Source organism: Lycorma delicatula, chromosome 5 (genome assembly GCF_047948215.1).
Source record: "Lycorma delicatula isolate Av1 chromosome 5, ASM4794821v1, whole genome shotgun sequence".
NCBI lineage: Eukaryota > Metazoa > Arthropoda > Insecta > Hemiptera > Fulgoridae > Lycorma > Lycorma delicatula.
The window spans coordinates 140936504-141164312 of NC_134459.1; the positions used below are offsets into that span (position 1 = coordinate 140936504).

The 227809-nt window shown below is 31.1% G+C and overlaps 5 protein-coding genes across 11 annotated transcripts; 1 reads left to right on the forward strand and 4 right to left on the reverse strand.

The window, feature by feature from the left end:
* Positions 1-21827: 21827 nt before the first annotated feature.
* Slbp (Stem-loop binding protein) lies at positions 21828-34176 on the reverse strand. 3 transcript variants are annotated; one of them, XM_075367205.1, is made up of 5 exons: positions 34056-34176; positions 25644-26627; positions 24897-25013; positions 23642-23785; positions 21828-22319 (listed from the first exon to the last, which is right to left on the reverse strand). In XM_075367205.1, the coding sequence occupies exons 2-5, from the start codon at positions 26609-26611 to the stop codon at positions 22106-22108; spliced, it is 1443 nt and encodes a 480-aa protein (XP_075223320.1). In that variant the 5' UTR covers positions 26612-26627; positions 34056-34176; the 3' UTR covers positions 21828-22105. The 3 variants fall into 3 exon arrangements, with proteins under 3 accessions (XP_075223320.1, XP_075223318.1, XP_075223319.1); XM_075367203.1 differs by lacking the exon at positions 34056-34176 and adding an exon at positions 33240-33395; XM_075367204.1 differs by lacking the exon at positions 34056-34176 and adding an exon at positions 33106-33235.
* Positions 34177-45633: 11457 nt separating this feature from the next.
* Positions 45634-123873, reverse strand: Clbn (Nuclear export mediator factor NEMF homolog Clbn). Its single transcript, XM_075367206.1, has 15 exons — positions 123742-123873; positions 121241-121412; positions 108449-108651; positions 100164-100297; positions 90564-90724; positions 89164-89367; positions 86700-86986; positions 83084-83197; positions 82589-82785; positions 80730-80910; positions 75340-75534; positions 69420-69526; positions 64756-64903; positions 51161-51775; positions 45634-45924 (listed from the first exon to the last, which is right to left on the reverse strand). The coding sequence occupies exons 1-15, from the start codon at positions 123795-123797 to the stop codon at positions 45720-45722; spliced, it is 2979 nt and encodes a 992-aa protein (XP_075223321.1). The 5' UTR covers positions 123798-123873; the 3' UTR covers positions 45634-45719.
* Positions 123874-126961: 3088 nt separating this feature from the next.
* LOC142325438 (phosphatidylethanolamine-binding protein 1-like) lies at positions 126962-170833 on the reverse strand. 2 transcript variants are annotated; one of them, XM_075367207.1, is made up of 6 exons: positions 170588-170833; positions 160807-164108; positions 147904-148036; positions 143117-143254; positions 131194-131269; positions 126968-127263 (listed from the first exon to the last, which is right to left on the reverse strand). In XM_075367207.1, exons 2-6 carry the CDS (start codon positions 161125-161127, stop codon positions 127125-127127), a joined length of 807 nt encoding a protein of 268 aa, XP_075223322.1. In that variant the 5' UTR covers positions 161128-164108; positions 170588-170833; the 3' UTR covers positions 126968-127124. The 2 variants fall into 2 exon arrangements, with proteins under 2 accessions (XP_075223323.1, XP_075223322.1); XM_075367208.1 differs by lacking the exon at positions 143117-143254 and having other exon boundaries at positions 126962-127263; positions 170588-170832.
* Positions 170834-183451: 12618 nt separating this feature from the next.
* LOC142325439 (defensin-like) lies at positions 183452-186831 on the forward strand. The gene is made up of 2 exons (XM_075367209.1): positions 183452-183653; positions 186430-186831. The coding sequence occupies exons 1-2, from the start codon at positions 183551-183553 to the stop codon at positions 186585-186587; spliced, it is 261 nt and encodes an 86-aa protein (XP_075223324.1). The 5' UTR covers positions 183452-183550; the 3' UTR covers positions 186588-186831.
* Positions 186832-198504: 11673 nt separating this feature from the next.
* On the reverse strand, positions 198505-218808 carry LOC142325440 (protein D2-like). 4 transcript variants are annotated; one of them, XM_075367213.1, is made up of 6 exons: positions 218577-218808; positions 211578-211672; positions 209153-209279; positions 207423-207560; positions 207062-207137; positions 198505-198937 (listed from the first exon to the last, which is right to left on the reverse strand). In XM_075367213.1, exons 1-6 carry the CDS (start codon positions 218608-218610, stop codon positions 198823-198825), a joined length of 585 nt encoding a protein of 194 aa, XP_075223328.1. In that variant the 5' UTR covers positions 218611-218808; the 3' UTR covers positions 198505-198822. The 4 variants fall into 4 exon arrangements, with proteins under 4 accessions (XP_075223328.1, XP_075223325.1, XP_075223329.1 ...); XM_075367210.1 differs by lacking the exon at positions 218577-218808 and adding an exon at positions 213391-213469; XM_075367214.1 differs by lacking the exon at positions 218577-218808 and adding an exon at positions 212896-213056.
* Between the last annotated feature and the right edge of the window lie 9001 nt (positions 218809-227809).

Genomic DNA, 227809 nt, shown 5'->3' on the forward strand with positions numbered 1-227809 from the left:
TTTACTCCTGCTCATATCATTTCTATTGGATTTAAATCCGGATGATATGGAGGCAGACGTAATACATTATGGCCTTCTTTTTCTACATGTCACCCAGAAGGTAGCGCGCGAATCGATGTCTGTTTGATTTTTATTATTTCATATAATTGCCGTTTAAGGAAGCTCTTACAAAATCCTATTCCTTTTTGTTTAAACCAAGATATGATTTCATTTTTGGTGCTGTTAGATGTCGGTGCCTTTTCAGTTAAAACGTTGTGGTAAGAGGCATTATCAATTACGAGAACACTTTTTGATTATTTAGGAAGATTAGGTAATAGTTTTTCACCGATTCATTTCATATAATTACTCATATTTATTTGGCTGTGGTAATCTCCTGAACTGACATAATATTCTTTATGTTCTCACTATGTGACAGGTAGCCCGCCATATAGTGAGAACATTAGGAACAAATCCTTTTTCTTCTCTGGCATGGATAATGATCCAACGCTCTCCCTTAGAGATCGATTGTCGAAGGACTTTTCCTGAGCAGTTTCCCCAGGACTTGTCAGAAACATCATTACTAAGGACGTAAGTTTCGTCCATGAAAACAATGTTACGGCTAGATTCTCTGTAATATTTTATGGCCTGCAAATAATGGTTAACAACTATTTCCCCATCACATCTATTAATAAAAACAAAATTGTAATATAAAAACTAAGCTGAAATTAAAGAGAAAATAGTAAAAGTGAGAAGATAATAATAAAAGTAATCCTTTTTTCCCGTATATCACTTCTTTCCACTTTCCAATACAGAAAGATTATCTTCACTTAAAACCGAGAACTTTTAATATAATTCAAGTACTTTTTTCACTACCGTTAAAGTCAATCCTGTCTTTTAGTGCTGGGTTTAGTGTTTTTAGGGGTTACGAACGGCTGAAAAAAATAACGATTTCCTTACTCTGACTGTGAATCAAGTTTTGATTCGAAATGAACGTCCTCCATGACTATTGGATGATAACAAATACCGTAATTTAATTTTAAAGAATATATAGGTTCAAACTAAACACTCACGACAGACAGCAAATTTAACACATTCACTATGCCTATACATTCCATAGTATAAACAAAACAGGAGCATGAAATATTATTGCGCAAGTGTGCTGAATACTCTCTGGTTATGACTGAACTGTATAAAGTGTAATGCTATTATACTTCAAATTCATGACATCATCGTGCCTTGAATATTAAGCATTTCGCAAATAAAATTTGTCATGACTAACAGCCCTATAAATAAAATTAATAACTGATTCACACTGTTATCAAATAATACGTAAAATGTGTCATGCGTAAGATGATCTCATTTTATTGTTTTGAAATGTATAAAGTAATTAGTATGTGTTTAGACTACGTACAGTAATCGTTCGTAAAAATAAAGTATTTATTAATATTTATAAATAAATATATATAAGTTGTAACAAACAACTCTGACAATGTACTGCATACTATGTAAGTATACGGAGCTATACGAGATGTTTTGGTAAAGAAAAGACTATCTAACTTTTCCACACATCCTATCAGTCTACCTCTCTCGCACACAATGTGCACAGCTATACGCTACCCGCTATACCCGTGAGTGACTGGTATGTTCTACCGCATCGTCAGAGGACCACTTCCTCTCGATGAATTTTTCTACCAGAAGAGTTCCATGGCAACACGGTATCTTTGATGTGCCGGAGTTTATTGTCAACTGAAGCAGTCAAGTCATCTTGCCATAAGAGCGAGTTTGACACAATTAATAAAATCATATGTTGTAATACGAGTGGTGAAGAACGGATGACTTCATGTGCCTTCAGCAGCGGAATCTGCTTATTCATTTCCTGGAATTCCCACATGGCTAGGGATCCAGCAGAAACTCACTTTTTGCGATTGTTTAATTCGGCGATTGCGTTATAGATATCTAGGATGATAGGGTGTCTAGAATGCAAATCTTCTAAAGCTTGAAGTTCACGACACGAGTCGCTTCAAATAAGGATATGACGGTCCTTTGGGTTGATAAAATTCAAAGCCTTATTGGTAGCATACAGTTCAACAGAAAAGACTCTTGTAATATTAGGTAGTCCAAACATATAGGTTCATTCATTTACAACAAACGCGCATCCAACGGTATCATTCTGTTTCGATCCATCTGTCTACTACTGTATTTGGGTTTATCTTGGAGAGAATATGATGGGTGAAACATTTACTGAAAGGCGATAGGTGGTGTTGATTGTTTATTGTATACGGTAAGGTCAAAAATAGAATTTATAAGGTTGATTCCCCACGGAGGATATGAATACGTCGAAAAACACAGAAGGTGTGTCAACATTTATAAGGTGTAGTAAACACTGGGTACGAATAATCATAGGTGCTGTATAACAAGGATGGTCCTCAGACCTACGTAAATAAGGATTAGCAAGGACTGCATTAAAATTTTGGAGATTTGGATGTGCTTTAAAACAGGATATGTAAGATGCTAAAATCTGTTCCGTCTATCCCTAAGTGATGGTTCACCGCAGTCAAAAAGTACGCTTACGACAGGGTTTGATCTAAACGCATCTGTATTTTAAGCACCGTATGACGCGCTGAAAAGTAGGCGACACAACCATAATCAAAACGGGAACGAACTAAGGAATAATAAAAACACAACAAACATGACCGATCGGCTCTCCAATTGGTGTTGCGGAATAAAAGGGTCCTGCAGGCGAGAAAAGGCTACACAGTTTGTTTTCTCAGATGAAAAGGTGAAGCCTATGACCTTGGACTAAGCTTCAAGGCGAGATAGAGTGGTTTGTAGTAGTCTCTCTGCTGTTGCTATTGAACGGAACGTAATATACATAGCAAAATCATCAACAAATAAAGAGCATGAAACAAGCGGGTGTACAAATTTAGTAATACTGTTGATGGCATTTAATACACTTCCTTGAGGCACTCCATTCTCCTAGATGACGCTACCCGATAAAGAATCTCCAACACGAACACGGAAAGTTCGGCCCTTTTTTTATTAGGGGTTAATAAACCCCTAATACAGTTAAATACATTGCCTTTAACTCCCCTTTCTTTGAGGGCATTTAGAATACCACGTCGTGTCGTACGCCTTCCTGATATCGAAGATAGCGACGAGGCGCTGGCGGAGTAGGAATGCGTTTTGAACAGCTGCTTCCAATGACTCTCTGAAAGTACCATATACGCCTGCGGTTCACCATTCTGTCCATTACTTTGCAAAAAATGGTTGTCATGGAGATAGTGTGGTAGCTTGAAGGACATGATTTGTCTTTACCATGTTTAAGTACTGGTTCGACAGTGGCTTCTGACCAGACGGATGGGAAATTTGTGCGGAGAATAAACTGTTATAAATACTTCAATAGGTGTTGTAGCGCCGAATTAGGAAGGTGTGACAGCATACTAAGACGAATATTGTCAGGTCCAAAGGAGGTGTCACTTGAGTTTTTAAGTGCGTCTAACAACTCGTTGAATGTTAAATGGAGCATATAATCCATCGACCGAATCACCCATCGTTTAACGATAATACTTCCATCTGCATCTTGTATCTCTCAAATTAGTTAGTGTATGATGAATTGGAGACACTGAACAGAAAGAATCTACTAAGGTATTTGCCACTATAAAAGGTGATGAAAGTAGTTCTTCATGAATGAGTCCAGGAACGGACCTTTTCGATGATCCGCAAATTGCACTATTTCACACAGTAGACGTACTGTGTACGTACATGTACTACGCCCAGTAGTACATGAGATGGTGTCCACATATTTTGTCCATGACTTCTTATTAGCGTCCAAGAATACCCGACGGCACACCGCTCTAGCCTACAAATTTAAATGTTCATTTGTAGGTCTGCGGTTCCTAATAGCGTTTTGGCAGTCAACATTCCAAAGAACGGAAGGAACCTAGGATTTCCAGATGTTTGTTTAATATATTTATTAGCATTTTCAAGTACCAGGGATGTAAAAGAGGTAAGTTGATCAAGAGCGCCTGCACCATTGCCATACTGTGATGGGAAGGCTTTATGGTAGCTGTTCCAATCTGCTTTTTCAACAACCATCTCCGTGCTCTTTTGTTCAATTTGTGGTCTATTCCAAAAATATAACAATTGGCCTGTGTGTCACTACCATAAAAGTCTTAACAAACAGAACAATTACGACGAGGGCGTAAAATTGGTCTGCATAAGGAGAGGTCGATATTGAATCATGAACCAGATGATAACGACATGAATATGCATGATCCATCATTCAGTAGACAGAAGTCTAAAGCTTGTCTCACTCTACTTATAATATTTCCTCGAGAAGGGCATAAAGATGAGCCCCATGAAATATGGTGGACATTAAATTTTTTCTACTATTAATGATGGTGATGGAATTTGTGTGAGGAGATTTGATATGTCTACAGCATTGAACTAAGAGTTTGGTGAGAGATAAAAATTGCCAGGCTTACCATATTTTTTTGGGTCCAACCAAGGACATATTTTTGAAATTACTTAAAAGTCTTAACAGTTTACTGAAACATTAAACTTTATTTATTCAGCTGTATTTTTCACTAGATATGACTTTTTTCAGAAAACAAACAATTTTTTTCTTTAATTACATCATAAAATGTTCAATAAGAAAGTTTTGTATTAATTTTAACATTTAGCAAATGTTTAACAGTAGTAGTAGAAAGTCTACCCCTTTCTGCAGACCAAGTGTTCCTCGTAATTGGAAAAACTTCCTCAACTGGAGCAGATGTCCCAGGCAAAGACATTGCAAACTCAACCATTTTAGAAATATTGCAACATGAAATATCAGTCTTTTGAAACACCTTAAAAACTGCTTTCCACTTCCCTACAATTATCTGGTACTTTATCAGAAATTGAACCACAATCTACCCTTTGGTTTTGAATTACCTGGTTCAACAATATTTATGGAATCTTTTATAATTTCATTAATAACTTATGCACTCTTCTAAATCAGACCAGGTAATTTCAGTTCATAAATTTATCCATTGAAACTTACTAACTTTATCAAAACTGGTTCTCCACAACTCCAAGCATGGATGCAAGAATTACAAAAATTGTCTACACTTGAGAATTTTTGTTCCTGAACATCATTATATTCTTTTAGAATTGCATAGCAATTCTTTGGCAGATGATAGTATAAATTTGTGGATTTTTTTTCCTGAAGTCGACAATTTAATTCAGAATATGTCTGAAATGCTTCTTTTGTGGTGATAGAATTAGCTATCAATTTCAGAACTACATTATCAAATAACTGTAGAGTACCATACAAAAATTTCATAAAAGTTCACTTTCTAGATTTTCAAGTCAAATAATAATTTTGGGAATTTTTCACAAGATAAGAAGTATGATCTTAGGCCATCAAAAATGGAAAGAATTCTTTCTATTGCAGGTAACAAACTAAGAAACTTTGTGCTGCTATAAGATAATACTTTTAGTAATCTGTTTCCACAAATCTCTTAAGTTTTGTTACTCTTACTGTATGCTCATATATGTGAAAATATTTATAAATTTTTATAACAATAACTTCTGTGTCCAGGGGTAGGGAATCACGTGCTATTTATACTGGGACCTTTGTACAATGTGGGCTGAACAACCATTTATTAAAATAGGTTTATCTAAATCCCTTTGAACTTTTCTGAACACATTTTCATTGTCCTTTTGCTTCACACCACCAAAATTATTGTAATGTTATCATCAGTGTAACAAACCAACTTTTCAAGTTTGTATTTTTTCACACACTGCTAAAGATACTGAGTCAAAATTTGAGCAGTTTCACCAGACATTTCATCGAAATTTAGAAGTTTAACTTGAATTCCCTCTTACAGACTGAAATATCTTACAACAATCGGAACAAGTTTTACTTCACTTTGAGCTTCAATTTGAGCTACCCATCGTTACTGTAACATAATTAATATTTTCTAAAGAACGCAACACATTATCAAATATAAATGGCAGAATAACGTTTAATAATAATTGCTTCAGTTTTGGTTTTTGCACATGAAAATTTTGGGTCATATAACTAGTTTAGATGTGCAGCCTGATGTTTTGAAACTGAGTTCGTGTCTAGCAGTAAGGTATGAAAATGCAGCTTCTTTAGCAGTTATTCACTGTTATTTTTATTCCCATCTTTGGCTTTAAAAAATCTGTTATGTTTGTTGAAGCAGTAGCATTAATATGTTTAGCTGTTTTCACGTGGTCTTCAATATCACCCTTTCCTTTATGTGCAACAGAAAATTCTCCAGTATATAGTGTGCAACAATAAAGACGTTCATTGTTACTGTCATTACACAATTTCAAAAATTTGTAGGTTAATATTAAACACACATTTTCTTTTGCCCATTGCTAAATGATGAGACAAAATGATCAAAAATGTGATGAGTTACTTCACACATGAAAACAACATAAACACATTGCCCCTGTTGTGTTGCTAAATGACAATCATAAGTTGTGGTTAGTCCGATCTGTAGCCATGATTCTATCCAAATCAATGTCAGCGCTTGCTCCAGGGTTGGCTGAGAGATGCACAACCGTAAGAGAATGTTTAAAAATGTGATGTTGAACTTATAGGTCTAAAATTAAAAAAAATCCTTGCCAGTCATAACTCTTAATCCCCGGACTGTCCAGGCTAATCCCGGATATATAGTAAGCCTACAAATTGCAGATATGCAATTTAAAGGGGACAGAGATTTTAACAGTAAGAATGAGAGAAGCTAGTGGTATCCTTGTAGCAGACTCCTCATTCTGCATGAAAATAGCAACTCCACCACTCTCTCTACTGTCCACAAGACAGTCATATCTCTCACAGAAATAGCCTCTGAGTGTTACAGCATCTTGTTGTAGATGTGTTTCTTGGAAGCACATTATTAATGGTTCATGTGCGCGCATCAACACTCAAACATCTTCAATGCAGGACTGAAAACCTCTAAGGTTCCACTGAATAATGCTCATAAATAAAAGTAGTTATAGATACAGAAATATATATAAAAAAATTAGTTATAGGTAATGCAGTTTTCTATTTTGAATTTTTAAAAACTCTGATACCCTGGGGTCGAGGGGTTCCTCAATCACATGCTAGAGTATAACAGGTGATGGAGGGGAAGATTTTGAGAAAGAAGTATCTCCCACAGGAACTGGTTGTGTGGCCTCCCTTAACAGGTAACATATTAGATGGCTTATCACGAGATGTGTTTATTCCTGCTCGAACGGTAAAACTTTGGGGACAGGAACCTTGAGAGGTATCCTACCAGCATCATCTTCACTATTGACTTCTTAATCATCTTCGTTAGCTCAGAAATAATTGCAGTAAGAGAAGCAACCTGATCAGATAACATCAGAACAAGTTTTTTAAGCATACTGCTGGGCACCTGTATTTACAGGGGGTTTACTTGATGTCGCGGCAGCAAAAGAGACATCCAGTTTACAAGAGTCAAGCATCTTTTTATAATCTCTTCGAGTGGCTGGAAAGGAAAACTTTTGCTCAGTAGATTTTTAGGATTTCCTTCCCTTCTTTAAAAGTTGGACAACTTTGGGATCAAGCTGAATGTGTTTCTTCACAGTTAGCACATCTTTCTTCCTCCTGGGAGTTAGTGTCATTGTGACCTTCTTTGGAACATTGGGTGTAAATTAAAGTTTTTGTTAAAGATATTGTAGTATGGCATTGGAATCATCATGGGTTAGGAATGAAAGGTTGACAGGTAACCCTGTCTGTTAAATGTTAATATAAGGGAAGGTTCTTTCACTCCATCTGCCATTTTCATTTCACATCCACAACTTCCTGGGGACAAACTCACCAGCTATTTCTGTTACATCCATCTCAAGAATGGCAAAAAAATACTCCCAGCTGGTATTCAGGGTCTTGTGGCATACCGCACTTATGTTTTTGTCGCCCATATTGTTGTGATGTAACTGAGATCAACTCTGATCATTAAAAGTTTCTATCAGAATTATTCCATCACATAATTTTCTGATGTTCTTTGGAGAACCACCTGAACCTGTTACAACTTTGTTAATCAGGAAAGATGAAACCCTATGAAGGGTTTCACTTTCCTGATTATTCTGAAGAATGACAAAACAAATATTTTTATATTTTAGATCTGATGCATAGAATTTAATCTACTCTCTACTGTAGGACTATTATCCTCATCGTAAAATGCTGATCGAGACCTTCTCACTAGACAAAACTTGGTGGTTTTTTCAGAAGGACCACCAACCATCATAGGATTTGTTTATGGACTTGAAATTTTGGTCCCATGAGTACCAGCCATATAACAGACTACTCCATCAAAGCACATATATACAGTGGTTAGAGCTAAATACAACTGGGTTAGCCCAGGTGCCCAGTGTTCAAGACTCACTATGTAGAGCCATCCACCCATCGGCATATTAGTTTCCCCCTTGGTTTACGATTGCGTTTCATAAGATGTTGCAACATCACAGAGTGTAAATGGAAGAAGAAATAGTATAGAACGTTGTTGTGTAATGGTATAAGTTGTAATTTGTGTAGTGTTCTACAGCTATGTGTAATGGGAAGAAAAGCAGATGCTAGGGCCGTGGGGACACCAATCCCCAAAATGTTAAAGAGTAAGACTCTCCGTCAGGGAATAAAATCCAAATGATCAAATTATAATAGTTGGTAACATGTAAATCCAAATGTAATTAAGATAAATGGATAAAAGCAATTAAGATAATGTTCCACAAGAATGTACAAAAGCTGATCGGAAAAGACAATTATTCATTCTACTTAAGATTAAGAAATCGCTATCTATAACCCAGAGAGAGAAGCGATATCATCCATTCCCCATCAATCCCTACGATATCATATCTAATGTATTGGCTCTAAATACAGACATTTTTCTTCCTTGTAACATATTTTTCCTGCAATTTTAAACCATATGAGCCAATTATAAACCCACAAGCCAAGAATGAATTCATTGGGATTTCAATTAGTAACTGTAACAATAAAAATAAAACAATAAGATACTTTCAAACTTATGTCTAATATATATATATTTTTTTTAAATTTATATTTCCAAATTATAAACATGCAACATTAGCTAAAACTATACTTCTATTTTTTAATCAAACTTTGAATCACATCTTAACATTGAACAATCTCCTGTTACATGCATTCACAGAATATTTTGCATGTTCAGAAAATTGAGGATTAATTTTCTTCACAAATCTTTCATTGCCGATTGAATTTTCCTGTCCATTAACACTAGTGTCAATGAATGGTTCATGATTACTTAACTTTTTTTAGATAATCTAGCTCAAAGGTGGATATATCGGGGTCAGTAACACAATGAGGTGGTTAGAATGTTCTGCAATTTAACACTGACTGTGACAAGCCAAAACCAAATAAAAAGCATTTCAATAAACAAGTACATTATGATTTAATGATCTACATTATGATTCTATTTATCTTACCTATTTTTTTCTTTTTTTTATAAACTGCATACAATAACCAGCCTAAGCTGTAAGTAAAAGTTTTGTAACCAATATTTTCCACAATTTTCAAAAGCAGTTTAAATTATTTTAATTATTTATTACAATGTGGGTAATTCTACACTGCTGTGAGGATAATTTCTACAAAATTTAAAAATTCCCTTTTTTTTAAATGCATTGAAAACCGACATAAAATACAGGATAAAACACTAAATTATACGGAGTATATCACAAAGTTCTCCTGGGACTTTTATAACCTGTTCTTCTCATCAAAGTAATTGATAAAGTTCATGTAAACATATGTTTTAAAATGCTTCATTCACGAGTTATAAATAGTGAAAGCTTTTGCTAGGGTTACAGCTACACCAGTGAAATGAGGTTGACATAATTAGTGAATTCTTAGGTTTTAGTCATGAAAATCAAATAAAATAGGTCCCAGACCCTATCTGGGTTTTTATTAAATCTGGAGTGGCAACCAACAGATTGGGGTAAAAAACCTTGTTTTTTTTTTATATTTGACATATAATAACATTATTAAATGGGTAATAAACACATAAAACTTTTAAACAAAACTTGTAGAAAATTAGAAAAATTTTAATTTTATTTAGAAACAGTACACTAAACCAAAGTGCATCATTATATGTACCAGTTTATAATAAATGCTGAAAGATGAGCCCGCTATTTTCAACACATTTCTGTTTTTTTTTTTAATTCTTCAGGGCTGTCACATCGATAATGCAATTAATTCCTCACGAGAATAAATTTTTGTTTTCTATACAATATTTTTCAAGCATCAACATACGCAAAAACTAAAGGGTTAGATCAGCGATCTTGGTGCCAGGAATCCATTTGGGCAACCGATCCATTTCTCAGGGATATGATGCTTTCAGCAAGCAGAAGTGGCCGAGAGAAGTTGAGAGGCACAGCATCTTGTTGGAAGTATACTTTGTTTCAGCGCTAGAGGAACATCTTCAAGCAGCTGCGATTTTTTTCAAAGAAAGTGCAAGTAGACCTCAACATTAAGCAGCCAAGTAATACAAACGATCCAAACAGCTGAAAGGCCACATCATACATCAACACTAAATTGGTGTAGAAAATTACCTTCCAAAGTTTCATGAGGATTTAGTTCTCCCCATATATGATCATTACACAAGTTATTGATGCCATCTCGAGTGAAATTTGCCTCATCAGTAAATGAAACATACTTGTAGATAGTCGATTTGTGTTTCAACAGTTACAGAACTCCAAGCGAAGCAGGCCATCTCCTGGGTACAGATGCTGAAGTGGCTGTTTATGATAAGGATAAAACTTGCTTTGTTTGAGTCCTCCAACCATCGAATGCAAAACTCTGATCTGTTTAAAAAAGATGCTGAATAGCTGAAATCCAAGCGAAATCTTTCACTAGCATAACGAAGCATTTTTGGACATAAGTTTATGTGAACTTTTTTGTTATTTTCATGAGTAGAATAGGGTATGAAAGTTTCCTAGAACTTAGTGAAAAATTTCTTATTCAATTTATCAAAAATGATTTGTACAATTTTGACATACCATGTACATCACAAGTTGGTATCCCTAAAATATGAAAACTGGAGACCTGCTTAAAGACTGTCATTACTTATATCACTGTAGTTTTTCAACAGCCACTAACTCATAAGTTTTTTCATATTTCTGAGTAGCCTTTCCACACACTTCCACAAGCTAATTATTAACGGTTGAAGGAGAAAAAAATTTATAGAATTTAAGAATGAATAAAACTTTTAGATACAAAATTTTATACAAACATATTTATTTAAAAAAAATTAAAACAATAATCTAATTAAACAATAATCTATTTTAGTTAAAATTGTTAAAAAATGTTTAAGATATACAATATTATATCAATCATGGTACTAAATTTTACAAAAAAAAAAAAAAAAATGGGCTAATTTATATAATAATAAATAAAACTATATTACTAATCAATCAATCAACTAATTGAATAGCTGTTTAACTGAAATTGATATTTATGGTAATCAATACCTAGTCAACAGGAGATTGGACAATAAGAAAGTGAATAATGCACTCAATTATTCTATTGCACATAATTAAAATATATATATCTTTATATAAATGACTATTTTTCCATATATCTTTTTTCAAAATTAAAAATATGATAATTTTAATATGGAAAATTAATTTTTAAACGAAAAGAATTAAAATTATTCAGTGTAAAAATAGTTTAATGTATTGTAACACTTAAAACTGTAACAAGAAATTAATTGCGAGTGAACTAACTAATAAAGAATAAATTATATGCTATCATTTAACTATATTTACATTATCCTTTGTCACATTAAGAATCTTTGAACAATTATTTCATATAAAATAAATTTATGATCATAATGAAAAAAAAAAAATGGAATAAAACCATTGTATAGAAAAAGGTTTTTTACTCCTATGAATAATAAATGAGAAATAAATTAATTTTAAATGCGATTAATTTTTCTTTTTTAATTAAAATATTTTACTAAACTGCAAATCAAATTAATGGGAGTTCAACAAACAATAACAGAATCATGACTGATAAGCATTGTCATTTACCAGAATATAAGCATTTATGATTTTATAATTTTAAAGTAAGAAGAAATAGAACATTTTTCTATAAAAACATGTTTTATAGGTAAAGAGCCTCTCTTTCCAATGATACAGGTGAAACAGAAATGGGTAATTTAATTTTTTGTAGTGATAATTCTGGAAATTGTAGACCAGTGATTGAAAGTTGTGGCTATCCAATTCTGGCTACTTAGATATCATGAAACAATTATGTATGTAATATGAAGCAATTCATATTCCTGAATTGTGTGATTTTATGATCAATGGATTTTACTAAAATATTTGTATGAAGAAACCAAGTACAGAATTTGCAATTGCTTACATTTATTGCATTAATTAAATTGTTACAGAGCAAACGATTTTTAGTTATAAATTCTAGATGAGAAAAAATACTTGATTTTAACCTCATATAAAAGATCATAGTTGGATGAAAAATGTTTTAAAACTGGATAATTTCAGTGATATTATTTGACCTCCAATATGATAGTGTATTTTTATTAGGTCAATTCCTTAAAAAGTCAAGTGTTCTTCAATTGACATGTTACGTCCAAGGAACTGAAAACCAAGATTTAAGAAGAGATTTCATAAATTTTGGTTGAACTAGGTAGTCAAGAAATGTTGCTAAATGTCTGTACAAAATCACCTGCAAGATGCCAACAAGATAAAAATCTAGGGGAAAAATGCACAATTCTTAAATTATATTTATTTGCATGTGATTGATGTTTAATGCTAGTCTTAATATAATAAAAGAAGTTTAATAAAAGTTAAGAACAGTTTAGTAAATAGTTTTTTTTAATACAAAAATCTGATTTCTAAAAAATTTATGATAAAACAGTGCCAATCTGCTAATATTTCTATGGTTTTTATAAATTTCACAAAAATTGGACAAATTTATTCATTAAATAAAAATATAATACCTACCCTTAAATTTATTTTTTCTATAATTTTTACTTATAAACTCTATATAAATCGGCAATAATTATAGTTTCCAGTTAAACAATAAACATGTAACAAAATATTTAACTGTAGGACCAACTACTTTAATAACTGGAATATAATAAAGGACATACATCATGAAAGACAGCATTTTTTTTTAAACAGTTGTTTCTTCTTATTAACCACTTTATAGATAAAATAGTCTTTATCATATTAAATCGTGTTATTTTCTGTATTACTATACACAGTTTTAGTTAAATCTGAAAAAAACCTAGTGTGAATTATGGTAAATTGCGTGTAAAAAAGGAGCCCATTTTTTATATTCTTCCAATGGAGCAATTTCAACATTTATGTAACTTCAATAAGGTTATTTATATAAAGGGAGAAAAATAGTATATTAGTTTTATATATCATTTTATTATAAGTTTGTCTTTAGTTCTTTGCTGACCTTGGGGCAGACAGCTGGTTTCAGTAGCATAAAGCATTAAAAAGTCTATTGTTTCATTAATGTATTTTACAGAATAAACATAGTTTAAAAATTTTGATTAATCCATTTCAAAAGGAATTTCAGTCATCTGTTAAAGAGAATAATACAAGTTAGATCTATAAAACACCACACCGAAACAGAAGTACAATAACCAAGATCCTATTACGTTCTATACTTACATGAACTGTTTAAAAAATTATGTGTATCACAATAATGTTAAAATATATACAGCTCAATGTAAAAACAATTTATCTTTTACTGAGAACTAAAACAGCAATTTTTTCCCTAATTGCCACCATATTTCACATACCATTTTTCCAGTGGTTATATGAGCATTAGAAAATAAAAATCTTCTCTTTAACACTTTGAACCCAAGCCCAAGCATATGCAGACAGCCTAAATCGTTCGTATCACCACACCTCAAGTATAACTCAGGTTTCTGTATTAAAATCTATTACAAAGCTATACAAGGATATTTTCGGTTTTAGAAATAAAGACTCGTTCATTGGTCAATTCACTAAAGATTCATTCATCCAACAACTCTATCTGCTGGATTTTTTTATGAAATATAAGAAAAAGATATTATCTTTGTGTGAACGTGTCAATGAGTATGGCATGTGTTTATGCTTCATGGGATGTCATAGTTTGTTGTGTTTTGGTAGTTTTTCGATATTGCTTTGCATCTTTTATATTTAAAATGAGTGATTTTTCATTACATAAATAATACTGATACTTTATTAGATCTGATGGATAAGAGTAATTCAGATCACGATATTCATACAGATGGTGACAGTTGTTTTCAACAAGACAGTAATAGTTCTAATATTGTTCAATGTGAATCTTTGCACGAACAAATTTGTGATTCTGGTTCTGAAGGGAAGGTAGATGATGAAGATAATGATCCCGATTATACCTTGCCTTGTAATGAAGATAGTAGAAGTTCATCTGATGAAGAGGTTATATGTACATCAATATTTCCCAGCCAGGACCATCCACGACACCTCGGCCTAGAATTATTTCTACAGATTCTATAGAAGATGTAATAGTACCCCCAAAAAAAGAAAGGTAAATGAAAAAAATCGGATACCAATCTGGGATGGTCTTTTGATTACAATCAACCAAATTTTCTTGATTTCACTGAAATGTGTGGCAGCGAAATGTAACGGCAGCGACTGATGAAACATCAACACCTTTAGATATATTATCCATATTCTTCCCAGAAACCATCATAAAACACATAAAATAAAAAACCAACAGAACAGGTATGCTAAATTAATTATAAACAAATTTAAAAAAAGCAGTTTATGGAACAAATGTGTAGCAGTAAAATTGAATGAAATTTATATATTTTATCTCTTATAATATATGTGTCTAATAAAAAAAACCTGAAACTGCTGATTACTGGTCAACAGATTATAACATCAACACACCATCTCCAATTTTAGTTATACAAAGAGAATATGTTTTAGCCATTCTTTCTAATTTCCACTTGAATGATAACACATCTTATGTCTCAAGACAACAACCTGTCCGTGACCCTTGCATAAACTTACGACTATACTATGACCATTTGATAACTATATATTTAGTCATTTTCTCCATACAAAAATTTGACAGTAGAGGAAGACATAAATGGGTTTACAGGAAGAATTCTGTTCTGAGTACATAAAAAATAAGCCTGAAAGATATGGTATTAAAATTTTCATCTTGTGCGATTCAGCTACAGGTTATGTGGTTCGGCTTGAGGTTTATACTGGAAAGGGGATTCAAGGCAATTCAGTTACTTCTATTTTTACAAAATTACAACCTTACTTCAATAAAGGCCATACCATTTATATGGGCAGGTTTTATAGTTCACCTGCCGTATTGATCTTTTATGGGAAAATGGAACCACAGCTGTTGATACATGTATACCTACAAGTAAAGAACTACCTAAATGTGTAATATCTAAAAAACATTTTTAAAAATGAATCTGTTTTTATAAGAAAGAACTACTTATTATGTCTAAATTGGAAAGAAACAAGGGATGTGGTAATGTTATCCACTATTTTTGATACGTTGGTAAGCAATGTCTCTGTATACTCTAAATCTGGATTGATTACTAAAAGCAAATCTGATGCAATCTAAGATTACAATGTAAATAAAATCAATGTTGATAGGAATGACCAGAGAATAGAATAGCATATTATACATTTAGAAAAAAGCAGTTGAAGTGGTAGAAAAAATTATTTTTCCACTTCTTTGTCATTAAAAAATCATGTTTTGTATCTTAGGACAAGACCCCCTGCTACAAGGAAGAACTATAAATTACAGAAATTTATGAAAGAAGTTAGCAAGTCATTAAGGTTCTAAAAACTTCACACGCCAGCAAAAATAGCTACAAGTAGATTGACCAGATGGCACTTTCCAGATAAAGTTCCGTGTACTGAAAAAAAAGCAAGATAATACTATTGTGTAAAGTTTACAGTGATAAAATCAAGGGTTAAACAGGCAAAGCTGGTAGAAAGGAAACAAGTTAGTAATGCCCAAACTGTAGTGTTCTGCTATGTTTATCTGACTGTTTCAAGCTGTCACACCAGAGGAAATGAAAAAAAATTCTATAGTTAGAAGTTTTTGTCACATAGTTTTACATTTTAATTTTTACTCTCATTTAGTTGTTTTTTTACATCACTTATTAGGCTAAGTGTGATTTATTTGTGACAGTTCAAGTGACTAGAAATTTCTTCTGTGTGAAAAAATACCCAAATTTTAAAGGGCTGTAACTTTTGAACTATGAAAGAAAAATGCTTTTTTTTTCTTTTATTCACAAAATTATAATTTTTTCTACTAAATACTGTAACATAGAATACTAAAACCAAACGTTAACTACAGAATAATATTATGTAACATCATGAAGCGTAATACGTTTTTCTTAAATTTAATGTTTTTCAAGACATTTGTCATTTTTGGTAAGTACAATAACTAACTACATGAGATTTAGTTCATATTAAAGAGCAGGTTTTTACCTTTCGTCTGATAATCCATAATTGCTCTTTATGCAGATGAGTGATATGTACTGATTTTTTTTTAAAATAGGTAAAATATGCCCAGGATTCCTATTCATGTATGGTATAAAAGGCCTAGGGTTCAAAGTGTTAACTGTTTTTAAATTTAATTACAGAATAATCTTTTTTAAGTATATTCAATGAAGTTGTACAAGTTTGTACTGCACTACAGCGAAAACATGCGAACAATTTGGTACTTTTCCAGTAATGCAAAAAAGAGATGAGGTTTAATGTGATATAAAACTGAGTTTAATAAAAAGGCTTTTAGACATAATTTTTCTAAAACAACCATTTCTTTCTTTCTTTCATTGATGCATACCACAGAAAAAAATTATTTAAGATGAGCTTGATCATGGCTAAAGCATTAAATATAAATTGAATTAGATACAAAGTATGGGTTGTAGGATTCTGAAATGCAAAAAAAGCAATGTTGGAATATTGACCTGTAATCAAAATAATGTAGAGTTCAATTATTTACTTCAAGTAAAGTTTTGTTAAAACAACACAATTCTGATTAAAAAATGACAAAATTTTATTTTATTTTTCATTCAGTAAAGAAATATGATATAGAAATTTCTATGAGAATATACTTTTCAAAGTATGATAAATAAATAAATATGTTAAATATAAAACCTAAAAATAACATTTGGTTAATGATTTTTTTTTTTTTTTAATAAAAGTATAAAATTAAACATTTTAAAAGTTTGTAATATTTATGGCTCAAAACCTTATGCAAACATGACAAATAATTCTGTGAAAGAACAAAGTTGATAGCTGCAATAGGTACTGAGAAAATATACTGCTCAGGTGAAACACATAACCCCTTTACTTACTTTGCTACGGTCAGGGAGTTCAAAATCTTTTTTCAGTACATACTGATATCTTTCTTCATAATTTCAATAATCCCTCATTTAATTATGAATTAAAAATATTGAGATTACTTTTAACTAATCTAAGACTGTATTTAATTTTATTTATACTTCTAGGAAAAGACAAGTGAAGACCAGATTAAAAGGGGGCAAAATTAATAAGCAACTGTTCAAGTGTTCAGATAAAATAAGTTAATTACTTGTACTCTAGTACCACTACGTTCATGGCTCCTGAGTTCATATTTATACTACAAATGCATAACTACATCACAACAGTGGTAATAATTCTACAATTTGTTTTTTATTTCATAATGTTAAATTTCAGGATTTCTACAAAATTATAATGGGAAACTATACCAATTATTTTTAAATATAATTTCTTTGCAATCCTAAAATTAATTTACCAACTAATATTTTCAACAGGATATACACGAGTATATTTTATAGGAAACATTTACAAAATTGTGTTGCTTAGCATGTATTTACCAGTAAACTTGGGGATTTTCCTAATTTTACATCTAAATAACTACAACATAATATATTTTGGGAAAAAGTAGATTATTAGTTAATCTTTTTAATAACATATTTTAGGAAAAGTAAATTAATTAATTTTTTTTAATGATTTCTATATATTTTTTAGCAGATTGGTATTCTTTAAAAAAAAGACTAACACTTTTGCTGTAAACAATAAATAATTATTAAGTATTGCTTTTTACTGAAAAAAAGGCAATTTAATTTTTTTATACGATAATAAAATGAACCTTCTTAAAAAAATACTCAGTTTTTACAAAATTAATATATATACTATCTCAAAAGTTGTATTTATCAATCAATAAACTGTAAAAGTAAAAACCTATCAGTAAATAGTAAAGTCAAAACTATACTAACACATGTCACAAAAGGTTTCTATTTTTTAATTATCAGAAGAAAAAAGTCAAAGGATACAAGTGTATTCTAAAGAGAATTTAATATATTATTGAAATCTGTAAATATGTATTAACATTAAAAGTTTGTGCACAATTTATTGCAGGACGCTGGTTGTGTTTGGCGATTTTTTTTTTTAAACAAGACTATAAATTATTAAATCAATTATAATATTTTTTATAGTGATACTATCTAATATTGTATAAAAATAATGAATAGAAAATAATGTAAAAAATTAAACCTTTTCACATATATTGTTTTTTTAATTATTTGTTTAAGAAGCTACGTTATTTATATTAATTAACTTAATAATCTAATACTTATTTGGATGTGTTAGTTTTATGGTCTATAACCATTGTTTTTAAACTATAATTATTTAGTTTAATCTATTAATTTTGTTACTTATTAAGTTACATCTGAAAGAAACACATCCTTTTCTTTCAGTGATTTTGAAAAAAATGTTCTTTTCTCTAAAAAATGAAAAATACAAAAAAAAGTTTTAACTAAAAAGATAGAGAGAGAAAGAGAGGCTTTGTTCATAAACACAAATTGAAATCTTAATAAATGATCTTATCAAATTCAGTGAGTAAAAATTAAGAAAATATTTACTTTTTTACACATGCAACATATTTTAAATAATACTGGATGTAAATAAATACCTAAAAGTAAATGTGTAAATATAATTTTTTATGTGGATTGTACAATATTAATACTGAAAATTCACGTTAAAACTAAAGGTAAGCTAGATAGATAAAAGTGAACTGAAAACTATTAAAAAATGATATTTTAGGTACAAATTTATTACATGTAAGTTAATATTAATTTTTTCTCTAAAAAAAAAAAAAAAAAAAAATAGGTTAAACTGTTATATGCCCAGCAGTACATAGTACTACATCTGCTACAAACATTTCTGTTTTGTAAGTCTCCATTAGATGGCATTAGTCATCTAGTAATAAATCACTGTTTGTTAATTGACAGTATATCATTATCATGTTTTATTACTATAATTCAAGCCTAAGATAAGATTTTAGGTTAAGGTTAAGATTAAGTAACTAATGATTCTGTGTACTGAACTTCACAAGATATAACGTAACCTAACCCTCACTTACCTTGTCTAATTAACATTAAATATTAACTGCCAGAAAACTAACAAATGTTTTAATTTGAATGTTCTAATTTTACACATAATATTAGAAAAAAATAAACTCCATTATATGTCCAGCAGACATTGTACTATGGCTACAGCCAATTTAAAAAAAACTAATGCAATAGGGAAATCCTGAGAAACTTGGATTTTAATGAAAGAAACTATTTTGGAAGGACTTGCATAAATATTGCTACAGAATAGGTAGAGATATAATATTGTAAATAACGTAATTTTTTCTTTAAAAAAAAATTTCTTTTTTTTAAAATTCCAATGTTATTTGATTTAATATTAAATAACATTTTTTAAATGCTAAATCATATGTAGCTCCCGTTAAAGTATTTGAAATAATACTCCAAAATTTTACATTTAAAATTTTAGTATGAAAAAAGTTTAGAACTAAAGTTTTTATAAATATATATGCAACAATACAAATCTGCTAAAAAAAACAAGGGTTCCTAATTAGTAAACACAAAACCATAAAATTATCAACCTAATTAAAAAGTACATAATTTTTTCTCTTTCAAATAAAGCAACTTTTCTGATGCACATTTAAAAAAAAATTTAAGTTACTACTTAAAAAAAGAAATATACACAATCAAAATCTAATAAGCTAATTTATTAAAGTTTTATATTGTGATTTTAATTTACTTTTGTCTTCATTTATGCTTTTTATAACTTAACTTTTTGTTAACAATTTAATGCTTTGAGTGCCAACGCACACAAGACGTACTGTTCTAAAAATATTAACATCCTCTTACGCAAATGTTCAAAAAGTGCCAATATCATTATAACTAGATGTCAAGAAAAAATGTTATTATTCCCATTGTTTATTGAGTCAAAGAATTAAGAAAGAATTATGGTTAGAAATGAGTATTTATTATTATTTTTTTAATTATTGCATAAATAGGTCTTATTGATTGCTTTTAAGAGTTGATTCTACACATCAACTCTCATTGGGTATATTGATTTCAGCTTAACAGGCATCAGTTGTCTTCGTTATTATGTATCATAGTTTTGATAGTACGTATATTGTGTATTACTAAAAGCTTAAATTGATAAACTTTAATTGAGAAAATGAAGTGCTGACACTTAATTAAATAATATCAATTAAAGTGTCAATATGTATCAAAGTGTCAATTATAGTATCAATTAAATTGTCAAAGGCATTGACACCAATAGTTGAATATATTCTTCAAGCTTTGTTAGATTACGACTACATGAGTGATATGTTAGAAGTGGAGAATTTAGTTGTTATATAATAATTATCCAAGTTATGAACCTGGACAAATGCTGACCCCTCCTTCAAATATAGATAGGAAAGATTTAGACCAAAATAATTCTGATAAACTTGACTATAATGATGAAGACTTATCAAAAGACTAGTTAAAACTTATAAATGAACCTGACATTGCTGCAGTTGTGAATCAATAACTGCACGATACAGACAGTGATGATCCTAATACCAAAATATATTTTGAAAGGATCCACTAAGTGAAAAATTGCTTACTGAAATACAATTAGCATAAAATTCAGATGCAAAAGAAAAAAACTGATAATTGAAAAAGTATGAAAATAACAGCCTGAACAAATTTTAATCACAAAAAAAAATTAAGCAGCAAGTACTTATGATAATATAATTTAACAAGTTTTACTTAAAATCTTATTTTGACTTTAAAGAGGCTAAGTTATTAGATTAGTTAAGTGTGGGAACATTAATAAATGCCAAAATTATAAAAACTGATTTTTTTTCTAATTTATTATTCTAGATTCTGTAATTTATATGTTGATACACAAAAATGATAAATCACTTGGATTGTTTCAACTGAATTACAAAAGTTTTTATAGAATTAGATATTTTTATCGATAGATTGTTTTTAAAAAGTGAACATTAAAAAAATGAAGGTAGCGAAAATAAAAAACTTCCATTAAAACACGTTTTATTAAAAAAACTGAATAAAACAAGATGAGTTTTTGTTAAAAATTAAAAAAGAATTTTTTGTGCTGCTAATCTAGAAAAAAAAGAATATTTTTCAGTAAAACTTGTGAAATTTTAGCTGGCATTCAAAGTAATGAAGTAATTAATCAGCAGTAAAATTTAGTGATAAATTTTAATAAGAAACTACACTGCAATTTTACTTCCATTAATGAAACTGGATAGCTTGAAAGTAAATTTTATAAAAAAACTTTTAACATGGGTTGCAGTATGGAATAAAATTTTTTGTTCAATATATTTGAAACAGATTTTTTAACTAAAATTTTTATATTACGCATTTTAAATTAATTTTTGTAGGTTGTCATGAATTCTGTTAGAATTATTGACAAGATATCCCTTGATTTAAAATTCAAATAACTTTCATAACTCATTTTCTTATATTATTACAGAGTTATACTGTAGTTTATTCCAATAACTATTTTTATAAATACAGCAACAAATGTCATTTAATTAAAACTTAAAATACATAACAATGCTCTTTTCTTCTACAACACGCAAATACATAAAACTTACTTATACCACCATTAACCAGCTGCCTTTATTCAAACACAAACTCCAAAATTGAAAATAAGAAATTATCAGCTGATTTAAATAAATAAGTAAACAAAGAATCTAGAATAAAAATATTTTTAATTCTTCAATCATTCAATAATCTTCACTGGCTAATGGTCTACAATCAATTTCTTCTTCATCTAAATTATAATAATTATCATTAAAATCATCACTTGATGATTCACTATCATTATTAGCCTTTCTCCGTTTCCAATCTTGCTGCGGTGTTGAAGGTAATGAAGCTGAATAGTGCGATGGGCTGTCAAAACTTGATACCTCAGATGTCATTGAATCATCACCATCAAGCCTAAAAAATATAAAAAACAAATAATGCATCAATTAATTTAATAATGTACTAGCTGTTAATACCTTTCTATCCAAAACAAATTTCAATTGCATTAAAAAAATTATTCTCAATGATAATCCTAAAAAATTAGGAGATAAATCTGTATTGTGCTAGATTGAATCAATCAAAAAGCAGAGGTAACAATTCTCACATGACTACAATACTTTTTTCTTTAAGGCAGTGGCTGCTGTGTACCAAATATGAATACAATGAATTTTCCCCATGACCAATGTGTATAATTTTTGAACACATAACATAGCAAGTTTAGAACAATAGTAATTTTGGTCATACAAAGTGCATTGTAAGCAAGTGATTTTGGGTTTGTTAACAGTCAACTAAAAATGCATTTGATTGTACACTTCTCAAGGATGTTTACACATTAAACATGACTCCACTGAGTTTCTTCATGCACCAGAGACAAAATAGTGGGTGGGAAAGAGTGAAAGTACACGAAAGAAAGAGAAAATGGTTCCATCTCCAGGAAAGGTTTTTTTTTGTTCTTTTAGTATGGTAATACTCATAGAATACCTGGAAAGAGTCAGAACTAATTGATAATATCCACATTTGACTAAAAACAAAGTACTCTTTCAGCACTACAATGCATTGGCAAGGCAAATGTCTCATGCTGCTACACCAAACTCCATGACCTACATTTTGAAGTACCTTCATATGGACCCACTGGGAATTTGACTCCCAGCGATTACCTCTTTCCGAACTAAAGAAATGGCTCACTGAACAAAGATTCACTTTGATTTACATTTTGAGGTCAAAGCTAAGACAACCACTTATTTTCCAGTTGGAAAATCACATTATACTGAGTGTATTAAAAAGTTGTAAAGTCACTGGTCTAGATGTATCACATTGCAAGTTAGGTAACTGCAGTGAAAAATTAAAAAAAAATTCTGAAAATCTTGTTTTTTTTGTCAGGCCAAGTAATTTCTGATTAGTCCTCATATACTAACTTTATTTATATATATAATCTTCCACTATTAAAATCAAAGGAATTAAATCTTTAAAACCTATAATCATAAAATTTGAAATTCGGCACAAATACATAGATATAATAAATATATGTATATCCCAGCTTTGGTTTAAATTTCGACCCCACTAAACAAGGGGACTATGACTTTTTTCTTCATTCTTATTATGTCCCATTTAATGACATAATCCAAAAGATGTATGATTAATACCAAAACCCAAATAACTTCTTGAAAATTAAAGCAAATGCTTTAGTTTATTAATTAAAGTACTAATAAATGAAAAAATAAATAAAAAGTACTTACAAACTAGGGTTGCCACCACCTTCAGATGGTGGATCCCAATAATGCAATCTTCTACGCCAAACTTTGATCAAACCATCCCAAGCTCTACGACTGTATTTTATTTGTCTTGGTGGAGTTTTCGGATGATTCTTTTCTCGCATATTTCTAATAAAAAAAGAATAATTTCCATAATAAAAAAAATTTGTCATATAGTGTGTGCATGTATAGGGTTGGGGTAAACACTTCATCATTCTTTAATGCACAAAAACAAGGTTTTTTAAGATTCCAACTGAATGCCTCTTTTGCCTAAGTAAAATCAAGTAATAATCCTATCGATCTAGAACATCTACGTTTTCTGAATGAAAAACGTGATAAATCATTTTCACAGGCCTCTTTTGAAACCAACTGTTTACACAGTTAAGCAAGTTTTATAGACAGAAACAAATAGTAGTATGGTGGAGCAAAGTCAGGAATATAAGGTGGATGATCAAAATTTCCAACCAAGCTCTCTAAATTTTTAACGGGTATAGTGAGAACAGTGTCTTGATGGAAGAGATTTCTATTGATCAGTTCTGGTTGCTTTAGCTCCAAGCTAACCGTTTGTCTTCTTCAAACGGTTTAAATTGTTTTGTGTTTGATATTAAGTTCAATACTGATATCACTACTGCTAATATCAGTCTTGCTCAATTTTTTTCAGACACTGGACAACCAGAGTAAGGTGCACATCAAAATCAAAATTTCCAGACTGAGAAATGCTTGAACCGACTTTGTGCCACTGGTACTGATACCACATCACATCAAGTTCATAAACAACACAAATTTTTTTGCAACACAAATCACTCTCCTTCCCTTTTTTTCATAAAATTTCAAATTTTGTTGAATTTCTTATTTATTTTCACTAATTTTCAAGACAATGCCAGATATGATTAATATTACCAGTTATATGATTCTAAAGCCATCTACTGCAAGAATATAAAGAAACCTTTTTATCACCTCTAACAAAAACATCTATCTGCAGTCAATTATCAACATCTGTAGTTCTCTTCTGATTCCAAGTAAACATATCTTTTTTTAGTATTAGAATTTTCAAAATACTGTCGTTATTTAAAAACTCATCTACAAACAATATAAACACGTACATTCTAATTTATATAAAAGATCATACAGCATACTGCAGACAATTTAAGTAAGAGTTGTAAGTTACATTATCTTAAATATAAATTTAGAAAATGAAAAAAAAACAAATATAAATTATAAAATTGCATTTAAGTTGTACCTTGGAACTTCTGCAATGTAACGCTCATATCCAACAGTATTTTTCCCATAATTAATTTGTTTTTGTCTTCTAGCTAAAACTGTAGGATCAGTTTCTAGTTCAACCTCACCATGGTGCCTGGGAACAAAAAAAAAAAAAAAAGAGTAGCTAATAAATTATGTAAAGCGAGCTTAACATTTTATTCAAATCTAAATTTAACAGTTATCACTGAAAACAAAAGTACATACTACATTAAAAAAAAAAAAAAACAATAATATTAAAATCAAATCACAATCATTAAATGGAAATTGTTTTTTGCCTCAGAATCCATATCCCATCTATTATTAAGTTATAAAATTTCGGTTAACTAAGATTACAGAACTCTATATATATAACAAAATAGTCATGTTAAAATATGTTTTAGTGGAAAAGAATTCCTACCTTTATAAAAAAAAAAGACTATTGGAAAAACTTGAAAAAATTCTTTGATAATTATACTGTTTTTAAATGTACCTAATACTATTTCCTTTTTTTAATTATTAGCAGTCATAAATGAACAATCACAAAATTAAGCAAAAAACAAAACTGCTTTGCATGTGAATTTTGGATAAACTGAAAATTCAAGAATAACGGTAAATAACAGGGTTTAACATTACAAAAAAAAACTATTTTTTTTTATCAAATGTAAAAAAGTTAACTCTTCAGAAGGCATTTTATCTCTTTCTGACTATTAAAATAAAAAAGGGTATTTAGGAAAATATTACTTACCTATCAGATGGAGAAGAGTGATGTCTTGAACTGTTTGAAGGTGAATCTCTGGATCTATTATTGCATGGAGATGAAGTATTATCCCTCTGTTTACTAGAGGATGATGGTGTATTATCTCTTTGTTTACTACTAGGTGATGAAAAGCTTTCTTTCTCAGTCTCTCTCTGTCTTTTACGATATTCAATTAATATAGCTGAAATTGACAGTAAATTTTCAGAATTATTTCCAGAACCACGTATAATTTTACTAGGGCTAGGCATTAATACATCATCAGGTAATTTATCTTTCTTTTGTACAGACTGTCTGGAATCAACTTGTGTTAAAGGCATCCGCCGCCTTTTACCTCCACGAACTTCTGTATCGATATTATCTGGTGGATTGGAATTATTTTCAACCAGCGGCGTACAATTTTTTGACATTGAATTATTTCTATTCCACTCGTCAATTTTTGGAAAATCTTGTGCATTATTATCATTAACACCGTCATAAGTTTTAGTTTTACACGGGCTCTGCATATGAAATACATCGAGATGACTCGTTAAACTAAGATCATCTTGAAGAAAATCTTTCTGAATTTCTCTTTTAGCACTTTTTTTATTATCATTAGAAGAAATATTCTTTAAATTTGATGTAGTACACATATCCTTTTCAGATTTAGTTGGTGATGATTTTAATACATTAGCATATGATGTAAAATTCTTTGGTGAATTTTTATTTTTAACAGGACTTTCAATTCCCATTTCAGTATCTTCATCCGCCCAAATGTGTAAGGTATGTTCATCACCCTCTTCAGTATTATTTTGATTGGCTATTTTTCTTGACCGATCTTTATTATCTTCATTTATTCTACATAAATTAACTGAAGTTTGTACATCATTCTTAGGGGGTGACTGATGTTCTTCTTCCCATAACTCAACCCAACTCTTGTTATTAAAACTGTATTCATGAGAAGATGCCATGTTACTCATTTTATTTTAGTTGACACTAAAAACAGAAGAAATATTTCATTATAATATTATTAAACAAACAAAAATTTTAAGTTTAGCATGATTATTTATCATATTGAACAATAAATATATTTGGAATACAAAAAAACTGGGACAAGATGGTTACATAATTATTACAGACTGAAATGGAGTAGTTGAAAATAGTGCAGAGTAGTTTATAAATGTGGTATTACATGGAAAAACAAACCAGCTTGATATTAAATCAAAATTGTTATACAGTAGACACATAGTCGTTTAAAGTTGCAACTACACTTACCAAGTATATGCTAGAAAGCAGCTTCCTGTTATGTATATTTTTGTACATAGAAGGACTGACTACCTACAAAAAATATTCATGAAAAAATGTTTCCTATTTATTAAGAAGTGTTTCTTGGATACAAAAGAGCACAATCAACTTGATAAATTGGATGGTTTTTTTATAAAGATCATCCTAGTTGCTCTAACAGACTGTAACTGAACTAATGTTTAGTAGGTGGAGGAGATAATTCAGGCGGACAGGAATAATAAATGGAAATCTAATAGAAAAATAGATTTCTATTAGATAATCTAATAGAATAAGAGATGGAAATTTAGTAACATTAAACAACACATTACATTACATTACAGAAAAGTAACACCTTTTAACATATGTTCTCAGTTTACCCTACAGTGTAGTGAATGACCACTCAAATTTCTGAGAAGTATACTCATGGAGGTTGCCGAGATAAATCACTGAAAAATAAAAACGTTTATCTCATGGATCTATGCTTACAAAAATTGAAAACACTGATGAAGGAGAAAATAAACTTAAAAAGGAATATTACTAATAAGTCATAGATTCATCATTAACAATCTCAATTAAAAAAAATGAATAAATGAAACTGATACATCCCTCTACATCTCATACAAGAAATTAAATTCACAATTTTTGCTGGTAAGGTTACACTTGCAGTTTTTTGTATTCAAAAGGAGTAATGCTTGACCATTTCCAGAAGCAAAGCAATAATGGCATGCTGCAACTATGCTGAAGTTCTGTCAATGCTGTGGGTTGCAATTAAAAAAAAATGTCCAAGCCTAGTGTAGTTGCCATAAGATTTTTGGGCTACAGATAAGAAATAATTTTCTTAACATCTGGCACCATTGGTAACATACAATTTATATAAAGTATCCATTACCAACAATTGTGAGTATTGACTATTCATGCTTTCGGATTATTCTTCCATCATCAGGAATTACTGATTAATTAAGAATTTTATAGTTGTGCGTATAAATTTTTATAAATGGGAATTAAAATGAAAATAAAACAGATAATAGTTGTAAACATCTTACTGACAAGATGTTTTTTTTTTAAGTTGACTTATTTTAACTATTGACAATCAACTGTTATAACATAATAATTTTAATTCCCATTTTAAAAATTTATATGCAGAACTATAAAATTCGTAATTAATCAGTAATCCCTGATGATGGAAGAATAATCCAAAAGCGCTTGCATAGTCAATACTCACAATTGTTACTAAGTGGATAATTTATTTTTATATAAAAAGGTATAGGAATATCAATATAACAGTGATATAAGTGTAACATTGTTGGTGAAGATTATGTTTGCAAATAAAAATTGTTTTCAAATATATATCTTACTGATAGTTTACATTTTATTTTATATAAATACCTTACAAAAAATGTGTGAAATGTAGCTGCTTAATCATTTTTCATATGCAGATCATTTTTCTATTTAGGCTAACATGCTTTATTTTTATTAGATTATGCCTTTTGGACATAGCACTGATTTCTTGCTACCTATGACATCCTGTCAAGATATATTATCCTCTCCATTGTACTATTAGCAGTAACTAAAATACTTCTGATGGCTTTGATAGAACTATTACGCATCTTTTATGTTTGTGTTTTCTAATTTTTAAGTAATAACAAATATTAATAAGCATTTTATTTACATTTAAACTTCAGAAAAAATTGCAATTCAGAAGCTTTCACATTATAATAACTTTTTTGTCTTCAGTCATTTGACTGGTTTGATGCAGCTCTCCAAGATTCCCTATCTAATGCTAGTCGTTTCATTTCGGTATACCCCTACATTCTACATCCCTAACAATTTGTTTTACATATTTCAAACATTGCCTGCCTGCACAATTTTTCCCTTCAACCTGTCCCTCCAATATTAAAGCGACTATTCCAAGATGCCTTAATATGTGGCCTATAAGTCTGTCTCTTCTTTAACCTATATTTTTCCGAATGCTTCTTTCTTCATCGATTTGCAGCAACACCTCTTTATTTGTCACTTTATCCACCCATCTGATTTTTAACATTCTCCTATAGCACCACGTTCCAAAAGCTTCTAATCTTTTCTTCTCATGTACTCTGATTGTCCAAGTTTCACTTCCATATAAAACTATGCATCAAACATATATTTTCAGAAATCTTTTTCTGACGTTTAAATTAATTTTTCATGTAAACAAATTATATTTCTGACTGAAGGCTCATTTCGCCTACGCTATTCGGCATTTTATACCACTCCTGCTTCGTCCTTCTTTAGTAATTTACTTCCCAAATAACACAATTCTTCTACCTCCATAATCTTTTCTCTTCCTAATACAATCAATAATAATAATAGAAAATAAAATTAAAACAACTTAAAAAATACATTAAAATATAAAAATATTATTTTATTGCTAATTTTTAAGTTTCTGAAATCAGCATCAAACAAAAAACTAAGTACCAATTTACTAATAAATTCTTCAACAAGTTAAAATTAAAAAAATATTTTAAAAGTATAATTGTTTTAATTTTAATGAACTTTGTTTTATTTTTTATTTTTATAAAAAATATGTTAAGATCTGAAAAATAAACTGCTGTCCATATTGAACAACTACTTCTAAAAAAAAAAAAAGCTAGTGGGCATTACCACTTACTACTAAACATTAACTTAGGGTATCTAATGGAGGCATGTGTAATTTTTTTCTTTTACCAGTTTTCTAACAATTTTCTTAATGTTTCACATGAAAGAACTTTGAATATCAAAATGACTTCAGACTTTATAAACTTATTCTATAACACTAAGCAATTATGGCAAAAAAAAAATAAACTACCAACAATTATCATTATTATATTATATTACTATTACAATGTAAGTTTTTTGTTTAAAAATGTTTCACTCTGCCTAACATAGAGCAATAATATAATGGCAGACCTGCCTATTTATAACATTTTTAAGTTTCATTTAATTCACTCTTGGTTATTTAGTAAAAAAATAAGTATCATATATTCTGAAGCTAATTTATTGGGATTCATTTTTTAATGAAGCTATAATTAAAAAGACTGAACTTTCATCACCTCACCCTCTATTCCTGTAGAAAAGGGATTTAAATAATTTTTTTCACTATTTTAAATAATAACTTTCATCCATTACAAAGCCAATCAAATGGTTTTTTATATCATTAGATTTATTTCCCACTGATATCTGGAAAACACAAGCATCAGATGCTGCCAACTTGTAGTTTCATTCCCCTATTATTAACAGTCCAAAAATTTGACCCACGCCCTCCCAATTTCTGTCAGTCACCATTTATTGTTATGGAGTCCAGTATGTCTGCTATCTCAATGAGTCTAAAACAACATAGAGTGACTGAATTTTTAACAGTAGAAAAGTGAACGCTACTTACATTCAATGTTATATTTAAAACTGCATGTAAAATATATATGTATATTCCTTGTTAGGCAAATGAAACAAAAAATGGATGGGCTATAAGTATAATTAACCGCTGCAGTAACTGTATATGTTAATGGGATAACAACCCTTGCTCTAAAATTTACGCTTATTTGATTCTTAATGAGATATTTCCTGCCAAGTCCGTTAATAAATTCTCACAGTTGTCTGCCAAATTGCATGAAATATGTTCAAAATAATATCAAACTAATAATAACAATCATTATCTTCACCAACACATTCATTAATGTCCAGAATATGTGAATTGTTTCTTTCACTATCATCTCTTCTTTTTGGTAGATTATACATTTTTACGTCTTTGGTGCCTCAATAACTAAACACTAAAATAAACTAAAGCTCTAAGTTCAATTCCTGATAAAGGTCTACATTTTTATAGCAAGACTGATCTATCTGAAGTCACGATATGCTCAGTCAACAAGAAACATAAAATGTAGGTTAATTTGTAAAATAGCCGTTAAAATAAGATTTGCATTTTAACACCACTGGTAATCAATGATAGTTAGGAAATCTTAGAGTAATCAATGCCAATTATTTAACAAAATTTAGGCCTGTGGCGGCCTTGGGTTTGCCTGGGCCCCGGAGGTCCAGGTCAGTCTAGCTATATTTGATTCATTTTAAGAGGTTTCTTGATAACAAACCATGAGGCATTGCAATACTGTCTCAAGGAAGCTATGTACAAATTATATCTATGTCTTATTATATATATATTATGTCTTATTATTATATATGTCTTAATGTTTTCATATGGCACTAACTGAATAGTAATTCAGTTATTTATGAATTAATTACATGGCAGTTATATTTCCTTATCACTGTTGACAGAAACATGATAGAAAATAAAGTATTATATAAGTTTCGGCAAGAACTAAAACTGAATCACCAAGTAGATTACTGCACACAAACTGCAGTAAAATCTCACTACTACAAACAACAACTAGGATAGCTCTTCTGCTAAACACAGCATTGACAGTGACAGCATTGTCCAAAGTGAAATCTCCCGTAAATTAAAAAAACAAATTCTGCACCAGCTAAATTTATTACAGTTTGGTAATATTATTTCTGAAAAAGAAAATCTTTTAATTGTATTTTAATAAATTGGTAGCAAATTTTTTTAAAGACAGACAATTTATTAAAAAAGGAATGGAAGCATAAGGTTTCTTTTTCATATGCCAAAATATTAAGTAATTAAACAAAGGGAAAAGTATTAATATATATATATAATACTAAAATTACAGGAAAAATTTTACCTGCAGATGACAATGAATTAAAAAACAGTTGCATAATTTCTGATATTAAGAAAAAAGCAGATTGTAATGCAAAATAAAAAAGATATCTGTGAGTTCATATTACAGGAGGATATTAAAGATTTGGAGGGTTGATAAAATACATGAAAAATCTTATGAAGAAAAGGAGAAAGAAAATGCAGATCTAAAGGGGTGAGCCACATTGTTGGGTTATACACTAAGGTATCCTGGTTAATTTGATGACAACAGCAATGCATACAAAGATAAAAACTGAAGAGGAACAGACTGAAATTTATAAAACAGGAAAACTAAGCATGTAGGCTAAAATAGCTAAGATTAAGGTACATGAAATGGGAATGAAGATTAAATAAGTCAGGTTCTAACTAAAAAAAAGACATTATTAAAAATCAAAAGCCTTAATGATACAATAAAATGTAATGTTTAAACACTAAAAATATAAGAACAGTTTCTGTCAGTATAATGAAAACTGACAAGTGAATGATTTATAACAAAATAAACTGTTTAATAAAAATATAAATTGTAATGTACAAATAAATATTGGATATAAATAAACAATTTGGAGAAAACATTTAGTATTAGTATGAATCAATTCATACAATTTTCCAAGCAATACAATTAAAGGTAATAAATGAATTAGTAATTATACAAGCAGTGCAGAAACCACTACTTCACCATCACTTTGATAAACAGAATGAAAAGAATCTCATAATTCCAAACTCATTGTGTCCACGTGTTAATATTGTCAGGTAGAATCATTCATTTAACAAAGAATTAAACATTTTATTATTTGGGGTAAAATGGAATTTCATCTAATATTTACTAACCTATTTTTAGTATTTCATTGATTTTGGTGTAGTACTATTGTGAGCATTTTGGCAATTTTATACATTTTTTTAATAATTTGGTATAAAAATGATTGTAATATTACCTATCTTGCATATTACTAGTAATGTGGGCAAATTATGTAAAAGCCATTCGATTTAATTATCTAGCAATTTTACAACAGTTAAAATTTTAGAAGTATTGACTTAATTACAACAAATGCTCTTTATGAACTATATTCACATATATTTAAATTGATTATCTATGATTTTTAGAAAAATAAAAATTTAACCGTTAATCTTTAAATAATTATTTAGTAACTCAAAGAATGAAAAAGAAACTAGGTTTCCAACAGAGTGCTGGTAGAAATATTTACAAATGGAGCCTAATACTTGGAAATCTCATAAAAGTAAAATGAGCCGCAATGATAGTAATTTCTATTTAACATCTATTTTTATTTTTACCGTTAATTCGCTTTTACACGTCTTAAGAGAAAATAAGTACAATAAACAAGGTGCTATACTACAAAAGTACTAGCGACTAAGCTGCTTAATTACATAACCTAAAATTAAAAATTAAAATACGCGCAATTAAAAATAATAAGTAAATAAATTTATTGATATTACTTGCACAGAATCATTTACCTACAACAAAGTTTACTAAACGATAAAAAAACAAATATCAGAATATATTGCATACACTAGACCCGTGTACGATTATCAAATTACGCTATACACAAATCATTATAAAACCAAAGATTTGCTGTAAATATACTTACATCAAATAAAACACATTGAATTAAATAATATGAGCATCAACATCTAATATGAAACGTCACTATCTTGAATAAAACTTCAATATACAAATGTAAACACGAACACAATGACAAACCGACGCTCCTACAAGGCAAGGTGTTTGTACGATAACCACTATATTTTTCCCTCCTACAGTGCGTTATAGGCGCGGATTTATTAACCTATCCTGCCTTCAGTTATATACAAAATAAAAATATTATCATTTATTTTTCTTAATTACTGTAATAAAAATACTAAACTAAAGGAATAATTATATAAACAACATTAAAATTAATTATTGTAATAATTTTGTGTTCATATGAAGTTGAAATTTAATATCAAGTGAATAAAATAGTCGTTTGAATTCCAGACTTTATTTTATATATTTTTTTTCATAAACTCAAAATATTCTATTTTTTTCAAAAATCTATTAAGGGCAATAACAACTTTTTTAAAAATTTATATTTGAATAGTTTCTTGGAAAAAATTGAAGTATCAAGACATCATGGCTTCAAGTTCTATAGCAGGCGGTATATATTATGAAACTTTTTAATATTTTCCACTCTTTTAAACTGACAAAGGTGCAATACTGTAACATTAATTCTTACATAACATTCTATGAAGGAAAACACAAAAAATACTAATACAGTTTCTTCTTTGCAATACTGACCATAGGTTGTTGTTAGTAATTTATTTTTTATTATATATATATTTATTTCCCACAACCTTACTACTATTGTTAAGTAATGTAAATTAAAGAATAAATAAGTGTTATATTACTTTTTTACCTGTATACGTACCTCACTAATAATTATTATTAGTCCAGTTACATTCATTGTGCCTCTTCTCTTCTTGAATCCATAGTTTTTCTTTAACCATTTGTTTCAATTTTTACTCGCTCTTCTGTTTTAAATACACAATTCTGCATATAGTAGAATGCCCTTAGATTTATACCTTGGAACCTGATTATTCTAAAAAATCTAAGTAAAAACTGTTGGATGGTGTTTTTTAATATATATAATACTAAAGTTTACCTAATAATTTTTTTTGTGTTTCGTTTTTTAATTATTTAAACAAATAATGTCCAATTACTTAGGATATCCTACTTATTTATGATTATAAAATGTATTTTTCTGCTTTAAAAGTTAAATTTCATTAAAGACAACCTTTTTATAACATATTACTAACATCTCAGGTATAAAGCAAAGACTTTTAAGGGGGATCGAAGAGGGAATAGGGCAGATGAATGAAATCCAGAGTTGGCAGCTGTTGCCACATCACAAAATAGTTCAATTTCACTTTAGATTAGAAAAGTGAATGAAACACGTGGCTGTTCTGCTTATAAAAAACAATAAATTGCATAAGAATTTAAAATAATTAAATACACATATACAAAGAAAAATATATATATTGATTTTTCTAAAGTCAATACTTATAAGACCCATACTTCTCTGTACCAATATACTGTATTTTTATAATCAAAAACCAACTTGAACAACCCAAGTACAGAATTACAAAGTAAATGAAATGACAACTTATCTTTTTATTCTAAAAACACTTTCGCGGGATCCTGCATCATCAGCTGTATATAATATTTATATAAAATTATAGATCAAACATAAATCAAAAAATTTAATTTAAATAATAATAGTAAATGTTTGGACAATTTGAAGAGATTATATACAAAAGAATTTCCAACTTGATCAACTTTCAGACAGAATATGAAGATGACACCACTCTTATAAAAGCAGCAACAGACGACAGCACGTTTTTAGATAAAAATAGATATAATCATAATGTATATAATAAATAATTTAATTCAAATCCAAATGATATGTTATTTTATATAAATATATCTTATATACAACTGATGATGTGGGATTCCACAAAAGTGTTTTTGGAATAAAAAATAAGGTAAGTGTCATTTAATTTACTTTGAAATTCTGTACTTGGGTTGTTCAAGTTGGTTTTTGATTATAAAAATAAAAAATATATATATTGTCGATTACGATAAGCAATAGTATTTTTACTATGTCAAAATAGTGTATATATTTAACGTTTTTAAACACAAAAGGTTTGTACATACATAAATAATGAAACTTCTTAACAGTTAGTTTTATACTGTATAGTCTATACATACTTATAGTTATGTATTATGTGTATGTAACCACTTTTTGAAATATTAAGTAATTGTTAACAATTATATTACTGTGCAAAAATTAAAACGATGTATTTTTATTTAAAATTATTTTTTCTCTCATTTTCATTTATTTCTATCGATTTTCATTAAGGATGGACGAAGCTAATGCCAATGGTCATTGTGAAGCTGACAATTGCTTCATATGAGAAAAATTGGGAACTGGTTCTGGACAAAATACAGATTTAGGAGAAATAATAAAAATTACAAATGAAAAATTACCAAATTACAAATAAAAATTACCTACGTTAAAACTGGAATCTGCAGAATGAGGAGATGATTGTTTTAATTTTTTAAATAATGCAGAATTTGTTTTTACACATGGAGTATGTTGTCAAAGATATATTAACAAAAAACATATTGAATTGTTTAAAAGGAAGGATCAAAAGCAGTTAATTTACTCTGCATGGAAGAAAGAACTGCGTAAGTCATCAGTAGGTTTTAATTGAAAAAATGATTGTTTTATCTGAGGAAATGAAGCTCATGAAATAAGAGAAAAAAGCAGACAAAGGTGAAGTAAGAAATAATTATAATTGTAAACCATCTAGATTTTAAATAATAGATATTGGGTTTGCTTTTTCAACACATTTGTGTGTTAAAAAAAAAATCTACAGATGAACTTCAAAATTTCATGTCTTTTGAACTAGCACCTTAGCTCTGTTTGAAGATGGTGAAATTCAACAAACTCGGAAATCTACATTTTATGAATTATTTTTATATTATATGAAAAATAACTATGGTCAAAATGTTTATGTAGTATTTGATGGCTACAAAAAACAGTGTACAAAATCAGCTGAAGGAAATCAGCACTTTATGAAAATGCATCAGCTGATATTATTTTTAATGAAGACATGCACTTAAAAATTATTAAAGATAAGTTCCTCGCCAATAACAATAAAAGATGATTAATTTATCTGCCTCCTCTATGAATCATGAGACCTTGCCGTTGGTGAGGGGGCTTGAGTGCTCAGGGATACAGAGTAGCTGGACCTAAGGTGCAACCATATCAGAGAGGTATCTGTTGAGAGCCAGACTAAGGAATGATTCCTGAAAGAGGGCAGCAGCTCTTTTAGTAGTTGCTAGGGGCGTGAGTCAGAATGACTTAAACGGTCATATCAACATCACTCAGTCCTCTGAGTACTGCGCGCAGCTGAAAGCAATGGAAAACTACAGCTGCTTCTTTTCCAAGAAAATGTAGCTCTCTGCATTTTCAAATAGCAATGATGGAGGCGCCTTCCTTGGTAAAATATTCCGGAGGTAAACTAGTCCCCCGTTCGGATCTCCGGGTGGGGACTAGTAAGGAAGGGGTCACTAGAAAATTAAAAAATAACATTCTACAAGTCGGAGCGTGGAATGTTAGAAGTTTAAAAAAGGTTGGTAGGCTAGAAAATTTAAAAAGGGAAATGGATAGGATAAATGTGGATGTAGTAGGAATTAGTGAGGTTCGGTGGGAAGAGGAAGGCGACTTTTGGTCAGATGATTATAGAATAATTAACTCAGCTTCAAATAATGGGCAGGCAGGAGTAGGTTTCATAATGAGCAAGAAGATAGGGAAGAGAGTAGAGTATTTCAAAACGCATAGCGATAGAATCATTGTAATAAGGATAAAATCAAAACCTAATCCGACAACGATTGTTAACGTCTATATGCCTACAAGCGCCCGTGATGATGATGAGGTAGAGTGTGTATACGAAGAGATTGATGAAGCAATTAAACCCGTAAAAGGAGATGAAAATTTAATAATAGTTTGAGATTGGAATGCAAGCATTGGAAAAGGCAAGGAAGGAAATATAGTAGGTGAATACGGGCTGGGCAAAAGGAATGAAAGAGGGGACCGACTTATAGAGTTTTGCACGAAGTATAATTTAGTAATTGCCAACACCCAATTTAAAAATCATAATAGAAGAATATACACTTGGAAAAAGCCAGGCGATACTGCAAGGTATCAGATAGATTATATCATGGTTAAGCAAAGATTTAGAAATCAACTCCTTGACTGCAAAACTTACCCTGGAGCAGACATTGATAGCGACCATAATTTGGTGTTAATGAAATGTAGATTGGGGTTTAAAAACCTGAAGAAAAAGGTGTCAGATGAATCGGTGGAATTTAGAGAAGCTTGAGGAAGAGGAGGTAAAGAAGATTTTTGAGGAGCACATCGCAAGAGGTCTGAGTAAAAAAGATAAGGTAGAAAATGTAGAAAAAGAATGGGAGAATGTTAAAAAGGAAATTCTTAAATCAGCAGAAGCAAACTTAGGCGGAATAAAGAGAACTGGTAGAAAACCTTGGGTTTCAGACGATATATTGCAGCTGATGGATGAACGTAGAAAATATAAGAATGCTAGTGATGAAGAAAGTAAAACGAACTATCGGCAATTAAGAAATGATATAAACAGGAAGTGCAAACTGGCGAAAGAAGAGTGGATTAAAAGAAAAGTGTTCAGAAGTGGAAAGAGAAATGAACATTGGTAAAATACAGGAGCATACAGGAAAGTAAAGGAAAATTTTTGGGTACATAAATTAAAATCTAATAATGTGTTAAACAAAGATGGTACACCAATATATAATACGAAAGGTAAAGTCGATAGATGGGTGGAATATATTGAAGAGTTATACGGAGGAAATGAATTAGAAAATGGTGTTATAGAGGAAGTTGCGGAGGATGAAATGGGAGAAACAATACTGAGATCTGAATTTAAGAGAGCATTAAAAGATTTAAATGGGAGAAAGGCTCCTGGAATAGACAGAATACCTGTAGAATTACTGCGCAGTGCAGGTGAGGAGGCGATTAATAGATTATACAAACTGGTGTGTAATATTTATGAAAAAGGGGAATTTCCGTCAGACTTCAAAAAAAGTGTTATAGTAATGATACCAAAGAAAGCAGGGGCAGATAAATGTGAAGAATACAGAACAATTAGTTTAACTAGTCATGCATCAAAAATCTTAACTAGAATTTTATACAGAGGAATGGAGAGGAGAGTGGAGGAAGTGTTAGGAGAAGACCAATTTAGTTTCAGGAAAGGTATAGGGACAAGGGAAGCAATTTTAGGCCTCAGATTAATAGTAGAAGGAAGATTAAAGAAAAACAAACTAACATACTTGGCGTTTATAGAGCTAGAAAAGGCATTCGATAACGTAGACTGGAATAAAATGTTCAGCATTTTAAAAAAATTAGGGTTCAAATACAGAGATAGAAGAACAATTGCTAACATGTACAGGAACCAAACAGCAACAGTAATAATTGAAGAACATAAGAAAGAAGCCGTAATAAGAAAGGGAGTCTGACAAGGATGTTCCCTATCTCCAATACTTTTTAATCTTTACATGGAACTAGCAGTTAATGATGTTAAAGAACAAATTGTTAAAGAACAATAATTGAAATTGTTAAAGAACAATTTAAATTCGGAGTAACAGTACAAGGTGAAAAGATAAAGATGCTACGATTTGCTGATGATATAGTAATTCTAGCCGAGAGTAAAAAGGATTTAGAAGAAACAATGAATGGCATAGATGAAGTCCTACGCAAGAACTATCGCATGAAAATAAACAAGAACAAAACAAAAGTAATGAAATGTAGTAGAAATAACAAAGATGGACCGCTGAATATGAAAATAGGAGGAGAAAAGATTATGGAGGTAGAAGAATTTTGTTATTTGGGAAGTAGAATTACTAAAGATGGACGAAGCAGGAGCGATATAAAATGCCAAATAGCACAAGCAAAACGAGCCTTCAGTAAGAAATATAATTTGTTTACATCAAAAATTAATTTAAATGTCATTAAAAGATTTTTTAAAGTATATGTTTAGAGTGTCGCTTTATATGGAAATGAAACTTGGACAATCGGAATATCTGAGAAGAAAAGATTAGAAGCTTTTGAAATGTGGTGCTATAGGAGAATGTTAAGAATCAGATGGGTGGATAAAGTGACAAATGAAGAGGTATTGTGGCAAATAGATGAAGAAAGAAGCATTTGGAAAAATATAGTTAAAAGAAGAGACAGACTTATAGGCCACATACTAAGGCATCCTGGAATAGTCCCTTTAATATTGGAAGAACAGGTAGAAGGAAAAAATTGTATAGGCAGGCCACGTTTGGAATATGTAAAACAAATTGTTAGGGATGTAGGATGTAGAGGGTATACTGAAATGAAACGACTAGCACTAGAAAGGGAATCTTGGAGAGCTGCATCAAACCAGTCAAATGACAAGACAAAAAAAAAAATTTATCTGATATGAAAGAAATTCTCTGAAAATAACATTTTTTCATGCCAAGCAGAAGCTGACACTGATTTATTAACAGTAGAAACGGCAATTTATCTAGAATCACAAAATGTTATGAATGAAATTAAAAAAAGGAGACCACAAAATTTATTTTCAAAAACTACCAAAGAGAAAAATCAGTGAGAAAGAGAATTGATAATAATTTTTAGAAAAATCATTGCCTACATCTAGAGAAACCATTCTTTTTTATACAACTGACAGGTTGTGATACAACTTCTTGTTTTTTCAATAGAGGTAAAAATAAATTTGCCAAATCATTTGAAAATAGAAAGGATTTATTTACATGATGCCACTAAAATTTTCAAAAATGCCAATGCATGTTTTAGTTCTATGCAGCAAGCTGGAATTGCATGTACACTTGCATTATACAATGCACCAAAGAAAATTAAAAATTTAGATGTGTTACAATACAGAATGTTTACCAAAGCAATTCCTACAAAAAATAGTTTCAGTTATCATCTTTACCACCTACATCAAATGGAGCTTTTGAGCATTTAAAAAGAGTATACATTCAAGTTCAATTATGGTTAGGAAATGACATTTTACCAGAGACGTGCTTATTACTATGACTCAGGCACCAGCTCCAGAAAATTTACTAAAAATTTGTTTTTGGATGTGGAGCAGCTTGTGGATGTAGAAAATGCAATTTATATTGCACAGCTGCATGTTTAGAATGCAACAGAACAGCTGTTTAAATCCCTCACCTATATTTCCCTTAAGAGAGACTGATGATAATGAAATAAATTAAAATTATTACATTTATGTATTTAATGTTGTAAAAATAATAAGTATGCTAAATTATAATAAAATTTCTCTGTGTACAATTTTACAAAAATATTTTCCCTGATTTTCATATTATTTTAACAAACTTTTAAGGTTCCTTAGCTGCAAGACAACAAATATAGTGCTAAAAATTAGTCGAATAATTTTTTTTGTAATTTATTTTTTTGTTTTTAAGATAATAGACTTACTCTACATTATTTTCCATACTTACTAAAAAAATCTAAAGCATAAAGTAAATTAAATACTGAAATATTCATTTTTGCAACATATTTTATTATAAACTAAAAAACACAAATTTTTAATAAGTTACCTTTTTTCTAATGGGTCTTAGGAACATATTCCATATAATTTTGTTGCATATCTGGGTATTCTGAATGTAGAATAGAATGTAGGATGTAGATAGGTGCTAAGTATTACAGCATTCCACTGACAAGGATCAGTCAAATGTAAAATTAAATTAATTGTAGTAGTTTGACCTTCAAATTTTACTGCACCATAATGTTTGGAATTGGAATCATACTTGTTTAAAGAAAGCCTCTGGAACCATATTCCATTGTAATAGATTATATGACATTATTTCGCCATCTTCCTGTGATCCTTCTGCATTAAAACATGCAATCATTTCTGTTGGAAACTCATCTATCTCTATAGGTTTCATCTTCTTGTCCTTTATAACCCAATTTTAGGACTACTGTTTTTACTTTGTTTTCATTTCATCCTGATCTCCTATTTGCGGTTTTGTGTTAAGAGTGGTACATTTTCATCATAATTTTTCCACCATCCCCAATACTTAGCCTTATCTACTGAAAATCTATTTAGTAAGTCTCTTTAATACTAACAGTACCTATCTTAACTTATCCTTTGTTACTGTTTTAATTTTTGAAACATTAATCCATACTGTCTTCTTTCTATATCTGAGCATTCATCTGGAAGCCGATTCTCTTTTTTCTTTGTATGTGACTCTACACACTTCTTTCTATACACTCTCTTAACTTCATCTTTCTTGTTTTTCTTTTTCTTTTACCTTTCATTTGTTTAATCAGCTCTCTGGTAATCTGTGGCTTCTTTCCTTAATGTAGCCATTGTTTGTTCTATTACAGGATATACAAGATCTGATAAAAAAATACACGGAATTTTAGTTTTTCCAGAAAACCTTTATTAATTTATCACTATTGATATTGTTGCTGATTTATTTTGATTTTGTTAAGTATTCCTTTATAGATAAAATACATTTGTGCCAGCGCTTTTTCCAAACTTTAAAACACTTCTGGAACACAATTTCTGGTATGGTGTTTAGCTTCTTCAGTGATTCTGTCTTTATCTCTTCAATGATGGCAAAAAGTCATTTTTCATTGAAAATAAATTTCAGCTTGGAAAATAGGAATTAGTCACAGGGAGCCATGTCTGGCAAATATCAAGGTTGAGGCAACATAATCGTGTTGTTTTTGGTCAAAAATTTACAAACAATCAATGAAGTGTGATCACAATTCATGGCAATTGCACCAATTACCATGAGTTGTTTCGTCACAAATCCAGGCATTTTCTTCAGATTTTTTCATATAAACAGTATAGAATTTCCAGGTAGTAATCCTTGTTGACTCTCTAATAGTAATTCAGGGATTGTCCATAACCATTTTCTTCACTTTTTTAATACTGTCATCGGTTGTCAATGTGCTGGGATGTTCAGGACTCTCATCAATTCTTGGAAACGTTTGTACCACTTGTTTTATTCATAGAAGAATTGTCAAAAGCAACATTCAAAGTTTTCAATGTGTGCTGCACTTTATTCATTCTCAAAGCAAAATTTAATGCAAATTCTTTGTTCCATTTTCCCCTTAAAAATCGCCAACCATACCAAAACACTTAAGGCTAAGTATAGTTTATTGTTGGCTGGGATTAAAGCCTGCAATAAACTGAGCTTCAATATGACTACCAATGTAAACATACATTAGGGATAAGTGTACCAACACAACAATAAAAAAAACCGTGACAATTGGACTTATACAGTCTGCGAAATTAAAAATTTCATGTATTTTTTGATCATATCTCATGTGGCATCTTATATTCACCGAAAATACATTTTTACTGTTGCTTTCTATAACCTTCAAAATTTGAGCTAATTCTTCTCTTACTACTAGTTTCCAGTTGTTATTTTTTCAAGATTCCACTTATTTTTGTTTTCTTGGCTATTTTAACTTGCTTAAATTATCATAGAACATTCTATACAACATAGTCTGAAAAACATTTACTAATTGTTACAGTCAAGTTTAATAACTTGAGTGGGGCATCAAGATTTTCTAGTATTATTTACTAACCATAATTTCCTAATTATATTGCCATGCACTGAGTAGCCAATTACCATTACATCAATGTAAATTATATAAAAAAGTCCTCTGTTATGTAAAAAAAAATGTAATTCGCATCCTAGAAATTCTACAGAAAAATTATTTAATTACACAAAAACTAACATGTTTAGTTTCTAAATCTGAAAATACCACTTTTTTAATCTCTACTTTAGTGGAAAGATTTTTTTTATACTCATTGTAGAATATAAGAGAAAAGAAAGCAAAGGAAGGTAAATGATTGGAACAGTTTTAACACAGATTGGAACAGTTATATTTACATCTATGTATAATAAATACGTTGCTCAACTTCCAAAATGAGTAACACTAAATGCAGGATGCCATATACTTTCTTAAAAATTTTTCAAGTAAGTCGTCAAAGTTTTTTGCCTTGCTACGCAAGAAGTACAGAAGTTTTACAGAGCAAAATCACATTGTTATCTTCATAAGAAATAAATATTTTATTCTGAAATACTTGGATAAAAAAAGGCTGTTCCCAACATTTGCTTGGATAGACCAAGGGAAACCATGGTAAAACCTTGACCAGATATAGTTAATTATACAATAAAAAACAGATGCAACTAAAATACAAATTAATTATTTATAATATTAACACATGAAATACTGTTAATGTAAATACATAAGATATTAAATGTAACTAAATAATTACACAATAATTCACAATAACCAAGGTGTTAATGAAATTTATTTAAGCATACATTTAGTATAAGTTGAATGGGATGCAGAAAATTTAGGTTTTAAAAAACTTTTTAATTAGGGTTATTTAATAATTCACTGGCAGTAATACTTATAAATAAATTAATAAAAGTATTTTTTTTAAATGGTTCTAGCAAAGACTGCATATTATTAAGGAAGTATAAAGCCAACAAAATTCTATTGAATCAACAGGTTTTTGCATAAATATGTTAAAAAAGTTGAAAAGCAGCAAATAAGTTATATATTGTGATAGACAAGATTTGAAAATTATATAGCCACAGAATGCAGTCAAATTCACAGATCTTATATATAGTGTTAAATATGTTGTGGCAGACATTTTTTTATTCTATAGCTTCTTTATACAGGATTATCATAAAAGAATGGTGCAGTTTCAGTAATTCATAGGAAGATTGTAGGGAAATTTCTAGATGTTAATTGGTATCCCTGAAAGCCTCCAACCCAAAAGTTTGTTTATCAGCAGTTGTAACCACAATGTCAGTTCATGCATTGTTGTTGCGGTGAGTTTAGTGAGTTACTATGTTCTCGGATAAAGACAAAGCAAAGTGTGTTTTATTGATGGCTGAATTAAAATCCGTAATTTTAGTTCAACGTGTGTTTCGACATGAATTCAGAAGAGATCCGCCACACAAAAATAACATAACACGTTGGTTCAAACAATTAGAAGAAACTGGATCGGTTAAGAAACAGAAATCAACTGGCAGACCAAGTGTACCAGATGAAACGGTTGAACTAATTACACAATCGGCAATTAGAAGTCCTGGGAAGTCCATCCCCCATCGAAGCGTCGAATTAGGTATTCCAAAATCAACAGTTCACAAAGTTTTACATAAAAAACTGAAATTACACGCTTATAAAATCCAGATATTGCAGGAATTGAAACCCGATGATGGTGTAAAACGTTACAATTTCGCTGTTGAAATGTTGGGCAGAATAAGTAAAAACGAATCATTTTTAGACGATATAATTTTTACAGACGAAGCTACATTCCATGTGAATGGATGTGTTAACAGACACAATTCACGAATATGGGGCTCTGAAAAACTACACGCAATTATTGAGAAACAATGCGATTCGCCAAAAGTTAATATTTGGTGTGGTGTGATGAAAATCGTGTAATAGGGCCTTTCTTCTTTGCTGAAAAAACAATTAATGGAGTTGTGTATCTTGACATATTAACCGATTATTGCTTTCCCCAGCTGGATGAACTCGAAAACATTCATCGACTTCATTTCCAACAAGATGGTGCTCCCCCGCACTTCAATGCATCGGTCACAGACGCTTTGAACGAAAAATTTGGAGATCGATGGATAGCCCGGCAAGGACCCATACTTTGGCCTCCAAGGAGTCCAGACCTGACACCTTGCAATTTTTTCTTGTGGGGGTACATCAAAAGCGTTGTTTATACACAAAAAATTTGGGACCTAAACCACTTAAAAAACAGGATTAATGAAGCAATGACAACCATTAATGAAGACATGTTAAGTAATCTTTGGAGAGAAGTTGAGTATAGTATGGACATTTGTCGAGCGACTAAGGGTGCACATATTGAAATTTATTAATTATGTAAAAAAACGTATGAGACGACAAATTTGAAAAATAAAAAACATAAACTGTAAGTAATTCTGTTTTAATTTAAACCATGTTCATAACTGCACCATTCTTTTATGATAACCCTGTATTTTATATTCAATCCAAGTGAAACTCTAGAATCCCTTCTCTTATATGCTGTATGGTTTATTACTGGTGAACAGTTGTGGAGCTTTTTGAAATCCAGTATATTGTTGTCATATAACAATGATATACATTATATGTCTTGGTTTACATTTTATAAATCTCCTAAAAATTTGTTTAATTGTAGGTTAAAACTGTGTTTCTTTTTTTATATTATGTATCAGTGAAAGAAAATTTTCCTTTCCAATACTGTGTAACTTACATGCCACGTGCTGCCCCAGATCCATTTTTTTCAATAATGAAAGAATTAATATCAAATTACAATACTAAAAAAAAATTAAACAGTATTCCTACAAAAAAAAAATTGAGCACAAAAAATGTCTTTATTAAATAGATATAATACATAATTGTAACACATTCCCCCCCCCCAAAAAAAAAACCAAAAATTAATTATTTACGATGTTTTTGTTGATGTAGATTAGGTGCTAATAGTTTAACTTTACCAGGAAGATTTTGGAAAAGTTCTTGTTCTTTTACACTCTTCAATAAATCTTTTTCATGTGAAGAAGCTGTACGATCATTAAGGAACACATTAACTGCTGCTCTGGCCGCTTTCCCTCTCTTACTATTACCTGGTGTCATTTTTATTTTATATCTGAAAGAAAAATTCAATTTAAAATATTATTTTAATGAATTTTAATTATATAAATATCTTGTGCTTTTGATTAAAATTTATTTTACAACAAAAATCCTTTTATACTTTGTGTAGAATATTTCAAAAGGACTCAACTTTAATTTTGTAGTTTCTTTTGTTCTTTTCACAACATAAAGACTCAACAACAAAGATTTTCAGATCACACATTAATGGCAATATTCTAACCTGGATGCAGGCTCACCTTTTTCATAACAAATGCAGCCATCTTTTTAATTCTGAAATTCACTTTCAGCACTAGCTTTCACTACCTTACAACCTGAAAACTTAACAATTATTGTATTCTTTGATGATAGTTCTGAAAAATTACTTTTAAATGGCTTTAAGGAATAAAATTTGTTATATAAGAAATCTTTATGGTATATTTATTTTGAGATCAAATATGACCACAGTAGCAATCAAGAAGTGATGAAGAAAGTTTTATAAAAAAAAGATAATAAACGGCATATTACACGGAAGCAGAAGATTGTACACCAAACTAATTTCATATGCATATATTGATTACACATGAAACTTTGATGGATTTTCACTGCTTTACAGTTGGTTATTTTGTTTGATCACAAAGCCGTATATATGAAAATAATTTCAATACTACATTTTTTAAATAACAGTCCAGTATCTTGATACCATTTTCATCAATAATAGACTGACCCCGACATCAGCAGTGTAAATGTTTTCCAAGATCTGATTTTTAATTCGTGAACAACAGAAACTTGCTATTTTTACTTTTTTTAAAACCATGAAAGCTATAGCTGCTATTATTCAATTCTGTAAAGGTAATTCTTGAGTTTTTTTGGATGAGTGACTTAAATGATATTTCACATTCAAGAACTTGCAGGGTTAACACTGATGATGGAGTTGGACCTTTTGATCACCTACACTCCGGATCTCATAAAATTTATACATCAAATGCAGTATTATTGTTGGGAACTGAAGTCTGGGAAAATTTCAACTGAAACTTGTCTTTGTGTGTATGTTTGTGAAAGAATTAAAATGAAATAAGTTTCTATAACAAATACATGCTGATATGTAAAAAATTATATAAGAGATACAACACACAAAAAAAAATGAAATAAATTAATTCATAACAAGGTTATTTCTATTATAGGCATCTACCCTTGTCTCATATATTGTTGCTATATAACAATAAGTAAAGAGTGGGCCAAAGAAATGGGAAATTCTCTTTTGTAATATTGGCAAAACTGCGGTTTGTGCAAGAATGTCTGCAACGTACCATTGCATAGCTGTATCATTGCCATTAGTTAACAAAGAACAGTGTAGTAATTTGGGAATGGTGAGGCATTTGTGGTAAAATTATATTAAAAAATGGTGTCTGTGATCAAGCCATTCATAGGTAGTTTCACAGACATTTTAATCTTTGTCATCATGATCCTACCCCATCTGCCTGTGTGATAAATACCTGGGTTAGGAATTTTGAAGAAAGATCCTCAGCACGAAAAACCTACTGGTATACAAAAATAATTGCCATACCTGTAGTTTAAGCAATTATAATTGCTGTTTTGCAAATCACGATCAGTGATTTGCAAAACAAAAGACACAATCAGTCTCTGAAGACATTCAAGACTGCTTAACATTTCAAGTACAAGTTTATAAAGAATATTACCAAAGATTTGAATTTTCACCCATTTAAATTATAATTTGTTAAGAGCCTCAGAACTTGAGAAATGAAGAATATATTAGCGAGTTAGAAGATTGAAAATGATCAAAACTTTATTCCTAATTTATGGATGTCAACTGAAGCAAATTTATACTTTAATAGTTTTATAAATATAAGAATTTCTGATATTGTGCATTAGAAAATCCAAAGCAGCTTTTTTGGTACATTTGGTACATTGGACCAGGAATTATACTTTTTTTTATACATGGGAATAGTCATGCCAACCTATTACTGCAGCGCAATGTCAATATGATCAAATAATGTTTTACTAACTAGATGACTAGATGGATCACCTCAGTTTCAATAAGTTGGTTCAAGAACAAACATACTTCTTGCACCCCTGTTGCTGCAGTACACAGGTATTTGTAATGATGTCTTCTTGAGAAATGGAGATATTCCTTTGGCCAGGACTTAAATGTGTACAATTACTTTTCATGAGTTTTTTACAACAAAAAAAAGTTCACATATTAAATGCATATTAAAAGTATTGATGTACTTAAAAACAACACTAGTGAAGAAATTGCAAAAATTACAGTTGAAATGTTACCAACAATTGTAAAAACTTCAAGAGGGTTCAAAAATATGTTTTTACAAAGAATGGAGATTTGAAGAATGTAAATTTTAAAAGCGTAATGATCATAAGATATAAATAGTAAATGACTTATTTCCTTCTTAAATTTGATGTAAATAAAATTACTTAAATAAGGATTTTAGGGTTTTTATTGTTTCCTTTAAAATTTTTTCACTTTGTTAGCCCACCTGTATTTAAAATTTACTTGAATATTAGAAACATCTCTTATAATTAATATAAAGGGAACTATGAATGCTGTCTTTTTTAAAAATAATTAATTATAACTCTGTAAGTTGAAAATATTTATGTATTTAAAAATAAATACATATTTTAATTGTAAATTATTTGAATTATATGTAAATTTGTTTTTCCTCTGGGGTGAAAAACATTTCAGTATTATCATTGCCCAGACATGACACATTTGTTGCAATAAACAAACAGATATAACATTTTACATCTTAAATAGAATAAAACTTGCAACTGCTATACAGAAATTAGCATGAAGAGCCAGTACACACTACAGGAAATTAAATGTCTGAGTATAAATGGATGGCCTTAAGAATAACGACACCTGGTCTAAAATTTCCTTATCATTGCTGCTAACATTTCCTGTCGTTTTAAAATTTCTTATCGTTATTTCTGGTCTAAAATTTCCTATCGTTAACTACTATGTGTGAATGAATTTGAATGTTTTTTAATTGTATATATATATATATACAATTAAAAAAATAACAGATATTAAATAATAATATTTTTTTAAATAAATTTATAGATATTAAAACAATTCTAAAATTCTGATAAATAAGAAAGTATAAATAATCAAAAAAATTGGCTATGATATTTTGAAAAATTCTAATTAATAAATGGTGTAACAAGTTGTAACATGCATTTTAAGTTTTAATGAACAGTTTGTATTTTACTGATAGATCAGAAAACAACATAAATAAAAATAACATTCATGAAATACAGTATGTATTATGTATATACAAAATTTTATTATTTGAGATAAATTGCTGGAAAATATCCCCAGTAAATATTGATGAATTCTTGTTGTGAAGGAATGGAATTGTCCATTCAAGCAAATGTCTGAAGTTTAACTGTCCTGCTCTCAGGAAGGGGGCTAGAGACCATATCATGCTTGAGCTTCAAGATAGGTGGAGAATTACTTTCATAGTAAGGATTAGTGTGAGCAGTTGAAATGAATGACAGTTCCTTGATATGTTTGCGATATTCAACTGTTGCCAGTAATGATAGATAACTCCATTTGAAAGTTAAACCCATCATAATTTAAATTATATTTTTTAACCATAAAAATGGAGTACACGTTTGTACATAAGATGAAGATAGATGATAGATCAGGTAGGTGCAACTGCCTAACGAAGTTAATTCATCTCCAAGTTATTTTAAATATGACAATTTAATTTTAATTATATAGAGCCTTAATAATGTAATTTGTATTGGTACTTAAGTTTGATAGGTGAATGCTCAACTAGCATCTAGTAGACCATATTCACTTTCAAACAATTTGTCCTATAATTAGTTTAGTCTTTAGTAGTTATTTATTCATCAATAATTAAATGCTAAATAATTTCAATTTAGTATAACTCTGTTTAATTGGATTTTGTTAATCCAGAAACTGAATTATCCACAATTATTTGTCAACAGGATATTTTAAATACATATATTATTTATTTGTTACAAAACTTTAAAAAGAAATTTTTTTTGTAAGTTTGGTCCAATATAATTTCAAGTTGGTGAAGTATTATACACATCAAAAATTACATTCCATTTATTTACCAAATGAAAAATTAAGATTCTTTCAATTTTACCCATCATTAAATTAAAGACTATAGATTACTGTACTGATCTTAGATGCATGTGTTAAAATACATGCACCAAGTAGTGTCACTTACATCTATCATGGACAATTACAAATGTGTTTTTACATGAGACGATTTACTTTACCATTGTGGTGATGTCAGGAGAAGGTAGATGCCTAGCCCAGGCCTGGTAAAATATTGGCAATTCCAACATTCTTTTGAACTCACTAACCCACCAGCCAATGTGGTATACACTCAGGTATCATCAGTCAGCCAGTGGTGGTCTGTTGTACAGGTGATAAGTTGGCAGTGTTGATGTGTGTAAGTTTATAATTTTAAAGTCACAACTTTATTAAAAAATAATAGAAATTGTAAGGCAGTACATTTTACTATATACCCAACAATACCTTTAATGAATATTTGCAAACTTGTAAATATTCAATCAATTTGTTTCTCTGTCAATAAAATCTTAAAAAAGTAACATATTCTTTTCCAGTCTTGTGTTTTTTTAATACATGACACATACACCACTTCTTTTTTCCCTTTAATTTTCTTCTTCTTCCCCATCCAAAACAAATCCAATTACAGCTAAATCTTCCATAAAGAAATTCATTGTGAATGTAATGACTCAAAAACTGTACTGGAATTTTTCTCTTGGAAGATACATACTTATTCTTGGTGTAGTACATACTGTGTCACAGAAAGCCCTGAGATGGAATGGAACCTGCCTATATAAGTATAATTAAACCTTAAGACTGTACTATAAGTCTACTTCTTATTTTGTAGCATATTTTCTTCAAAATTGATATTGTATGTTAAATGAAAATTTATTATTTATACTTATATTAAAAATGGTTTAAAAATAGTTCAATATTTTATACTTAACATTTATAGTGAACTCAAAACACTTTAAACCATTTCATGTTTGGATTAATGTACCATTCAATTTGTATAAAGACTTATAGTGTACAGAAAGAATTTCTAGGAACAGACTATGTCTACGCCATTAGTCAACCTACAGAAACAGTGTGGGTGAAGTGCTAGTAAACAGTACACAATGATTGAAATAACACTGAATAAATAAAATAAAAATAATTTATAAAAACATACTTATAATTTTGAAGTGTATTGTATGGTGCTATAATGGGAACAGCAAACAACAGTTCATCTTCAGCAACAGGACATCCTGTTAATGAATCTAACATATCAATATTTGCAACAAAAGCAGGTTCAGATTCATCATAATCAGCAGCAGTACCACCAGGTATGATGATTTGATCGTGTGTAGTCTGACGAGGTTTCTGAGGTTGCATGCTTCCCTTTTGTTTTAATTTCTTATCACTACTGATATCTTTACTTCCACCTTTTTTATTCTTTTTACTTTCTTTCCCAGATCCGGCCGACTGTAAAATTTCCATTATTAATTTTCTTTCTTCCTCGTCTTGATCCTTATATTTCTCTTTCATTTTTTTCAATTTACCTTTTTGTCCTCTTTTTAATTTCTGATTTTTACTATGTTTTTCATTTTCATTATCATCATTAATTTCACTTTTAATCTGTTTCTTATTTTTTTGATTATTTTTTTTATTTACATCTGGCCTGATATGAATTTTATTATTATTATTATTATTATTAGTGTTATTGGAAGTTATACTACTTGTCTGTTCAGATTCAGAATTATTTCTTGATAAGCTCAGTGCACCCATAGTTGATGTTATATAAGCTCTGGAAGATGAAACATATACATTAAAAAAATACATAAATATATATCAATGTAAACAATATTATTGAAATCATGATGCAGAAATTATATGAACTTAAGTTTGAAAGTTTATTAAAAAAAAAAAGAACTATTTTATTATAAGTTAATGTATTACCACAAATTAGAAGATAGTGACTTGACAACTGTGAACCCATGACAAGCAGCCGAGGAAGAGAACTTATCTAATTTTTAAAACTTATCTAGAATTTTTTTCATTTTAAGTACCTCAACTGAAAGAATTATTTCTTTATATGTAAAAATCTCTAAAAATAAAATGTCAGCAATAACTTATATAAAATGTGAATTCATCAGTTTAAAATAATACAAATCACAAGCTTTGAGCTGTTTTTGACAGCTCATCAAGGCTAAAGTTTGAAATTTAAGAAATGATAGGTAAGTTAATAGAATGTGCTGCTACCTTGTATAAAAACTATTAATACAATTTTTGAAGTAGCTCTTCAACAGCAAATGACCTAAGTCAAGCGTAGGGTCAAGCTTACCCACCAAGTTGGTCTAGTGGTGAACTCATCATCAAAAATCAGCTGATTTTGAAGTCGAGAGTTCTAAGGTTAAAATCCTAGTAAAGGCAGTTTACTTTTATACAGATCTGAATACTAGATCATGGATACCAGTGTTCTTTGATGGTTCGGTTTCAATTAACCACACATCTTAGGAAAGGTTGACCTGAGACTGTACAAGACATTTCATTTAGTTTCGTACATATCATCCTCATTCATCCTCTGAAGTAATGCCTTTATGGTGGTTCAGAGGCTAAAGAGAAAAAGAAAAAAAATCAAGCTACACAACAGAAGTCTAGAAAAATGGTATCTTTTTCTGTTCTCACAGGAAAAATCTATTTTCAAACTTGATTACATATATTTTCTGCACCAACAGTAAGCAGCAAAATTAGGAGAAAATCTTTTTATTTTTCCTTGAATAAAACATTTTCAGATATATTTTCAGATATAATAAAAACCCACAAAAAATTTTGTGAAAGAACTAAGTCTTAGTTGTTTTTTATTTCTGACATAAATATAGTGATTTGAATATTATTTAACAAAAAACAAAAACAATATGTATAAATGATTTGATTTATTTTCTAAAAATGTTAAATCAACATATTAATACTTAATCTAAAAAAGAAAACTGCTAACTGTTTTCTGCTAACTGCTAACAATTTTGAATGCATCTAAATGCATTCAAAATTTAAGAAAACTTGCCATAAGGATCATTTTAAAGAAAATTTTAAATCAGCCGCTAACAATTTTATATATCAATTATCAATTAAAAACAACTTTTTTCAGTTTAACCCACCTTAAATTAAAATTAATATATTTTCTGTCATAACACGTAAGGAGTAGCAATAAAATCTAAATAAATTTTACAAGATAAGTCGTTAACTAATGAAGTCAAAATTTCCCAGAAAGCACTGTAATGGTATTATTACTTTAAAAGACTTAAAATAAGAAGGAGGTTTTAATTCAACTTACACATATGTTTATATACACTCAAGCCTTACTTTCCTCCAAATAAAAAATTTTAGTGATTCCGGTTTTTATTTTATAGATGAAGTCCATCTGGCAGTTATATTAGTTTCTCCATATATCTTAAGTAGAAAATAATTTGAATTTATTTTCCATTACTTAACAGACTTGAAAAAATGAGGAGGTCCCAATATAAACATATGTAGATAAATAAATCTTTTATTCTGCTTGGTACATTAATGATACAGTTAACAGGAATGGATACACTTCAGGAATGGATAAATATGCTACTCTACAGATACAAAGAAGGAACTGCTACATAATTTGTCTGGATGGATCACGGGAAACAGTGGTAAAACTTTTTGATTGAAACAACATTAAAAAGTACACTATTAATTACAAATTGAAAAAGTGAAGTGATTAATTATTTAAAATATAAACACATGAAATATGTTAAGATAAATACATGAAATATACAAATAATTGATAATTTAGAAGACATTAAAGAAAATTGCCTGAGGACATATTTATATACACACTGAATATGATGCAGAAAATTCAGGGCTGTTTAAAAGTGTCTAATTAGTATTACTTAAAAATTCAATGACCAATGTTTTTTTGTAAAAGAAAATCTTTTAATTGTATTTTAGATATATATGTGGGATGATTTTTTTAAATAGTTCGGTAATTTAAAACAATCAGAATTTCAGACAGCAGAAGCAAAATAAGCTCTTTCTGTGAGCTAAAATTGTATTTGTTTTTGCTGAATTCACTGCTTGATATCAGATTATAATAATACTAGCTCCCCATTGCAGCTTCACCTGCACTATATGGTTACCTGGATTTCCTGCAGCAGTCAATTCTTTTATTTTATGTTTTTTAGTCAAGTAACTGGAGACAGGTGCAGACAGTCATACATACAGTTATGATGGCAGTGGCTGTGTTGGTTAAGCCGCAGCACCGTATACCTCACACCCCTTAAAAAAATTGGAATTACAAAAACCGTAAAATAGTTTTTAAATATTTATCTGAAGAGTATTTGCAAGCCCAAATCTACTGAATACCTAGTTTACTATAGTCTGCATTGGGAAAATTTACAATCGTTCAAAATTTTTTTACCTTTCTTCATCTCTTTTCAAGATCAAATTACAAAAATCTAGAAATTGGTTTATTAACATTTTCAAAAATCAGGTTGATTTCTTCATTAGTTACCGAGAAGTTAAAAAAATAACAGGGTTTAAAAAAAAATCAAAAATCCATTTTAACACTTTCAATCTATGAATTTCAAAAAATGTAGAAATCAGTTATGAAGATATTCATATTAAGATTACACACACCAATAGTTGATATCTACTCCTGTTAATAAGAAATAAAAATAAAAAATTATTGTTACTCCGTTTTAACTAATTAAACTCGGAATTTCAAAGTGGATTTTCTTTATATGCGCTTACACCGTAAGGAGAGAAAGTATATACAAATTTTCATCAATTTATGTTCAGTAGTTTTTGGTGGGCATTACAACATCTTATTTTTTATGTGTATATATATAGCATCCCCATCTCAGCTTCATCCAAGATTATAATGTAGCCAACCCATTTTCTAAAAGTATTAAATTGATATAACTTCTGAGTATCTGATATTTTTGTGGCGTTTTGATTTTTTGGTAGCAGAATGTATTGACTTTCCGAATTACCAGTTCTGGAAAGTCCAACATATAAATGTCCATGAGAAAAACAGTCTGATCTTAAATCAATACCAATGTGTTTGAATGTGCTTTATTGATTGTTATAGCAAACAAATGTTTTATAGGGAATAGCAGCCTCTTGAATTGAAATGGTAAGTCTCTTAGGATCAATGGGATGTGGGTATACGGACCAGCTCTCCTGGAGCAAAAACACTCTCGATGATGTGATTTCACATAGTTTTGATTTGCAACCTCGTGCCAGTGCATAACCTTGAAGGGTTGAGGTTTCATAGCAAAATAATCAGATCTCCCATTTTAAGATTGAGACTATGAGCTAGAAAACCTGCAGGATTAAGAGAATTCAAAAATTTTAGAGGATAGTGAACTACATTAACAGTATAGATTACAAAATCTACAGATCAATATTCCTTGCTTTGCCCTCAACGTTTTCTAAAATCACATTATTAATTTCAAATGTAGAAATATTTCGAGGAGTTATGATAGATCTTTCACAAAGCCACTCGTATAGTCTTTGTAAAAGCTTACTAATTTCTGGATAAATATTGGAAATAAGATCACCCATTGTATGCACAATGATACCAATGTTTTCATATACAGAAATGTAACAATCACTGTGAGGAAGAGTCCCATTTCCAGTGTTTAATAGTTGTAAGGGAAAATTGGCATCACCACCCCCAAGATGAACTTTCATATTAGTTAAGTTAATAGTGAGGGCAAATTTCCATAAGGATAATGATTTAAGGCATGCCTGTACAACATCAGCCTTAGTTCCTCTCACGATGACAGGCAATGTTTGCTGAAAGACTCTAGCAAACATGAAAGTTATACCAACCATTAATTTACCGCATGATCTAGTATGTTGAACGGTTTGATCAATGGCTTCAATATAAGCTCGATGATTTATTGTGCCTTCATCCCATACTGTAAGTTTAGCATCTTGCAAAATTTGTTCAAGTGGACCATTTTTACGAATAGAACAGATGAATTCTTGCCCACATGCACCAATTAACGGTAACTTAAAGGTGGAATTTGCAGTTCTCCCACCATTTATAGATGTAGCAGCTATTCCTGATGATGTTACCCCGATTGCATTGTTTTTACTTGAGCGAACTTGAACAAGAAGCAGATTGATTAAGAAAGTTTACCCAGTGCCTCCAGGAGCATCTAAGAAAATATCTTTGGGTTGTTGCTAGCAATATGGTCATTTATATCATCAATCACCTGACGTTGAACTGGTACTAATTTTTTTTTTTTTTTTTACCTTATCCCCGGGCCGTATCCTGCAGTTAAGCAAAGTATTACAAAGCCCAGGGGAGTATCCGTTACTCTAACGGGACTCCATGTCTCGGCTCGCCAGTTGGATCTTACTTTGTACTCACCTCAAACAGAGCTCCCCACTCCAGGAGCCAGGACTTGGTCTTTATGCCAATGCCTCTAACAGGGACACCCCGTGTGGGGCATCCCCCATCGGGACTCGGTCTTCTTTGCTAGGGGGTGCAAGAGTTCCTGTGCCTCATTGCTACCACCCACTCGTGCAAGTACATGTGAATGGCAGCTCTGCAGAGGACTATCCCTCAACCCTGATCTTTCTCCTAAAGAACCCTCATCATGAACCCTGTGATGGTATCAAAACTCTTGCGGCTCTGCAACATGGTGGCGGTGATGTTCATGCTGAGCGGTTTTATAATCACCGAGCAAGCTAGGCGGTATACATCCCATTGCGAGCACCAGAACATCACATGATCTGGGGTATCCGGGTCACCACAGAAAGGAGTGTAGGTGTCATCCATCCTCCTGCTACCACACAGGTAAATCTGCTACAAATTTAGGAAGATTAATTCTTACAAATTCTTTCTGTTCATCGACATTGAAAGAAAGTTTTAACAGTGTATCATAAACATTAATTTTAGCATTTAAGCATTTAATTTTATTAATTATCATGTGTTGGTATTGGTAAACCAAAATCGCATAAGTATTTCTCACTTAACATAACAACATCTTCAATCGCAATGAGACCTCTATTTAATATTTCTGAAATTGTAATCTCAACATTATTGGCTAGACGTCAAGATTTGATATAAAATATCTTTACAAAAATCTTTTTGGAACATTTCTCACAATATGTTCGGTTGGGTAGGATGACAAAAATTAATATAACTACAATAAGACTGAGAGATAGAAACATCAGCAAGTGTGTCTTTCTAGTGATTATTATTTTTCAATTAGCCAAGTGCAGCGCAAGCAACTTTATATGTTTGGTGTAGCACACCATCAACAGTTTTCAAGTAATCATAATATGTAGGTCCTTTAACATTATGCAATAACAAACGCAGATGAAAACATTCACTTTGGTTTGGATAAATTGTATATATTTACCCAGAGCAACATCTGGCGAGAACCTTACCTTACCTACTTGTGGTAGTCTGAAGTTTGAGGATTTTCTGTGATCACTGACATTATTTAAAGTCAGAATTTGCATTCTACCCTTAAGATAGTTTTCAAACAGTTCTTTTACTGGTCCTTGCACCACAGTTATTTAGTTTATGTATTAAAATTTTGTAAGAAATTGTGTCAAATGCCCTAGCTAAATGGAGGAATATTGCTATAGTCATAATATTTTTATTAATTATTCTAGTTAAATGTAAAACCACATCATTTGTTGATTTTCAAAACTGAAAACCATACTGATTTTTATGAATAAAATTATTTTCATCAAGAAACTTTATTATTCAGTTTTTCAATATTTTTTCAATTATTTTGGAAAAGTTATTTAACAGACTTATAGGTCTGTAATTTGCCAGGTTGTTTTTATCTCCCATTTTATGCATGGCGATTATTTTGGCTATTTTAATTTTAGTAGGAAAATATCCTTCAATAAAAGATCTATTTATTATGTGTTCAGGTGGTTTTACTATGTAGTTACTAATTTAATTTAAGCAAGAAGCATTAAAAAGCTATCGATTTCAGGTGACAAGTTATTTTTTTAATTTTTTATTACATTTAATATTTAAGTAATATTTGTTGGGTTAAGAAACAGGCTATTGGCCAAAGAAACAGCCTAACAGAGGGTGGGGGGTTAATGAAAGAGGCAGGTTTAAGTTATTAGTAATTTTTAGTACTGCATTTGGATAATTTTCTACTATATTTGTAAAGTATTTATTTAATTTATTAGGTTCAATTTTTGATTGTGTAATTTCTTTTTTCATATCTAATATTTCAGTAATACATTCCCATGTTTTCTTAATATTGTTTTTATTTAGTTGGAACTTATTATTAAAATTATCAATTTTTGCTTTCTTTATTATATTGTTTAATTTGTTCCTACATTTCTTATAATGATCTTTTATTTTTGAATTAAAAGGTTGTTTTAATAATTTACCATGCATTTTATCTCTTTCTTTCATAGCAGCTACTGTGCTCGGAGTGATCCATTGTTTTAGCAGTTTATTTTTATGTGATATTTTAATAATCTGTTTACATGTATTTAAATAGTCAGTAAGTTTATTAATAAAATTTGTTACTAATGTATATATGGTGTCAGTGTTATTATTGCATACATCGTTCCAGTTTTCTTTATCTAAACTAGATTAAGTTCGTCATAATTTATTTTATTGATAATATTATCAGTTGTTGTCTTATCTTTTACAAAGTTTATAAGTTTCATATGAAAAGAAGTATAGTAATGGTCAGTGATAGCAGTCTTCAGGATCATCCCATCATATCACTCTGCCCAACGGAACCAGTCTTAAAGAAAATATGGTTTATACAGCTGGTTGACTGCATTTCTCCATAGAGACTGTTTTGTAATCGAGTAGGTTTGTTTATATATGATTTAAATCCATATACTTGCATAATACTAAGAAATTCATTTATCAGGTTAATATTATCAAGAATACTCAAATTTGCATCTCCTGTTAAAATTACGTTATCATCCGTCTTTATATTCTGTTGATAAGCATCTAAGCTAATCAGGCAAGAATGCATGTTCTGGGAAGGTGATCAATAAATGGCAATCAGTTTATGATTCCTATTATCAATTCTACAATTAATACAAACTGAATTTACATTTTCTAACTATACTTTCATTATCTAGTGTTTAATATTTTTATCTATAAATAAACATGTACGATCACTCTTTCTGAATTTATTATTTTGAATGACTATGTTTATAACCTTCTAAACTGAAACATAATTCAATGTCATCACTGACCTAAGTTTCCATCAATATAATAATTTGGAACTTAACTTTACTATTTTTTTTAATTTTTTCTTATACTTTTCATATTTATATGAAATAAATTTAGGTCATATTTATGGTTAAAATATTATTGAGGATTAAAATTTAAAAAATCAGTTACTTCTATTCTATCATAGCAGTCATATGCTATCAAATCATCTAATTCAATATTGAAAAGCATAACAGGATAAGTAGTTAAACAAACAAGCTAAAATTAATAGAAAGTCTGATAAGAAATGAAAAAAAAAACAATAGTAATAATAATAACGCAATAAAAATAATAAGAAATCTCTAAAATTACCCAATTCCTGTAGGGCTAAAATTAATGCCTGTAATCTGAATAACCAGCAGATGAAAAATATTAAATTTTCTGTTATCCATTAAAAAATTAACACTTACACAATTATAGTGAAACACATACAAACATAATGAAATATATCAGAATCAATGGTATGTTGATTTTGATTTGTACATAGTGCCCATTGTAATTCTACACGTTGAATATTGTTACATTCCGATTTGTAAACAAGTTACTTATTTTCTAATCAAGCGATGTCATCCTTCTTAGACAGTCTGATGGCTCTTGAGTCAGGGTTTTCTTTTATAAACAGTTTTCCTTCTTTCATCTAAACATATGTAACATTGTTTTGTTTTTTAAGTTCCCTGCTCTACTTAAGATGATTTTGTTCAGTTGCATGACATGTTCATTGATATAAATAGTTCCTTGTGGAAGCTGTGCATCCAAATCAAAAGTTTTAAGTTTGCTTTTCTTTTGATGCAGCCAACCATTTTATCTTTGATCTGTGGACAAATTTGCACATAATAGACTTAATTTTACCTTTGCTTATAGGTATCCTATGGGCTATCGATACTTCATTGCTGCTGAACGATATATTTATTGCCTTGGCCACGTTCTCTAAAACTTTATAGACACCTTCGTTTTGTGTTTCTGCAACTCCATTAATTTCTAGGTTGTCAATTCGTGAGTATTGTTGTAATTCATTTAAATTACTCCAATATTTCACATTTTCAATTTTTAGAGATGAGAATTCCTTTTTTAATGTTTCATTTTCAGTTTTAAGTTGATCCAGGGAAGTTTTAATATTTTCAACTGTTCTACTCAGATATGTTATTTTTTCATTAAATCTGGTACAGGTAAGTTTCATTATACTTTCTTTTACTGAGTTTACAATATTTTCTAAATTTTTTCTTTGTCTACAACTTTTGACCTGGAACCTTTCATGCATATATTTGTCTTACTAGATCTCAGCTTATGAAAGTTTTTGAGAGATCTGAGTCTTGTGCATGTCAGATGGAAGTACGATTGGCAAACGCAGCATTCTATGATTTCTTTAATGTTCGTAAATATCTTGTTACACACATTACACGAGTTTACCACAGTAATTAAAGTAAGATTATATAATCTAATGTAATTAATAAACTTTCCTCGTAATATGCACATAATTTATTAACAGGTTAAATAGCCATGACACAGTTACATAGAAAGCATTATCATCCATCTGCTTCAACGTCTTGATAAGAACTGATTAACATTATTTATATTCTATATTTATATTTTTATTCACTTATTATTATTATTATTTATTTATTTTATAAATTTGAATAATCAAGTAATTATCACCTATCACAGAACCAATATATCATATTACCTGAGAAATCGAATACAACTACATTAATCTAACTACTAAAATGAATTAAGATTGTTTGATATTCAATAATTAACAATTATGGGCAGCTTACACTATTGTGATTAAATAGACTGAATTTAGCACATGTCCGTTACTTAGCTAAGATCCAATATACTACATAAAAAGTTGCTGCTTAAGCGCAACATATCCGCTGCGTAGTGAACATATTACATATGGAGGCAGTAAAGCATTATATTTTTAACATGTTTTTTTTATTATTGTTTTTAATGTTTTTTTTTTCAACATGAGATATATCTATAACCCTTCTCAGTTATGCCACAAAACTTAGGTAAAAATTTGGTTACAACTGGTCGGATAGTTTTTTGTTTATCCTGAACAAAAAAACTCCTTCTTCTTTATATAGTAGTACAGATAATGATACTATTACACTTGAAATTCTTACATTTGAAGTTACTTCATATTAGAATTTTAAAAAAATAAAAGGAAAATTTGGAAAGAAAATATAATACAATAATCACACATTTTGGATAGTTTGGTTGCAGCTTCTATGAATTTTTTTATCAAATCATAGGTTTTCTTCTTTTGTATTTATTGTACATGGCTCTTTTTCAAATGGGCTGCATTTTGGGAAAACTGGGAAAATATATACAATTCATCCAAACCAAAGTGAATGCTTTCATCTGCATTTGTTATTGCATAATGTTAAAGGACCTACATATATTAATTACTTGAAAACTGTTGATGGTGTGCTACACCAAACATATAAAGCTGCTTGCGCTGCACTTGGCTTATTAGAAAATAATAATCACTGGAAAGACACACTTGCTGATGTTTCTATCTCTCAGTCTTTGCCTACAATTATTATAATTATTGCAGTTATATTAGTTTTTTATCATCCTGCCCAACCGAACATATTGTGAGAAATGTTCCAAAAAGAATTTTGTAAAGATTTTTTATTTATATCAAATCTGCCGTCTAACCAATAATGTTGAGATTAAAATTTCAGAAATATGGAATAGAGGTCTCATTGCGATTGAAGATGTTGTTACATTAAGTGAGAAATACTTATGCGATTTTGGTTTACCAATACCAACACATGATAATTAATAAAATTAAATGCTTAAATGCTAAAACTAATGTTTATGATACACTGTTAAAACTTTCTTTCAATGTCGATAAGCAGAAAGAATTTGTAAGTATTAATCTTCCTAAATTTGTAGCAGATCTATCTGTGTGGTAGCAGGAGGGCGGAAGACACCTACACTCCTTTCTGTGGCGACCTGGATACCCCAGAACATGTGATGTTCTAGTGCCCGCATTGGGATGTATACCGCCTACCTTGCTTGGCGATTATCAAACCGCTCAGCATGAACATCACCACCATGTTGCAGAGCCCCAAGAGGTTTGATTCAATCACAGGGTTCATGATGAGGGTTCTTCAAGAGAAAGATCACGGTTGAGGGATAGCCCTCTGCAGAGCTGCCGTTTGCACGTACTTGCACAAGTGGGCGGTAGCGATTTTTTGTAGGCCAATCTAAAAATTAAAAATATAATAAAAAAGAATTGAAGTAAAACTATCTTAAAAATATATTTATTTTCCATGTTTTACAGACTTTTCAAAGAAAAGTATGATATTACTTTTCACTGCATGATGTAATGGGGGAGGGAATGGATTTACTTTATGTTTTGAGATATGAGGAGTACGAAAAGACCATTCATTTAAATTGTGGTTTCGTTATATATTTGCTTTGTATATGTATATATTTATAAGAGTATGAATAAAATGTCATGCCTCAAAAATCTCCAAAACTATTAGATCAATTTCATTGATATTTAGCTATGGTGTAGTAGTATGTCTGAAGTTGTGCATATGAAAACTGAAGATTGGTTTACTCATTCTTGAGTTATGGTCAATTTAAGGTTGAAGAGATTTGAGCAGGTGGTGGGCTCATTTCTGAAAATTTATTATAAACTGGTACTGTATAATGCATTTTGTTCTAGGGTACTGGTTCTAAATAAAATTCCAATTTCTCTAGGTTTTATTTAACTTATTTTACAACATTTTGTTCGGAATTAGATTTTTTTACAAGTTTTGTTTAAAAGTTTTATGTGTTTATTACCCTTTTAACAAATGTATTGAACGCTAAACATAAAAAACATGTTTTTCCCCCAATTTATTCATTTCACCCCAGATTTCTCAAAAACTACTGCAGATATGGTTCTGCAACCTATTTTAGTTGATTTCTTCGGTCAAAACCCATATGAAACAACTAAATTCACCTCCAACTTTAGCTTCGCAGAATTTTAGTAGGACTTCATTTCAGTGGAGGACCAGAAATCAGGGTGAAATTTTTCACTAGCTGTAACTTGCTAACGAAGCATTTTCAGACCCATGTTTATATGAACTTTTTCTTTATTTTAATGAGAGAAATATGCCTATTAGTTTTAGCAGAATCCTCCTAGGACACTCTATATATACGAGGGTTATTTTTTTTTCAAGGTCTGATCGGTCACGAAATTAAAACCACAGTGAATATAAAAAATTTTTTATTTGTAACAAGTACTTAGATAGTTACACTATTTCTCTACATAGTCGCCACTTCGATTTAGACATTTGTCGTAGCATGGTACCAACTTTTCAATACCTTCGTCATGGAAAGGAGATACTTGTGCTTTCAGCCACGTTTCTACACTGGTCTGCAGCTCGATGTCTGTGCCATAATGTTGTCCTCCTAGCCAGCATTTCATGTGAGCAAAGAGATGAAAATCGGATGGAGACAAGTCTGGGCTGTATGGTGGGTGATCAAACACTTCCCAACAAAAATGCTGCAGGAGCTTCTTTGTTACAGCTGCAGTGTGCAGCCGAGCATTGTCATGCAGAAAGACAATGCCTGATGACAACATTCCTCTCCACTTATTCTGAATTGCCCTTCGTAGACGTTGAAGAGTCTCGCAGTATAAGGCTGCAGTGATGGTCGTGCCATCTTCCATGAATTCCACCAAGACAATTCCATTTCGGTCCCAGAACACAGTAGCCATACACTTTCTGTGGGAGAAGGTTCACTTGAACTTCTTTGGTTTACTGGGAGAATGAGAATGCATCCACTGTTTGGATTGTTCTTTTGTTTCATCAGTTTCAAAATGGACCCATGTCTCATCCCCTGTGACAATTTTGTTCAAAAAATCTTTTCTTTCATTGTGGTAGCGCTGGAGAAACGTTAGGAAGGCGTCCATTCTCATTGTTTTGTGATGGTCGGACAGCATCTTGGGAACCCATCTTGCACACAGTTTGCGGTACTGAAGTCTCTCACTCAGAATGGTGTAGAGAGCTGACCTTGAAATTTCAGGAAACAAATCACTCAATACAGAAATTGTGAACCGACGATTTTCTCGAATTGCCTCATCCACTTGCTCAACGAGATCATCGGTTGACACTCGCTTCCTTTCCTAAACGCCTGCATCATGAACATCTGTACATCCTGCTTTAAAGTTCCTGCACTATTGTCGCACACTTTGCTGTCACTCATTGAAGTTTCACCGTACACATTACTTATTCATCGATGAATTTCAACTGCATTACACCCCTCAGCCTGAAGAAATCGAATTACCGCACGCACTTCACACTTGGCGGGAGATGCTATTGTAGTAGACTTGTTTACGTGCTAGCTGTGTGTTCAGAACTAAACGAAGTGACGCGGCGTGATTGAAGGCCATACTAGAGATACTGAGCAACACATATGCGCAAAGGTTCATCCAATTTTTGCGCGGGGTTTTATTTCGCGACCGATCGGACCTTGAAAAAAAAAAATAACCCTCGTACAAATACACATTTCTTCACTGCACTTACTTATTTTCAGGTGTGTGTTCAATTCTAATTTCTGTATCTGGAAAATGAGGTTCATCTTCTTCTTTTTGCTGTTCTTCATCTTCTTCAACTTCCTTAGACTGTTCTTCAATACATTCAAGTTTAGGTTGTTCATTTTCTTCTTTTTTATCTAATTAATAAAGCAGACATATATATATATATATATATGAGAGAGAGAGAGGGAGAGAGTGAGAGAGAAAACAAATGGGTTAAAACTTAATAAATTTAACAAACGTAACAAAATCTGAACTTCTGAATCTTAACTTATTCATTATTGCATTTTTCTATCATAATTTAACATTTTTTTGAAACATCATTTAATAAAATGATGTTAGGGTGAAAACAGAAAAAATGCCTGTGCTTTGGCAATCTTGACGCACAACATTGTTCTGATTGTTTATTATTAAAAACCTGTACATCCAAATTTGTTGAAATTTCCATACAATATAGCCTAATTTATTTAGTTTACAATCATAAAAGTTTAAATTATTATTTTTAGAATTATCAATCATTTTCTGAAAGCACTTTTTCTCCATTTCTAAGCAATTTATGATTCATTTTGTTGTCAAGAGAAGAGAAAAAAAAATGTTATTTTTTAATTCTCACAGTATGCAGTAAATTAAAAAAAATCTTTATTGAGGAGCAGATGGTCAGTTGAAACTTGAATTTCACTTTATATGACAGTGCGATTAGCCATACTGGCATCCTGTTGTCATATAATGTGTAAATAAGAACCTTGTCCTTATATAATCTTTGCCTCAAAAAACTTGCAGTTACTTATTATAATGTTTTCAAAATTAATCCTTTCTAATAAATAAAAAAAAAACCTTGCAAATATTAATACATTAAAAATTTTCAGTATGAAGGATAACATTTGCCCTTTCTCCTCTGTACAACTAGAATTAGCAACAATGAAATAGAATTTTCCCCAAACTACTTTTTATTAAATTTTCTCTTACCCTTAGAAAGCCAGTATATTAACGCTTCATAACTTTATTAAGAGAGTCATGTAAAAAATTATTTAGATATATTTAAGATATGTCTAAAAATTTAAATGTTTAAGATATCTGTCATTAAAAATCTTTTTTTAATTTATTTACTGAATCCAAAAAAACATGTTTACAACAGGTTAGAAAAGAAAAAAATTCATATGAACACAAAACAAGAGAAACTAATAAACTATAGATTTTCCAATATTAGTCACAGACTTTTTGAAATTGACAATATTTAGTGATTAAAGCTTTCAAGGAGCTCATTGTATCATTGTACAGCTATTGAAGTAATTCTTTTCCTGCTAATATGTTATTTGCACTAGGCAAAATATAAAAGTTCTGGTATGTCCTTATATAGAAATTATCGCACAGTTTTGTCTCAAAACAGTATCAATTAGAATATTCACAATTTTGAGAATTAAGTTTACACTGTCCAATTTAACAATATTACACATTGGTAGTAACTTAAGCTCTCTGAAGTTCACAAGTTTCATAAAGTTTGCATTTAAAAAATAACATCTCTAGCAGTCTGTTCTGTGTCACTTGCACATAATTAATATAGTTCTAAGAAGTTTTTCCCCAAAAGTCTACAAGATAATTTCAATATGGAGTGAATATAAGCATAATAAATCTTGAATTTGGTTTCTTTATTCAGTAAGTGTGAAGTACAATACAAAGATGAATAAATTTTTTTTAATTAAATTTTTTTTCTGATGGTTATACACATATAGTACTATACAGTTCATATTTTGTACTTATCTGTCCAAGTATTACGCTATGAATTAATTCTTTACTAAAGTAAAGTTAAAATTCCTACATCTTCAATCTCAATCTCAGTCAAGAATGGAAATTCTTCTTTTTTTAACTTTTTTCTACTTTGCTATTTAATGACATTTTAAGACTGTAATATTATTATTAAAACAAATTACTGCTTAAGAAATTTATTTTCTTTACATAAAATAACAGGGATTTAAAAAAAATAGAATGGCTGCCAAATAAAAAACAAAATCAGAAAAATATTTTTAGATAGGCTTGTTGAAAGATACATGAAATTATTCCTAAATATTTATTTTTTTAAATTATAATGAACAATACTTTTTTTATACATTTTGACAATACCTATGGGTGTACAACAAGTAGAATAATATAAATAAATAATAAACTTTATGACAACTGAAATTAAATACTGAGAAACAGTTGAAAGCATGAAGTACTTTTCAGAAATATAAAAAAAAATATTTTCCATCAAGTATTTCATTACGATCATCAAACAAAATTTTTGACTGATAACAGTGAGTGCGTATGTTAACAGTAACATATGGAAATGTTATATTACTTTATTTATGTCATCATATTAATATCTCACAGCTATGCTACTGTCAACCAGTGCAGCATCATTTCCAACTAAGTCTGTTATTGTCTGTGTGTGTGTGTGTGTTTGGTAGTATTGTGTAAGAATGTTATCACTTTAATTAGAAGAACAAAAAATATATTTCATCAAAACTGGAAAAAATGTGAATAGAAATTTACGGGGAAGAAAATATCAGTTTACAAACAGGTAAAATGCTTTCTAAAGGAAGAGAAAATTTTTCTGATGCAAAGAGGTAAGGGACGATTACTAATGAGCAGAACTGATGTAATCATAGTAAAAGTTCATCAAATTGCGCATGAAATTCATTAACTGACTGTCAATAGCATACTCCATGAGACATGTCAACATTAATTGAAAAACAGTTGAGAAAAATCTCAATATAAGTAAGGTGTGGTAAAAATATATAAACAATTTATTGATGAGTAAAAGTAAAGACAAGCTGAAATTTGGAAAGATGAGTTGGCCTTTTGGAGAGATGACATTCTGAATTGTGTCATCAAAAGCGATGAGTCATCGGTCTATCAATACAATACTAAAATGAAGTGACAGCACACAATGAAAGGTTATTCTCCACAACCGAAATAATTTTGTCAATCCAAATCTAGAGTCAAAAAAATGTTTATTACTCTTGTTTATCTTCAATGAATTTATGCAAACCGAGTATACAGTGAATCAGGTCTACTACGTGGAAGTGCTGGAAAGATGATGTGAAAAAATTAGACAAGAAAAACACTAACTTTTTACCAGCAACTCATGGATCTGCCATGATCATAATATAACCTGCTCTCAAAACAAGCTGTGAGAGAATGTTTGGTGGGGAAACAAATCATCGATTCAAAACACCCATTTTATTCAATAACTCTTTTTCTACATGATTTCTTCCTTTCTCACATACAGGACCAGTTTGATGATACAGAGGACTCAAAAAACAATATGATAGTAACTCTGAGGGTTTTGGCAAAACCAATTCCAAAGCTGCTTTGAAGTATGGATTAGGGCACCAGCATCAGTATTTTGGTTTCAAAGTAAACTTTGAAAGGGGCATAGTGTCACTGAAGTATGAAGAAATTTTATAGCAATGAATTCACGAACTGTACGGTCAAATCTCATATGTAATCCTTTAGTTACAAACATTTTCTTTTACATAGCTCAATAAATAAGGAAATTGATTCTTGCTCAGAAATAATAGCAACTTTCAACATCTTATTAAAGTATTTATGTAAGTTATTATGTAATAGCTACCTATCTAATTTTAATAATAAGTCATCAAAAAAGGTTGCAGCAATTTAAAAAAAAATCATATCTCAGAAACTACTAGAGTTAATCAAATTAGTACTTTTTAAAAAATTCACTAACTCAAAACATTTTTTACATTCCTTAGAATGTTTAAATATGATCTCTGTTGGTTGCTCTACAAATATCCAGCCGATAATCGACTTCTGCGCAGGTCCATTAGATCATCACAGGTGAACTGTGACAATAGCAGCAGTGATCCGTTGTTTTAAATGTTGTACATCCCTGACTTTTTCACTGTAGGTAATGTTTTTAATGTATCTCCATAGAAAAATGTCTAGGGGTGTCAAATCTGGGCTTGTCATAGGCCAAAGCACAGGAACAATCCAAAATATCAATCCAAAAATATCAATCCACACATCCAAATATCAATCCAAAAATTAGGAAATTTTTCATTGAGAACACGTCGAATGCCTAGGCTAAAGTGTGAGGCGCACCATCTTGCTAAAACATTACTACAAAATTACTTTTTTGTTCAATTTGGTCAACTTGTGAGAAAATACACAGTAATAGCATGTCTAAATAAACATATTCTGTGATAACAGGCTCATGAAAAATGAATGAGCCAATTATACAATTGAACATCAAACTGTGCTACACATTTATTTTTGGGGAATTTCTGACATAAACAATAATTTCATTGGGTTGCTGAGATCCCCATATCCTACAATTATGCCAAAACATTTACGGCAATGGATCACTACTGCTACTGCCACAGTCAGCAATGATCCAGAAGACCTGAGCAGAAGTCCACTATCAGATGGATATTTGCAGAGCAACCAACAGAGCTCATATTGAAACATTTTAAGGTATGTAAAAAAAATGTTTGAATTGGTGAATTTAAAAAAAAAGAAATACTCATTTGATTATCTCTAGTGTTTATGAGATAAGATTTTTTAAATGGCTGCAATCTTTTTTGATGATCGGTATTAAATCTGTAAATAAATTCTTTAAAAAGTCAAAATTTCTTCCCAAGAATAAAAACATACCTTCATTTTCATCATCACTAAGCTCCACTTCTTCTTCTACATCTTTTTCAGTTTCAGCTTCTTTAAGATCATCATCAACCTCTCTTACCCGTCGCTCATCTTTATGTCTGTAAAAAAGATTAAAATGTAAAAATCCACTTACATCGGCAACTAAATGGATGCAGCTACCTCTTGTCTTACTCTAGTAAATCTGACATATATCAATGCGTTTCACTCACAACTGTTTATTAAATTTGCTCTGTTATGAACAAAATGCATTACATTATTTAAAATTTTTTTTAAATTCATAAATTTTTTAAATGAATAATAATGTATTGTAATTAATTTGTTTAATAATTATTACTTAGATAAAGTGTGGATTACGTTCTCTTTCATAATTAATGGTATGAGTAGAAATATATTTTTATTATGAATTTCAATCAAAAAACCCAAAATTTTGACAATAGAAAATTTCACAGCTATAAGTAAATTTTCTGTATTATGAATTTATAAACTGATCAAAACAATAAAAATTCAATAATTTTTTTTCATGATTATGTACTGGAAACTATTTAGCAATCAATAATACTAAGCTACTTTACAATCCTCTGTATACGCATATAAAGAGGATTGTAAAGTGTCTATTAACTCTTCAATACAAACATTTTTTTCCATGCAATGTACCTCCCCTACTGATATAATATATATATATATATATATATAATATTAATCTGATCAACCCAAGTACAGAAGTAATAAAATTAAATAAAATAGGATGACACCTACCTTATTCCACAATCCAAGCAAGGGCGCTTTCGCAAGTACCTCGCATCATCAGTTGCTCTATAATTTTTCAAATCTTTCATTGTAAATTACACATTAAAATTAAAATTGAGATTTAAAATTGTTAAAAGATCCTTTTCAAATTAAATCAAAATAGAAATAGAACTAACATTTTCTTTTTTTAATATTAAAAATTTTTTTTTAAATTGTAAATTAAAATTAAAAATTAAAAATTGCATATATACAAATGAATATTAACTCATTAATAAAAAAAATAAATTAAAATTAATAATAAAAATAAAATAGAAATCCATGTAGACTAGCTAACCAAAGTTATGACTATATAAAAAAAAATTAGTTCTATTTCTGTTTTGATTTAATTGGAAAAGGATCTTTTAACAATTTTAAATCTCAATTTTAATTTTAATGTACAATTTGCAACATAAAATTTTAATTTTAATGTGTAATTTGCAATGAAAGATTTGAAAAATTATAGAGCAACTGATGATGCGAGGTACTTGTGAAAGCGCTCTTGCTTGGATTATGGAATAAGATAGGTGTCATCCTTATTTTATTTCATTTTATTAATTCTGTACTTGGGTTGATCAGATTAATATAATAAATAAATAAATATATATATATATATATATATATACATATATGAGGCAATATATATTGTTGCATGTTCACAGCTTGATCAGGATATTACGAGATTAATAATTGAAAATGTTTATAAATTACAATTTATTAATTTAATAACATAAGTAGAATAAAACAAATCAATAATAAGAATAATTATGACAATAACAACCATGACAATAATAATAATGAGAACAATAATAACTGTCAATAATAATAATAAACAATGACTGCATACAAAATAGTTTTTAAAGTAAGGTCAGGGGATTTATTTACAGATAGTTAATCATAAAAACCAGAATGCAGTTCAATTGATAAAAGACATTATAATGATTGCTAATATTTACAACTTTAACAACTGGTATTGTATTATTATGAAGATAAGATTACACAAAAGTTCTTTTACTGCAAATACCTTTCCTGTTCACAAATAAAACTACTCTATAGTTCATGAATGAAATGAATATCACTTTCAGTACTTTGCTATGGGTAACTCACTGAACAACTTCCTGAATTCATGTACTGTCCACACTGGAATGCTTGTGATGTTATGTTGAGCACTACATTTATATGCACTAAAATACTTGCTTCTTCACTGACTTGATTAATACTCTCTTAAAGTTTCCTCGCAGAATACTCTCACTTAAAACTGATTTTACTTCATCTTTCCTGGAGTATTTATTCTTCTATCCTCTTGACCTGCAGAACCCAAGTTCAAGTGTGAGAATGATCATCAGAGTCCTTTTGTTTTCCATGAATTCCTACTCTGGTTCGGTAATTCTTCCCATTGAATGCAACATCTGTTGACAATATTATAAAGAACGATTGTTAAACGGACCTGTTAGCCTTAGGATAAGGATTCCTTTTAGTCCCCTTTTGGATTCCTTCCATTATTATATTTTCTTCTACTTTCTTCTTAATTGGCAGGGATTCATTACTCATGTCCGTTATACCGGCCTTGTTACAATATATACAAATCAATAAATGGTCTACTGGTTTATGACATTATTAATTAATTTAAATAAACTGTCATGATTTAAATAAACATATCACTAATATTCAACCAGGTTACAACAACTAATACTACAAATTAAGTAAACAATTTCAACCAAATAAAACAATGTTAACTAGTGAAGTCAAAGATTTTCAATAATTCACAATATTTATAACAGAACACAATAATAAATAATTTATATTCAATTGTAATGGTAAGTTTATTTATTTTTAAAAAAAATTGAAAATAATATGGTAAAAAATATTGTAAAGCGAATCGTGGAAAGTAATTATAGGACAACCACAAGTGAAAGTTTCTCTTGTTTAAACTGATCTATATCAAAGTCAAAAAAATAACTACACTATATTAAAAAAAGATGTAAAAAAAATTCAACAGAATAATTGAATATATTGATAGATTTAAGAGCTTTCAATCATATAAAAACAGAGAATAGTTTACTCAGTCAGAAACAGCAGAAGTTGAACAGTTATTAAGCCAATGATGAGGTATATTGAATCACTACATCTGTCACTAAGATTAATAGCAGAAGGAAGATTAAAGAAAAACAAATCAATGTAAATCACATTTCTAGACTTAGAAAAGGCATTTAATAATGTAGACTGGAATATAATGTTAAGCATTTTAAAAAGTTTAGGTTTGAAGTATAGAGATAGAAGAACAATTGCTAACATTTACAGGAACCAAACTGCAACAGTAATAATCGAAGAGCATAAGAAAGAAGTGTAATATAAAAGGGAATCAGACAAGTATGTTCCCTACCACTGTTACTTTTTAATCTTTACACAGAACTAGCAGTTAATGATGTTAAAGACAGTTTAGATCTAGCGTAATAGTGCAAGGTGAAAAGATAAAGATGCTATGATTTGCTAACGATATAGTAATTCTAGCCGACAGTAAAAAATTTTTAGAAAAACAATAAATAGCATGGATGAAGTCCTATGCAAGAACTACCACATGGAAATAAACAAGAACAAAAAAAGTAATAGAATGTAATAGAAGTAAAAGTAAATGGACCACTGAATATAAAAGTAGGATGAAAGACTATGAAGGTAGAAGAATTTTGTTATTTGGTAAGTAGAATTACTAAAGATGGTTGAAGCAGAAGCAATAAAAAAATGCTAAATAGCAAAGACAAATCGAGGTTTCAATCAGAAATATAACTTGCTTACATCAAAAATTAATTTAAACATCAGGAAAACATTTTTGAAAGTATACATTTGGAGAGTAGCTTTATATGGAAGTGAAACTTGAATGATCGGAATACCTGAGAAGAAAAGATTAGATGATTTTGAAATGTGGTGCTGTACGAGAATGTTAAAATTCAGATAGATGGATAAAGTGACAAATGAAAATGAGTTATGACAAACTGATGAAGAAAGAAGTATTTGGAAATATATAGTTAAAAGAAAAGGCAAACTTATAGGCCACATCTTAAGACATCCTGGAATAGTCGCTTTGATATTGGAGGGACAGGTAGAAGGGAAAAATTGTCCATGCAAGCAACATTTGGAATATGTAAAACAAATTATTGGAGATGTAAGATTTTAGGGGGTATACCGAAATGAAACAACTGCACTAGATAAGGAATCTGAGAGCTACATCAAAACAGTCAAATGACTGAAGACAAAAAATTTGTCCCTGTCATTGGTTACCGGGTATGTTAAACTTTGCTGGACAGGTACAGCAAGGTACCTCCCATGGAAAACTATTAAAATGTAACAGTTTTACCAACCTCATCACTGGAAAACACCCATCTCTAAGAATGAAAGAAGGCCGCAAAAGTAAATACAAATTTAAAACTTTGTTCATTGTTTTTTTGACGCCAAGGGCACAATTTTAGAAGAAGTTCTAGAAGCCTCAACAATAAACCAGCATTATTATAAATAAGTTTAGACTAAATTGAGAGAAAGAGATAGAAAAACATGATCCACACTATGGAAAAAAAATAGCTATTTTTATTTAATTCCTTTAATGAACATTTCAATTTTATTGATTTAATTTATTTAATGGATATTTTAATTTTATTGAAAAGATTATAAATTTTTGGAAAACTGGTTTAATTCTTCATCAGGACAATGCGCCAGCTCACACAGCACTTTCTGGGAAGCAGTTTTGGCCAACCAATCCATTACTACCCAAACTGAAACATCCAAAATTTCACCAAATTTGCCATCTTGTAAGTGCTTTCTTTTCCCTAAAGTAAAATCTATGCTAAAGAAAAATTTTTAAATTAGTTGATGCAGTAAAGATGAAAACAGCAGATGCATTAAACAGCCAGAGACTGATCTGCCCCATACCTTTAACAAGAGAAAAACAAACTGCATTGGTGTATAAGTATGATTGGCAACTACATTGAAGGGGAAAACATTAGAATTTTAATACATATAAATATAGTTGAGTCATTACATCAGTCTCATTATCTAATACAGATATTGTATACACACATTAACACACAATTTATAAACAAAATTCCATTAAAACATTTTTGATTTGATTTAAAATTCAAGTATTTACATAAAGAAGTAATATGATTTCTGATTCTTGTATTAGTAACATTGTGTTAATTAACAGCTTAAGTAACAAAGTTTGTTATTATTAACAGAAATCTGTGTATGAAATAGTAAAGTAATTTTAAATTTTACATACCAGAACTTACAACTAAATGCTGAAAATAGTGATGAGAAGTTTACAAGTGAGGTTACAGGAATGGAGATTCATTATATACTTAAGTGATCCAAATTTCATAGTTGCAAAGGGATCAGAAAGTTGTAAAATACAAAAAGATTAATCCAACATACATGTTTAGCTTTTTATTTACAAAACTAATCTCATGTGATGTAAAAAAGAGAAACAACAATTATAAATATCATTCTATTAAAAAAAAAATTATAACTTTGTGTTTATTATTAAATTTATTCATTTTGTAACATCAATTTTCTTTAAAAACAAAGAAAAAAATTGTAATTTTTTTATTATAAAAGTGAACCAATTTATTGACTGAATAATAAATAAAAAATCATTTATAAACACCATTTTCTGTTATCAGCCATAAAGTAAAATGGCTTAAGTTGATATTAACGTGGATGTAAATTAAAAAATTTATTCCGCTGTATTGTACTTGAACATTATGCATAACATGTAGACCTACATGGCTGTTAGCTAATTCATTTATTTAAAAAAAAATTACTGTAACAATAAAGGTGAAATACATCAACGTTTTCACTAACTAGAAATAAATGTAATAAAATGTTTATCTCAGGCTTGCTATAAGCTATGGATGTTCTTCCTGGGCCTGATCATGACATTTGGAGATTTAACTGATTTTAAAATGAAATATTAAGTTCTCCACAATGTTGAAAAAAGAATTTGTAATGTACACAGTTAGAAATTATACTTCAAAATTATTAGAATATTTTAATTCATATAAAACAATTTTTTGGTTTACATAATTACATTGTTAGATAGAAGCACAATGAGAAAATTAAATTATAGAAACTAACTAACCTCAAAATAGAACTTTCTTCAAGTTTGAACAGAAAACCAAAACCCATAATTAAATGACATGGCGGTAAGTAGTTCTTTTTCCCTCTTATCATAAATGCACCAGTGGTTAAGTATTCTCCAGTAGGGGCAGTCTTGGAAACTTGATCGGCATGTACCCACCAAGCACTTGTAACAACTTTTGCTTCCCATGCGGCACTAAAAATGAAATTCTTCAAATAAAAAATTTAATATAAGAATATAATACATGTACATAATATTTAAAAAAGCTATTTAAAAAGTAAAAGAAAAGAATTAATTTAGAGAAAAAAATATTTTATAATTACACTATTAAACTAGTAATACATAAATTTAGTTAATCAATGTTAGCGTGCTGCAAGTCAGCATTGAATACATCATTAACAATAGCAAACACACAATGCCTTCCCTAGTTAAGATAGTAAGAGAGTATTTAGGATCCTTAAAATTGCACAAATGCTGAGAATAATACACAGACTGAAGGATTTGTAGTAAAGATAATATAAAAAAAGGCTGAAGCCACATACATTAGACTGGTTCCTACATACGCGCATGCATGCACACACTCACATACATCAGTGAAAGCTGAATGAAGTTTGACTGTATGCTTCTTGGCATTTTTTAATAAATACCATAGCAATCAGTTCATGAAATGTGAGTATATTTTCATAATTTATTAAATTACATTCTAGAAGTAAAATATAATTAATTATCTATCAATTTTAATAGGCACTTGCTGCTTAATTATTTTTATCAAAAATAATTTCATGATGATAATCAGATGATAATTAAAGTACATAACATTAAATAATATTAAAAACAATTCAACATTAAACAATTTTACTAATCAATTCATCCTCTCTGGAAACTGATAGTTTCAGATGAAGTTTTAAGGTATCTCACTTGGTAATTTAAAACAAATGTTTAATAACATCGTTGAAATTATCTATTTTTAATTCATTCTGTAGAAGAAAATAAAAAAATAATTTTTAAAAAATGTAACAGTCCTTATGAGCATTATTGTACAAGTAATAAAAACTGGAAAAAATAATAACTGAAAACCTTTTTATTAAGAATCTTTTTGATTTATCAAGAAATAATACTTTACTGAACTACAAAAGCATATGTTAGACTATTTTAAATAAAATAAAATAATATAACCTAAGTAATAACATTTTCTAATTTTTTTCTTTTATGTTAAGTCAAATATCTTTTTTTTACAAACCAGCAGTAATCATCATTGTCAAACATTGATGAGTCCCAGCAGTCTTGGTAGTAGGTTTCTATGGTCCTAATGTCTACTGGAATCCATTTTCATGTACATCTCTAACTGCATCAAAACTTTTATGTAAACATACATTATTTTTAATGACATCCAATAGCATGGTAGAATTTCAGAACCTCTTGTATTAAGGTTTTTAGTTTTCTCCTTTGCTACCTAAAAAATCCTTTAATCATCTACATAAACAATTTCCATGCTGTTATTTCCTTTTGACTGAGTTTTCTTTCAAAACATGGTTACAAATCACTTCTCCAATATCAGATCCAGTAAATATATCCTCTTTACATCTTTTTTCTTTTTTTTTTGTTTGTTTAACCTCTGGGTCTGCAGTCAAGCAATTCTTTCCACAGAGGATGAGATGAGTATTTTGTAGCATGTGTGAAAACTGCCATGCCTGAGCGGGATTCAAACCCAGGACCTCCGGGTGAAAGGCCAAGACGCTATCACTCGCACCACAGAGGCTGGCGTCCTCTTTACATCTGGCTTTATTTAATTATAAACAATTCTAAAATGAAGCCTTCCCCGTCTCTAACTGTGACCTTTTCAAATTTTTTTATAGATCCTAACTTGATGTGAAGCGGAGGTGGAAGAATCCTTTCAAGCTCAACAAAAAGGGCACACAAAATATTTGTATAACTTGGTTTAAAAGAGGTTTTGTTTGACCAGTCTTTTTTTCTTTATGAAATGCTGCCTTTTGATCTGCTGTCCCTTTCTAGTTTCCAATTTTGACTTCATCTTTCTTCCACACCTACTTCTACTGACCCATGCAATGTTTCCAGATGACAAATTCCACGTCCGCTAACCACACGTCCTAACCGTTTCCTTTTCTTTTGTGTACTTCAAGTGCTCTCTTTTCTTTAATTCTATTCATTACTTCCTCATTTCTCAATTTATTCATCCATCTTACTTTCTCCATCCTCCATATCTACATCTCAACCAGTCCTCTCACTCTTCCTCATCAAATATGCTTCACTTCCATACAAGACACTCCATACATAGCATTCAGCTAACTTCTTCCTTAATTCTAAGTCCAGACTTTTACTACACATAATTTTCTCTTCTTACTGAAGGCTTCTTTTAGCATCGCTATCCTTCCTTTTATTTTTATTGCACCCTTCCAGTCCTCTGTCACCTAGTCCCCAAATATCTGAAATCTTTAATTTCTTTTTAATTCTTCCTTCACATGTCTTTATGTTGAATCCTCTTTGTTGATTACTAAATTTCCATTACTTTAATTTTTATTATATTTATTTTCATTCCATACTCTTTCATTCCTTTCTCCAGGACTGTTCACAATCTTTGAAGCATGTGTAGGCCATTAGCTACAATTACCAATCAGCAAACCATACGCATTCTATTTATTGTCCTTCTACATTTATTCCTACTTCTCTTCTTCTAATATATTCCTTATCATACCACCAATGTAAATGATTGGATTATTGTTATCCATGATGTTTTGACTCCATTTCCCTCATAGTAGCCTACTTCTCCCTCAGCTGTTTTTATTGTGGCAATTTTTATTCTCATCCAAGTCTGCTCACTGTTTTCATGTTCATTTTTACTTTCTTTAATCTCATTAGCTACTTTTTCAACCATTGTTTCCTCATCCATTTGTTTTCTAAGAAATAAAACTTTTTCTAAGTTCCATTTCTGAAATACCTTCGCTTTCTCTACCCTCTGATCACAGTCTGCCATCAGGTACTGATGGGAGACTGGAAAATAAAATTGACAGATGGGAGACTAGAATAAAATTGGAAAAGGACAACCTTTTTCCAATTTTATTATAACTTCATACTCTCATACTCTTCATCTTTTGTTGTTGGAATATATACTAGTACTATAACTAAATCTTTTGGTAACATTCCAATCCTTAACAATATTAATCAATCATTTATACAACATACTTTCTGCACCTATTTTGCTACTTCATTCCTCATAATTATTGCCACGTTGTTTTTCCTTTCTTTCTTCCAAAACAAAATCTGGTAACTTCTCATTCTTCATTTCACACTGTCCTTCCCACCTTACTTCACTCAGTCTTAATATATCCATCTTATTTATATTCATTTCCCTCTTAAGATTCTGTAACTTTCCACTCTGTAACAAGTTTTGACATTCCAATTTCCTATGCAAAGTTAGTCCTTTAACTTTTTTGTTGCATCTCCAGGATATCCAAATGAAAAGCTAATTTAACTTTGGAATATTTCACAGAAGAAGCCAGAGATAAGAAATCAGACAGAATAATAGCATAATGCAAGGAATTATCAGTAAGATTTTTAATACAGTGGTTTTCTGTTGCCTTCTGTAATCTAATACTGTTGAATTTCTGAATAAGTTTCACTGGTTTTGGAAGCAGTTTCTCACCAGCAGAGCAATAAAATATCAGACCATCGCTCATCCATCCTCTGAAGGCTGTTAGCACCTATAATGGAAAAACTCCTAATACCGGGAATAAAATTGTGTAGGCAGGCCACGTTTGGAGTATGTAAAACAAATTGTTGGGGATGTAGGATGTAGAGGGTATACTGAAATGAAACGACTAGCTCTAGATAGGGAATCTTGGAGAGCTGCATCAAACCAGTCAAATGACTGAAGACAAAAAAAAAAAAAAAAAAAACCGGGAATAACTTGGTCCCTTCATTCATTGACTGCTTGTATATTCTGTATATTCTAAAAATTGTTAGACATATACATCAATAGTTGACCCTTCCCTACCACAGAGAGGTGATATCAGGATTTTCTCTTTATTGGATCTTGGAACTTAAAAGCATTTGCTACAATCTTCAGTACTTCTAGAGAAGATGTACAACTAATATATAAACATTTTATTATTATTTTGCTGAAAATAATCTTTATGAGATTCATATTACTGCTCTGTACTGTTAAATTATATTTTTAATTCTATTAAAATTAAAATAAAAACCACCTAATACAGAATATTGAGTAAAGTATTTTTATTTTTATTATACAGTAATGAAATTATTTCAATCATGAATGAAGATCCATTCCTTAAAATTTACTAAACATTATTACTTTACTAAAATCAATATTTTTAAGATTCATACTATTCCTCTGCACTGTTAAAATTATATTTAAGTTTTATTAAATAAACCACCTAGTACAGAATACTAAGATAAAACATATCTTACTTCATTAAAGTACTTTCGTGGGATCCCGCATCTTCACTTAAGGTTGATTTAATAATAATACATACTATTATCTATATTAAGCATTATGTACATTGTGTACTGTATATCGCATTACGCAATGAAGGAATTATTTTAATTTTGACTGAGGATGCAGGATCCACAAAAGTACTTTCATGAAAAATTAAGTAAGATATGTCTTATCATGAAATTATAGTGGGATTACACAGTATTTCATGAATATATAACATATATATATGTATTTGTTGACGACATTTTTCATAAAATTTTATTTTGAGATAAGTCTTATCTCAATATTCTGTACTAGGTGGTTTATTTAATAAAATTTAAATATAATTTAACAAAACAGAATAATAAAACATACTCTGGATTGTTGTTGTTATGATAATAATTATTATTATCTTTTCTGCTAAGATCACTAAAGTTTCTATATTTAGTACTGCTTACCTTTCTTAGCTTCATTCTTTTATCTCTTGCTGACGCGTTTTGGAACCACTCCATTGTCAAAATTTATTGTACTGAGTATATGAATACAATAAGTTTTGACAATGGAGTGGTTCCGAAACACATCAACAAGAGATAAAAGAATGAAGCTAAGAAAGGTAAGCAGTACTAAACATAGAAAGTACTCTGGATCCTGGATAACTGTAAATTGTAACTTCTTAAATCTAAACATTCTGCAAAATCTTAATGTCTCAGGGAGTATCATTCTGGAAATTGAATAGTGTGAACAGTATATGCTAATGGCATAATTAAGTTCAATAAATCACTCACTTCTCATACATGAATTAAGTAAAAGAATAACAGGTAAACTTCAATGCATGCAGTTGATATATTTTAGCGGCTTTTGACTGTAGCAGACAATGCGACTTAAAAATAATAATGATCAATATCAAAAATAATAAAAAAATTAAAACACAATTCACCTATAGCAAACAGCCATTACGCCGGCTTCATTAAGTGTTTTTGGTGGGACTGGTTGGCCAGAAGGATTCAATATAACAATACTACTTGCACCATGAACATCAGCGTGAACATAAATGTCAGTACCACGCAAATACCTTTTCACTATCAGTTCATTCTGTTGCTGATCACGACCACCGATCACTAAAATAAAAAATCAGAAAAAGTTCAGATAAATCATAATAAACAACATACAGTATGTTTTTGTGCTGCTGGAATTAAGCATCACAACTATTATTGTTAAATGAAAAAGAACAATAGAGAATAAAACAGGAACATAATATGGTAAGTAGTGCTCCACTAACTATAATTAGCAATTGATTAAATGCAATACTAAGCTTGACGGATTTTTAAAAAGATAACTCAAATAGATTTCTTAAAAAGATATTTCAGGTTTTGAATATGTTTATCATTTTGTTTCAGTATTGGGTGAACTCGGTGAAAATTTCTTTTTTAAAGAATGTACCTCAGACTTCCTTCAGTAATTTCAGAACTATCAAAGCTAATAAAAATATAATAATAGAGTTGAAGAGAGGAAGATACAAACAGCCTCTGAAATGGCGTTCAAGATCAGATGATGGAATAGTGAGCAGCACACAAATCTGCCATTGTGTAGTTAACTAGCACTTGGGGTAAAATTAGTATAACTCCAGACCATGAAGTGATAGCATGTGAGATGTCATTCATTTCTTTTACACAATATCTGCTGATTCTGTTATAATTATTTGAAAATGTAAGTGAAGCATGGATGTTATGACAGAAGAAGAGGAATGAGGAAGTCATAAACAAGATTAAACAACAAAGAGCATGAACATATGAAGTTCACAAAAGAAAAGGAGAACAGTTGGGAGATGTGGTTATGGGAAGTGGGATTTTGACTACTGCACTGTCATCTGCATTAGTCAGTAGAAGAAGAAAGGAAATGAGAAAAAGAAGAATAAAGTTAACAGACAAACAGAAGATTGGAAATTATAAGGGGATGAAGGAGAAGGCTTAGAACTGAAATGGATGGAGACAGTGATGGTACAGTGCGTTCAGAAAGTCGCTGTGCAGTATGCTTTAAAATTACACGGTGCATTCTGTTCTTTTGGCGTTAGGTTGGTTTCCATGTGGGTGTGTTGAGTATTGCTCAATAATAAACCAAGATATCAGTTGTTGAGTTGTGATTGAATGCACTTCATTTTGTTTCATGCTGTTTTGTTTATCGGAATCAATTGTGAGAAATGTAATGGTTCTTTCAGTAGAGAAACACATTTTTGTCATTGAACACATCTTTTGTGAAGAGATGTGTTTGAAACTTTTTTGAAAAGTTTCCAGATACTCCTGTTCTTCACTGCAATGCAGTTCAAAATCTAATCAAAATATTTCAGGCAACAGGCTTTGTTGAGGATGCTGATCAAAGTGGAAGATCACCTAAAGTAAATGAACAGGAGCTACTTGATGTTTCAGATGCTATGTCTGAAAGTCCATCCAAATCAATGTGAAAGTTGGAACAGCAGCCAGATATCGGACTTGCACTGCACATAAAGATTGGAAGATCAATGATCATCTTAATTCAGACCTTATAAAAGTTGTTTTTATTTTGAAATTTCCATATTCATATGTTTCTGATGAAGCACAGATCTCTACAAAAGAGCTTGATGTACAGAAAAAATAACCAATAAGTGAAAATTTACTTTTATAAATAACTGAATTCTGCTGCTTTGATACAATTTGCTTGATATTTACTAACACTGAACTACATTGTATAGATTGATCATTTAAGAATTACAACAAAAAATATGTTAAAAAAAAATAAATATGATACAAATTAAAAAATTACCAAGAAAATTTTCAGAACTAATGAACCAGAAGAATTTTTCAAACCAAAATATTTTCCTAGCTTTACTGATATTAGTTATAGTCTGAACTTCCTTTAACGTTTGTTTTGTTTTCTTTTCAGCTGACTTAAGAGCTTTACCTTGAGACTCAATAGTTTTCTGCTGTTTTTTAGCGGCTAATCTCTTTAAGTCATAATACCTGTAAAACAAACAAATATTTTATCTAAAAGAAAATAAATATGATAAGGAAATACACTACTAAGTAATACTATTTAGAATTTCAAACATTTGAATTTTCTTCCTAAAGATTGCAGATAGAACATGTACAGCATTATTCAATAGATCAATATTTTCCTATAATCCTGCTTATAAAATAAAAGTAAGTTTTACCAGCTCAAGTTTACAGATGTATTTTTCATACAATAAAATAAAACAAATTTAATGGAAATCTTTTAGTCAAAAAAATAAATATATAAATACATACATATAAATAATACCTTTTGGCATTGGCAAACGCACCAAGATCTAAATCAATATCAACTAAGATTGGTTTTAAACAATTTTCTGAATCTTCTTCGCTTTCAGATGGATTACTTTCAGCATACGGATCACTGAAAAGAAATCAATCAATAACTAAAGTTTAATCATAATAAAAAAAAAAACAAAAACAATGTTATTTTATTGAAATACAATTCCTTGATATATTTATCAATTTAACTTTCAACAGTTTTTCAATTTTCTTGGCTCTTTTATAACTTCAGAATTATTAAAAATTATAAAAAACTCTCTTTTAAATTACATGGCATTTGTTCTTTCAGAGGATTTTTCAGTGGAAATTTACTGAGCTGAAGTCATCTGCTCTCTGTTTACAGAGGTCCTCTCAAACTGAGAGTGACCCCGAGCAGTGAGCAGATTTGGCTTCGAGGTATAAGGGAGATCAATGTTGTTATTATTACAAGGTAACACAGGCAAAACGTGATTCTTGGCATACTTTTGTTCAAGAACAAGGTAACAAAGACCTATGGAGATGTGACAAAGACCCATGGAGACCCATGAAGAAGGACATTCTTCTGTCCACTCTCTTAATCAAGCAAGGAGTGATCCTGGATAAAACTGAGATCCTATGTATTTTGTCAGGTAATTTTTTGCTGGAAGATGATTTATCTGTAGAAACTGCTAATCATTGTCGTGTTCAAAACCATGTTGCTTCTCATCATGTGGATGTTTTATCTTCAGAAGTTACCGAGACGGTAGTATGTGAGTTAATCTGTAGTTTTGGCACAAGTAAAAGCTCTTGGGTTTAATAGAATACCAGTGGAGCTCCTTGTTTGTTCAGTAAATGTTAGTGTAGAAATATTCACTAAAGCATTTAAGAAAATGTTAGTTGCAAGCTAATTTCCAATTTTGTTGGAAAAAGGGAATAGTTAAATTGTTGTTTAAGGGTGGTAGCAAGGATCCCACATTAGTTCTTCATATTGACCTCTTACATTATTGCCAGTTATTGGTAAGGTCTTTGAGAAGTCACTATCTTTGCGTATTAATGAGAGGTTGACATTGCAACGGTTACTGATGGAGGATCAGTATGGCTTTAATCCTAGGAAGGGGACGGGCATTTAACAATATGTGGTGGCCTTTTGCTTTATTTAAATTACAGAGAAGTGGGTGTACCAAAAATGAAATGCTACTTTGGGCATAGAGACGTTCCACTTTGTGATAGTGGCAATGAAGTGGAGAAGACATTGTCTAAGGGTTGTCCTCCAAAACTGTCATCCATCTCATCCTCTGAAGCAATACCTGAACGGTGGTTCTGGAAGTTAAAAAATAAGAAAAAAAAAGGTGTGCCCTCAAGGTAGGGTGGTGGGTCCCTTATTATGGGTTGTGGAGTTTGATTCTTCGATGCGGCTGAGATTAACCGATGGCTATCGCATTGTCACTTATGCCAATGACAGGCTGCTGCTGGTCAAAGGATGTTTGCAGAATGAGTTGAACTCCATGCTTCTCGGATACTTGAGCTGTGGGACCGTCAACATAAGATGGCATTCAGCCCAGATAAAACAAGATGATGCTGCTGAAGGCTGTTTGGCTGCGATGCTATGGGTCTGTGTTTCAATGTTAGGCCACCAAATTCAATATGTTCAGGTTCAGAAGTACCTCAGGATGCTCCTTGACAAAAATTTTCATTTTAAGGATCATTTACAGTGCACAGCAAAGAAGGCCAGTAGTGCCTTCTTCTATAAGAGTGTTTGTGGGGCAATTATGTTGTATGCAGCACCTGTTTGGGTAGATGGGCTAAAATGTAAAACTCATAGGGACATTTTGTTGAGGGTCCAGCACATTTTTTTGTTAACAGTGACAGGTGGTTACTGTTCAATTTCTTGTGAGGCTGTCCTGGTGATTGCTGGAATAAAGCCTGTTCATGTTCTTGCATTTGAGCATCAACAATGCTATTTCACAAACAGGTTTGGTCAAATAACTTCTGCTAGAATTAAGAGAGATTAAGAATGATGGATTACAATTGTGGCAGACTAGGTGGGATAAGATGACAGATGGGGATTACAGACACGGTCTTTTCCCTGTTATGAGGAGTCTGCGGGGCCCTCTTGGGTGTCTCCTAACAAGTATATAACTCAGTTACTTTCGAGCCATGGTGCTTTTAGGGGTGGGTTGGCTCATTTCAGCCTGGCCTTTTTGGGTCTGTGTCCATGGTGTGCCATATTAGATGATGCCTTTCATGTTTTATGTCTGTCATCGGTGTGATGGAAAATGATTGGAGGTAGTGAGGCAGCTTGGAGATATTGGGTCTACTTTACATTTAAATGTTAACTGGAAAATCCAGGTCAAATGATCAATTGTGAAGAACTTCATGAAATAGTCGGTTCTTCAGCAAGTTGCAGAGGACATGTAGGATGAGGAGTTTAAGTTACCTGGATGGTTAGGGGCCGCTTGGGCAATCTCTTGTCGTTAAGATAGGCTCCTTAGTTTTGTTTTTGTTCAGTTATTTCATGATTGTTTTATTTCGTTGGTAGGGTTATAGCTCAAAATTGAAATATATTTATTATATATTCATTCTGTTCGTTTGAGTAGTTTGTGGTTTTGTTTTGTGTTTATTGATAGTACATTCTTACATCAATGGAAATGTCATTCGTGGCATTTAGATTGGTGGCATCCTGACGGAAGACAAGCTGTTAACTGAGAGATGTTATTCAGTCTATAAGTTCAGAAGATGACCTACAGTAAGACACATCAGGGCTAGGTACAGAGGGGGTGGTGTGGTGACCGAAATCGCTATAATCGTGTAATGGGGAATGAAGGGAATCTTCCCCTTCACAGCCAGGATGCTAATTATGCAGTTTCTCTTCAATGGAGTTACCAGTGGCATACCTGTTATGGTGAGTGTCAAAATAATAAAAAAAAACTCTTTTATCTGTTGTCAACTTAATATATTTGAGTTCTATGTTCATTCATTTAACATTTTGTTTTTATGAAATTTGTTTGTTAAACGTTCAAGGTATATTAATTTAATGGGTAAATTTGTATTTTGTGGTTAATGTCTTTGTGTGACCTATTTGTGAGGTAATGGGTTAATAACTGATTCTGTAATGTGTAAATATGTGTATATGTTTTTTATCCAAGAATAAATGTAAGCCCATTCTTCCCAATAGAGTATTTGGTGCAAGCAATTACTGCAGGTTAATCTATGCAATCTATGGTTTTTTTCTTTTCTTTTAAAAGAGATTGCACAAATTGTGTATATTAACCTTTTAAGAGGCATAGGGGAAAAATAAGAAAAGATAGAATTGCAAGTACAAGGAATCAACTAAATATTGGGCAGAGATATGAAAGTACTTTGAACATCAGAAGAACAATAATGCTAAGTTAGGTAAGCATTTTTCAAAACAGAAGAGTAAGTTTGAAATTATCTTACAAATGTATAAAAGCCAAAAGGCTGTGTTCTTGGAAAGTAGAAGAAGAGAGTTTTACTAGAAGAAAATATCATGTAATGAGGAGTTAGTTTTAGAAGAAAGGTAAATGGAAGTATATAAGAATTGGGCCAATCCAGCTGGGAAAATCAGAATAAATGAAAAAGAAGAAAAAGAAAATACTTATACTCACCTAAGTAATAAGGTAATATGGTTAATATCAAGTTTAAGTTGTTTTATAACAGATGCAACTGGATCACCATGAGCAGCTGCTGTTTTCACTAGATCATTAATATCAGGCCAAGAAACCTGATTGGCCAGTGCTGATCGAATTATAAGAATGGCTTGATCTACAATAGCTTGATTCCTAGTAATTAATTCAGCTCGGTGTTTATCCAATTCCTGAGTTTTTTCAAGCTGAACTAATCTTTCTGAATGATCTTTTTTAACATTTTCCAATTTCTTTAATGCATCTTTTTCCTGAAAGAAAAATTATGTAAGTTAAATGTCAGTAAACTAAAATTTCACACTTACTTCTTATTAGCTCTTAATATAATAGTAATTAATTTTACTTGCAAAAATTATCTGAACCTTCCTACACAGGAAGTTTGAGATCTGTGTCCAGACAGTTACACTTAACAGTAAAAGTGACTCAATACTCTCTTACAGCAACCATGATTATTTTTGAGTTTTAATTAACACATGGCCTGTCGATCCTGAGATGTCCAAGCTACAGGTACACTTTGTACTTAAACAAGGAATACAAGTGTCAACGGGCTTTAAATACACTAGATATCAGGAAACTATTACAATATTATGCAAATCAAATAATATGCATGTGTAACTTTTAGATAATTTAATTGTTGCTACACAGTCAGTAAATGTGGTTATGTGAATTTAGAAGGTATCAGTGTTTACCCAATATGCATTAAAATCACTACTTGAGGAACCAAACAGTTGTGTCACTAATCCCTTTTCTTATTATCATTTATATGATCTGTTTCAAAGTCTCAAAACTTTCATTGGAGATAATTAATAAGTAGTAAAAAAAAATTCTACATTAGTTCAAAATGGTAATAACAATAAATAGTAATTCACTATATAGAGTAAACTATTTGGTTTTAAATACAATCATCAAATTAGAGACAACTTCTCAGTTAGATATAATATTGTTAATTGGTTAAATGGCATTGATGTTAATGATAACAGTAGTATTAATGTTGCTCAATTGTGAAACTTCTAGGCATCTTGGTAGATGATAAATTCTTACACAGGATGATCAAATTGTTTTCATCTACAACAAAATCAAACCATACTGTTCTGTTTTGAAACATTAAAATAAAATGCAAATCTTACCATTATACCTATTATGCAATTATGCTCATTCATTATGCCATCGCAAATTCTTGACTGAAATATATATCTCTGGGAGCTCCTTCAAAAAGTAAGAACAATTTTTCAAGATGTAAAAATGGGATATCAGATTACTGTATGACACCTATATATACATATGAACCATGAGACCCAATATTTAATAAATTGGAAATCCAGTTTCATATTCCTTAAAAAAATAATAAATTCCACCTTTATCAAATCTTACAATAGAAATATTTCTATGTAACACAGCACAATGTTTTGGAAGAACTTCCTATTAGTCTACGAGGGCCATTCAGAAAGTAACCTCCGTTTGGTTATAAATAAAACACAGTTGTAAGTACATTTTATTATATACATCTTAAAACTACATCTTTCCTCTACTTTTCAAAATAATTACCATTTAAATTTAGGCACTTGTCACTAACTTAGAAATTCCGGCTGTAAAAAATCTCCCACCTGTTCCTTACTTACAGAACTTATGGTAGCCTAACTTTTCCATCATAACCTCGAACAAAACAGTCCTGAAAATTTGGAGGAATTCATTGGAAAGCTCTGAGATAGTTTTCACGCACTTTGGCATCAATCTTTTGAACCAGTGATGGACGGCCACTTCTTTCTTCGTCATGCACGTTTCTTCATCCACTTTTGAATGAACGAACTCAATCGCGTACAACTGCTTCACTCATAATCTTTAGTCTATACACAGTGCAAATTTCCCAATGAATATCTGCTGCTGAATATTGTTTTGTCATGAGAAATCTTATAACAGCACACACTTCACAGGGTTTTCTATTTTAAAAAATAGAAAGGAAGTAAAAACTCAGTCCTATTATTTAATAGGTACGTACATAAAATATTACAAAATTTCACTAAGATTCATTAAAAGTCATTGCAGCTATTGGGAGTTATTTATCGCCAAAGTTTTTCTACATTATCTTCTGCCATTATTTTCATACTACTGTTTCGTGTTTACTGCTTTTTACTCCTTATTTACTAGAAACGTAAAGGAATACGCAGAGTTCAGCTAGTTAAATGAACACTATAATGACTGTATTTATTATAAAAAAATTATACATCAAATATTTTATTCACAGAAACTGCAGCAACTTCATTCATAAGCTAGTAAATATCTAACATTTTTTATGAACAATTCTATAAATAAATGGAGGCTTAAAACTTAATTAGTATTGCAACCAGCAGTAGTACGCTTGGTAAGCCAAGAAAAAAGTGGAGAGGTTCACACTGGAGAGCTGTTAAGTTATTAAAAATAACATACAAACCTGTTGTATTGCTTTTAAATCAATCTTTTGACTTTCTAATGTTGAAAAAAATTCATCAACAGCTGCATTAAAAGTTTCAAATTCCTTAATAGGTTGGGATTTAAACTGTTGAAATACAAGTGGATGAAATTCATTATTTGTATAAAAATCTTCAGATTCTCCATTAGGTTTTGGACGTATTTCTTTTTTCTGTATAATGTAACCCTAGAAATATAACAAAATTTACTAATCTTATATCAATAAACAGGGTAACTAAAATTATTAATAACCATTAGACAATTTTCCTTTAACTTCATAAAATCCATGAATAAAATCCATGAAAATATGGACTAGTAATGCAGACATAATTTGAACTTGGCACAATTTTAACATGACAGTGATTGCAACATTCCTTTTCATTTAATAATTTCTCTGACTAGGGCAGAGAAATTTCCTCTCTCTCAATTATATTGTAATGGATACCATGATTCGACTTTCGGAAAATTTCAACATATCTTCACGTTTCATCCCCCAAACTCCAAAACCACTGTCAGTTCAAAAGTTTATATGAATTTAAACCAGCATACAAGACAAACAATCATATAATAAAGTATTTAAAAAGTAACAATCACACTAACTTATATAATTCATGCAGAATTTATAAAATAACATGCAATGATTGTGACCGTATATATATATATATATATATATATATATATAGATAGATAGGTAAAACTAATAGGTCTTTTAAAACTAGATTTTTAGAACACGTTAGAAATGATAAAAATGGTAAATTGGGTTTATCTAATGTTGCTGACCAGTTATTAATAACAAACATTCTGTATCTGATATTCGGAAAAATTTGGAAATGTGGAACTCAAGAAATTTAATTTAAATAATAATAGTAAAAGTTCAGACATTTTGGAGAGACTTTATATGCATAAGTGCAAAAGAATTTCCAACTTTCAGAGTATGAAGATGACACTATTATAAAAGCAGCAACAGATGGCAGCACATTTTTAGATAAAAATAGATATAGTCAGAATGTATATATATAATTTCAAATTTACTCAGTAATGTAACATTGGCTGGCCAGGTTACATGGTATTATTTTTTACACGGATTTGAATGACTCAATCTTTTTAAAGATCAATTAATAATAATAAAAAAAAGGGTCAGAAACAGTTTTTCTAAACATGTCTATAAAGAAAATTGTTTCTTTAATTTTTATAAACAATCACTTCTCAGAATTTGAGTAAACATCCCATAAAAATAATATTTAATTCAGTTTAGGTAGAATTATGTGTACATTCTTTAATTTTGGTTTTCTAACTCATGCTTTGGTGTACATCTAATAATAATTATAAAATACATTTCATTTTTTGACATATATTTTTAAAAGTAAAATTATAAGAAGATACCTTTGAAGGTTGAGAAATTGCTTCATCTATAATATTTTCTGCTAAATGAAGAGCTTCTAGAAGTTTTGGAATGTCAGCATCTTGAAAATTCTGACCTAATTTACAATTATATGGAAATTCTGCCTTCAACAATACATGTTCTATTAATGCAGCACCATACACTGTATAAAAAATACAAATTATTATATTCTATGGGGGACATGTTTTTTTTTTTTAATAACAGCTATTTTGACATAAAAACAAACGTGAGTGACATGGAAAAGATTTATTACATTAAAATAAACTTACATTTTCACATCGTTCAATTTACTGCAATACATCATACAATATATCATTCTACTAGCTATACTACTCAGTCTTGGATAAATTTTCCTACCAGTAATATACACCAATTAATTATTTTGTCTTTCAGTATTTCATTACTCTCAAACTTATGTGATGCAAAAGCACTATTTTAAATGGAGAAAAAAATAACAAATGCTATATGTGAGGTTGGGAATGTACAATGATGTTCAAAGAATTTTTCCCAGTGATGTCACTTTAATAGTAGTTACAGCAACATTATTGTTGCATTGTATAGTCAAGCATTGTTCATCAGAAACGAAATTCCATTGTTAATTTTCCACATATTTTATTCCAAGTATAATGTCACTTCTAAGAATTTCATAACATGCATTTGTAATACTTTCATGATCAAGCAACTCGATATGTAGTCGATGGATTGGTGCCATTCAGCACCAATCCATCAACTGCTGCTTTGTTTAACATTAATGTTATATTAAAGTTGCATTCCAGTCACAATGCAGTTTAACAGGTGATATTATAGCAAATATGTTTGAGCTGGAAAAATATATTTTTCTTTATGAGCTTCTGTCAAAATTTTTGGCATCCATGTAGTGCACATCTTTCTATAATTCAAAGTTTTCTGTTAAAATTTTGTAAACCATTGAATGCAGAACATTTGGAAATTAATTGACAATTGTAAAACTATAAATTGTCTGTTTTTGCAAATTTTTTTGTTCATTCTTTCCAACAAATCATTTGTGATCACAGATGGGTGATCGCTACATACTTCACTGTGAACATTCACCCTGTCGTCTTGAAACAAACAACATAATTTTTGAGCTTTACTTTCACACATAACATTTGACTATAAACATCATAAATATTTTTGTGCATTTTATCAGTATGTTTGTTTTTTGCCAAAAATAAACTAATTACTGCTTGAACCTCTCAATTTGTGGGACTATTTATTTAAGCATATATTTCAATTACGTTATGCACATCAACTAAAACAAACATTAATGGATTAATTTTGCCAACAGATGACTACTTATATAAAAATGCTATGTAAGTGCTAACTGCTCCAAAACATAAATTGACAACAAAGTTGAAAGAGCTCTTACTTAGAAATATATACCTCACACTGCAAAAAAACAAAGATCTCAATAACAATATAAGCAGTTTCAAATCAAATAACAAATTACTTTTCACTTTTAATTGAAATATTTCTAAGAATAGCAACTTTAGAATAGAGTTAATCCTTTTATTCATATTATATGCTCATTAGTCACAAGGTGGTTTTTAGAATGCTATTTTCCCCAGGATGAATCAGTTTAGTATTATAAGCTGTATTATAATTACTTTCCTCCACATATTTCAAAACCAGATAATGAAAAACGTTTAGATAATTCTAATTTTAAAAGAGGGAAGAGATTTTTGTTAAACATAAACTTATTTTCCTAAAAGTTTTTAGGTAATTTGTTCCTAAGTGAACAAATTACAAGTTTTACAAAAGAAAAAATTCCCTACTTTATTCATTTCTAGCCCATTATTAAATTTTTAATTACTTACAAAAACATAGAAATATTGTACACTGTAACTTACCAAATCAAAACATGAATAATTCAAATTGTTATAAAATGTGAATTTACCCTATAAATTTAACCTTTATTGATAATGTTTACTGCATTTTTACTTAATAAATTAAATTTGATGTGATAAAAAAATTAATTACCAATAAATCATTTATGCTCGTGTTATTTACACATTTCTTATAGCATGGATCATGAAAGAAAAACTTATGAACCATTTGATGAAAAAATGAGTTTTGTACAGTTAAATCTTGCTCTTTTCTGCGTTATTCTTTAGAGTTTTAACTTATTTGAATAAAACCTGTAGGAATTAAGGATATTACACACAAAAAGTCCTCTGTTTTAATCACTTTCACAGTAATGTGATTTAATTGATCTTAACAAATTACACAGAATTAGTCAAAATCACATGCCAATATTTTGGGAGCCAATTTTGAGTCATTAATATAAGCAAAGTATTTTTGAGAAATATATGTCTGGAAATGCTTTGTTTTCAAGTTATAGCTAATGAAACATTTTCCTATATTTCTGCTTCAGAGATAAAATAAAATCCATCAGAAATTCTTATAATCCAAATTAAGGGGCAACATTTTAATAGTTTTTAATATTTTTTGACCTGAATAATGAATAAAGTAAGCCCCAGAACTCATCTTGAATAGTCTCCAAGCAAGCTGTTACAAACCCCAACATTCTGAGTAGAGCAATATGCTTTTTTAGGTTTGGATAAATTAATTTACAAACTACTAATAAACAGATAAAAATTTTTAATAAAATTTACATAGAATTTAATTCTGATAAAACTGATATAAATAAAATCAACAGAAACACAAACCTTGGTAAACCTATTAAATAAAAAATGGCAATGTTTAAAATTTTCTTATGTAAAATACGAGGCTCAGCTGATAAATTTTGCACATATATGAGTAGCATGGTACTGAAAAGAGATATTGGAATGAAATAAAAAATGAATAAACATACAATACCTTAGCTACAAAATGCAGTATTTTTTCCAGTATAATCCCCGTTTACACTGATACACTTTTCCTAATTTGTGACAAGTTTTTGCATTCCGTCACTGAAAAATTCTGACAGTCTTTCTCGGATCCAAGTGGCCAAAGCTTCCTTCACCTCATTGTCAGTGGTGTACCTTTGAGAACCCTCTTGAGATGAGGGAAGAAGTGGAAGTCGCATGGAGCCAAATCCGGCAAGTATGGTGGATGCGGAATAGGCTTGAACCTCAGTCTGCGGTGAGCCATCAGAGTTTGTGCGGTAACCATCGTGCACAGATTTTACTGTAACCCAATTGCTCGATAATATGGCCTACTCATTCTTTAGATATGCCTAACTGAATAGCGATATGTTGCTGGGTGATTCGCTGGTCACTTTGAAGCAAACCAACCACCTCCTTCCGATGTTTCTCATCAGTTACGAAAACTAGTAGTCCACTAAGAGGTGCATCCACAATTGTCACTTTACCAGCTTCAAATTTACAAAATTTCAATGCCCACCTATTCACAGTACTCCTGTCAACAGTTTCACTAGCATAAATCACTTTCAACCAATGAAAAATATTTGTAGGATTCACATTTTCTGCTGTTAAAAATTTAATCACTGCACACTGTTTTAATCGAGTTGACATATAGCTGTATTCGACTCCATTTTAACTGCTACTGGAAATAAAGTGGTAAACGGATTTCAATATCACAGGTTTCTAGAGGGGGAGTTTACCAATCATGTGCTGCCACACCCAACTCAATAGTACCTTTTGTCTCCATGTAGCACACTAGTGTGCAAAATTTATCAGCCAAGTCTCGTACATTGCACCTAAGAATTCAGTGAATATATTATAAATGATTTATTATCAGTAAATATCAATTAGACTTCTTAGATTGTCATCTACTTTAATGGTACTATGAAGTGATGTAACACTTGGGCAGCAATATGTAAATTTTGCATACATTCAAAGAAGTAAACAAATAAAATTTTATTTTCTGAGAAATTACATTGTCTGAACTAGCAGATTTATTATATGATGAAAAATTCTAATAGAGACTTTAGATAAGGCAAAATGTTTATCTATGTTAATTGATTCAACGCAATTTAGTGTTTATAATTAAAATACAATCAGCAAAGGTTTAGTTGGTAAAAATATAAACGGGCATAAGATTAGCATCAGTGGAAGGAAATAATGGCAGATTATTTTTACCTAGCTAATTGTATTAACAAATATCATAACTGGATTTTACATAAAAATACAAACAAAAAATTCTATTTGAGAGCTATATTAGTATATTTTTAACTCCTGTCCAAAATAACAAGAAAAAATTTGGCAAACTGCATTCTAAACTATTCTATAACAAAACAGCACTCTATTGACTTAATCTGAAACAATTAAATACAATATTTTGTAATTCTTGTAACAGAAGTGTAACATGGAAATATGCAACAAAAAATGTTTTTTGTGAGTTCACACCAAGTATATAAAATGTGTAGGACTCTGCATTATATATTTCACATACCATTCCACACAGAATAACACAATAATGCAGAAAATGTGTTTTATAATTGAAAGAAGCTTCATTTTAGAAAACATTTTTTTCACATTTTATGTAACATTTTATAAAACCGTTCAATGATATTCATTTATTTTAAAGGTTGTTTTTAATAGTCACAATAGTGAATATCCACCATATAGGTAGAAAGAGATATATGGGTAACATGTTTTTTCAAATATATAACATGAGTACATATCTGCACATAAGTTTTATTAATATTATTATTTATACAAATAATTCAATCACAGACAATAGTTTATGTCATCTGTCAGATTAGCAATTAATTAATTTTTCCTTAACTGCACTTAGAACTAAGATATTTATATAAACTTATAAAAAAATAAAAAAAACAATGATAAAAAATACAATAATAAAATCATATAATAAAAAATAAACATCAAACAAAAAATAAACATCAAACAGGGTCTTTGTTTTAATAATTACAAAGAAATTTAAACAAAACAAAACAACATGTTTTGCTTGATGATGATTAATATACAGGGCATTTCATAATGTTCTTAGGAGTTACAAAAATTCAGTACAAAAAAAGTATTTCATTTACCTAAATGAAAGTTGTACGAGGTGATGCAGGAACTCAAACAGTTTTTGTTAAAATCTATAAATGTTCAATATGTGCTCCTCTGGCGACACGACACACATCAACACAATAGTCTAGCTCTTGCCAAACTCGTTCTAACATGTCATAGAGTTGACTAAATTGATTATGTAATCCTTTAGCTCAGCGATATCTTGCGGCATTGGTGGGATAAACACCTTATCTTTCACGTATCCCCAGAGAAATAAATCACATGGCCTGAGGTCTGGTGATCTTAGTGGCCACAGCATAATGTGTTGGTCTTCTTCAGACTCACATCCTATCCAGCGCCGAGGTAAAGTTGTATTAACGTATTGCCGAATCTCTTTATGAAAATGGGCAGGACAACCATCTTGCTAGTAAATGAAGTCGTTGAGTAGCTGAGGCATAAGCCATAATTGTAACATATCCAGGTATATCACGCCAGTTACTGTCGTTTCCATAAAAAAGAATGGCCCATACACTGCCTCATGAGAGATCGCACAAAAAAGTTTACTTTCGGAGAATCCCAAATGTGTTCCACATAAGCGTGTGGGTTTTTAGTTCCCCAAACTCGCACGTTATGACTGTTTACTTTGCCGCTAATATGGAAAGTAGCTTCATCGCTGAAAATTATCTTGTTTAGAAAACCTTCATCTAACAACACATTTTCCTGTAACTGTAAACAAAAATCGAGCCTACGTGTTTTATCTCCATCAGAAAGACGCTGGATTAATTGAAGATGGTACGGTTTGCATAATAAACGTTTATGGAGAACTCTCCACACTGTTGTTTTCGGAATTCCTAATTCTCTGCCTGCAGCCGCAGTCGATTTTGATGGGCTGTGAATGAAACTTGCATGCACACGTTCGACATTGACTTCTGAGGTTGATGGACGACCAGTTGATTTTCGCTGGCACAAGCAGCCAGTTTCACTGAATTGTTTATACCATGCACGAATTGAATTGTCACCTGGTGGCTCCTTATAAAATTTCAACCGAAACGCACATTGCACAGAAATTACTGACTTTGACAAGTGAAATTCTAACACACAAAACGACTTCTCACTTCCCATGGCAGCCATTTTCTCTACTGTCGACGCCTAGTGAGCAAATGGTTTACTAACTGCCTAGTATATGTGGAAAAAACTATTTGAAGTACTCTTTCATACAGTACTTGTTTTATTCTTATGAGTGAAATAGTTTTTTGTTAATGAATTTTCAAAACATCGAAGAACATTATGAAACGCCCTGTATATTTAAAATAAATAAACAAAATTACAAATAAAAATAATACAGCCCCTTCTGCTCAACTACATATAATAATTAAATGAAAATAAAATAATTATCAAACACCACTTTTGGCTAACAGTTTATCAACAGAAAAAATAAAATTTTGCTCATTACATGCATCTAAAAAAATTTGAAAATAAAATAATTCTGTATTATAATTAATTAGAAAAATGAAAATGAATTATAAACAATATAGCTCCTTTAGCTTGTTAACCACACTTAATAACTGAAATGAAAACAAAATAAGAAAAAACAATGGTTTTGAATCAGTGATTAACTGAAAAAAGAGAACTGATTAAAATAATTGAACTACTTTGGCAGGTAATTTTACTTAATACAGTTAAATGAAAATTATAATAAAATATAATAAAAATTAAAAATATAATAAATAAAAGAGAGTATTTGATTCAATCATCATATTTAATAATAAAATGAAAAAAGAAATAAAAGTAAGGGCAAAAACAACACGTTTCTTCCAATAATTTTCCACTTATCAATCAAATGAAAGAAGATACAAACAAAACAACAGTACTTAGGGTTTATGATACACTTAATAATTTAATAAAAAGTAAAAAGTCAGTACTGGTGAAAAAAAAAAAGAAGTATAATCACGTTTAATAATTAAACTCATCTGTTAATAGCTTTGTGTTTTTTTAATGTTTATTTGATATATTTAAGTACACCTTCCAATTGCTTCCATTTAGCAATTTCCCTGCATTATCATGTCCAACTGCATCTTTGTGAAATGTCTCATTCTAAATTCTTGCATTACAAAGACCACTTGCAACAAAGTGATACGTATCTTCTGATAGGTTCAGATTACACAGTCTGACCCACTGGCTTGATCTAGTGGTGAACGTGTCTTCTCAAATCAGCTGATTTGGAAGTCAAGAGTTCCAGCGTTCAAGTCCTAATAAAGTCAGTTATTTTTACACAAATTTGAATACTAGACCATGGATACCAGTGTCCTCTGGTTGTTGGGCTTCAATAACCACACAATAGTCAAACTGAGACTGTACAAGACTACACTTTATTTACACTCATACATACTATCCTCATTCATCCTCTGAAGTATTATCTGAAAGGTAAGTACCAGAGGTTAAATAGGAAAAAAAGAAAGGTTACACAGTCTGAACAGAAACACTCTACTATGTCTCTATCACTGACAGTTCAGATTTAGCCAATTTACTCTGTATCTTCTTAAATATCACACTCATCAAGTAGAGATAAAGTTCTTCATTCGCTAACTGGCATTCCAATTCAGTTCCTTATACAAAATATGAAAATCTGATGTCTCCATTCTATAATGTGTTTCATGAACTGGTCACATTCAATTATTTCTGACATTTCTTCAGGTAATTGTACCACTGACAACTTCAACATCTGTGTACTTAATTCCTCTCATGTTTTTTGCACAATCATTTTAGATCTTAGTACTAGTACATCCATTCTCAATTATGATATTTGATAGAAAGTTTGTTGGCCTATTTGTGCTAGAAATCAACACTTTCTATATGCACTTCAGATGTAAATACAAATGGGCTGTAGTTTTGCAAGTACAAAAAATAATCTGTGTATTATTTGGAAACCAAAACAACTAGTTAACAAAAATTTCATTATTTTCTCTGCATTATCATATGCAATTCCACCAATGTTGCCATTGTGACATTAAACATCTTCCACTTTCGCCTCAAATAATATCCAATTATGACTGGATACCTGGTAACTGTAATAACTGGATACGATTTTGACCAAATCATCTTCATTCTGCACTATACATTGCCTTAATTTTTAAATGCATTTTAAATTACCCAGAAAATATCGGAGCGACACCAAAGTATTATTAATACGAGGTGTGTTCAAAAAGTAACAAAAATATTTTTTCGTTGTTGTATTGGTAAACATGTCTGAAAAGTATCTGTATATTTTTGGCTATATTGGATGTTTAGTCTGCGGTCAGCTGTCAAAAGGATAACACGTATTTTGGCACAATCGGCGATTTTTATGATAAATAAATGGATAAATAATGGATCAGAGAATTTATTTTAAATTTTGCTCTAAGAATGGAATAAAGTGTAGCAATGTTTTAAAAATGTTAAATGTTGCTTTTGGTGAGTCTGCTATGAGTAAAGCAAGGTTTATGAGTGGTAAAAGTGTTTCCAAGATGTTGAAGATGACAAGCACCCCGGACGCCCCCAGCACATCAACAACTGATGAAAACATGGAAAAAGTGAAAGAAATGATTATCAATGATCACCGAATCACAACCAGAGAAGTCGCTGATGATGTTGAGATAACAACTGGCTGTTTGCGTGAAGCAATCTGAAAAAACACCTGGATTTGTGGCAAAACAATTCATGGCTTCTGCACCACAATAATGCACTTGCTCAAACTTCATTGCTTGTTCGTCAATTTTTAACCAAAAACAACAATGTAATGATACCCCAGCTGCCATATTCGCCAGACATGTGACAACTTTTGACAAATTATCGCATAAACACTAGTACTTATCATATGAAAAAAATTGAATAAAAGAGAAGCATTTTATTTAAAAAATGTATATTGTTTTATCTTTTAAAATACAACAATAAAAAAATATATATTACTGATGAAAATTCATAACTTTTATAGATAAATGACCACTTAAAAAAAAAATTTAAAGTTTGTTCATTGCCATATTTGATACTATGCCTATTCTTAAAGTTCATCTTTTTATTCACTTACTACATTCAAATAAGAGCTATAATAAATAGTTATTGAAATAAATTAGAAGACAAGATTATGCACAAAAACTGATTACAAATAATGAACAATTTTTTTAGACTTCAATTATGTAGAATACTATATAAAGTCAATGTCAACTTCAAAGTTGATAGGAAAAATGATAAGCAGAGTTCAATGTTGATAGCAGAGTTTTAAAAGTGAAATGATAAAATGGAGCACAACATGGAAGCAGCAACAATGCTGATGCTCAACATCACAGAAAGAAATGCAGAAATGCACTTATAATTGAAAATGGCGTAATTACAGATAAATTAAGTTGTATGTACAATTAGACTATAAATCATTCAGATAGCACGATAGTCAAAACCATTCTTTTTATGGTTTATGTTTCAAAAACTTATTATAAACTAATCACCTCCCAGTGTTTATTGGAATACTTTTTAATATTGTTTGAATATCTTAAAATGATTTTTATCTATGTGTTTATAAAATAAGATCTTAGAACATTAGAAAGAATAAAGTGAAAATGAAATACTTATTAAAAATTTACATTAATGGTTGTCAGCCTATATGAAACTTACCAAGATGAGGGTTAAGAACTTTTTTCACAGGTTCACCACGTTTGGAATTAGAAATGATATTACTAAGCTCTTCTATAGTAGGAACTGCACGATTTCTAGCTCTTTCAATAGGATATCTTTCTCTCACAGCAAATCTGGATTACAAATAAAGATTAACTAATCACAATGCAGTAACAATAATAGAAGAAAATTTAGATTAATAAATTTAATTATTTTATTTCCATCACTAATGCTTGTTGCATACCTCATGGCAACATGATCAACGAAAGGATAGCCTGCAGCCTAACAAGGTGACAGTTGATGTTACACACAACAGGTCTGGTATAGTCAGAAAGCAAGGAATGATTGCAATGTTACAATTAGGAGGAATTGGATGACACACGAGATGATGTTTGTTGAGCTCTACAGTTGGTAGGACTAAGCCTGCGCATCTAGTATGCTTGGGTGGGGGTCATTAGGAATGGGGAGAGCTGGCCATTCCACACTCCCAACCAATTCATCCGTAACGGTCGCAATGTTGGGACAACAGATGCACCCCTCCACTGCATAACGCATAATTATAAAATTTCTTGCTCATGAAGGAGTTCAAGTGACAGAAATTTTCCAGAAATTGAATGCACAGTTAGAGGAACAAACTCTGTCAAGGAATTATGTGTTTGCCTGGCATAAAGAGTTCAAGGAAGGACAAGAACAACTGGAAAATCAGGAACATGATCACCGTCCTCAGACCAGCATTACAGACGAAAACATTCGTGCGATTTAAGACATTCTTGAAGACGATCAATGGGTGAGAGTATCTGAAATTGTAGAACAGGTCAAAATAAGTTATGGGAGCTGTCAAGCGATTATCACAAATGATCTATAGTTCCATAAAGTGAGTGCCAGAAGGGTCCTTCACTTTTTGACCGCAGATCAGAAGTTGAGATTTTTGGAGGTCTGTCAGAGGCTTACAGCAAGGTTTGCAAAAGAAGGTGATGCATTTTTGAGTCGGATCGTCACCTACGATGAAATGTGGGTGCACCACTACACTACCCAGTCGAAACAAGCCAGCAAGGAGTGAGGAAAAAAAGGGAGTCAGCCCCAGTGAAAGCCGACTTGACTGTAAACTGGCAAGTTTTTTCACCATTTTTTTTCGACTGACGAGGCATTATGCTCATTGATTTTTTGCAGGAGCGACGCACAATCAATGCTGCTTACTACTGCAAGCTGTTGAATGAGGTGAGGGCTGCATATCGCCGCAAAAGATGAGACCAATCAATTCAAGAGGCCATCCTCCTCCACAACAACACCAGGCCTCGTACTGCAGCTCTAACGGTCTCAAAACTAGAAGAAATACACTGGACTGAACTTGAAATCCTTTCTATAGCCTGGACCTATCGCCCTGCGATTTTCATTGGTTTGGATTGCTTAAAGAAGGTGTAGGAGGACAACGATTTGAAGATGACAAGGGCATAGAAGGATTCATGTGCAACTGGCTCCTAACGCAACCAGCTTCATTCTACAATACTGCGATAAAAAAACCTTCCTTCTCACTGGGAAAAATGTATTTCTAAAGCAGGAAAATACGTAGAAAAATAAATTATATTTACCTTTTATATTTCAATAAATACATTTTTTTAAAAATAAAATCCCATTTAATTTGATTTACCCTCATAACTGCATGGGCAGCTCAGAATGGTGCACATTTTGTATATTATTTTTATACATCATTTAGTATATATAATGCGTTTAATATACAAAGTTGTTAATATTTCACAATATTTATACATGCAGTACCTTTCTACATATGTGTATAGGGATTATTGCATTAGATTGTTGTAACTTCAAAGCAGTAACAAACATACAAAACATTAACATACATAATAGTTTATTAACTACTATGATTAACTAACTTATCAATTATCTTAAAAGTTGTATATTTTTTTAAAAATTATTTTTTATCAGTAAAACAATATAAGTAAAGCAATGATAATTACTTTACTTATATTGTATAGTATTTATGTCGTTAATATTTTATATGTTACATATAAAATATGTTAAAATAAATATAACATATGTTATATGTTATGTAAAGTTACAACAATCTAATGAAATCATCCCTAAACTCATACGTAGAAAAGAACCACATCTACGTCTAAGTGTTGTGAAATATTAACAACTTATGTATTAAACTCATTATACATACTAAATAATGTATAAAAATAATATATAAAATGTGCCCCATTCTGAGCTCCCCATGCAGTTATATACAGCAGATGAATAATGAACATCATCTCATATGTCACTACTTTAAGTGCATAAAGTTAATTACATTAACAGAGAGTAAACAGCAGCTTAATTTATTAAAAAAACTCATTATTCTTAGTCCAAAACACCATGCTGAACATTACCATTACTATTTTTTATTGTTATCACAATTATTATTTTTTCAACTTATGTCTAAAACTTGATCTGTTATAATTAGAATGCAAATTGTAGTATAGATTTTGCTTAAATATAATCTAGTTGATTTTTCACGCAGACAGTTCTGTTTTGTTAAAACAAAGCAGGGTTTAAAATATAAATAAAATTTGTCAAATAACGGTTTCAACTTCAAAAAAATTATTTTTTGGTATGGATCTCACAAGCTCCCTGGGAACTCAAACATTTTTAGGAGAATTTGCTCTATACATATAAATTTATTTACATTTATGTTGAGCATTCATTTAAAAGCTACTATATACTGCTTTTGAAATTAACTATATATATATATATATATATATATATATATAAAAAACATTAAGTAGCCATCATGTTGGTTAGAGTTGTTTCCACTAACAATCTTAAAGTTGCTCTCTCATAGAATTCCCTTCAGGCTTAGTGCAATAGTTTCATATTGAAAAACAGATTGTTTCAAAATAGGAACATGAGCTGATTTTTATGTTAAACTGTGTAAAAATTATTTAAGCGTTCTCATTCTTTATCTACACCCTTATTTTAAATATAAGTTTAATAATCTAAATAATATATTATTTCAATAGTCTAATCATTACCTTAAAATTCTACTGGTTCATTAATTTATTTATTTAGGCCATATACAAAATAATACATAATCAGCGTGAATAACCCTGATTACCGCAGACCTAAAAGATCTGTATGCAGGGAAAATACAAACTTACAGAAATATAAACTAATATATATATATATTTGTGCTTTATAACTGAACTACTTTAATTTAATTAATTAAATATTTTTTATTAAACCTCTTGATTAACTCTTTCTTATTCTTTTTATATTCAAATCCTTAAATTTCCACAATAGCAAATTAAAAATTTTAGTACAAGTACATTCAAAATTCCTTTGTACAGCCTCTTTATAATATTTTGGTAACATTATATATTTTTATAAATTATTATTTATTACATTCACGAGCAGAAAGTTTTTGCCTTGACACACAGAAATGGCACAAGTATGACCCCACCAAATAACTATGATATTTATCAAGTATACTTTAGATGGTGTTGTGCTGCAAAATTTTAGTCACGCGAGTTTAGTAGCTTGTTTGTGGCTAAAGAGGAAATCAAACAAGTTTTGACATTTTCTGAAAATTGGATAAAACTGAAGTTCAAGTAGTTAATTAATCTTTAAAAATAGTATTTATGTCGTTAATATTTTATATGTTACATATAAAATATGTTAAAATAAATATAACATATGTTATATGTTATGTAAAGTTACAACAATCTAATGAAATAATCCCTAAACACATACGTAGAAAAGAACCACATCTACGTCTAAGTGAACACACATATCTCAGGTTGTTGCTGCTAAACTCCATGTCCTATGCTTTGAAGTGCTTTCATATGTGCTGTACTTGGTTCCCAGTGATTACTTCCTGTTTCTGAACCTGAAGCAATGGTTCACTGGATGAAGATACACTTCAAATGACGAGGTGAAAGCTGGAAAATTGCTTATTTTGCAGAGTTCAACAAAACGTCTATACTGGGGTATTAAAATGTTGGAAAGATGGTCTAAATTTATCAAATTGCTAGGTTCAAATCATTGAAAAAGTTTTGGATGCTTTCTAAAAAATCTTGTTTTCTTTGTCAGGCAAAGAACTTTCTGCATGACTTTTGTTTGTTTTTAAATGTTTCTGAAAGCATAATTCTTTCCCTTCGTTTTCAACAGTAAAAAAGTGAGTTGCTGAAATTAAATATGGAAATACATTCATTCAAGATGATGAACATAGGGATACCACAAGACCATATGAAATGATCACTGACTGACGACACATGCTTACTTACATTGCAAACATCTTGAATGACTGCATTCACTACATTATATATATATATTAACATATTTTACCATATTTATTAACAGTCAACAAAAAACAAATTTGACTGAACACTTCTCAATTTAGCTGCATTCGGTTGAGTTTCTTAAACATCTTATTACATTAGATGAAACACAGATTCACCCTTACATGCCAGCGACCAAACAATAGGTGGAAGCAAGTGAAAGTGCACCAAAGAAAGTAGAGTTTGAAAAAACTAAAAACAGTTTCCATCTGCAGGAAAGTAATGGCTATAGTTTTCTGGTATTTCCATGTTTGTAGTGCTCATATATTACCAAGATCATGATCACAGAATATTATGATTCACTTCTGGACTGGTTGAAAGGTGCTATTTAGGCTAAATTTTCACATCTGGCCAAAAAGAGAGAGTTCTTCTTCCATACATAAAACATAAAAATGTGCCTACACACAGATCTCAGGTTGTTGCTGCTAAACTCCATGTCCTATGCTTTGAAGTGCTTTCATATGTGCTGTACTTGGTTCCCAGTGATTACTTCCTCTTTCTGAACCTGAAGAAATGGTTCACTGGATGAAGATACACTTCAAATGACGAGGTGAAAGCTCAAAAATTGCTTATTTTGCAGAGTTCAACAAAACGTCTATACTGAGGGTATTAAAATGTTGGAAAGATGGTCTAAATTCATCAAATTGCTAGGTTCAAATCATTGAAAAAGTTTTGAATGATTTCTAAAAAATCTTGTTTTCTTTGTCAGGCAAAGAACTGTCTGCATGACTTTTGTATGTTTTTAAATGTTTCTGAAAGCATAAATAAAAATTTCTGTTTGTCATTCCTACGTACATTTTTTACAATTTTGCTATCTGCATTCCATTTTATAAGCTGCATCAAAATAAATATTAAGGTAACTTTTTCAATTACTTAAATTCATTCTAAAATATTTGTTTGTGTTAATATTACAATTTAATGGACTCTAGAAATTATTTTTTCTCTTTTAATATAGAAAATTTATTTATTTATTTTTTTACTATGTTTACATTACCATTTGTTAATCGGTTTATTAATGACCTTTATAATGTAACCATATTTTGTTTTTTGGTAGTGTGGGTATTATAGATTTAGTTTTACTTGTTTAATGGTAATATATTTGGCTTTTTAAATAACAGCATAAAAAAAGGTAAAAATAAATTAAAAATGGGTGTATGTGTTAGATCACCAAAATCACTCTCACTATCACATACTACTTGAGGGATAAATCTTGAACCAAGATTAAATGTAACAATAGTTATGAATGCTATTAGACTCTATTTTAGTTCGTAGTCAATAAGTGAAGATCACACTATCATCACTGATGGCCATTTCACAAAGAACTTGGATCATCCATAAACTTTACAAGCATTTTGGTCAAGTGCAATATTCTCATTAGTGGTAGGTTGTAAATATATCTAAATATGTATAATACATGAATAGTGGATCAGCTGATTCTTTCTTACACATATAACCACGAACATCAATTAAAACCAGCCATGGAATCACAAAGTGTAGGTAGACTTTTCAGATATAATAACTGATTTAATGCAAATTTCTTTGAAATTTATCAAAACAAATTATTTTTAATAGAGAAAAATTGAGAAACAATAAAAAGGAATGAAAAGAGTTTTTAGGCTAGAGAAGAAAATTTTAAATCAAGAGAATTTTGTAAATAAAATAATAGTTGCGACAATAGATGTTGTTTTGAAATGATATATTTAAATGAATTGAATGGTAACTCCTAGACATACTGTGCAGCAAACCAAATATAGCACAGGCCATTGAAAGTTAGAGGGTTTGTGATGCTGACAGTGACGCCATTGTAACTGATGACTTTGGTCATTTGTTCTCGCAGCGATCCAGGATATGTCTGGCTAGAAACATCAACAATCAATAATGATGTTGTACAGCTGTTGTATCTCACTCAGGCTGTCCATTTGATGCATTCAAGAATTGCTTGGACAGTTTTCTAAAAATTGGAAAACAGTTGGCAAAACGGTCTTGGAAGGAGGTGATTTTAATGCCAAGAACCTGTTGTAGGGCAGAATGTTGAGCAACTGCCACAGACGAGATGGCAGCCCAGTATGACTGCCATCCTCTATGACGAGATGGCTGAGGCGAGATTCACCTACCTTAATAAGATGACACCTCGACTTTCAACAGGAACGTGTTTCCCTCCCATATCTACATAAGTTTTTTAAAATCCTTTGGACCATTTGTTGACCATGAGAAGAAAGTCCTGAAAAATGAAATGCATTCAGATCACAAACGCAATATTGTGCACTGTCAGTCCTTCAGTAAGTGGGGCAGAAGATCCTTTGTCCAGTAATCAGTTTTGGTTTTATCTCAAATCAAATTCCAGCATGCTTCGGCGATATGATCTCACAGACCTTGAAAATCTCTCAGGCATCATAGCTGATGCCTTTAAAGAGACCCAACTATACAGTCAGGTAGGTTCCTATTGGAAGCAGGACTATTGGTGGACTGTCGAGGTCAATAGGCTGATGAGCCAGTATGAATGCTAGACAAAAACTATAGAGGGCCAATAGAAGGGATAATATGGAACTCTGTACCTATTGGCAAGATGAACTAAGGGCAAGGCAGGATCTGAAATATGAGATCTCCAGGTCCAAAAGGTAGAAGTGGAGGAAATTCTGTGATGCCATTGACGAGGATATTTGGGGAGGTGGTTACAAAACTGTAACCAAAAGGTCATAGGCCATCCTATCCAAGACAGGGCGGGTAAACAAGTTATGCAGAGGTCCTTTCATCTGTGCAGCAACATGAACTGTGAGAAAATAGCTGCTGTTAATATCCCTCTCACCAGCAAAGAAGAACTCATGATGGCTAGTAGTAATAATCATAGGAAAGCCATGAGAGGCCTGTAAAACTCATTCAGTAGTGTGTGATTAATGCTTCCAATCATGTCACTACCCAGGAATGGATTCCAGAGTCTTGGATGTCAGCTCGACTTCTATTCCTTAGGAAAGGGTGGAAGAGGGCCGGCCACCCTTGGTGGTCACTACCATCTTGCAACAATGGTAGAGACCTAACATCCTTTCAGCCGTTCTGCTTGCTCAATCACTTTAATAAGCTTTTCAGAGGGTGCTGATTAATAGGCTGAACCAGGATTAGGCTAGGATAGGCTGAACCATGGATGGTCTAAATGACCTCCAGTTCACCTTCCATAAGGACAGGTCAATCACAGATGCGATTTTCAGAGTGATGACCACCGTCCAGGAGGGCAGATCAGGCTCAACGCATACGCGTTTGATTACGACTGTCATCCTGTTTGATGTAAAATATCCTTTTAACAATGTACATGGGGCAATATTTTTGGTGCACTGTAAAGATGCCAATCCATAACTAAGAGGATTATCAAGTATTACCTGTTACCTCTCTGAAATCTGTTTTGTGATAAAAGTGTTCTATTCTTTAGTAAGAATTGTTCTGTTTTGTTAAGTGCAAGAAACTGTTTTATGTGTGCATTGTGAAGAGGGGACAAGGTCTCATTATTCATTATAACAGTATAAGCTAATATCTTTTTGAAAACAGTAGATGTAAATAATTCTTTTATAAATTTTATTATTGATTTTATAATGTAATTTAATTATCATAACCACTTCTAAATTTTTTATTAATTTTCATTTACATTAGCTTCTAAATTTTGTAATAGAATTTAAATTATTATGTACAACATGTAATCTAATTATTTTGTAAATAGTAAGATATTAAAGAATAAGTAAATTGTATATTTGTAAGATTTTAATGTGTGTAACCCTTAATATCCTTTGTTGAACCAAGAACAAGTGACAATATTTTACGTTTAAAATAAATGTTCTAATAATAACTTATTAATGTACTACATAAAATTTTGAAGATAAAGAAAAAATATCTTAATTATAAAAAAACATAAATTATAAAAATTAAATCATAAATAAACAACGTAACTTAAAAACTTAATACCTGACTTCTTCTCCTTCGGTATGTGGTCGCAATATATTCAGTATAGTTAATTGATAATCAGTTAACACAATGTTACCACGATCATACAATTCTAATATAATATGATATGCTGCTTCATCTGTACCAAATTGCAAATCCACAACTCTATCCATAGCTATTTGTTTTAATACTTCCAATCGTTTATTCCGTAAATGTTTTCGCATCTTTAAAACAAATAAACATCATTTAAATAAAACAGTAGATTTATTTTCATTTAATGTCATATGAAATTATGTACTTTTCCTTATTATTACTAGTAATTTAGAAATATCAAATTAAAATTAAACTAAATTTATTTAAACACTATTTATTTTTTTCACATGTACCTTTCATAGTTTTTTCTATTCAGACATGAGAGGGATTTAACAAGAATGTTACAACTGGAAGACTTTTCTGAAACCAATCTATAGTAAAGATCATCCGACAATAAAATCCTTATCTGCATAAGCACTGTGTTTGAAAAACATGATTCCCCCACTTATTGCTGGATAACTGAGATGAATTAAAATTTTATTATATCAGATCTAAGAACACCTTGTTAAAAATTATTTTACTCTAAATGAATGTGTATTTATAACCAGTTTTATCTTAAAAAGCTACTATTACTACCAGAATTGTGCTAATAACTACAATTCAGCCATGCTCTTACATTATCAATGATGAAAATAGTAGAATGGAGAAACCTGTACTGGAAATAATAAACAAAAATATTTGGGGAAGTAATAAGAGAAAAATTGGGTCTAACTCAGTTTTACAGTACTACTCACACATATATAAGCTGTAGTAACATTACTCAATAATAGCAAACACACTGTTTTGTAATCTGAATAAAGAGATCAATTAAAAAAAAAAAAATTAAGCAGTATTTATTTCTCAATAAAAATAGGTAACAGAGTATTTATCAGACTTATTGAATAACTTCTTATAAAAAACAAATATATTCCATAATAATCATTCTCATGTTATAACTTTTTTTTGGTGAAAATAAAATGTCATGACAGCTGTTCTCCAAATTGGAAACGTTTTTCTGCTTATGGAAAAACAACAACCTAGCCTCCACATGGTGCTATTGGATAGGTTTCGACTTTGTATAAACTGAACTGAAGTGAAAACCTCTAAAGAATGCAATCTTTAGTCGTAATGAAGTAAATTCAAAGGAAGGTATTCCACACTAAACATTTCAACTTTCTAAAGATAAAGATGGAAAAAACTAACAGAGCTACCCAAGGGAGTTTTAATCTCTCAAAGGAAAAATACCTGCTATGGATTCTGGGGAGAAGGATACAACAACTCTAAGTCAAATTGGAGTGGTTTGGAACCTCAAAATTAAGATCCAAACAAAAATATTTTTTTAGGAATACTAAATGTAAATTCAATGTTAAAAGTGGGAATATTTAAAGAACTAAAAAAACTTTTAAATCACTTTAAAACTGACATCTGTTTTTCAATAGAAACAAGATTTACAGACGAAAACCCTTTGGATTATGGGAATTTTAAAACTCAAGGAAAACCAGACACTTATATAATGCAAAAATACTCCAATTTTAGGAACAGCCTTTGCAATAAATAAAAAATATGAGAATACCATAATCAGTTTTATCTTCTCAATAGATCCTCTACTCTAACACTGAAAATTAAAAATAAATACTACAACATAATTAACTTCCATGCTCCAATTAACTAAGACAACGTTAAAAATTAAGAAAAAATGAAAAAAGTTTGGAATAAATAAAAAAACATAATTATAAGACTAAATAAAACACACATTAAAATACTGGGAGATTTTAATGCTCGAAAGAGAAAAAAATTGGGAAACAGCTGTAAGATTCTCTGTACACAAGAATACTAATGAAAATGGGGAAAGACTAATAGAAATATTTAAAAAACAAGGCCTGGAAATAATGATAACCAGATTAAAAAAAATATCCAAAAAATCTAACAATTTGAAAATTGCCAAATTACATACTAGGGAAATTTCAGTAGATCATTTGGGGATCTCTTCGAAACAGTTAACAGAAATCCAAAGCATTAAAGTAAGAAAAGAGATTTTGACTCATATCACTACTTTTCCCAAATTGAAATTAAATTCTTTCATAATTTTAAAAGAAAAGCTATAAAACTACTAATTAAATATGACATTCAGAAGTTAAAATTCAATGAAACAGAGAAGGAACTTATTGAATAGTTTGAAAAACTCAAGGCTGAAGACTGGAATGAAATAACATAACAAATACAAGAGAAAACCTTTTAAAAGGTTAGCCAAATAAAAAAAAATAAACATGCGTGGTGGAATGAAAATTGTGAAAAGGTTCTGGAAAACAGAAATACCCTCTGGGAAAGTGAAGATCGACTCCAAATGATGAAAATCAAATAAACTTTAAAAACTTCCAGAAATTAACCTCCAAAACCTTTAGACAAACAAAAAAAAATTTGAAAAAGAACAGGTGAATCAACTGGAAATGGACTTCGTGAAAAATAGCAGTATAAATTTTTACCAAACATTTAAAATTAAATTAAAGGTTACCAACTGAACAACACACATTTTAAAAATTAAAATGGTAAACTACAAATAAACAACCAAGAAAACAGTTGTAAAGAACTTTGAGAACCTATTAAATTCTTCAGAACCCAAAGAACTAATTACGAAAAACCTAACCAAGTAATAGAAAACTCACTACCTCCAAATGAAAATCAAATCAAAGAAATAATGCAATTAAAAAACAATAAACCTCTTGGAGAATTTAATGAAACAGAAATTTTAAAAATCAACTCCCCCAAGTTAATAAACAAAATTAAAACTGTCTCTGAATAAATATGACTAACAGAATAAATCCCACAGGAATGGAAGAATGCAATAATAATACACCTGCTTCACAAAAAAGGAAGTAAAACAGACCCAAACAACTACACAGGAATATCACTTTTACCAGTTCCTTACAAAATTTTAAGTAAAGCACTATAAAACAGAATAATCAACACAGTTGAGTTCCTGCACCGAACAAATTCTAAATTTAAAAACTATTATAAATTATAGTAATAAAAATGGTAAAAAATATGTAGCAGTTTCTGTAGATTTTAAAATAGCCTACAATTCCATACACTGCAAATCAATATTTAAAGTTTTTTAAAAGTCAATAATTAAACAAACAATAATAAACATTAAATTTGCGTGGAGAATTGTGACAAGCATTTGAGATAAAAACAGGCATAAGGCAGGGTGATGGAATCTCTCCAATTCTATTCAACATTGTCATAGAAAAAGTAATCAGAGAATTGAATAAAGAACTGGTTAAACATAGAATCTCAGAATCTGTATATTTAGGAATGTGAAAAATAAATTAGCAATTAATCATTTAGCCTTTACAGATTATGAAAAAACAAAAAAAACAGCTGAAAAAATGATAAGAACGGTGTAGAAGCAATATCTTCGAAAAAGAACAAAAAATACAGAAAGTAGGCAAATTCTTGAGAAGATATCTTGAGAAGATAATAACATCAACTATACTCAAAAAAGAAGGAATTAAAAGTAGGATTCGTAAAATAGAAGCAGCTTATAGAATGGCAGCGGCTATTTACAATAAGAAATTCTTAAGCTACAAAGTTACACTAGGACAATATAAAACGGTAATTTTCCCAGAATCCTTACATGCAAGTGAGTGTTTAGGAAAGTTTAATGTAAGAAATCTTTTAAAAGAAGAAAGAAGAATCTTAAAAGAAAGATTTTTGGACCCAAAAAAAAAGAGGAAGGTTAGAGGCTAAAGTCTCACTATTATGAAAGAAATTTACCAAGAAATAAAAGATTTAGAAACAGAAATGTGGAAAAGAAAAATGACACTTTTTGGCCATATTTATAGAATGAGTGAAAACAGACTTACAAAACAACTATTTAACTTTTACAAAGATAAGTAAAACAAAAATAAGGTTGCATTAGGGAGTAAACCTTGAACTGGGAAAACTAAATAAAAATTAGAAAAAAATAAAGACATAAAACAGATACTTGAAAAAATTCAGAATTTGGAACTAGGTGAAAAGGAATACCTAAGAACAGCTCCAGAAATTTACAGAACTAAAACAAGCACTCTTAAAAAGAGAACTGGAAACAACTGAAAGATGAAGGAAGAAAGGAAATGCAATGAGATCTAAAAAGGTCTAATTGAAAAAGAAGCAAAAGATGTCATATGTCATTTAATATTTGAAGATTTTTTCTGGCTTTTACATGAATGTTGTTACAATGTAAAAAAAGTGTATAAATCTGCCTTTAATAAGCTTTTAAATTCTGGTTAGACTTGGCAGTTTTCATAGCTACAAATTTAATTTTTCATCAATTATAGAAAGAAAGTAACTATAACCAAGTGTATGTCAAATTACTCATAGTGTTTAAATAAAAAACTAATTGTAAAACAAGGAGAGGTATTTTTAAAGCAATTCAAAAATAAGGTACGTTAACAGAAATAAATAAAAAAAAATTAAAAAGGAAATAAAACCAAAACAGCAATGCTAAGGAAGAGAAGAATAGCTGCTAAAAGGTAAAATGCAGTTACTTTTAAGTTAACATTAATGTGGATGTGAAACAGTCAAAATTCAGATATATTAAAAGAAAACCTTCACATGACATAACAAAATGCCAGTGAAAAATTAATCCTGTAGTTTCAGTCCTACAGTTTCTATCAAATCACTGCAATACATCATTATTGTCATAAAATTTTAGATTTTGTAAAAAATTCAATATATAACAGGATTGGTTAGATCAGCAGTTCCCAACATGGGGTCTGCAAGAGAATCAACCACTCTAAAAATAAAAGATAATATTAATAAGAAAAATAATTTATTTAATTTTTTTCAAAATAATATTATTTTAAACTTCAATTTATTATGTTTTCAGTTTGTAAGGATATTTTTAGTTTTATCACAAGGTTTGTAGTCACGTGATAGTATTTAAGATGTCCTCTTTTTTTTTCCTGGTCGCACAATGCGACTTTCATTATCAGTGCCACGAGAGGATATTAATATTTTAAATGAATAAATGCAAAAAAATTATAACTAGTATAAACAGCTGAAACATATACAGAAAATTTAAATAACTGAATGTAAAGAGACAGCCCTAAATTGTAGAAATTGTAGAACTTAGATAACACTACTCCCTAGCATATTTTGGACGTTAGCCTCTAGTTTAAACTTCCAAGCAATGCTGCATAACAGATACAATCCACAAGGATGTGGAGCACTGTTAGTTGGAAGTCGCAGTGAGCACAAACAGGTGCATCTGTTTGAGTTATCATCAGATATCCATATGTGAGCCTAGTGTGCCTTATTCACAAACAGCAAATAATAATCTCCCCTCGACGGTTATTTCTGCATGAGGAGCTCCACAGTGTTCTTAACTGGATGAAGTTTATTGTTGATTGTAGCATTCCAATCACTTTGCCACTCATAATGAACCACTCTCTTCAGAAAACAGACAAGATCATTCAAAACAATGCGATTGGTGAAAGTTAACAAGCCTCTTTTGCCACACTATCAGCACACACACAGCCTAAACTCCAATATGGCTAGGAATCCAGCAGAAGCTCATAGTTGTATTATATTGAGTCATCAAAGAAATAACCTACTGAACTCACAGACAATAGGATATCAGGAGTACATGTCACTAATCACCTGTAAGGCACTCATGGAATCTGAGCAGACAAGTACATGCTGGGTAAAATGTTAGACTAATTATATTTAAGACCTTATTAATAGCATACAGCTCCACAACGAAAATACTGATGATACTGGGAAGGCCAAACAGGTATGTTCTGTTGCCAACCACAAAAGAATAACCAACAGAATTAATGTTTGTCTATATAAACTATAGCATCAGGATTCACGCTATTTATAAGATTATACAATTTTTCTCATAATTTAACCGGATTTGTTCTCTTTTTATGATACCGACAAAGAATAAAGCAGTAATTTACTGGAGGCCACAACAGGTGGGGGGGGGGGGGAGGTAATAACATGGAGTAACAGTAAGAAATGGAGGTAATTGTACATTTAGAGCTAAGAAAAGGCACTGAGCTCTGATGCCTAACGAAGCAGTAGATAATGGCCGTTCTTCATATTGATTAACATGCTGGTTGGAGAATACCACATCAAAGGCTGGATGATTCCGTTGCGCTTTAATGCGAGCTACAAACGAACATGTCATTTACTTGAATGATGGACTGCATCAAGCATCTTTAAAGTGGTGGCCTATGCCAAAGAATAAGCCACACAACCGTAGTCTAAACAGGAATGGACAAGAACTTGGTAGAAGCACACCATGCACATATGATCAGCTCCTCAACAAGTTAAAATAGAACTATCAGTATGTCTAACATTTTTAGACATTTTACCTTCAGCTCCTTCAAATATTTACCCACATCAGTGGTTGGTCAAATCACAATCCAAGAAATCTAATCTGCTTCTATGCTTCAACTAGTTCACAGTATAAATACACTTGAGGGTTAACATGATCCCTCAACTGGGAAAAGGAAATACACTTCATTTTTTCCAGAGAAATCATGAATCCAGTCGATTTACACCATGATTCTAAGTTGATTATTGTGTTTTGAAGCAGCCTGTCACCAGTAGCTAACGTTCTTCATGCTACATAAATAGAAAAATCATTTACAAATAAAGAACACATAACAGGTTTTCGCAATCAGTTTGTTACACTATTTATGGCTAAGGCAAACAAAGCAACTCTTAAGACACTTCCCTAAGGTACTCCGTTTTTTAGTGTGATACTTTTAAATACTGTTGTTTCAACTCGAACTCAAAAGGGCAGACTATTGAGGAAACTGCTGATAAATGCAAGGAGATTTCCTTGTATACTCCATTTATGAAGTATATTTAGGATTCTGTTGTTCAATAGCAGAGATCTAAGTTCTGCCTCAGTCAATCAACTGTACTGCCTTGGGAAGAACATGATAGTGGGCCCCAAGGATGAGGATGGGCATTGAAATTAGTAATTATTAGGCAGGATACAGGAATCTCGAAAAACAGACTGGACAGATCATCCTCACTGATATCAGAATTTGTAGGTAGATATAAGTTACAGATATTCATTTTGAATGGCACCATTATCTTCACTGAGACTGCAGGGATGTTTGTCGCTAGCAGAACATGGACAGCTACTACAATTTCCTTCAGGAAAACAGCTACACCTTTGTAACAATTTTCTTCCTTTAGTAGGATTTCAATATCCTCATGGCGAGAAAGGAGACCGCAAACAACCCACTGAATAGTATTTGTAGTCATAAGAAATATTTTTTCCTGTTAGATTACTTATCAAATACTACCCAGTTTTTATTGCTTAAGACTTTAAGGAAATGCTCTGTTTCTTCAGGCAATTCATCCGCCACCATATTCTCAAAGGTATCTTGGGATGGTAATTGGTATTTGGAAGTCTAGGAAGCCGGAGATACTGTACCAGGCGACAATTTTTTTGTAAATTCCTTCAATGGGATCTTAGTTGCTTGCTGTGTTGGTGCAGTGAGGGTTTTATTTGGTAGTGTACCAACCGAAGTGGTATTCGATACACCATTGTCAGTGAAAGAACAACCACTGAAAGAATTTTGTTTGGAACTGCCATATGGTTTCCATGAATACTGCCGATTTAATGAATCACTCCAGCAGAGTGCACATGTATTGGATTAATACAAGTGGGTTTACCCAAGTCCCCAAAGAACACTGTTCAAGACTCACTATGTAGAGCCATCCACCCATCGATACGATAGTTTCCACTTTGGACTACAGTTAAGTTTCATAAGATGTCACAACATCACCGAGTGTAAGTGTAAGAAGAAATAGTATATGATGTTGTTGTGTAAGGGTAAATGTTGTAATTTGTGTAGTGTATGTGTATGGTGTAAAAGATTCAACAGTTCCATGTGTAGTGAGAAGAAAAGCTGCCAAGATAGGGTCATGGGGGACACCAATCCCCTAAAGTCTTAAAGAATAAGACTTCCCGTCAGGGTGTTCTCTTTGTAGTATGGTTGGTTTGAGCTTGCATTAATCATTCTTTCAAAACGTGGTACTTGTGATATAAAGTTAATTTTCCTTTAACAAAAGTATGGATCACTGGTTGAATCAGCTTCATTAAAGCATCTGAACACAGACAACAATTGATGTAGCATTTCAAATTCACAAATATAATTCAAAAAATGTTGTTAAATATTTGAATAGCTACTTGGAATTCAGATTCAGTCTTAAATAAAAATGGAGAAAGAAGCCCCAATGTGTTATTTGCAGTGAAGTTCTAGCAAATGAGTTCATGAAACCTTCAAAACTGCAGCAGCATTTACAAACTAAACATAGCAACTGTGCAAATAAAACACCTGAATATTTTCAAAATATATTTCTACAACTAAACAAATGTAAGAAATCTATGAAGAGTTTTGCATCAAGTTCAAACAACAAAATGGCTGTTTTAGTTTCCTGAGAGGTTATTCTTACAGTAGCTAAAAAGGGGCAGTCACATGCGACAGCAGAAGAGCTAATTCTTCCTGCAATGAAAAGTATTAACTATCATGTGTGGTGATAAATGGACAAAGAAAATGTCTTTAATAATGTTATCAAGTAACACATTACAAAGATAACTGATGAAATGGTGGAAAATGTAAAGAGTGCATTACTTGAACAAGTGTGATCAGGTGAATATTTTGCATTGCAACTGGATGAAAGCACTGACACTTCAGATAACGCATATATATTATGCATTGTGAGTTATGAATATAACAATTATGAAGACACATTATTTTGCAATGCAGCGCCATTACATGCTACCGGTGAGGCTACGTTTGTTGTAAATTTTATCAAAGGCAATGGAATTAACTGTGATAAATGTGTTTGGATGTGTACAGATATCACAAGAACTACGGTAGGAAACTTTAAGTTAAGGGATTTGTGGCACACATTCAATCTATTGTACCATCTGCAAATCAACTCACTATATTATTAATCATGAAGCAATGGCCACACATATTATGCCTATATATGTGAAATTGTTCTTGATGATGAAATGTAAATAATGCATTTCATTAAATATCAGCCTCTTAATTCTCACATCTTCACTGCACTATGTCAAGAAATGGAAAGTGATTATGAACATTTGCTGCTTCATTCAGAAATGCACTGGCTAACACAAGGTAATGTGTTAAGATGGCTGTTTCAAAGTGTTTGAGAAGATGGGAATTTTTCTTCTTGACTCAAAATTTGAATATAAACATTATTTGTGAAACTTTTCTTAGCTTGCTTGTCTTGTCTATTTATTTGACATTTTTAGCTTTCTAAATGCTCTAAATTTTAGTCTTTAGGGTTTGTTTTTTACAGCATTCTTCGTACAGGATAAGAGTAAAGCAATAATAAAAAAATTAAACTTACAGTCACGCCAAGCTGCTGATTAAGAATTCAATTTGTTTTCCTCTCTCAGTGACTTTCTTGCAACAAATGATGATCAGTTCTTATTTGATATCATTAAAAACATAAAAAAAAAGCATCTTGTCTCATTGGCATTGAAATTAACGGAATATTTTCTTTCCTGCAGTGGAAATAATAACTGTATGAAAAATCCCATAATGATTACAGAACATAGCCTTCTCGTCAATGTAGAACAGGAGCTGTTAGAATTATTGAGAAATTCCAATCTGAAAATTGTATTTCCAACTACAACCTTGTTGCAATTTTGGTGTATGCACAATCAATTTACCCAATGTTTCTTGAATTGCATTACAACACTTATTGCCATTTGCATCAACATACTTATACAACTGTACATTTTCTGCCCTAATATTCTTGAAAAACTAGAATAGAAATAAACTTAATGTGGAACCAGACTTGACTTTGAGTTTCTACAATTGAACCACACACTGGAAAACTGGCAGCTGTAAAACAACATCAACCATCCCACTGACAATCTTATGGTAAGCCTGAAAAACCTTTTCACAGTGATGCCATGTAAAATTACGATAATCTTTATATGTTCTCAGATACATTTACAAACTAAAATTGAAATAAAATTTCACTACCACTTATTAAGATGTTTAATTCATTGCATTATCCAGACATTTAATGAGGATATATAAGCTGACCAACTAAATTAGGACAAATTTAGGGGGTCCATCAGAAAACAGTATGGGCTATAAGGGGTTTGTGGTAAGGCAATAAAAAGGTTGGGAAATGCTGGGTTATGATCATCTAAAATTGTGATTTATGTGGTGCAATCAGAAAGTTCTGAAAGTCTATTACAAAAAAAAGTACCTAATTTAAGTTTTGATACAGCAAATTTTAATTTGAATTTTAAGGAAGAGGAAGAAGTCACATGGGGCAAATCCACCCCCATGCTGTTGTTGAATGTAATGAAAATATAATTTTTGGGATTTATAAAGTCACATGGGGTATATCCAATGACTACAGGTGCTGGTATATGGCATAATGCAGCCAAAATTCACATTTTGGATAAATTGTGTAGGTAAGGAGATTAACGTACAGCTTCCAATTGTTCTTACTGCAGTTCAGTTCATTTAAGCCAAATGTCCTACCTCAGTTGAAGAACATTACAATAACTATTCAGCATGGCAGACTGACTTCAGGAATGAATTCATGACCCTCAACCTCTGAATATCGAAGAAAACAATGTACACTACTGAACTTCCTTGTCTTCTTTACCACTTCTTTAAAAGTGAGTGCCACCCTGGTCAGTTCATTGCTTCATAGGCCTGCTGGAAAATTAAAAAGGTCACAATTGTGAACTTCCTTCAGTTTGAAAAAGAACTTGATATCACCTTTCAGCTCTGAGGTTTAAAGTCCATTTACTGAAATCAAAGATGTGCTGAGTATATTGCTCAAAAACATGAATTACACATATCCTGAAGTACAAGGGTCTTGCAGTAATTAGAAACAAATGACTAGAAAAATTACTAATTCAATGACAATGAAACTAATGTAATTTTACCACCTTAATCTCAAATTGCATTTGCCAATAAAAAAATGTAAAAAAGCTCATGTAAATGTAAAAAAGCACAAAATAACTAAAACAAAATTATTTCAACAGTAAAAAAATGATGACATTCTTGTAATGCATTCTTGACCCTCTCACTGTTACCAGACTTGGTGCAATGTAAAAACTCTGTAAGAGAACCAAACAAAAATAAATCTGATGGTAAGAGATCAGAACTGTAGGAAGTGGATATGGCAATACCTCCTGATCCAACTTTTGATAAGTTTCCCATGTCTTTTGAGCAAAATGCAAACAAGCATTATCATGAAGAATTACATCTTCTGTGAGAGAAACAGAATGTTTCCTACTTATTGCAGGTTTAACTTTAATTTGTCACAATAGTACTCACTGTTGATAGTACATTGTTCTTCTAAAGTATTACAATAAATTGGGCCTTTATAACCCCACATCATTATCATCACTTTACTGGCTATGAGTAGGTTCTGCATTTTTCCTGGTGAGTAAACTCAGATGTTTCCCTTCCACACTCTATTTGGATTCCAGCTCAAAATGATGAATCCAAGTTTCATTAAAAATTTAATGTCTTTACATCAAGTGATCTAAAAACCTTTCACTAAAAACTGTTATTTATGTTCTGTAAAAATATGATTTTGAGGTGACTGTTATGGAACCCACATTGAACACATTTTGCCTACCATAGATAATGGAATGGACAATGCCAATACATCCAATACAAATTTTAAACAAATCCCTAATTTTTATGTGTGTCATGGCAAATAAAATTTCTGTGATTTTACACAGCACCAGTCAAAACTTGCATTGGCCTTCCTCTACAATGAAACACAGTGACAATTGTTTTGTAGATTTAAGCTGTTCAAGCTATTTACAGTTAACACACACACACACTTTACCATACTCTTTTAATATCCGTGAGTAAATTTCAACCAGTTCTACATGTTCAGAAAGTAAGAATTTTACCACAGCACACTGTTTTTCCACAACACATTTTTCAATAAAAAAAAAACATCTTGAAGTAAACAAAAGAGGTTATAATAATGAAAGTTCTATTCAAACAGCTAATATTTTCTACGTCAGGATATGCCAACTTGAATGTAAGACAGTTTCAGTTTATTCTATTAAATAGTTTTTACGCTGTTGCCACTTGTTTGTTTAATTATTCAATAACCATTGGGTATACAAGAGTTATTGAATGTTTTTGTTGTAAACAAAAAAAACTGCAATAGCATGTCCTTATGTTCATGCTGAATCATACATATTTTTTGTGAACTAGTTTAAGAATATTTTTTAACGCATCCCATTTATATATACTGCAAACTATTCTCAAGATAGTCATAATCAATTTTCTTTGTTAAAGTGGTTCCTCAGAACATGCTGATAGTGAGAAATTACATCACTAAGTGTATCCACAGAATATTTCTTTCTGTTAATGGGAATAAAAGAATGAAATAAAAAGTAATGTGTAAATTTAAAAAAAGTGGCTATGTTTAAAAAATCTAAATCTATTATATAAATATTACAATAATAATAATAATAATAATAATAATAAATAATACATATAACAGTATGTATTTTATAATAATAAAATTTGTAGCACATTCAGAAATAAAATAAATAAAATGGATAACACAATATTAAAAAAACTTCTAAAAAATTAAAAACAAATGTCAATGAACTATAAAATGAAAAAAAAAACAATAGAAATAATAGCACTATAAATATATTAAGATTTAAATTGAATAATAAATACAAACTTTCATGCTAAATCCAGATGGTGCAACATTTTTTGGCCATTCAAATGCAGTTGTATGGAAGCGACTTCCAGATTCCAATAATAGTACACATTTTTCTTCACTGCGCTGTAACTTTATCAAGTAAGTTTTATGATCTATATCATACACCTGATTTACACGCATCCCAATTAACCTACAAAAAAACAAACATAAGAGTACATTCAGTACAGTGTATTTAATCAAATTTGAAGGTAAGTAAGTAAAAAAGGTCATTAGACAATATTATTAGAACGTATGTCACCTTCTTTCGGCCAAAGTTCATGGTCAAATAAGTATTCCTTATTACATTAATAGCAACAGTAAATAGGTAATATATTATTTAAAAGTAAAAAACAAAAAAAGGTTATTTTTAATATTAAGATGCTTTTCCCTCCTTTTCAAACTCCATTTAAGACAAGTCTAATGTTCAGGTTATTTACTTTTACAGTATAACAAAGTGAAATGAAACTTGAAATTATTTAATAACGATTTATTTTCAAAATTAATGATTCTTTTTCTTATAAAAGATCCTTCAGAAATAATTATCAGCACCTTATAGACAGAATGTCTGACAATACTGTTTGCATGCCAATCACTATAAAGACACAATAATTACCCAGAATCAACTACTCACCACAGTCCTCATACGCAAACAAGATAATCACATGGGCAAAATAATTACTTTCATATTAACAGTTGAAAACAACTCATATATACAGAACAGAAAATAATATATCTATAAAATTACAAATGTGTACATTCAACACACATCCACTGTTTAGTCTTTAAAGTAACTAATCGTTGTATTGAGTTAATTGGTATAAGTATGGTAATAAAGAAAAAAAAAATCAATAAATTTGTCAATAAAAATACAACACATAATGCAACATAAAAACAAAGCCTCAAAACACAAGCCATACTAGAATAAAATTGCTTCACATATAACAATCAACAGGCCTCCCCATAGATTCAGAAACTTCTGTTTTCTGACACAAATATTTTATATTAAACTTAAAAAAAATTATATATTATACTACAATAAATACTGTCAATGATGTCATACTACTTTACAATGGAAATATAGGACAATATGGCACATCCTTTACCAAATTACACACCAAGTTACACATAACTATAAAATATGATTATATCAAGTAATTTACTGTAATATCCTTGATCTCACTAAATCCAAAATAGATTCAATCACAAGAAACAATATATTTCAACATACAGAAACCCACTCTCACTGAAGATATGTATTTTACCTACAGAATATCAGACCCTCCACTACAGCTCTACAACATTTATGTTTTTTACACACATCATAATACCTAATACACACACCTTTGTTAATTAACAACTATGTACAATAAACATTTGTAACATTTTAATATTTAACCATCCACACTTACAGAAAACATTCTTTATAAAATGTAAAAAAAGAAAAAAAAGCATATCTAGTGTCAGCAAATACATATAATGCTAATATACATCAATCAGTTAGATAGAACTACCTACATAATAAGAAAATAAAATTACAATTTTACACAACACATAAAAACCAACATAGTGAACGGGTGAAATCTACATTCTAAATTAGGCAAAAACACATTAAATTAACAAAATATAAATTAAATAAATGTTTTATTACATGTTGAAAATCTAAGAGGATTAGCAAAGGGATTTATGAATCTGTGCTACCAAATATTTCTTTGAAAATATTGCTGACAATTTTCTCTGAAATAGCTTTGTTAGAAAAGTTGCAATTATTTTGACTTACATTAATTTTAAAATTAAGATAAACTTCTCATTCCCTACAGTAACAGAATAACCACATTATAGCAAAAAAATAACATTAAAATTATAGTTCTAGAAATTTAATAAACAATAATAATACTTTCTTCTACTGCACCTTTTAAAAATTTCAAACATATATAACAAAAAAAATAATCTAACATCTGAGCAAATGGACCAGTTCAAATATCTAACAACTTAGCTGATCACCAATCAACTAGCACAGTTTTATTCATCATTGTACTGTATCAGTTGAAAATCATAAAACTACCTTTCTTGAAAAATATTTTTACAATTTTTAAGTATAAGTTTTTAAATTTATTTTTAATGATTAATTTCTTGGTGGTAGTCACCTATACAACAGGATATTTAAAAATACAAAAAAAAAGGCCACAGTATTTTATTTAGTAGCGTAATGAATTAAGTCAATTAAAAATGTTAAGAGAAAATTCTGATTCGTTAAATTCATCATTACCAAACTTGACCTACAAAACCCAGCATAAAATTGGTAAATATAATCAGTTAATTCGAATCCATAAAAACAGTTATTCCAAAAATCAGTACGACATAAACTATAAAAATTATATATCATTATAAAAACTTTACGTCAACGAACGTAACCCATAGTTTACGAAGTCTTACATGACGAAATAAATGCAAACAAAGGAAGAAACTAATATTACACATACCGTTGCAGTTCTGTAATACTACATATTATATCGTAAGTATTAAATCTGGTTTTCATTTTAAAAAACTGATAAGCTCCCAAAATTACATAAAATTCTTCACATAACCTACACTTCAACACGCGAACAATAATTTCATTCGATTGTTTGTTGAGAATCGAAATACGATTACCATTCGATAATCGACAAATTAATATGAGTAAACAATCCAGAGGTTCTTATCATTAATTATGAATTGAACAAAAGTATGAACTGCTACTCCTCTATTGAATAAAATTAGTGTATACTTTTTTCATCAAAGATTAATCCATATATTAATAGGTTAATCTTTTTATTTAAACTAGCTCTCCAGTTATCCCATTAGACGCTCTCAATTTTTGAGAATGCGGGAAGCAGCAACTTAGGTGAATATAGTCTTCTCATAAGTATCTTCCCATACCAGCTAATTTCGAAGACCAGAGTTCTAAGTTTCAAATCCTTGTAAAGACAGTTACTTTTATACGGATTTGAATACTAGATCGTGGAAACCGGTGTTCCGGTTCTGGTGAAATGGTCTTGGTCTTCAGTCAGTTATTGCTGAATCACAAAATCCAGTCATTGCAGTTATCTTCCCTTGTTTACACTCCTTCTTAAAGGAACTAAAGATTGGTTTATTTCTGTTTGAACGTTGCAAATTTTTGACGTTGCTTTAATTATCTTATCGCGTAATTAATAAAAAAACCTTATGAAAGATGTCAAATGTAGTCTAAAAATTGTAAATTGGGAAACGAGAGTACTGAAAAAATTCAATGAGTTTGAACTAACTTTTAAACCACAAAATGTTCAGTTAAAGGTTGGCCACAATATCAGTAATAAAAATGCAGACAAAAGAGAAACTTTCTTAACTAGCTGCTTATAGGGAACACAAAATAATCTTAAACTAGAGCATTTAATCCAATCAAGTGTATCCTTTCCACAATAGTGCTGAAAAGAGTTGACAAGGGATGAATCTTCTACAAGAAACTGAAATCTGGTATATGAACTTTTACTTGTAGATTTAATGGAAGCACTGACATCAGTTTTGTTAGTGGATAAATGAATTTGCCCAAACAGTTGACTAATGAAAAAAAATTAGCTTTATGTACTTCAACTTCTTCATTATCCAGGTACCAATAAAAATTCTTGCTAGTAGTAAGCATGTTACTTTTATGTAAGTGATCAAGATATGTTTGCGCTCTCTCCCGTACAAATCTCTTCATGTGGACCAATGAAAGTGTATGTTAAGTTTGTGATCATTCCACCAGGAATGATAGGGAGAGATTTATCAGGGAATGAAAGTAACATGACTGAAGTCACAAATCTAAATCCTGACTAACATTTATAACAATAGGAGAACAAAAATTATATGTTGTACTTCACAAAAAAAAAAAGGAATAGTCAATTGTAACAAATGTGTTACAAAGACAATAAGCAGCTACACTTATGGCTTCTACCCATATCCAAAGAATTAGAACTTTATTTTAGATTTTATTTTGAAGTAGCTGTAGTCCATATCTTCATTCATGTCCTATAACGGCTGGGATTGCATCTCTGGAGGAGATGATTGCTGAGGCCTTTGAAAATTTAAACTTGAGCTTCAAAAGTGTTACAGATTCCTTTCAATACTTTTTTTTATAAAGGTTTTTTCCAAATTAAAGGTTAAAGTACAGAAAGCTGATTTTTTTTCAGTAGTGGACTGTCTATGCCAGTTTATTTATCCACTAACAATACTGATATCAGTGCTTCCATTAAATCTACAAGTTAAAAGTTCATATACAAAATTTTAGTTTCTTGCAGAAGATGCCTTGTCAACATTATTTTCAGCACTATAAAAAGGACACACTTGGTTGCATTAAATTCTCTAGTTTAGGATTATTTTGTATTCCCAACAAGCAGCTAGTTAAGAAAGTTTATCTTCTGTCTGCATTTTTATTACTAATACTGTGGCCTATCTTTCACCAAACACTATGTGGTTTCATAGTTGGTTCAAACTCATTGAATTTTTTTCAGTCCTCTCATTTACCAATTTACGATTTTCAGAGCTTATGTTTTTATAGTGGGATAAATATTTCAAAATTTAATATCAGGAGCAGAGCAAGTATTCTGATAACTGGAGATTCATATAAATAATTTTATTAAACAACTATTCCAAGTCACTTGAAAATCTTTCCAGGTATGTTTTTAATATTTTTCTTTTATCTAAGATATCTAAGCATCACAATTCATTGTTAGAAATATGAGGGTCTTTGATTGAATGTTACAGAACTTCAGTCATAGACCAATCTCTAAATAGTTTAGAAACTATCATAATGTAGAAGCAGTTAGCCATTGAACCCACCTAAAATCAAAATATTCTTAGAGGAATAAATTTTGTTATGTAAATCTCTCCAGAACTATCCTTACTTCTATTATGTGAAAACCTAGGTCCACATACATTCCAGTACCAACCCCTACTATCAGAATGGTTGTGCTACAGCATCATAAAGTTGTTATCAGATCACATTGCCAGAATTTGGACAAATACATTTTGAACAGTTTTCCACCCTAGTTCTTACAGTCCAGGATTTTGGAAATAAAGATTATAAAATGAACTAAGCAGTTAATCAGTTGGGATATCATTATATATACTAAATGTTTTAATGCTCTGTGTTCTGTTTACATTACAAGAAATGCAATAGATTACTCACTGCCCCAGTAAATAAAAGAATTCTAAGGAATATGGAAGATGGACAGCAACTTCATGCTGACCCTCTTACAAATTTTTTCTCAGGTGAATTCAGATTTAACAGTTTATGCTGATGGGTGGAACAGGTTGATTCTACTGGATATACATTTAAGATCAGTGGTAAAATTTACAAGTTCATTCTGCTAACCAAAGCAGGTATATTTACAGTTCATTTACATGCTCCATTAATGATCTTCCCCACATTCTTTCTTATTCCAGAAGTTGGTTGACATGATTTTATATTTTTCTTGGTGCTTATCAAATTGAAATGGTCATTACAAACACACTGAAAAAATAATTTTTTTGACTATGCTTTAAAAATGTTATCTCATACAATACCTCTCAGGCATGGGGCCACTGCAACTGTGAAAACAAACATTTTCTCTTGCATAATCATTGTTTTCATTAATTTTAGGATGTAAAATGTAGATAAATACATTGAGATTATAAAATTTGTCTAAAATAGAAATAGAATGAGAAGAATATCAATCTATTTACTGACTGATGAGTATAAAAAAATTATTTATTTATTTCTGAGATAGAAGTTTAATATTTGTGTGCATGATACATATTTGATAAATTTTATTTTTTGACTCATTGGAGCTATCTCTGATCAGGTATTACTACGATATATAATTGTTATTTATAAAAAATCAGGCTTATAAAAATCTTCAACGGTACTATCCCATTCAGTTAACCACCACTGTCCACCAACGGGATGCCCAAGATGATATTTCTCTGCAAAATTGACTGTACTGAAATGTTTTCGTTCATCCACTTCACTGAAAATGAAAAAAAAATGTATAAGAATATTTTGTAAAAAATAATTACTCTAATATCATAATTTTACACTAAGATTTAACTATCAGTCCAAAAGGCAATGTCTGATTAAAAACCTGCATTATAATTATTTTTCTGCATTTACAATATACACTTCACCCTCTCACCTGCTCTCCTTCTATTCATTACCTTCAATGGTAGTAGTTATTTACTGACCTTCAGACATACAATTGATAGACCTCACATGTTATTTTCATTTTGTTATGGCTTGTGGTTTACTACATAAATAAATTTCATTCTTGTTTTAATATGGCCACCAAATTTTGACCTATCATTCAGAACAGAGTATAAATCAAATTCTATGCCAAGAAGCACATGAGGATGATGAAAAAAAACATATGCAATATTATGTTTGATGGAACAGATTTCAAGATGGTATTGGGAAAAACAGAGCATAAAGTGAAGATATTCTGTATATACAAGAAGACAAGTTAAATAATAATTTTAATTATTTGATGAAAAAATTCATTTTAAATATACATGTTCATCTTAAATATTACATGATAGCAAGAAATATTTTATTCCACTTGTTCTGTACAAGATCTACAATCCAGACAAAATACTTATTTTACAAATTCCTAAAAGAAAAATGAAAATGTGATACTTATTCCAAAAATGTACTCTGGCAAAAAAGATCAAGAAATTTCTGCTGGTATCAAATCTTTTTCAACACATGAAAAGGGTGGAGTTGACATCCTCACTGAACTTTGCCATGTGAAAATGACAAAATAAAAAATCAGTTACTAGCCCATGGAAAATGCTAACACTATTTATTTGTTTACATTATTTTTAAATTAAATGAGTTCATGAATTTGATACAAATTTAATCATTTTACATTCTTAAAAATCTTGTTGGTAGTGTAGCTTTAATTTACAACTCATGACATTTTTGTTTAAAATCCTTATTTTGCAAAAAATAAACTAAAAATATAAGATCTACCTGACAATTTTGAAAATAAAGCTAATTACAAACATGTAAATGTAATAATATTAATAATCAAATAAACCAATGAAATTTATGGCTTATTTATGTAGCTACAGTACTCTAGTTTAAATTATTACTATGAGGCCATTTTTTAATTAAGAATCTCTTTTCCATAAACTTATCGTAATTCAAAATCTTTGTTTTTGTAATAAAATTATGTCTTAAATTATTTTTTAACAAAATTTCATTGATTTAAGGTCGTGAGAAGAACTTGACGATCATCTGTTTCATATTGAAGAATTCTGTGCGTTTTGTACCTGAAACCAGCCATGATAGATTGGTGGTTGCATGCATCTTTTTTTAATTTCAGGAAAAGAAGAAAATCAGATAGCGCCTAAGAAAAGATAGCGCTGTAAGAAAATCATACAGTCCAGAATCTGGACTGTATTGAAAATGGGCAGTTCCACCTATAACAACTTCTTTTGCAATTGTTCTACTGTATTTTTAAGCAACATGAGGATTCATTTTACATAGTGTGGACACATCCCTCTAGAGAGCAGACCATGCTCATAATTCTGCATAGCGCACTGTAAGTTTTTTAAGATTTTTCTGTGTCTACTTATGTTTCTCCTAGAGGCAGACAATCAATCAGAGGTGCTTCCAGTTCCAAAAAACTGTTACATGACCTTTATTGTTGAAGGTTTCTATTAGAACTTTTGATTTTGATTGGAAATACAAGTGGTGCCATTAAAGAGACTGTCATTTAGTTCAGCTGTGTAATAAAACAAACATGTTTCATCTCCCGTTACTATACATTCCAAGGATTCATCTTCTCTTGCATGGTAACAATCAAGAAGTGAAATCAGCAATATTGACAATCAATACAGTTAATGAAATTCTGCCGAAAAATAACATCACATGTAATCAACAGCACAAAGATAAGTAACAAGTTCACGAACAAATTAAGACACATTCCCAATCAGAAGGTATTCCAAAAGGTCATTTGATTTGTTAATACATGCAAACAATTCTTATTTTGAAAATGATTCTCGTAGTTATTTTTTCATATCATTATTTCATAATAAGTTTATTTTGCAAAACTAAAGTTTGCTTTAAAGATTTTAAAGCATATTTTTTATTAATCTTTTTTATTAAGATTCAAATCACCATATTAATCTAATTCATATAATTTATTTAATATAGTTTTTATTAATCAGTTGAGTAAAGTCAATTTATTTGACAAATAAAATCATTTCTTAAAAATATTGTTGTTTTTATTATTATATGCGATTGAAATTTCATCTATATGAAACAAAGATTGGGGCCAAAGCTTAGATATGGTGCATTAATATGTAATTCTAAAAAAGGCTACACTTTTAATTTAATTGAAACTGTTCAGAGACCTATTTTTTCATTTTGACATACAAAAGTTTTGGTGAGGCGTCTTCTGATTATAAGGACCAATGTAGTTTCTGGGATCTTAGTTCCCTGAGTGATCGGCAGTTGTTTCAGGATGTTATATTGGCTAGTAAGGTACTCAAAGGAAGCCTTTTTAGTGATAATACTGATTGGTTTTCGAGTGCCTTATGTTAGTTTCAGAAAGAATTGTCTTTTTGTTTGGAAATAGTAAATAGTTTCTTTGGTTCCTTTGGCAAGGCGCTTGGAAAAAATTAATGTTCCCTTCATGATTCTGAGGATGTTGTTGTTAATGGCATTTAAGTTATAAGTAAGTTATCAGTTATAAGTAATAAATATTGAAGAGTATAATTATCATAATATATAGTTGCTTGCTTATGTAATTGAACAAGGTCTTAGATCTGGACCTTTATTCATGATATTATTATTATATTATTATTATTATTATTATTCATCATTACTACTACTACTATGATATTTTCTGTTTTGCTATGATCTCTGATTGTTTTTCTAATTGTTTTATACACATTTATTTACTTATTTTTGTGCAAAGTATAAGTATGTACACTGTTTTCTTGGATGTTTCTTTCTGTTTTCTAGCATTTAATTTTCATTTGATAGTTGTGAATGGCTAAAAGGAATGATATGGAGGCCATAAAAAATTAATACATTTACTGAACTTCTTTCATAAAAACAATCATAAAAAAGTTCATATTCCTCTTCTTTTTATATGCAGTCTAGATGAGTTATCTTACCACATGGTATTTCTTGATTATGAAGTTCTTGACAATATGTGGCAGTAATTGATTAATTTTTGTCTTGCAGAATTAGAAAGAAAATTAAAGTTATCTTGAAATTCTATAAATTTATCATGACCAATTGTCATGCAGGAGACAAATTTACTTAATTTCTCAGTGAAATCTAAAAATAAGGTGTTATAAGTTAGGATTTCCAAAAGGTATCAAGGAGGACAATTTCAATTCAGATCATTGTTTCTCAATCCATTACTGGTGTAAAAAAAAATTTAAGGAAATGTTATAACTTTTAAAAAAGCTGTTTACTTTTTAAAATTAAATGTTTATTTTTGGCAATATTACAGAAAATTTATTTCCTTCTCCTTCTTCCTGTAAAATTATTGGCACCCTTGATTGTATTATGGACTCACTGATTCCTAAAAGATCAAAGAAAAATTAACAACCTCCTGTTTCATCACCAATGCAATCCCAGTCCATTACACTTTTAAGTTCAGGCCCATCTATTTTTCTGTGTCTACTATTTTTTACTTTTTATTAAATATTAAGGGTATTTTTACTGCAGAAATCAGTTAAATAAAGAAATTGCTTTATGAAGATTGCCTTTAGCTGTTCGCATTTAACCCTTGATCTACAGCATTATATCTTTCTATTACTTCCAACAATTTCCAGTAATAGCAAAAATCATCACATAACAGGGAGACACATTTAAATATCTTGCTTGAGATCATGCAAGCTTATTACTAACATTATTGAAATATAATAATAATTCCACTTACTGAACACTTAAGTACTGATCTGTATAAACAATTTGTCCTGGTTGTTCATATAATACAACAGCTAAACGATGTAAACCTATAATTAATGCAAACAATTTTGTTAAAATTTGCCTTTATAATAATAATTATTAAAAAATACATTGAAACATGTTAATAATTTAAAAAATTATTAATGACTTACAAATTATGAGTATAAACTGTTCTTCCACAAGATCTTTTTAAAACTAATTGTATATCTCCCTTAATCAGTAAAATTACCAGCAACTGGTGTGAGAAGATTTTCTAGAAGAGTAATTTTCATTTAATTGTAAGTGAAATTAACTGCTGTAGATATTAGCAAAAAATAAATGATAACAGCATATAGAAAGACTGCAACCAATGATTTTTTAGATGAGAGTATCAGTTTTTTAAACATATTATTGGCTATTGGCATTTTGCTTCATTTTCCAGAATGTTACGCCCTGAGGCAATTCAGGTTTACTAAAAATCAATTTAAATGAATCTGAGATGAAGGAGTGCAGTTTATTGATATGAGAACCATTAATAATTTTTAAAAAACCTACTATAAGTAAATTGTTTATTCAAATAATGTTACATCCAACTTTTGATTAGTTTTGTTAAGTAATTATAGAGCAAGGATGTATAGTGAAAAACAATCAATTGCTACTGTCTATAATGTCACATAAGTAATACTTTTAGATCATGTTATGTTTTGTTACATGAGTTCACCTTATATGTAGTTATTGTTACTGATGGTGAATGATGGGCAACTAGGGAAGGATATTGATGTGTTGACTGAATCTCTGACAATGAAGTTCAGAAGTTAATGGAGAATGGTGTCATGTTTAATATTTTGAAATGATAATCAAAAGTTCCTCTATGATAAAATTGCATCTTTGCTAGCCAGAGAATTTTTTATGATCCAACAATGAGATGATGTTAGTCACTGATCAACGTTTCTAGAAATGTCTTTAAGATTTAGTGAAATGGCTTGGAATTCTAAACCAATCTGTTTCAGTGATTGTTAAGATTTCAGCACAAAAGAAAATTTTCTGTGAAGCAGACTAGTAAAGGATATTTTAATTAATGGTTTGGCATACATACCTACCAATGTAAAGGTTATGTTAAGTAAAGTTTAAGTCTAAACAATTAATACAGTATTTCATGATTAGCATTCTTGTCATGGAATCCCTAAATACTTTACAGAATAGAGTGTCTAGAATTACAGATGAAATAGTAGGCCTGTTATAAATTGCATGAGATAAGTTCTGGAAATGTTAATTAATATTGTAAACCTCAAAATAAACCATCTATACATACAGTAGAGAGAGAGAGAGAGAGAGAGAGAGAGAGAGAGAGAGAGAGAGAGAGAGAGAGAGAGAGAGAGAGAGAGAGAGAGAGAGGAGAGAAGAGAGAAGAGAGAAGAGAGAAGAGAGAAGAGAGAAGAGAGAAGAGAGAAGAGAGAAGAGAGAAGAGAAGAGAGAGAGAGAGAGAAGAGAGAGAGAGAGAGTGAGAGAGAGGGGGAGAGAGAGGTAGAACAGCAAATGTGATAAAACAGTGGAGAAAAGACATCAAGCATGGCTATTTCACCAATCCAAAAAATCGGAAACATCCTTCTAAAATCTAGTAAAGCAAAGAAAAGAAACCACCTGAACACTAACAAGAATAAAAAGATAACACCATAAGACACACTTAAGTCAATAGAAGAAGAATTCAATAAAACACAGTTGAGAGGCTCTACAAAAACTTAAAAGATCAGATCCAAAAATACGAACCCCCCCCAACCCTACTGATAAAGAATGAAAACGGTACAATGAAAAGAATGCGCAGATCCCAGTTAAATATTTCAGCAAACTCTTAAATTGTGAAGAACTGACAGAACTCCTAAAATGTTGTAGTTTAGGAGTCACCAACCCTCCCACAATAAAAGAAGTCTACTAAGCACTGGATGAGCTAAACAATTACAAAGCAGTGAGAGAAGACCAGACTTTTTAGAGATCTGAAAATATGGAGGAAGATCAGTAAAAATTGCCCTTCATCAACAGCTTGTCAACATCTGGATCGAAGAACTACCAGAACTGTGGACAATAGCTCTCATCAAACCACTACACAAAAAAGAGGACAAAACAGATCCTAATTACAGAGGAATCTCACTCCTAGACACAACATACAAAATTATTTCAAGAATCATCCTCAGCAGGATCGGTTCACAATTTGAGAAAGAAGTAGGAAAATACCAGGGAGGTTTCAGACCCTGGAGGAGCTGAACCAGACCAGATCATGAATCTCAACTAATAATGGATTACAACAGAAAAAGAGACAGAGACATGGTAATAACACTGTAGATTTCAAGAAAGCTTATGACTGCATTCACAGAGAATCCTACTCAAAATTCTAAGTCACCTCGATTGCAAACCAAATTAATAAATATAATAGAACTGACCCTCACAAACACTAAATCAAAGGTAAAATTCAGAAGGGAGCTATCAGAACCATTTGAGATCAAAACTGGATGCGCCAAGATGATGGCTCTCACCGCTATTATTCAATTGCACTCTAGAAGTGGTAATGAGGGAATTGCTTGAAAAATGCCCCCTAAGGTAAAAATAGGTTGAAAAATCAAAATAAACTGTCTTGGTTTTGCTGATGACTAGGCACTAGTAGCAAATGACTTTGATGAAGCTAAATTATAGATAGAACTTCAAAACACTGCAAATAAAAGTGCCCTTAAAATATCATTCAAAAAGACAGAAATATGTCCCCAAAAACAAACATGATTAAACTAAGTAAATATAAACAGTAATAAAATCAAAATAGTAATCCAATTTAAATACCTCAGAGAAATAATTACAAACACCCTAACGAAAAAACGTCCTGTATGGATTTAGCAGTTATAAGTGCATTGATAGCACTGAGGTACTCTTTCCAAGTTTTAGAATTGCATGTGAACAACAACATTGCATGAACAATAGATTGCATGGAAGCAATCATTGTTCAGTTTAATGTCTCCTTATTAATGATAAATACACTATGTAACTCTTTTCTTCTTACTTATGTAAAGCATATAAATTTGTTAATTTACCTGAGTTCAACAGCTGTTTTATATTATATATTTTGTCTTTATGATAGTATTGTTAGTGTAAACAGTAAAAAATTCCAGCTGCAGTTTCTGACTAGTTAAAAGTCGCGGATCGGACATGCGCGTCGGCTATTTGCTAGTTAAAAGCAAATCCCTGAGATCCCAGGAATCGCTTTTTGAATACATAAGAATCATTTAGATTATTATATCAATAATTTATTTGAATGAAAATAATTTTTATATATATATATATAGACATGGAGATAAAGAAAAATAAGAAAAAAGGACGCAGTATTATAGGTTCTGTAGTCAATAAAACTGTAGATGTATTACCATTTGAGACACATTTACCGGGTTATAATTATTGGGGACCTGTAATAAAATTAAATAAAAGATGGAAGCCCTGCGACAAAGGTATCAATAAATTGGACGAAGGTTGTAAACTCCATGATATAGCTTATTCGAAATATTCAAATAATAAAACGAGATCGGCAGCTGATAAAGCACTAGCCGAAAGGGTTTGGCAACGCGTAATCGCACCCGACAACAGTTTGACTGTAAAAGCAGCTGCCTACGCAGTAACTAACGTGATGAAACTTAAATCTAAATTTGGCGATAGATTGAAATTAAAGAAAGGTGGCAGCGGTACTGCTAAGAAAACTAGGAAAAAAATAATCGATTCAATACCGAAACGTGCATTATACAATAATGAATTGATTGAGTACGCAAAACAGTTGAAAATTTCACATTTTAGAGGTGTTTTTATGATAGACGCTTTACCGAAAAAGTTTTTAAAAAATGAACGCGCTATAGTTAATTTAGACACTTCAAACGGTCTCGGTACGCATTGGTTTGTTTTAGAAAAAACAATAAAAATTTTTTGACTATTTTGATAGTATAGGTAATGTACACCCCCCTACACAACTGATGAATTATTTCGGTGGAGAATCTAATGTAGCGTACAATTATACTAGACATCAAGCCGACGACGATGTAATTTGCGGGCAATTATGTTTAAAGTTTTTACGCGAATAAATTATATGTTTGTTTTATTTATTTTTTCTCCTTAATAGCTATGTCGTGTGTATTATCAATTGAAGGTAATACAGAGTGTCCCATATAAAACGCACCCATCAATCACTCATCCCTGAAATTTCAAAAGTCAAGCTTACTCCTCTACTCGTTACTGAAATGGACTCGTCCAACATCTGAAAATCGCGGCGACGTAGTAGAACACTACCGATAGTAACAACAATGCAATCATAACGTTCAGTGTATTGCTAGAGACAAGATTGTATTTTCGCTAGATGAACGTGTTTTCATTGTTGAGTCGTACTTCAGTACGAAATCAGTGGTTGCAGTGCAAGATTTGTTTCGCCATAAGTACCCAGATAAACCAGCTCCTAACAAAACATCACTATTAAGGTTAGTTGCAAAATTTAGAGAGAATGGTTCTGTTAATAACAAGGAACACAAAAGATCTGCGTCAGTGTTGAATACAGATACAGTCACTGAAATCAAAGACCGATTACTCGCCTCGCCAAATAAATCGATCAGACATTTGTCTGCTGAAATTAATTTTTCTAAATCAACTGTTCATCGGGCGACCAAATAATTACAATTACGACCTTATCGCATTCAAACGCTTCATCAACTTCTTGAGCCCGACAAAGAAAAACGGCTACAATATTGTCAACGGTTCCGTCGATTTCTGCGTGAGGGAATTAATGTTATGGATTCGTTATTTTTCACAGATGAAGCACGGTTTCATTTGGATGGCTACGTAAACAGCCAAAACAGTAGAATTTGGAGTGCTGAAAATCCCCACGTTTATCACGAAAAACAATTACACCCGCAGAAGTTGGGCGTGTGTGCGCGTTATCGCGGAAGAAAATAATCGGTCCTATTTTTTTCGAGTACACCATTAATGCAGAAGGATATCAGGATATTTTATTTCAGTTCATTGCACTCTTGGAAGAGGAAGACAGACACTGCCAGCTACAACATGACGGTGCGACATCGCAATACGCAGGTTCAACTTCTGATTTCGTTGAGGATTTCTTTGGTAATCGTGTTATCGGTCGAGGCTTGTAGCCACCAAGATCTCCAGATTTGACTGCGGCGGAATTTTTTTCTACGGGGTTACCTCAAAGAAAAAGCCTACAGCAACAAACCACGAACATTTGAACAATTGAAAGTCAATGTTGAACAAGCTGTATTAAATATCCAGCCACAAACTTTGAAAAAAGTTGCAAGAAACGCTGTAAAAAGAATTGAAGCTTGTATTCAAGAAGATGGCGGCCACTTTCAACATTTACTCTAAATGTAAGGTAATGGATGGTAATAATAAAAATTACATTTACATTTACACATGCCTTTTTATTATTTCAATACCTACCAATATAAGGTTGGGTTGCGTTTTATATGGGACACCCTTAGTTCGCTGATTAAGAAATCATTTTTTCATTTTTTCCTCCAGTCAACCTTTACTATGGGAAATATGAATTGGGTTTAAAATGTCTGATGGTTGAACACTATTCCAAATGTTGAAGAGAATAAAAACAATAAATTGTATTTCGCGTTCGATAAAGATATCAAAAAATATGAAAATAATAATTATGAGATTACTAAAAAACATTACATAAACACACCGTCGGGTAGTTATGAGATTGAAAACATTGCTGAATATATACAGGGCGAAATGAGAAAAAAAATATATATATTTCCTTGAAAGCAAACAGCAATATATTACAGACTGAAATTAAACGCACTGTATGGATAGATTTTTCAGGTAAAGATTTTAGTATCAGCAGTCTATTGGGTTACGGATCGAGAATTCTCAAACCAAATGTAACATACATATCAGATCGAATGATAAATATAGTTCCTGTAAATGTAATACGTGTAAAACGTAATATTATTTCGGATAATTATAAAAATGAAAAGCAAGATCGTATTTTGTATGATTTCCCGGTAAGTGTAGATCCGGGTGATATGATTGAAGAATATCCATTTTATATTAAATTTGTACAAATAGATAAGAAAAATTTATGATTTAGTGACAAAGCTGACTGATGAAAATTATAATTTATTAAATCTAGGCGGTGAACGAGTGAGCATATTGTTAGTATTGAGACAATGTAAATAAACTACTGTGATTGAATTTTTATTTTGCTATAAATAGATAATGCCTTTTATATCTGAAAGTGATGATGAGTTTTTTGTTAAAAAACGTTACAACTTGACTGAAGGAAGCATTAAAAAATGAAAATCTCTAGGATCTGAAATTGATGGTGAGGGAAGTTAAAATGAATACATTATTGAAATGAAAAATTAAAATGTTTTTATACCATTATCAATGTTGATGGGTTTCGCTGAGAACTATAAAAAATAATCATAAATAATAGTCAAGAATTAGTGTTGAGACGGGCTACTAATGACTTGAACGCGATACGTGCTACAGTTTCACATCATAAATCTAAACTAGAATTAACAGCAATCGTATGGGTTGTACCGTATTTAAAGACCGCGCCAGAATATCAATTGGAATTGGTTAAATTGAGAGATAAAAATAAATAGGTGCGTATGACATTGTCATACGCACCAGATAAAAATAAATAGGAGCTTGTAGAGATACAAGACAGAAGCTCTGTTACTACACTGACTGAGTAACGGGAGTTGAAAGAATCTGTACAGCTGCACATAAGGGACTAGATCAGCAAAACCTCTAATAGCCAAGGAATTAATGAATTTCCTCTGGATGGCCTCAATACTTTCTATGGTAGACTTGCACTCGTAATTCCAAGCGACGCTGCAGAACTCCAACAATGGACGAACGATCACATGATACAAACGCAGGAATGTGGTAGAATGTTTAAAATGTCTGCCAACACAGAAGATCAGTCCTAAGTTCCTAGCACGAGACACAATTCCAGCTACATGTTCATTAAATAACATCTTAGCGTCGATATTAACACCGAGATCTTTGATATTTTTTTGACTCTGAAAATGACTGTGTCATTCACTCTATATTCGTATATAATTGGTACAGTTTTTCTAGCATACATTATGACATTAGTCTTACTGGCGTTAAGCTCCATCTCACTGAATCTCGACCATCTGACCACTTGATCAATGTCCTGCAGTAGCGCAATCCAATCAGATGCACTCGTAATCCTAGCACATATCTTCAGATCATCAGCATACATGATTATTGTGAGGATATATACCTGGCTATGTCGTTAATAAACAATACAAACAACAGTGGGTCTAAGTTGGAACACTGAGGAACTCCAGAAGGAACCGGGAATTCAACAGAAAGATTTTCCTTAACCTTCACTTTAAATCTTCGATCCGTTAAATAAGACTTTACTGAACATAGCATTGGATCAATAAGACCATAAGATCTCAATTTACTGATTAAGATACTGTGAGGAATAGTATCAAATGCCTTACTGAAATCAAAATAGACGGCATCCACCTGACTCTGATGTTCAACCTTTGGCACAATGTAAGTCAACACATCAACTAACTCATTGTATCATCAACTAGCACATCAACTGGCTCGTTGTTGTAAACTTATTTTTAACAAAGCCATGTTGTTACGACGAGATTTGCCCCAAGTACATCATTTAGATGATCGTGAACAATCTTCTCGAATAGTTTAGAAATGACTCCCAATACAAAGATCGACCTATAATTAGTTATGTTATGCAGATATCTATTTCGGGAAACCGCATTTTAAACTTAAATTAAATGCAAAGCATAGCACTGGTGCTAAAATACTTCCAAACCCCTTAATCACAATCAGGGAGATTTTATCAAATCCATCAGCAGGGTTTCCCTTGAGAGCTTTTATAGACTTCAGGACATCACCACTTTTTGTAATAGGAACAGTAATAATTTTATCCGTCTCAATTTTGTTATCAAATATTTTACCACTATGAGCTTATAAACAGAATGGAAGTATTCCCCAAATAAATTACTTAACCGTGAAAGATAACCTCTCCATTCATATTGATTGGTCTAGCACTACAACTATCATTTAAGTGAGACTTAATATATTTAAAAAAGTCAGAAGGCTTCTAGTGGAGATTCTTCTCAGTTGATCTTCTGTCTCTGTCACGGACTGTAAGCATCTTCACTTTCTCCCTGTATTAAGAGAATGTAATATAATGCCTCAGAAGACCAGACTTCTGAAATTTCCTGTTGAACTTTTTCTTGTTGCGTAGAGCTACAATTAGATCTCTTGAGAACTTGAAAACCAAGAAGCGAACTTCTAACTCTGGTTCGACGAAATGGAACAAATCTGTTCACTAAATCATCAACAGCGTCTTCAGAACACTCGCACGTACCTCGGGATCAACAGCTTGAAGGATGATTTCTCAATCTGTGGCCTCAGCTGCCCTATAGAGTCCCAGGAAATCGGCCTTACGATAATCCCTTATCAAACATGCCTCGTGGTTACAAATCATACCATACATACCATCAAAAGTGAGCGGATCATGAAGATCATCAGGGTTGACTAAACAGAAGGCCTCTGCAGAGACATACACCAGTACTGGATAGCACTAAATCATGCACAGATTTGCCCTTAAAAGGGATGAGGTTATTTAGCTGTATTAAATTCACGCTATCCATAAATTCAAATAATAGCTCCGCTTTTTTCCTGACATAAAAATAAATATCAGGCTAAAAAAACCGATCCTTCCAAGATGCATTTGGAATGTTGAAGTCACCAAGCATAATGATTCGATAACATGCGATGTCCAGAACAGGCTCAATCGCGTCAATTTTTAGCATCACAGAGAAAAATCAGGACAAAAATAGTGGTTGCCGATCAATAAATTAAGCCCATCGCGCAATTTCTCCTCGATCCACACACATTCCTCTACCAGTTCCAGTTCATGTCTTCTAAAACTGTGTAGGTCCATGCTGACTGCAATGACGGATCCTCCCCCACGGTGTTTGTTAGTGGACTCTGGATCTCTGTCAGCTCTATATTCAAGGTACTTATCAGTGAAGTATCGGTACTGAGTGAAGAATCAGAGAGGAAAGTCTCAGTCACAGCAACAATCTGATGTTCACAGGCTCCGATGGAAGCCAAAAACTCATCAGATTTTGTTAGAAGTTCTCGAACATTCTGATAAAGGATCTTAAGATGCTTCGTATCTCCCATTAGTAGATAAAAGATTTACTCTCCTCCATGAGCACTTCAACATTTTTAGATTGTTGAATTATATCATTCTCCCTATGCGAAACAGTTGCAAAATTCCCATCCTTCAGCTTTCCGTAAAATGGAAGAACCGAAGCTTCCTCAAGCCAGATATCTGCCTTTTTAAGTTCATTAAATTCAATTTCAATTGCCGAAACGTGAAAAGAACTATACTTATCGGGGAATTTTCTGTTTAACTTTTACCCAATTATCCATGGTATGGTATTATCCAATTACCATCAGCAGGCTACCGACTAAAACTACCCTCTTTCTACCAGGACTCGACCCGGTACAGTTTAACACATTACTTCAGGACGAGTCGTTATATCCTAGCCTGAGAAGGCCGCTACTTAATTTTCACGATTATCCAGGTCACCCTTCTTGATCCTGAGAATGGTGCCGATGAATCGGGCCACACTCTCGCAGCTGCTCAGGTCATGGAGCATCATCGCAACCACATTGTGGGGGCTGAGTGCTCCGAGATCCGCCCCTAGTGTCCCTCGATCTGCCGCTCAGCAGCACATTTGAAAAAGGTGTGCTACGTCATTCTGCGGTTCCTTAGGTATGCGTCCACGATTCTGAGAAAGTATCGAGGCACGTGGAACGAATGCTTCAGGTTCCCCGAATTATATCGCTCCACCGTGCAGAGTTGAAAGCGTTTTTCACGTCCAACGTAAAGAGAAGAACCACACGCCGCGAAAAATGACTGTGGTCCTCTGCTCGCCGCACTGCCTCAACAACCTCTTCGACTATATCTAGAGTCGACCGACCCTGACAGAAACCGTACTGGTTGGGTGACAAGCCACCAGCTTTATTCATCGCCGCAACCAGTCTTTGCTTTAACAGCTTCTCCAGTATCTTCTCAGCTGTGTCAAGCATAAACAATGGGCGGTAGAAGGACGGCGACTCTGGGTCTCCTTTACCTTTGGGAATCAGCGCAAGACGCGCGTTTTACCATCTGGCGCTGAAAGCCTCAGCCTCCAGACATTCATTATACATGTCTAAAAGCAGTCGGGGCCTGCAACTCCCCACCAGCTTGAGCACCTTGCCCTGTATGCCGTCGGGATCAGGGGCTTTTCTGGCCTTCAGCGACCGTAGGCTCCCTCCAGTTTCTCCATCGAAAATGGCAAGACCCAAGTCACCGAAGTTCCGCTCGGTACGGATCGAGTGGGCTGGGAATAATATCTTTACGACGTGCTCGGCTTTAGCCTCGTCTAGTTGAGCTGATTACCGCGAGACCACCAATCGTTGAGTTACTATCTTGTAACCCAGTCCCCAAGGGTCTGCATCCAAGGTATCCGTCAGTTCTCGCCAGCAGCGTGTCTTGCTCACGTTGATGGCTCGACGGAGCCGCTGCTTTGCCGTCTCTTGCTCAGCTGACGTGGCGTTCGCGTTCGTGCGATTCCTTGTACGTTGCGCCGCTCGTCTTAGTAGAAAATACTCTTGGCGCAATCCCACAATCTCCGGTGTCCACCAGTACACATGTCGCTTTCGGTGCCTCGGCCCCCGTGGGGCATGGAGGCGTCGGATGCAAAAGCGATCAGCCGCACGGTCGAAGAAACTACGGCTAGAAGCCTCTAGCCGTAGTTTCAGGGATGGTAGCCCATCCCTGAGGAGATCTTTCCTTTTAATCTCTTCTCGTTGATTTTATTGACGTTGTATCACCAGCCGTGGGGGCCCCGGGCGCTCCCGTGCACTATTTAGTACTCTAAACGAGATATATTGGTGGTCGCAACCGGTGTAATTCTCGAAGACTCTCCAGTCCTGGACGGCGTGACTAGTTCCTCGGAGGCGAGGGAAATATCAGGAGTGGTCTCCAAATATCCGGGATGGCGGATAATAATAATAATAATAATAATAATAATATTAATAATTTTTTTGTCTTCAGTCATTTGACATGTTTGATGCAACTCTCCAAGATTTCTTATCTAGTGCTAGTCGTTTCATTTCAGCTTTATTATTATTATATTATTATTCGTTTTATTATTATTAATAATAATAATAAAATATATATATATATATATATATATAATTTAAGAGGAGTTAAGAAGTACAATTTTACTTAATTAATATCTCAGCTCCAAGTCGAGTTTTTGTAGCCACTAGGTAGGAAAGAGTCCATAAACTAGATCGTAGATAATGTTGATAACATTACACTATGCAAATATCCAAAATTCTAATAACTACACAGGTCACCATGACCTTAGCTCAAATTGAGTGTAATCTAGCCAAAATCAACAGCACTTTCTAGGAAGAAAGTGCTCATCAAATAAAAGAAGGAAAAAGGACAAAAAGAGATGATTACTTAGAAAGAGAATAAATAATCCTATCCAAAAGAGTTTTAATGCCACATCTGGGTAGTGGATACCTATCCTGTTTACAAATCCTGAGAAGACATAGCTATTTTTAGAGAAAGGAGCAGCAGATTATTGATCAAACATTTTATCCGCTGGAAAAAAATATCCTGTAATTTGCTTTACTAAAGCTCTAACTTACAGTGTTTCAGATTTCACTGAGGAAAATTCACATGTACCCAGAAAAAATATGAAATATCTGAATGATTATTACCAACTTACAACAGTTTCAACCAACTTACTTCATTTATTGTAATTTAATTTTAAAATAATTACCAGTTCCACTTCCTGGTATAGGTTGTAAATACTGAATTATATTTTGTGCCTTTTCGATATTGTTGTCTGGTATATTTACTAACATCCAAAGTACAAATTCTCTGCACGTAGGTCTTCTTCGACTTGGGTAGTCTAAGTCTGCAATCATATAATTAGTAGTGACAAGTTATATTATTCATAAATAATGTCAATAAACCGATACATCTGTAAAGATATTAATTACACTTACAATCACGAAAACAAAAATAATACCTGGTGATCAACAAAAAGTCGTCTCAAACTGCAGCTATTTGAATGTCAATTTTAATGCTGCACTACTAGCTACAGTGTTGGTTGTGTATGTTACTACTCTCGTTCGTTATCAGTTGATAACTGTTCATACTTCAGTACAATTGTGTTTTTCTAAAATGCTTTATTCGATTGAGGAAAGGGTTGCTACAAAGGAAACTTCTGTGCGTTCTGCATCCTTTCAAGAAACGCGTCAAATATTTGTGGAAAAATTCCCGAATGCCAGTATCCCAACAAAGAAAAACATACATGATTTAATTAAAAAATGGCATACAACGGGGTTGGTTTCAAACGCAAAACGAAATAGACCTTAGAACCATAGCAGCCATAGTCGATAATCAAAGAAGAATTTCTACCGCTCCGAAAGAATCTTTATCACAACAAAGCATGTAAAATTCACATTTTGCAGTAAAATTCTTCATGATTTAAACGTGAAACTGTACGTGTAACGACTGTGCAAGAACTTAAGAGAAAATTCAAACCGAAACATCTGAATTATTGCGACTGGCTTCTTAAAAACACTGTCAATGGACAGGTAGATCCGATTCTACGTAGTTTCATTTTACTAAGCTGTGTTAATTAGCACATCAGGTATATCAGATGACTGAAAATCCTCACCGGATGTTTGGCGCCCAGTTTACGATGATAAAATTGGTGTATGGTGTACTGTTTCTGGTGATCGTAGAGTGGCGCTAATATTTTTTGACTGGATTATCAGTACAGTAGTGTACCGAACAATTTTTAAGGAATTCTATACTCAATTAACAGATCGTAAAAAAGAGTACGACTTCTTCAAAGAATACGGAGTACCGTGTCACACATCAAACGATTCACTAGCATGAATTCATGTGGCTTTTACAGAAGAACGAACGCTCACCAAAATAAGGTGGCCTCCACGTTCCCCAGATTTCTCTAATTGAGATTTTTTCCTTTTGGACTGTTTGAAAGATAGAATTTGTGAATCAAATCCCCACACTATCGATGAACCCAAGGCGAACACTCAACAAGAAATAGACGGCAATGACAACAAAGTTTTGCGTTAGATGACTCTCAATATGATCATTACAACACAAAAGTGTATCAGGCGCAGGGCGCGTGTTACTAAAAACACGCGCCCCCTTTAGTTTAAAAACATATTTATACTTGGGTCTCATGGGTTATACGACCATCACTATAAATATCCAGTAAATATCTGTCCATGTTCGGCTATGAGATAACCAAATAAATAAATATAAATATATATATATATATATATATAAATTTATATAATCAATAAATCTAAAGGTATAAATATAATGTAACCAAATTTAACCTACGTTCGCTTCGCTCGCTAACCTTGACTAGCGAGCGAAGCAAGCGTAGGTTAAGTTTGGTGGGTCTTATAATAAAAAAATATATATATATCTGGTTATCTCATAACTGAACATGGACAGATATTTATTGGATAGTTATAGTGGTGGTCGTATAACCCATGAGATCCTTAAACTTTTACTAATGTAAAAACGGAATTTAATTTATATTTTAATTTCATTCATAAAATGTTACACATTGCAACTTTGTTTAATACGTAGTGGTTTGGTTTTAAGTTACTGATTTTGGTTTTAAGTTGCTGGTACAATTAAACTGAATTTGTAAACAATGTACTTAATAAGTTGGCAGAGGTACCTTTTGATAAGAGATAACACATTAAAAACACTACTGTTTTAACAACATAATAGGAAACAATTCTTAGAAAATGATAATTTAAATTAATTGAATAATTTATTTAATTTTGTTTTTTTTTTGCAAGATTATGTATAATTTTTCAGCAAAACTCACAGCTGACTAAAAGTTTACTCTACATCTTTCCTGTGTAGAATTCTGCTATCATAATCAATGATATCAATAATCATAAGCTATGCAATATTTTGGGCTTTGTTAAAATTATAAGAAAATCTTTTGAAACTCATTCCACTGATATCTGTGAATGACATCCTGTCTCTCATCAAAGATCAGGCTTGACAGTTTTCATATGCTACAAAATCTGTCTGACATCAACAAAATGTAATTGGGCATCATCATCCTCCTTTTTCTGAAGTAAATAAATAAGTAAAAATACAATTTTAACCAGTTTTCTTATGCAAAGTTACTAATTTCAACAATAAATAAAAATTATATATTAATCACTAGGATCCTTCATCAAAATGTGTAAATACTTAATATTTGGCTCAACTTATACAATGATTTAAAAGTAAGTAGCTATTTACAAATAATGTAATTGACCAAACAAAGCAAGATCTTGTTTTATCTAAAGCTTTTGGTATGTCATCTGTTTGTGTTTGTATCGCAATTACACCAAAATGTACTTGGTAATTTTTATGAAATTTTACAATAGTTCTTTGCATTAGGTAAAATAATTTACAAGGGATGGCTGAAATGTAATGCACAATCACTCATATCTTGCAAATGAAAAGAGATAATCAGATGAAACAATTATGCTACAGAAGTACTGTTTATTTACTACCAAAACTTGCATTTATTTTTTTACATAGTCACCATTTAAAGTTACACGCTTCTCCAAGGTGAACCAGTTTTCTCACTTCATCAGTGAAGAATCCTGGCAATCTTTCTTTGATCCACCTCACTGCTTCCTTCAGTTCATCATCTTTGGTGCAATGAACACCCTTACATCTCTCTTTAATTGCAGAAGGAAGTGAAAATAGCAGGGCACCAAATCTGGTGAGGAAGATATAGAATAGGTTCAAATTTAAATTGTACAAGAGCCCTAGGTGGTTGTCCATGATAAGTGTGCATTATCATATTGCAGAATTATCCTGTGCATTATTATTCTGTGGATTGTCAAACATAAAACAAACATCTTCTAAGATATTTAACTATGATTTGCACAGAATTTATAATTGACTTGGCTTTAAAATAGTAACATACAGTTACTATTTTTCAGAGGGTTGTGTTTTAAATATTTTGTGGTAAACCGTAGTAGTAGTATTCCACATTCTGCCATTTTTCTTCTGTCATAATGATGCACCCATGTTTCTCTTGCATCACTATATCGAAAAGCCTCATCACAATAACCTTTACAATAGCTATTCACACTATTCCTTTCTTTGCTTTTTCTGCAAATTTGCCTTGCATCCAACAGGAACAGAATTTATGGTAGCCCAGTTGTGCAATAGTATGTCCTACTTGAACTTTCAATTTGCCTATTAGGGTGATGAAGTGTTGTATGATATGACGGTCATATTGAATTGATTCATCCACCCCATTTTGGGTCTTCTCAATGGTCAGAAAGCCACTACTGCAAGGTTCATCCTCAATATTTGCTTTACTGGCTTCTGATGCACAAAATTTTATTGCCTACTTACTCACAATACTTCGATCAACAGTTTGATCACCATAAACGACGATGAATATCATTTCATGAGTCATTTCATCGAGTGAATCAATTCACTTTTTGCTCTATTAAAAATTCAATCGCTACACACTGTTTTAAACGCATTGATATAGTAGGCAACTGAGAGAAAATGGACTGGATCAATAATTTTTGTAATGAAACTACAAATGACAGCAACTTCTCTTTGTGTGACTTTTGTTCACCTTTTGCATTATATCTCAGCTGCCCCTCGTACATGTAATGACTTTTATACAATTTTTTATTTCAAAATGGCAGGCGTAGAAACTCAAGAAGAATACCAACTATTAGCCTCATTCACTGAATCACCATCTAGCAGGTGTTCTTTGAACATATCACTTTGTAAATATTAACTTTATTTAAACAAAGTAGTTTTGAAAAATACAAAAATCCAGGGATGTAATTGAAGTATATCATCAACAGTCCCTTAAAAAATTTTATTAATTGGGATTAAGTAATGGATAAATTAAAAAAGAGTACATTCAAAGAACAGAAAATTATTTTAAAATGTTTGTTACCTTGAGAATGGTATGCCAGTTTTCAAGGGAGTTTCATGTCAGGCCATCTAAAACCATATTTTGGCTGTAATATCTAATATACAAGAAAGAATTTATTAGTGTGAAAAGGTTATTATTATATGGTAAGCTGGAGCTAGACTTGAAGAAGTGTCTTATGAAGCATTATGTTGGGAATATATTTTTGTATAATTGTAAAACATGGGCACTAAGAAAAAATCAAAGTAGAAAGGTTAGAAGAATTTAAAATGCAAGTATGGATGAGCGTGGAAAAGGGACAGATAAAGTGAGATAAATAAAAGTAATTAGGCGAGTTAATAAGAACAGAAATTTAATCAGAATAAAAAAAGTAACTGAACCAAAAAAAACAGGTGATTAGGAACTCAAAACTTTAATTGGAAGTAAAGGAGAATAGAAATGAACATGGTTTGGGAGATCTCCCCCAGGCAGATAATTAAATCTTAATGACATGGGCAATTCAACTGTTTGCCATTATCCTGCATCCACATTAAAGTTACATCCAACAGAAAAAATCCACTTCTGCTTAAAAGAAGCATATATTAATGATATGTTACCCAACATGATAGCTGTGTAGAATTGGTTTTTCCTGTGATACCAGTCAATTACAGGTGTAACAATCATTTGCTTTGGCGTCAATATTTCTCCCAGTGTTACAGCTAATTGCTCAGCTTCATAGTGCACTTCTACCTGAAATATGAGTTCCAGAATGTTAAAGAAATAAAATGCAGGTTTCTATAAACTAACAATAAAACAAAAAACTTCTTAACTTATAAAAACAATAAATGTATTACCTTAGCTTGTTTATATTAACATAGCTGAATCCACCAGTCCCAACATGCTTCTTTCCCCAAAAAAATTATCAATAAAAGTATAAACTTTATTTTAATAAAAGAATATAAATAAAACATTTAGAACATATTTTTTCAACTTATTCTTCTTGATTTTCAATGCACTTCTTCCATCATTGTTTGAGCCTCTTTATGGCCTCAAAAAAATATGTTTTTGGTTTAGGAACAAGCTGTACACACACCACTTCATTAAATTCTTGGTTGGTAATGAATTGACATCCTCTTAATATCACTTTGAGCATACAATAGATAATAGTCTGAAGAAGTGAGATTATAACTGTACAAAGAGTAAAACAATACCTCAAGATTTATTTTTTTGAGGGTTTCAGCTGTGTAGGCAGCAGCAGCAATCACAACAAAAAACGGACAGGCAATCTCAACAAAAAAGCTTTTTGGTAGTTTTTCTTGGTCAATGTGCAAAAAATCTGAGCAAAATTAATATAATAACATATCACAAAACAAGAAATGTGATAATAAATGTTCAGTAATGCATTTAACCTTTAAACTGCACTGTGAAATTTGTAATTTCGAACTCAGAGAATGGTAATATTGAGAGCATTTTCCCTACTGATGCTACATGCCAGATCTATTGGTACATAATTTCCACTCATACCAGCTTGTAATCCGATAGCCATTACTTGTTTTCTAATGGTACTATATTTTTTAACAATGATAACTTTTCAAATATGACAACAGTAAAAAAATTCATTTATTAAATCATAGTATATACTGCAATGTTTTCAGATTTTTACACCCTTTCCTTTCTTGAACTAATATGAAATTGAATATTTTATAACCTTAATTTGAAATTCTGGAAATAAATATATTTTACATTTTTATAAAAATGTAATCTCTTTTACTAGGGCTTGTGTAATAAGAGAACTGCCCCATGTTATATTTTTAATGAATATAAAACATACGTAAAGTATGCTTCGCCGATCTTCATAGTGGAGTATAAATCAGTAGAATAGATCTTTTAATAAGCAGTAGCACCTATCTGTAATTCATGTGGAGATTTGAGTTCAAGACCCAGTAGAGACATGACATTTTTCACAAACTTTAAAATTCATTGTCATCCAATAGTAACTGTTATTTGGCGTCAGCATGTTGTTGCTGTAAATAAATAAATAATTGTGTATATTTGTTTAATGTTAACAAAATAATCTTAACTTACAATTATTTTAACTTTATTTTATATTATGTCAACAAATGTACTGACAATATCTGATTTAAATTGACTTACTTGCAAACCATAATATTATTTAAAATAAAGTACTGAGCAATTACTGACTCAATTTCTTTATGAAAAATAAGTTATTATATTCTTAAAATAAAATATACTTAAACAAGAATACTAAAATACAAAATGAAATAATAAAATATTATTATTGTTTTAGAGGATGTTATTAATATTAACTCTTCTTGAGAACAACATTTTTTTGCAATAAAAGATAATATACTCTGTTGTATTCTGTGATGGTTTTATACCATATATAAAAGAAATATATTTTTAGCAACTCCAACAATACTGAAATAAAATAAGCATGTTAATGATGCAGCAACCAGTTGTTTTATCTATTTCAAGGGTAAAAAAGGATCATTGTTCACAAAATATCTTTGAAAATAGTTTTGCAGCTGTTATCAAGAATTCTCTGTGTGATTGTATGACTGAGCTTGGCTAATTAAGAATTCTTCCACGTCCCTTTGCTGTGAGCCGTGACATAACTTTTTATCATTTAAAAATATAATAATATCTTGTAATAAACGCCCAATGAGTATGATAAAACAACTAAACTCTGCCAATATCATAATTTAAATATCTGCAAGTACAACAAAGTTAACAAAAAAATTAAAAGTCTTAAATAATTGCAAAATAACAAAATAAGTAGAAAAATAGAATTAATGGTTTCACTACCAGAACAACTGTATAAACTGTGAGGGTTTAGTAAACATGACAAGTTCTGAATCAAGGGCACCATAATAAAAGTATAAACTGTTATGACAGAGTAGTGGGAAAATAATGTTATGTTATAAATCTTGGGATATATTATAGGAAGATCTGTATGAAGCAATGGTGGGTTTTGGGTCACAAATAAAGATGCTGGCAGTGAAATAAATTTGGTAATTCAATGTTGCTAAACTTACTCAAAATACAGCTTACAATTTAACTCTTCTCCCAGTGATAAAGTTGAAAGTTACTATTCATTTTTTTTTTTTGTTGAGATTACAACCATCAACTGCTATGGTCATTTAGCCTTAATGAAAATTTGTAGCACATGAAAAACACCATGCTTAACTGGGAATTGAACCCGGGACCTCCAGATGAAAAGCCGAAATGCTACTACTTCACCACAGAGATCAGCATTATTATTATTTTTTTTGTCTTAGGTAATTTGACTGGTTTGATGCAGCTCTCCAAGATTCCCTATCTAGTGCCAGTCGTTTCATTTCGGTATACCACCAACATCCTACAACCCTAACAATTATTTTACATATTCCAAATGTTACCTGCCTGCACAATTTTTCTCATCTACCTGTCCTTCCAATATGAAAGCACCTATTCCAAGATGCCTTAAGATGTGGCCTATAAGTCTGTCTCTTCTTCTAGCTATATTTTTCCAACTGCTTCTTTCTTCATCAATTTGCCACAACACCTCTTCATTTGTCACTATTCACCCACCTGATTTTTAACATTCTATTGCACCACATTTCAAAAGATTCTAATCGTTTCTGCTCAGGTACTCCGATCATCCAAGTTTCACTTCCATACAAAACTACACTCCAAACACATACTTTCAAAAATGCTTTCCTGATGTTTAAATTAATTTTTGATGTAAGCAAATTATATTTTTGATTGAAAGCTTGTTTTGCCTGTGCTATTCAGCATTTTATATCACTCCTTTTTCATCCATCTTCAGTAATTCTATTTCCCAAATAACAAAATTCTTCTACTTCCATAATCTTTTCTCGTCCTAATTTTATTTTCAGTGATCCATCTACTTTATTTCTACTAAATTTCATTATTAACGTTTTATTCTTGTTTATTTTCATATGTAGTTCTTGTGTAGGACTTCATCTATGCTATTCATTGTTTCTTCTAAGTCTTTTTTACTCTGGGCTAGAATTACTACATCATCAGCAAATCTTAGCATCTTTATCTTTTCACCTTGCACTTATACTCCAGATCTAAACTGTTCTTTAACATCATTGATTACTAGTTCTATGTAAAGATTAAAAACTAATGGGGATAGAGAACATCCTTGTCTGACTCCCTTTTTTATTACTGATTCTTTCTTATGCTTTTTGATTATTGCTGTTGCAGTTTAGTTCCTGTAAATGTTAGCAATTGTTCTTCTACCTCTATACTTAAACCCTAAATCTGTTAAAATGCTGAACATATTATTCCAGTCTACGATATCAAATGCCTTTTCAAAGTCTAGAAATGCATATATGTTGGTTCGTTTTTCTTTAATCTTCCTTCTACTATTAATCTGAGCATTAAAATTGCTGCCCTTGTCCCTATACTTCCCGAAACCAAATTGGTCTTCTCCTAACATTTCTTCCACTCATCTCTCAATTCTTCTGTACAGAATTCTAGTTAAAATTGTTGATGTATGAGTAGTTAAGCTAATTGTTCTGTATTCTTCACATTTACCTGCTCCTGCTTTCTTTAGTATCATAACAATGACACTCTATTTGAAGTCTGATGTCCTTTTTCGTAAATATTACATACCAGTTTGTATAATCTACCTATCACTTTCTCACCTGCACTGCACAGTAATTCTGCAGATATCCTGTCTATCCTAGTTGCCTTTCTCCCATTCAAATCCTTTAATGGTCTATTAAATTCAGATCTCAGTATTGTATTTCCCTTTTCATCCTCTTTGACTTCCTCTTCTTCCTTTATAACACCAGTTTCTAATTCATTTCCTCTGCATAAATCTTCAATATATTCCACCTTTATATATACCAACCTTTTCTTTCATATTATAGATTAGTGTACCATCTTTATTTAACATATTATTAGATTACATACCACAAAATCTCCTTAAATTCTCACAAAATCTCCACAAAATTCTTCTTAACTTTCCTGTATGCTCCGTTTATTTTACCAATGATCATTTCTCTTTACACTTCTGAACACTTTTCTTTAATGTACTCTTCTTTCACTAATTTTCACTTCCTGTTTATAGTATTTCTTAATTTTTGGTAGATTCTTTTAGCTTCCTTATTTCTAGAATTCTTATATTTTCTATGCTTATCCATCAGCTGCAATATATCCTCTGATATACAAGGTTTTCTACTAGTTATTTTTGTTCTGCCTAAGTTTGCTTCTACTGATTTATGTATTTACTTTTTACATTCTCCCATTCTTCTATATTTTCTATAATTTTCTATTATTGATATTGTTGTTCTTTGAGATTTAGGGACATCGACTACTTTGGTCGCTGGCCCCTTTTCCCTTCAAAAAAAAAAGAAAAAAGTAAAAGGAATTAATTCTTTTACATTTCACATGAAACTGAACACTATTAATTCATTCTTGACTACAAACTCAACAAATACAGAAATAAAATCACTAAAAATCTTGATTCTTCAACTTATCACATTTGTTTACCTCCTAGGTTTTCCTTTTGGCTATTATTTCTTACATCTTTTTTCCATTCTCGTTATGGCCTCTACTTCTGATGACAAGGTGTCTGAAGCCTTGGACATGGCATCTTCTTCACTTTCAGATACCAATGATATTCTACGGCTGACATCAGGTGATGACATCACCTTTGTCAGAGCCACCTTCATCAGGCAGCTGGGGGAGATATTTTCCAGACGACTAAGGGGGCTCTTTCACCAACTTCTTAAGCCTAGCTAGGTCCTCTTTTAAACATAATCTCCTGTTGTCAGCCGCCATCCTACAAGACCCACCATCCCTAATCTCAAACCAAACAAAGAAATGGTCGCTCAACGACTCCTCTTCAGTGAGCACCTTCCACCTCCATAACCCCTCTCCCAACCTCGGCAAGACAAGCATGACATCCACAAACAAGCATCCATTTACCCTCACAAGAGTAGGTGCTGTCCCATTATTGAGCGCTACCAAATCCAACTTGGCTATATACTCTTCCAGAAACCGCCCTCTATGGTTTGTGACATGTCTTCCCCATGTCGTGACATGGGGAATGCAATGTTCTTTGCATTTCGATCACCATCCATGAGCGCATCCTTTTGAGAGGATGAATCATACCAGTCAGATCCTTCAAGCATTGTTCATAATTATCCATCCCAGAGTTCGGCAAAATATAAACAGAAAAGACCGCAACGTCTGGAAACTCAACCCATATGAATCCATTTCTCTCTCCAGTGGTTAGGATCGGCACACTGCTCCCATAAACTGCCGCACTCCTCAGCCCATCAACTGTCCTGCCATCTTCCTTCACCTTCCTCAGATTAGGCTCAGACACTAACAGAAGGTCTGCTCCTTTCTGCCTTCCCAATTCCAGGAGCGCAGCATCACATGATGCGCTCCTATTCGTGTTGAACTGAAGAACTTTAGGCATTTCTCTTATCGCAAAGGGCGCTACCAGTCCGATGCCCAGTTCCACCACACCTGAAACATTTCACCATGATCTTGCACCTTTTGGCCTAGTGCCTTTTCTCACCACAATTATGACATAAGACCAACCTGTCGGGGCCACTGCATCTGGCCACCATGAGCCTCACCTCAAAACATCTGTAGCACCGTGACTCCTCTGTACTCGGGGACACCCTGCAGTGGATCCATCCCACGCAAAATCTTCTCCTGGCCGCTAACGCCGTCACCGACGCTGCTGACATCGCGACTGTGGCTCTCTTTGTGCCACCAAAGGCCGAGTGTAAGGAGATCACCTTCATATCCTCCATTTTTCCATTGTTGCCAATAGCCTCACTGATGGAGTTTAGAAGCTCCAATTCTATTACTTCCTTCTCAAGATGCTTAACGATAATGAGGCCTTTCCTATGCGACCCACTTGTGATACTCACACCCACTATTTTACTCGACATCTTCTTCTGAACCTCTACAGCTTCTTCTTTGTTGGCCCTCACTTTCATACACAAGGACTTCCCACTTCTAAATCTGAGGCAGGTCTACCCACCAGGTTGGTCTAGTGGTGAACGTGTCTTTGCAAATCAGCTGATTTGGAAGTCAGGAGTTCCAGTGTTCAAATCCTAGTAAAGGCAGTTACTTTTACATGGATTTGAATACTAGATCGTGGATACTGGTGTTCTTTGGTGGCTGGGTTTCAATTTACCACACATCTCAGAAATGGTTGACCTGAGACTGTACAAGGCTACACTTCACTTACACTCATACATATCGTTCTCATTCATCCTCTGAAGTATTACCTGATGGTAATTCCCGAAGGCTAAAAAGGAAAAAGGATGATCTCAGGCTGGTCAGAGAAACGACCCCTTTTTCTGTTTGCCTTTGGCCAAAGGAATTCAATCTTTTTTTTTTTCACATACTTCAGCAACTGATGCCACAGGAAGTTTTTAACTTTTATCTTGATACCCGCTCTGTGGTTAGTTTTTAATTTAGGTTAGATTAGATTTAGCAACTTTTGACAGGATGGCTCCAATGGCTTTGAAATGTCCAAAATGCAAGAAGGGAATCTACGGAGAGCAAAATCGTCTTCCTTGTAAGATATGTGAAGAGGTATACCATGCTTCTTGTATCAGTGTGAAGAATTAAGAAATTAGTCTCCTCTTCAACAACGATGGTAACTCAAGATGTAACGATGTGAGAATTGCTCAAAGAAATAAAAGGATGATGATACCCCCATATCGGGAAGAATGACATTGCAAAATTCATTGCTGAAAAAGAATAGAACCAACGTGACGTAGGAAAAGTCCAGCGATGACATAAAGTCCAAAATGATGAAATGCAAATGTGAGAAAATATTACCTTTGCCATTGGGCATTAAAGATAATTTTAACAATAAGATTGGACAACTGGTAAGTAAGTACCACTATCTCAATGAAAACTATTATTGTGAATCTTAGAATCTTCAAGAGGACAATAAGATTCTAAAGACCAGGTAGCTGAGTTGTTGATGACTGGCCCAACTGCCATGGAAAACAATTTGAAAGTGGTGGAGTTTGCTTCAGGCAGTTGTGGGTGAGCAGGAAAATGTAAACTCAAGCACAAATTCCCACGCTTTGACTTAGGTGAAGAGATTGAACAAAACCAGTCTGAAGGTGGAATTACAGAAATCCCAGCCACTTTTGAGGTTGAAAATAAGATGGAAGATATCAATGATGGCAATAAATTGGCTTCTCAAATCACAGCTTGGCCAAAAAGCCAGAAATAAAACACCTATAAGTCATCACAGGATCAGCCGACTAAAGTGAAAAATAAAAATAATAATAACAAAAACTTTATTATTGGAAAGGATGCTGAAAACATGAATTGTGAAAACATAGAGGGCCCTTTTTGTCACAAAATTTGAGGAAAATATCAAAAGCGAGGAGGTTGAAAACCTGATTAAAGCAGCTAAAATTGATGTGACTTGTTCTAAATTATGTATAAGGCATACAAGTTACAATTCGTTCCATGTGCTGGTTCCGGTGAAAGAATATGAGGAAGTACCTTCTCCTGATGTTTGGTTGAGACGAGTGCTTGTTCTGCCATACTATGGAAAGTTGGCTCCAGAAAGTATTTATAAGGAAGACAGTATGAGTGGAAGTGAAAGTAAGGAGAATGAAACCCTGGAGGAGGGAAATGAAACTTCGTATAAGGGGTCTAAAAAGATGAAATTTTTTTTCAGAATGTGCAGGGTCTTCCTACTAAGCAAGAAAAATTGTTTGCTTCAGTTGCTGGATCTGCATTTGATGTAGTAGCTGTGACAGAAACAGAATTTAACGGTAATTAAGTAACATCTGAGTATTTTCCTACATGATGTACATGAGTGTACATCATGCTGACAGGTATTATAAGAACGCCAATAAAGCATGTGGTGGTGGTTCTTTGCTGGCTATCAGAAATGGAATACAGTGCTGTAAAGGAGAGAATTTGGAACTTGCAGCAGAATGTATTTGGGGTGAAGTGAAATCAAAGGATGGTAGTAATTTATGATTGGGTAACCATTATTTCAGTCCAAATACCCATCCAGATATAATTAATAACTATTTTCAATCAATGAGAGAGGCAGTACCCAAATTAAACTACCAAGTAGTTATGGTGGGTGACTTTAATATACCCAATTTAGTGTGGAAGCTAGCTGTGGTGCATTCCAACACTCCATTCTATGTTCAAAAGAAGGCGTCAATGATATTTGATTTTATGGATGACCTGAACCTGTGCCAGCATGATGATATTGAACCAGAAGAGGAAAATTGATCCTTGATTTAGTCCTGTCCAACTCTGTAGTGAATGTTGATTTGAAAGACGATGTGCTTGTAGAAGTTGATGCTCTGCACGATCTACTTATGGAACAGTAGAATTCGAAGAAGCTGTGACTGATTATCTTATGTAAGGGAAGACCTGGATTACAGAAAAGGCAATTTTTTTTAAACTTTACCAGGCTGTTAAGTGTGCTGACTGGACGGCAATCTATGATGCGGAATCTGTGAACAAGGCTGCAGCTGGGTTCTCTAAAGTGCTTGGTAATATGTTAGAGATGTACAATCCCAAAAAGAGACCACGAACGAGCAAATAACCTCATTGGTTTTCTTCAGACCTGATACACTGTTTGAAGAACAAGACGGTTGCGCATAAGAAATATAAAAGAAGAAATTCTGTTGAGGATTATGCAGTCTTTGCAGAGCTGAAGAAGAAAGACTCTATTGAAGAGAGAACTTCAGAGACGGGCTGTCAGAATTGAAGATGAAGCCCGCTAACTTATTTAAATATGTCAACTCCTATTTAAAAGAATCTAAATGCGTTTGGCCCATTAAAACCGAACATGGGATAATAACTGGCGTGAAAGGAATAGGTACAGAGTTTGGTAAATTCTTTAGTTCAGTTTACCAAGCAAAGATTTTGAACACCGATGTATTTTATGCCACAGGAGGATTTTAAGATTCCGGAAGTTAAAGAGGAGGCTGTAGTAAAGGCCATTAGTGAATTAAGTTCTCATGCTGCTGCCGGTTATGATAATATTCCACCTTACATGTTTAAAGTTTGTGTGAGTTGATTGCTCCAGTTCTCACTCACATACATAACAAGAGTTTGAGAGATGGTATTTTTCTGGAATGTTGAAAACTTGCTGTAGTTTCTCCTGTTCCTAAGAAGGGCATTTTGCACAGTGTAAGCAATTATAGTGCATAGCAATTATAAAATGTTTGAGAAGATTGTCCACAAACATCTATACGATATACTCAGGGGGAGTGTCGATATCAGACAACATGGATTTATGAAGAAAACATCAACTACTTCTAACTTGAATCAACTGCTATCTTTTGTTGTCCCTGCAGTAAAGAATAGAAAACAAGTGGATACAATTTACTTTGATTTTTTTAAGGCTTTTGATTCAGTTCTACAGTGCATCCTTGTAAGGAAACTTTCTGAAATTGGTATTGCTGGAAGAATGTTAAAATGGGTAAGGTCTTACTTGAATGGGAGAAAGTTCAATGTTAAGGTGGCTGGGGAATTATCAGATGAGTATGATGTTACCTCTGGTGCCCCGATCCAATTTGGGATCATTGTTTTTTTATACTATTTATTAGCAATATAACCAGCAACATTAAGACGAATATATTGATGTTTGCCAATGACATTAAGATATACGGCAATGTGAATAATGTTGTAGAGTCAAAGTTATCGCAACTGGAAATTGACTGGTTAAGTGAATGGTCAATTGTTAATAGAATGCCACTGAACCTCGATAAAACAATCGTAGTAACATTTTCAAGAAAGACAATGACTGTACATTCCAGCTATAATATAGCTGGTGATAACATCAAAAGTGAGATCAGCTTACATGACCTAGGAGTGCATTTTGATTCAAAACTGTTCTTTAGTGGTCACATCAATTGTATTGTTTCAAAGGCCAGAAGGAATTTGGGGTTGCTTCTATGGGCTGGAAGATTTCATACAGCAGACAATAGTAGGGCTGTATAAAACTATTGGTAGACCCATATTCAAGTACTGTTCCACAATATCGAATTACAATTGGAACTATACTAGTGATAAGGTAGAAGCGGTCCAGAAAAGGTTGTTATCAGCCTTGTGCTATCGAGGTTTGTGCAACGGAGGTTTGTCATACAAGGATGATTGTCAGGATGTCAAAGATGTTTGAACATCTTAACCCCTGGAAAAGAGAAGAGCAATGTATGATGTGATGTTTGCATATAAGGCTCTTAATGGGCAAATTGATATTGACATAACGAAAATAGGAATTCAAGTCCTAAATGTGGCTGTGAGGAGAAAAGACTGGTTTGTTTACGAAGACACTGGTCGATTGAGCCCACTGGAAAGATGTGTTTGAGTTTTGAACGACTTATGCAGAGGAAATGATGTCGATATATTTGGTTCAAGACTTGGAAGAAATGCACTGAAATTGAAGAATGAAGTTGCACGGATAACTGGATGAGCAGCAACATAGTGTAGCCAGTTTACTTTTGACAGGCTGCATTATTATTCGTTATAGGTTTTATACTAAAAGAGTTTTAGATAAATTAGTTTTATAGTTAAATCTTTCATCTGAGAAGTTCTAATTGTTCATTATAAATTATATTTTTCCCCTTTCCCTATAGGTTAATTGTAGTACATGTAAGGTTTTTATAAATGTCCTACTGCACTCTTGCTTCCACACTAGAGTAGGTCATTCTTGCTTCCCTAATTAGAGTAGGACTCTTTTCATGGAGGTTGGGGATGGCTGTAAGGGGTGTGAGGAGTCCATCCAAAATAAAAAAATAAAATTATTACCCTTACAAATAAATATTTGTTTACGCTGTTTTTTACTGTAAAATTCATTACTTATGAATGTCAATCTTTGCTAAAATTAATGATCACTTATTTTTAAAGAATAACAATACCCACCTTTACCAAAAAAGACAGGAACTATTTTCATTCAATTCAATACAAATGGATCTGGCTTATGAGAAAGGACCTCATCCTGCTTCTGTTGCCATTTTTTTAAATTTGCCGAATCGTTTGAAAACGCTCCCCAGAAATTTATTTAAATACAATTAAAAGATTCTCTTTTAGCGAGCAATGTTATTCTGTCTATGAATTTTTAAATAATACTAATTTTTAAAAACCGATTTTTCTGTATCCCATTCAATATTACATAAATATGTGCTCAAAACAATTTTCAGTACCACCTTTTGAATTATTAATTATTTTATACAATTTTTTTTATATTTAATGTATTGTTTTACTTAACCTGTATATATTATTACTTTAACATTATTTCATGTATTTTTATTTAAATAATTAATATGGACTTAATTACATATATATTTTTACCTTATATTTTTTTTTTATTAATAATTTATCTTATGTAATGATATGATCTATGTAATGTATTATTAAGTACCATTAGAAAAAAGTTTTATTTATTTAAAATAGGGTGCAGTTTTATTAAGTAAAATGTAATTTTTTATCAGAATAACCTACATTTACTTAACATCTGAATTGAAAAGTACTTTGCTCTTAACAAAAAGGTCATTCAAATCATGAAATCTTTTTTAATTAATGTTTTAGTGCATTTTGGATTGTGAACAACCAAATATTTATATTTTCAGCCAGACTGTTGACTTCAATTATCAAAAATGTACTTTATATACTTATGCTCCTTGCACTGTAAGTTCATGTGAATGTTATGAAGAAGAAACAATTAAATTCATGAAGGCATTGGGAAAGTGTAAAGAGAGAATACTTCAGTGGTGTGAGTGTACGAAAGTATAAACTTATTTTATAAATTTTACAATTTTAAAACTTATTTACAAATTTGCGTCATATGAGGCAAATTACTAAACATAACAAATAATTACTAAATATAACAAATTACAACATAACTAATACTAGTAAAACCAATAAATTAATGCTTTAGGTTTTACTTTTAAAAGATAACCAATTTATTTAAAATGAAATTATAAGATTTCCTTTTAAAAAGTGTGCATTGTTACTTAGTTGATAATTTTGTAAATAATAGTCATTAGGTTACTGCAAATTTTTTGTCTACACATTTAACATGTATTTAAATACATATAGAAATATTTATCAATTAATATTCAAATTTGTTATTTAATATCAAACTGACATTAATTATTTATTAATATTCTTACATAGTTTTCTTGCTATTATTTTACATAATTATTTTTTGTAAATAATTCGGTATTATATATTAATACCGATTATAACTACTTCTATTTTTATTTATTAATTCTGTACTTTATAGTCTGCTATGATCAAGATTTTTCTAAAGTTTCTCTTGATCCTTTCAGACAAAAGGTTGGGGAGCATTTTCTTTTTGTTTTCTGTGGAATAGTATTATCTATTATTTCTAACATGATAAATAAAATATTCAATTATATTATGAGCTGCATAAATTTTTATTTATAATACATTTTTATAAGTTCTGAAGCCAGTATTTTTTTCTATTAAAAAAAAATTAATACATGCATACTTACTGCGAGACAATCATTGAAATATTGATTATTGCCTACTTTATCGACAAGATCAGGCACAATTCCTGATTTTAACTTAGTTAGGTAAAAATCTTCTTCTGTTATACTACTATATTCATGAACAAAATCTGAACTAGTAGTTTCACTCGATGGTAAATTAACTATTCTTGAATAATCCATGTAATCCAACATTTGTGATTGAGTTAAGTTTAATCTAAATTCCAGTTTAGTTATATTCCTATCTTTCCATTTAATTGCACTAATCATTATAAATGAACTTGATAAATAAAACAAACATTTTATATCTCTAATAAACGAACACATTTTTGTGTTTGAATGATACTTTATCTTTTATTACTGAAAAAATACAATTTTGTAAAATTTTATTTTACTACTTGATGTAAAGGTGTTGAAAGAAGAATTAACATTAGATAATATCTAAAATAAAATTTCTTACTTACACACACAAACAAGTACAGTTAATTACAGTAATCAGAATGGTGGCTTAAAAGTGAGTAAATAGTAGAACATCTGATAAACATATCATGATTGAAAATGAATTAAATATTTTTTCATTAAGCTATTTTTCATCTAGCAGTTGTTGTTATTGCTAGCAATACGATGGATTTACTAAGCAGAGTATGGTCAAAACGTATTTTAATTTAATTTGTCTGTTGATGTGTTGTTGCATATTTCTATGTTTCATGAAGGTGAAGATGCAATCTTGTTTTGTATGTGTATACATGAATGAACTAATTTGACTATACTTTTTGAATGTAACTCTTGTACTAAATTATCTTTATTAGTAAATGCTCAGATTAAACTTCATGCATTTTCTTATTTTAGCTTTCCTATCTGAGTTAGAAACTACTCTCATTTTCAATTTTGAAAATATATTCATACTAAAAAAACTACAAATGAAGGAGTTTCGTTCTTCAACCACCATAGCCCATAATGTTATACTTTATACATTTGTAACACTGCATGATGTTCAAATATATTTTAACATGTTTAGACTTTAGAGCAATGCTCATTAACACGTGAAAAACAAGATGCGAGAACTAAGATAATCATAGAGCAGAGTGAACATTAACTTGTTGAATGCAACATTGCAGTAAAACGTCCACTTCAGCTTTGTCCCTTATTGTCCTGAGAATGATCATTAGCTTTAAGCTGAGATGAAAAGTGAAATTTAGCATATTTACTTATTTAATCAGTGGTAAATGTTTTAATAGTAAATAACTGTTTAGTAGTAAGTCTTTACTGGCAAGAGAATCTAGCACAATTAGATTCTCTTAGGCAATAGTGTGAATCGCTAATTTATGGTAGAAGTGAGTGCAATTCTCAATTATGCTGCTAAAAATTTGCTGTTCCCTGAATAAGTATATTTAAAAGAGAAATAGAATTTTTGCTATTGGATAAGATGTGGTGTTAACAGAGTTGAGTACCACGATTGGTAAAAGGAGTTACATAAGTTTAACTTTTGTAAGCAAGGTTTTTGCTCAGATTAGAAAAAGTACTTTAGATGCAAGTGAAAAAACTATACTATTACAGTGCCAGTGTGAGGCACTGCACACCACTTGCACTCACCTGAGTGGTATTCTTGTGTGTATCTTTCTCAGACAGCAGAACCCTATATGTGGCTGATGCCCCAGGGCCTCAATAATGATGCCCCAGGGCACCATCTGAAACTGGTGAAAATTGAGTTTCCTCATCACTCAACATTTTACAAACCGGTTGAATATTAGATGTGTGACTGGAGCAAGCAATACTTTGATACTAAGCAAGGAACATGGATGATTAAATTAACGATAAAATGATGTCACCATGGACATGACTCATATGGGTTCTTCGCAATAGATAAAAATGCATTTATCAGCATTTCCTTAACGTTAAGAAAAAGTTACACTTATGCTACACACAAATTCTTATGACTTAAGTTTTTTCTTATAAGTAAAAGAAATTCTTTATTCTCCTACATTTCAGAAATTACTTTTCTGAATCAGTAATACCTTTTCTTAATAAGGTATTGCTGATAAGTATTCAGTACAATTTATTCTCATCACCCTATATTTGATATTTATTTTGCGAAAAAATTAAACCGTGAAATGAAACAAAATCTTTTTTGTTGTGACAGCAGTAAGTTATCCGATTTAAGAATAAGAGAAAAACCAGGGGTGGATGCCCTCTTTCTGTTGAGAAATTATTTATTTTACAAAATACATCTTTTTATTAGGGAAGGTTGAAGCAAAAAATGAGAAAATTTAGTTTTACTGTAGTTCTTGTTCTTCTTCTTTTACCCATCAAGCATTAAGCATCACTGCCTGTTGCTTCATCCAAAACTCTAAACTGGTCCTCCCATCGCATTTTGGGTTACCTATACTTCTTCTTCACTAGTTCTTCCTCTCCCTATTATAGTTTGGTTTGTAATTAAAAATAATTAGTTTTTTACACTCTTTACGGCCAGTGATTATGAAAAATATCTTAAAATAAATATACAGAAAGTATCATGTATTCTACTACGATCACTGAATTATTTTCAATGTTTTTTATTTTTTAATGGATTTTATTTGTATTTTTAATCTAAGAGATACACCAAAGTTGTTTTCAATTTAAGTAATCATGATCACTATAAAGATTATCCTTTGATTTTTTTTTTTGAATTGATGGTACTTTACCTAGGTACAACTATGAAATGGCAGAATGGTAGCATTTGTACCTTTCAATCAGAAGTTCTGGGTTTGATTTCTAATCATTTTTCACATGCTGCAAATGTCATTGTCATCCATCATATTAAATATTATTAAGAGGTGTCAACTTGTCATTACTATTGTATAAATAATAAATAGGTCAATATATTTAAAATTATATTCAAAAACTTTTTTTGACAATTTTTTTTCTAGATTCAAGTTAACATAGTCTATATTTTGTCTTACAGAATTTGTTTTGGTTTATTTTCACTTACATCTAAAAAAATATACACAATCAATATACAAAAAATTAAGATATCTCTAATACATATTTTAGAGATGGTAAAAAAATTAAATCAGACTTCCCTCCCTCCTTCATCATACGGTCAATATTTAAGACAGGTATGTGTAATAATTTTAGATTACACCATTTACTTTCGTTAAGTTTTGATCAAGCTGATAGTCTGCAATGGCAAATTCCACTTTTGCAATATCCACCTGGTTGACCCAACCAAAAACAGTGATTTTTACATGCTAATTCGCTCTTTAGGACATTACAAGTGAATCTACGAAAACGACGGTGTTCCTGTAGTTGGGAATCCATTTTTACAAAATCTGAAAAAAACATTTAAATAATTAAAGTTATAGTTTTTTTCTATTATTATATATCAAAACATGGTAATATTATACCCCAAAAATAGTAAAAAAAAAACTCAACATTCATACGTTAAAGTGAATTAATAATAAAATTGTTTTAAATTACAACATATTTTTTTATGCTATAAAATAATTTGTTTAGAATGCATCTCGATAAAAACATAATAAACTTGACCTTTTGATAGTTTTATATGAGACATTTTCAGTGATTAATTATTTATATATATTTGATTTTATTTTATAAAACCACTTATTATTTAATGAAAAATTATTTTTTTAATTAATAAAAATGAAGATTAAGTAAATAAAATAAGTAAAATTATTATGTCTTTTGGCACTCAGTGTATTTTTTTTAAAAAGTCACTCGTATTATTTTAAATAAAAATTATTTAGAAGTTATCCAAGCAAAAATTTATTTTTAAATAATGATATAAAATAATTAGTAATAGTTTAATAATATAAGTTGTATATGGAAGTGAAACTTGGACAATCAGAGTATCTGAGAAGAAAAGATTAGAAGCTTTTGAAATGTGGAGCTATAGGAGAATGTTAAAAATCAGATGGGTGGATAAAGTGACAAGTGAAGAGGTATTGCGACAAATAGATGAAGAAAGAAGTATTTGGAAAAATATAGTTAAAAGAAGAGACAGACTAATAGGCCATATACTAAGGCCTCCTGGAATCGCTTTAATATTGGAAGGACAGGTAGAAGGGAAAAATTGTGTAGGCAGGCCACGTTTGGAATATGTAAAACAAATTGTTAGGGATGTAGGATGTAGAGGGTATACTGAAATGAAACGACTAGCACTAGATAGGGAATCTTGGAGAGCTGCAACAAACCAGTCAAATGACTGAAGACAAAAAAAAAAAATATAAGTTGCTAGCTAAGCGACGCCATGAATTTTATTGGTTTATTCACTTATATAGACTGTCTGAAACAACTTTATTTTTCAGAAATATTTAAAAAAAATTATTTTAAAGAAAAATGTTATCAGTGATAAAATTAAGCTGGTAAATTCCAATGTTTTTTCTTAACATATGGTGTAAAAATTTTCATTTTTCCAATTAAATTTTACATATTTTTGCACTCAAAACATCTATTTTAAGTACAGTAGGAAGTTTTTAAGTTTTTCTAGTTAAGTGTTTGTCTGAAAAAAATTGCCAAGCGCTAATTTTTTTATCGATCTAAATCTGGTATGCTTCGAGATCGAAACGCTAAAATCTCTACCTTATCAGAAACAGGTTATGAATTAAAATATTTTCTAGACAGAAGCTGTCAATTTGTCGATCTCCATGTAGGAATAGTAGCATTCTCTGCCTTTCAGCCAAAAGTCCCGAGTTCGAGTCCTGGTGGGGCATGACATTTTTTTACACTACACAAGAATTCATTAACATCTATCCTCATTATTGGACGGGTCAGCCTGTTGTTGCCAAAGCAAATAATGAACTATTATTAATCTATGCGTAGAGAAATATAACAGTTAATTTATGTATTACTGTTTATATCTATAAGAGAATTAATTACTTAAAATAGTTTCTAAAACAAAATTAATATAATAATACTTTTGATGAATACAATTTGTCGGTTTTCGAAACTAGGGAAGCACGGATTATATTATTGCTTCTAAATACTCGTAATTTAAGGTTTTATACTTAAATAACAATAAAAGCTTCGTATACAGCAACGATTCAGTTATGATACAGTAAATAAATTAGTTTTTCCTTTTTTTTCTGTTTAGCCTACGGAACCACCATAAGGTATGAATGAGGATGATATGTATGAGTGTAAATGAAGTGTAGTCTTGTACAGTCTCAGGTCGACCATTTCTGAGAGATGTCGTTAATTGAAACCCAACCAACAAAGAACACCGGTATCCACGTTCTAGTATTTAAAAATCCGTATAAAAGTTCAAAACCTTAGAACTCTCGACTTCGAAATCAGCTGATTTGCGATGAGTTCACCAACTAGTAAAGACAGTTACTTTTATACGGATTTGAATACTAGATCGTGGATACTGATGTTCTTTGGTGGTTGAGTTTTAATTAACCACATATCACAGAAACGGGTGACCTGAGACTGTACAAGACTCCATTTCATTTACATTCATACATAAAATCCTCTGAAGTAATACCTTATGGTGGCTCCGGAGGCTAAACAGAAAAACAAAGAGAGATAATTTATTTTAATTTCAGTTGTCAATTATTTTGGCAATATAATAATTGTATGAATAAATAAATAAAATAAATTTATTACAATTTTTTTTAAATATTTCTGTACAATTTTATTTTTTGTATGTTTCTTTTAAGCATAGTGTAGTTTTCTGCTTCGTTACATTATAATAACCTAAATATAATTCAAATTTTTAAAATTTTAATTTTAAAATATCAATCGATATTGAAGATTTCGATGAAATAAATTCTAGTAAAGATTTTACTATTTATATAATAAATATCTGTCCACAATTTTAAAATTTAATTTATTTATTTTAAGAAAAAAAAACTGTTCTGATAATTTTAGAGATATTTGCGAAAGTACTCTACGGAGACAAAGAAGAAAGAAAAACCAGTACGTGAAAAAATTTTAAAATCAAGTTTATATTAAATGTATTCTACTGCCAGAATGTATACCAATTTTATGTTAATATATCAATTTTTCAAAAAATTGTTATGTATTTTAAATAATTTTCCTACGAATAAATAAAGTTAGATAATTCATATTCTTACATACATAAAATTTAATTTTTTGTTTTCTTGTTGGGGGTCAAGAATCAGTGAAATAAATATATAAAATTATCAATTTTTAGTTTACGGTAACGTTTTAGAGACCAAATTATTACAACTTTAATCTCTATAAGATTTATTATAAACATTCTTTGTGGAAGAGACTTTATTTTCAATTTATCACGCAAAATCTACAAATCTACATTTTGTAGGGTTTGAAATACCTAAATTGACATTTTTTAAATGAAATTTAAGGATTTTAAATGAATTCCTTATTTTTATAAATGTTAAAAAAGCTTCCCTTATACTAAAAGTTAACTATGGACTCTTAAATCATACTATGGACTAATTAATTCCAAAAAAAGCAAATAAAAATGTACATCTATACCGTTTTTAATTACTCCACTCCTTTTTTTCCCTTTTTATTAAAAAATTAAACCTATTGTTACTTTCTTATCGGCTGTGTTAATCAAATCAACTATGTTAAATTAATGTATAAACTTTTATACGTAACGTACTTTAATTTTAAGACAAAAGAAAACCAAGTATTACAAACTTGATTAAGATTCTATAAAAGGAAGAGATTTAAGCATACTAATTCATTATTATTACTTCTCTAAACCGACTTAAAAATTTAATTTGGCTACGTAAAAAAATTCCAATTGTCATGTTGCTTAGATTTACCTGTATTTTTGTACATTTAATTAAAAAAAGAGATGACCAAAGTAACACGTTATTTCATGGGATATAGTTATTTTAATTCTTTTTTTTAAGTACCTTTTATCAGGATGAAGTTTTATAAGTTTTGAAGTACTTCATAAGGTTATGAAGTTTTATAAGAATAGGGATGAAGTATGAATTTACCCCATATGTCAAACATTTGTGTGAATTGGAATATATTTTTCTGTTTTTCGATTAGAAAGTTATTTTAACGTTACCGGAATCTTTATGTTATGTTAGTGTTTTGTAAGGTGAACGTTAGAGGTCATTTTTATAAAGAACATTTTTTCTTTTAATCATTTCGATTTTATTTATAACTGAAAGTTTAAATGTGCATTTTACTTCCAATTTCTACAAATCGAACGCCGTACAAAGTTCAACAGTGTTATCATCAACTACAGTTATAAATTGCTTTTATTTATATTTGCTTTAAAGCTATATCTCTCTTTGATTTTACTGAAATTCTTATTTTTTCATTTATGTTAACTGTTTCACATGTTTTAATATAACCCTTAGGATAAAGGTATATTATGTTTATAATAAAATATAACTAACAAACAACATGATGCCATAATTTTTGCAACATTAATTTATCAAAGAAGATCAACATTATTTTATCGTTGTCGCCACTAAAATTATACCATGTCAAGAAAATTATTTGTCGGTGTGTACTCGATTACACTTATAATTATTATTTTATTTTTTAAATAAAACAATAAAATTATTTTACAAACAAAAACGTTTACAACAGCACGGAACTATAAATAATACAGGAGATAACCCGCTTTACCGACTGCGTGATCTTTTACACTTTTAATGAGCTTTTACTTCCTTGTACGAAATAAAGGAAATGTTGTGATCGCGAAAAATTTCGGTTTTCAGATTTCAACGGAAATATCCATTTTGATCATCCCTGAATCCATTCTGACTAGTTTCGATATGAACGTTTGTACGTACGTATCTCGTATAACTCAAAAACGGCCGTAGGATGTTGAAATTTGGGATTTAGAACTGTTGTAACATCTAGTTGTGCAACTTCCCTTTTGATTGCAATCGACTAAACCAAAAGTGTCTAAAAAAAGACCAGAATCCAAAAAAAATGAATTTTGAACTTTTCCTTAACTGCAGTAATAAGCTCTCATTGAGAGCTTTTAAACGATGAATCATAAGTGGTACTTATTTTCATTGGTTCCAGAGTTATAGCCTAATAAAAGTTTAATTAATGAAATATTTGGATCTTACGAGGGGAAGACACATCGGTTCGAATCAGACTTGATCTCCTTTTCTTGTTAACTTTCTTTTTTTTTTTAAATATATTGATTTATTAATAATTATTAATCTCTGATTGTAAAAAAAAATTGACGATAAGTAATAATACAATAAAAAATTTAAAAAATATGAAAAAATATCAGAAGTTATTAATAAAATAAAATTTTATATACTTTTCATTTCAAAAAAAAAAAAAAAATGTGTATATGTAATTTAATAGGAATACAAGGAAGTCATGTGGCGTCCTTATCAGATTTGTTGTTTTGAAATCCCGTATATTATCGCAAAAGATCCATATGCAATACAAATAATTAATTTATATCATATCTTCTTTATTTATTGATATAATTATTTATAATAAACGAAAATAAAGACTTATTTATATACATAAATATTATTATTAATAATAATTTATATTATGATATAAATTGCCTCACCCATATTGCGCACACTTGGAATTGTTCCTTCAGACTCAAAATCAGTAATAATGAGCCACGTACTTGTAATAGATTGACAGTAACCAGTGAGGTTAAATACCTGGGTGTGATAGTCGACAATAAATTGAAATGAGATTCTCACTTAAATAAATGTTAAAATGTTCTACCACGTAAAACTCTTTTACTTATGTATAAAGCCTTAATGGAGTCTTTAATAACATTTGGAGTGGAGGTATGGGGTTTGACGGCTGTTCGGATTTAAAAATTATACCTAAACTTCAAAACAGGGCGCTTAAAGTGGTTTCAGGCTTTTCGTCTAAGATTCAAATTTAAATCGTTATAAGCATTGTAATACGTTGATCCCTCTAGGTTACTATTATTTCTCCCTTTGTAAATTATTTTTCCAAACTAATAAATACCTAGTAAAACGCAATGTACCCCTTTATTTGACACATAAGAGAATGTACGTGGTATCAAATTATTTTAATCTATGTGGTAAGATGACTTTAAAAATCCAAATTCCATCCATTTTTAATAAATTGCCTTCATATATTTTAGAAATAGATAAAAAGATAAATATTTGAAGGAGTTTTTAATTTTTTATTAGCAGGGACTTCTTAATAGTTATTTTTCCTTTTATTATAAAATATTTTTTGTACTATTAAAAATTTTGTATATGTATTACGTATGTACCATACATAACATTTTAATATTTATTCCAATATTTTTATATTACGTATTTGTATTTTTTTGTATATATATTCGTATATTATAATCGTTATTTTTGTTTTTGTTAAAAAAAATGTGATCTATGTATTATTTATTTTTGTATTTTATATTATAATATGTAATCTATAATATACAAGTCGAAATTTAGAAGTATATGGTACATGTAGTTTATCTTTATGTAAACTTTTTTCAAAATTAATTTAAGCTTAAAATATTTAATTTTTTTTACCGAAATCTATTTAATATAATTTTATAAATTAATCTCATATTTAATTATTCTCTATTTATTTTTGTATTAATTACTGATGCCACCTTAATTAAGTATTTGATAGAATTTTAACTAGTTACTAAGGAAATAAGTATATTTTTCACTGTATTTTTTTCTTTGTTGCACTATGTAAATAACTTGTTTTCAATTTATGTTAATACGGGAGCCTGCTGATAAGACTTAGCGGGACCCTATATTGTAAAATTATAAGAAAATAAAAATAAAATAAATAAACTAAAAATTATTATTATACTTAAATAAAGTAATGATTATTATAAAAAAATTGTTATTACCTGGTTCACCTAATTCTTCGACTGCCGGATAGGCTCTAATATGAGAGAATACAATAAGCATTACAATTAATGTAGACAAGATAGAAACAAGATTTACTTTCATGATTATGACTTCAATTTTAAATTGTAATCAAGAGAAATATTTAATTGAACAAACTAAGAGTAAATTTTAATTAAACGTTTTAAGTAAAATAGTAAACAATTTTTTATTTATCCTAAAATCATACTGAAATGTTATCGATATCGAGTTTCTATTTATACTTCACGAACAAAGAAAAAGATAAACCATGACTGTGAATCCCGGATGAAATTCTTATCATTTTCTTAAAGTTTAGATGTTACAATGAAATCAGGAAGAAGGGAAATAACTAATGAATTGACACGGGATTTCCGATGCATTATTTCAAAACAACAATTTTCATTGACACAATTCCAAGAATATTGTTGTACGAAAGACAATTAATCTTTAGTACTCAATACAACTGATAAGATAAAATGTAAAAGAATTGTTTAGAAAATAAAAATTTTAATGCAGTTGTGCATGCCAATGTTAAACATAAAAATAAAATTTTAAATAATAGAAATATCGCTTACGTATTAAAATGATTTCAAAGTGTACTATAGGCTATTTTTTAAATTATCTATAAAAAATATTAAATGGCTGTAAAATATTAAATGTTTAGGGTTGACATAGATTGAAATATTTTGTCATAATTTTATTTTTTGAATACCTTTAAAATGATGTCACAACCTAACTTTATTCATTAAGAAATTTTGAATTGCCCGTATGCTATGTTGGGTATGGCCTCGATGGCACGAGTGGTAGAGTCTCGTCCTCTAATCCCGAAATCCCGGGGTTCGAATCTCAGTCAGGGATGGCATCCGGAGACTAAACAAAAGAAAAATGGTTGGTTGGGGGTGTGGTGGTATCATACGGAAAATTAGATTGTTTCGAGGTGGGTAATTTGTTTAATTTAATTTTTCTGCATTTTACTGTAAATAATTATATATTATATATTATATGACTTATACTCTGAAGCGCCTTAACAAAACTCTTAGCTTGTCATCATTATTTAACATTTATTACGCCTATCTATATTCTTGTATGAAATACAAAGTCATCTCTTAAGATCCCCTCAAAAAGTCACAACTAGTTATTAAGATACAAAAATGGGCATCCATAAGTATAAATTGTGTAGTTCTAAATTTAGAAAATTAAATATATTATCTAATCCTTGCGTTTATATTTATGAATGTACAATCTTTTCTAAAAAGGACTGTCACTTATTCTCAGTGGCGGCTCGCGTATAGGTATTATGGAACTGCTGCATCTCCTATTTCCACTTGATATTATCGATAATATTTAACATGAGTCCTTTATTCTTTAATTCTTTCTTTATACTTGGAAAATATATAATGATTAAGCTTAATGTCAGCAGCCATCCCCCAGTTTATAAAAGGGTACAAAAATCTTTGTACGGAACTGCGCTTCATAATTCCAGTGGCGTGGTGTTTGGCTGTTTTACGCATGCGCAAATAGAAAGCTGAACGCAAGGCTGCGAGGGAGAGAGAGAGAGAGAGAGCACGGTCGCTCCAAAAGTGCCGATCCTAACGTGCTGGTGGAAGGTAGTTTTTTACTCCGTGTGTGTATGGAAAGCTCCTTGTTCGTTACCTTTTTTTAGTTTAGTCGGTGGAAGGAATATGAAAGCGGTTTAGTTGTTTTTCCAGTAGTGAAAATTTCAGAAAAGGGCGGAAAGCAAGGGCTCTTTGGTTGCAAATCTATCCAAAAACAGGCTGGAAGAGCGAAAGAGAAAGTAAATTAATAAAAACTAATTATGTATTTCTTTCTCTGTACATAGAAATTTAAATTAAGCACAATTGTACTATAGTGGTTTTAAGCGGACATTTTATTAAGTTATTATCTAATAATACTAAAAAATATTATCTGTATTGACATTCTTGAAGTGTCATTCATGAGTACCATATTCTTGAATATGATGAAGTGTACAATTAGATTAGTATCCAGCTTCCAGCTATTCTATTTGATTCATTTATTTTTACGATTCTTTTATTTTACAGAAAACTTTAACCATGACCTTGAAAAGGCCCAGAAAAAAACTTTGTGGAACAGCACCCCACTAATTTTAGCTATTGCTTATTCTTAAAAAAATGTCAACACAAAATTACAAAATTAGACAACGAAAACTGTTTTCGTATTACTCAACACAATAGTTTGGCTTATGAGAAAGGGCCTTTTTATGCTTTCGTAGCCATTTTAAATTAATTGATCAACCATCTAAAAAATCTTTCCACCAATTTATTTAAAATAGAATTAAAAAATCTTTTATAGAAACAATATTACTTGTTAGATGAATTAAAAAAAAAATACTCATTAAAATATTTATCAGCATCTCGTTCAACTTGTACATATATGTGTGCTGAAAATAGTTTTCAATAGCGACTTCTGAATTGTGAATAATTTTTTAGTAATATTTTTTATTAAACGCATTTATCTTAACATTATTTCGGAATTAATATAGACTTTAAATATATCTATCTATTTTTATTTCCTTTTGTGAAGTAAAATAAGAAGTATTGTGACCGCGAAAAATTTTGGTTTTCAGATTTTAACGGAATTATCCATTTTGATCATCCCTGAATCCATTTTGACTAGGTTCGGCGTGACGTCTGTACGAACGTATGTATGTACGTATCTCGCACAATTCAAAAACGATTAGCGGTAGGATGTTGAAATTTTGGTTTTAGGACTGCTGTAACATCTAATTGTGCCCCTCTCCATTTGATTTCAATTGACTGAGCCAAAAGTGCCAAAAAGCCCAAAATCCAAACGAATTTGTTTTAACTGCAGTAATAAACCCTCATTGACAGCTTTTCAGCAATATAAAAGTGGTATTTATTTTCATTGGTTCCAGAGTTATAGCCAAATAAAATTTTAATTAATGAAATATCTGGCTCTTACAATTTGAATATCGGTTCGAATCAGACTTGATCTCCTTTTTTTAACTTATTTTTTTAAATTTAAATATATTGATTTATTAATAATTATTAGATTGTAAAAACATTTTTACGATAAATAATAACAATTAAAAAAACATATGAAAAAATATCAGAAGTTATTGATGAAATAAAATTTTATGTACTTTTCATTTCAAAAAAATGTGTATGTGTAATTTAATAGGCGTACATGAAAGTCATGTGCTGTTCACATGAGATTTTTTTTACTTTTAATCAAAATACGAGATTTTTTATGGGTTTTTGTTGCCCTACCCATACTTTAAACGATTTAAAAATGTAAAATAAATTAACTTAATTACTATCTAAAAGAAAATTGTACTAAAAAAATAATAATAAAATATTCTATCAGTTCGTTAAATTTTTATTTTTTTAAGTTGATGCCATATTAAAAAGAAAATAGATGTTAATAGTTGGTTTTAATTTGGCATAAAGTATAAAAAGTCAAAATTTAATTAACTATGAAAAAGCATTATTTTTTACATTTTACTAGTTTTATTTTGAAGTAGGGTTTATTTTTGTAAATACTCGTACATATCTCCTAGCATCATAGCTTGAGTTAAGCTTCAAGAAGAAAAGCATGGTAATCAGTCAAAAAAATCGGGTATGGGTTTTTTTGTATTTCTCGATGTTTCATGATTCTAAAAAAATAGGTGAAGGATAGATAATTTTCGTACGTGTGTTGGCATTGAAGCTTAATAACGTTTGACTGGATGAACCTAATTTTGTACAGATTCTCGTATGTATAGGGCAACTTGTTGTAAAATTTTGGGTTTAATATTTCTAGGGAATAGGGTATATAGTTTTTTTGGGATTTTCTCAAAGTTTTACAAACATATCCCATTTTAATATCAGAATTTCACCTCAAAATTCACCCTTCTCCAAAAATTAAAAAAGCTATCTTTTTATTTATTGCATATTTTAATACTATTATAAGTAACCCCAGAAAATATTGTGGTGTCAATATTGTTGATGGGGAAGCCGATCAAAGTTTAAAAATCAATTTTTTGAATTTTAAAACTTATTTTGGTTTATTTTTATCTAATCTATCATTATTTTTCCACAATATAAGAATAAATAACGAATTCCAGGAAAGTATTAAAACTTTGTTGTCAGCTAGCTTTTTTTTTTAATGAAAATTGAGAAATGTCCACAAGGATATAGAAAAAAATACAAATAATAAATTTCTGCTTAGTTCAGTTGGGCAGCATTTCGCTGAGCTCCTACTGACAAGGGTTTGAGATTTTTATTGAAAATAATAATTTTCAATAAAAATTTAAAAGGTAATTTATTAACTTTGTTACTGTAAAGAGGTATAAAATGCAAATATTTAAGTCATATATATATTTATACATCCCAACCCTGTAGGGGAAAGACACCTACCTTGTGACGTTACCGGTCGCCACACCACCCCCTCCGTTCCAAGCCCTGATGAGCTTTATCGGAGGTCGTCTTTAGACCACCTAACTGATTACACCTCACAGTCATTAGCCAGGCCTCGGTCGGGATGCCACCGATGTAAATTCCTCGGCAGACATTTGCATCAGTAAAATATAAATCAAATTTTGCCTTCACGTAGGCCTCAATCGGACATCTACACATCCAACCTAACATGATTTCCTCAAACTAACTAACCGAAACTGCAGACCCCGCGCCTAATCCAAATTTCACAGCACCGTTCGTAACTGTGAGTGCATCAGAAAATGAACGAGTTGAAAGTTAAATCAGTGCTACACTTATACAAACCAAAATTATGTTTTACGCAACATAGAAATTCACACCTACACCCAAATAAGTCGACCAAATTAAGTCACTTAACAAGTGGAACGTAACCTCATTCCGGTCCGTGCAGGAGCTGGGGACAAACCCCACCCCGGCCATACATGGAGTCTCGCGTGGCATTACCAAGTCACAATCAGGACCGCCACCGGTGGAACAAAGCCACGCCCCCGGTTGCACGGACTACCACACCCCGGCAGCACGGCCACCCCGACAGCAGAAGCCTCAAATTGAATCAAACAATACCAATATAACTCTAGCACGATGCCAATGCGCCTACTTCCAACCAATTCAATGCCTAGGCCGGAACACTAGCCACCCGGGATCCTACCACGAACAAATACCTCAACTAAACTCCTCTGCACACCTACACACCGCAAGGGCGCGAAGAAAACCAGCCACTACAGACCATTCCTCGCGGATCATCCAGTTTGTACGGAGATCCAGAAAGGAATGTATTCTCTGAAGTTCCCTAACAGCTCGTGAACGTTCGACCTCGTATCGGGGACAGACGTAGAGGACGTGGTCCACTGTATCATCAGTCCCGCAATCCAGGCATTAACTCGAATCCATCAAACGAAACCTAGCCAAACTCGCCCGAAAGGCACCGTGCCCGTAGAGAAACTGTGTGATATACCGATTGGGGGAGACCCATCTAATCGCATCTAAATTAGACACTAGAGAAATATACCATGCGCGTAGCGACCTGTAGGGGATTCGTCCCACCTGACCTGCCAAGATTGAAGACCGGGGCCCTTGGCCCCGGTCTTCAATCTCCTGCTTTCGTTCTGATGTCAATAGGTTATTTACCTTGGAAATGTAGCGTTCCTTAAGCTCATTAGCCAAGATATCTATTGGTTTGACTCCGGCTATAATACAGACTGCCTCCCGCGAGACTGTTCTGTAACCGCCTATAACAGCCAGCAAGAGGAGTCGGTGGGCCCGCAGAAAAATGTCCGCGCAATACCTAAAAGCCATGCGGTGAGCCCATACAGGCGCAGCGTACAGCATAATAGCGTCGCTGACACCTTTGTAAAGGATACGCATGGCTAATTCAACCCCCAATCGGGATGAATGACTATATTAGATTCCATAAAAAGCATCAGCGGTCTTTTTTGCAACATACTGTAATGTTCCTTAAACCGAAAATTCTCATCAAGGATAACACCCTAGGTTTGGGAAAAAAAAGGATAACACCCAGGTATATTTTAGTCGTGACGTACCAAATGGGGAGACCAGCCATCCCAATCCGGATTCGGTGGGAAGCAGTCAATCGGCCTTTATGCAACATCATTGTGGTTTTCTCTTTGCTGAAAATCATCTTATGTTGGAGACTTTGCAGTCGGAGTGTCTCACAAGCACGAACAGCTCGGAATTCTACCTCGTTACGCAAATCCCCTTCAATCAGTAGCAGCGCGTCGTCAGCATAAGCGACGACACGACAACCACATGGCCACCCTAAACGCAACATCGAATCTAATTCTGTGATCACAAGAAGGGGAATCAGAACACTACCGTGAGGGCATCCTGTAGTTAAGGTCTTACGAACCCCCGAGCCGCCATCAAGCAGGGAAACAGTCCGATGGCTGAAATAACTTGAGAGCACTTCTAGTTCATTTCGTGTACACTTACGCTGCTACATCTGAAAAAGGGCAGAGGGCCACCATAAGTTGTTAAATACCCCGGATATGTGCAGAAAAATCCCTAATACATATTTACATGAACTAGAGGAAGCTATATCCATCACCTTTAGTACGGCATCCTCAGTGCTCTTGCCCTGTCGGAAACCATACTGGTTGTCCATCAGCAAATGATCAATGACCAATCTAACATTAATGCGCAAATATAGGACCTTTTCTAAAACCTTGCCAATCATAGACAAGAGCGTTAGTGGACAGTAAGAAGAACTAACAGTAGGATCATTGTCGCCACCTCTGAACAATACAAAGTCTCCACGATTCCAACACGCCGAAACGTGATCGGCGTAGAGCAACCAATTATATATTCTAGTTAGAGGACCAAGAACTACTACTGGAAGCGCTCGGACGAGGAGCTCCACTGTGATACAATCATATCTGGGGGCCTTGTGCTTGTGCCGTGCCATACTGCAGGTCACCTGACGCACCTCCGCCTCAGTAGATGATTGTAAGTCGGTCTCGAAAATCGCGAATTCCCGCCTGACACGCCGGTGGTATGAAACCTCACCCACCATAGTGTCATCCGGGAGCAAATCATTCAGCAAAATATTAAGGACACGTTCCTTATCAATTACTACACCCTCGCGGGTTGACAAGGCTGATAAGAGGACATCTTTCCTGCGTTTATGTCTAAAGGCACTATACACAACGCCCCAAGAGTCTCTATTCCTTTGCTTCTGAACGAAGGAGCGCCAGGAATTACCTTGGAGGACCTATTGGTATGAAAGTACATAGCCTTCGCTCTGCGGTAATCTGCAGTTAGGGCCGCACGCCGATCGGGATCACTCTCTCGTTGCGCAGCCCTAATGAGTCGGTTCACAGACTGCTTCATTGCTGTCAGATTCCAAGATCACCAACCAGACATAGGTTCCGGCCACTTCCTCTAGGAATGGCGGCTTCAGCCGCCGCCACCACCGCAGAAGTGAAATGTTTTGCCAGGACATCTAATGGCAGGCCGTCAAGGTCTCGAGGAAAAATCTGCATTCTGGACTCCAACAAGGAGAAGAATGTCGGCCAGTCTGCCTTCCTAAACAAGAAGCGCTCCCGGTAAACAGGAAAGTGCTCCTCATCGGCCATCGCGCAGCTCATCCACTATTTCAAAAAGTGCAACCGATGATCGCTAGAACAGTCGCCGCTACAAACCAGTCAGGGATCCTGCCAGGGATGTCACTACCAATGGTGATATCAATATTTGTACCTAAAAAAGCCCTTCGTCCGTTAACCGCACCGACGTAAGTGGCAAACTGATCTGCAACATTAAAGACCTCAAAATTTTGCTGCACGATGAAACTGTCAATTAGGTCACGATCAATGATCCCACTGTGCCAGAAAGGCGACTTCCCATTAACATCGGCAGCAATAAGGATTGGACCATTACCCAGAATACGAAGGACCCTATCCCATCTCGCTAGGTGTTCCTCAGTAGGATCCCTGTATTGGAAATATGAACTAACAACTGTAAGGTTCTGTCCGCGAATAGCAAGTCTGACCACAACATGATGCGCGTCAGAAACTTGCCGTATAAAGATATTATCAAACGACTTCCTGCATAGAGTACCAGACATACATGTATGCCCTACACAAAACTTTTCCCAGCTGTGAAAGGCTGGCAGATCACCCCTAATTACGAACGAGTGTTGCAGAAGAATAACATCGAGTCTCCGTCTCTCTACAACCTCACCTAACTCAACCTGTACTACATAAGCACCCTGGGCATTAAGTTGACCGAACCTAATCATCTAACAAATAAAATAAAGCTCAACGGCCTTACGTAATAACCACACTCCTTACTAACAACTGGGTACTCATGATTCTTGTGCAATTTCTTACAGTTAGCACAGGCCGGAGCCTCGGCCCTACGCGAACAATCATCACGCTTGTGGCCCTCCGCACCACAACGGGCACACACCAAGGCAAATTTATAAAATCTAGCCCGGTGACCATATCTGCAGCACTTAAAACATCTTTGAACATCCACGTACTCTTTTACCCGGCAGGAACCTAAATCGTTAAACAGTCTGCCTGCACACGTGAATTTTTGAAAGAGACCAGAACCCACTTCAAAGACTCAGTGATATTTCTGGGTATTACGACTACCCGTTTTAAAGACCAGCCTGCAGTCCCACCGAAAGGCGGCTTCATCCAAACCAGTGTTCCGTAACTTGCTGAAAATACATTGATTAGTTTCTCCTACAGCGCCAAAAGATATAACTAAATTTTTTTTTTTTTAAATATAATCGCCCTCGATTATATTTTTTAAAATATAATCGCCCTCGATTTTTATTTGTTAGGAAGCGCGGTATTATGCTTCAAATTCATCGGCAAATATCCAAATGAGTAGTATAGATCTTATAAAAGACGTAATAATAACAAAACTAAACAAGTAAATGTAATTGAAACTTTAAGATATGCTTAATAGTAGGTATATGAAAGACCCCATACATTTACAATAAAAACAAACATGATTAAGATTTATGGTTAGGGTTGACGTAGCTTAAAACATTTTACGTCACATTTTTTGTTTTTCAAACCCTTTAAAACTATCTGCCACGACCCTAGTTTTTCCACTTAAACCTTTTTAAGTTACCCCCTACTTTTTTAATTTAAAAGATTTTTAACTCTTTAAAATTATTTTTATAATGTTCAAAAATGTTTAAACTTCAAAAATTAAATATATCAATTTTTCATTCTAGCAACGCCAAAAAGTTTTTTTTTCAGTTCAATAATGTTAAGAATCATTTGTTTCTTTATGATAAAATAATTCCTTTTTATTTACGCGTAAAAGAAATAACCAAAATTGTGAATTCTTTTTATTCACATTTAAAATTTAATTTTTAAGTCAACGATATAAAATCTATAAAAATTGTTTATTATAATATTATTGTTTAAAACATCTTAAATAAAATACATTTCAGTACTCTCATAAAATTGTTGTTTTAGCAAGCATTAAAGTCAAGAGTTTAAACGATAACCCAGGTTTAAAAAATGAACGCCTTAGTAAAATTAAATTATTAAATCAGCATTGCAAAATGATAATAAACAATTAAAAATTATAATAATAATAAACAAATGCACGATTAAAAGAAATTAACTGTACACTTGGAATTTTACATTTTTTTAAATATTCACTAAAATTGATTTAAAATAAATCGAAATTTAAAAAAAAATTCAAATTTTTTTAAATTTGAGGGCTTCCCAATCAGTGGAGGGTGATAAATTTATATTAGGGTCCAAAACGAAAAAAATTCGTTTTGGGGCACCCATACTCAAGGGGAAGAAAATTAATTTTTAAGATTTGTTACCACAGACCATTAGAATAGGAATGGGTTGTGGAACAAGTAATTTTTATAGCAGTTTGAAGACCATTAACTAGGTTACTGAAGCACGACACAGCTAAAAAAAAATTTTTTAAATAGAAAGACTATTTCGGCTGTAACATTCTCACCTCTTTTTCCAAGTTTTGTAAAAATGTAATATATTCTTTCCGAAGTACCTGTCTACCAAGTTTAGAGAAAATCAATCAGAGGGCTCCACTATTAGACCACATTCAGACAAACATATTTCAGATTTTACTTTTCTGGCATCAAAGCACAGTCAAAAAGTGAGGTAAAGGTTTTTTTTTGCATTTCTCAACGTTCATGACCCATACTCAAAAAATAAAAAAGAATTGGACGGGTATAACGTTTTGTACGTGTGTTGGCGTGTTTTGAAGCTTAATAACTTCTGAATGAATTAACCGATTTAGATGAAATTTTGTAAAAAACTTGTGTAAATGCGGCAATTTTTTGGTTAAATTTTGGGCTCAATATCTCCAAGGAGTGCGGTAGATAGTTTTTAGAGTAAATTTTCTTAAAATTTCGCAAATATAACCCCACGTTATATTAAGTTCTGTAAATGCATGTATACATATCTTACCGTTTTAAAAATAATTTGTCTCAATATTACCCCTTCCCAAAAATCGTAGACGAATTAGTAGTAGTAGTGGTGCAAGCGACCCCACCAACAAAAAAAGACCTCGAAGGCAATATTGGTTGCTGAGAGCCAAGCAAATTTTAAATATTTTTAATTTTATAAAACATATTTTGCTTTATTTAAACTATTTAAAAAATAATACAATAAAGTTTTATCGTAATTCACCCCCCTACTACAAAGTCATTTTTTATTGGTTGTACATTTTTCAGTGCAATTTTTTAAGTTTATTTTATTTAACAGAAAACGTTGAGAAATAAAAAAAATTCTTGGAAGGAGATTTTGGTGGTGATGAAGTAAAAAATAATACAATTTTAAAAAATGTTGGTTTATTTGAACATACGATAATTTTACAAAAATTACATTATAAATTACCCTACCCCCCACCCAAAAAAAGAAATCTTAGCTAAATTTTTTCATATATATATATATATTTTCTTCATTAATAGGAATAAATAACCAATACCAGGAAGTATTACAACTTTACTGTGAGCTTTTCTTTGACCGATCTGTATACTTTCCCGTTGTAACTATGGCAACATAAATATCGCTATAGCCGGGAAGGTAAAATGTATGAAAATTATCATGAACACAAAAATAAATTTAATTACTCAAGAAAATGTGAGACATCGTCGTATTCAAACGAGGGTCGAACTTTACTTTCTACTACTGTGTTACTTCTACTTGTAAAGTGTACTACTTCTTACTGTGTAAAGTAATATATCATTATTTAGTTAGCAACCGACATTTAGGGTCGGAAAGGCGTATCGCTCGTCGATTTTTTCCACGAACGTCGCACTGTGAATTCTGTATACTACTACTAGCAAGTGAAAGCCGCCTACAGTAACAAACGGCGCAATCACCCGATCAGAGATGCGACTCCCCTTCCAGGCAATACCCCAACCAGCCTTTCTCAGCCGTTAGCACTCGAGATTAAATGGACAAATCTACTGTAAATTCTTAGAATGTCTCTCGTACAGTCCGGATTTATCCCGTTACGATTTCTTTTTTGATTGGGCATTTCAAGGACGCGATGGAAGACATCGATTCCAGAGCGACAACGAAGTAGTTCGAGGGTAATTTGGCTCGAGTCAAACAGACGTTTTCAAGAACTTCACGGAGACCACATTGAAAGGCAATATATATTTTGTATTTTTGTTCTGTACAAATGTTAAAAACAAAAAGCCCGTGTACGTTTGACTGACGTAGCAAGAATACTCTTCTCTTTTTTAATTAATTTTTTGTTTTAATAAGGAGGGCAATCCCTTTTCGTTACGCTCACAAACCCCCAAGATTCAAGATTTTATATCTTTCATCATTCAAGATTTTAATTCGAATCTATAATTTTTCGTTTCTATCAACCTATTCTGCTTTTTTAATAATGTTTGTTCAAGTTTTCCATTTAAACAAACACTAATTCGGTTAAAGGAAGCATCGATCGATTATCGAAATTTTATTTATACCTGCTCTTTTATTCGTTATTTTTTTCAACACAGTTTTTCATTCAAATTTCTCACCTAATCGTTACATGCTGTCTCCTTCAACGAGTCTTATCGAATCAAATATTTTACACGTTTTTTCTCTTTTCTTATAAACTCTCCTCACATAAATTTTCGAACGTTTAATGAAATTTTCAAATATTCAACCGTTATTAATTTTGGTTTTTGTTTCGTAATATCGGATAAAAAATAATTTTTCGTGATTTTTTATTTTGTATAGTCGAAGTGAGGAAAGTCTTGAAAATGTAGGGCAAACTTAAGTATAATAATTCTTAAGTAATTTTCAGTGAAGTTAAGTAAGTAACAGTAAAATTAGATTAAGCAAATGCCACCTCGAGAAGATCTAACTTTCCATAGATACCGAACACCCAAGCCTTTATACGAACAATTCAACATTTTTTAATAAAAAAAGAGAATTATAACAATTTCACAGTGTATTCAAAAATATTTCAATCTAACAAAAATGGCGGCTATTAATATTTTCATACGTTGTTTAAAAAGTGGCCTACAATAAATTGCGAAATGATTTTAATGAGGAAGCCAAAATTAGGGGATCTTGAATATTGCGGTAATAATTTTTGTGTAAGCGATATTTCTGTTATTTTAGAATTTTTATTTTTGTAAACAATTCCTTTACAATTTTTCTTATCAGTTATATTGGGTACTAAAGATTAATTGTCTTTCATACAACAATATTCTTGGAATCGTGTTAATGAAAGTTATTGCTTTGCAATAAAGCGTCGGAAATCCCGTATCATTTCATTGTTATTCCCCTCTTCTTGATTACACTAACACACAACTTTAAGAAAATAAGAATTTTTTTCGGGATTTACAGTTATGGTTTATCTCGTTCTTCTTTCGTTAACTATAAATACAGACTAGATATTGATAACACTTCAGTACGATTTTAGTACAAATCAAGAACTGTATTATTTTACTTAAAACGTTATTTTTGTCGATTGCAATTTAAAATTGAACTCATAATCATGAAAGTAAATATCGTTTCTATCTTGTCTACATTAATTGTAATGCTCATTGTATTCTCTCATATTAGAGCCTATCCGGCAGTCGAAGAATTAAGTGAACCAGGTAATACTTTTTTATAGTAATCAGTCATTATTTTCATTTATTATAAATAATTATATTAATAAATAAACAGGGAAGATACAGTATAGTGTTTAAGTTAATTAATTATATTAAATATGGATCTTTTCTGTTAACATGCGAAATTTCTAAAAAAAAAAAATACATAAAAAGTGAAATCAAAAACATAACATTTAAAATATATGAAACAGTTAAAATAAATTAAAAAATAATTATTTCAGAAAAATCAAAATGAGATTTTTAATACAAATATAAATAAAAGTAATTTATAACTGGAGCTGGTAACACTGTTTATCTTTGTATGGCGTAAAAAGTCCATTAAAATGAACATTAACACTTTCAGTTAAAGAACGATTAAAGGAAAAAAATGGTGCTTCTAACTTTAATATTAACCGTATGCATATTATTTAATAAATTTTTGTGACACAGACTATATTCATAATTCATCGCTGATCCTTCTTACCAAAGCATATTCAAAAATTTGAATTATGTATAAAATTTTATATCTTAATTTAACATTAAATGATTGTAGATTTACACAGCCACTTGCTTACATACAAGAAAACAACTATGTTTATTTTTTTAATAAAAAGGGAAAAAAGGAGAGCAGTGATTAAAAACAGTAGATACATTTTTATTTGCTCTTTCAAGAATTAATTAGTCCATAGCATGTCAATTTAAATGTTTTAAAGCCTACAAAACTTTTAATTTTTTTTGTACTTTTGTCGCTGAGTAACAAGCATTTACTAAAATATAAAACTTACATGTGCCATACTAAGTTCTTTTCAAAAACCTAATTTTAGTTCTTTAAATAAAGTCACTTCCAAAAAGAATGTTTTTAATAAATCTTATAGAGATCAAATTTACATTAATTTGGTCTCTAAAACCTTACCATAGAGTAAAAATTGATAAATTCATTTTTTTATGTTTACCTAATTTTGATCATAAATAAAAAAATTGCATTCATTAAACCATTTAATCTTTTGTAAATATTTATACTAAATAATTTTATAATTCATATAAAGATTAATATATAAATTAAATTTGTTTTATTTATCTTAGCTTAAAGTAATAATAAGTCTTTGGTACTAATAATAGTACTTTGGTAGTACAGACTGACTCCGCCTGATAATGACAATGAATTTTTGTAAAGTGTGAAAAATGTTATGATCAACCAGGACTCAAACTTGGAGCCTTTAGCTGAAAGGCAGAGACAGACGCTACCATTCTGGCATGGAGATCGACAGAATGACAGCGGCTGACTAGAGAATTTTAATACATTACTTATTTCTGGTAAGGTCGTGTGATCTGATCTCAGAAGCATAATAAGATTTAGATAATTAAAAAAGGTGTGTTTGGCAATTTTTTCTAACAAAAATTTAGCTAGAATAAATTAAAAGGACCATCTGTAAATAAATACTAAAAAACCTTAATAAATATTAAAATGTGAAATATTAAATAAAAATAATTAAATATGAAATATATAATACAAAATATTAAAACTTAAGTAGGGTACTTAAAATAAATGCCCCAATGAGATAATGTTACGCGTGACATGTAAATGAGGTGTACTGTTGTACAGACTCAGGCCAACATTCCTGTCAAGAGTTCTAAGGTTCAAATGCTACTAAAGTTACCTTTATAATAATTTGAATACTAGATTGTGGATACCGGGTTCTATGGTGGTTGGGATACAATTAACCACACATGAGACTTTTCTTTTTCCTGTTTAGCCTCCGGTAACTACCATTTAGATAATACTTCAGAGGATGAATGAGGATGATATGTATGAGTGAATGAAGTGTAGTCTTGTACATTCTCAGTTCGACCATACCTGAGATGTGTGGTTAATTGAAACCCAACCACCAAAGAACACCGGTATCCACGATCTAGTATTCAAGTCCGTGTAAAAATAACTGGCTTTACTAAGACTTGAACGCTGGAACTCTCGCTTTCCAAATCAGCTGATTTGGGAAGACGCGTTCACCACTAGACCAACCCGGTGGGATAACCACACATGAGACTGTACAATACTAACTTCATTTACATTCATATATATCATCCTTAATCATCCTCTGAAAGAATACCTTACAGTGGTTTCAGAGGCTAAACAGAAAAACAGAGAACAACATTCCAGAAATGAGTGGTTATTTTAACCTCACCAAGGTACACTAGTATTCAACGTTTATTATTCAAATCCATATAACAACTAACCTTTACTTAAGATTTAAACCTCAGACTTTAAAAATCAACTGTTAAAATAACTGATTTTTGCAACAACTTAACCATTAGACAACCTGGTGAATGATTATTTAATAAAAATCTTATTGCGATACTTGCAAAATCATATTTATTAACAACGAAAACATTGTACAAGTGACATTTAAAGAAAACTCATTTACTACAAAATTTCATCATAGTAATTCTACGTATTTTATTCATTTAATCACCATTTTTATTAACATATTTAAAAAATATATTTTCATTTTAAAGAAATGGTCATATTAAATTAAAAACATTACATAAATATTTAATCACTGAAATGGTCTCATAAAAAGCTATCAAATTGGTAAAGTTTGTAATTTTTTTTATTGAGATGCAGTCTAAACAAATTATTTTACAGCATAAAAAATGTTGTAATTTATAACAATTTTATTATCAACTCATTTACATGTTTGATAAATATTAATATATTTTTTGGTATAATGTGGTCAAGTTTTGATGTATAATACAATAAAACTATATTTATATGTTTTTCCAGATTTTGAAAAAATGGGATCCCAACTTAAGGAACACCGTCGTTTTCGTAGATTCACTTGTGATGTCCTAAAGAGCGAATTAGCATGTAAAAATCACTGTTTTTGGTTGGGAAAACCAGGTGGATATTGCAGAAATGGAACTTGCTATTGCAAACAATAATATCAATTTGATCAAATCTTAAAACAATAAAGGATGTATTATAAAATAATTATTAGCCGTAAGATGAAAGATGTAATATACTATATCTTTATTTTATTGTGTTTATTTTTTGTTTATAAGTGAAAATAGATCAAAACAAATTTTGTAAAATAAATATAGATTACGTGAACCTAGAAAAAATTAATAAAAAAAAAAAATTGTCAAAATATTTTTATAATAAAAATTAAATCTAATAATATTTAAATTCAATGACTTATTTATTCATATGATAGCAACAAGTTGACAACCCCTTCCACTATTCCGCCATTTCACAGTACCAGCAAGAAAAAAAACTAAAGGGCAGGCTTTTTACATCATTACTTACAACAAAAAAAGTTTAACTGATGCACCTCTTGAACCATAGATTAAAGATACTCATAAAATCCAATAAAGAATAGAAACAAGATAAAAAATGTTGAAAATAATTCAATGATCATAATAAAATACATGATACTGTTTTGCATTTTTTTTTCATAATAATCGGTGGTAAATATTACAAAATCATTTACTTTTAATGACAAACCATACTACAATAAAACTAAATTTACTCATTTATCATACCACCAGGAATAATATAACCTGACCGCATTTTCCAGTAATCAATGTTTGCTAACTGGCCATCTCAGGCAGTGGGTGATCCCTTCACACCCACAATCCCATGAGAGATTAATCCCAACAATAAAAGGGCAGCCCCAAAATTGTGTGGAATGTATTAGCATCAGCCTACTGAATAATACTAATCAAAATCCTCATTGAAAGATTACTGAAATGAATATTGTAGTCTCTAAAACTAGGAAGTTGATTTATAAGGATATCATTAGTTTCCTCAGACAGCTTTAACCTAAATAAATGTCAATGTAAAAAATGGGTGCTGCAAAAACACATTCATTAATTTACAGTTAAATGTTCATGATGAATTTCCATATATTTTAAGTTTTCATAAAAAAACAGAGAAAAATATCTTTCTAAAAAACAGTCATAAATTATAAAATAATAAAGAGTTTGAAATTTTTGTTTATTGTTAACTGAAAAAGTCAGGCTAAGTGAAATCGTAATTTCAGTGCAATCAATGATGTGGTTTTTAACACATTAATATGTACTGTGTTGCTACAGAATTTGATGCTTGCTACCTGTTAGCTGTATCACTATATATCAAATATTCATAACATTTTTACCTACCACTTATCACAGAACAAAATCTACTACATTTTACTTTTCATTTACAGAAATTGTTGCTGCTGGTGTAATTAAGTATAATGTTAATAACAACACTACTAGAGTATTACTACCATTACAATTAAATTGGTTATTCTTAAAAGGGGGTATGTATTACTTTTAGCATTTTTTACTTAGTGGCAACTCATAGCTATAATTAGCGGGGGTTGCTGCTCCAGAAATTTTTTTTCTGGGCCTTTCCAAGGTCATGGTTAGAATTTTCTGGAAAATAAAATAATTCAACACTTTATCACATTGAAGAATATGGTGCACGGTTTTTAAGCACATTATGGTTAAATACAGTTAAACCAAATAAATAATAAAATGTCAACACAGAAATAATAAAATAATAATAATAAATAATAAAATGTCATTAGATAATAACCTAATAAAATGTCTACTTAAAAACACTATAATCCAATGGTATTTAATTTAAATTTCTACATACACAAAAACAAACACATAATTAGTTTTTACTAATTACCTTCTCTTTCGCCCAGAAAGCATGTTTTTGGACGGATTTGGCAATCAAAGGGCCTTTGCTTTCTGCCATCTTCTGATCACTACTGAAAAATCAACTTCCTTTTCAAAAAAATCATATCACTTCCACCGTCTAAACTAGAAAAGGGAATGAATTTAAATGTAAACAAACTACCTTCCACTAGGATGCCAGGTTCTGCACTGCGGGAGCGACAGTGCTCTCTCCCTCGCATGCACACAACATCCAAACACCATGCCACTGGAACTGTGAAACACACTCATTATCGATAATATAAGGTGGAAATAGGGAGTGCTGCAGTTCCACAGTGCCTATATGTGAGCCGCCACTTCTTTTATATCAATACACATTATTCACATCAAGACACACAACACAGTTTAGTGTTACAACAGGGCATATTTCATTACGACGATAGGTTCAAATTCACTGCTAAATATAAGGTGTATTGTTAAAATGGGACATGCGATCAGTGATCAGCTAATGTAATATACAGCTGTTGGAATGTAGTTCTGTTATCATTTCCCCTTATGTTATTTAGGTTATGTTCGATTTTTTAGCATGCTGTAAAGTTTTGTTACTTACAAAGAACTGTGTGAAATTGACCGTGTTCAATAATGCTAAACAGTGAAGGAGGAAGTGATAATGTTGAAAGGAAAGAAAGGTGTTACAAATCGCAATAAGTAAAAACATAATATAATTAAAATTAGTAGTGTTATAGGCCTAGCCTATACATCTCACTATGAAACAAGTGTACAAGCTGTGAAAACATGGGAGGGCTAAGTGTCATTAAGGATGTTTCTCTAAATTTGATGAAGTAGATCAAGCTAATATTTTATCTTAATAATAGCTTGATTGCAAGGACACTCAAAATACATACCTACAATGCCAATTACAAGATAACAAAATGACACTGTAAAACAATAACTTCTGCTGTGAATGCTAGATGTAGAGAGAGAATCTTCACAAGACCAATCTTAAAAAAAAGAACTGCTTTATGAATATTTTGTGAAAAATGATGGAAAAAATATTAAGATATGTAAAAAGCACTCTCATCTCTATATGGTATTAGCAAAACGACAGTTGAATGACTGTGTGTACCGGTTCAAGAAGTATTTTATTTGTATCAGTTATGGTATTTCACATTCACAACTTGAAGACAAGGCTAGACTATATTGTTATCACAAGGGAACAAGACTCCACATGAATGTGTGCTCTTTTATTTTAGATTACATCAAATTACAAGTTCCAGATGAAGTAAAACATCTTATTCTGTTTAGTGATAGCTGTACAGGAAAAAATAAAACTATTCTGCGACTAGGTTTTTTATGAACTTATGTGACAGTGGAAGGTTTAATAGCATTAAACATTATTTTCCAATAAAAGGACATTCCTTTCTCCTGTGCGATCATGATTTCGGTTGCATAAAAAGAAAAAAGTTATTCGTAAGAGCGATAGAATTTACACGTTACAGCAGTACATAGAGTTGATAAAGAAATCTAGTAAAAAGAATTGATTCTGTGTTAAAAAGGTGGACATGCAAGATATTTTCTTTCAAAGCATGGTGGCCTAGGCTGTATTTAAAAAAAAACTTGTATAAGTGAAGAAAAGATTACACAACCTGGCAACACAAAATCTGTGAGGCTTCCTTTTCCGTTCAAAATACTTCAGTATAAAGAATACAGTCTTCCTGGCAAGTTGGTAGTTCGACCTTAAATACAAAGCTGTGTGTCTTACACATTCCGCTTTGCAACAAACACCAGCATAGGTTCCTGCTCTTCCTCTTATTAAAGCTTATCCATTTTGAAAAGTGCCAATAAATGGTAAGAAACTTGATGACTTTGCCAATCTTGTTACAATATGAGACACTATATATGATACTATATATATATATGCACTATCAATGCAATGATAGTGCATATGAATATCAATGAATATCAATATGAATATCATATGATACTATATATTCATAGGCTATGAATCCTACAACTCACAGACATGAGAACAGACTAGAACAGAAACTAAAGCAACAAAACAGGCAAATGAAGATAATGAACATAATTAAAAACTTTATTTTAATTTAGGCCTAGTAGTATTTTAAAAATTGATTTGTCTTTATTTTATAAAATTGTTAACATTCCATGTAGGTTTAGTAGAAATGAAACCTACATTTTTACGCTACTTTGTGTTTAATTATTTACCTTAAAGACTTTAAAATCTAAAAATCTTGTTAAAGGAGGTACATGCATTTTTTATTTTTTTTTTTAGTAAGACAAGTTTATTAAATAAACATTTTATTATGAAAATTCAATTAGATATAACTTATTATAAATAAAATTAGGTATAACTAGTCTAAATTTAAAAAAAGTAACATATTAAATAAATAAATATTTTAGAAAGTAATTTTTTGATTGCGGTAAATTTACGTTCTGTAACATACCCCCTTTTAACAATAACCGATTCAACTGCACTTACTTTATAATTAAACCTTACCAACAATTTATGTTAAATAATATTTGTAAATTGTTATTATGATAATTTAATACAGCATTTAGAAATAGTAAACACTGCAAATATAGACAAAACGTAGAACTTTAGGAAATAAACTCTTTATTATTTTTTTAAACACATTAAATACTATTAATAGTTCATTTTCACTTAAAAAAGACAATCTAAAAAGTTACATGTTTGTTCGTTAAATTCGAATTATTAATTTTACATGGTCCTGTCGAATTGCATCAGATCAGTGAGTCCTTAATTTATTAAAAAACTGAACTCCAGTAAATTGTTTAACTTAACAGGAAGGTAAACTTTTAACTTATCTACAACTAGTAAAAGACAAATTTATATATACATATAAATTTTTTTTTTTTTTTTTTTTAATAGAAGGTGGACATATATAGTAAGGTGACACAAGATTTCAATTTAAAATTATAGTGACACCCGTTTCTCTGTTAATGCCTTTGCTATGGAGTTACAAGCATTAAAAGTTGCAATGATGGAAAATTCGTGTTAAAATAAAACGAGCTAAACATGCTGCATGAACAATTTTATTATGTTTTACATTCTAAATTAATACAATAACAAACTTTAAAAACTTTATTCAGTTTTATTAAATATTAAATCTTCAAATAACAATGTCTTCAAGTGAAACTGAAAAAAAAACTCTGTTGATGATACACCCTTAAAAGCTACATCTGGTACAAGAACTTTCAGAGGACAATTTTGACCACAGAGTTGAGTATTGTGATGTAATGAAAAAATCAGACGTAAATACAAATTTTTCTAATTCAATAATATTTAATAATGAAGCAAATTTTATGTTAAATGGCCATGTGAATAAGCAAAACTGTTGGAAGCTCATACACAGCACCCTCAGAAAGTGAATGTTTGGGTGGGATTCATCGGTCATTGTATTGTAGGGCCTTTTATTTTAGATGGAAATCTTACAGGAGATGCTTACTGTAACTTGTTAGCCGATAGGATTTTACCAAATAAAATGGGAAAATGTTGGACAAGAATTAAATAATAACATATGGTTTCAGCTAGATGGGGCACCATCTCATTATTATCTAAGGGCACACAAAATTTTATATGAACTATTTCCAAATCGCTATATAGGCCGTAGATGAGCCATACAATGGCCTGCCAGGTCCCCAGACCTGTCTCTTCTGATTACTTTTTTGGAGGTACCTGAAACAATGTTTTACAAAACAAAACCTGCAGACATTGACGAATTGAAAAGAAGAATAATTGACAAATCTGCTTGTGTACCACCAGACATGACACAAGTTATATACTGATATTACTTGAGGTCAGCACACTGCCAAGCTGAAGAGGGAACATTTATTATAGAATGGTATACTTTCAAAATGTATTCCATTAGTATTTTATGATCAAAAACATTTAAAATTTTAAAATAAATATTGTAATATTTAAAGTAAATAATTACAGTTGCTATAGCCATTCTTGTGTTAATTATTAGTTATTGTTTATTATTATCAATAATAGCACTATTTAAAATTCATTATTGTATGCATTATGAATGTAAATACAATAAAATTGTTCATGCAGCACCTCTTTTATTGTTAACACGATTACCTCTTTATTAACCTGCTTGGGGTTACCCTTTCTTAATGTCACCTGCATCAGACATACCCTCAATCAAGAATCCACTATATATTGAACTAAACGGGCAAATCCACAAATACAAGAAACTTGCACGAATTAATCCTTGTCGGATCAACTACGTGAAAATTCGGCTAAGAGAATTTTCGTTTAAAATCTCAGATTACAGTAAATAGACTGACCAACAGTCGTTACCTTCACTAAATAAAGCATGTGCACACTAACAAACATACAATAAAAATAAGAACTATCAACATAAAACATAAACAAACAAACCATTGCCAATGTGACAACAGCTGTTCAAGATAAACAACTATTATGAAATTTCAACAAATTCGAAAATAACCAACCACAAATTATTAATCTTAACAAAATCCAATAACAATAAATATAAACTGTGGATCAGACAGTACCTGTGCCATTAGAGCACAGGTACCTCTTTTATTGTTAACACGATTTTTCTGTCAATTCAACTTTAAATGCTTATATCTCAATAATGAAGGCATTAATGAAAAACAGGTTTCACCATTGTTTTTCTTGTAAAATTTTAAATTGAAATCATGTGCCCACCTTCCTATTTAAACGAACTGAGTTTTAATCAATATGCCAGATCCAAAGATGTGGACAAATTAAAAACCCAAAAAATTCAGTTTTTTTTAACTATGTAGAATCCCACACTTTTATCCCTCCAAATAACTCTTGGGTATGTAGTATAAGACTGTTTCCAAACTTAAATATCATCCTGTGTATGCAAGTGTATAATTTTAATCGCACCCGGTATTTTCTCATAAACTATGCACAATACAAAAAAAAACCCAAACTAAAGTTACTAAGATTGGAGAGGACACCTCACAGTGACCTTATATTTGGCCTTTAACCTGACCTTAACCTTATTTCAAGATTAACATGATTTTTTCTAATTGAATGACCATTTTTGACCCCACCAATGAAAAAATCAGAAATTTTACATTGAGAAATGTGGTCACACATATGACCTTGGGCCTTTTTTGAAGGTCATAGGTTACCCACAAGAGATTGTATTATACGACAGTGTTAAGTCATTTTTATGACTCTTTCCCATGTTTGTGAGATAAATGGCCTGGAATATACATACTCCAGGAATATTGTACAACCTTCATAAACATGTAACTCGTATAACACTATCTCTGCATACATATTTCAATATAATATTTTCTGCTCTTTTCATTGGTGAGGACAAAATAGGTCATGCCATTTGAAAAAATTGTGTTAACCTTAAAATAATGTTAAAGATCAAATCCATGATCACCATGAGGTGTCCCCCTCCAATGAGTCCAACGCGTAACGCCAGCAGAAACAGTCGGGTTTGTGTGGTTCCGCCTATTTGGTTACTATTTTCGATATTTCTGAGAATATTCATAAGTTATAATTATACTGTGATGTTTGTAATTGTACTGGGTTATTTTTAGTTGGGTTGTTGGGTATTTGTTTTTAGTTTCCATTTTCGGGTATTTTATTTCATCTTGTTAGGTAATTTCCAACTTTTCGGTTGTGTAGGTAGCCTAGATAGATTATTTAAGCTATCTGTTAACTTGGGTAGTTTATTTTCTTTGAACCACTCTACTGGCACAGGTACTGTCTGTTCCACAGTTTATATTTATTGTTACTTTTACCTTTCTTTTCCTGTTTAGCCTCCGGTAACTACCGTTTAGATAATACTTCAGAGGATGAATGAGGATGATATGTATGAGTGTAAATGAAGTGTAGTCTTGTACATTCTCAGTTCGACCATTCCTGAGTTGTGTGGTTAATTGAAACCCAACCACCAAAGAACACCGGTATCCACGATCTAGTATTCAAATCCGTGTAAAAATAACCGTGTAATATTTATTGTTACTGGATTTTGTTAAGATTAATCATTTGTGGTCGGTTATTTTCGAATTTGTCTAAATTTCATATAGTTGTTTATCTTGAACAGCTGTTGTCACATTGGCAACGGTTAGTTTGTTTATGTTTTGTATTGATAGTTCTTATTTTTATTGTATGTTTGTTAGTGTGCACTTGCTTTGTTTAGTGAAGGTAACTACTGTTGGTCAGTCTATTAACTGTAATCTGAGATTTTACACAAAAATCCTCTTAGCCAAATTTTCATGTAGTTGATACAACAAGGATTAATTTGTACAAGTTTCTTGTATTTGTGGGTTTGCCCATTTAGTTCAATATATAGTCGATTCTTGTTTGAGGGTATGTCTGACACAGGTGAAGTTAAGAAACAGGGTAACCCCAAGCAGGTTAAACCTGATGAGGTGCTGCAGCTTGATGGCTCTTCCTCCTCTTCTGGGGAGGATGAGTCGCAAGCTGGGCCACCGACCTGGACTGGAAAGGACACTGGTTTGGTTCAGGAATTTAGGAAACCTCTGCTCCCTTGGTGTGAGCCTTTGAGGAGAATTATGATTTCATTGTTCAGTTCTTGGAAACTTTAAGGAGTGCCTCCAAAAGTGTGAGGATAAGATTCTTCCTAAGGTGAGAGATTTTAAATCAATTATGGCAGCCTTCACCGAGGGATATGAGAGGTGGTGGTAAAGGAGGCAGTTTCTATCCCGCAGCCGGTGCAGCCTCAGCGTAAACGTTACGCTGAGGTTTTAAAAGAAAAACGTGAAGCAACTCCGTCCCGACAGCAGCCAGAAGTGATGTTCGTCTTTATGAAAGAAGGTACATCTAGTAAAACTAGTAAAGAGATGAAGGACGAGTTTCAGGTAGTACTTTGCAGTAAGAGGTCGAACCTCTTACTGCAAGATTTGAGCAATAAGAGAAATAAAGAAGGTAGTTGCAGATAACAAGGATACTGTCAAAGTGATTACTGATTCTCTAAAGGTCAGAAAGTCCAACATGAGAGATGTTCATGGATTATAGTGTATGATAGTGATCAAACGGATGAAGAGACTTTTAAGTCCGAATGTCGATTTTTATTCAAGTTGGGTAGGCGCGAGGCGGAGTGCTACCACGGATCATTTGAGGTGAAGTAAATAATTATAATATATAACACATCATTGTTCCTGAGTTTGGATTAATAATCCGAAAACACTTAAACATTACTATTAAAAATTGCCGGTAAGTGAAAACTATTATATAAATAATTTATTTAAGTAATTGCAATTATGTTGTTTTGTGGTTATGAACTACTAATTAATTTTTTTTTGAAAATTAAAACCTTAATTTTTTTACAGAAAATGTCACTTTCAACACAAAATAAAAAACAAAAGATTGATGATGAGGGAAGAAAATTTAAAGAAAGATGGGATTTGTGTCAAGAGTGACAAGAAAATTATAAGATGAATAACCAGATAAACCGAAAATCAGGACTTTTCATTGCCTTATTCACTAATAAGTTCTCTGTTTAAAAACATTAAAAATGGATGAAATACTTAAAACAGTATCTAAGACTGTCAACTTTATTTAATCAAGAGCATTAACCATCACCTATTTACTTGGTTCCTTAAAGATTTAGAATCCAAATTCAAAGATCTTCCTTACACAAAAGTTGGTAGGTTGTCTGTCACAAAGTCCCGAAGAGCTTTTATCTGCTTCTGAAGGAAATAAATGTATTTCTTGAAATGAAAGATAAAAGAATGAAAATATATCGATTATAAAAGATCCTTTGTGGGTAAAAGATCTAGCATTTTTAACAGATATTACAGGTCTGAATAATCTTAATATTACATTGCAAGGCAAACATCAATTAATAACGAATATGTACGATGCAATAACAAGTTTTGTACAGAAACTGGCTTTGTTTAAAAATCATCAACAAAAAAATGTTTTAACGTACTTTCCTATGTGTGAACAGTTAAAAGCACAAAATCAAAATTGCTCATTTTCACAATGTTGTGGTAAAATTGAACAAATCAAAAATGAATTCAATAGATGTTATAATGATTTTAAAGAGTTACAAAACATTTTTTTCTTTTGTTATGGGCCTTTTTCCTTTGAAAATGTAAATGCTTCCACTTCAATACAACTGGAATTGATTTCTAGAATGATTCAGTTTTAAAGGACAAATATCGACAAGTAGGAATTCCCAAAATGCATTCTTATTTAGGTGAAAAATACCTGGAAATTAAATACTTTGCTGCACAAATTTTATGCTATTTTGGGAGTATGTACTTGTGTGAGCAACTATTTTGGTCCATGAAATTAAATAAAACGGCCTGCAGATGAAAATTAACTGACAAACATCTATCTGCCATAATAAAGATTGTCTGTTCTGTTTAAAATAAATGTCTTTTTAAAGGCAATTATATACAGCAATGTTATAAATTATTACCTTAGATTATTTAATATATATATATATATATTATATATATATATATCTGTTTCATTTCAAGTGTCTTTTAGGCGGCAATGAAAATGTAAATTGTATTCATTATTAAAAATATACCTGCAAAAATACTCTTTTAACAAGATCAACTTGTTGGGTTTAATACCATACTTCATAGAGACCATACATTTTCCTTATATTTAAATCAGGTTGAGATAATTCCTGTTCATTTTTTTACCAATTGTAATAAGTTTGCAAGCCAGAAAAGGATCAATGTGATTTTTTACTAACTGTTTTTGCTCAATGGTTATTTTTACAGCAGCTACATGTCTACCCCTAAGTGCAAATCATCCTATAATCACTGATCATATACATGCACAAAAAGAATCTTTTACAGACTCAGACTGTTTGGTCTTGTTTTTGAATGTAATACAAATTTGTGCTGTTTTGAATTTTTAGATCTCTCAAGGACACCTTTGTTTAATAGAAACTTGATGGATAACACATAAACAAGCATTCTGCTTACCAAAATCATAGCCATAATTTGAAAGCACTCAAATTGTTCATGACTTTCATTTTACTACCTTTTTTTTTAATTAATAAATCTTAGCTACTGCTCTTTAAGATTCATGTTTTTATTGTTTCAAAGGTTGGAATGGTTGTTTTTCTGTCAACCCACCAGCACCACTTTCTTTCACATAAACTTCATTTTAATTATCTATGTCTAAACATTCATGATGGTCTGCTTTACTTCTTGAATCTGAAATAACAGAAATTTTTGTTAAGTACAGTAGCTCAGAAAATAAAAATTTATATAATTTTATCTTATCGGATAAAAATATTATTTGAGTAATTCATATTTTAGGCTGTTTAATATTGACTAATTTTATTAAGGAAAAAAATTAAAATTGAAAATATGAACAACTGTCCTTTTCATTTTCTTGTTTCAAACATAACCTGCAAAAACCATGATTCCCACTGACACAATGTTGTTATTGCTACTAAATGAAAAATTAATAAAATGAACTTACCTGATGAATTTTCTTCATTTTCAGAAGGTAAATAGTGCTCATTATCACTGTCATCATAGTTACACTGCAACACATCATCATCTTTTAAGGAGTTATCCATGTCTGCTAATTCTAATGTAACCTGTTAATACAGTAGTTGTAAAAAAGCAATAAAAGTGTTGAGTAGCACAATGGTGTTAAGTAAGACTTACTCCACTATGAATCCACACGGCATCATCAAGAGATATTTCAAGACATTGGTCGAGTCTTTCTAAAATTTGTAAATTTTTATATTATATATATTTTATTATTATTATAGATATATTGAGATTCAAGGATCTCAAAATAATAAAAAATACAAAATCCTGAAGGGGTATTAATGTATCCTGTCAATTAATGATGTATTTCACCAAATTTTTTTTTAATGTACACTATGTGACACTGAAAATTCATACTTTTATTGGGAATCAAACCACAGACCTTTAATTTAACAGTCACTGGTAATACTAGCTTGCACCACTGAGATGCATTGCTACTAAAGAGGCCTCTTGTTCACTGAACTAAATAATCTCAATTTTCTCTTTATTTTATGGGCATCAATCTTCTATTCATTATGGATTATTTATTGCATTACTTAACACCGTGGTGATTCTTAATGCTGTTAACTTGTATGCACTTTTTAATCAAAGTTTTGACAAGCATTTAACAAAGGTGAAGGAAGCATAAGAATAATTATAATCAAAATTTTCTTTCAATTTTAATATTATACATATTAATTTCAGTACAATTACAATAATACTTCAGCCTTTAAAATTTTATTAAACAACCAGTAAAATAATACTAGCACTTAGTAAAAATCAGAAAATATTATAAACTACAATAGAGTACATCTATCACCAACAAGTCAATTTCAAGACAAATAAGAATATGGAATGTGTTAAATTTTAATAGATTGAAGGGTACAAAACATATCAAAATTAAAGTTAGGTCTATATATTCTAATTAATGAGGCTGAAAACAATTACTTAACTGACTAAAAAATTATTATAATTAACCAACTGAGGTATCCCACTGCGCCTGGAAATAGTTACCAGCAACTGGTTTATCAAGCCCATACTTCTTAATAAATTCTCTTGTTTTAAAATTTTTACGGTTTGCTGTATCCCTACAAAAAGAAAAAGAAAAATAATTATTTTTCAATAATTTAAATAGTATTTATCTTTAATCACATATATATATATATACACACACATATATGATTTAAGATAAGTCAGATCTCTGCTGAAGTCTGTCAAAAAATTTGAATAGACCAGCAAAATGTCTCAAAATTCTACTAACTTCTTAGCATATTCCCAATCTATAAATAATTATTACATATAGTATTTAACAAGAAACTGGACATTGGTGTCTTTATCTCTATTTCTCATTACTTGTTGAAAAAGTAGACTGTAAAAATAATTAAAATGTCATGAAAAGAGTATTTTTTGATTAGTTTCTCCCAATAACAAAAAAATTAATATTTTCCAAAAGGGTAAAAATAAAGAAAGGATTTTGTACATAAAGAAAACAGTTTCTTTTAAATTTATTACTATCTCATTTGTTTTATTAATGCTGATATAGTTGATAAAGTAACTATTTTTATCAACTTTTGAAATTAATTCAATTTGAAAAAAACAATCGTTTATCTGTAAAAACAAAATGATTAAAAATATATAACATAAATTTTCAACCAAAATGAAATGGTATCAATCACCCAGTCAGGAGTTCATTGTACAAAATTTGATAAAAATTAATTAATCCAGTCCAAAAATAACAAGCACAATAACTGATGAAAAAAAAATATTACGGTTATTAAATTTCCCAAATACATAACCAAAGTGACATACAAAAAAATGGAATCATATCATATAATTAGAACAGTGTTGAAAAGCAGAGTGTTGAAAAGCAATAAAAAATGTTTTTTGCTCCCATACCTTTACATAAATTTGAATAGGTTCAAAAACCACCAAATATTGTCTTGGGCTACCTAAGGGACATTAAAATATGTGAAAAAATTTACCTACACTGATGTTTGAGATACATAATACCGTAAGGTCCCAGTATCTTCCTGTTCAATGTACAATTTTTACCAAAATTAAATGCCACACACAGAAATTAATGTGCCAAATCTCTGTTCTTCCTGTTTGAAGATCCAAGCAAAAATTAGGCTATATAAGTATATCTTAAAAGAATTTTTTAATGTAAAAATTGTGTTTAGTTATGAGAGGTCATGAAATGTCATGATCTGAAAAATCCTAATGTGGAAAATTTAACCTGATTAGCATCATACTTTCCCTTCTAAGAATACAAGGAAAGATACAACAAAAAAATAATAGTAATTTAATTTTTATCAAAAAGCATTTACTTATTCTTCTAAATTGATATTGTCCGTTCAAAGAAGGCCCCTAGATATGCAACACTTATGCCCATTGTTTCTTCCAAAAGTGTTTCAATATTTGTGGAAAGGACTTTTTTGTACAGTCATACGTTCACAAATTGATTTTTTATTTTATAAATTGTCGCAAATCTTTCTCCTTTTAATTTTCTCTTAATCAGTAGGAACAAAAAAAGTCACAGGGTGCAATGTCTGGAGAATACTGAGGAGGCTGTGACATCAGTATGTATGATGTTATATTTTGCTAAATAATCACATATTGCTACATAATAAAGTAAGAGCTGAAAAGATATCATTGTACAAAATTCACGAATTGTTTACACACATTTCAGATATAATTTTATAAGTAATATGGTTTGTTGACCATACAACCTTGAGATAAAAACTCATAATAGATTTGTATTGTAATCGAAAAACAGTAAGGAGAACCTTAACATTTGATTGAATTTGGCATCCTTTTTTCTTTTTCTTCTGCAAGCTTCCAATGGGATGACTGGATCTTCATATCAATATCATATACACCAAAATTTTAAAAAATACACTTGGTAAAACATGTTTGAGTAATTCTGGGTCAGCAGCAAGGTCAACTAAAAATTATACTATAAATGTTTTTCCAAATGTTGCTTTTTCCAAAAGTTGGTTGCTATCATTTCATACCCAAAATGTCAGTAAAATGACAAGCCATAAGAAATTCTCACCCCTTCTGTAATTTCTCTAATAGTGATTTGAAGATCACAATGTCCTTTTTATTTTGATATTTTCATCAGTTGATGTATTTAGACAACCAAACTTTTTTGTCATCTTCATTTTCACAATCTTCTTGAAAAAGTGTTCTCTAACATTTTCATCACCATTTCAATGTAATTATTAATGCAAATCCTTTGTTCAGTAGAACTAAAGAAGTAAGTTCTAATTATGCCAAATAAGTATAAGTAACAGCAGCCCAATTTTAATAAGCATGCTCAATTCAGCTCTACTCAACACTAAGTTAATAATTCAACACTAAGTTTTATTGTACAATGATCAGGAACAAATGAAGTTTAACGCCATCCAAATGGTACTTAAAAACACTTTCTGTGCCGATGGGTTCCCATTTCACCCACAATTCTAGGGAGGTAACAAGTATTTTGCCTAGGATGAAAGCAGAACATGAATCAATAATTTTGTACTGAAAAATTTAAATATATGCAGTAAATACATTTCCTCTTGACAATAAGAGCTCATCAAAAAAATCGTGATGAGGACACCACATATGACTTCCTTGTACACCTATTAAATCGCATACAAATTTTTTTTTTTTTTTAAATGTAGCACATAAATTTTTATTTCATTAAAAACTTGTTATTGAATTACAATTTATCATAATTTATTTTTTACAATCAGAGGTTAACAACTGATTATTAATAAATCAGTATATTTAAATTAAAAAAAAAAATTACAAAGGTTTTGGACACTAATTGGTTCAGTCGATTACAATCAAAATAAGAGGTTCACTCTACAAGATGTTACAACAATCCTAAATCCAAAACTTCAACATCCTACAGCTAATCATTTTCGAGTTAAGCGAGATACATATACGTCACGCCAAAACTAGTCAAAATGGATTCAGGGATGGTCAAAATGGATATTATTTCCATTGAAAAGTAAAAAGAGCCCAGGTCTCAAGTGAAAGTCATAGAACTGCAAACTGCATATTATGTATTTATCTGGAATGTTATTGTTCAAATAAAACCATTAACACAGCAATAAATAACATGGGACATTAAAATATAATTTCTTTATTGAAGAAAGAAAAAATTTGTTTCTTGTTCTTATTCAAGAAGCATTTCTTTATTGGATTTGAACTGGATTTCAGCTACAACATAAAACATGTACTAATGTAAATTTATAATTTTTTTTAAACTGATAACTTTTTAAACTTTACAACTGACATCTTATTAAAAAGTTAATAGAAAATTAAGTAACTACTGGCTTATCTTTAAATGTTAAAGTACTTATTCTTATATCTTATTTGTAATTTTTATTTTATTTATTATTTCTTATTTTTATAAAGACAAGAAAAGTCTTTTTATGCTGTTGTCATTTTTAATAAAATACCGAATTATTTTTATAAAATCTTCCAACTCTATATATAAACTTATTTAAAATTCAATTAAAAGATTATATTACACAGAAACTTATTGCTCTATAGATTAATTTTAAAGTACTAAAAAAAAAAAAAAAAAATTTCACTTAAATATGTCCTCAATTTGGTAATAATGCCTTCACAATAACTTAAATGATTTTAATCACATCTATTAATTTTAAATTTTATATAGAAAATGGTTTGTGGTGTGGTTCTTCAGAAACTCTACCACCTAGATAAAGCTATCATTCTTAATTTATGTTTTATAGCAGCTTAGTCTAATTTTTCTTCACTAACAAAATGAGCCTGAAAGATTTGAAATTTTTCATCACTGTTTATAAAATTTCAGAAAACTTTAAATACTTAAAAATACTAAAAAAATGATTTTATTTTTAATTAGAGAGTATAACAGTTCAAAGTAATTTAAAATCTGAATGCCTTAACAATTGAAGAGAATGAAAAAAAAAGAATCTGGGAAAACCTTGAGTTAACTGGTGTTAACTCAGTTTTAACCTGCATACTTGAGTGGTTCAGAATTCAACTCCCCTCCATAAACCTCAGACCAACAGGAGCCTATCGTCAGCATATACCACAATGTGACTCCACCACACACAATAAGGGACCCAACAAACTGCCCTACAAACTGCAGACAACCCTTGGACAGTGTCTTCTCAACTTCATGGCTGCTCTCACAGCAGTAAATCCCAATGACTTAAGTATCTTTGCATAGCCTGCAACTCACTCACAGTACAATCTCTTCTGTAACTGATATATAGCAGAAGGCTACCCACAGGTTATTATATGCCTGACAGGCTACATATCTCCTGACTGGAGGTTACCACACAAAGTATGGGGCGTCCTCAGAACCCTTTCTGGACTGCACAAGGTCAACCTCTCATTTACACAAAGGTACAGAATCTTTTCAAGGACCTTACCAATAACTGGCAGTAACATCAAGTGCCTATTATGACGAACTAACAGCAGAATCCTTGTCGCCATCTTAAACAATTTCACAATCCCCTTCTTCCAACACACTCAGGACATATCCTCCAAACAAGAATTTATTAAACGCCAGTGTGACTTACCCCTATTAAGTAAACAAGGAGCTCCACCGTTATCCCATCAAAGCCAGCAGCCTTACCTCTACCTACACTAATAACTTAACACACCTCAGAAATCAATAATATCTTCAAGGAGACTGCAACCCCCATGAAACTGAGCAATCTCATGCCTCACCCACTTCAAGTAGCAAATAGACCTAGACCCTATACTCAAGCCAGGGATCCTTGTTCCTCTCTTAATGCACAGAGGACTGCCAAGGAATCCCTCTTCACCAAAAAGGACCAGCTGCCACTCCAGATCACTCGCACTGTAATGCTCTCTGCAGACAGCCTGTTTCATGACAGTCAATTCCCTGCTCTACCATGGAGCAAGCCTCTCTTAACCATGGAGCAAGCCTCTCTTCAGTAGAAGGAACTGAACACTTGGTGGCATCAATAAAACCCACCAACAAACCTTCCACCAGATCTCCAAAGTCCAGAACATCCAGACTCTGATCCAAAACATTAAGTCTGGCCAAAAGAAAAATCAACAAACTTTTAAAAGTCCACATGCCTGTGCAATTAACAACCCCTGCTGAACCAGAATGTTACATCAGTAGCACTCGCCCAAACCACCAGCAATCTCATACACAATCAATTTATTGCTTGAGCTATCATCAACAATCTTCCAGTTACAAACATTAAAGGCAGGAATAAACCTAAAATACATACTTGTAACCTAAAATACGAACTTGATGCAACAGTGTTATGTTGCTAAGTTGCTAAGAAGTCAGATGAATTGACAAGACTTAAATAAAGGAGATGGAACAGCATGAGAGAATGTGGGCATTATATGCAAGATCTTTTCTCTAATGTTGATTTGCAGGATGCCTCTTCAGTACATCCGAACAAGTATGTAATGCAATTTCTTTCTGGGTATGGCGCTTTTCAGAACAGACTTCAGAAATTCAGCCTGGTAAATTCAGCAATGTAGACTGTTCAATGATGCTTATGTGATATGAATATGCTAGGTATGACAATGTGCCATTCAAATCCTAGTAAAGGCAGTTAATTTTATACGGATTTGAATACTTGAATGCTCAGATTGTGGATACCAGAGTTCTTTGGTGGTTGGGTTTCAATTAACCACACATTTCAGAAATGTGTCGACCTTAGACTGTACAAGACTACACCACTTCACTTGCTAAATGGAAAAAAAAAAAGGCTGATAGTAGAAAAAGCCTTTCTTTCCTGTTATCAGGTCAACACATGCAGTATTTAGTATTTTTGAATTGTGTTTTGCGATTCATCATGTGCTGGAACTCATTTTTACCTTGGTAGGTAGAATTCAGTTTCTTCATTCTTAGAAGTCATTCAGTCTTGTTTGAGATTTGGCTGGATGTGTTTTGTTTGGAGTTCAGGTTAGTAGGACACTGGTGGAACATCAGTTGTGGCATTTGCATCAGTGGGCATCCTGGATGAGGCTTGACTGAAAGATGTCATTGCCGAAGTACTGAAGATGAGCTCTGGTGAAGCCCATTAAGTGCTAGGTACAGAGGGGGTTGCATGGAGGCGAAAACAATCACATGGAGGGTGTCTTCTTCTATGGGGTCAGGATGTTCAAAATGGCAGAAGAGGAATTTGTAAAACTTTATAATACTTTAGACTAAAACAGTGATGTGGCTGCTAAAATATATTAACAAACTGCAAACTTATATAAAAGTTTTAGCAAATTCAAATATGACCTCAAAGCTTCTTTTGTAAACTGGTCACTCAAAAAATATAGAGTATATAAAGATTACATCTTATTCAATCTTAGAATGACATACTGTTTACTACAACTCATTCCTTCTAGGAAAAAATTTTCATAGTAATATAAAGCATTATTTGTGTTGAAATATAGTCGCATCAATCAATATTTTCAAGAAGGCCAAGAACTATGTATAAATGGTAGGTGAACCAGTTTATCAATGATGAAAATATGCTGCTAATATATCCTGCAGGTTGCAATTACACACTAAAAATGGGAAAACTTATGTACCTGTTATTTACTTAATATCTGGTTTTCTTAACAAGTAAAATAAAAGAAAACCTGTTAAAGTGTTGAAAACTATGTTACTAAAAAAAAAAAACTTACACCCTTCATTCAATTTTGGTTTACAGGTTCAGCAGAAAAACCTTTTTGTATACTATTATAATCAATAATAAATTATCTAAATCTTCCAACTCATAATTTTTATTTTAAACAAATTAAATAACTTAATTCAAATCAAGTGAAATACAAAATCTTTGAATAATCTTTTGTAAAATACATTTTTTTAAAAATAACATTTAATTTAACTATAAAACATGACAAAAGTGACAGTACAACTTTTTTTAAAATACTTCCAACAAATTTATTTCTGACTTTTTGCAAAAAAATAATTTCCAGCCACTGGGTTTCCAAGATTGTGTTTCAAAACAAAAGCACTACTATTAAAATTCTTTCTATCTGCCATATCACTGAAAATAGATAAAAATGTACAAATTTAATTTTAATATTATGTCTTGCTAATTAATTATAGAATAAAAATAAATATAAAAGGATATTGTCATATTGACAGACATTAGTCAAAAAATTATCTTACCCACACCAACACTATTTAATAATATTTAAATACTGACACTAACATTTCATGTGTCAGTATAATACTTTGGCATATAAGAAAGAAAAACCTTATTGTTTCCATTACCATTTTTAATAAAATTCCAGCCAATTTATAACATCTTCCAACCCACCAGTCTCTTGCTTTGTGAACAAATATTTCACTTTATCAGTTCTTAAAATAATATTAATAAAGAAAAATTTGACTTCTGTGGACCATGTTCCTGGCTGTTAGCTGTACATTGCATTTCATGGATGCATTGGAAATGTTTCATTCTATTCCTGCAGGATATTTCAATTGCTCCTATAAACAATTTTATAAAGTAACCTCACAGAAAGAAGTCTGGAGACTACTCAGGTCAGGAGATCTTGGTAGTCAATTATTTAGACATGATCCTTTCAAAAAAAAAATTCAGTAGTCTTCTCCACAGTAAAGCAAATTAGTAAAGCAAATATGGCAAGTGGTGCTGTCCTGTTGCAACCAGCAAGCTGTCAGATTCATCCTCTTCCAGTAAGGCTGTTGGATAATTCTTGGTAGATGGCAGCATCTACATTTTTACCTGAGGGTCCTATTATTCATCACCTTGAAACCACATACCATATGCCTATTTTTTGTCTGTGTAAGATTAAAAAAAAATGCACATTAGTTCAGACTATTAACATACCCACAAAGGTATGTGAAAAACCACTTCTGTGGAAAAAACTGTCTAAAATGCTGTCTCTAATGAAGTTCGTGAACCATTGAAAATAGTGAAAATCAGCATTAGTTATAGCTCTCTGAACTTTCACAGTCACTTAACTGCATTTTAACAAACACATGATTACAATGCTCAACAAGGTCTTCTTTCCTACAAGGTCCTTTTTGCCAGTCTCATTAACTGAAAAGATGAATTTGTGCACACTTACTGGGCTGAAACTGCATTCTTTTTGTAATTTAAGACTGTTATTCAATACAATTAAAATAATCTCATTATGACACTAAAAACTAAAATACAAATCATTTAATTTTTGGAAAATATTTTGAAAATGAAAAACTAAATACTTACTGAACTCCTTTGTATTGTTCAGAAAAATCAATTTTTTTGGGCTGTTCATAAAGCAAGAAGATATAACGATGGAGACCTGAGAAGAAAGATAAAAACTTAGTTACTTATACAAACAGAATGTTTTAACATAACAATAGCCATTTATTACTACAAGTCTGAATATTGATTAATTATTATACTGATTAATATCAAATGAAAACCAGTAAAATAAATTTAATTTACTGAAGCAGTTAATGAACTAAAATAAAGTAATTAAAAGTTCAGTAACAAACCCAAAGAAAATTGGTTTATGCCCAATAGACCTAAAAAAAGCGAAAATTAAAAAGTAAACATGAATGATTTTTTTTTTAAACAGTCTTACCAGTTCCTTTTGGTGGCCCGGGTCCTATGTAATCAGCTAAGGTTTGTCCTTCTTTCACATTATTTCCAGGTATATTAACTACAAGCCAATGCTGCCATTCTCTATAAATAGGATTCTGACGACTTAGTGCATCTGGATCTGAAATTTAAAAAAATTTCAGATTTTAAAAATGTTTTAAAATGGTTTTTTAAAATGTTTTAAAACTTCATGTAATCTTAATGAGTAATCAAATTATGAAGCAGACATCATGGAATTAAATTAAAAATTAACGAGTAAAATTCTGGTAATAAAATTTTTCCATTTAAGTGAATCCCTTGTATGTTTATAGTAATTACTGGTACAGCAATCCATTTGATGTATTATGGAGGAGTTGAAATCTCTTTCAATGGTAACTCATTGGCAAACAGAGAAAGAGGATGAATGAGAGAACATTAAAAGCCTAAAATTCTTGGATAACTGGTGAACCAGTGCATGTAGTGATGAAGGAACACACCGAGTGCTCAGGTGAGAGACCAGAGTTTAAGTGCTTTTTCATACCAGAGTTGGATATCCAGACCAGTTTCCTCACTGGTGAGTGAGGAAACCAATGAATTTGATTTACTGCAAAATCAAGCCAGCTAAACATTTAACATATATTCCTTCCTAAAACATTATTTCACTAAGCACAGCCAAAAACTTGAAAATTTGATATTTGCTGCCTACTTTATTAAACTACTGTGAAAATGCTTTCCCATTACCTAAAATACTACATGGTGCAGTCTTCCTTAACATCGTTAAGGGTTAACACATACCCTTCCTTTTTCCTGTTTAGCCTCCAGGAATTACCATACAGATATTACTTCAGAGGATGAATGAGGATACGTACGAGTGTAAATGAAGTGTAGTCTTGTACAGTCTCAATTAGACCATTCCTGACATGTGTGGTTAATTGAAACCAAACCACCAAAGAGCACCAGTATCCACGATCAAGTATTCAAAAATATGACTGTATAACCATATAAAAATAACTGACTTTACTAGAACACTGGAACTCTTAGACTTCCAAATCAACTGATTTGGGAAGACGCGCTTCACCACTACACTAACCCGGTGGGGGTCAACACACATTATACCCTAACAAACCTGAATGCACTTTTTAACATTTAACATTTATGCCACCAAGGCCCAATTTGATGCCAATGGATTTCTTCTTTGGAGTTATTTAAACGTAGTAGTAAACTGAGTAAGTACAGAAACTTTGTAACGTACCTTGTCCTTTACTCCAATGTCCACCAATTGGCTATCATCATATTACCACTACAAAAGTGTAATGGTGAAAAATTACACAGCAAAAAAATTACTGTTGGTTTTATGTATCATAATGACCATCACATATTTTTGGGTTGTCTAAGTCGGAAACTTTTTGGTTAAAATATTCTAATTGTGCACTGCAGACAAATTTTTCTGGATATCCTTTAACCCCCATTTTCTCAAGTTGGCCATTTTTAAGAATTTTTTCTCAAATGTACGATGATTTGAGAACCAAATCATCATCATTCGCCTTGCTGCATTGTGGGCAGATCTCCTGCAACTTGACAAGTGTTATAGACTACTAACATGCTCTTTCTTTTTAACAATTTATTCTTTTAACAACTTGTCCTCTACTAAAACAAAAATGATTTTTTTTTAATTTTTTAGTCTGAATTAAGAAAAGGAGAATAAAAAGAAATTAGGATAATAAAGATTTTTACCAGTCATGGAAAGTGTATAAAATTTGTCACTCTCAGGAGTCCAGTCTACTTCTGGTGTTTCCTTTGTATCAGCTGGTGTAAGTTCATTTCCAAGATTTGCTTCACCATTAGAAAATTTTACTAAAAGCTGCAAAATAAATTATACTACTTAAACCAAAATAAAATAAGCTTTATTTGAATTAAAATATTAGAATATGTGATTGCACCAGAAGGTTTGAGGGAAGATGCAAGAAATTCATCAATCTGTCCCTACCTATTTCTTGTTAGAAAAGATCCTATTATAAAAATACCACTAATTTATAATTAAATATATTTAACCATTTAGGGCAGGGTCCAACAAAGTTTCGCAATAAGCCCCTGACAACACAAGTTAAGATATATCTGTAAACAAGCACTTCTATCTAATATTTACTAATATAGGTTTTAATATATTTATAAAATGATATTTGAAATATGTAACAAATGCAAAAATAATATTTTTCAATAAACAAATTACAAATAAAACAAATAAAATGATGATGGACCAATCTGCACCATACATTCAGTGGCAACACTGAAAATCTTACATTCTTCACTTAACAATAAAATTAGGAGTCTTGACTCCTTCGAGTCTTAGGATACAAAAATAGACTTGCATCATGTTTGGCATGAATTGTGGACCAATATTAACAAATAATTAAAATTTTTTGTATTCTAATTTGAATGTACAACCGCCTTTTCTTAAAAGAATACCATAGTCGCTTACAACACCCACCCTACCACACCAGATAACAAAGAGATTATTTTATTAACACAATACCTTCATTATAAAAGTAAGAGCCTATTGCTTCAGTTGCCATTTTTTTTAAATTGGCAAAAATTTTCCCACCAATTTTTTAATACTGCTATAGAGTACCTACTCTGAATAAAAATAATAACCTGATCATTGTGAATCATTTCAATATTGAAGCCACATAAAACATTTAATTGTTAATATCTCTCCAAATGCTGGTTTTATTAAATAAAATTAAACACCTCTGCATTAAAATTATTCCAGTTTGAGATCATGTTATAATAAATTATAATGTAATAATATTGAAAATATTTAAAATCATGAAAATAAATAATCTAAGGATGATGAAAATCCAAGTATGACATTCTCCAAAATTTTGTCTGGACGATTGCTTTATGCTTCTGCAGCCGGCAATGCACGAGGCAGTTGTATCAACATTCAAACGCATAGCAATGTTGCCTGCTTCTTTTAAAACGGCAGTCGTGATTCTTCTCCACATCATCCAGATAACTCCTAAGCATATCAAAAATAGAATGTGCTCTTTGACTATGTCAAAGTCTTCAATTGAAGTGCATTTTTGCTATGGGTTCCAGGAAAACAGTTAACTTAGCAATCTATGTTGCTGACAAAACAAATATCTGCACGCCACTGCATGCATCTGAAGTATGCATCTTGAAGCTGCATTTCCATCCACAAAATGGTCCTTAAACACTGATGCTCTATTTCTCTAGCCTTTTCATTAAAGAAACATAATCCAATAGAGCTTGCAATCCATGTGAATGTAGATGTGCTTTGCAATAATCATTCATGCCCTTGTACATAGTGAAAGGGCTGATTGAAAAAGAACACACCTCTTATCCATTCTGGTTGACAGCAGAAACAATATTTACAGAAAGCAAAGTCACCTTGAGTAAGCTAACCAAGGTGAATATGTGTCCAGCCACTGTTGACAATTTCCTCTTGAGGTGATTGGGGATCTGCTGCAAAATCATATCTTCAAAGGTACTCAGGACATTTTCTGCCATAGAGCTCACCAGGCCGACAAATTTTCCAATATCTTCATGAAAATAGTCTTCTTTAATTTCACTTTACAGTGTTGCACATTTGTTTGAACCAGAGGGTTACTTCCTTGTTCTCATCCTCATTGCTGCTGCTGTAATAAACAAACTCTGATCACTGGATATTTATCAACAACTGTTTAATATACATTTGTTATAATTAAGTGGATTGGATGACAAGTGGGCAGCATGAAAAACTTAAAAATTTGACACTACTACTAACACATTCTTTTACTGTTGTGTGTTGTGTTAAGTGTTTAGTGGATAATCTCAGAAACTAGGGCACCATGGGAACGCCAACCATGGGGAGTCAAGAAGTCTTGACTCCCCATTGGGGAGTAATATTTCAGCCATCTCTCAAAACTGTTTCAAACATTTTGCAAAAAATATTTTGGAAATTTCTCAAAAAAACATTCATTTTATCCACATTCTTGTTCTTTTCAATAATTTTTGTATAGATAATAGCCAAACTCAGGTATATGAAGTAACAGCTGATACAAATATAGATCCAACCGCATGTGGGAAGGAAGACTGTACAAGTTAAACAGTAGGAGTTTACAAAGGGTTAATCCTTGTTATAATAATATTGTGTTACCTTAGCAACATCACTTCCAACTGCATCTAGAACATCTGGTACAACAGCTTCCTGTAATTTCTCAAAGTTTCCTCCTCCTTTCACATCTGCCACAGCTAAAACAACCAAACAATTATTAAAATAATTTGATCAATTTTAATTTTATTTGAAACATTTAAAAAGACCAGGTGTGCTTAAAATGTATAGCTGTTTTAGTCTCCAACATTTTGTCTCAATTATTCATAAGTGAATATAATTTTTTTGTTTTACTATACAATTACTAAAAAAAAGAAAATTTTAAATAAATGGATATGCTAATATTTATTCTCAAATACAACTATGTTAAAAGGCGGAGGTCCACTTTCTAGCTTCTTTTCTATTCTTTCACGTATTTCTCACTTTTTCAGCACAATTTAATTTTTGCTCATCACTGTTTTCTTTTTATACTTTTTCTGCTACAAGAACTTTTATATTCTAAATTAACTTAATTAAATAGATAATACATCTAAATATTACAAAATTAATTCATTAGACTAGTATAATGATCACAAAACATAAATAACAATACAGTTCTAGGAAAAGTAGCTATCATACAAGGGATATATATATATATATATATATATATATATATATATATATATATATATATTGGACAATCAGTAGGATGTCAGGAATCTGGCGACAGATGTAATAGCAATGTTTTATACTTTATAATACATTGCTTAAAGGGATTGACAATTAATATAGGCAAATTGAGTAACAGGTTCTTAATTTTATGTGTTAAGCATTTATACCTATATATTATATAAATCAATTGTGTGCTGATCAAAATTACAGCCAACATGTATAATTTCTGTATATAACTTAACAACTTACAGTCTTTTTTAATTAATAATTGCAATACATAACATGCTTTTAAAGTTTATCTTCCATAACATTTTATTTATCAATCACGCCATCTCATCAACCGATCATGAAATTTAAAGAAATTCCAATTTGCTGAAATGTGAAGCACTAATTTCTGGGTAGCAAAAATACAAATATTTTCACATGAATAAAAATTCCTTTTGATCGATAGGATAATATTTATAATATACCAGTCCGAAAGCTATACTCCAGTTAATAAGGAATAGCAAATAGTGAAAAAGCAAAAATAAGAGACCTGGAAAATGAAAGCAACCTTAAAATAGGCTTATTACCTTAATAAGCAATATTACTACATAAATTGTAGTAACGGGTCCGGGACCCGTAGCGTGTGAAAATGTCACACCTGACCGGGACTCGAACCTATTACTTTGGCGTGTAAAAAGCTCACAGTAATTTAATATAAAACTATTACCTGGATTCGATGACATTGTATCAATTGAATTACGTTTAACTATTCAATTTAATTCACTTGCAAGAAAACTTAGAGTAATAACATCAGAAAAATACTGTAACAATTTAACCAGTCACTAGTATTTACTGGAACATTCGCTATAACATAACCTAGAAATAATTATTGCGTAAGTACAAAAGATAACATGACAGTGGTGTTTCAAGTGTTTTGTCTATTCAGGTTAAACTGTATTTTGTAGATTAAAAGAAAGATATTTAATAAAATAATCGGAATTAAATAAAATTACAAGAAAGGTCATTAACTTGTTTAACGCGGACATAGTAAAAGCGTTCAAAAACTTGTCACTACCATATATATTTACCAGCTAACCTATCAAAAAAAACAAAAGAAAAATCAACATTATTGTCTGAGAAAAACAGTAAATAACTATTTTTTTATTTTAAATTTAAGAATTTTAAATATTAGTCTACTGTTTAAAATTAATTTAGCACGCACCTGGGCACACTATACTCCGACAGTGACAGTCAGTCACTAAATAGCAGTTCCGGGGTGTTACCATTAAAAACACCCAGCATCAGGTATATTTATAATTGTGTAACCAAATATATACCTTTACGTCTAAAGTATCATAGTAGAGATGATCAGCGAACACGCTAACAGCTAAACAATACAATATGATGGGTTGGGTGAATAGGTATTTTCACAACCACAACATTATTCAAAGCTTTTAATATCAGATTCATTCATCAGTAGTTGTTACTAATAAGTAAGTTACAGAAGTAGTATGAGTAAGTTTTTATAATTAAAATCACAAAGAAAGATAATTACAAAAGTTTTTGCCATTTTATGAACACATCTTTATAAATATTAAAAAATAAATCAGTTATTTTATATTTAAAATAACTAATAATTAGTTATATAAAATATTAATTATATATATTTTTTTAATTGCATATTACAGTTAAACACAAATAAAATAGTTAATAAATAAAAGTAGTTGCTTTATTAAGCAGTAACTATAATGTTAACTGTCTTATTAAGCACAAGTCATATTTGATTTTTTATTTGCAAATTTAGATAAAATGATCTCAATTTGACAAGAATCCGGTAAGGATATAGAGTACTATTATGATGGTTTTATTCAAATTTATAAAAAAATTGTAGCTTTGGCTACCTTTTCATTGTATAAATATATATTCTATATTTCAATGTAACTCCAAATTCATTTTAACTAATCGCTCTGAATTAGAGCGATTCAGATAATGTGTGACCATTCTGAGAATGTTTACACAAATTTAAGAGCATTTCAAAATAAGATTGCCAGTTAAAACAAACCAGGGATTATATTAAAAAAGAAATAATATAATACAGTATATTTTAATACAATAAAATTTCTTTAGAAGAGAAAACCCTTAAATATTTTTAAGCCATATAATTGTACATCAAAACTTTTATTGATATATGGGTGTTAGAAAAGTATACTAAACCACCAAAATTAACTATAAAAAGAAGCAATACATTAAAATATAGCCCTTTTGAAAATTATTCTTAAACCATACTTATTTTGCTTTGACACATATTAATAAGGTTTGTCATTATTATCAAATATTTATTGCTTACATTTGATGTGCCTCTCTTATTTTATTTCTTGAAACTCATGGATGACACAAAGCTGTCATGGATTGTTTGCTCTAACCTTTTTGCTTAACAAGAAACTATGTCAATATTGAAATAATTTTTAATTATTTAATTCTGTAACTAAACAAAGATCAAAATTTTATATACTTAAATGTGTTATAAGATTTTATGTTTACTTATGTGTCAATGATATTTCAAAATTCAATGCAGACCCTTAATAATAGTTACCCATAGTATACCCATAATAGTTAACGAACAGGAACTTAGCTTTGTGTAAAAACTAATGCACAATATAATCATTACATTGGTAATAAATTAATAAACTGCATCCTAGTAGCTGAAAATATTGTACTTTTTGGTAAGAAGTTGAATAACTAAATTCTGGCACCATTCAGTTATGGTGCCAGAAGAGCTGCTTACAATTAATTGGTTAATCATATTCTCTGAGTGGATTTTTTTTTTGAAGACATTCTTTTGGGATGTTCATATTGTTTTCATTTAACAAAATCAAACCATTTGTTTTACTGTGAATAGTTTTAATAAAATGCTAAGCTGCATATATAACTACGTAAATTATATTTCTGTGTAAAGTATATATCTAAATTTTAGCTTATCCATGCGTTTATATTCAATATTGTGTTCAATGCTTACTAAAAAGTAAGTAGTCTAATAAAGGCTTACCATCAAAGACCTTTATTTTGTTTCTGTTGGCATCTTTAACTAACAAACTATTGAACTATTTAATAAATCTTCCCAACAATCTATTTTAATATTTAGGAAAATAAAATTTAGGAAAAGATTTTTAATATATTCCATATCCATTATACATAAATATATTCTCAATTAATCTTATCTTGCATTAACGCCTTATAAATGGTAATTTTATTTTATAAATACTATATTTAATTTTGGTCATGTATTTATCTGTTATAAATAGCTTCAAAAAGCTGCCCTCCTTCCTTTGAGGGACAGCATTGAAGGCTGGAGAAAACCTCTAGTGGGGCACGATATGATTTTAATTATTATTAAACCAAAATTTTAGTATGGTCACATATTTCATTATAAAAAACCACAAAACATCCTAATAAATAAAATTTTATTTATACATTTTTATATGAAAAATAGTTACATAGTGAAACTGTTGCCCCAATAGAGCTCTAACAAAAATAAATTATTAGCCTAAGTAAATTATCAGAACAATATTTTCAAATAATTAAGATCATACAGAACCTTAAAGTAGTAAACTGATATTTTTTGCTACCATCTATTGCTACTAGATTTTTTTATTTTCAAGGACTAGTAAACCTTTCCTAGCTGAATTTACTGTTAAATATATTCAAATATATATCGCATACAAATATATTCTGCAATTTTAATTTTACATTTAGTAGCTTTATGGAAGAAAAGATGTCCATATACAACATTATTCTCTTAATTCTCTAGTTAAATTTAAAACCACTCAGTTTTACAATTATTTTTCATCCAACATGAAATTTTAAATTTTATGATGACTGGTCACACAGCTCCATATTTTGTAGCCTCATTCTATTGGTTTGTCTCACAAACTATTTCATATGAGAATCAGCCTTAAATTATATCATGATATGTAATATAAAATCCTCCAAACAACTGTCAAAAAGTTGATCAGAGGATGTAATTTATAAAATTTATCACACTTTACTTACATCTTCATCGTTTTGGACATCATGAATTGTCATTAAATATAAATAATTTAATAGAAAACCAAGCCATTTGACTGGCATTTGTTATAGTCATCATGTTAAGTTATCAAGTGAATAATATCTAACTTTAATTTCTATTTACTGACATTCAAATTCATACCAATAAAACACCTGATTTCTTCATCTATAGTGGGTGTGAAAGGTTTATCAAACTGTGTAGCGTATATATTTGTTTGAAACATGATATGCGGTATTACTTAATCATTAAAAAACAAAATTTATATGGTGTTCAGAGACAATTTCTTTTATATGAATTCTTTTGCCAATTTCTTTACCTTCTTGTACTACTCAGTAGCTGATGCTACTCTATGTGAAATATAAGAATGTATGTTAGTGGTTACCATATGTAACCAGTAAAAAACATTAAATTTTTTGTAATAAGTATGGAATGATTTGCAACAATTAATTATGTTTATTATAGTAATGTACAATTTAATGATTGTTAATATATTTTCCATAATTTTTCATTTAGACTTCCTTTACTAGATAATTATTTTTATTGCAGAATGACCTTGACACTTATATGCAATGAGCCTCTTTTTCTTACATAACATCTCCATTATAAAATTACTACAAATAATTTTTCCAACATTATTATGTTGTAATATGTGTGGGGGAATGATTTGCAACAACGAAGTACATCTTTATTGTTGTAATATGCAATTTAGTGATGGTTAAAAGGTACTTACGTATTAACGCCACCGCAGCTACAGCTTTATTTAAAAACAAAGTAGTCAATCGGATTTCAGTGGAAAACTCATCTTTATTAATTTTAATAAATGGTTATTTATATTTATTTATTTTATAAATATAATTTAACCAAACTTAACCTACGCTCGCTAACCTTGACTAATTAACACCATAATTTTTTGAGTATTTATTTAATAAATTCAGTAATTATTGATCATTTAAATAAACAAAACACTCCTGTTAATTAGTCAAGGTTAGCGAGCGAAGCAAGCTTAGGTTAAGATTGGTTATATATTTATAAAATAAATAAATTATAACCATTTATTAAAATTAATAAAGAGACTGTTTTGAATCTATGTTAAACTCTATATTGGCCCATTTTCCACCAAAATCCGATTGACTACTTTGTAGTCAAGCTGTAGCTGCGGTGGCGTTAATTCGTAAGTACCGGTTAAAATAATATATTTTCCATAATTTTTCATTTAAACTTTTAGATAATGATTTTTATTGTAGCATGACCCTTGAAACATATGCAAAGCACTTTTGCATATGTTCTCATTTTTATAATTTTTATAAATTAAAATTATTATACACACATATCTTTTCTCTGTCCTACTAGTAAGTAAACAACATCTTTGGCATACCTAAGTAGCATATAAACACAGTAAGAAGCTACAATATTTTATCAAGTAACTTAGTAATAATATACAATATTATCTTACCTATACTGTTAAATTTGTTCAACAAAACATTATTCAGCTGCAACCAAATTTTTACTCGTGTTTCTTGGCATAACTGAGAAAGTTTTTGGATATATACATATATATATATATATATATGTGTGTGTGTGTGTGTGTGTGTGTGTGCGCGCGCGCGTGTGTGTCAGAAATTAAAATTATGCAATGTAATAGCAAGATTGATAAAATTGAAAAAAAAAGCACAAACCGTTTGGTGGTATGCAGAATTGGGGTCCATTATTGCAGTTCAACATTCCTATGCAGAATATCACAGAGACCTTCCCGATGCCAAGAAAATAAAGGTGTGGAAAGCAGAGTTTCTAGAGACAGGATCTGTTGCTATGATATGTGGCTATATGTAGCATGGTAGTGACCAATCAAAAGTATCACAAGAGAATGTTCAGTGTATTTCAGATACATTTGCAAGTCCTAAGAAATCTGTCTCCCAAAATCAACTTTTCTACTTTGTGATAAATATGTCAGCAGATAATATATAGAAAGTTAGTTAATTGAGAAATAAAACAAGACCTCTTGATTATTTTAAAACTGTTATAACAGTTATTTTAAAAAGAATAATTGGCAAAAATTTACTAAAATAGAACAAAATTGAAAAAAAATTATTAATAAAAATAACAGAAAAATCACATTCATTTTCTGTATGAACATGTAAAATAAAAGTGATTCTTAAAGTGGACTAGGCTGGACAAATATTATATAAAAAAATCTGATCGAGTTTGTAAAACAAGTTACGTAACGAATCTATAAACCAGATTTTATAAGATTAAAAATATTTCACCGGGGATAACACAAGTTAAAATGCGAAGATTTTTTTTATTTCTCCAAAAAACATACCTTTAATAATTAGAAGACTTACCTACTAAAGAAAGAAGAAGTAAGACGATCTTCATTTTTCTCTTTAGTCCGTCAATCTTGTAGAAAATATTTTTATATTCTTCAGTATTTATAACTTTTTTTTTAATAAATAAACTCCTTTTTTATCGGTTAACAGTAAAAGAGTAAGGGACCGCACACGTTCATTTACGTTACTGTTGTTTATTACCGTTACTGTAGCTTATAAATAACGTTCTAATACCGGTCAGATGTAATCTTAACAATGGAGGGGAGTAAATGGCCTTCGTAAATTTATGTGCCAATTTTATGTCGTTTCCTTACAGTTTATCTAAATTGCTGTTATTAAAATATTAAATCATAATAATAAAACTTTAATATAATTTAATAATATATCATTACAGTGAATTATTAGAAAGAAATAAAAAGTAGTTATTTTTTCGGGGTCATTTTGAAGTAAATGGAACAATTTTTAATAACTTCAAAAAAGGAGGAGGTCTCAATTCGACCCGTATAGAGATTGATTCATTGAGTGTAATACCTTGTAATTTGTGTATTTTCACGGCGCAACTTAGAAATTAATGGAAACATTCGTCGTTCAGCGTTTCCATAAACCTTTGGTGGCGTGAAAAGTGGCACTGATTGGCACAATCGAAATATACCAATCTGCATTTTTCACAAGATTACCAGTAGTGTCATCAACAGTGGCGACTCGTGGCTAAAGTTAATAGGGGTGCTGCTTCAGAAATTTTTTTTTCTGGGGCTCTTCAAGGCCATGGTTAAAGTTTTCTGTAAAATAAAAAACCGGGAAAAATGAATCAAATAGAATAGCTGGAAGCAGGATAATAATTTAATTCTACACTTTATCACATTCAAGAATATGGTACACGGTTTAACCGAATAGCCTAAATAATAAAATTTCAATACAGATATTTTTTTATATTATTAGATAATAACAAAATGTCCGCTTAAAAACACTATATAATCCAATGGTGCTTAATTTACATTTCTATATATACAGAAACAAATACATAATTAGTTTTTACTAATTACCTTCTCTTTCGCCCTCCCATCATGTTTTTGGAAATGTTTGACAATCAGAGACCTTTCTTTCCGCCATCTTCTGATCACTACTGAAAAAACGACTAAACCACTTTCATATTCCTTCCACCGACTAAACTAGAAAAGAGAACGAACAGGAACGTTCCATACAAACGCGGAGTAAAAAAAAAACTACTTTCATCAGCACGCTAGTTCGGAACTGCGGGAGCGACAGTGCTCTCTCTCTCTCTCTCGCTCGTGTGCAGCTTTTTATGTACGCTGCGCACAACAGCCAAACATTACACAGCTGGAACTGTGAAGCGCACAGTTCCACACAAAGATTTTTGTAATTTTTTTTCATAAACTGGGGAATACTAATGATATTAAGTATAGGAGACTTACCATATTTTCTTTGGGTCCAACCCAGGACATATTTTTGAAATTACTTAAAAGTCTTAACAGTTTACTGAAATATTAAACTATTTATTCACTTGTATTCTTCACTAGATGACTTTTTTCAGAAATGATTTGTTTGTTTTAATAACATCATAAAATTCAAAAAAAATTCTGAATTAATTTTAACACTTAGCAGATGTTTAATAGTAGATACTGAAAGTCTACCCCTTTCTGCAAACCAAATATTCCCCATAATTGAAAAAGCTCTCAACTGGAGCAGATGTCCGAGATAAAGACATGGCAAACTCAGCCATTTTAGAAATATTGTAACATGAAATATCAGTTTTTTGAAACACCTTACAAATTGCTTTCCACTTCTCTTCAATAGTAACTGGTACTTTTTCAGAACTTGAACCACAACCTACACTTTGGTTTATGAATTACCTGGTTCAACAATGTACATTCATCAAAATAGGTCATAATATTTATGAAATCTTTTATTATTTCATTAACAATTTGTGCACTCTCTTCTAAATCAAACCAGGCAATTTAAGTCGCAAATTTTTTCACTGAAACTTATTAACTTTATCAAAACTGGTTCTCCACAACTATAAGTATTGCATATTAGAATTATAAAAATTGTCTATGCTGGAGAAGAATTTTTGTTCCTGAACATCATTATTTTTTTTAGAGTACAAAGCAATTCTTTGGCAGAAGATAGTATAAATTTGTGGGGTTTTCTTTCCTGAAGTCGACAAATTAATTCAGAATGTGTCTGAAATGTTTCTGATGCTATGATAGAATTAGCTTCCAATTTCAGAACTACATTATTAAATAACTGTACAGTACCATATAAAAATTTCAAAAACAGTTCACTTTCTAGATTATCAAAAAAAATCAAATAATAATTTTTGGCATTTGTCACAAGTTAAGAAGTATGATTTTCAACAACCAAAAATTTAATGAATTCTTTGTACTGCAGGTAACAAACTAAGGAATCTTGTGCTGCTATGAGATAATACTTTTTTGTAATCTGTTTCCAGAAATTCACAGAACTCTTTAAGTTTCTTTACTCTTAATGTATATATGTGAAAATATTTATAAATTTTTGTAACAATAACTTCTATGTCTAGGGGTAGATAATCACATGCTGTTTGTACTGAATTGTTTAAAATGTGGGCTGAACACCAATTCCTGAAATAGGTCTGTCTAAATCACTTAGAACTTTTCTGAACAAATTTTCATTCCTCTTCTCTTCACACCACTGTTATGTTAGTATTATCAGCAGTATAACAAACCACTTTTCTTCAAGTTTCTATTTTTTCACACACTACAAAAGATACTGAGTCAAAATTTGAATAGTTTCACCTGACACTTCATCGAAATTTAAAAGTTTAACTTGAATTCCTTCCTCCAGACTGGAATATCTTACAACAATCGGAACAAGTTTTACTTCACTTCCATCGTTACTGTTACATAATTAATGTTTTCTAAAGAACGAAACACATTAACAAATATAAATGGCAAAATAACGTTAGCAATAATTACCTCTGTTTTGGTTCTAGCAGAAGAAAATTTTGGGTCATATAACTTTTTAACCAGTTTAGATGTGCAGTCTGATGTTTTGAAACTGAGTTCGTGTCTAGCAGTATGGTATGAAAATGTAGCTTCTTTAGCAGCACACTCCAGATCTTTGTTATTGTTATTCACATCTCTGGCTTTAAAAAAATCTCATGTTTGCTGAAGCAGTAGCATTAATAGCACTCCTATGTTTAGCTGTTTTCACATGGTCTTCAATATCATTCTTTCCTTTATGTACAAAAATTCTCCAGTATTCTCCAGTACCTAGTGTGTAATAAACATGTTCATTGTTACTGTCATTACACAATTTCAAAAAATTGTATTCCTGTTGCAGGTTAACATAAAAACACACATTTTCTTTTGCCCATTGCTAAACGATGAGACAAAAAACAAATAGAGATAAAATGATCAAAAACATGTAGAGACAAGTTACTTCACACACGAAAACAACATAAACACATTGCCCTAATTGTGTTGCCAAATAACTAAGTAAAAAGTTGTGGTGAGACTGGTAGCCACGCCTCCATCAAAATCAATGCCAGTGCTTGCACAAGGTTGGCTGAGAGATATACAGCTGTAAGAGAATGTTTAAAAACGCGATTTTGAACATATAGGTCTAAAAATAAACAAAATTCTCACCAGTCGTAAAATCCTCAAACCCTGGACATTTTTGCAACCCCGGACAACTCTAAAAAACCAGGACTGTCTAAAAACCAGACCTATGGTAAGCCTAAGCATAAGGATTATATATTGTAAATGTATAAAGAAAGAATTAAAGAAAAAAGGATCATTAAATGTTATCGATAATATCAAGTGGAATAGGGGGTGCTACAGTTCCACAGTGCCTATATGCGATCCACCACTGATCATCAAATTGAATTGCCTGGCTACTCTCCATCTTCAAACTAGTCTCTCTTAAGAGGTAACCATTTGAATTTAATGAATATACACCTAGCTCCATGAACCACACTTTTCTGTTCCATATTTAATGACATTGTGACACCGGATCAAACACCCTAAGTTTTATATATAGTCCAATAAAATTATTGAAAAAATTCACAAATCTTTTTACCTTAAACAGTCCATGCTGAAGATGTTTTTCTAGAGATTAAGTTGGCATAAAATTTATACCCAACAATTTATAATTATTAACCTCTTCAATTTCTCATTTCCAAACCGCTAATTATAAATATTGATAATCATCTCTTAATAGAGTTGAATTATATTATTTTAAGATTTTGATCGTGGTAGTCTGGTGTATGCTTTTGTTATATGTTACCTATCTGTTGTAGGTGATCTGACATAAATTATGTGTCACTAAAAAAATGGTATAACCACACTCAAAAATAAAAACATCCCATGCCAAAGTACTTGCTATTGAAGAGTGATGTAGTTTCCCATTTTTTTCTTCATAGTTGTGCATAAACATCTCATGCAAAAAAAAATTAACGTAATTTTTAACCCTACAAATAGGAATTTCATATTGTTCACTGTAGGGATTCTACTGAACATTGTTCCTCCCAAAAAAAGAAATCTGGCTAATATCGTACTAATCCCTCAGAATTTTTATAAGTATCATAACCGTAAGAGAGATTGGAACATATAGTTTAAGGAAAAAAATTACAGTAGCGTGCAAATTAATCCGAACACAGGCAATCTTTTATTTCTATGTTGTGGCTAAACTGTTTGACCACACCCATTCTTTAAGTTCTGTATAATGAGAAGTTATTGTTCTTTGGTTATTTAGCAATTTTCATTTTATAAATAGTGTTTTGTGTAAGTTTTTTGATTTTTTATTACAAAATCAAATTTTCATATTTTTTGTTCTGTATGTCTTGAATATACGAGGTATGTAAATACAGTAATGAGACTAGTTTTTTTGGGAGCCAAAGTGGCAACACTGTAAAGTTACTATAAACATATGGTTATATGAACAGCTGATTTATATTAGGTATTAATATTTTTAGTCTATTGTTGCCATTTGAGGCGTAAACAAAATGTTCGTGAAACAAGTTTTTATTGTGCGTTACAAAAATGAGTGATACTAATTATGAGCAATGTTTTATAATCAAGTTTTGTGTTAAACTTGGTGAGAATGCTACTGAACTTTTTTTAAAATTGAAAAGGGAATATGGAGATGATGCTCTGTCACGAGCCCAAGCTTTTAAGTGATTTAAAGCATTTTCAGATGGCCAGGAATTAGTTGCAGACGATTCACGCTCTGGAAGACCGTTAATGTCAAAAAGTGAAGACAATGTTAAACGAATCAGAGACTTATACAGTACGACCGGTGATTAACTGTCAGAATGATTACAGAACAATTGAATTTGAACCATACCATAGTCCATCAAATTTTGACAAACAAATTGCAGATGAAAAAATTTTGTGCAAAATTGACCCCAAAAAACCTCACTGTTGAACTGTGGCAACAGCGTGGTAGTGTGCCACAATCTTTTAGGGTGAATTGAAACTGATCCTGATTTTCTAAAAAATTTTATTACTGGTGATGAATATGGGATATTTGAGTACAACCCAAAAACAAAATGCTAGAGCAAGGACTGGCATGCTTCAAACTCACTACGTCCCAAAAAAGCAAAACTGAGAAATAAAAAATCAAAACATGCTAATTTTTCTTTGATAGTAATGGCATTGTCCATTAGGAGTTCTTGCCTAAAGGACAGACTATAAATCAATATGTTTACCAAGAAATTCTTGATAGACTGCAGAAAAGAGTTGCCCACATGAGACCAGCCATCAAAGACAATTGGATGCTGTATCATGACAATGCACCTTGTCACACTGCATTCACAATTAATGAGTTCTTGGCAAAGAAAAACATTCCTGTAGTTCCTAACCACCTTATTCACCTGAATTCAGTCCCTGCAACTTTTTTTGTTCCTGACTTTAAAAAAACAACTCACCATTTTAGAACAGCAGAAAACATTTAAAAAAAAAAGGATATTCCGGTTTTTGATTCCAACACTGCTATGATGAGTGGGAAAACCATTTGAAGTGTTGCATGGCTTCCCAAGGGAACTATTTCGAAAGTGATAGAGTCCATTTATAATTGCAGTATAAATAAAAAGTTTTTCTGAACCAGTCTCATTACTTTATTTTCAGACCTCGTATAATAATGGATATAACTCCAAGAAAGCGTTCAAAAATTGTTTTTCTTCCTGGGCATGGTATTTGTTATGTCAAGTATGACATAAACAAATACTAAGTGCGATGTTGGACTAGGGACAGTGAATGCTATTTTTTTTAAATTTAAAGAAACTGGTACCATTTCACCTCAAAGGGAATGTAAATGTAGCTGTGAAAGAAAAACTACTCTAACACAGAAGTAGTTTCTAGTGAGAAAAAGTAAATGTGATCCAAAATTATCTACTGTGAACTTAAATTAAGAATTAGTGGCCAGTGGAACAGATTTACATGTGATAACTGTTAAACACTGACTTCTTGAAGCTGGGCGGAAAGCTTGTTAGCCAACAAAAAAGCAGCTTTTAACAAGAGCAATGTGCAAAAGAGAAAGGCTCTTAAAGGCCAAAGCACGTGCTAACTAGACCAAAGAAGACTGGAAAAATGTTGTTTTCTGAGTCACATTTTTATGTTCAGGGACAAAGGTTTTCATACATTAGAAAAGCATCAGATGAAATTACGTTACTGGCTCATATCCAACAATCAGTTAAACATCCCCAAAAAAAAATGTTTTGGGATTGTTTCACATTTGAAGACCCTTGTTCATTACTTCCAATAGATGGTACAGTATGTTGAAAAGTGATCAAGATTCTGAAGGAAAGGATTGTGACACAACTTCTAAATAAATTCCTACAAGCCAACAGTGTTCCAACAAGATTTGGCACCGTGTCATTCTGTCAAAAAAGTGGAAAAATTTTTCAAAGAATGAAACACAGTGCATCTATGGCTAGGAACTCCTCAGACTTAAACCCCAATTGAAAATCTTTGCAACAGTCAAAAAACAACTCTCAAGAATGATTTTACCATAAAAATTTACCTCATTAAAGCAATATCAGTATAGTTTCATGATGAAGAAATCAACAAAATGTGTGGACCTTGTTGAATCAGTTTCAAATTGTGTATGTGAAGTGATAAGAATAAAAGAGGGCATATTAATTACTAGATAATAAATTGTAAAGGTATGATTTTTTTTTTTAAATAATATTATTTTTATTAGATAACATCTGCGTTCACATTAATTTGCATGCTACTGTAGTGAACTTCTGCCTATGGGAAACAATGTGTTTTATATTCTGTCTGTTGGAAAAATGTTGCTATAAACAATACTTAACCAGTGATACTATTTGAACACTATTGACAATATCTAAATAATATAACCAGTGAATTTCAGTTTTTATTTGTTGTCTGCATGTTTATTATGTAACACTATAGCAAGTTAATTTTATTTAATGTAGTAGTAAAGCATAGCATTAATAAATAGTACATCCTGGTAATCCCAGAGAAAATCCTGTAATCCCTGTCAGTAAAATATTTTAAAATTCTTTTTTGGATAATCAGTAGCATTAAAAGTACATAATTTGTAACAAATTTTCTGGTAAAAATTATTTTTGTAATTTCAAACTTAATCAGGTATTTTTATAATTAATTGCTAAGAATGAATTTTTTTTACAACAAAATACAAAAGTTTATTTTAATTTTTTTATTTTAATATTTAATTATAAAATTCAAACTTTGGTAACTCTATAGACAAAACAACTTCTGTACAATGGTTATAAGAATACTTTAGCAAGTTTTCAGTTAAAATCAGATGAAGTGGTGAAATTAAAGGTTTTAGTTATGAACATGATCTACTGTCACACAGTAAATAATGCCCTAGTTATGTTCATAAATAAATAAAATCATTCTTTTCACCATTGTTATAGATTAAAGAAGAGAAATTGTTATAAAAAAAAGCCAAAATTATATTCTACAATTAAAAAACATGCTTTTAAAAATCTTAACCTTTTTTTTTTTTAAAAACCCTTCCATCTATTTATTGGTTTTAAAACTATTTTATTTACATGTGTTTATATTATTAATTACCTTGTTAAAACTAATTATCTTTAACAACTATTTTTTCTTATAATTCTGTCAAATGCTACGCAGAAACTTTGCTTCTTCAGGTGTATTAAAAAAAAATATATAGGGTAATAAATTAAGAGAAAAACTATTAAATCTCAGCTGAAAAATTGTTAATTCAAGTACTTCATGCCACAGCAAGAAAGTACCAGGATGTAAAATATAGTTTCATCATAAATATTAGTTTCATAAATATTAGTAGTAAATATTTATTTTGTACATAGTAGAAGTTGGCCAATTGGTCCAATAACACGAACATTAACCAACAATCAGGAGAAATGATAGGGGAATCTTAAAGTATATTTAGGGGAATCCTATGGTGTATTTCTAGCTACCACCCTAACATAAGGACATTTCTGTTGTACAACAGACCTACACAAAATTCAATTTGGAGTGGACGGTTGATTTGACTGTTCCAACCAAGTTGGAGGCCTGTTGCAGTCTGTTCATTGGCAGACTGTACTTTTTCTTATTACCCATCCTTTTCCCTTACTTTTCATACCTCGCTTTCAAGTAATCTTGTAACAGCTGCACTTATTTAATTTGTGCTTCAGGCCTCAGGGTCATTAGAAATGTTGTACTGTATTTGCTTGTGGTGGCCTTCCCCATAGAGCTATCTAGTGACTGCACAAAAAAGTGCAGTGACTTGGAATAGAAGTGCCCAATAGATGAAATTTATCCTCCTAATGTATTTATACAAAAACCAAGTCATAATAAAAAATTGCAACAATTTCTTTTTGATTTGAACAAAACTGTTTCCTTCTTTTGACAAAAGAAATTTTTGCAGTTCACTTCAAACCTGTAAAGTAAAATTTACTCACTGGAAAAGTTAAAATCATTGGATAGATTATAACTATCTAACCTTAAATATGGATAACACTGCCACATTGTGCTTTTCATATATATATATATATATATATATATATATATATATATATATATATATATATATATATATATATATACATATATATACAACATTTCTAATCATGTAAACAGAATTCTTACTAATGATAATGATAGTATTTCTGTTACACATAAAGCAGAATTTCTGAGTAATCTATTGTATGACAAATTTTCTTCAGATGATCAAACTAATTTTGTTAGAAAAAAATCAAACCATACTGTTTCACTTTGAAGCGC

What these genes read in the sequence shown, in the direction of transcription:
- LOC142325440 (XM_075367210.1), bottom strand. Translation starts at nt 213,454, where the DNA reads ATGGTAACACCCCGGAACTGCTATTTAGTGACTGACTGTCACTGTCGG. An exon ending in TCGGAGTATAGTGTGCCCAG is followed by an intron (nt 211,673 to 213,390) that starts GTGCGTGCTAAA and finishes TGGTTGTTTTAG; the next exon opens with CTGTGGCAGATGTGAAAGGA. An exon ending in TTATACACTTTCCATGACTG is followed by an intron (nt 207,561 to 209,152) that starts GTAAAAATCTTT and finishes TTTAAATTTCAG; the next exon opens with ATCCAGATGCACTAAGTCGT.
- Slbp (XM_075367205.1), bottom strand. Translation starts at nt 26,611, where the DNA reads ATGAGTAACATGGCATCTTCTCATGAATACAGTTTTAATAACAAGAGT. An exon ending in CACTCTTCTCCATCTGATAG is followed by an intron (nt 25,014 to 25,643) that starts GTAAGTAATATT and finishes TTTTGTTCCCAG; the next exon opens with GCACCATGGTGAGGTTGAAC. An exon ending in GGTGGTGGCAACCCTAGTTT is followed by an intron (nt 22,320 to 23,641) that starts GTAAGTACTTTT and finishes TATATTTTTTAG; the next exon opens with GCTTGATGGTGATGATTCAA.
- LOC142325439 (XM_075367209.1), top strand. Translation starts at nt 183,551, where the DNA reads ATGAAAGTAAATATCGTTTCTATCTTGTCTACATTAATTGTAATGCTC. An exon ending in CGAAGAATTAAGTGAACCAG is followed by an intron (nt 183,654 to 186,429) that starts GTAATACTTTTT and finishes ATGTTTTTCCAG; the next exon opens with ATTTTGAAAAAATGGGATCC.
- Clbn (XM_075367206.1), bottom strand. Translation starts at nt 123,797, where the DNA reads ATGAAAACCAGATTTAATACTTACGATATAATATGTAGTATTACAGAA. An exon ending in ACCGAAGGAGAAGAAGTCAG is followed by an intron (nt 100,298 to 108,448) that starts GTATTAAGTTTT and finishes TTTGTAATCCAG; the next exon opens with ATTTGCTGTGAGAGAAAGAT. An exon ending in AGTTCTTAACCCTCATCTTG is followed by an intron (nt 90,725 to 100,163) that starts GTAAGTTTCATA and finishes TTTTTTATACAG; the next exon opens with TGTATGGTGCTGCATTAATA.
- LOC142325438 (XM_075367207.1), bottom strand. Translation starts at nt 161,127, where the DNA reads ATGTGTTCGTTTATTAGAGATATAAAATGTTTGTTTTATTTATCAAGT. An exon ending in CTACACAGCTATCATGTTGG is followed by an intron (nt 143,255 to 147,903) that starts GTAACATATCAT and finishes ATATGATTGCAG; the next exon opens with ACTTAGACTACCCAAGTCGA. An exon ending in TATACCAGGAAGTGGAACTG is followed by an intron (nt 131,270 to 143,116) that starts GTAATTATTTTA and finishes CATTAATTATAG; the next exon opens with GTTTACATCGTTTAGCTGTT.